The following is a 224,410-nucleotide window of genomic DNA, read 5'->3' as shown; positions in this document are numbered from 1 at the left end:
TTGCAGTCAGCAGAATGTTCTCCACGACATCTCCAGACTCTGTCACGTCTGTCAAATGTGCTCAGTGTAAACCTGCTTTCATCTGTGAAGAGCACAGGGCACCAGTGGCAAATTTGCTCTGGTAAATGCCAAACGTCCTGCACGGTGTTGGGCTGTAAGCACAACCCCCACCTGTGGACATTGGGCCCTCATACCACCCTCATGGAGTCTTGCACAAAGGCAGAGGTAGCAGTCCTGCTGCTGAGTTGTTGCCCTCCTACGCCCTCTTTCACATCTCCTGATGTACTGGCCTGTCTCCTGGTAGTGCTCCATGCTCTGGACACTATGCTGACAGACACAGCAAACCTTCTTGCCACAGCTCACATTGATGTGCCATCCTGGATGAGCTTCACTACCTGACCCACTTGTGTGGGTTGTAGACTCTGTCTCCTTCTACCACTAGAGTGAAAGCACCACCAGCATTCAAAAGTGACCAAAACATCAGCCAGGAAGCATAGGAACTGAGAAGTGGTCCCCACCTGCAGAACCACTCCTTTATTGGGGGTGTCTTGCTAATTGCCTATAATTTCCACCTGTTGTCTGTTCCATTTGCACAACAGCATGTGAAATTGATTGTCAATCAGTGTTGCTTCCTGAGTGGACAGTGTGATTTCACAGAAGTGTGATTGACTTGGAGTTACATTGTTTTGTTTAAGTGTTCGCTTAATTTTTTTGAGCAGTGTATTATTTGTGGCAGGAAATTGAAAAGAAAGAGAACCTCAATTTTGCAACATTTGGAGGGTCTTGTTTTTACGCAGTGCACTTCCATGTTAAAACTGACATGTTATTTTTATTCTGTGGATCAATAAGATTTAAACAATACTCATGTTTCCATGCTTACATGCTTTTCTATTATTGTACTGCTTAGAAAGAAAAAAAAACTGCTGTTTGAGGGCTCATTTTTTTGTACCATGATCTGCAGGTTTTATCAGTACAACTTTTATGTATATATTTGACTTTTTGATCACTTTTTCTTGCATTTTTTCTGGCATGGGATGTGACCAAAAGTAAGCAATTTTGGACTTGATATTTTTTTGCCCATTGACGTGCTGTCTTTAGCACCTGTGGTGACCTGTGCTGGCCTAAAGACCTGGAGTGACCCCGGAAGGGGATTTAAGGCCCCACTACTAAACCTGCCTTTTCTCACATAATAATCCAGGTCTCATAACAGGACTTCCAAAATTCCCTAGAAAGCTAAATCCCACCAGGAATTTAACTTTTTCTGGATTTCCCATATTTCAACCAGCTTTTACTGGATGAGATATGCCGAAACCTGTTGTTCACATATGACAGGTACACATACGATAACCATTCCTGTCACTATCTCACTATATACATTTTGTAATAAACCATTTCAGAAAGGTCCCTCTCCTTCACAATGTGGGGTGCAAATATAAAAGTAAACATTACTTCACAGTTTAACATCAATTGATCTTCACTCAGGCAACAAACTTAGTGCAACACGTTTATGAATTATTCTTTTTTTACGCTTTTTGGGATAAAATTGGAAAATTTCAATTGTTTTTGTAAACGTTTCTTTTACAATTTTTTAACACTTTTATAGTCCCATAGAAGACTATCTATAGAAATCATTAGATTGCATATACTAAACAGTGCTATGCATAGGCAGAGCACTCGTCAGTAATATCAGCAATCTTCTCTGGTCTGCTCAAGGTCAGACCAGAGGAGAAGACCCCGGCCTCACGGCCGGAACAGATAAGGTGACCTCTGGCCGCCATGTTGGATGATCAGATCCCCGCGGCAGTGCCACAGGCGGATCCATTTAAATGCCTATATTGCCGCAGATGCCGTGATCCGTATTGATCATGGCATCTGAAGGGTTAATGGCAGACATCAGCATGACTGCGAACAGTCCAGTGCTCGCATCATGTACAGGACCTAAATCTACGTCATGGTGCATTAAGTACCAACGCATCACAACGTACATTTATGTCCATTGTCCTTGAGAGGTTAAATAACCTTTGCAGTTTTTGAGCCAAAGCCAGAAGTGGATCCATGAGGAAGAAGAAGTATGAGTCCTTCCTTTATATTTCCCATTCCTTTAAAATACATTATGGCTATGGCTCAAAAACTGAAACAGCAGTTTTCCAAAAGAAAAAACTGCCAAATGGAAATTCAGCCTAAGGAGGGCATGTTAGTTTCTTCTGTTTTAGTGAATACTTTTTTTCTATCTTTAAAAAATGTCTAGATTTTTAGTAGTTAAGTAGTTACTAATATTTTCTTTTTAAAGGCTATGTTTCCACACACGTTTTTCTCTGGTGTTTTTGGAATACTACTACTGCAGTTTTTTAGCCAAAGCCAGAAATGTATTAGAAAGAAATGGTAAATATAAAAGAAGGACTTCTACTTCTCCTTCCTTTTGAATTCACTTCTGACTTTGGCTCAAAGACTGCAGTGGCAGTTTTCCAAAAAATGGCAGAAAATAATACTAGCCTTAACCTCTTGGGGATGCAGGGCGTATGCATATACCCTGTATCCCTGATCCTTAAGGACTCAGGACGTACCTGTACGCCCTGGTCCCATTTACCGGGTTTAAGCCATTCTCACCAGTAGAGAACAAGTTAAACCCAATGGGTCCCGGTTGCTACAGGCAGCCAGGATCCACGGCTAATGCCGGGCATGGCCTATCGGGCTGGTGCCCGCATTAACCCTTTGGACGCTGCGATCAAAGTTGATTGCGGCGTCTAAAACGAAAGTAAAAGAATCTCGGCAGCTCAGCGGAGACAAAATTGCGATGTCCCGATCAGCTTACCGGATAATGGGAGGGTCCTCAACTGCCTCCCCGTTATTCGATCGGCGATCTACTGCTCCATTGCTGCGCAGCAGGCAGGAGCAGCAGAGCACCGGTTACACTGATCAGTGCTTTGCAATGGCAGAGCACTGATCAGTATATGCAATCAGAAGATTGCATGTTTTAGCCCCCTATGAAGGCTAGAAAAAAAAGTGTAAACATTTTTTTTTTATAGAAGTTCATTAACCCCTTCCCTATTAAAAGTTTTAATTACCCCCCTTTTCTTATTTTTCAAATAAAAGAATGTAGTAAAGAATAAAAATAATCATATGTGGTACCACCGCGTGCGTAAATGTCAGAACTATTAAAATATTAGGTTAACTAAACAACACAGTTGATGGCATACAAGTAAAAAAAATACCAAAGTCCAAAATTGTGCATTTTTGGTCACTTCATATACCAGTCCCATCAAAAACAAAAATGGGACCTATAAAAACTACAGATGATAGCGCAAAAAATGACCCTCATACCACCCAGTACACAGAAAAATAAAAAAGATATACGGGTCATAAGATGCCAATTTTAAACATACTCATTTTGGTGCATGTAGTTTATAATTTTTTTAAATATTAAAATAAAATAAAACCTACATAAATTGGGTATCTTTGTAACCATATGGACCTACAGAAAAAAGATAAGGTGTCATTTTTACCAAATATTGCACTGCGTAGAAATGAGAGCCCCCAAAACTACAAAATAACATTTTTTTTTTATTTTATTTCACCCTACAAATAATTTTTTGGGGGGTTTTGCCACAGGTTATATTCTAAAATATGGGATGTCATTGGTGAAACAAGCCCTTATATGGGTCTGTAGGTGCAAAATTGAAAGCTTTATGATTTTTAGAAAGGAAGGAGGAAAAAGAAAAAATGCAAAAACAAAAATTTGCTGAGTCCTTAAGGGGTTAAAGGGTCATGTCCCTACTCACTTTCAGGCTATGTTCACACGTCAGAATTTCCGCATAAAAATGCAGAATTCCAGCCAAATGATGTGGAAGCGGAATTCCGCATCTTTCTGCATGTATTCGGAATCATGCGGAAATGCTACATGAATTATCCCTGTACAGAAAATGGGGCTTTTCTTTCATTGCTTTGGTTACATTTCCTGCAGAATCTGCATAAATTCCGAACGAAATCCACATCAGTTCCGCATTTCACTGCAAAGGGATTCCACATTAGAATTCCACATGAATTTAGGGTAGGACCTTTCGTTATGCGAAGGAAAGACAGTGGAATACCATTGAAGTGTATTGGCCCTAAATTAATGCAGAAATTAAATGCCGAATTAGAGGCGGAAATCCACCCCGAATTTCCATCGTGTGAATATAGCTTCACACTATCCAGTCTAGGCCAGACTATATCCTATTGACAAGAGTGTAGTAATGGAGTGGTTAGGTTGAGTTTTCAATTCATATATAGATTTCCAGCAGGAATAACAGAGGATCTGCACAATGTAAAGTGCTAAATAAAGATGTGTGAGCCTTGTTATTTTATGGAGAGTGCAAGTATTTTCTAAAACAGACAGTAGTTTCCTCAGAAGTTGAATAACTGACAAATAACTGATATCTAAAAACATTAAAGGAAAAAAAAAAAAAAAAAAAAAAGGTAAAAGCCACATACAGACAGGTCCATAAATATTGGGACATCGACACAATTCTAAAATTTTTCGCTCTATACACCACCACAATGGATTTGAAATGAAACGAACAAGATGTGCTTTAACTCCAGACTGTCAGCTTTAATTTGAGGGTATTTACATCCAAATCAAGTGAACGGTGTAGGAATGACAGCACTTTGCATATGTGCCTCCCACTTGTTAAGGGACCAAAAGTTATGGGACAGAATAATAATCATAAATCAAACTTTCAATTTGTAATACTTGGTTGCAAATCCTTTGCAGTCAATTACAGCCTGAAGTCTGGAACGCAAAGACATCTGTTACGCCGAGCGCTCCGGGTCCCCGCTCCTCCCCGGAGCGCTCGCTTCATTCTCCCCGCTGCAGCGCTCCGGTCAGATCCTCTGACCCGGGGCGCTGCGATTCCGCTGTCAGCCGGGATGCGATTCGCGATGCGGGTAGCGCCCGCTCGCGATGCGCACCCCGGCTCCCGTACCTGACTCGCTCTCCCTCGGTCCTGTCCCGGCGCGCGCGGCCCCGCTCCCTAGGGCGCGCGCGCGCCGGGTCTTTGCGATTTAAAGGGCCACTGCGCCGCTGATTGGCGCAGTGGTTCCAATTAGTGTTATCACCTGTGCACTTCCCTATATCACCTCACTTCCCCTTCACTCCCTCGCCGGATCTTGTTGCCATTGTGCCAGTGAAAGCGTTCCTTGTGTGTTCCTAGCCTGTGTTCCAGACCTTCTGCCGTTGCCCCTGACTACGATCCTTGCTGCCTGCCCCGACCTTCTGCTACGTCCGACCTTGCTTCTGCCTACTCCCTTGTACCGCGCCTATCTTCAGCAGCCAGAGAGGTGAGCCGTTGCTAGTGGATACGACCTGGTCACTACCGCCGCAGCAAGACCATCCCGCTTTGCGGCGGGCTCTGGTGAAAACCAGTAGTGGCTTAGAACCGGTCCACTAGCACGGTCCACGCCAATCCCTCTCTGGCACAGAGGATCCACTACCTGCCAGCCGGCATCGTGACAGTAGATCCGGCCATGGATCCCGCTGAAGTTCCTCTGCCAGTTGTCGCTGACCTCACCACGGTGGTCGCCCAGCAGTCACAACAGATAGCGCAACAAGGTCAACAGCTGTCTCAACTGACCGTGATGCTACAGCAGCTACTACCACAGCTTCAGCAATCATCTCCTCCGCCAGCTCCTGCACCTCCTCCGCAGCGAGTGGCCGCTCCTGGTCTACGCCTATCCCTGCCGGATAAATTTGATGGGGACTCTAAGTTTTGCCGTGGCTTTCTTTCCCAATGCTCCCTGCATCTGGAGATGATGTCGGACCTGTTTCCCACTGAAAGGTCTAAGGTGGCTTTCGTAGTCAGCCTTCTGTCTGGAAAAGCCCTGTCTTGGGCCACACCGCTCTGGGACCGCAATGACCCCGTCATTGCCTCTGTACACTCCTTCTTCTCGGAAATCCGAAGTGTCTTTGAGGAACCTGCCCGAGCCTCTTCTGCTGAGACTGCCCTGTTGAACCTGGTCCAGGGTAATTCTTCCGTTGGCGAGTATGCCGTACAATTCCGTACTCTTGCTTCAGAATTATCCTGGAATAATGAGGCCCTCTGCGCGACCTTCAAAAAAGGCCTATCCAGCAACATTAAAGATGTTCTGGCCGCACGAGAAATTCCTGCTAATCTACATGAACTTATTCACCTAGCCACTCGCATTGACATGCGTTTTTCCGAAAGGCGTCAGGAACTCCGCCAAGATATGGACTCTGTTCGCACGAGGCGTTTCTTCTCCTCGGCTCCTCTCTCCTCTGGTCCCCTGCAATCTGTTCCTGTGCCTCCCGCCGTGGAGGCTATGCAGGTCGACCGGTCTCGCCTGACACCTCAAGAGAGGACACGACGCCGTATGGAGAACCTCTGCCTGTACTGTGCTAGTACCGAACACTTCCTGAGGGATTGTCCTATCCGTCCTCCCCGCCTGGAAAGACGTACGCTGACTCCGCACAAAGGTGAGACAGTCCTTGATGTCTACTCTGCTTCTCCACGTCTTACTGTGCCTGTGCGGATGTCTGCCTCTGCCTTCTCCTTCTCTACTGTGGCCTTCTTGGACTCTGGATCTGCAGGAAATTTTATTTTGGCCTCTCTCGTCAACAGGTTCAACATCCCGGTGACCAGTCTCGCCAGACCCCTCTACATCAATTGTGTAAATAATGAAAGATTGGACTGTACCATACGTTTCCGCACGGAGCCCCTTCTTATGAGCATCGGATCTCATCACGAGAGGATTGAACTTTTGGTCCTCCCCAATTGCACCTCGGAAATTCTCCTTGGACTTCCCTGGCTTCAACTTCATTCCCCAACCCTGGATTGGTCCACTGGGGAGATCAAGAGTTGGGGGTCCTCTTGTTCCAAGAACTGTCTAAAACCGGTTCCCAGTAACCCTTGCCGTAACTCTGTGGTTCCTCCAGTAACCGGTCTCCCTAAGGCCTATATGGACTTCGCGGATGTTTTCTGCAAAAAACAAGCTGAGACTCTACCTCCTCACAGGCCTTATGATTGTCCTATCGACCTCCTCCCGGGCACTACTCCACCCCGGGGCAGAATTTATCCTCTCTCTGCCCCAGAGACTCTTGCCATGTCTGAATACGTCCAGGAGAATCTAAAAAAGGGCTTTATCCGTAAATCCTCCTCTCCTGCCGGAGCCGGATTTTTCTTTGTGTCCAAAAAAGATGGCTCCCTACGTCCTTGCATTGACTACCGCGGTCTTAATAAAATCACGGTTAAGAACCGCTACCCCTTACCCCTCATCTCTGAACTCTTTGATCGCCTCCAAGGTGCCCACATCTTTACTAAATTGGACTTAAGAGGCGCCTATAACCTCATCCGCATCAGAGAGGGGGATGAGTGGAAAACGGCATTTAACACCAGAGATGGACACTTTGAGTATCTGGTCATGCCCTTTGGCCTGTGCAACGCCCCTGCCGTCTTCCAAGACTTTGTTAATGAAATTTTTCGTGATCTGTTATACTCCTGTGTTGTTGTATATCTGGACGATATCCTAATTTTTTCTGCCAATCTAGAAGAACACCGCCAGCATGTCCGTATGGTTCTTCAGAGACTTCGTGACAATCAACTCTATGCCAAAATTGAGAAATGTTTGTTTGAATGCCAATCTCTTCCTTTTCTAGGATATTTGGTCTCTGGCCAGGGACTACAGATGGATCCAGACAAACTCTCTGCCGTCTTAGATTGGCCACGCCCCTCCGGACTCCGTGCTATCCAACGCTTTTTGGGGTTCGCCAATTATTACAGGCAATTTATTCCACATTTTTCTACCGTTGTGGCTCCTATCGTGGCTTTAACCAAAAAAAATGCTGATCCCAAGTCCTGGCCTCCTCAAGCAGAAGACGCCTTTAAACGACTCAAGTCTGCCTTTTCTTCGGCTCCCGTGCTCTCCAGACCTGACCCTTCCAAACCCTTCCTATTGGAGGTTGATGCCTCCTCAGTGGGAGCTGGAGCTGTTCTTCTACAAAAAAATTCTTCCGGGCATGCTGTCACTTGTGGTTTTTTCTCTAGGACCTTCTCTCCAGCGGAGAGGAACTACTCCATCGGGGATCGAGAGCTTCTAGCCATTAAATTAGCACTTGAGGAATGGAGGCATCTGCTGGAGGGATCAAGTTTTCCTGTTATTATCTACACCGACCACAAGAACCTCTCCTACCTCCAGTCTGCCCAACGGCTGAATCCTCGCCAGGCCCGGTGGTCTCTGTTCTTTGCCCGATTTAATTTTGAGATTCACTTTCGTCCTGCCGATAAGAACATTAGGGCCGATGCTCTCTCTCGTTCCTCGGATGCCTCAGAAGTTGAACTCTCTCCGCAACACATCATTCCACCTGACTGCCTGATCTCCACTTCTCCTGCCTCCATCAGGCAGACTCCTCCAGGAAAGACCTTTGTTTCTCCACGCCAACGCCTCGGAATCCTCAAATGGGGTCACTCCTCTCATCTCGCAGGTCATGCGGGCATCAAGAAATCTGTGCAACTCATCTCCCGCTTCTATTGGTGGCCGACTCTGGAGACGGATGTTGTGGACTTTGTGCGAGCCTGCACTATCTGTGCCCGGGATAAGACTCCTCGCCAGAAGCCCGCTGGTTTTCTTCATCCTCTGCCTGTCCCCGAACAGCCTTGGTCTCTGATTGGTATGGATTTTATTACTGATTTACCCCCTTCCCGTGGCAACACTGTTATTTGGGTGGTCGTTGATCGATTCTCCAAAATGGCACATTTCATCCCTCTTCCTGGTCTTCCTTCAGCGCCTCAGTTGGCTAAACAATTTTTTGTACACATTTTTCGTCTTCACGGATTGCCTACGCAGATTGTCTCGGATAGAGGCGTCCAATTCGTGTCTAAATTCTGGAGGGCTCTCTGTAAACAACTCAAGATTAAATTAAATTTTTCTTCTGCATATCATCCCCAGTCCAATGGACAAGTAGAAAGAATTAACCAGATCTTGGGTGATTATTTGCGACATTTTGTTTCCTCCCGCCAGGATGACTGGGCAGATCTCCTTCCATGGGCCGAATTCTCGTATAACTTCAGGGTCTCTGAATCTTCCTCCAAATCCCCATTTTTCGTGGTGTACGGCCGTCACCCTCTTCCCCCCCTCCCTACTCCCTTGCCCTCTGGTCTGCCCGCTGTGGATGAAATTTCTCGTGACCTTTCCATCATATGGAGAGAGACCCAAAATTCTCTCTTACAGGCTTCATCACGCATGAAGAGGTTCGCGGATAAGAAAAGAAGAGCTCCTCCCGTTTTTTCCCCTGGAGACAAGGTATGGCTCTCCGCTAAATATGTCCGCTTCCGTGTCCCTAGCTACAAGTTGGGACCACGCTATCTTGGTCCTTTCAAAATTTTGTGTCAAATTAATCCTGTCTCTTATAAACTTCTTCTTCCTCCTTCTCTTCGTATCCCTAATGCCTTTCACGTCTCTCTTCTCAAACCACTCATCCTCAACCGTTTTTCTCCCAAATCTGTTCCTCCCACTCCTGTTTCCGGCTCCTCGGACATCTTCTCTGTCAAGGAGATCTTGGCTTCCAAAAAGGTCAGAGGGAAAACTTTTTTTTTAGTGGACTGGGAGGGTTGTGGTCCTGAAGAGAGATCCTGGGAACCTGAGGACAACATCCTAGACAAAAGTCTGCTCCTCAGGTTCTCAGGCTCTAAGAAGAGGGGGAGACCCAAGGGGGGGGGTACTGTTACGCCGAGCGCTCCGGGTCCCCGCTCCTCCCCGGAGCGCTCGCTTCATTCTCCCCGCTGCAGCGCTCCGGTCAGATCCTCTGACCCGGGGCGCTGCGATTCCGCTGTCAGCCGGGATGCGATTCGCGATGCGGGTAGCGCCCGCTCGCGATGCGCACCCCGGCTCCCGTACCTGACTCGCTCTCCCTCGGTCCTGTCCCGGCGCGCGCGGCCCCGCTCCCTAGGGCGCGCGCGCGCCGGGTCTTTGCGATTTAAAGGGCCACTGCGCCGCTGATTGGCGCAGTGGTTCCAATTAGTGTTATCACCTGTGCACTTCCCTATATCACCTCACTTCCCCTTCACTCCCTCGCCGGATCTTGTTGCCATTGTGCCAGTGAAAGCGTTCCTTGTGTGTTCCTAGCCTGTGTTCCAGACCTTCTGCCGTTGCCCCTGACTACGATCCTTGCTGCCTGCCCCGACCTTCTGCTACGTCCGACCTTGCTTCTGCCTACTCCCTTGTACCGCGCCTATCTTCAGCAGCCAGAGAGGTGAGCCGTTGCTAGTGGATACGACCTGGTCACTACCGCCGCAGCAAGACCATCCCGCTTTGCGGCGGGCTCTGGTGAAAACCAGTAGTGGCTTAGAACCGGTCCACTAGCACGGTCCACGCCAATCCCTCTCTGGCACAGAGGATCCACTACCTGCCAGCCGGCATCGTGACAACATCACCAGACGTTGGGTTTTATCCCTGGAGATGCTCTGCCGCCTCTACTGCAACTGTCTTCAGTTCTTGCTTGTTCTTGGGGCATTTTCCCTTCAGTTTTGTCTTTAGAAAGTGAAATGCATGCTTAATCGGATTCAGGTCAGGTGACTGACTTGGCCATTGCATAACATTTCACTTCTTTCCCTTAATAAACTCTTTGGTTGCTTTTGCAGTATGTTTTCTGAAACATTTTGCTGAATATGAGTAGATAATATTGCCCAAAACACTTCAGAATTCATCCTGCTGCTTTTGTCAGCATTCACATCATCAATAAATACAAGAGAAGCAGTTCCATTGGCAGCCATACATGCCCACGCCATGACACTACCGCCACCATGCTTCACTGATTAGGTGGTATGCTTAGGATCATGTTCCTTTCCTTCTCCATACTCTTCTCTTCCCATCACTCTGGTACAAGTTGATCTTGGTCTCATCTGTCCATAGGATGTTGTTCCAGAACTGTGAAGGCTTTTTTAGATCTTCTCCAGTATAGACGAACAAAGCCCAGGGCACACAGGTTCCGGTCAAGCAGTTTATTGCAGGTGGAAACGCTCAGCAACAATTGTTTCACTACTCGCAGGTAGCTTTTTCACAGCCTGTGAAAAAACTACCTGTGAGTAGCGAAACAATTGTTGCTGAGCGTTTCCTCCTGCAATAAACTGCTTGACCGGAACCTGTGTGCCCTGGGCTTTGTTCGTCTATACTGGAGAATTGACAAGCTATCCTTTGTCTACTGTGAGCACCGGAGGTCAGAGCCGTGTACGTCCGGAGGTTTGGTTGTGAGTCCTTGGTGGATGAAACTTTAAGCGGTGCCCGCTGTTTTTCTTGTACTGGAGCTTTTTTTAGATGTCGTTTGGTAAACTCTAATCTGGCCTTCCTGTTTTTGAGGCTCACCAATGGTTTCCATCTTGTGGTGAACCCTCTGTATTCACTCTGGTGAAGTCTTCTCTTGATTGTTGACTTACACACACATACACCTACCTCCTGGAGAGTGTTCTTCATCGGGCCAACTGTTGTGAAGGGTGTTTTCTTCACCAGGGAAAGAATTCTTTGCTCATCCACCACAGTTGTTTTCCTTGGTCTTCCGGGTCTTTTGGTGTTGCTGGGCTCACCGGTGCGTTCCTTCTTTTTAAGAATGTGCCAAACAGTTGTTTGGGCCACGCCTAAAGATTTGGCTATCTCTCTGATGGGTTTGTTTTGTTATTTCAGCCTAATGATGGCTTGCTTCACTGATAGTGACAGCTCTTTGGATCTCATCTTGAGAGTTGACAGCAACATATTCCAAATGCAAATAGCACACTTGAACTCTGGACCTTTTATCTGCTCATTATAATTGGGATGATGAGGGAATAACACACAGCTGGCCATGGAACAGCTGAGAAGCCAATTGTCTCATTACTTTTAGTCCCTTAACAAGTGGGAGGCACATATGCAAACTGTTGTAATTCCTACACCGTTCACCTGATTTGGATGTAAATACCCTCAAATTAAAGTGGACAATCTGGAGTTAAAGCACATCTTGTTCATTTCATTTCAAATCCATTATGGTAGTGTATAGAACCAAAAATGTTAGAATTGTGTTGATGTCCTAATATTTATGGACCTGACTGTATCTACTGTATTAACATACTCTTACTACTATGGCACTGTAGGCACTGTAACATATCCTAGTCATTGTAAATAATGTGCTATCGGAATTTGCATTTCATAATTGTACTAGTCTATGGCACATGAACTATTAATGGCTTTATTGGACCAAAGGTCACTCCTTCTCTGAGGCACATGGTTTTCAATGCCACTAAACATTTGGAACTTTTTCAGATATATATCTGAAGCAAAAATTTCAAAAAATGTAACTTAAATATTTCCTTAATACAATACTAAAATATTTTTGAATAATTATTCTCGCAGACAATAAAAAATGATAAGGTAATAATATGGCGAAGATGAAGCATGTGTGCTTGGATGTGAAGGTCAAAAATGAAAAGTCCCTTTGTTGGCTTGTAAGACAAGAGTCTCTTCTATCCATTCGTTGGGGGTACTGAGCAGCTGCTCCCATAAAAGATGCCCTGATGGGTGGCAGTCACTGGCAGCGTCGTCCTCACCTGAAAGAGAACGTGTTACTTAGAAATTGATGTAACCCTGAATTCACTTTTTGTATCTTTTGGAGACCAATAAGATGTATTTGTTTTCTTTTGTATTGGGAGATTCAGTGCTTCCATCCAATGTGGCTAATGTTAACATGGAGGAAATTATTACTGTAGGTCAGTGTTTTCCAACCAAATTGCCTCCAGCTGTTACAAAACTACAACCCTCAGCATGCCCGAACAGCCTTTGCCTGTCCAGACATGCTGGGAGTTGTAGTTTTGCAATAGCTGGAGGCACCTTGGTTGAAAAACACCTGTAGGTGAATGAGTTTGCAGTCTACAAATGCATAAGGAAAACAAAAATTTCTATTGCCCTCCTGAACCCCTTACCTCATAAAACTTAAAGGGGTACTCCAGCAGAAACCATTTTTTTTAATCAACTGGTGCCAGAACGTCAAACAGATTTGTAAATTACTTCTATTTAAAAATCTTAATCCTTCCAGTACTTATCAGCTGCTGTATGCTCCACAGGAAGTTGTATTTCTTTCTGGAGTTTTTTTCAGTCTTTTCAATCTTCCCCCAAATCATTGTTATGTATACATCATGAATGATTGTACTGTACCTGAGCTTAATGTGGCTCCACCAAGAAATCGCTCATTCAGACCTTGATCCCATACAGTGAGATCCAGTCGAGACATCCTGAAATCATTCGGATTGGCTATATTATAAATAATTGTGTGATTCCATTCCGGACAGGGCTGTCGTCGCAGTACTTGAGTCCTTTGTTTTACATCTTGGTTGTTGGGCAGAACAAGACAACTAGGCAGATGAATAACAGATAAAAGTATATAAACATTTCTGCATAGCTGGGTCTTGTATAATAGTTGGAAATCAAGAGATGTCAATTTACCTCCTCACAAAAGGGCTAAGAAAACCATCTGGTCTCAAGGACAAATTATTGGCACTTTTTATGACAAGATGGAGCTGGATCACTTCTACATTTCTTACGCCTGAGCCTGTAGCATGGAGATCAGTTAGCAAAAGAAATATATACTATTATTAAAGTGAATCCCCACAACTTTCTTACCATCTGGGGTATGTTCATACAGGAAGGTTTTAGAAACTTGGGGTATCTCAAGCCTGATTCTCACACACAGCTCTCCATAATACTGCAGAGTCAGTTCTTCAGACTTTTTTGGCTGCAGTATAAAAAAAAGCAGAAACAGTTGGGAGAAATATCAACATTAGTGAAGGGGTAAAATTGTGAGATGTCCATAGCAACCTATCATATGTCCTTTTCTATAGTTTCATAAAAAATACATAGATACAGTATATACCGTATTTTTCATCCTATAGGACGCACCGGCGTATAAGACGCACCCAATTTATAGGTGCAAAATCTAAAAAAATTAAGATTTTGAACCCAATAGTGGTCTTCAACCTGCGGACCTCCAGATGTTGCAAAACTACAACTCCCAGCATGCCCGGACAGCCGTTGGCTGTCCGGGCATGCTGGGAGTTGTAGTTTTGCAACATCTGGAGGTCCGCAGATTGAAGACCACTGTATAGGAGGTAATACTCACGTGTCCCCGCCGCTCCGGACCCATCACTGCTGCCCTGGATGTCGCTCCATTGCTGTCGCCGTGTCCCCGTCGCTCCGGAACGTCTCTGCTGCCGGCCGGGTATCCTCGCTCTCCGTCGCCGCCATCACGTCGTTACCCACGCCGACGCACGTACGCGACGACGTGATGACGAGGAAGGAGAGCGCCGGCCATACAGGGGATCCCTGAATGGAGAAGACACCGAGGAGGCAGGTAAGGTCCCTCCCGGTGTCCTGTAAGCACTAACCCGGCTATTCAGACGGGCTGTTCGGGACCGCCGCGGTGAAATCGTGGCGGTCCCGAACAGCCCGACTGAACAGCCGGGTTAGTGTCACTTTCCCTTCAGACGCGGCGGTCAGCTTTGATCGCCGCGTCTGAAGGGTTAATACAGGGCATCACCGTGATCGGTGATGTCCTGTATTAGCCGCGAATCCCGGCCGTTGATGGCCGCAGGGACCGCCGCGATAGGGGTGTATTCGCCGTATAAGACGCACCGACTTTTTCCCCCCAGTTTTGGGGAAGAAAAAGTGTGTCTTATACGGCGAAAAATACGGTATATCCCAATAAATACAATGACAAATATGTCTTCAGTAGGCTCCTGAGCTTCCCTGGTGACAGCAGCTAAATGCAGAGTACATGATAGAAAATTCTCTCTCATACAAATGCAGCTCTAATCTCTAAGATTATGAAATGTATCAAAAAATATTGAATCTTTTAGTATTCCTGTATTATTTAAAGGGGTACTCCACTGGAAATCATGGAACTAGGAGGTGTATGAAATCTAGAAGGGATCTGGTCGATGATGATGTCATCCTGTAGTCCACAGGGAGTCCAAAACCAGGTCTGACATCCTGTCACTCACATTAAGCACAGTAACTTGACCAAGCTAGAGTTATGAAATGCATAGATGCAGCTGTGCTGGAATAAAAAAAAATGGTGCTATACGGCTAGTAAGGGCTTCTTTTTAATTGATGTTATTATCATTATTATTATTATTATTACTTTTATTTCTTTCTGGATGCCAGGATTGTATAAAATCTCCAATCTCAAGAAATTGCTGTTACGCCGAGCGCTCCGGGTCCCCGCTCCTCCCCGGAGCGCTCACAGCGTTCTCCTGTTCGCAGCGCCCCGGTCAGACCCGCTGACCGGGTGTGCTGCGATAATGTCCCTAGCCGGGATGCGATTCGCGATGCGGGACGCGCCCGCTCGCGGTGCGCATCCCGACCCGCTTACCAGACTCGCTCCCCGTCTGTGCTGTCCCGGAGTGCGCGGCCCCGCTCCTTACCGCGCCTATCTCAGCAGTCAGAGAGGTTGAGCCGTTGCCGGTGGATACGACCTGGTTGCTACCGCCGCTGCAAGACCATCCCGCTTTGCGGCGGGCTCTGGTGAAAACCAGTAGCAACTTAGAACCGGTCCACCGACACGGTCCACGCCAATCCCTCTCTGACACAGAGGATCCACCTCCAGCCTGCCGAATCCTGACAGTAGATCCGGCCATGGATCCCGCTGAGGTCCCGCTGCCAGTTGTCGCTGACCTTACCACGGTGGTCGCCCAGCAGTCGCAACAGTTAGCGGAACAAGGCCACCAGCTGTCTCAACTGACTGTGATGCTACAGCAGCTTCTACCACAGCTTCAGCAACCATCTCCTCCGCCAGCTCCTGCACCTCCTCCGCAGCGAGTGGCCGCATCCAGCCTCCGTTTATCATTGCCGGACAAGTTTGATGGGGACTCTAAACTTTGCTGTGGTTTTCTCTCGCAATGTTCCCTGCATTTGGAGATGATGTCGGACCAATTTCCAACTCAAAGGTCAAAGGTGGCTTTCGTGGTCAGTCTTCTGTCTGGGAAAGCTCTGTCATGGGCCACACCGCTCTGGGACCGCAATGATCCTTTCACTGCCTCTGTACACTATTTCTTCGCGGAGATTCGAAGTGTCTTCGAGGAACCAGCCCGAGCCTCTTCTGCCGAGACTGCCCTGCTGAACCTGGTCCAGGGTAATTCTTCAGTAGGCGAGTACGCCATCCAATTCCGTACTCTCGCCTCCGAATTGTCCTGGAATAACGAGGCCCTCTGCGCGACCTTCAAAAAAGGCCTATCCAGTAACATCAAAGATGTGCTGGCCGCATGAGAAATTCCTGCTAACCTGCATGAACTTATTCATATGGCCACCTGCATTGACATGCGTTTTTCCGAAAGACGTGAGGAGCTCCGCCAGGATATGGACTTTGTTCGCACGAGGCGGTTTCTCTCCCCGGCTCCTCTCTTCTCTGGTCCGCTGCAATCTGTTCCTGTGCCTTCCGCCGTGGAGGCTATGCAAGTAGACCGGTCTCGCCTGACACCTCAAGAGAGGACACGCCGCCGCAATGAGAACCTATGCCTGTACTGTGCCAGTACCGAACACTTCTTGAAGGATTGTCCTATCCGACCTCCACGTCAGGAAAGACGCACTCCGATTCCGCACAAAGGTGAAACAGCTCTAGGTGTGAACTCTGCTTCTCCACGTCTTACTGTGCCCGTGCGGATTTCTTCTAACTTCTCCTTCTCAGCTGTGGCCTTCTTGGATTCCGGATCTGCAGGGAATTTTATTTTGGCCTCTTTCGTTAACAGGTTCAACATCCCAGTGACCAGTCTCGCCAGACCCCTCTACATCGCCTCTGTTAATGGTGAAAGATTGGACTGTACTGTGCGTTACCGCACAGAACCCCTCTTAATGTGCATTGGACCCTATCACGAAAAGATTGAATTTCTGGTCCTCTCTAACTGCACTTCTGAAATTCTTCTTGGACTACACTGGCTTCAACGCCATTCCCCTACCCTTGACTGGACCACCGGGGAAATCAAGAACTGGGGTACTTCTTGCCACAAAAAATGCCTTATGTCTGCTCCCAGTCCTGCCAGTCAAAACCCTATGGCTCCTCCGATACCAGGTCTCCCCAAGGCCTATCTGGACTATGCTGATGTTTTTTGCAAAAAACAAGCAGAGACTTTGCCTCCTCACAGGCCTTATGACTGTCCTATTGATCTCCTCCCTGGTACTACTCCACCCCGGGGCAGAATCTATCCTCTGTCTGCTCCGGAAACACAAGCCATGACGGAGTACATCCAAGAAAATTTAAAAAGGGGGTTTATCCGCAAGTCTTCCTCCCCTGCCGGAGCAGGGTTCTTCTTTGTCTCCAAAAAAGACGGTTCCCTACGACCATGCATTGATTACCGCGGTCTTAATAAAATCACTATAAAAAAAACGCTATCCCCTGCCTCTTATCTCGGAACTCTTTGACCGCCGACGTGGTGCCAACATCTTTACCAAATTGGATTTAAGAGGTGCATATAATCTCATCCGCATCAGGGAAGGGGGCGAGTGGAAGACCGCGTTTAACACCAGAGATGGACACTTTCAATATCTGGTTATGCCCTTTGGGCTTTGCAACGCCCCTGCCGTCTTCCAGGACTTTGTAAATGACATTTTTCGTGATTTATTATATACCTGTGTTGTGGTCTACCTGGACGATATTTTGATTTTTTCTTCTAACCTAGAAGAACACCTCTGGCATGTCCGCATGGTTCTTCAGAGACTCCGGGACAATCGGTTATATGCCAAGATGGAGAAATGTCTCTTTGAATGCCAATCTCTTCCCTTCCTAGGATATTTAGTCTCTGGCCAGGGACTCCAAATGGACCCGGACAAACTATCAGCCGTGTTGGATTGGCCACGCCCCTCTGGACTCCGAGCTATCCAATGTTTCTTGGGGTTTGCCAATTACTACAGACAATTTATTCCACATTTTTCCCCCATTGTGGCCCCAATTGTGGCCCTAACCAAGAAAAAACGCCAACCCTAAGTCCTGGCCTCCTCAAGTGGAAGAGGCGTTCAACCGTCTCAAAACTGCCTTTTCTTCTGCTCCCATACTCTCCAGACCTGATCCATCTAAACCCTTCTCATTGGAGGTAGACACCTCCTCAGTGGGAGCTGGAGCTGTACTCCTACAGAAAAATTCTTCCGGACATGGTGTTACTTGTGGTTTCTTTTCTAGGACCTTCTCTCCGGCGGAGAAAAACTACTCCATTGGTGATCGAGAACTACTGGCCATAAAACTGGCCCTCGAGGAATGGAGGCACCTGCTGGAGGGGTCCAAATACCCAGTTATTATATACACTGATCACAAGAATCTCTCTTATCTTCAGTCTGCCCAACGGCTGAACCCTCGCCAGGCTAGGTGGTCGTTGTTCTTTGCCCGTTTTAACTTTGAGATTCATTTTCGCCCCGCTGACAAGAACATTAGGGCTGACGCTCTCTCTCGTTCCTCGGATGCCTCTGAAATGGAAGCCTCCCTGCAGCACATTATTCCTCCTGACTGTCTGATCTCTGCTTCCCCAGCTTCCATCAGACAAACTCCTCCTGGAAAGACCTTCGTCCCTCCACGCCAGCGCCTCAGGATTCTCAGGTGGGGACACTCCTCACACCTCGCCGGCCATGCTGGCGTCAAAAAATCCGTCCAGCTCATCTATCGTTTTTATTGGTGGCCTACCCTGGAAGCAGATGTTGCTGATTTTGTTCGGGCTTGTACAGTCTGTGCCCGGGACAAGACTCCTAGCCAGAAGCCTGCTGGTCTCCTCCATCCTCTGCCTGTTCCTGAGCTACCATGGTCTCAGATTGCTATGGACTTTATTACAGACTTACCTTTATCCCATGGCAACACAGTTATTTTGGTGGTCGTTGATCGTTTCTCCAAGATGGCACATTTTATTCCTCTTCCAGGTCTTCCTTCTGTGCCACAGTTGGCGAAACAATTTTTTTTGCACATTTTTCGCCTTCACGGGCTTCCTACACATATCGTCTCGGATAGAGGCGTTTAATTTGTGTCTAAATTCTGGAGGGCCCTCTGTAATCAGCTTAAAATCAAATTAAACTTCTCGTCTTCCTATCATCCCCAATCCAATGGGCAAGTGGAGAGAGTTAATCAGGTTCTTGGTGACTATTTGCGACATTTTGTTTCCTCCCGCCAGGATGACTGGGCCGATCTCCTACCATGGGACGAATTCTCGTACAATTTCAAAGTCTCTGAGTCCTCCGCTAAATCCCCACTCTTTGTGGTGTACGGCCGTCACCCTTTTCCCCCCCTCCCCACTCACACGCCTTCTGGTTTGCCCGCTGTTGATGAGGTGACTCGGGACTTCTCCACCATCTGGAAAGAGACTAAAAAATCTCTCATACAGGCCTCAACCCGGATGAAGAAACATGCCGACAAAAGAAGAAGAACTCCTCCTGTCTTTTCTCCTGGAGACAAAGTGTGGCTCTCTGCCAAGTATATCCGCTTCCGTGTCCCCAGTTATAAACTGGGACCACATTATCTTGGACCTTTTAAAATCAAATGCCAAATCAACCCTGTCTCCTACAAACTCCTTCTTCCTCCTTCTCTCCGTATTCCTAATGCTTTTCATGTCTCTCTCCTTAAACCACTTATCCTTAACCGCTTCTCTCCTAAGTTTGTTGCTCCTACTCCTGTCTCCGGGTCCTCTGACATCTTCTCGGTTAAAGAAATTCTGGCATCCAAGACGGTCAGAGGTAAAAAAAAAATTCTTGTAGATTGGGAGAATTGCGGCCCGGAGGAGAGGTCATGGGAACCCGAGGACAACATCCTTGACAAGGACCTTATCTACAAATTTTCAGGTTCTAAAAAGAGGGGGAGACCCAAGGGGGGGTACTGTTACGCCGAGCGCTCCGGGTCCCCGCTCCTCCCCAGAGCGCTCACAGCGTTCTCCTGTTCGCAGCGCCCCGGTCAGACCCGCTGACCGGGTGCGCTGCGATAATGTCCCTAGCCGGGATGCGATTCGCGATGCGGGACGCGCCTGCTCGCGGTGCGCATCCCGACCCGTCTGTGCTGTCCCGGAGTGCGCGGCCCCGCTCCTTACCGCGCCTATCTCAGCAGTCAGAGAGGTTGAGCCGTTGCCGGTGGATACGACCTGGTTGCTACCGCCGCTGCAAGACCATCCCGCTTTGCGGCGGGCTCTGGTGAAAACCAGTAGCAACTTAGAACCGGTCCACCGACACGGTCCACGCCAATCCCTCTCTGACACAGAGGATCCACCTCCAGCCTGCCGAATCCTGACAGTAGATCCGGCCATGGATCCCGCTGAGGTCCCGCTGCCAGTTGTCGCTGACCTTACCACGGTGGTCGCCCAGCAGTCGCAACAGTTAGCGGAACAAGGCCACCAGCTGTCTCAACTGACTGTGATGCTACAGCAGCTTCTACCACAGCTTCAGCAACCATCTCCTCCGCCAGCTCCTGCACCTCCTCCGCAGCGAGTGGCCGCATCCAGCCTCCGTTTATCATTGCCGGACAAGTTTGATGGGGACTCTAAACTTTGCTGTGGTTTTCTCTCGCAATGTTCCCTGCATTTGGAGATGATGTCGGACCAATTTCCAACTCAAAGGTCAAAGGTGGCTTTCGTGGTCAGTCTTCTGTCTGGGAAAGCTCTGTCATGGGCCACACCGCTCTGGGACCGCAATGATCCTTTCACTGCCTCTGTACACTCTTTCTTCGCGGAGATTCGAAGTGTCTTCGAGGAACCAGCCCGAGCCTCTTCTGCCGAGACTGCCCTGCTGAACCTGGTCCAGGGTAATTCTTCAGTAGGCGAGTACGCCATCCAATTCCGTACTCTCGCCTCCGAATTGTCCTGGAATAACGAGGCCCTCTGCGCGACCTTCAAAAAAGGCCTATCCAGTAACATCAAAGATGTGCTGGCCGCATGAGAAATTCCTGCTAACCTGCATGAACTTATTCATATGGCCACCTGCATTGACATGCGTTTTTCCGAAAGACGTGAGGAGCTCCGCCAGGATATGGACTTTGTTCGCACGAGGCGGTTTCTCTCCCCGGCTCCTCTCTTCTCTGGTCCGCTGCAATCTGTTCCTGTGCCTTCCGCCGTGGAGGCTATGCAAGTAGACCGGTCTCGCCTGACACCTCAAGAGAGGACACGCCGCCGCAATGAGAACCTATGCCTGTACTGTGCCAGTACCGAACACTTCTTGAAGGATTGTCCTATCCGACCTCCACGTCAGGAAAGACGCACTCCGATTCCGCACAAAGGTGAAACAGCTCTAGGTGTGAACTCTGCTTCTCCACGTCTTACTGTGCCCGTGCGGATTTCTTCTAACTTCTCCTTCTCAGCTGTGGCCTTCTTGGATTCCGGATCTGCAGGGAATTTTATTTTGGCCTCTTTCGTTAACAGGTTCAACATCCCAGTGACCAGTCTCGCCAGACCCCTCTACATCGCCTCTGTTAATGGTGAAAGATTGGACTGTACTGTGCGTTACCGCACAGAACCCCTCTTAATGTGCATTGGACCCTATCACGAAAAGATTGAATTTCTGGTCCTCTCTAACTGCACTTCTGAAATTCTTCTTGGACTACACTGGCTTCAACGCCATTCCCCTACCCTTGACTGGACCACCGGGGAAATCAAGAACTGGGGTACTTCTTGCCACAAAAAATGCCTTATGTCTGCTCCCAGTCCTGCCAGTCAAAACCCTATGGCTCCTCCGATACTAGGTCTCCCCAAGGCCTATCTGGACTATGCTGATGTTTTTTGCAAAAAACAAGCAGAGACTTTGCCTCCTCACAGGCCTTATGACTGTCCTATTGATCTCCTCCCTGGTACTACTCCACCCCGGGGCAGAATCTATCCTCTGTCTGCTCCGGAAACACAAGCCATGACGGAGTACATCCAAGAAAATTTAAAAAGGGGGTTTATCCGCAAGTCTTCCTCCCCTGCCAGAGCAGGGTTCTTCTTTGTCTCCAAAAAAGACGGTTCCTTACGACCATGCATTGATTACCGCGGTCTTAATAAAATCACTATAAAAAAACCGCTATCCCCTGCCTCTTATCTCGGAACTCTTTGACCGCCGACGTGGTGCCAACATCTTTACCAAATTGGATTTAAGAGGTGCATATAATCTCATCCGCATCAGGGAAGGGGGCGAGTGGAAGACCGCGTTTAACACCAGAGATGGACACTTTGAATATCTGGTTATGCCCTTTGGGCTTTGCAACGCCCCTGCCGTCTTCCAGGACTTTGTAAATGACATTTTTCGTGATTTATTATATACCTGTGTTGTGGTCTACCTGGACGATATTTTGATTTTTTCTTCTAACCTAGAAGAACACCTCTGGCATGTCCGCATGGTTCTTCAGAGACTCCGGGACAATCGGTTATATGCCAAGATGGAGAAATGTCTCTTTGAATGCCAATCTCTTCCCTTCCTAGGATATTTAGTCTCTGGCCAGGGACTCCAAATGGACCCGGACAAACTATCAGCCGTGTTGGATTGGCCACGCCCCTCTGGACTCCGAGCTATCCAATGTTTCTTGGGGTTTGCCAATTACTACAGACAATTTATTCCACATTTTTCCCCCATTGTGGCCCCAATTGTGGCCCTAACCAAGAAAAAACGCCAACCCTAAGTCCTGGCCTCCTCAAGCGGAAGAGGCGTTCAACCGTCTCAAAACTGCCTTTTCTTCTGCTCCCATACTCTCCAGACCTGATCCATCTAAACCCTTCTCATTGGAGGTAGACACCTCCTCAGTGGGAGCTGGAGCTGTACTCCTACAGAAAAATTCTTCCGGACATGGTGTTACTTGTGGTTTCTTTTCTAGGACCTTCTCTCCGGCGGAGAAAAACTACTCCATTGGTGATCGAGAACTACTGGCCATAAAACTGGCCCTCGAGGAATGGAGGCACCTGCTGGAGGGGTCCAAATACCCAGTTATTATATACACTGATCACAAGAATCTCTCTTATCTTCAGTCTGCCCAACGGCTGAACCCTCGCCAGGCTAGGTGGTCGTTGTTCTTTGCCCGTTTTAACTTTGAGATTCATTTTCGCCCCGCTGACAAGAACATTAGGGCTGACGCTCTCTCTCGTTCCTCGGATGCCTCTGAAATGGAAGCCTCCCTGCAGCACATTATTCCTCCTGACTGTCTGATCTCTGCTTCCCCAGCTTCCATCAGACAAACTCCTCCTGGAAAGACCTTCGTCCCTCCACGCCAGCGCCTCAGGATTCTCAGGTGGGGACACTCCTCACACCTCGCCGGCCATGCTGGCGTCAAAAAATCCGTCCAGCTCATCTATCGTTTTTATTGGTGGCCTACCCTGGAAGCAGATGTTGCTGATTTTGTTCGGGCTTGTACAGTCTGTGCCCGGGACAAGACTCCTAGCCAGAAGCCTGCTGGTCTCCTCCATCCTCTGCCTGTTCCTGAGCTACCATGGTCTCAGATTGCTATGGACTTTATTACAGACTTACCTTTATCCCATGGCAACACAGTTATTTTGGTGGTCGTTGATCGTTTCTCCAAGATGGCACATTTTATTCCTTTTCCAGGTCTTCCTTCTGTGCCACAGTTGGCGAAACAATTTTTTTTGCACATTTTTCGCCTTCACGGGCTTCCTACACATATCGTCTCGGATAGAGGCGTTTAATTTGTGTCTAAATTCTGGAGGGCCCTCTGTAATCAGCTTAAAATCAAATTAAACTTCTCGTCTTCCTATCATCCCCAATCCAATGGGCAAGTGGAGAGAGTTAATCAGGTTCTTGGTGACTATTTGCGACATTTTGTTTCCTCCCGCCAGGATGACTGGGCCGATCTCCTACCATGGGACGAATTCTCGTACAATTTCAAAGTCTCTGAGTCCTCCGCTAAATCCCCACTCTTTGTGGTGTACGGCCGTCACCCTTTTCCCCCCCTCCCCACTCACACGCCTTCTGGTTTGCCCGCTGTTGATGAGGTGACTCGGGACTTCTCCACCATCTGGAAAGAGACTAAAAAATCTCTCATACAGGCCTCAACCCGGATGAAGAAACATGCCGACAAAAGAAGAAGAACTCCTCCTGTCTTTTCTCCTGGAGACAAAGTGTGGCTCTCTGCCAAGTATATCCGCTTCCGTGTCCCCAGTTATAAACTGGGACCACATTATCTTGGACCTTTTAAAATCAAATGCCAAATCAACCCTGTCTCCTACAAACTCCTTCTTCCTCCTTCTCTCCGTATTCCTAATGCTTTTCATGTCTCTCTCCTTAAACCACTTATCCTTAACCGCTTCTCTCCTAAGTTTGTTGCTCCTACTCCTGTCTCCGGGTCCTCTGACATCTTCTCGGTTAAAGAAATTCTGGCATCCAAGACGGTCAGAGGTAAAAAAAAAATTCTTGTAGATTGGGAGAATTGCGGCCCGGAGGAGAGGTCATGGGAACCCGAGGACAACATCCTTGACAAGGACCTTATCTACAAATTTTCAGGTTCTAAAAAGAGGGGGAGACCCAAGGGGGGGTACTGTTACGCCGAGCGCTCCGGGTCCCCGCTCCTCCCCAGAGCGCTCACAGCGTTCTCCTGTTCGCAGCGCCCCGGTCAGACCCGCTGACCGGGTGCGCTGCGATAATGTCCCTAGCCGGGATGCGATTCGCGATGCGGGACGCGCCTGCTCGCGGTGCGCATCCCGACCCGCTTACCCGTCTGTGCTGTTCCGGCGTGCGCGGCCCCGCTCCCTAGGGCGCGCGCGCGCCGGTTCTTTGCGATTTAAAGGGCCGGTGCGCCACTGATTGGCGCATGGTTTTTAATTAGTGTGTTCACCTGTGCACTTCCCTATATTACCTCACTTCCCCTGCACTTCCTTGCCGGATCTTGTTGCCATTGTGCCAGTGAAAGCGTTCCCTGTGTATCCCTAGCCAGTGTTCCAGACCTCTTGCCGTTGCCCCTGACTACGATCCTTGCTGCCTGCCTTGACCTTCTACTACGTCCGACCCTGCTCTTGTCTAACCCCTTGTACCGCGCCTATCTCAGCAGTCAGAGAGGTTGAGCCGTTGCCGGTGGATACGACCTGGTTGCTACCGCCACTGCAAGACCATTCCGCTTTGCGGCGGGCTCTGGTGAAAACCAGTAGCAACTTAGAACCGGTCCACCGACACGGTCCACGCCAATCCCTCTCTGACACAGAGGATCCACCTCCAGCCTGCCGAATCCTAACAATTGCCTTAAAGAGGCACTCCACTGATGCCAGAAAGTTAAACAGATTTGTGAAAAATGAATGCTCCACTAAGATGGTGTGGAAGCTCTCATGGTGGCTGCCGGACCCGATGGACGCAGCCCATCGGGTCCGGCAGCCATCGGCGTCCATCGGGTCCGGCAGCCACCATGAGAGCAGCCATCGGCGTCCATTGGGTCCGGCAGCCACCATGAGAGCAGCCATCGGCGTCCATTGGGTCCGGCAGCCACCATGAGAGCTTCCACACCATCTTAGTGGAGCATTCATTTTTGTCTGGGGTGTTCCCTTATCCTTTGGGACGTTCCTTGGCCCTGTTCTATCTGATCACAGTGCTTTTTTCCATTTGGGCATCAATTAGCTACAAGTTTGAAGGTAGCTTGAAAGGATTACTATCTTGAGTCCACTACCTACCCATGAACTGGGGTACCTATCTTCTGAGTCTTTTATCAGGGAAACTATAGTCTTTTGGTCCTCGCACACAGATTGATCTTTCAAAGTCTTATTATGTGTGGATAATCCTATTTCATCAAGCAACTAATTTACACTTGGTATGCGGTGATCATCTTGCCACACTTACAAGTTTACATTTTTCAAGCCATTATCCATAATTATACAATCTCTGTGTGCCTACCTCTTTACAGTATTATTGTGTACTCTGGACTAAATACTTTTCTCTAAGTGACTGACCGATATCTTTTGATCCACTAATGCTGTACGACATTATCGTTTGTATCTAATAATATATATGTTTTGTATCTAATATTTATATCTGTTGTGCCTACTAATCATGTTATCTAACATTTATGTAACTATTTATCTAATGTTGTGACTATTATACCTTTTGTCATCTAATATTGTGACTATTAGACCTCATTGGCCTCCTCTCATTCCCTGATGAGCCCTACGAACTATCGGGTAAAACGCATTGGTTAGAGAGGTTTGCATATCAAGTGTTATCATAATTTTTGTGATTTGATTTTCCTTTCCCCATCCACACATAGCTTAGGAGTTACCAACCTAGATAGGCAGGAACTCTAGTGTAGATATTCACCTGTACCCTATCCCCTTATCCCATCACAATTTTTGTGTATATTGTTTCATTTCTATCTTGTGGGCACTTTATTATTTTGAGTAAAAATACTAAAATTATCTTTTGCCTAATTGGTGTTTCCTTGCAAACATATAACCATTCCAGTACTTATCAGCTGCTGTATGCTCTAGGGGAAGGTCTTTTGTTTTTAAATTTCTCTTCTGTCTGACCACAGTGCTCTCTGCTGACACCTCTGTCCGCATCAGGAACTATCCAGAGCAGGATATGTTTGCTATGGGGATTTGCTCCTGCTCGGGACAGGTCTTAACATGGACAGAGGTGTCAGCAGAGAGCCCTGTGGTCAGACAGAAAATACATTAAAAAAGAAAAGAACTTCCCCTAGAGCATACAGCAGCTGATAAGTACTGGAAGGATTATGATTTTTAAAGAGAAGTAATTTACTTTCTGGCACCAGTTGATTTAAAAAAAATAAATGTTTTCTAGTGGAGTACCCCTTTAACCCATTAAGGACCCAGCCCATTTTCACCTTAAGGACGGGAGCATTTTTTGCACATCTGACCCCTGTCACTTTAAGCATTAATAACTCTGGGATGCTTTTACTTATGAATTTGATTCCGAGATTGTTTTTTTCATGACATACTCTACTTTAACATAGTGGTAAATTTTCGTCGATACTTGCATCATTTCTTGGTGAAAAAATTCCAAAATGTCATGATAAATTTGAAAATGTTGCATTTTTCTTACTTCAAAGCTCTCTGCTTGTAAGGAAAATAGACATATAAAATACATTATATATTGATTCACAAATACAATATGTCTACTTTATGTTTGCATCATAAAGTTGACATGTTTTTACTTTGGGAAGACATCAGAGGGCTTCAAACTTCAGCAGCAATTTTCAAATTTTTCATAAAAATTTTAAAATCTGAATTTTTCAGGGACCAGTTCAGATTTGAAGTTGATTTAAAGGGCTTTCTTATTAGAAATACCCCACAAATGACCCCATTATAAAAACTGAACCCCTCAAAGTATTCAAAATGACATTCAGAAAGCTTGTTAACCCTTTAGGTGTTTCACAGGAATAGCAGCAAAATGAAGGAGAAAATTCAAAATCTTAATTTTTTACACTCGCATGTTCTTTTAGATCCAATTTTTTAATTTTTACAAGGGGTAAAAGGAGAAAAAGCCCCCAAAATTTGTTACCCAATTTCTCTTGAGTAAGGAAATACCTCATATGTGAACGTTAACTGTTCTGTGGGTGCACTAGAGGGCTCAGAACGGAAGGAGCGACAATGGGATTTTGGAGAGTGAATCTTTTGGTGGGAATGTCAAATTTAGGAAGCCATAACAGCAACAAAAAAAAACACATGGCATACTATTTTGGAAACTACACCCCTCAAGGCACGTGACAAGGGGTCCAGTGAGCCTTAACATCCCACAGGTGTTTGATTACTTTTTGGTAAATTCTGATGTGTAAATGGAAAAAAATGCAGTGATAGGAGAAAATGCCCCCTTAAATTTGTAACCCCATGGTATGGAGTATGGGGACATCATGTTCTCTGCTGGCGCACTGCAATACTCAGGAGAGAAGGAGTGTCATTGAGCTTTTGGAGAGAGAATTTGTTTGGAATGGAAGAGCCATGCGTTTACAAAGCCCCCCCTGGTGCCAGAACAGTGGACCCCCTCACATGTGACTCCATTTTGGAAACTACACCCCTCACAGAATTTTATAAGGGGTGTAGTGAGCATTTTCACCCCACTGACGTTTGACAGATCTTTGGGTGCCAGAACAGTGGACCCCCTCACATGTGACTCCATTTTGGAAACTACACCCCTCACAGAATTTAATAAGGGGTGCAGTGAGCATTTTCACCCCACTGGCATTTGACAAATCTTTGGAACAGTGGGCTGTGCAAATTTTAAAAATTAAATTTTTCATTTTCACGTACCACTGTTCCAAAAATCTGTCAGACACCTGTGGGGTGTAAATGCTCAATGCACCCCTTATTACATTCCGTGAGGGGTATAATTTCCAAAATGGTGTCACATGTGGGGGGGGGGGGTGCATTGTTCTATGGGTGCTTTGTAAACACACGCTGCCTTCAGTTCCGGAAACATTTTCTCTGCAAAAGCCCAATGGCGCGCCTTCTCTTCTGAGCATTGAAGTGCACCCGCAGAGCACTTTACATCCACATATGGGGTATCTTCTTACTCAGAAGAAATGGGGTTACAAATTTTGGGGGGATTTTTTCTATTTTCCCTTGTGAAAATGAAAAATTTTGGTTAACACCAGCATTTTAGTAAAAAAAATTTTTTTTTAATTTCATTTTCACATTCAACTTTAACGAAAATTTGTCAAACACCTATGGGGTTTTAAGGCTTACTATACCCCTTGTTACGTTCCGTGAGGGGTGTACTTTCCAAAATGGGGTCACATGTGGGGGGGGGTGCATTGTTCTGGCAGTATGGGTTCCTTACAAACACGTGTGGCCTTCAATTCTGGAAACATTTTCTCTACAAAAGCCCAATGGCGCTCCTTCTCTTCTGAGCATTGTAGTGCACCCGCAGAGCACTTTACATCCACATATGGGGTATGTTCTTACTCTTTTTAAATTTTATTTTTCCCCATTTTCCCATCCAACTTTAACGAAAATTCGTCAAACACCTCTGGGGTTTTAAGGCTCACTATCCCCCTTGTTACATTCTGTGAGGGGTGTAGTTTCCAAAATTGGGTCACACGTGGGAATTTATTTTTTTGCCTTTATGTCAGAACCACTGTAACCCCTGCAAATCACAATCTCAAATGTACATAGTGCACTCTCACTCTTGAGCCTTGTTGTGAGTCCGCAGAGCATTTTACACCCACATTTCCATACTCAGGAGAAATTGCTTTACATATTTTGGGGGTCTTTTTTTCCTTCTACCTCTTGTGAAAATAAAAAGTATGGGGCAACACCAGCATGTTAGTGTAAAATGTAAAAAAAATTTACACTAACAGGCTGGTGTAGACCCCAACTTTTCCTTTCCATAGGGGTAAAAGGAGAAAAAGCCCCCCAAACTTTGTAGTGCAATTTCTCCCGAGTACGGAAATACCCCATATGTGGCCCTAAACTGTTTCCTTGATACTGTTTCCGAAGTGAGAGAGCGCCATTGCACATTTGAGGACTAAATTAGGGATTTGCATAGGGGTGGACATAGGGGTATTCTATGCTGGTGAATCCCAAACAGGGTACCTCCAGCTGTTGCTCAACTTCAAGAATGCCTGGACAGTCAGTGGCTGTCTGGAAATGCTTGGAGTTGTTGTTTTGCAACAGCTCGAGGCTCTGTTTTGGAAACACTGCTGTACGATACATTTTTCATTTTTATTGGAAGGGACAGTGTAAGGGGATGTATATGTAGTGTTTTACCCTTTATTTTGTGTAGTGTAGTGTTTTTAGGGTACATTCACATAGGCGGGGGTTTACAGTGAGTTTCCAGCTAGGAGTTTGCACTGCAGCTGAAAATTTGCTTCAAACTTGAAGCAGGAAACCCACTGTAAACCCATCCGTGTGAATGTACCCTGTACATTCACATGGGGTGGGGCAAACCTCCAGCTGTTGCAAAACTACAACTCCCAGAATGTACTGATAGACCGTGCATGCTGGGAGTTGTACTTTTGCAACAGCTGGAGGTACACTGGTTGGAAAACCTTCAGTTAGGTTCTGTTACCTAACTCAGTATTTTCCAACCAGTGTGCCTCCAGCTCTTGCAAAACTACAACTCCCAGCATGTACTGATCGTCAAAGGGCATGCTGGGAGATGTAGTTATGCAACAGCTGGAGGTACTCAACTACAACTCCCAGCATGCCGAGACAGCTGTTTGTAGTTTTGCAAGATTTTGAGGGCCACAGTTTAGAAACCACCGCACAGTGATCTCCAAACTGTGGCCCTCCAGATGTAGCAAAACTACAAATCCCAGCATGCCCAGACAGCAAACTGCTGTGTGGGCATGCTGGGAGTTGTAGTTTTGCAAGATCTAGAGGGCCACAGTTTAGAGACCACTGCACAATGATGTCCAAACTGTACCCCTCTAAATCTTGCAAAACTACAAACCCTGGCATGCCCAAACAGCTGTCTGGACATGCTTGGAGTTGTAGTTTTGCAACATCTGGACGGCAACAGTTTAGAGTCTCCAAACTGTAGCCCGCCAGATGTTGCTAGGATCGCCGCAGCAGGGAGCCGCACCTCATCGCTGCCTGTCGCTGGTAAGTGACCTCCAGTGCCCGTCACAGCCAGTTGCCCCGCTCTGCCCGGACTACAGTGGGTGTGCAGAGCGGGGAACCGAACTTTAACCCCCCCCCCCCTGCCCTCGATCTGCTATTGGTCGGTCGCTTCAGACGACCAATAGTAGGGATAGGAGGGGTGGCACTTAAGAGGGATCGGGGGTGTCTTGGACACCCCCGATCCCCCCTATTTTCAGGGTCTCCAGAGACCCGCATGACCCAGAATCGACGCAGATTCAAATCAGATTAATTCAGACTGGTGATTTGTGGCCTGCATGGGGGGGTCTCACATTGGGTTAACTACCTGTGTCCACAATCCTGGGCATAAATATAAGTGCCCATCCCTGGGCAAGGTGCATGGTAATATCACTGCAATATTTCTAACTTGTACCACTTACTAGCATATAATGGCAATATCAATCATATTATAACACAATATACATGAACATATACCCATTCACTCATGGCATTGGACATATCACATAGGAGTAATGCAGATGTCTCAATATACCTGTATTTTAGGGTGGCATACAGTAAGTTGCAATTGCCACAACACTCAATGCATGTCAACAGGATGCTATTCTATGATTTCTTTATACCTCCGCAGCAATCTGACCAACTGATAAAGGTCATTTTGACCGAAACCTGCAGAATTTTCTGTATTTAATGGATTGCTGAAAAAGTCTATTTCATATTGGATTGCCAGGTAAAAAGGGCATAGATATAGCTTGCCTATGTTTTTTTTTTTACAAGAAATAAACTGTGGTTGCAAGGTTGTCGCACCAGAACTTTAAGAATATTTCTTGGTGGTGCCCATACTTTTGTTGGTGTATAAACATTTATGGTGCATAAAAATGGCATAGGGTGCATAAAATTGGTGTCACAATGCTAATACTAATCACGGCCCTGCCTCCTAAACAAGCCCAGAAGCACAATATTGCGCCTGCACAATTAATGGAAGAGGTGGCACATGTGCGGTGAGTTGGTCATTAAGGGCACTGGTTTCGGGCACTCATCGGCACAGGTGCAAGAGTTTGGTAATGTGCAGGAGGCCAGGCCATGATTGGAATTCAAGGACAAAGAGGTTGAGGAAAGAAGCAGAGAGGCATCCTAAACCATGACACTGATGCGATTGGCCAACGCCTCCTATCCCTACCTCTTATCTCGACCTCCTATCCCGGTCCTCCTATCCCGACCTCCTATCCCGACCTCATATCCTGTCCTCCTATCTCGACCTCATATCCTGTCCTCATATCCCAACCCGTAATGTGTACCAGGTACTGAAATATCTCCAGCCATACGGAAGTTATGTGGGAACATACATTTCCCATTGATTTGCATGGGACTGTAAATGAAAACCCCAACCCCCACAAATGGGGGTAGTTAAGGGTTAAATTAACTATCCTATAATTTAAGTGGACATATAAGTAACATGTGACCAAGTATTATCAAAATATCTCCAGTCATTTGGAAGTTATGCAGTAACATATATTTCCCATAGACTTGTATGGGACTTTAAACAAAAACCCCGACCCAGGCAAGTGGGGGTGAGTAAGGGTTAAATCACCTATCCTATGTTTGTTGTGGACATATAAGTAACATGTGTGCCAAGTTTCATGTTGATATCTTTAGCCGTTTGGACGTGATGCTGGAACATACACACATACAAACACACACACGTTGAGTTTTATATATATATATACTAGCTGAGTACCCGGCGTTTCCCGGTTTTTCCTTCCTAATCCTTGTTGGGGAGGAAAATAAACAAAGGAGGAAGCTTTTGACTTCATATCCCATTCTCATATATTGTTGTCATATCCCGACCTCCTATCGTGTCATCATATCCCGACCTCCTATCCCGACCTTCTATCCCAACCTCCTATCCCGTCCTCCTATCCCGTCCTCCTTTCCCGTCCTCATATCTCGACCTCCTTTCCCGTCCTTCTTTCCCGTCCTCCTATCCCATCCTCCTATCCTGTCCTCCTATCCCGTCCATCTATCCCGTCCTCCTTTCCCGTCCTCCTATCCCGTCCTCCTTTCCCATCCTCCTATCCCGTCTTCCTTTCCCGTCCTCCTATCCCGTCCTCCTTTCCCGTCCTCCTTTCCCGTCCTCCTTTCCCGTCCTCATATCTTGACCTCCTTTCCCGCCCTTCTTTCCCGTCCTCCTTTCCCGTCCTCCTATCCCGTCCTCCTATCCAGTCCTCCTATCCCATCCTCCTATCCCGACCTCCTATCCCGACCTCCTATCCCGTCCTCCTATCCCGACCTCCTATCACGACCTCCTATCCCGTCCTCTTATCTCGACCTTCTATCTCGTCCTCCTATCACGACCTCCTATACCGTCCTCCTATCTGGACCTCCTATCCCGACCTCCTATCCCGACCTCCTATCCCGACCTCCTATCCCGACCTCCTATCCCGACCTCCTATCCGGACCTCCTATCCCGACCTCCTATCCAGACCTCCTATCCCGACCTCCTATACCGTCCTCTTATCCCGTCCTCCTATCCCGACCTCCTATCCCGTCCTCATATCTCGACCTCCTATCTCGTCCTCCTATCTCGACCTCCTATCCCGACCTCCTATCCCGACCTCCTATCCCGACCTCCTATCCCGACCTCCTATCCAGACCTCCTATCCCAACCTCCTATACCGTCCTCTTATGGCGTCCTCCTATCCTGTCCTCCTTTCCCGACTTCCTATCCAGTTCCTCCTATCCCGGTCCTCCTATCGCGTCCTCCTATCCCGTCCTCCTATCCCGACCTCCTATCCCGACCTCCTATGTCGACCTCCTATGTCGACCTCCTATCCCGACCCGTAATATGTGTACCAGTTATTGGGACTTTAAACAAAAACCCCAACCCTCACAAATGGGGGTAGTTAAGGGTTAAATTAACTATCCTATATTTTAAGTGGACATTAAGTAACATGTGACCAAGTATTATCGAAATATCTCCAGCCGTTTGGAAGTTATGCAGTAACATATATTTCCCATTGACTTGCATGGGACTTTAAACATAAGCCCCGCCCCTGGCAAATGGGGGGTGAGTAAGGGTTAAATCACCTATCCTATGTTTGTTGTTGACATATAAGTAACATGTGTGCAAGTTTCATGTTAATATCTTTAGCCGTTTGAAAGTTTTTGTGGAACATACACACATACATATACACATACATACATAAACACACGCATTGAGTTTTATATATATATATAGATTAACCTACTGCACTTTACCTTTGCTTTCAGCTGGTACCAAGTTAATGATTTAGAGGAGTTATCCTCGAAGTCCCATAATTCTAGTGGAATAAGTACTTCTCCTAGGAAGACCTTTTTCCTCAGTCTCTCTGCATGCCACACTGATATCTGAAGAGTTCGTGTCTCCAGTTGGGAGCGTTCAATAGTATACTGCAGAGGAGAAGAACATTCAGCAGTAAGTAATCTAATAGTGATGCTGATCAGTGCATAATAACCACATGTGTATGTTTATAAAGGGTTTAATCCCAGAATATGCAAAACACAACACTTTTTAATGTGTACGATAATTATATTTAAAGAAGGCTGCTGTCTAGATATTGCCATTACATAATTTCTATGCCTCTAGTGTTCTTTTTATCTTCAGCTGCTTAGTCTCAATGCTCGGATTCTCTTGTACACAGGGGGTTAAGTACAGAGTGAGTCCTGATATTGAGAAGACCAGCTAATAATACTCAGATTAATAAAAGTATCTTCACCAGCACTGTCTAGATCTATGTTCAAGAATGGAATCAAAGAAAATCAGTTGGTGCTATTGTAAGAATGTATCAGCCATTAGTGTTGCTTGCGAATATTCGCAATGCGAATTTTATTCGCGAATATCGCATATTCGCGAATATTCGCGAATATAGCACAATATATTCGTAATTACGAATATTTTTTTTTCACAGTACACATCACAGTGATCATCCCTCTCTGCTTCCAGCTTGTGTGGTGTAAAGAAGGCTCTAATACTACTGAGTGAGACTGGCTTGCGAATTCTCACTTATGCTAATTTGTGTATATGCAAATTTTCACACATGGTAATTTTTGCATACGCGAATATTCGCATATGCGAAAATAAAACGAGAATATTACGAATATGCGAATTTAGCGAATATATGACGAATATTCATCCATATATTCGCGAATATTTGCAAATTCGAATATGGCCTATGCCGCTCAACACTATCAGCCATATTAGACACATGAGCTTTTCTTTTCAAAGAGAACCTGTCCAGACATTTTACCATTTTACAGCCTCAAATTGCCACCAGTACCTTATACAGGAAGAGCAGAACACATACAGTAAAATATAACTTTAGAACATGTGTGGACTTCCTTAACGGCGCAGGACGTACTCTTACGAAAGAAGTCAGCTCCTCCCAGCAGGATATACCCGCCTTCAGGCTCTGAGCTAGTCAGTTTAAGCTTAGTGTCTCAAGGAGGTGGACATGGGCTGTTTTGCTCCAGACCAGGTTTTCTGTTTTTAATTTTCCTAGTATAGGGACGTGTTAGCTTTTTTAAATTCCTTTTTCTTTTCTGTTTTAAGGTGGGGACTCAGGGATTCCGGTTCCGTTTCCCCATTGCGAGTAAGGGGGCACAGACATTGCATATATGCGCAGTTAACCCCCTCTCGCCAACGGTCAGCGCCTGGGTGGTACCTCATGGGTCCGGGTCCCCCTATGTCTCTGCTCGCCTCGCTCGCACATAGCAGCTAGGCGTGCGTGATGCAGGGACCATGAGCTGACTGAAGACTTCACTGAAGACTCCATTAGGTAAGTTCTTCTGACTGAGGTAAGTACTTTTCTCCACAGGTACGGACTTGCAACATCTGGAGACCCCCTGTTTTTGGCCCACCCTTCTTATGGAGCTGGCTTCTACAAGGGCTTAATTTTTATTCTGGGGGAGCAGTGGCACTAAGGGGGCAGTAAATTGGGGCTCTTCGCTTTATATCTGTGTGTGGGGCTTTTAACATATATGTGTGTGTTAGGGCACTATGTCCTCAGCGCCTTATATGCGGCTGTCAGCCGCGGCGCTGCTACAGGTCGGGCACTCTCAGCGCCGGCTTTACTTTCACTTTGTTCACAGCGCCTTATACGTTGCTGACGGCCGCGGCGCTGGTACGAGCTGGGCGCTTTAGTGCCGGCTTAGTTTCTCTTTTTCCGGCAGTCTCTGCTGGCGTTAGGCCGCCCGCTCTTCCCCCCGAGCGCATATGCGACCGACAGGTGCGCTCGGGATGAGAAGCGGGCGCCATGACAGTTCTTCTAGGCCGGTCTATAGCTCCGCCCACAGGGCTGGGAGCTCTCAGAGGCGCCAAAGCCGTCTCCAATCAGCGCCGTGGGCGCGAATTTCAGTATGAAGGGGTCAGTTAGTTAGTGCCTGGCTTCGGGCACGCCCCTCTCTTCCTAATGGCTGGCCTGTTCCTCCACTATAGCTGCACGGAGCGAGCTCTCCTCTCTGCAGCTGACAGGGGACACAACCTTTTTTTCTCTTTATGTCAGTACCCAGGGCTGTTCCTCCCTCTAAACAGAAACCTGGAAGCTCAGTGACTTACTATGTCTGTAAGCACTGTAATACCAAAATGTATGGCTCCACTGAGCCCACTTGCCTGCTTGCTCCACTGCTCCCCCAGACCTCCTGGTGCCCCCTGATGCCCCTTCGGTCCGGTGGGTTCAGCCGCTCCTCCAGCCTGGGTTTCTTCCCTGACCCAGTATATGGCTGACTTGACCCAAGTCTCCTGTTCGGTGGCTGAGGCCTCCCGTGAAATGGTGTCCACCTTGAAGGAGTCTTCCCTGCTCAGGACCTCTGACAAGCTCTCACAAGCGTGCTAGGGGTGCCTCGTCTGACTCTTCCATTGAGTCTTCAGATAGACGTGAGCGTTCCCCTCGCGGGTCCCGCCCCCCTATCATCTGGGCACAAACGTCTCTCCTCCAGAGGACGTTCTCGGAGTCGCCGCTCTGCCACGCCAGAGCCGCGTACCCGGTCTGGGTCGCCCCCCTCCAGGTCTGCCTCTACTCATTCACATTCCCCTGCTGAACTAGTGGATGAGGCTTCCGAACTGGCATCTGATCCAGAGGACTGCTCGGACTCAATTGCAACGGTGAACACTTGGAGGACCCAGGATCTTTGGATGTCAATCCAGAAGTATCCTTTCATCGTACTAAGCCAGCACCTAAAAGGTTCAGCTCTCACGCTGACTTTGATGACATTCTGGAATCCGCATGGAAACATCCAGACAAGAGTTTCCCGGGAATCAAGACAATTCAAGAACGTTATCTATTTGACAAGGACTTTGTCGCTAAGGTGGCTTCCCCTCCCTCTGTGGATCCACCAATCTCCCGGATCTCTAAGCGACTACACTGTCTCTGGCCGATGCCGCTGCCTTCAAGGATCCCGCGGACAAGAAGGTAGAATCTTTAGCGAAATTTGCTTCTGAAGCAGCTGGCTCTTCTCTTATTCCCATCTTCGCCTCGACATGGGTGTCCAAGGCCCTGTCGGAGTGGTGCCAAAAGCTCCATCAGGATATCTTAGCGGGATCCCCCCAGAGGATCTATCTGCTCTGGCTCTCCAATGCGCTAAAGCTGGGGACTTTCTGTGTGCAGCTTCCATGCAGTCAGCCCGTTGTTCTGCCTTTGCTGTGGGTCACCTAGCGGCCCTCCGCCGCTCTATGTGGCTTAAAGCTTGGAATGCGGATGCCGCTTCCAAAAGGTCTCTCACTGAGTTTCCCCTTACGGGTGGCCGTCTTTTTGACAAATGCCTTGATGAGATTATCTCTGAGGCAACGGGAGGTAAGAGTTCCTTGTTACATCAAAATAAAGCTCGCCCTACTTCCCAAAGTTCTTTTCCTTTCGGTCCTTTCGGACCTCTGGCCCCAGTAAGGGTCCAGACAGGCACCCTCGCGGGACAAGAAGGCTCCCTCGATCCGGGCACGCCCATCTTGGAAGTCGGACTCCAACCGCCCAAATCGGGCAACCGCAAACCCACTTCTGCATGAAGTTAGGCCCCCACCTGCAGTTTCTTTTCGGGTGGGAGGTCGTCTCTTGTTTTTTCCCAGACATCTGGACCTCACACATTCAGGACCCAACGGTTACCGGATCAAATTCGCCTCCCTTCGGAGGGATCACTTTTTTCGATCCCGGGCCCCCCGGTCTCCTCCTCTGGCGAAGCAATGGCTCTCCAGTCTCTGCTTTTCCAGGGGGTTATTGTTCCCGTCCCTCCGGGGGAACGTTTTCGGGGTTTCTATTCAAATCTTTTTGTGGTCCCCAAGAAGGACGGTACTGTGCGACCAATCCTAGACCTCAAGCGTCTCAACCGTCTCCTTCTCATCCGCCACTTCCGAATGGAATCTCTCCACTCGGTGGTGGCATCCCTGGAACAAGGGGATCTCTCCATCGGTGGACATCAGGGATGCATACCTCCATGTGCCAATATTTCCGGGCCATCATCGGTACCTCTGCTTTGCAGTTCCGGAGGGGCATTTTCAATTCGTAGCCCTCCTCTTTGGTCTAGCCACGGCTCCTCGGGTCTTTACAAAGATCCTTGCGCCAGTGATGGGCTTGTTACGGTCGAGGGGTATCTCGGTGATACCCTATCTGGACGACCTTCGCCTCAAGGCTCCAACCAGAGCCCAGACTGGCGTACATAAATCCACAGGGTGGCACTCGCAGCTCGGCAGCCATGGCCGAGGTGACCAAGATTCTCACCTTGGCGGAGAACAAGGTTCCGGCCATTTCGGCAATTCACATTCCGGGAGTGCTCAACTGAGTAGCGGACTTCCTCAGTCGGTCCTCGCCCGCCCCGACGAGTGGTCTCTTCATCCGGAGGTCTTCATGCAGCTCTACGGCCTCTGGGGCATTCCAGACGTGGATCTCTTCACATTTCGGCACAATCGGAAAATTCTTCCGTTTGTGTCCAAGTCCGGGACCCTCAGGCTTTGGCCGTGGACGCCCTAGTGATTCCTTGGGCGGGGTTCGCCCTACCTTATCTGTTCCCTCCTCTTCCGCTCCTTCCCAGGGTGCTGAGGAAGCTCAAGGCAGAGGACGTCAGAGGGGCTCCAGATGGGCCCCCAAAGGTCGTGGTACGCCGACGTAGTCAAGCTCCTGGACGACGCTCCTCTGCGCCTTCCGCCCTGCCCGGATCTACTCTCTCAGGGTCCTCTTTGCCCCCCAATTTACAGTCGCTGTATTTGACGGCGTGGCGGTTGAGACCGCGGTTTTGAGGGCACGTGGGTTCTTTTCCCAAGTCTTTCACACCATGCTCAAGGCTCGTAAGCCCTCCTCCGCAAGAATTTACCACCATACTTGGCGGTCTTATTTTCGTTGGTGTGAAGCTCAGGACTTCTCCCCGGTGACCTTCTCAGTTCCCCGTCTTCTCTCCTTTTTGCAGTCTGGGTTGGAACTGGGGTTGTCTCTCAGTTCTCTTAAAGGTCAGGTTTCGGCCCTTTCTGTTCTTTTCCAGCGGCCCCTGGCTTTTAATCCTCATGTCCGGTCCTTCCTGCAAGGAGTGGCGCACGCTTTTTCTCCTTATCGGTCACCTTCTCTCCCTTGGGACTTGAATTTGGTTCTGAGTGCCCTCCAGGGTGCACCCTTTGAGCCCCTTAGAGAGGTGTCTCTCCGCCTCCTTCCTTGAAAAGTGGCGTGTCTTGAAAGGGTGTCTGAATTGGCAGCTTTTTCCTGCCTTTCTCCATTTCTGGTGATCCACCAGGACAAGTTCGTTTTCCGGACAGATCCTTCCTTTTTACCTAAGGTGGTCTCTGCCTTTCATCTCAATGAGGACATTGTCCTCCCCTCCTTTTGTCCGGTTCCTTCTCATTCTAAGGAGCGCTTACTACACAAGCTGGACGTAGTTCGGGCTGTTCGGTCTTATCTCTTCATCACTTCTTCGTTTCGTCAGTGTGATTCCTTTTTTGTCCTTACGGAAGGTCGTCGCAAGGGACAACCTGCTTCCGAGGCCACCGTTTCTCGGTGGATTCGGTCCGCCATTTCGGAAGCCTTCGCTGTAAGGGGAAGATTCCTCCTTTCAGGGTTGTGGCTCATTCCACACGTTCTGTTGGGGCATCCTGGGCTCTCCAGAATAGAGCCTCAGCCTCACAGATTTGCAAGGCGGCTACCTGGTCGTCTTTGCATACTTTCTCAAGGTTTTTACCGAGTTCATACTCTCGCATCGGCTGATGCTAGTCTAGGCCGTAAAGTGTTGCAGGCGGCAGTGGACCGGCCGTCTGCCTGATTACTTATCTGCCCACCCAAGGGACGGCTTTGGTACGTCCCATGGTCTGTGTCCCCCAATGGAGCCGATAGAGAAAAGGAGATTTTTTAACACTTACCATAAAATCTCTTTCTCGAAGGATCCATTGGGGGACACAGCTCCCGCCCTTTTTGTGGTTTTTTCCTTTGGTTCTCTGTCCGAGGATGTGTTCAGTTATGTTTTTTCTTCTGGTTCTCGGACAGTTTTTGGGTCTTTCTTTGACCTATTGGTCTCCTCCTATTGCTCTGGAACTAAAACTGACTAGCTCAGAGCCTGAAGGCGGGTATATCCTGCTGGGAGGAGCTGACTTTTTTTTATTACCATAGTGTCACACCTCCTAGAGACAGCAAGATACACCCACGGTCTGTGTCCCCCAATGGATCCTTCGAGAAAGAGATTTTACGGTAAGTGTTAAAAAATCTCCTTTTTTAGTCACTTTTTATACCATAAAAAAATTTATAAAAAGCTATCAAAAAGTCAGATCAAAGCAAAAATGGTACCAATAAAAACTTCAGATCACAGGGCAAAAATGAGCCCTCATCCATCACCATATGTGGAAAAATGAAAAAGTTATAAGGGTCAGAAGAGGACATTTTTTAACGCATACATTTTTGTGCATGTAGTTATGATTTTTTCCAGAAGTACGACAAAATCCAACCTATATAAGTAGGGTATCATTTTAATCGTATTGACCTACAGAATAAAGATAATTTTAACTGAAAAATGAACTGCGTAGAAATGGAAGCCCCCAAAAGCTACAAAATGGCGTTTTTTCTGTCGCACAATAATATTTTTTTTTCCTGTTTTGCCATCGATTTTTGGGTAAAATGACTGTCACTCCAAAGTAGAATTGGTGGCACAAACAATAAGCCATAATATGGATTTTTAGGTGGAAAATTGAAAGGGTTATGATTTTTAAAAGGTAAGGAGGAAGAAACGAAAATGTAAAAACTGAAAAAAGCTGAGTCCTATTAGTAAGAATTACACAATAGTTTTTTGTTAGCGTTTATGTCCCACTGCAAGAGGATTTAAATCTTCTTCTAAGTAAAGTTTAAATATTTTTTTAGTTAAATACTAATGTTACTTATGTTCAGCCTGGTGAAATGGCATTTTACACTTATTTGTAGGTGCTGTACATCTTCAGCCTAAAGTCTTCAGGAAGCCTCTAGCCTCTAACAGAAACCTTAGCATTGAATAGGTTTTAAGTGCTAAGATATTTTGCTGATGTCTGGAAACATAAAACATAACTCAACTAAAACGTAATATCCTTTATAAAAAGAATATTAATTTTCATACTGTATAAACTGTAGGCCGAAAGAAGAGACTATGGCTGTACTGAAACCTTGAATCTTTTATCTACTGAATCAGAAAGTTATCACACGACTATCTATCCTTTTCCATCAGAAGACTTTTATGGTGTTTACCCAATATGACCATAAATAATGGATACCAAAAATATTAAGGAAAGGTAATGTATGTTGAAAAGGCTCTTATTCATGTAGCCTACATAAGCATTTTACCTTTAAGCATTCATTAAAGGATGGATCAACTGTATTCCTCTTAATACTAGTTTTCATTTTACTAATAGGAGATTTATCTGGAAGTAAATAAGTCTTCACATACCTAAAACACAAAGAAATACCATGAATAATAACAAATGCTATTTGTACCTTATATTACATAAACCTAAGCATACAGTAAATATTCTTCTGGTGAGATCAATCTTTAGGGTTATCAACAGGTAAAGTGCAGGCAACAAAGCCATCTTGGGTGAGGTGCATGGGTACGGTGTCCATTTTAGGACATTGTCAGTCGTCAGCCGTAACTCCGTCCTCCGTCAGGTGAAACGGAGTCCCACCTCCTCCCTCGGGCCAATCTCCATCAGGCATCAGCCGTAACTCCCTCCTCCCTCCTTTGTCATCCTAAAGTCTCTCATCCAAAACTCTGTCATCCCTCAGATGAAAAACTTTCCTGCCGTGTCGGCTCTCTGCTATACGGATTCTGCTGTACATTCTATTCAATGTCAGCTCTGCTATACCGACTCTGTAGCATATGTAGTGTCTGTATTACATGTGCAAGTTTCATAGTTTCGACACTCTTATACATGCTGTGCAGCATTGGCTCTGCTATGCGGCAGGAAGTTGCGTCTGAGAGAGAATAGTCTGAGGCATGATGGCGTTTTGGATGAGGGAGGACGGAGTTGTGGCTGAAGGATGACAGCGATTGGTGTGAGGGAGGAGGCGGAAAGCTGTTTCAACTGACGGAGGACGGAGTTGCGGCTGATGACTGACAGCAATTGGTGTGAGGGAGGAAATGGGACGCCGTTTCCCCTGACGGAGGATGTAGTTACAGCTGTCCGAAAATGGACACCGTACATGGGATACATTTTAAGGATATGACAGCAAATGCAGGGGGGTTTTGAGATTAATTATGTCAAAGGGCTGCAAAAATATTATATATGCACACATACTGTGTAGGTTCACCTTCTTCCCATCCTCATACTCATGTAAAGTATAACATTGTTCTCTACATTAAGAGGCCTAGATCTGAATGTTGCACATTTGCATTTCTGTTCAAATATAATAACCCTCCCCTCAGGGAATTCAGTACAAATAAAGTTCATAAATAGAAATGTTAAAAGATGGAACATTCTATGGTATTTACAATGTAATGCTACTGCTTACGGATTACATTTCTTCTTCTTTTCTTCTTCTCCATAAGATAAGTTTTTGCATGCTTTGACTGAAATCTCTAGCGTGCAGGTCTTCATGTTGTAGGAAATTGCTAGTTCAATTTCTCCAGTCACACTGGCATTGTCAATACTGCCCACATCAGTGCCCGCGCTGTTGATGCTGGTCATGCTAGACTGAAAAAATGTAAAAAAAAAAGTGACACTGTGGAGGTGACACTGATGACAACGGTACTTACCTTGTCCTGGTCCGTGGCTGGGATCTCCTGTAATCTCCTCCGTTAGCTCCAGCTCCGGGCACCAGCTTGGGGCACGGGAGGAGCTTAATGACTTCACAACTGCTGTTCCCAGGACCCGGGACCCAGCAGAATGCAGCAGCGGCTTGGGGCATGGGCGAAACTTAGTGACATCACCGCTGCTGCTCTCTACTGGGTCCCGGGTCCCAGCTGGAGCTAACGGAGAAGGTTACAGGAGATCCCCACCACGGAATGGGACAAGGTAAGTAACGTTGTTATCAGTGTCACCTGCACTACCTGTGCAAGTAACATTGGTGACAGATTTCCTTTAAGTACATTGTTCAACCTATTCAATATTAGTTAAACATCTTTCACACTATGTCTAAACTTAGATGGTAGAAATCTCTAAGCTACTTTTACACCAAAGGCTCTACATTTGAAAAAGGTCATCCAAAGCACAGATTTTGGACCAGCTGATTGCCTAATATTTAAGGGGGCCTCCATACTCTCTCCTGACAAATGATGTCAGAGAAGAGAAGGAATAGCCATTGTGGACAAACTGTTATCTAGAATAACAGTAATATAATGTGCAAAGATAATTCTGCCTGATGTATCACAGATGCAAGAGCTGGACTCCTTATGGACCATTTTCAGGATCTCGGCAGTGGGAAATTTGGTTTCATGGTCAGCCAGCAACCGCCGCCTTTGTTTGCAGTGCTGTTGTGAAGGAGAAACCTGGTCTGCTACATACTGGAATCATATCGTCTTTTGCAACAAATTTATGTTCTATTTGATATCAGACAGGTTTAAGTAGACCTTGTGGTGAGCGCTTCAATCCTGCCTTTGCTGTGGAGCAAGACACTGCCCCAACTGCTTATGGGATGATCATGGGAACCATCACATATGACAGTCAGTGACTCATAGTAGTGATACGAGGGACACTAACAATTGAGCAATATGTGCAGGACATTGTGTGGCCACATCTGTTGCCTCTCATGGCAGGGCTTCTACTGGCGATTTTCACAGGACAATGCTTTCTCACACACAGCAAGGGTTTCCCTGTCAGCTTGCATCACTTCTTTGGCCTGTCCAGTACCTAGATTTATCGCTTTCTATGACCAACTGGGATGCCAGCTTCAGCAACCTATAAGTGTGCAGGATCTACAGCTCCAGCTGCAGCATCTGTGGGCAAATGTGCCTCAGGATGCTATATGGAACCTGTATGCCTCCATGCCCCACTGTATCTCATCTTGTATCCAAGCTAAAGGAGGCCCAATAGAATACTAGAGCATCCTTTTAATTGTAGTGTTCCCTGATAAACTTATCTTTTTAGTCTAATATTGTAATCACATATACTGTATTATTATTACATTTACACACAAAAAATGGTAATTCTATTCCAAAAACTCCTTCTTGGAGAGTAATTTTTTTTTTTTTAGTCAATGAATGTATATACAGTAATCCCTCAATTTAAAATGGCCTCAACATACAATAGTTTCAACATACAATGGTCTTTTCTACTTTGTATTCTGTACTACTCTTGTACTACTACCTGTACCACAGTTAACTGCTCCTTTGGACACCAAGTAAGGGTGGCTACATTTTACTTTTTTAGGACACTGTGTGTACTGTACAGGACCCTGAAGAAGCTCCTGTCCTCTACATAGACAGTGATTTACAGCTCCCAGCAGCTCTTTCTAACTTTTATATGAATTTGCTTGATCTATATTAGTTATCTACTTATTTTTGTTTATTTTTATTTTTGTTTACATTTTCCTATTTTTGAATGACATTTTGGTGGCTTCAGAACCAATTATCAGGTTTCTATAGAGTTATGGTCTTAACATACAATGGTCGTCTTGGAACTGATTAATATCGTAACTTGAGGGACCACTGTATTACAAAATAGATAACACATTAGCACCTTAACATGGAGGAATTAATGAGCATCAAATCAGTAATTGTTAAGTCTTACTGGATGAATTACGCAATAACACGGCATGTATTGGCTTTTTTCATAATTCTTATAAATACCCTTTTCAAACTGCCAAAGAACATTGGCTTGTTTGGATCTTCAATCTCCTTTGCCTCTTGACTTCCATAATTCCTGACTTCCTGGACTTCTGCTTTGGGTTTGTGAATAAGCTGCTGTAGACTTCTGGATTTTTCTAGCTGTGATAAAATATATAATATATTATAAAATGAATTTATAGTCATATGTAATGAATTTAAAGCGAACTGTTCAAGTTGTACATGCTGTCCTATCAGCTATGAGCACCATATTACTGAACAGGGGCAGATTCAGTGGGCAGCCAGTGACTGATAGCAACTTAGGTAAAACATTCACACATGAGTGTCAATCACTGAGTGACCCCGCCCACTGGACTACTGATGCTTGAGTCAGCAGGGATTTACAGCAACAAGCATAATGCTGTTACATTAGTGTTGTTGCTTCTGTTTATAATGGAAGCCGCAATGTTGTGCTGATTTGTCAAATTACAGATAATAGAAAGGTCTAATGACCTTATAACAGGGCTGTTGGATCCTGTTGAGATGTCCATTATTATTACAGTAAAAATAGCCCCGCAAGCAGCACTATTATTTCAAATAAAATATATGGGACACAGAGCCTCACCGAGATGTGAACAGAGCCGCAATGTCTCCCGCTTTATATCCTGCTTGCTGGGACAGAAGCATGTTTAATAACATGACAAGTTGCTTTTAATGGGCCAGAAATATACATGTTGCCTTTATGGTTTATTTCTCAATATGTCCTTTATCTTATACCTCACTAGCTATATGGATGGCAGTATCTGAATGACTTCTCCTTTCCTTTCTTATTCCATCTGCATTCTTCCCATAATCTGTGCTTAGGTGAAATTTATCAGTCATATCATTCTGCGACTTGGAAACTTCTAATGAAAAAAGAGAGAGATTAAATTGAATAAATGATTCACTTTAGCCAACAATGAAAATGAATACACAATAATGTACTAACCATTTTAAAGTTTACCGAATGTTAAAGGATTTTTCTTAGTTTCACACGAAAGTGCCCAGGGACAGGGAAAAAGCTAATCTTACCCCTCTGCTCACTCCCAGTCCAGAGCTACCACTGCTCTGAGGTTCTGTGTCATTTGCTCCGATGACAAGCCCAAATGCTCATTGTGTCACGATGCAGCCAATTGCTGGCCCTGTGGTGACATGCAAGAATGCACGTGACCACTGACATAAGTTACTGAGCGGGGGGGGGGGGGGTTTGAGTCTTGCCATTCACTGTCACTGGAAAATGTTGTGCACACTGCATGAAAAACCCTTTATATACTTTTGTCAATGAAAGAAAAAATATTGTAGGAGGGGTACCTTTATTGGCTTACCAAAAATATTATATCTGTAATCTTTAGGAGCACAAAGGCTCCTTTATCAGGCAAGTTTACAAATGAATGACTGAACAAAGAGCACACAATATTATTAGGGTATTCTGCCATTTTTTTTTTATTCATATCTTGCTGTGGCTGGGTTAAAGTAAAAAAAAAAAAAACTAGAAATATCTACCCCCAATTCCCCCGCTGGTCCCCTACAGCACCTGTTCAGCTCTGTCTGGTCCCTTTATCTCCTATTTCCTGCTTCTAAGATGGGAGCTCGGTCCGGACCTGGCGGCTCAGCCAATCACTGTCTGCAGTGGTGTCCTGTCTTGGACAGTGATTGGCTGAGTGGGCAGGTGCTGCTCTGAGCTCTTTTCTCAGAAGCAGGAGATTGGGTGTCCGGATGGAGCTGAACAAGGGGTAGGTATATATAGATTTTATTTCTATTTTAACCGGGTCCCAGCAAAATATGATTTGATAAATACTGAAATACCCCTCTAAGAAACATTGGCTCACATTTATCAGTCTGTCTGAGAACATAAATTGAGTGATTTTCCCACAGCAACCAATCACAGCTTAGGTTTCATATCTCTTGGGTTTCATATCTCCTATAAAATGAAAGCTGAACTGTGGTTGGTTGTTATCGGTAAATCACACCAGATACATCATTATGATAAGCCAATGCAATGCTGAGGTTTTGTTACAAATGGGAGGGCTATAGAGTTTATGACTTAGCAGAGATCTGGGCACAGTTTTATGTGGGGCATGAAATGTGTCCATGCAATGGCCATAAATTAATTCTGGTGGTAATCCATATGAGTGGCCATGAATAAGATGGAAAACCATGTATAGGACCAGGAACAAGATGGAGAGCTATGCTGGCAATCAGGATCAAGATGGGGCCAATCTGTGGACCATAGAGGAGAAAGTTGCCATACTGGGATCACAATAATATTGAAAGGCATGCTGGGGATTTGGAATGAAATGGACAGCCAGGATGTGTTGCCATGCTTGGGACAAGGAATAAGATAGGGTTTCATCCAGGGGACTAGAATCGAGATAGAAAGCCATATCGGGGATGAGAAATAAGATGGAAAGCCATGCAATGGGCTACGAATGAGATCGAGAGCCATGCTGGAGATCAGAAATAAAACTTGGATCAATGCTGGGGACCGGACTGAGATAGGGAGCAAAGCTGAGAACAAGGACTGAGATGGGAAGCCAGGCTGGGGACTAGGAATTAAATAGGAAGTCATGCTGGGGTATAGGAATAAGATGGGGAGCTATACTGGGGAACAGCAGTTGGATGAAAAGCCTTGCTTGGGATGGGAATGGCATGGGTAGTTGTGCTTTAGATCAAAAATAACATGAATAGCCATGAGAAGCCATGCTGGGGACAAGGAATGAGATCGGGAGTCATGCTGTGGACTAGCGAAAAATTGGGGAATTTTGCTGTGAACTAGGAATGAGATGGGAAACCAAGCTGGGGCCAGAAATAAAATGGGAAGCCATGTTGTGGATTAGGAGAAGGTGAGTCAGGAATGAAATTGGCAGTCTTGCTGGGGACGATGAAGAGGTGGGAGAGATGCTGGGGAAAAAGGAATGAAAGTGGAGTCATGCTGGGAACCAGTACAGGGTGGGCCATTTATATGGATACAACTTAATAAAATGGGAATGGTTGGTGATGTTAACTTCCTGTTTGTGGCACATTAGTATATGTGAGGGGAAAACTTTTCATGATGGGTGGTGACCATGGCGGCCATTTTGAAGTTGGCTATTTTGCATCCAACTTTTGTTTTTTAAATAGGAAGAGGGTCATGTGACACATCCAACTTATTGGGAATTTCACAAGAAAAACAATTATGTGCTTGGTTTTAACATAATTCTTTCATGAGTTATTTACAAGTTTCTGACCACTTATAAAATGTGTTCAATGTGCTGCCCATTGTGTTGGATTGTCAATGCAGCCCTCTTCTCCCACTCTTCACACACTGATAGCAACACTGCAGGAGAAATGCTAGCACAGGCTTCCAGTATCCGTAGTTTCAGGTGCTGCAGAATGGGCAAAACAAAAATTGGAACAGGACCCTCAGTTTACGCAGAAGATTTTGTTCAGTGATGAGGCAAACTTTTATGTAAATGGTGAAGTTAACAAACAAAACCACCGCTATTGGTCTGACACTAACCCACATTGGATAGATCCCTCCAAGACTGTTGGAACACAAAAATTGATGGTATGGTGTGGTATGTGGGCTACAGACATAGTGGGGCCATTCTTTATCAATGGAAACCTCAAGGCCACTGGATATGCGAAATTGCTACATGATAATGTGTTTCCCTCTTTATGCACTGAAGCTGGCATGTTCCCTGAGTTTTTCCAGCAAGATGGTGCACCACCACATTATGGGTGTCAGGTCCGAGCATTCCTAGATGAACAGTTTCCTGGAAAGTGGATTGGTCGTCGTGGGCCAGTTGAATGGCCCCTAAGGTATCCCGATCTTACCCCCTTAGACTTTTATCTTTGGGGTCATCTGAAGGCAATTGTCTATGCTGTGAAGATACGAGATGTGCAGCACCTGAAACTACGGATACTGGAAGCCTGTGCTAGCCTTTCTCCTGTGGTCTTGCTATCAGTGTGTGAAGAGTGGGAGAAGAGGGTTGTATTGACAATCCAACAAAATGGGCAGCACATTGAACACATTTTCGAAGTGAAGAGAAAAATAGGTATTGTGTAGCTCACAGATAAATTAGTCGAGGCTAGATGGGAAGTACTTACACCTAACAAAGTACAAATTGTGAATAGCTATAAGAAGAAAAAAGATACCATAAGCCTCTAGACTAATACCATAAGATGGTACATGATGAATGAATATATTAAATAGAACGGTACTTCACTTTAAAGATGAGAAAAAATGTATTATAAAATAATTTTGCAAGATAAGTATCATTAATAACAACCTCCTTACACAGGGCCCTTGTGGGGAGGTGATATAAAATATACAGAATAATAAAAGCAATAAAATCTTAATAAACCACTATATAATGTGATCTTCCGCTAGTCCGACATTTAATGCACCGGCATGGTTCGCTTCTCATACTATATATAAATTGCAGTCCGTGTCCATATGTGATGTACAGTTCAGATTATGGTAAAGGACACCATTTATAGTTACCAGCTCCTGCAGATAAGGATGGTTTGTGGTGTAAAGCCGTATAGCTGGACGTCCAGGAGGCAGATGGTATATACCGTAGAGGCTGCGTTACAGTGCTGGCATGCGCTACAGCGACTGGCCCGGTTGCCACAGGCCTATGGGAAGTTGCTTGTCTCGGAGGTAGATGGACCTGCTCTGAAGATGGAGGCAGCCTCGTGGAGAGACCCTCGGCGTCTGACGTCAGCCAGGTTAGTAAAGTTCGGCAAGGTGGAATGCTGGATTTGCAGGGTTTGCAGAGCTTAAAGGGATAGCACCCAAATATAGCTGGCCTTTAAAATGATGAAGCTGCGGTTATTGGATTGCGGCAATCATGCGGTAGTTTTTCTCTCCTCTAGACGCATTTCAGGGTACTTTAATAATGACCCTTTCCTCAGTAGAGATAGGATCATATCTCTACTGAGGAAAGGCTCGTCATTAAAGTACCTTGAAACGTCAGACGCCGAGGGGCGCTCCACGAGGCTGCGTCCATCTCCGGAGCAGGTCCATCTACCTCCGAGACAAGCAACTTCCCTTAGGCCTGTGGCAACCAGGCCAGTCGCAGCAATGCAGCCTCTACAATATATACCCTCTGCCTCCTGGATGTCCAGCTATACGGCTTTACACCACGAACCATCCTCATCTGCAGGAGCTGGTAACTATAAATGGTGTCCTTCACCATAATCTGAACTGTACATCACATATGGACATGGACTGCAATTTATATAGTATGAGAAGCGAACCATGCCAGTGCATTAAATGTCGGACTAGCGGAAGATCACATTATATAGTGGTTTATTAAGATTTTATTGCTTTTATTATTCGGTATATTTTATATCACCTCCCCACAAGGGCCCTGTGTAAGGAGGTTGTTATTAATGATACTTATCTTGCAAAATTATTTTATAATAAATGTTTTCTCATGTTTAAAGTGAAGAACAGTTCTATTTAATATATTCATTCATCATGTACCATCTTATGGTATTAGTCTAGAGGCTTATGGTATCTTTTTTCTTCTTATAACATTTTATAAGTGATCAGAAACTTGTAAATAACTCATGAAATAAATTAGTTACGTTAAAACCGGTGACATCATTGTTTTTCTTGTGAAATTCCCAATAAGTTTGATGTGTCACATGACCCACTTCCTATTGAAAAAACTAAACTTGGATTCAAAATGGCCAACTTCAAAATGGATGCCATGGTCACCACCCATCTTGAAAGGTTTCCCCCCCCCCCCCCCCTCACATATACTAATGGGCCACAAACAGGAAGTTATTATCACCAACCATTCCCCTTTTATTAAGGTGTATCCATATAAATGGCCCACCCTGTATTTTTAACACATGAAAAAATATACAGTCATGGCCGTTAATGTTGGCATTTCTCACAGAAAAGGATTGCAGTAACACATGTTTTGCTATACACATGTTTATTCCCTTTGTGTGTATTGGAACTTCCGTATTTTCCAGCGTATAAGACGACTGGGCATATAAGATGACCCCCAACTATTACAGTTAAAATATAGAGTTTGGAATATACTCACCGTATAAGACTACCCCTCTACCGCGATGTACGGTACCTTACCATTGTTCCCCCCACATTAGGTTGTCAGCATAGTTCACACACACTAGGTAGGCAGCATAGTTCTCCCTACATTAGGTTGTCAGCATAGTTCCCCCACATTTGGTTGGCAGTATTGTTCCCCCTACATTAGGATGTCAGCATAGTTCCCCCACATTAGGTTGTCAGCATAGTTCCCCCACATTTGGTTGGCAGTATTGTTCCCCCACATTAGGTTGTCAGCATAGTTCTCCCACATTAGGTTATCAGCATAGTTCCCCCACATTAGGTTGTCAGCACAGTTCCCCCACATTAGGTTATCAGTATAGTTCCCCCACATTAGGTTGTCAGCATTGTTCCCTCACATTAGGTTGGCAGTATAGTTCCCCCACATTAGGTTGGCAGCATAGTTCCCCCACATTAGGTTGGCAGTATAGTTCCCCCACATTAGGTGCAGTATAGTTCCCCCACATTAGGTTGGCAGCATAGTTCCCCCACATTAGGTAGGCAGTATAGTTCCCCCACATTAGGTTGGCTGTATAGTCCCCCCCCCCACATTAGGTTGCCAGTAAAGCTTCCCAAGATTAGGTTGGCAGTATAGTTCCCCCACATTAGGCTGGCAGTATACCCCCCACATTAGGTTGTAGTTCCCCCACATTAGGTAGGCAGTGGACCCCCACATTAGGTTGTAGTTCCCACACATTAGGTTGGCAGTATACCCCCACATTAGGTTGTAGTTCCCCCACATTAGGTAGGCAGTGGACCCCCACATTAGGTTGTAGTTCCCACACATTAGGTTGGCAGTATACCCCCACATTAGGTTGTAGTTCCCCCACAATAGGTTGGCAGTATACCAACACATTAGGTTGGCAATATAGTTCCCCCCACATTTGGTAGGCAGTGGACCCCACAGACATACAGCCTTCAGCCATACACAGTGTATGGCTGGAGGCTGTATGTCTGTGTACTGCAGTCGGTCCCGGGACGGGAGGAGCGGTGGTCAGAGCACCGAAGATGATGTGCCGCTGGTAACTTACCATGTGAGCGAATGCTTGCTGCTCGGTTCCGCTCTGCTGTTTCTATGGGCGCACGCACGGATGTCAGTTTTTAAAGTTAACGAAGGGCCGCAGAAAGGTAACCGGGACATCCTTGTGTCCTGAAAAGATCTTTTGGGACACAGGGATGTCCCTAATGTGACAGGAGAAATAAATCTCAGCCAGAACGCCTGGGGTATGCATAATCCATTCCCCGGGCGTCCCGGCCGACTGCAGCACCTGGCGTATAAGACGATCCCCGACGGTAAACCAAAAAAGGGAGGAAAAAAAGCAAATTGGACATTATGTCACACCAAACTCCAAAAATGGTCTGGACCATTTTTTATTGGCACCCTTTCAAAATTTAGGAAAAATAAGATTATTTCAAGCATGTGATGCTCCTTTAAACTCACCTGGGGCAAGTAACAGGTGTGGGCCATATAAAAATTCCACCTGAAAGCAGATATAAAGGAGAGAACTTCATTTAGTTTTTGTATTGTGCGTCTGTGTTTGCCACACTAAGCATGGACAACAGAAAGAGGAGAAGAGAACTGTCTGAGGACTTGAGAACCAAAATTGTGGAAAAATATCAACAATCTCAATGTTACAAGTCCATCTCTAGAGATCTAGATTTGCCTTGGACAGTTTGCAACATTATCAAGAAGTTTGAAACCCATGGGACTGTAGTTAATCTCCCTGAGTGTGGAGGGAGAAAAATATTGATGAAAGGTGTCAACGCAGGATAGTCCAGATGGTGGATAAGCAGCCCCAAACAAGTTCCAAAGATATTCAAGCTGTCCTGCAGGCTCAGGGAGCATCAATGTCAGCACGAACTATCCGTCAACATTTGAAGGAAATGAAACGCTATGGCAGGAGACCCAGGAGGACCCCACTGCTGACACAAATAAAAAAGCAAGACATTTCGCCAAAATGAACTTGAGTAAGCCAAAATCCCTCTGGGAAAACGACAGAGGGGACCAAAATAAAGCACCTCATTCTACTGTTTGCCGAAAACTGAATGAGGCCTACAAAGAAAAGAACACAGTACCTACAGTGAAATATGGTGGAGGTTCAATTATGTTTTGGGGTTGTTTTGCTGCCTCTGGCACTGGGTGCCTTGAATGTGTGCAAGGCATCCATGGCATCTGAGAATTATCAACCGATTTTGGGTCGCACTGTACAGTCCAGTGTCAGAAAACTGGGTTTGGGTCCGAGATCTTGGGTCTTCCAGCAGGACAATGAACCCAAACTTACATCAAAAAGCATGCAGAAATGGATGGCAACAAAGCGCTGGAGAGTTCTGAAGTGACCAGCAATGAGTCCAGATCTAAATCCCATTGAACACCTGTGGAGAGAATTTTAAATTGCTGTTGGGAAAAGGCGCCCTTCCTATAAGAGAAATCTGGAGCAGTTTGCAAAGGAAGAGTGGTCACACATTCTGGCTGAGAGGTGTAAGAAGCTTATTGATGGTTAAAGGGTACCTCTCATCAAATACATTTTTGATATATTTTAGATTAATGAATGTTGAATAACTTTCCAATAGCATGTTAATGAAAAATATGCTTCTTTCTATTGTATTTTTCCCGATCAGTCCTGTCAGCAAGCATTTCTGACTGGAGTCCTAAACACTCAGAGCTGCCAGCCTGCTTTGTTCACAGCCAAACAGGCTGTGAACAAAGCAGGCTGGCAGCTGAGTGTTCTCCTTTGTGAACAAAGCAGACTGGCAGCTCATAGTGTTTAGGACTCCAGCATGAGTCTGAAATGTTTGCTGCCAGGACTGGTAGGGAGACCCCTAGGGGTCATTTCTTCAAAGTGGAAAATTAAATAGAAAGAAGTATATTTTTTTAATAACATGCAATTGTAAAGTTATTCTGCATACATTAATCTATAATATATCAAAAGTTTTTTTGATGAGAGGTACCCTTTAAAGGAAAGCGACTGATTTCAGTTATTTTTTCTAAAGGATGTGCAACCAAATATTAAGTTAAGGGTGCCAATAATTTTGCCCAGCTCATTTTTGGAGTTTGGTGTGACTTATGTCCAATTTTCTTTTTTTCCTCCCTTTTTTGGTTTAGTTCCAATACACACAAAGGGAATAAACATGTGTATAGCAAAACATGTGTTACTGGAATCCTTTTCTGTGAGAAATACTTCACTTTCTAGAAAAATTTCAGGGGTGCCAACATTTACAGCCATGACTGTATAATTTTTGCCTATTTTATTATTATTTATAATTATGTTTGTGCTGTACATATTTTCTAACTCTATTAGACACCTTAAAAAGGAATGTGTCAACTGTAGGTTATGCTCAAAACTGAAGCGTCAAAGAGCCTGTGCTGCATCTTCTCTGTTCCACACCCCTTCCTGTACTGACTGGTTGATGTGCATGGCTCAGTGCCGGAAGAGGGCCCTGTATGTCTACCAATTCAGGTAAGGAGAGGTGGGAAACAGAGGAGGCTAAGCACAGCCTCTTTGACACTTCAGCTCTGGGTGTAATTTACAGCTGACATATTCCCTTTAACCACCATTCTGTTTACTTGTGTCATTGAGAGGACCAACCACCAAAAAGAACACGTTTTTGTGTAAATATGGGTCATCGGCATAAAAAAGTTTCATTGTGTATGAATCATTGATCCCTGAACCATAATATTCTATTTGGGTACAGACTGCATAAAGGACACCTCGTATTTTGAATAGTGTATACCTGGACTTACTTTTTACTTGGGTTGTGAGGGACAGGAAGATATTTTCCACAGATTTATTAAAGCCTTTTGATTTAGTGAGCTCCTAAAAACAGAACTGAGTTTAGACACTTGTCCTTTTTCAATTTACATGACACTATCGAAGCTACAAAGAGATAGAAAAATAGGAGTTATGACTTGGAACACGGAGACAAGTCATGGTACATTATGACTTATTCACAATATGTACATATAGCTTGCCATTAATGTCAAGATTATATCGCCTAACATACCACATTCAGTAAATAGTTTGTTGTGGTCAAAGATGAGAACAAGTAAAAGGAAAGTGCAATGTGATTGACAGCTATGGGCAATTGGTTATGATAACTCATGACCTAAAATGTTGTACTTTACCATGAAGTTTAGCACAGGATTCACTTCAGAGAAAGGAGGTGGAGTAGGTGGAACAATGGAGATCTTACTAAAACATGAAATGAAGTAGAAAATACAATGTAAAAAATTAGCATTGACATTTTTATTTATTTTGATCATTACAGTATCTACCCTACTAAGACATTTACAAAGAAAATGAGCTTCATATTGAAAATCTTTAGTTTACTACCTAAACACTGTCCACCTCATTTACAGCAGTTATCTGCAATGAGAGGAATGAACTGTTATTTTTAATTGTAATGATCTTGATAGATTTTTGTATATACAGTGATCCCTCAACTTACAATGGCCTCAACCTACAATAGTTTCAACATACAATGGTCTTTTCTGGATCATTGTAACTTGAAACCAGACTCAACATACAATGCTACGGACAGTCCAGATCTGTGAATCATGTCAATGGCAGGAAGATTTGACCAATCAGAATGGAAATTTACACCTGTACTACTGAAGTGCATGCACTGACTGGTGTCTGGTAGCGCCCCCTACAGTACAGGGAGGTATTACATGTTCTGTATTACTCTTTACCTGTCCCAGGGTTACCTGCTCCTTTGGACACCAGGTAAGGGCGGCTACATTTTGAGTGTACTGTACAGGACCCTGAAGAAGATCCTGTCTCTATATAGACCAGTCTTTCCCAACCAGCGTGCCGCCAGCTGTTGCAAAGGCTGTCCAGGCATGCTGGGAGTTGTAGTTTTGCAACAGCTGGAGGCGCCCTTGATGGGAAACACTGACAGACAGTGATTTACAGGTTCCAGCAGATCTTTCTTACTTTTATATGTAAGGATTTGCTTTATCTGTATTAGTTATCTACTTATTTCTATTTAATCCTCACTTTTTCCTATTTTTGGATGACATTTTGGGCTTCAGAACCAATTACCAGGTTTCCATAGAGTTATGGTCTCAACATACAATGGTTTCAACATACAATGGTCATCCTGGAACCAATTAATATTGTAACTTGAGGGACTACTGTATAGAACTCTCTTTGCTTGAAAGCTTGGTAAAGAATTACTTATACTAAAGGTGGCATTACATACATAGATCAAGAGTACAATTTGTCAATTATGGAAAACAAGCATGGCGTGACTTTTAGCTAGAGACGCCCTGAGCAAGTTTCTTCTGGAAAAACTTTGAAATGCATTTGGGTAACATCCACATTAATGCTATGAACCACCTACCTGAACAGTGTTGCAGATCAAGTCCATCTCTTTATGGCAATGCTATTCGCTAATGGCAATAGAAAATTTGTCCAGTTACCCATAACAACCTATCAGCTTGCTTCATTCATTTTTAAAGAGACCTCTGAAAAATGAAAGAAGCGATCTGATTGGTTGCTATGGGCAACTGGGCAATTTTTTCTCTGCTCAGGTATTGATAAATCTCCCCCAATGTCCATGAATGGTTTACTGCTACCATCTGGTGCCAGATACTACATGACACCCAAAGTGGTCTTGTAAAGTGAATGCCCAGATTTATCATCTAATTTTATTTTGTCACAAAATGCTCCACAAGTTGGTATATCTTGGGAGCAATGTGTCGCATCTTCATCTAAAAACATTTATTATGTATTTAGCCACAAGTGGACATTCCTTTGTCGAGGGGAGGGGATTAGTAAAGAGGCATGGCCTAAAATGTGACATCCTGCACCAAGATGCACCAACCCTTAGGCACAGATTTTTTAAGCCAACCTCAAGTTGGCATTAAAGGGGTTATCCAGGAAAACATTTTTTTATATATATCAACTGGCTCCAGAAAGTTAAACAGATTTCTAAATTACTTCTATTAAAAAATATTAATCCTTTCAGTACTTATGAGCTTCTAAAGTTAAGGTTGTTCTTTTCTGTATAAGTGCTCTCTGATGACACGTGTCTCGGGAACCGCACAGTTTAGAAGAGGTTTGCCATGGGGATTTGCTTCTAAACTGGGTGGTTCCCGAGACACGTGTCATCAGAGAGCACTTAAAGGGGTTGTGCGCTGCCCTGCAGTTCGGGGCTCCGCTCACAGCGTCCGGAAGTTCATTACTCCGAACGCTGTGTGCGGGCTTCCGTGCTCGCAGCCGCCCGGCCCCTTCGTGATGTCTCGCCCGCCCCTTCGTGACGTCACGCCAGCCCCATCTACTAAAGTCTATGGGAAGGGGGCGTGACAGTGGTCGCGCCCCCTTCACCTTGAATTTCGTTGAGGGGGCGGGTGAGACGTCACGAGGGGGCGGGCGAGACATCACGAAGGGGCCGGGCGTGATGTCACGCCCGGCGGCTGCGAAAACGGAAGCCCGCACACAGCGTTCGGAGTAATGAGCTCCGAACTGTCACGATTCGGCAGGCTGGAGGTGGATCCTCTGTGCCAGAGAGGGATTGGCGTGGACCGTGTCGGTGGACCGGTTCTAAGTTGCCACTGGTATTCACCAGAGCCCGCCGCAAAGCGGGATGGTCTTGCAGCAGCGGTAGCAACCAGGTCGTATCCACTGGCAACGGCTCAACCTCTCTGACTGCTGAGATAAGCGCGGTACAAGGGAGTAGACAAGAGCAAGGTCAGACGTAGCAGAAGGTCGGGGCAGGCTGCAAGGTTCGTAGTCAATGGTGATAGCAGAAGGTCAGGAACACAGTAGTGGTAACACAGAGTAGCTTTCTCTAGGCACAAGGCAACAAGATCCGACCAGGGAGTGCAGGGGAAGTGAGGTATAAGTAGGGAGTGCACAGGTGGAAACTAATCAGGGTGATTGGGCCAGGCACCAATCATTGGTGCACTGGCCCTTTAAAACTCAGAGAGCTGGCGCACGCGCGCCCTAGAGAGCGGAGCCGCGCGCGCCAGAGCATGACAGCCAGGGACCGGGACAGGTGAGTGACTTGGGATGCGATTCGCGAGCGGGCGCGTCCCGCTATGCGAATCGCATCCCCGCCGGCAATGTCAGTGCAGCGCTCCCGGTCAGCGGGTCTGACCGGGGCGCTGCAGGGAGAGAAACGCCGCAAGTGCTTTGGGGAGGAGCAGGGACCCAGAGCGCTCGGCGTAACACGAACAGCAGGGCAGCGCACAATCCTTTTAACTTCAGAAGCTCATAAGTACTGAAAGGATTAAGCTTTTTTAATAGAAGTAATCTACAAATCTGTTTAACTTTCTGGAGCCAGTTGATATATATAAAAAAAGTTTTTCCCTGGATGACCCCTTTAAGGTTAGACAGATCTACAAGAGAAACTAGACAGTCTAAGCAGCGGCAGTAAATTTAATAAACAGCCTGAGCCACTTTGATACATTTCCCCTTCCTTAGACTGTCTTGTTCTAGACTATGCTGTCTAGCTCTTAAACATTTCTGATAATCTGGGCCAATGTTTCGACATGTTAAAGCTGTTTTAATGACATAAGGAATCTACACAATATTAGGCAGGTAATTTTAAGAGGACCTGTGGCCTCTAACAAAAAAAACAACTGGGCGTTTTTATTTCTTCTAGGGCTCTCCCCTTTCCTAATGCTGTTGGCCTTAGCCTTAATATGCTATTGAGAACTGTAACAGCCAAAGAGGTGGCGTTCACCTAATGCAGTACATTTAGGTTAAACTAAACTGCAATTATATTAGAACCACCTGGCACAAGAACGAGGTGTCCTGTAGAATTTGGCACCGAGATATTAGCCACAGGCTAGACTTTGTGAGGCCTTAGGCGAAACTTGATCATGAGGCCCCTACCCCTGTGAATTAAAGAGAAATGCGGTGCATACAGTGTATGCATTGGCGCTCTTACAAGAAGCATGATGAAATCTTTTTAAGGGTTAGGGTAATAATAGTAGCATCCTTCAGGTAGTAGTAATAGTAGCCCTCTTTAGGTGGTGAAAACATCAACAGCCCTGTTTTAGGTAGTGAAAACAGCAGTAGACCCCTTTTAGATAGTGAAAACAGCAGGAGCCCCCTCTAGGTAGTGAAAACAGCAGCAGCTACCTCTAAGTGGTTAAGATACTCAGCTGGCTCCCGTGGTCTGCAGCATGGCCTCCTCTTCCCTCTTTAGCCACAGGTCTGTGCTCCGGCACATGATGAACTAGAGCGCAAAGGAAGGATGCCTGGGCCTCTTGCGGCTGTCTGCATATCGCAGGCAGCCACAAGAGAGAATGACAGGGTGGGGAGTCAACAGCTCTTCGCTCTGTCAATCAGCAGAGTGCTGCATTTAACTGAAGGCGCATCTGTAAGACGTGCTAATAGTTAAATGAGTCCAGGACTAAAAGGCGGCAATGTATGCATCGCCACTCCCTCAGGGGGGAGAGTTAAGCTCCTGCAAAGCCCCCTCAAGTGCGAGGCCTTAGGCGACCGCCTAACTCGCCTAAGGAGAACCGCCTCTTATGTTACCAGTAGATACTTTAAATCATACCTGTCATTTCAGGATTTCTGCTCTGCAGGCTTCAGCTATAATTTTCAGTTCTACAGGAGCTGATGGGCCTAATGTCTATGCTTTCTGCTATACACTGAACACACACAGAAGAGGATAACTTGCACTTCTATGTCTCTGTGCACAACCTAAACAGCTGCTGCAGCCTGGAAAGCATGATAAAGACCAGGGGGTGATATGTCCTACTGATATGTCCTACTTACAGACATGTCTCTGTATGCTGTCTCTCTGCAGCCTATTTATGTTCTCAGGCACATCCCCCTCCCATCTTCATCCTCTATAGATTTGTATTGCTTGTAATGTAATCACTGACTGAGCTACAAGACAAACTCTGAGAAGATGCAGGACAAAACTTAGCTGATTTTCAGGTTTAAAGACAGTCTATTTTTGTGTAATAAGATATATTACAAAGATTCTTATATTTGCTAGTACCTCAATGGATCAGACTTTTTCTTCCAACACATCTTAAAAGAGCTCCTGCCAGCTTGCCTTTTTATTGAACTACAAGGCTTTTTTGTGCTATTACTATTTTATAGATTCTTTGTCCAGCCACCACAATAACATCACTGTCAATGGTTTAATGTTCTGACCGAACAGTGTACATTGTTTCTACTAAAATTTTTGTTGTCAGATTTATTTTTGAAGAGTACCTGTCATTAAGATGATATGTTTTTTTTTCTCCCTAATGATTAACCCCTAATACTAACCACCCTTGCTTTTATTTATTTTTTATATACATTTTTTTTCACCTTTATTGTGGCCCCTTTCTTCTGCTTAGGCAATCCTGAGGGGCGTTCCCCGGCAGGCACAACCTCATCTGAAGCCTGCTGGCAGAATATCCGCCCTCACTATTCTATGCTGCGCTCATACTAGGGAGTGCAGCATAGAAGAATCAAGCCACCGTGGCAGGCTGCTTCTCCATCCCCTCCTCTCTGTATGTGTAACACAGAGAGGAGGGAGAGAGGAGCCGGGACAGCAGTGGCAGGAGCTCACACAGTATATTTGCCAGGGGCAGGTTAGGTGGTGTCGACTGCTGGGGATGGCCTCCAGGGACCCAGCGGCTTTATTGTGTGGCAGCCCAGCTCATGTACACAGCGCTCACTCTCTGCCTGTTTGATTGACAGGGCAGAGGATAAGTGCTGTGCTGAGAACATGTCCCACCCGAACTTCCTGAGTTTGGACTCTGCCAGGCCAGCAGGAGTCCAAACTGCTGTGGCTGGGAGACCAGGAATGCAACGGGACCTGAGAGGGAACCCCTTGGTGGCCAAAACTTTAAACACATTTTAAATAAAAAAATATTACTTACTTATAAGTAGTAAATTGAAAAGTTAATTAATTAAATAAAAGCTACAACATATTAAAAAAAATCTTCATGACAGTGCCCTTTTAAAGGTCTTTATATACTCATTGCAGAAAACATATATAGTTAGCTACGTCTGACACTCTGTTATCTACACTCTGTGCAATTATCATAACAGGTGCGAACATTCCTTTGTCTGCGCAGGGTTAGGTATAGTGGTGGGGGTGCTCAATCCTATATCGCACATAACACTGCATCCAATGATATATACATAAAGGAAGTATAGCACTCACCACACTGCTTCTTCCATGCTATTTTTTTTTTTTTTACAAACGTAGACATCTTAACAGGATAAAAATGCAGGAAAGTGCTTCCCGCAAGCATGAATGCAGACGACAGGACTCTCCGGCTGGAGGGTATGACGGCTGTTTGTAGGTCAGTGCCTACTTTGTGGTCTGACAAAGTAGGCACTGACCTGCGAAACAGCAGTCACTCCCTCCAGCTGTGAGAGTCCCGGCATCTGCATGCATGCTTGTATGAAGACGTTTCCTGCATTTTTATCTTTACATAAAGTACTCACCTCATCTTCTGATAGGATCTCAAGAGCTTTGAGCCAACTGTTTCATGTTTTCCTGTAAGACAAACTTTAAACTTTTTTTTACTTGAAACAATAATGTAATATACTGGATACAATAATACTTTATATAATAATATACGGGAAAAGAATAAAAATGAAATAATTTCACTCAATTTTACTTACCAAAATGTCACAATTGTAAATCTAAAAATGTATATAGCAAGGGGTTTTGTTAGTTTGGGTAATGCTAGTCTTTGGGGGAATGTTAGGCATGAATTACACATGCATTTTTGGAAATGAAAGTAGAGCTGTAATCGGTTGCTCTCTGACACATTTTTTGTCTCTGACAGGTTGATAAGTGTTAAGCCTAATTGGCTTTATTTGTGGGAGTGGCGTGGGGTATATAATCACCCCTCTCCCACATCTGGGGGCGTGTGTTACGTTGGCGGTAGTTCTCTAGTAGTCTACCGTGTTAGTGCATACGTCCCCCCCCCCCCCGGAGTGTCGTTGGTAGTGTGTAACGGTTCTATCCCCCGTCCTCGCAGACGTTGGTTAGATAAGTGCCAGTGTGGCTCTATGTTGTTCAGCCCGGGTTCGTAGTGCCGGAGCAGGCTCACCCCCAGCTGGGTCGCTTGCCTCCTCGCGCTCCCCCAGGTTTTTGGTACCTTGTTTTCTTGCATGTTTCCCCTTCCCGTGTTCCCCCGCCGCTCACCTGGCCCGCCCGGTTCCCGGTCCCGAGGGAGTGGAACTGCGCCTGCTGCCGGGCTCGGGGATCCCGTCCCACGCTCCAGATTGCGGCGCGGGGCTGCGGGGGGCGGGGTCCCCATTCGCCCCGGCGGTCGGCGTCGCTTCCGGTTACTCCTTCCCACAATCCAGAGGGCAAGAGTACGCGTGCTCGCCGGGCCCGGGGCCCGCTCCCCACTCCGGCCGGCGCCGCGAGACGGCCGGGGGGGCGGGGCTTCGCGGCCCGGCGGCCCGCGTCATCACCCGGCGCCGCGTCGCCACGGGGGAGGGGGGGCCCTGCTCTCTGGGCCGGGGGGGGGCTCCGTTCCTGCACCCAGCTCTGCGGCGACACGGGCTGCGGGGGCGGGGCCCCGCCGTTGAGGAGGGCAGCCCACTCCCCGGAGTCACACCAATCCCTGTCATGGGGGCCGGCCGGGACGTTCGCAGGGTGCCATCCCACAGCCGGGTCCGGGCGCTCTCCCCCCTTTTTTTGCTGGCTCCCGGCGTGCTTAGGCATGGTCGGGTGCCGCGAGGGGGGGAGGCGTCCGGGGTCCGGGCTGTCGGGCCGTAAGCATCAGCATCACCCAGGTTCGGCCACCATGCCACACCTGCCCCCCCCCACCCCCCTCCCCCCCCCTCCCTTCTCAAAAGAAATAAATAAATAAATAAACAGAGGGGGCACCAAGAAGAAGAAGGGGGGAACCAGCCCTATGGCCAGGCACATGCTGTCCCTCAACATTAATGACTCTAGTATTTGTCTTACCCTTCAGGTTCCACTGTCGTTCCTAAGCCCCACAAGTGGCTTCGCCTTTCAGCTTTCAGCTCGAGGTATATAAAAAAAAAAATATATATATATACTGATTTCACTTCTTCTCACATAGCCATCAGTTCTCACTTCTGCACGACATTCAATCATTTTGGCCAACACATTTCACGCACTGGACCCGCCGCTGACGCGGCCCAGGGCCTCGGGCGGCCGACACCCCTGTTCAGCCTGGGCCGTTCGCGTCAGTGGGGGCCTTGGTGTAGCCCGTTGTTCCTGACTTGCTTTAGCACAACGCAACTCGACACACACGAACACTGGGTCATCCGTTAACTGACACACCCCAAAAAAAAAAAAATGGGGAAACTCATTTTAGCCCACCACGTCACGCACTCATCACGTCAGGCACTCAGCTGCCACCCATTTTCACTTATTTGTTGTCTGTCTCTGTGTATCCCCTCAGCCGTGAGCCGGGTCGTGCCTATTCAGGCTCCCTCTATTCCCACAACTCAGGATACAGCAGGTCAGTGTTATAAGATAGCAGCCAGAGCTGTTCAGGTACCATCCCTGTTCTCACTAGCATCCAACTTTGTCTACCGGCACCCGTTACTGGCCCGGACAGGTTCCGACGCAGCATGTCGCAACCCTCTGACATTGAGGACACCCTCTCCGTCCCCGAGACCCCAGCAAGAGCTTCGGACCGGGGTAGCGTGTCCTCCTACCGTACCTGGACAATCCCCAAACTGATGCAGGAACTCAGGAGGAGGGGCACCCCCTTTCCGGCCTCAGCCAAGAAAGGGGAGCTGTTCAACCTGCTGGGCACAGACCGGGCCCCCCCGGCGAGGCAGGCAGCAGCATCGGACCAAGCGTCCAGTGCTTCACTTTCACAGCTCCACACCATGATGAGCCAGGTGCTCACATCAGTGTCCGGGCTACAGGATAGACTAGAGGACATGGAACGCGCCAGGGTCACGGACACAGCCCCAGGCCCCGCTGTTCCTGTTGCTTCTACCTCTCAGGCTCCGCCTTCAGGTATGCTTCAGCCTCCCCCGAATGTTACACCCGCACACTTTATCCCGGCAGCAATTAAAAAAGACATTCTGGAGGGCAAGAATGTCAACTTGGCTCTTCTGCTGATAGCCACCACGGACATCAATGACACCAAAACCGTTGCCTGTGGCGATCTCGCTGTCACCTTCAAAAGCAAAGATGCCAGGCTTAACAGGAAACTAACAATTAACGAGTTTGTCATAGCCTTTGGGCTATATAGAGACGTCATTTGCTCAGTTAGTCCCAGTCGCAGGGAGGAACTTGATTTGTACCTCCACAAGATCGCACAAATGGCGTACAAACACGGAGGGTCCACTTTCTACGAGTACCACAAATCTTTTGCTGCTAAGGCAGCTGCTTCTTTCGAGCAATTCAATTACACGACCAACTGGGGAGCCGTTGACACTGAACTTTACTGCGAGCATTTCGCAGGTCTAAAAGCCCCCTCCTGCAACTGATGCGGGGTCACTGCACACACCACTAATTGGTGCCCCCTGAGCAAAGATCAGGCGGATACAAGCACCAACAGGAGCCAAAATATCTCCATAGGCCCCAGTCAGAGGAACTCTCCTGCTCTAGACAGGCTAGGTAGGCCGGTCAGGTTTTTGGGCAAGACTCAGATATGTAACAATTTCAACCTCTCTGCATGCACCTACAGCAACTGCAAGCTTCTCCATGTGTGTTTTCTCTGTTTCCGGGCCCACCCCAGCTCCATCTGTTCTCAAAAAGGCAACCAGGCGTGACTTGGCGTGGTGCGGGTTGACGCCCTGGCCCGCATTCTAGCCAGCCACCCTGATCCCTGCTGGGTCAGATGGTTAGTTGGGGGGTTTCGCGAAGGCTTTCACACAGGGTTGGTCGCGTTGCCTCAAAGCACGCATGAATGCCTTAACCTACAGTCAGCACTCGCTGAACCCACGGTAGTGTCAGAACTAATACAAACCGAACTTCTGAAAGGCTTTATGATCGGCCCCTTTGATGTACCCCCTTTTTCTTTCTGGAGGGTTAGTCCGTTGGGGCTAGCCACTGGGAAGTTTTCTAATAAAAGAAGGTTAATCTATGACCTCTCCGCGCCTTACTCTTCTAACATCCCTAGCATCAATGCACTGATCCCTTCCGATCAGTTCAGTATGAAATATTCCACTATTGATCAAGCCATACAGGCCATACTACAGCTGGGCAGGGGCACGTGGCTCTCCAAAGCTGACATTACCGACGCCTTCAAACTTCTCCCCATCAAGCAAGACCTGTGGCAGTGGCATGGCGTAAAATGGGCAGGCAAGTATTACTTTGCCACTAAACTCACCTTTGGAGCCAAAAGTAGCCCCTGGCTTTTTGATCAACTAGCCACGGCCTTACACTGGGCCTTACAACATGTCTCCAACTGTCACTACACTATCCACTATCTGGACGACTTCCTGTTGCTGGAACACCCTGGTCACAGTCCCTCCAATCTCAGGTCACTGCTGAGGCTGTTCAAGGAAGTTGGGGTCCCAATCGCACCCCATAAGACCGAAGGCCCGTCCACTCAGCTCACCTTCCTAGGCATCATCTTAGACACAGAGGAAATGCAAGCCAGGCTTCCCCAGGAGAAACTGGCTAGGATCCGTGAGGTTATCCAAAAAATTACAAAGTGCCACACAGTATCCAGGGTGGAGCTCCAAAGCCTCCTAGGCATGATGGCCTTTGCGATGAGGATCATTCCGCAAGGTAGGTCATTCATATCCAGACTCCTGGACTTACTTCCTTCAGTTTCCGGGCAGAGGCATGTCATTCGAATTGACAGCGAGGCAATGTCAGACCTGGCCATGTGGGGTCACTTCCTGAATAACTGGAACGGAATCTCGCTCTTTGTCCCCGCAGCCACGGAAAGATCCCCCTCCGTGGTTTCTGACGCCTCAGCCGTCGGTTTTGCCGCTCTCCATGGCGCACACTGGCTGGCCAGTCCTTGGCCACAGGACATACTGCTTATCCCGAATTTTCACGAAACTTCGGCCTTATTCGAGATCTATCCAATAGTAGCAGCCGCTGCCGTATGGGGTGATTCGTGGGTCAACTCCACTGTCCGCTTCAGATGCGATAACATGGCCACAGTAGACATCTTAAGGAAAGGGCGTTCTAAGTCCCCGCATATCATGCGTTTTGTCAGGAAATTTGTCTTGATCGCTCTTCAGCACAATTTTCACTTTTGTGTTGAGCACATTGAGGGTACTAAAAACACAGCAGCTGATGCTCTGTCACGAGGTAACATGAAGCTGTTCTTTCAGGTACACCCAGAAGCAGACATCGTCGGGGTCCCAGTTCCCTCAACACAGTCTCTCCAGATGGACTAACAGACTTCATCACGGTGGCAAATTCTTTAATCAGACAGTCCCTTGCACCCAGCACCAAACGGGCGTATGACGCAGCTCTAGCCTCTTTTCCACGTTCATGCACAAACAAGGTCTCCCTGCCACAATTTCGGTTTGTTCCTCTCTTGCTTATGTCGGTTTCTGCCATTCTTCTCTTCACCTCTCCCACAACACCATCAAGCTTCACTTAGCAGGGTTACAACACCATAGATCCTTCTCACATCCCAACGCACTTTCTGTACTGTCCACTAACCCTATTAAGGCGGCACTCAAAGGCATCCTTGTCCTGTCACGTCCCAAACCACCCTCCCGTGCACCAGTCACTGGCGACCTTTTCCGATCCATGTCCTCACTCCTGGACACTCACCCGTTTGGTCCCAGACTCAGCACTGTCATCAAAGCAGCGATCTACTTGGTTGAGGCCGGGGGAGTTCACACGCTGCGGTCGAAGGTCACGGGGTCCTCTCCTGAGCCAACTATCACCGCACGGGGCAGGGTTTGCACTCACTCTGTCTTCCACCAAAACCTGTAGATGGGGAGCCACCATACGCTATTTTCCCACTTTTCACCAATGGTGTCCGGTCCTGGCCCTCACACAACTCCTTTCCACGTTCCCTGGACAGCCAGCGGAAAGCCCTCTTCTGCCGGTCAATGGGTCAGCACTCTCCTCTTCACAGTTCACCAAACACGTGCGGTCCCTTGTCAGAGTCCTGGGACACGAGCCTAGTGGCATTTCAGGTCACTGGTTTAGGATCGGAGCAGCCTCTGCAGCGTCTAAACACAATGCCCCTGCACACGTTATCAAGAAGTTGGGGCGCTGGAATTCTGGCTGCTTCGAGCGCTACGTCCCTGACCCGTCCATCGAGATGGCGGGGGTGTTTAAAGTGTTGGCTCTGTAAATTCAAATAAAACTCAGTTGTACCCTACCTTCGACTCTTTGCCCTCTATCAGGCATACCCACGGTCGCGGTAATTGGGCACACCTCATCCACTAGTTTTCCCTCTTAGGTCCTCTAGATGGTCTCCTGTTTCCAGGTCGGTAAGTACGGTCAGTATTATACAATTTGTACAGGTCCAACTCTAGGCTCTTGGAGCCATGACCACAAGTGTTAAGCCTAATTGGCTTTATTTGTGGGAGTGGCGTGGGGTATATAATCACCCCTCTCCCACATCTGGGGGCGTGTGTTACGTTGGCGTCACCCACCCAGCCCTCCCTCATTTCTCATAATTCCCATTAGGGTATGCCCTCTATCAGGCATACCCACAGTCGCGGTAATTGGGCACACCTCATCCGCTAGTTTTCCCTCTTAGGTCCTCTAGATGGTCTCCTGTTTCCAGGTCGGTAAGTACGGTCAGTATTATACAATTTGTACAGGTGCCACTCTAGGCTCTTGGAGCCATGACCACAACTCACTGTCTGGCTGCTGATGGCACCATCAGCAGCCACACAGTGAGTTAACCACACGTGTTTTATATATTATTTTGATGTACTGACTGGCCATTGGTTATGATGTATTATATAAGGTCCGATGACTGAGCATGTCGTCACTCCCGGACGAAGGTCAGCGTGCCGAAACGCGCGTTGAAGTGGCGGCATCCCGGTCCCTGCAGTGTCTCTGTGATTGTTTTAATCCTGTTGTGGGTATTTTGTAACATTCATTTTTGTAATATTATGCACTTTACTGCTGGTGTTTAGGTATCTGTACCTACCAGCATACAGCACCTTACTTAAATTGCACTTTGCATTTTTTATACCGTATATTTAGTAAGCTGCTTTTATATTGGTTGGTGTCTGTATTTATGCATATTGGTTGATCAGTAGTTTATGTGCAATACCCCTACACTACCACTCTTGCCGCAGGGTATCCGGTTTTGCCGCTTTTTGTGATGTATTGTTTTCCTCTTTATGTGTGTATCTAGTTTTAGTGCATACCAATAAAATTTCTTTATTTTATCTTTGTATAAGTGACTCTTTGGGCTTCTTTTGCTCTTTTTGTTTTGGAGTCACATTAATGGGTTAAATACTATTAGGAAGGGTGTTAAAGTAGGTTATTTGTTATTCTTTACCACACGCTTACTATCTTCCTGTATTTGTCTGTCTTTTGTTATAATTTTAGAATTCTATCAAATATAATATTATAAAGTCACTACTGGCATTTAGAAGTTTCCCAATAAACAGTATCTCAAGACCTGTATTAATGCTATGCAAGATATAATTTAGAAGGAATATTACCTGCAGATGGAAATTTTTTATCTCTTTCTTCATAGAACCATTCGCCAGTCTTTATTTTAACTTCCCTGTTACATATAGGGAAAACATGATGAATATTATTGTTATTAGAATACTTAATTGCTAAGTCACCATACTAATCATAGACATTACACTGCCCCCATCTCGAACGAGGGTTACATTTTACTAATGTGGATGCTCTTATGCATGCCTTGTGCATACCTGTTTTACCTAATATGCCTAAAATTTAAGTCTAGTTTTAGTCAGTTGCATAAACTGTTATAGTTTTAGTTATCATAACTTACTTTTTATTTAGTTTTAGCCACTGATAAAGTGCTGTTGACTAAATCTATGACGAAAATGATTTGTCGACGAAATTAACACCAATCCACAATAACAAATTCTGCAATGTTTGTACAGAGACACAGGTATACAATTAAAATCAATAGGATGCGGTTTGTTTGCAGATTTTCTGTGGATTTCAGTCTGTATTCAGTGACAAAATATGTCTGAAATATGAGATGTGAGAACATATTGGTATATTCCTTATGATGCTCTAAAAGGAAAGGTCTGAAAATGTGATGATGTTAATGGTACTGTAGCTTAACGTAATTGTGAGACATTCTGTACTTTGTTACAGTATGTGAAATATCTGGTACGGACAGAGCAGACCACACCGTTTGCAGAAGTCTTCTTGAACAATTTTGATTGTAAACAATGATTTGTAAGTTATTTAAAAAAATCTTTAGCCTTCCAGTACTTATCAGTTGCGGTATACTACAGAGGAAGTTGTGTAGTTCTTTCCAGTCTGACCACAGTGCTCTCTGTTGCCACCTCAGTCCGTGTCATAAACTGTGCATAGTAGAAGCATAATTCCCATAGAAAATCTCTCCTACTCTGGACAGTTCCTGACATGGACAGAGGTGTCAACAGAGAGCACGGTGGTCAGACTGGAAAGAACTAAACAACTTCCTCTGTAATATACGTCAGCTGATAAGTACTGGAACTGTGGTGTCCCGGTACAGGACTTTGTCCTGTTCCTGTCCTGGGTCCCCTCAGTTAGAGTTCCTCCATTTCACAGGGCTCTCCTGCAGGGCTTACCCTTTGCTCACCTCCTATAAAATGATTGTAAGTGTGTTGTGTATATTGTTAGTTGTGTATAAAGTTGTACAAATTTATAGGACCTTCCTGGGTCATGTGATATTGTCATGTGATGTATCCAGAGTTCTCTGGGTTCAGGACCTACAGCCTTTTACAACAATGGGCTGTAGTCCAACCTCCTTAGTATATAAGGGGCTGTAGTCTCTAAATTCACTCTTTTGCTCTTCTCTTCTCTCTTGGAACATGGACACTAAAGCAAGCACAATCAGCATATCTCAATTTATCTTACCTAGGCCAAAGCCTAAGGAACCTGCAGCCGCTACAAAACCGTGAGTTATCAAGCTCTAGCTACAATTCCTAGTGACTACTTGTAGTGAATATAGGCTGAGGATCATTTTTAGGAAAAATATGGTGGATAATCTCTGTCTCCTTACTGTCTGGGATCCTGTTTGAAATGTATATATCCTCTTGAACTTTGATTATTTTCCTTTGGCTGTATACACCCTGTTCTGTTTTATCTTATCCCCCTCCATATGTTGTCACTTCTGTATTATTTTATCTCCCTGTTGGTGTTGTTGGTTACTTTACATATCCCTTGGCCCCTAGCTGTGAGGAGCCTTAAGACAGCTAGTTTGCTGATTGGGTTAATCGTGCACATCCTGTCAGTTCGGTGCCAATTGGAACAAAAAGTTTACATTTTACATATAGTGAAATATGTCCCAGTGTAGAAATATGTTTTTCAGGGCTCCCCTTAGTAGCCATAGTTATATATCCCCCAGAATCATGATCCCCGAATAATAGGCGGTATGTAGAACCCAAACATGGCCCCATTGTACCCATATATTAAACTGTATGTATCCCTAAGCTGTATGTATCCTATAGCTATGCATCCTATCAAAATGTGCGTTATAATGTCACCATATCAATAAGTGTACTGCCATCTATGTCACATCTGTTGTGTACGATGGGAGTTATGATTTATGGACTATCAATCTGTGTTTGAGAGGAGGTTGGGACATTTGGGAGGTGGGATGATGTGGGCTGATCTAAGAAGACACTGGAGACCTCCCTTCTAACCCAACCCTCTGCTGCACCCATAAAAGTGGTGGTCCAACACAAGCTAGTTGTTACAAGTTTGGGGCCCATTCTAAATGGACTTGTGTCGCTATTTTCTTCCTTGGCCCCAGGACGGATTAGGACTTTACTCAACGACGTCAAGTATGGAACTCTTCTGATTTTTATTCCCCTTTTATTTTGTATAACTGTTTTGCACATTTTGTATGTCTGTTTCTTTAACTCTTTTTGTAATTAAGTACTGTACCCCTTTATGTACATTAAAGCCATAACTTTAATGCGTAGCCTTGTATGCTCTAATGAACCTATAGCCCCATAGCTTATTAGTGTATAAGTGTGGCTCGTGCCGTTACTATAGTTTTGGTGTCAAAGTGCAGAGTGTAAGAATCTGTGTATGAACGCTGATAGATGGTGGCAGCGTATTTGTGTGTGGGCATGTGGACTGGTTTTGGGGTGTGTGTAGCTCATTTTTACGGCCTATTGTGGTAAGTGTGTGTGAAAGTGAGCAGAGTACCCCTATACTTTCCCAGCCGAGGTCACGTGTGCAGGAAAGACACGGGGACCTACAAACAGTGTGTATTTAAGTTGTTTCACTGGCTCAAGGGAGCCGAGAATGAATGTGCCATGGTGGCAGCTTAGAGTTAGAATATTAGAGTAAATATTCTGCGGGTTTTGTGGTTCTTTTGTCCGCTCACTCTACTCTGAGAGGCATGGACGTGTCCGTACGCCAGGTCATAAGGGCTGTACGTGACAAATTGGTGGCATAGCGGTGGGATAGTCTTTTTTTCTTTGAATAGAGCATTAGTGTCTGGATTAAGAAATTAACCTAGATACTAAAGGACTGGTAGGATCCTTGCGAGGCACATACCAGTCTTACAAGGCAACGCAGTACTTATTTTTTAAAGACATACGTGCAAACAGTTTTCCCTCCCCCATTTTTCTTTCCTATCTTTTATTTGGTGGGAGGTTCTGGCTGAGATGGCAGAACAGTACATGCAGCAAAACTTGGCGGCTCTGCGTGATCTCTGTGAGGAGAGAGGAATCGACGCCAAAGGCAAAAACAAGAATCAGCTTGCTGGGGGTCTGAGAGAGCATGATGAGAGTATAGCTCCAAGGAGCAGTGAAATGGACCCTATACAAGAGCCAGTTGCTACTGTAGATGTCTGCAGTGATCGCCCTCAGGATGGCCAGGACTATCTTCAATGGGCCCTACAATGGTTGAGTGATGCTGACCCGAGTCTACCGGCTCAGTTCATCCTAAAGGAATGACAAGCAGAGAGAGAGAGAGGCTCTAGAACGACAAGCAGCGAAAAAAGCCCCAAGAACAACAAGCAGAGAGAGAGGCTCACGAACGAAAAGCAGAGAGAGAATACCAGCTGCAGGTGATGCGACTTAACAGCAGCAACAACTCACCGCAACCCCAACTTCAGGATGTCAACGCCAGGAGGCCCCGTCTAGAAAACTTTCCCATTATGGAGAAGGATGGGGACTTGGACATTTTTCTGCAGGGATTTGAAAAAACCTGCAGACAATACCATCTGCCTTGCGAACTGTGGGCACAGTATCTAACACCAGGGTTAAAGAAATATTGTGTACCAATTGGTGATAATGCCTGGTACCGGCCCACTAGGTGGTACTCCCCGCAATATAAACAAAGATATAACACTATGTGAGAAAAAAGAGTGGTAAGGGAGGTGCTAAATAAAACTTAACATTTATTAATGTCCTGATAAAATATAAAATCACATGATAGTGATGAGTAGTTTGATCAGCTGGGTACAGTGCCACCCATGCGACACTGTTTAATAGAAAGTCACTGTTAATAACACAAGTTATCTCCTAGGTTTATAGAGGAGAATAGAACCCCTATTGAAACCACTCTATTCCCAACGCGTTTCTGGCGCCCCTATTGGTGTAGCGCCTTCCTCAGGGTAATTTTAAAGGTGGTATCGCATGCCCATACACCATCTGCTTTGCAGCCAAACAGAATATTTAATTGTATCTAGTTTGCTACATATGTGTTGGGTTCCAAATATTTTACAAGATCCAGCCAGCGCCTTCAGAATTTCTGCTGTGTACCTGAAATAGAAACACACCAAGAAACCCATGTCACTCTCATATTGTTAATATACAACCTGATACATGGGGTGTGCTAAGAATGTAGCTCTCCGTACTCACTCAGCCCTGAAGTGCTGTACCTGTAAAGACATGTATATACATTTGCTGAGAGTGAGTATATAGGAGAGACGGTACCTGCAAAGAAAAAGTCCCAGTAACACTTACGATTAAGCTGATCTTCTCCTGGTTACATTCCGGGAGCGAAGCATCCTGCAGTAGCAGAAATGCCGGCTTGTTTCAGCTTGGCGCGCGCTCTGCCGGAATGAGGCGGCGTCTGACCTCATATCTGATCTCTGCCAAGCGTCACCGTGATGCGCTTCACAAAACCCCGCCCAGGATCGGAGCGTAACATCTCGTTACGGTCAGAAGACCGCGCGCGATCATGGGACTTAGTGCACTGGCTCAAAAGACCTATGGATATGGAGTGAACAGTTGCTAAATCTCACTAAGCGGTATTTTAGAACTCGTTTTCGGGTAAGTATACAATGTGGTGTAGTATTCTGAAAGGGTACCATACTGAAAAACATAATAATAAATAAAAAAGAAAAAATTGTAAATTATTAGAAAAAAGAAAAATCGAGAAAAATCGAACGTCATTTGATGTTAAATCATAAAAGTGAAGGCGAGATGAGGCATATCCAGACAGAGGGCATATCCAGAACCACAATTGAGGACCAAAGTGGTAAAAGCATCCGTCCTGAGATATAAAAAAGGGGGGCTTACCCAATGATCTCAGACAAATCCTCTAGACAGTACTAAGTAAAAATACCAATCAAAATTGGACCAACCCCAGTTAGGTTGGATGTACTGGCTAGGGTAATACTATAACAAGGAGCCTATTATGGTGGAGAGGATGCCCTAGGGGGGGGGGGGAGTGAAGAATGTATAGGTATATCTCAGGACGGATGCTTTTACCACTTTGGTCCTCAATTGTGGTTCTGGATATGCCCTCTGTCTGGATATGCCTCATCTCGCCTTCACTTTTATGATTTAACATCAAATGACGTTCGATTTTTCTCGATTTTTCGTTTTTCTAATAATTTACTATTTTTTATTTTTTTATTTATTATTATGTTTTTCAGTATGGTACCCTTTCAGAATACTACACCACATTGTATACTTACCCGAAAACGAGTTCTAAAATACCGCTTAGTGAGATTTAGCAACTGTTCACTCCATATCCATAGGTCTTTTGAGCCAGTGCACTAAGTCCCGTGATCTCGCGCGGTCTTCTGACCGTAACGAGATGTTGCGCACCGATCCTGGGCGGGGTTTTTTGAAGCGCATCACGGTGACGCTTGGCAGAGATCGGATATGAGGTCAGACGCCGCCTCGGTCCGGCAGAGCGCGCGCCGAGCTGAAACAAGCCGGCATTTCTTCTACTGCAGGACGCTTCGCTCCCGGAATGTAACCAGGAGAAGATCAGCTTAATCGTAAGGGTTACTGGGACTTTTTCTTTGCAGGTACCATCTCTCCTATATACTCACTCTCAGCAAATGTATATACATGTCTTTACAGGTACAGCACTTCAGGGCTGAGTGAGTGCGGAGAGCTACATTCTTAGCACACCCCATGTATCAGGTTGTATATTAACAATATGAGAGTGACATGGGTTTCTTGGTGTGTTTCTATTTCAGGTACACAGAAGAAATTCTGAAGGCGCTGGCTGGATCTTGTAAAATATTTGGAGCCCAACACATATGTAGCAAACTAGATACAATTAAATATTCTGTTTGGCTGCAAAGCAGATGGTGTATGGGCATGCGATACCCCCTTTAAAATTACCCTGAGGAAGGCGCTACACCAATAGGGGCGCCAGAAACGCGTTGAGAATAGAGTGGTTTCAATAGGGGTTCTATTCTCCTCTATAAACCTAGGAGATAACTTGTATTATTAACAGTGACTTTCTATTAAACAGTGTCGCATGGGTGGCACTGTACCCAGCTGATCAAACTACTCATCACTATCATGTGATTTTATATTTTATCAGGACATTAATAAATGTTAACACCAGGGTTAAAAAGCTATAAAACAGGCTCTGATCCAAAAGTATAACCTCACACCAGAGGTCTACCGGAAAAAATTTCGGACTGTACAGGAGGGGCCCACTGAAAGTTATGCAGATGTGGGGGGAACCCTACGGACAGCCTTCCGACAGTGGATTAGGGGGCTGTCCATTAACAAGTTTGAGGAATTGGAGGATCTTATGATCAAAGATCAGTTTTTACAAATTTGTCCTACAGAGGTGCGGCAGTTCATCAAGGACAGGAACCCCACCTCTGCCAACCAGGCAGAATTGCGGATTCATACATGGCCAACCGGAGTACAGGGGTACCAAAACCTACTTTTTCTGCATGGAAAGGAGTTAAACCCAGAGGAGCACCCCCTCCACTTGCTGGTCAGCCTCCTGGGATTTTGAGGCCCTTGACCCACCCTGGGACCCGTGCACCTTCAGCTACGGAAGATCTAAGATGATGCTTCATTTGCCACAGAATGGGCAACATCAGTAATAAATGCCCCGACAACCGGAACTTGCATCGTCCCATACCCCCCATGCAACCCTCCCCCACTGTCCTTTTTGTGGCTGGGGCAGGAGGGACCCATGCTGATAACCTACAGACAGTCACAGTTGGCAATCGAATCGCAGTGGGGCTCAGACATACCGGAGCAGAAGTCACCCTGGTGCGTCCGGATTTAGTGAATCCAGAGGATATACTCCCCGGGAAAACCCTGGTTGTGAAGGGGGTTGGGGGGTGAACCCTGTAGTGCCCATGGCTAGAGTATTTTTGGATTGGGGAGCTGGGCAAGGATTAAAAGATGTTGGTGTAACAGATACCATCCCAACTAGCGTTCTGTTGGGCACCGATTTGGGTAGGATGGTATCCCAATATGTTATGGCTCCCAACCCCAAGGACACCCTTACCCCTGAGAAAGACTGTGGCAAGGATAAGGTACTGTGTAATGATGATGGGGAAGGCATGGATGAGAAAACATGCAGGATTTTGCAACTATATGATGACTCTGTTAAGGACAATAATTGGGAGGTGGCAGGAGCTGCAAATTTCAGTGATACATATGTTGCCAGCTGTGGGTCCGAGGCCCAGGAACCATCTGGGTATGGCCTGAAGGGCAAAGACAGAGAAGTCAGACCTGACTTGAGCATGGGCCCAGAGATGGACAGTTATAATGATGAAACCCAAAGTGTGGTGATCCAGGAATGCAACCTCCCTCCAAAGGTACAAACCCAAGAATCCAGGATTGCTCAAGGTTTAATTATAGATGTGGAGGTGACGTGTGGGAACCCAGAATTAGGGAACCTGGAGAACCTTACAAAAAGACCTTTGTCTACAATAGACTTTGGGGAAGTCAGCCTGGACCTTCCCAGAGCTTCAGACATGAACAATGATGATGTAACTGGAAGTGCCATGATCCAGAAATATTACCTCACTCCAGAGGTGCCTATTCCAGAGACCAGGACTGAGCAATGTGGACCCACTCATGCTGCTGGGATGGGTACACAAGTGACAGCCTTACATGACAGGATTAGGGAGCTGTCACCAACAAATGATGAGGAGCCAGAGGAGGCTGCTTCTCTGATAGCAGCACCAATGCGGCAAAATGACCCAGTGGATAGACAACAGTTCCTCAAGGATCCTGATGTCAGTGCAACCAAGCATGTGGCAGAAGTAGCAGAGTACACAAGGGGCAACCAGAGGCCTAAGAAACAGGAACCTATTTCTCCAAGCTGGATGGAAGCCAAGCCTGGAGGAGATCCAATTTCCCACCCAGAAGTACCAAATAGAGGGGATGATGGAAAGCAAACTCCTCCCTCTGATCACAGAGTGGTGTCACCTATCCCTCCACAGCCTGCTTCCCTAAATTCTGCTGTCCAGTTTATGGCAGTTTAAGGACCATGGGGCTGCAGCCATCTTGGTATATTCGAATTTGTGGGGTTCAGAAGTTACATCCCCTGGGAAAAGCCTGACTGTTGGTGAGGTTGAGGGGAGGAACACTGCAGTTTCTATTGCCCCAGTACGTTGGGAATTGGGAAGCTGGCCAAGGTTTTAAACCGGTGGAGCTAGTGGAAACCATCCCAACAAGTGTGTTGCTGGGAACTGATTTGGGGAGGAGGATATCCCAGTACATTGCTACTCCCCTAATACCGGTGATACACCTACTCCAAGGAAAGAGTGATGTGCTGCTTAAGGATGCGATGGACTGTACTGATTTGGGACAATTCATAAATGTTAAATCGTATTGTGACTCTGGGAAATGTGATAGTCGAGGGGCAGAAGGGGTAGATGATCCCAATGGTCTGCATGCTGTAGCTGTTACCAAAAGACCGACTGTTCTGGAGCACAGGAAAGCCATTGATCATGGCCGAGGGGATGGGCTGTCTCTTACAAAGAAAGGCTGGCATAGAGATGTGGCTTGGAAAATGACCTGTGGGTCAATTCCCATGCCACATCATAAAGAGGGGAGGTGTAGTGAATATAGGCTGAGGATCATTTTTAGGAAAAATATGGTGGATAATCTCTGTCTCCTTACTGTCTGGGACCCTGTTTGAAATGTATATATCCTCTTAAACTTTGATTATTTTCCTTTGGCTGTATGCACCCAGTTCTGTTTTATCTTATCCCCCTCCATATGTTGTCACTTCTGTATTCTTTTATCTCCCTGTTTGTGTTGTTGGTTACTTTACATATCCCTTGGCCCCTAGCTGTAAGGAGCCTCAAGACAGCTAGTTTGCTGATTGGGTTAATCGTGCACATCCTGCCAGTTTGGTGCCAACTGGAACAAAAGGTTTACATTTTACATATAGTGAAATATGTCCAAGTGTAGAAATATGTTTTTCAGGGTTCCCCTTAGTAGCCATAGATATATATCCCCCAGAATCATGATCCCCGAATAATAGGCGGTATGTAGAACCCAAACATGACCCCATTGTATCCACAGATTAAACTGTATGTATCCCTAAGCTGTATGTATCCTATATCTATGTATAACACCTTCATGTAGCCTATCAAAATGTGCTTATAATGTCACCATATCAATAAGTGTACTGCCATCTATGTCACATCTGTTGTGTACGATGGGAGTTATGATTTATGGACTATCAATCTGTGTTTGAGAGGAGGTTGTGAAATTTGGGAGGTGGGATGATGTGGGCTGATCTAAGAAGACACTGGAGACCTACCTTTTATGTACATTAAAGCCATAACTTTAATGCGTAGCCTTGTATGCTCTAACGAACCTATAGCCCCATAGCTTATTAGTGTATAAGTGTGGCTCGTGCCGTTACCATAGTTTTGGTGTCAAAGTGCAGAGTGTAAGAATCTGTGTATGAACGGAGGCGTTCTATCGGCCTACTGATAGATGGTGGCAGCGTATTGGTGTGTGGGCATGTGGACTGGTTTAGGGGTGTGTGTAGCTCATTTTTAGGGCCTATTGTGGTAGGTGTGAGTGAAAGTGAGCGTAAAAGAAGAGTACCCCTATACCTTCCCAGCCGAGGTCACGTGTGCAGGAAAGACCAACAAAAAGTGTGTATTTAAGTTGTGTCACTGGCTCAAGGGAGCCGACAGAGAACGTGCCACGGTGGCAGCTTAGAGTTAGAATATTAGAGTAAATATTCTGCTGGTTTTGTGGTTCTTTTGTCAGCTCACTCTTCTCTGAGAGGCGTGCACGTGTCCGTGCGCCAGGTCGTGAGGGCTGTGCGTGACACTACTATTCCACTCAAAGCATATAATTAGTAGCACAGTGGCCTGCATAAACCTCAAGACTACTAGTCCCAGCAAAGCCTGTGAGGTATCCTGCATCCCGGTTACCTCAAGAGAAACTGAATAACTGTAAAGACTGTTTCCTGAGAAGTTTAAGTAAAAGTTCCAGTTATCTCATAATCCTGCTGTGGACATTCCATTATTTATTTCCTGCTGTTTTTGGGCCGGTTGTCGGCAGGGCCTTATACAGAAAACAACCTCACCCTGGCATCATGAAAAATCAAGGGTTAATACCACCAGACCCTGTAACACCCTTGCCTCACCCAGTCACCACAGAACGATTAAGATTTTTTAAATAGTAGTTATTTACAAACTTTCTGGTTCCAGATGATTTGAAAACATTTGTACCCCTTTAATTCACTGCACTTCTGGTGTCCATCCCTAGAAGTGGTACAGTGACAAAGTGTACTTTGTAAACATGACTCTGCAGCCCATCACTGGCTTCAGCACGCCATTTCTACATATTTGACACATGACTAATGAGGCCAGTGATTGGCTGCAACATCATGGTTACAATGTATACTGTGTCATTGCAGTAAGCCTTAGGGCATATATGTTCACATGGCAGAATGTCCATGCAGAATTCCGCTGGAATATTTCACACGGACATTCCACTGCAGCAGAGTCTCATTGATTTTAATGGGATTTCTGCTGCACTGTGCACACTGTGGAAACTTTGCTCGAAAATGCATAGACATCTATGAGACGGTGCATTTTCGAGAAGTCCTAAGCACCCGTAGGAACTTTCAAAAGTGTGGAATGTCTGCCCGTGTTTTCTCACATTCCACACATTTACGGTAACTACTGTGTAAACATACCCTTATGGGGGATGCTGAAGCAGGGGCTGTGCTGAAGCAATTTCAAATTTAGAAGATTATTATGTTTTGTTTGTTTTTTTCACCCAGCATATCTACAGGAAAGCCCTTTGTTATCCTTTGTTATCCTCCATTTACTCACAATACATTTTATAAGACTATTGTCAACAAGAAGGGAATAATTCATTACCCATGAGCATTGCACACTGTACACTTCCATACAATACTGCAGCGGTAAACCTGGCACTCCTGGCACACTCTGTGACTGCAGCCAATGCAGACCGCACCTCTGTCCAGCAACCTTCCTAGAGCTTTCTGGCATCGGGCACATGATCGCTCTTGGTATTCTTTACTTGCACTTTTTGCCCCTTTCCAGCGTAGTTGTTGTAAATGCGTTTTCAGCTTTCTGCATCAGATAACAAAGAACAGAGATGTAGCTAAACACAAGGAATGTGCCATCATATTAGTGCCACACTGTTCTATACAATTAAAGGGAAAGAGAACTCAAGTCCTTTAGGTGTGAATCAGGTTAATACAGAGAAAAAAAATCATAATTTTTCATTAAAGTGCAGCGGCTGGTGGCCATAGCCCACATTGTGAAGTAGTCATCATTGATGAAAAACTGAATGGGTAACCCTACAGCAGTAAATATAGAACTTCAATAATTTTCCACCGGCATTTATCGGCTAAGAAAATATAACTGTTTTGTGCATCTTTTGTTTAACCTGATTTTTATTATTTTTTCTGTAGGATAGTGAATGATCACTGTTGTTTCAAACAACCTCCTCCATGTCATAGCCTATATAATTTCTAAAATATCTGTTAATCACTTAATTTACCAAAAAATACTACTTACCTCAGAAAAAAGCTAAAAAAAAGTCTTGGCCACTAGGTGTCTTGTTGACAGTTAGGCGAATTCTGTCTCTAGCAGCTGAGAGACCAAGATGGAACACAGGAAGTGGGGGCATGGCTTAGTGATATGCATGGGATGAACTTGGACTGAGTGCACACATCTGGAGCCCATCTGCTTCCTCCAGAGAATCCACAAGGTAAATCAAGACTTTCCTTTCATCTCTGTCCACCCATAACATTCTAGGTAGCTGGCCTTTGTGTAAATACCTTACTTGTGTTATTACTTTGTACACAGTGCTGCCTCCTGAATGTAGTTCCCATCCCTCCCTTGGTAATCATCAATACCAGCAGTTGACTTCTTAAACCAGGGCTGCTTATATGATTTAATCGCTTCCTTGCCACAATCCTCACTGCTGCTTTTTCAGTCATCATCATTATCAGCAGTACACTTCTTAAACCAGGGCTACTTTTGTGATGTAACCCCTTTCTTGCTGTGAGTTTACTACTGTTTGTTTCCTTTTAATCACATATTGCCTTGCAAACCCAGGACATTAATAACTCCCTTCCCCCCACATGCCATTTATAGTAATGTTGTAAGTCATCTCCAAGCACAGTGCCAGCCTGTTCAGTCCAGTGCACTTTCTCAGCAATACATCATGGCATAGCAAAGAAGGGTAGGCGATATCATTGGCTAGATAAGTAAGGGAAAGGAAGTCCAGGTGTAAAAGCTACTAGCAAACAACCCAGCTCTGTTCGATCCCCCCCCCCCCCCCCCATAAGGAGAAGGAGAAATAGCTGTGTACCATGGATATCATGGAAGGGACTGTAAATAACAGCAGTGAGAGCCCAAAAATCAACTTGTCACGCTGAAGTGTAATAAAAACATGTAGGATTTTAGAATTCTTTTTAGAATACAAGTACACTTTAAAGGAAACCTTTCAGGCTTGTTATACTGTGTCCACTGAGGGCAGTATAATATAGCAGCAGACAAGCTGTTTCCAGCGGTCTGTTGCTTGTTCCATCACATACAGTAGTTTATAAGAATTTACACTGTGAAGTCCACAGCATACGCCGGTAGCTGACAGAGGTGAGTCAAGTGTATTCATTAGAGATCATTCCCTCTGCCTTCTTATGATTGAGAGTTTTTTTCTATGCACAGTAACAGTGAAAAACCTGTCAATCACGCTGCAGACTTTACAGTGTAAGTTCTTATAAACTACTGTACATATTGGGACAAATGACAGACCACTGAAAACTATGTTTCTGTCCCTATATTATACTGCCCCAACAGCAAAACAGACATGAAAGGTGTAAAAGATGCCCTTTAACTCTTTAAAAGGGTACTCCGGTGGAAAAAATAATTTTTTAAATCAACTGGTGCCAGAAAGATAAACAGATTTGTAAATGACTTCTATAAAAAAAATATTTACCCTTCCAGTACTTCATAGCAGCTGGATATTCTTTTCTTTTTTAATTTCTTTTTTGCCTTTTCCACAGTGCTCTCTGCTGACACCTGATGCCCGTATCAGGACCTGTCCAGAGCAGGAGAAAATACCCATTGCAAACCTATGCTGCTCTGGACAGTTCCTGACACGTATAGAGGTGTCAGCAGAGAGCACTGTGGACAAGACAAAAAAGAAATTTTATGGTGAAAATTACAGTACATGATATCTCTATTCTGTGGGTCAATACACTTATGACAATACCCATGTTTGCATGCTTTTCTATTATTTTACTACATTTTAAAAACAGTCAGAATTTACGTAAGTATGTTTAAAATTGCTGTATTTTTACCCTTATAACTTTTTTTTAAAAATATTTCCATATACGGGGCTGTATGAATGCTCATTTTTTGCGCTGTGATCTGTAGTTTTTATGTTTTTTTATGCACTTACCGTATATACTCGAGTATAAGCCGAGTTTTTCAGCACGATTTTTCGTGCTGAAAACACCCCCTCGGCTTATACTCGAGTGAACTCCCCCACCCGCAGTGGTCTTCAACCTGCGGACTTCCAGAGGTTTCAAAACTACAACTCCCAGCAAGCCAGGGCAGCCATCGGCTGTCCGGGCTTGCTGGGAGTTGTAGTTTTGAAACCTCCGGAGGTCCGCAGGTTGAAGACCACTGCGGCCTTCAACATCATCCAGCCCCCTCTCACCCCCTTTAGTTCTGAGTACTCACCTCCGCTCGGCGCTGGTCCGTTCCTGCAGGGCTGTCCGGTAAGGAGGTGGTCCGGTGAGGAGGTGGTCCGGGCTGCTATCTTCACCGGGGAGGCCTCTTCTAAGCGCTTCGGGCCCGGCCTCAGAATAGTCACGTTGCCTTGACAACGACGCAGATGCGTCGTTGTCAAGGCAACGGCTCTATTCCGGGCCGGAAGCGCGGAGAAGAGGCGCCCCCGGTGAAGATAGCAGCCCGGACCACCTCCTTACCGGACAGCCCTGCAGGACCGGACCAGCGCCGAGCGGAGGTGAGTACTCAGAACTAAAGGGGGTGAGAGGGGGCTGGATGATGTTGAAGGCCGCAGTGGTCTTCAACCTGCGGACCTCCGGAGGTTTCAAAACTACAACTCCCAGCAAGCCCGGACAGCCGATGGCTGCCCGGGCTTGCTGGGAGTTGTAGTTTTGAAACCTCTGGAGGTCCGCATGTTGAAGGCCGCAGTGGTCTTCAACCTGCGGACCTCCGGAGGTTTCAAAACTACAACTCCCAGCAAGCCCGGACAGCCGATGGCTGCCCGGGCTTGCTGGGAGTTGTAGTTTTGAAACCTCTGGAGGTCCGCAGGTTGAAGACCACTAAGGGCGAATGATGAGAAGAGGATGATGAAGGGGGGGGGGGGGGGTGTGGGGATGATGAAGGGGGGTGGGGATGATGAAGGGGGGGGGGGTGTGGGATGATTACAAGGGGATGATGAAGGGGGGATGTGTGGGATGATAAGGGGATGTGTGGGATGATGACAAGGGGATGATGAAGGGGGGATGTGTGGGATGATAAGGGGATGTGTGGGATGATGACAAGGGGATGATGAAGGGGGATGTGTGGGATGATGACAAGGGGATGATGAAGGGGGGATGTGTGGGATAAGGGGATGTGTGGGATGATGACAAGGGGATGATGAAGGGGGGATGTGTGGGATGATGACAAGGGGATGATGAAGGGGGGATGTGTGGGATGATGACAAGGGGATGATGAAGGGGGGATGTGTGGGATGATGACAAGGGGATGATGAAGGGGGGATGTGTGGGATGATGACAAGGGGATGATGAGGATGTTAATGACGGGTCTGGATGATGACAGGGGGGGATGAGGTATTTCCCACCCTAGGCTTATACTCGAGTCAATAACTTTTCCTGGGATTTTGGGTTGAAATTAGGGGTTATCGGCTCGGCTTATACTCGGGTCGGCTTATACTCGAGTATATACGGTAGTTTTTATGCACATATATGACTTTTTGATTACTCTTAATCCATTTTTATGGGATATGATTAAAAAAAAATAGCAATTTTGGACTTTGTTTTTTTTATTTATTTATTTTTTACATCATTTAGTGTACGGGATCACAAGCAATATGTTTTTATATCTTGGACATTTCTTCAAGTGGCGATACCAAATATGTGTGTTTTTTTTACTTTCTGGCACCAGTTGATAAAAAAATTGGATAGGGGATTAGATGTCATAACGCCGGAGTACCCCTTTAAGTTTATGGCACCAGTTGATTTAAAAAAATGTTTTCCAGTGGAGTACCCCTTTAATTTGAAAAATGGAAAAAGTGGAACTTATGTGCATTTTAAATGCATTTTTATTATTATTTTATGTATACTTTTAAAGTCCAATTACATTGCTAAAACGAAAACATGGAATGCTATTCCACAGCCGATAGTGTTATTGGAGACCTGCTGATAAAGCCAGGCTCTGTAGGCTTTATCAGCAGATCAGAGCCAGGACCCATAAAGAGCAGATGAGGGAACCTTCGGTGGGTACACCAACAAATCGGACCCCTGCATACATGTTGTGGGGGTTCTGATCGGTAAAGGACATTGTCATTGCGGCACTTAAATGCTGTGGTCTATGACTGAAACGGTGAGATGGCTGGTCTCCTTCATTGCCTTTAAGTGCATGGATGCTGATAGAAGTCTATGAAGTGAGCTCAGTCCTGCGTTTTTTCATAGTCGGACCGCTAGTCAGGACATAAATGTACCTCCTGGTGTGCTTACAGCATGTTTTAGATTAAATGCATTTTTTTGCAGCTGTTAAGTACTACTATCATTTAAATATCTTAAAACTGTCGTACAGTCATGTTTACACATAATGGTTGTCCAAACAAGCAACGTTAGTTACAATCAAAATCATAGTGATAATGGGCCGTTAAAGATAACATTAAAATAATACCACAATGGTAAATTGTGATATGATACAATACATGGCCACAGGTACCAGGTACGGAGTTGCGGATCCTGGCAGATAGGAGCTAGGGGAATAAAATTAACTATATCTTTAGATTTTCTGCACACTGTTTGTAAAGTTATAAAAGTACCTTCTTTGTTAGTAGCTGAATCTATTAAACTTGCAAAATAATGTACTTTGCAACTGTGTCTATGTTATGCATGAAGTTCCAGGAAAATTACAAATGTGATGTCCCATTAATGTGTACAGGGCTTAAAGCTAATACATAACATAGATATTAGACATCAGAATAGCAGAATTCACATTACCTTACTCTTTCTTCCTCTGTTTTCTGAAGAATCTGGTCTCGATGCAGGACCTCCAGAACTCTTTCCCTCTCAAGCTCTTTGAGAAAACTCAGATTGCAATCTATAGCCATCTTTTCAGAAGTCCTAAGATATCTTCACCAGCTCCTGTCCACCAGTACCCCAGCACTTTTCCTTTGACTGACTTTTCACGTAGAGTCCTACTGTCAAAGGACAGAAGAGCGTATTCGCTGAGCGGCCCAATATATGAAGCACGACTTCTACAGCATCAATACAGACGAGACAAATGAATCTAACAACTCTGTCACATGGGATGACACTGGAGTCATCTCTACCAGCATTATGTTCAGGCCTTCACATAATATAAGCTGCAGAAGGTGTTTTCAGCCAAAACATCTAAAATCCAAAAGACAATATGATGAGCTTTTCAGAGCGAAGAAGAAAGCCGAGTAGTTTCGTGTTGTTAACTTGAATTTATTCCTGCTCTTAAATTGAGCTACATAATGCAGCTGTGGGAAACATAACCACTTATTTTTGATAATGTGCCAAGAATATAATGATATAATGTGCAGCAGCTAAGTGGAGCCATTCACTAGATGCAGTTTGCAGAACCAATTGAAAAAGGATTTTCTTTCAACAGTCTGCAAATGGGGAAGTCAATCCCCTATTCAGCACTGACTGCTGATCCAAGACTGTTCAGCCGCTACAATTTTGTTGCTCATTCGCTGCAAGACAAACAAATATTTAATGCTTTCCGTTGAATTGTATATAAAACAATCTGTAAAATAATATTTGTACATATGTACTGTAATAAGGCTGACAATAGTTCATCCATTTAAGATCGCTTCAGACTGCTGTTTACTGAAAACCCTGCATGTTAATTACTTCTAAAGAACAAAACTGTCTCTCTGGCGCCACCTATTGGAAGTACCTACTCTGGAAGTTAAAGGGGATGTACGGATAAATAGTTTCATACTTAATAGTGATCATGAGGATGGGAAAAATATAAAGACTGGTACTCACCTGCTGCCAATCCCCTGCTAGTGCCATTTTAACTGTGCTGGTCCCTGCTGCTGATCACTCTTTGCCTGCATCTCAACACATAGGACATGTTGGTGTTCAGTTAGTCACTGGGTATTCACTGTGCCCAGAGACCTACTGAGTGGTCCTTTCCTATTCCTAGCTAAGGTAAGTAATAACTGTAGCCAGTGAAAAGCTGAGTGGGGTATAATAAATAATTGCGCCTCAGAAACTGCCTGCTAGATAATAGTGAAAAGCAACGACAGAGTATAGCTCCTATGGCCCAAATAATAGGGTACACTCTGGGGCATCCAGACTACTCAATATAAGCATGCAATTATCTGTGTGGCACAGCATAGCCAAGACCTCTGGAGACCATGTGACTTATGACATATAGGGGGAGATTTATCAAAACCTGTGCAAATGAAAAGTTGCCCAGTTGCCCATAGCAACCAATCAGATCGCTTCTTTCATTTTGCAGAGGCCTTGTTAAAAATGAAAGAAGCGAGCTGATTGGTTGGTATGGGCAACTGGGCAACTTTTCCTCTGGACAGGTTTTGATAAATCTCCCCCATAGTCTCTGGCCGCATGGAATGTTGGGAAAGGTCAGAGAAAATAGAAAAGTGAAGAGACTTGTACTATAGCACTTCCGGGTGTGGGTCTCCTGCAGGAAAACCAGACAAAGCGGCACATGGAGGTAATAGCAGCATAATACAGAGTTTTATAACTTGGCATTATAGGCCACGCCAATTAGCCTTGCTTTGTGCATTGGGGCAAAGTCATGCTGGAACAAAAAGGGGCTGAACTCGAACTCTTCCTATAAAGCCGGAAGCATATCATTGTAAATAATGTCTTGGTATGCTGTAGCATTAAAGGGGTTATCCAGGAATAGAAAAACAGAGCTAATTTCTTTTAAAACCTGCTCCCTGTCTGTCTCCAGGTTGGGTATGGTTCTGCAGCTCCATTCCATTGAAGTGAATGGAGCCAGGTTGTAATAGCACACACAACCTGGAGACAGACAGGGAGCAAATTTGAAAGAAATTAACTTTACTGGATCTAAGGAGCCCAGGCCAACCTTTGAGAAACAAGCTGAAACAATGCAGTCAGGTAGGTAACATTCTTCTGGCATTTACCAAATCCAGAGTCATCCATCAGACTGCCAACAAGACAAGCATGACATGTCATGTGTTTTTTTTATGACTTTAAAGCTTGGAATTTGGGGATGAAGCTGATTGCTACAGCGTTACCATAATTAACATCCGTCTAGAGGAAGTGCGCAGAGCACACAAAACAACTCGTCCCGGCTACCCCTCCTCCACCTTACTCCCCCGCCTGCATCCCGTTTGATGTCACTGCCGAATAAATAAATAAATAAAGAAGTTTTCCTGAATGGTGAGTGTCGCCTTTTTGTTCTACTTCTCGCTGAATTACCATTGTCTATGGGCAGAGCACCACCGCTACAGGACTGTATGGTCTGGCTTCGGCATTGCTGCATCTCTTTGTTCCTCTCTACGGCTTAGTGCTGTTAGTGCCGGCTGTTGTTTTCTCTCCATTAGCTAGTTACCATAATGTACCATTACCATACTGTACCATATATCATTACCTCGGTCTGGATTACTGACTGATGCCCTCCTGTATTGTTTGTGACTGTATACGTAGCTCACTTCACAACAATCATGGCATAGTACAGTCAGATGCTTGTTTAAACACTTTTGGTATAAATTTGCCTATTAAAATTTGTGGGCATGTCAATGTATACTATGTGAAATTGTCCTAGATTATATGTCAACAGTACAGTCCAAACATGCTGTAATGTGGTTATCATTAGAGATGAGCGAATCGAAGCTGACGAACCCAAATTCCTTACAAATTTCAGGAAATATTCGATTTGCAATGAATGCGAATATCGCCACGAATCTATCGCACAAATCGCTTCATTAAACTCCATTTACTGCGGTGCAGGCTCCAGGGAATCTAAAGTGGAGGATCCACATGTCAGTACATGGGGCAGGGGATGCTGGGAAGGTAGAAAGGCAAGACGGGTAGAGAAGTAGGCTGGATGACCCTGAATCACATGAAGGATACAGCCTATGAGCAGCCAGTCACCCCTGTGATGTCACAGCGCTATATAATCACCAGCCATTTTGCAGCTCGTCATATCATTCATTACACTGCATACAGATAGGACGGACATCGCTTGTGTGTGTGGGTGTGTTACACAGAAAAGCTCATTCCAGCAGCGTTTCACCTCCTAGTCACATCAGCGTTCTGGTGGACAGAGAGCAGTGTTTTTTTTCACTGAAAAGGATTTTTACTGCAGCCATTAACCTCCTAGTCACTTTCTTCGGCATAATATTACAGAGAGGGGCAGATAGCTGTGTGTTGCCTTATACATTTCAACAAGCTGCCTCAACTTCATAAACCATAGCAGAGGAGGCAGAATAGTCTTTGACAGAGTGCAATTTTATGTTTAGTACACAGCTTTTTTTGGCTGCAGCACTGTTTTGTACTGCTGGTGTTTTACAAAAATATGTTTTTTTCAGGGTACTGTTGCATATTTTTCTGCCCTCATCAGTGCATACCGCATAAGTACATCTAAGTAGTGTACTATTTTGTACCTGTTAATCTGTCAAGGTCGTACATACTGTGAAAGGACAGACAAAAGTAATCCCCGGCTGGTGTTTTACAAAAATACAGAGTTTTTAGGCATACTGTAGCACATTTTTCTGTCCTCATCAGTGCATAGTGCATAAGTACATACTAGTAGTGTACTATTTTGTACCTGTTAATCTGTCAAGGGCCTACATACTGCGAAAGGACAGACAAAAGTAATCACCGGCTGTTTTTTTACAAAAATACAGAGTTTTTAGGCGAACTATAGCGCATTTCTCTGCCCTCATCAGTGCATACCACATATCTACATCTAAGTAGTGTATTATTTTGTACCTGTTAATCTGTCAAGGGCCTAGATACTGTGAAAGGCCAGCCAAGAGTGCACACCTGCTGCTGTTCTAGACAAATACTGTTTTAAGCGTAGTGAAGCGTATTGTACTCCCCTCATATACGCACTAAGTATGTCAGGCAGAGAAGTGCCAGGACATGCATAGAGGAGTGGCAGAGGCCTAAATCCTTCAGGCAGAGGTGGCCACAGACAGGGGTGAGTGGCAGCAGGAGTCGCAGCAAGTGGCCTGAGCTCCCGTTATCAGCTAGCGGTTGTGTCTCGACCAGCAACCTATCTGCCATCGTCGATTGGTTAACATGGTCATCCACTTCATCACAAGTGACGTCTGACACCCCCAGTCAACAGTCGGTGGGTTCCTCAGACACAACCCTCAGTTGGCATGGCCCAAGAGCAGTCCCTGTCCTCCCATTGTCTCTGTCCTATGCTTTTCCCTCCCCTACAGAAGTATCTTATGCTGTGGGTTCAGCTCCACTATTCACCGAGGATGATATAATAAAGCACAGTCAGCAGCTACTGCCCAGCCAAGAAGTGGAGGAGACATCCGCCGCTTCCTCCACTAGGCGGCAAGTAGTGATGAGGAGAGTGACGTGGGAGGCGGTGTTGCCAGGGTTCAGGGTCCTGAAGCAGACACTGTTGAGGAACCTGAGGAGGACATCAGTGATGTGCAGACACTTGTTGATGATGATGAAGCCGCATGTAGAGAAAGTGGAGGACAGCATCTGGTCCTGGCTGCTCTGCAGGTGATCGTCTGGATAACCAGTCCAGAATATCGACATCCAAGCAAAATTGGTCACAGCACAAAAAGCAGCAGACTCCAATGTGTAAAGCTGTGGTCTTTTATTGGTTACCAGCAGTGCAACATTTCGGCTATAGGTTTGTCTTTGTCAAGCATCAATAGGCTAACCTATAGCCGAAACGTTGCACTGCTGGTAACCAATAAAAGACCACAGCTTTCTTGACACATTGGAGTCTGCTGCTTTTTGTGCTGTGACCAATTTTGCTTGGATGATGATGAAGCAGATCGCAATTGGGAACCGAGTGCAGAAGGGGCTTCATCATCAACAGGAGAAGAGAGTTGCAGGTTGCCCGAGAGGCAGCAGCTGAGCCAGCAAGGCGGTAGCATGGTTGGCAGTCAGCATGGGGGCAGAAGTGGAAATTCTGGAGCCAAACGTGCCCGGGTAGACCACCTGCTTTGTGGCAGCCTACCTTCCCGGGAGGTAGTGGAACAGGGGTTCCTGGGGACAGCGGCAGTAGCAGTCAGTTAGTGCGGACTGTTGGTGGGAAAATCAGCTACTCGGCGGTGTGGCAGTTTTTTTTATCAAGCATCCAAAGGAGGTTCACATAGCCACATGCAAGATATGTCAGCAGAAGGTGAAGCGTGGCCAGGGTCCCAATGTTGGCACCACAGCCCTGCATCAACATATGCTTCACCACCATAAAGCGGCCTGGGAGAACCGTGGCTCCGATGTAGTGGTCCAGCCTGCTACATCACCCAGTGGCATGCCGCTCCCTCTTTCAGCCAACCAAGGCTCCACCACCTCAGCCAAAGGGAGCTGTGTGTCATACCCTCCTTCTGTCGCTCGAGATGCTCCTGCTCCTCCTACTTTTAGTCAGCCATTCCGCCAACAATCCATCGGCGAAGCCATGTCCAAGAGATAACAGTATGCACCCACTCATCCAACGGCGCAGAAGCTGAATATGTTCCTGTCTAAGTTGCTGGTGCTGCAGTCCCTCCCTTTTCAAGTGGTGGACTCTGCACCTTTCAGAGAACTGATGGCTTGTGCTGAGCTAAGGTGGAGAGTGCCAAGCCGTCATTTCTTTGCGAAGAAGGCAGTACCAGCCCTGCACAATTTTGTGGAAGAGAAGGTGGTCCAGTCCTTGAGCCTGTCGGTGTGTACCAAAGTGCACGGCAGCGCCGACGTCTGGAGCTGTAGGTACAGTCAGGACAAAACATGTCCTTTATGGCTCACTGGGTGAATGTGGTTCCTGCACAGCCACAACCCCAACTTGGACAGGTCACGCCGGTTCCTCCTCCACGCTCTCAGCCAGTTGGTACTGTGACAGTGTGTGACTCTGCCTCCTCATCCTCCACCGGATCCTCAGCCTCCACTGCCCAGACAAGTCTCAGTGGCCCTTCAGCATACCATGTGTGCAGGGCATGGCGGTGTCACGCTGTTTTTCACATGGTTTGCCTTGGCGAAAAGTCACACAGGGGAGGAACTGCTAAAAATCATTCGTAAAGAAATCGGAGCATGGCTTACTCCACGAAAACTGGAAATGGGAACCATGGTGACTGACAACGGGAAGAACATCTTGCATGCACCGCAACTGGGAAGGCTGAGCCATGCGCCCTGCATGGCACATGTGTTCAATCTGGCTGTGAAGCAGTTCCTGAAGTGTTCCCCCCATTTGCAAGACATCCTAACAATGGGAAGGAAACTTTGCATGCACTTCAGCCACTCATACACTGCAAAGCACACCCTCCTTGAGCTGCAGCATCAGAACGGTATCCCACAACATAGTCTGATTTGTGACGTTGCCACACATTGGAATTCCATCCTCCATATGTTGGACCTATTGTACGAACAGAGAAAAGCTATCACCGATTTCTTGATGGTCCAAGTGGATAGGGGGACTCCCCTGTGTAACAACAATCTGAACCAGTGGCAGCTCATACGTGACACCAGCCTTTGCTTGGGCCCTTTGAGGAAGCCACATTATTAGTAAGTCACCAGGATTACGGGATGAACGATGTCATTCCATTGCTTAATTTCTTACAATATGTGTTGGAAACGATGGCTGGTCAGGGCCCTGAAGACGTGGTGCCTACATTTCACGGCCACATGAGCCCCTCCTGGAGGTGGAGGGCGAGGGGGCACAGTAGTGCACAGTTTAGGTTTCGCCAAATGGGCGTTTTTTCTAGTAATCTGACAGGATAGGAGGAGCAGGAGCAGCCAGAGAAGCTAGAGGGTTATGAGGAAGGCGAGACAGAGGACCCAGACACACCGTGGCAGTATGCAGTGGAGATGTAGGCAGGGAGTCCCTCCGAGTCACTTGCACAAATGGCATGATGCATGCTCACCTGCTTGCATAGTGACAGTCGAATTGTCACTATTCGGCAGCGGGATGACTTCTTGATCTCCACCTTATTGGACCCTCGCTACCGCCACAAAATAGGGGCCTTTTTTACACCCACTGAGAGGGAGGACAACCTGACCTACTACAGAGGCATCCTATGTAGTCAGTTGGCCAATGCCTATCGGCGCAATCGTCCCTCCTCTCGCAGGTCTGAATCGGGGGGTGGGCCCCCTGCGCTCACCTTCCACTGCCATGGCTGCTGTGGAGGGGTGGGGTGGCAGGAGCAGTACCAGCTCCATCAGCAGCAGCCTGAGTCTACAGTCGCTGATGAGAAGCTTTCTTCCCCCACATAGTGAAGCAACTCATCAGCAGCAGGTAGAACTGGAGCCGGACATGAACCAGCAGGTGGTGGCATACCTTTGGCACCTAGCCAGGTAAAATGCCAACAACGGAAATATAGTCTCCCTTTGGAACCCTTTGAGAGACCTTTGGAAAAAGGAGCTATAAGTGCAATAAATCACGTTGTCTATGCTGTTTACAAATTAACCAAAACAAAACTAAATTTACTGCAACTACTACAGGAGAAACTTTTGAGATTAAGAATCGACTGACATGCTCCGCCGACCATGTTATCTATATGATTGATTGCGTGCACTGTTCTCTACAATATATAGGCCCTACCACAAGACCCCTTCATCTGAGACTTAACCAGCATAGACTCAATATAAAAAGGAAATTTTTATGACATTGACTTTCAAAACATATTATATTAATTCATCCTGATAAAGAGACATCCATTAAAATTACACCGATTGACTTTGTTCCAGCTAATATTGGAAACAGATTTGAGAAACTAAAAAGACTGGAGATGTTCTGGATGTACAAATTACAAACTTTATCACCTCATGGTTTTAAAGGGGTAGTCCAGTGGTGAAAAACTTATCCCCTATCCTAAGGATAGAGGATAAGTTTGAGATCGCGGGGGGTCCGACCGCTGGGGCCCCCCGCGATCTCTCTGTATGGGGCCCGGCTCTCCGGCCAGATAGCGGGTGTCGACCCTCGCATGAAGTGGCGGCTGACACGCCCCCTCAATACATCTCTATGGCAGAGCCGGAGATTGCCGAAGGCAGCGCTTCGGCTCTGCCATAGAGTTGTATTGAGGGGGCGTGTTGGCCGCCGCTTCGTGCGGAGGTCGACACGCCCCCTTCCCGCGGGCTGTCGGGGCTCCGTACAGGAGATCGCAGGGGGCCCCAGCGGTCGGACCCCCCGCGATCTGCAACTTATCCCTAGGATAAGGGGATAAGTTGTTATATAGGGGATAAGTTGTTCACCACTGAGTCACCACTGGACTACTCCTTTAATGAAATAAGAGAAGTTATTACATAACACTCACCCCAATTGTATTCCTCTGTTCTTTAAATCCGTCATTCTCAACAGCTGCAACCTCCCGTTTTTGTGCCCACCATCCAGTCATTTACATCTGCGTGTTTTCATCCTCTTTCCTGTACCTTATTCACGCATGCGCAAGTTCAACATCAGTCACATCCAATCAATACGCCTGCGCACAGTACACATCTGCCGCATTTTATCCCACTTGTTATCCCTTCCAATTCGTGACGTAACTACTCAGGTTATGTGACTGCCATGCCACTATGGCTTTTATTGTTGTATATTATTTTTGTGACGTTTTAATTGTTTGTTTTTAATTTAACTATTGTTATGTAATTTTAACTTTTTCCGGTGGTACCGGCACGTACATCGGTCTCGGAAGATACTTTCTATTAAATACCCTATTGTGAACTCACTCTGTATTGCCTGACAAAGAGCACGGTTCGGGCTGGAAATGCTCCTAACTTATAGCGTTGCATCCTTCCTTATGGAAATAAAGAATTTTAAATAACAAGAAAGAGAAAACGGAGTCACTTATAAATCATACATGATTTTATTAATTCCGTAGAATGTAAGTACATAAAAAATATTAATTAAAAGTGCTATTTTTCAAAGAGGAATGAGGCTAAAAGGTGGTGTCACCGGGTCTGCGATAAAAGCTGGGGTATATATAGTGTATATATTACTGGGTCCACCACAATGAAATAGAAATGGTACAATAATCTTGCACACAAATTTACACAGGCAAAGTGTTTAGCAGCATGTAAAGAATATATATATAAATCTCACAGTGAGAACAAAAATATTGCATGCCAAATAAAGTGCAGTGTGCATGTAAACAGACATAACATTGCAGGGATACAGATCAGAATAAAGATATACCAGAGTACAGCAGCAATTAGCAGAAACTGGGACAGCACCACTCCAACGTACGTTTCGGTACGCAACCTTCGCAACCTTTGACTCCCAGACGAAGGTTGCGTACCGAAACGTACGTTGGAGTGGTGCTGTCCCGGTCTCTGCTAATTGCTGCTGTACTCTGGTATATCTTTATTCTGATCTGTATCCCTGCAATGTTATGTCTGTTTACATGCACACTGCACTTTATTTGGCATGCAATATTTTTGTTCTCACTGTGAGATTTATATATATATTCTTTACATGCTGCTAAACACTTTGTCTGTGCAAATTTGTGTGCAAGATTATTGTACCATTTATATTTCATTGTGGTGGACCCAGTAATTAGTGTTGCTCGCGAATATTCGCAAAGCGAATTTTATTCGCGAATATCGCATATTCGCGAATTCGCGAATATAGCACTATATATTCGTAATTACGAATATTCGTTTTTTTTTTTCACAGTACACATCACAGTGATCATCCCTCTCTGCTTCCAGCTTGTGTGGTGTAAAGAAGGCTCTAATACTACTGTGTGAGACTGGCATGCGAATTTTCGCATATGCGAAAATTAACATATGCAACTTTTCGCATATGCAAATTTTTACCCATGATAATTTTCGTATACGTGAATTTTTCGCATATGCGAAAATAAAACGGGGGTATTACGAATATGCGAATATTCGCGAATATATGAAGAATATTCGTCCATATATTCGCGAATATTCGCGAATTCGAATATGGCCTATGCTGCTCAACACTACCAGTAATATATACACTATATATACCCTAGCTTTTATCGCAGAGCTGGTGACACCACCTTTTAGCCTCATTCCTCTTTGAAAAATAGCACTTTTAATTAATATTTTTTATGTACTTACATTCTACGGAATTAATAAAATCATGTATGTTTTATAAGTGACTCCGTTTTCTCTTTCTTGTTATTTGCTATTTATGTTTGGAGTTCACACACTTGTAGCCAATACTAGTACCTGGGTAAACCGATAGTGCTTGGTCACTTATGTACTGAATAGATACAATTTTTCTTTCCCAGGTCACAGTTGTCCGTTTGTGTACAAATAAAGAATTTTACCTATCCTGAAGTCTGTGCCCCGAATTGATGTCCTAATTTTCGTAAGGTTGATGACCTTTCCTTTGCTCTATCTTTTAATCTTAGGGATTGTGAAGCCCTAGTGTCTTCTCATGCTGCTGCCAGCTCCAGGTTGTGTCTTCAGCCACTATATGGTCTCCTCATGCTGCCAACACCTCCACACTGTGTCATTCAGCCACTAGGTGTCCTCATGCTGCCAAAACCTCCACGCTGTGTCATTCAGCCACTATATAGTGTCCACATGCTGCCAACACCTCCACACTGTGTCATTCAGCCACTAGGTGTCCTCATGCTGCCAAAACCTCCACGCTGTGTCATTCAGCCACTATATAGTGTCCACATGCTGCCAACACATCCACGCTGTGTCATCAGCCACTATATGGCCTCCTCATGCTGCCAACACCTCCACACTGTGTCATTCAGTCACTATATGGTCTCCTCATGCTGCCAACACCTCCATGCTTGTCATTCAGCCACTATATGGTCTCCTTATGCTGCCAACACCTCCACGCTGTCATTCAGCACTATATGGTCTCCTTATGCTGCCACCACCTCCAGGCTCCGTCATTCACCACTATATGGTCTCCTCATGCTGCCAACACCTCCACGCTGTGTCATTCAGCCACTATATGGTGTCCTCATGCTGCCAACACCTCCATGCTGTGTCATTCAGCCACTATATGGTGTTCTCATGCTGCCAACACCTCCACGCTGTGCCATTCAGCCACTATATGGTCTCCTCATGCTGCCAACACCTCCATGCTGTGTCATTCAGCCACTATATGGTCTCCTCATGCTTCAGCCTCATCCAAGCTGTGTCATTCAGCCACTAAATGGTCTCCTCATGCTGCCAACACCCCCACACTGTGTCATTTAGCCACTATATGGTGTCCTCATGCTGCCAACACCTCCATGCTGTGTCATTCAGCCACTATATGGTCTCCACATGCTGCCAACACCTCCACGCTGTATCATTCAGCCACTATATGGTCTCCTCATGCTGCCAACACCTCCATGCTGTGTCATTCAGCCACTATATGGTCTCCACATGCTGCCAACACCTCCACGCTGTGTCATTCAGCCACTATATGGTCTCCTCATGCTGCCAACACCTCCACGCTGTCATTCAGCCCTATATGGTCTCCTCATGCTGCCAACACCTCCACGCTGTATCATTCAGCCACTATATGGTCTCCTCATACTGATGCCATCTCCAGGCTCTGTCATTGTGCTGCTCTGCGGCAGTGATTCTAAAAGCGATGCTGGTAATCTGCATGTTATTCTGAATAACAGTATTATTTCACTACCCCAGCACACTCCATATGCGTGTTAGAACACAGAAAAGTGTTCTACACCCCTATTGAGGCTCTCTGTAGGCCAGATATAGCCGTTTTTAATATCGCCGCAAATAAATTCCGATTGAAACAATTTTTTTTTTTAAATTCAGCGAAACGGCTGAATCGATTTTTTCAAAACTTCACTCATCTCTAGTTATCATACAGTTGCCAGCCACCAAACCGGCAGCATGCACTACTAAAAATGGCTGTTCGGGATGCCAGCACAGGATATATGTGCCATAGTAAATCTATTATTAGGACACCCAGAGTCCAAGGTACCTGTGCCAATAGGTTACAGCTTGGACTGAAAATGGCTGTTCTGGATGAATTGGGTTTTATATGTAACCAGGACTGGCACGTAAATGGGAACTATACATTAAAATGTTATATAAATAAGGATAGTTTTTTTCCCGAGAGACAGAACCATTTCAGTCCTTTTGTTCAGAGTGGTCTGTACGACAACACCATACAATGTAAATAAATAAACCAGAGGAATGCTCTTTCTGGAAGAAAATTGCATTTTTTTTTCTAAACGTATTCAACACCTTTAAATTCTATCACCAGAAATAGCCCATTTTAATCAGAACATTAGACTGGTTAATTTAGGGTAAATCCGAGTACTGTATGTGGTTTTACTAGCATATTACTGAGGGTAATCCATGCAGCCAAATCCCTGATGCTATTCTATGTAAAGTGCTTGTTCTAACAGCCAGATTTTGGCATTTAACAACAGCATTGTTCTTATAGATAATGTAAGTGACCTGATAATACAGATTTAGCAGGCATAACACTTTTATGACAGCACGTATAGCCTGTGCTCGCAACCAGAACATCCATGTACACTGCCTGATGCTGGCGACAATCTAATAAATATGGGGTACACCACATGCACCTTAATTAAGGACCTCGTGTCAGAAATTTTTACTTAGAACACAATGATAAATCTTTCTTAGCAGGAAAGTTCCATAAATTATTCAGACAAGTAATAGTTAATGGGCTTTCTGCCTCCACAATCTAGTAGAATTTGCTTTCTGCGTGGCAGAGATAAGAGGCTGTAAATAATGCTTTGCAGTTGGATATCCTGTAGATAAAATCACATACATAAATAATGATTTATCTGTTAGAAAATCACAGGATGTTCTACATACACAAGATCACAGATCACTTCAGCAGATTCCAGCTTACCTTTTTCCAGTGCAAGTTAAACAAGTGATCTGCTCATGTGCAGTTGTTTTTAAAACTGGGATTAGATCCATATTAGGGGTGTCGCTAGGGTATGCCCCAGGCTTGCTCACTAATGGGGATCGGTTCCCAGGCGAGTAAGCGCCGCTTTCACCTATATGCGCACACGCACATACAGGTGAAAGCTGCCTGTCAGTGTAAGGCTTACAGCTTAAGCTAACAGGAGACCGTGACCTCGGCCCACAGTGCAGGCGCGATGACATCAGTTATCAGGACCTGCACTGTGGAGGAAGATAGAAGCATTCGGGCTGTTGTGCTGAGAGCTGCATTGGATAGGTTGAGTATCTGGTTTTGTTTTTTACTTTCTTTTTTCAACCTGGCACAAAGAATAAGAGTACGGTACTACCTACATACCTGGATACTTAACTACCTACCTACATACCTGTCTGCCTACCTACATACCTGGCTACTTAAAAACATGTCTGGCTACCCAACTAACTACCTACATACCGGGCTACCTGACTACATACCTGGCTACCTTGCTACATACCTGGTTACCTAACTACCTACCTAGCTACCTACATACTGGGATACCTAACTACCCAGCTAACTTCCTACCTACATACCTGGCTACCTAACTACATACCTGGTTACTTAACACCCTAGCTAGTGGTCAGGGATCATGTAGTGGCGGTATTTGTCCCATACTGGTAACACAAAAAAGCAGCAATGTGGACCTGTGCACAAATTTCATTTTGTTTGAAGGTGGTGACCATTTTAGTTTTTTTGTACTGGTATCACTGGCAATATTGTCCTCAGTTTATCGTCAGATTTGGCAAGTAACAGTATGATGGTAATATGTATGGTGATAATATTCCTCTTTGTATGTGGCTAATGCATGGTTTAACCACTACATATAGGAGGACCCTAAATGAGTTTGGAGGCACCGGGACATTTACTAACCTGTATGCGACCATCGTAAATGCCCCGACACTGTTTTAATCTGGGAGAATGCTTTTGGACAGTGTCCAAAGAGACCTGGAATGTAGCACTTGGGAGTGAGGAAAATTAAGTTTTTAGACTTCAGGAAAACCCCTTTAATATTGCATGTTTTATATTTTGGTCATTCAACAGGCACAACAGAAAAACACTGATTTGTTTCTTTTAGGGTATCTATTAGATGTGAGTAGAAACTAATACTGAATAGCTGTGCTGTTCTCTACTCTGGATAACAGATGAAGCTCCTGAGAAGGGACCCACCTTTATTACAGCCCTGTGTATTTTGTCCGTGCATGCGCCGCCAACGAAGACTGTCATTAGAGGCAGGGAGCAAGCTCTCTGGGGGTTATGTGTCAATGCCAATGTGTCAATGACAAAGTGGAGGCTTTGGGATACAGAACACATGTAATTTTCTAGAAAATAAAGACACAAGATTGTACAAGAAATGTAAGTTTGGCATGGGAACACTAACCCCTGCTGGGCTATGGTGGCGGTTGTATGTGGTAAATGTATGTGACAGATGCTCTTCAATAGTAAGCACAGCTTGTCCTGCAAAAAAAAACCTTAAAGGGGTACTCCGGTGGAAAACTTTTTTATTTTTTTAAATCAACATTAGCTACTGAATACTACAGAGGAAATTCTTTGCTCTCTGCTGACATCTCTGTCCATTTTAGGAACTGTCCAGAGCAGCAACTGTTTGCTATGGGGATTTTCTCCTACAGTTCTTAAAATGGACAGAGATGCCAGCAGAGAGCACTGTGCTCGTAATGTCAGCAGAGAGCTCTGTGTTCCAAAAAGAAATGAATTTCCTCTGTAGTATTCAGCAGCTAATAAGTACTGGAAGGATTAAAACATTTTACTAGAAGTAATTTACAAATCTGTTTAACTTTCTGGCACCAGTTGATTTAAATAAAAACAAGTTTTCCACCGGAGTACTCCTTCAACCCCTTAACCCCTTAAGGACTCAGCCCATTTTGGCCTTAAGGACTCAGACAATTAAATTTTTACGTTTTCATTTTTTCCTCCTCGCCTTCTAAAAATCATAACTCTTTTATATTTTCATCCACAGACTAGTATGAGGACTTGTTTTTTGCGCGACCAGTTGTCCTTTGTAATGACATCACTCATTATATCATAAAATGTATGGCGCAACCAAAAAACACTATTTTTGTGGGGAAATTAAAACGAAAAACGCAATTTTGCTAATTTTGGAAGGTTTCGTATGGTAAAAACGACATGTGTTCTTTATTCTGAGGGTAAATACGATTAAAATGATACCCATTATTACATACTTTTATATTATTGTTGTGCTTTTAAAAAATCGCAAACTTTTTAACCAAATTAGTACGTTTATAATCCCTTTATTTTGATGACCTCTAACTTTTTTATTTTTCCGTAAAAGCGGCGGTATGGGGGCTCATTTTTTGCGCCATGATCTGTACTTTTTTTTGATTCCACATTTGCATATAAAAAACTTTTAATACATTTTTTATAATTTTTTTTTTTATAAAATGTAATAAAAAAGTAGGAATTTTGGACTTATTTTTTTTTTTCGTTCACGCCGTTCACCGTACGGGATTATTAACATTTTATTTTAATAGTTCGGACATTTACACACGCGGCGATACCAAATATGTCTATAAAAAAAAAAATTACGCTTTTTGGGGGTAAAATAGGAAAAAACGGACGTTTTACTTTTTCATTTGGGGAGGGGATTTTTCACTTTTTTTTTTACTTTTAAATTTTTTTACATTTTTCTTTACACTTGAATAGTCCCCATAGGGTACTATTCATAGCAATACCATGATTGCTAATACTGATCTGTTCTATGTATAGGACATAGAACAGATCAGTGTTATCGGTCATCTCCTGCTCTGGTCTGCTTGATCACAGACCAGAGCAGGAGAAGCCGGGAGCCGGACGGAGGAAGGAGAGGGGACCTCCGTGCGGCGTCATGAATGATCGGATCCCCGCAGCAGCGCTGCGGGCTATCCGATCATTCATTCAAATCGCGCACTGCCGCAGATGCCGGGATCTGTATTGATCCCGGCACCTGAGGGGTTAATGGCGGACGCCCGCGAAATCGCGGGCATCGGCCATTGCCGGCGGGTCCCTGGCTGCGATTAGCAGCCGGGATCAGCCGTGCATGCCACGGGCATCGCTCCGATGCCCGCGGTTATGCACAGGACATAAATGTACGTCCTGGTGCGTTAAGTACCACCTCACCAGGACGTACATTTACGTCCTGCGTCCTTAAGGGGTTAAGGACCCAGGACGAACTAGAACGTCCTGGCACCCTGGGCTTTAAGGACCCAGGACGTACTAGTACGTCCTGGTGTTTCTCAGGTCTCTGCCGCGCCCTGGGCAGAGTTCGGAACTGCTGGCCGGCTGAAATCTTTCAGCAGGCTTGCCGTGCATATGCAGAGGGGGGTCCCTGCCGTTGCTGGGGAGCGGTGACAATACTGTCACCGCCCCAGCAACGCTACTATTGGCCGGCGATCGTCTGGCCAATAGTAGCACGGCAGAGGCGGGGTTAACGGTCCTTCCCGTCGCTGTACCCGCTCGCCGCGTTCAGTCAGCGGGTACAGCAGCGCAGAGAGGACCTTGGATCCCCCCTCAGAGCTTCGGAGCCACCTCAGGAGCCATTAGAATAGGGACAGACTCTTGCAGGGACAGGTAGGTGAATAAGTGTCAATAAAGTTAATAAAAGTTTTAAAAAAAGTAACCCCCTCCCCCCCTAATAGGTCCCCAAGGGTCCCATTAGGGTCTGATCCCTGACCCCGGGCCCTATTAGGGGATCAGAGAGCTGTGTGCGCCATCCGTTTTTTTTGGGGGGGGGCGCAACTTTTATTTATTTATTTTTTTAAATCCCCCCTGACCCCCTAATAGGTCCCCCAGGGTCCTATTAGGGTCTGATCCCATACCCCAGGTCCTATTAGGGGTTCAGGGAGCTGCGTTTGCCACCCCTTTTTTGGGGGGGGTCACAGCTTTTTTTTTGTTTCTAATAACGGTGTGTGGTTGTAAATCACACACCGTTATTGTATAAAGTTTACACCAAGCACCACATACACACTTAACTCGCCCCCCCCCCCCTGCACACACACCCTCCCCCCCCCCCCACCACTGTAGAAAAAAGGCGATGGCCCGCCGGGCATTTTCGTCAGCGGAGGCTTACGCTTTTTTAGCCTCTGACTCCGAATCTGCCAGTGAGGACGAGGAAGATCCTACTTTTTTGTGTTCTTCCTCGCCCTCCTCATCATCTAGTGGTGATGATGAGTCCCCTGTACAGCGGCGAAGCCACGCACCCCCCATGAGAGTGACCCAGTGGCCAACACTAGTACGAGTGGCAATGCCGCTCGTAATAGGAGTCCGGCCCCCCCCAGACAAGTGCACCAGAGCCCCCTTCCGATGACCCTGTCTGGAGGCCCCAGAGGGTTATCAGCCACGGATTCCTGAGTTTGTTGGCGACTCAGGAATCCGGATTGACACGGCTGGCTTCACTGATCTGGACTTTTTAAAGTTTTTTTTCAGTGACAGCCTTGTCAATCTAATGGTGGAGCAAACGAACTTGTATGCCCAGCAGTTCATTGCCCACCACCCCGATTCCTTTTTGGCCAGGTCAAATGAATGGCGCGCCATTGATGCAGCGGAAATGAGGACATTTTGGGGCCTCTCGCTGCATATGGGCCTGGTCAAAAAACCAAGTGCTTGTCATTACTGGAGCGGGGACGTCCTCTATCAGACCCCGCTTTACAGTATGGGGATGACACGGAAGCGGTACGAGGCGATTCGGAAATGCCTGCATTATGCAGATAATGCGGCATGTCCGCCCCAAGGTGATCCCTCCCATGACTGGCTTTACAAAGTGAGGCTGGTCATCGATCACTTTGGGGCCAAATTTTTGGAGGCCTATGTACCGCTCAGGGACCTCTCGGTAGATGAGTCTCTCATCAGTTTTAAGGGGAGACTCATCTTCCGCCAGTATATTCCCTCGAAGCGGGCGCGGAATGGCGTGAAACTCCGGGTACACTTGCAAGTTTAGAGTATATGAGGGATGAGATTCCCGTATTGAACCCCCAGAATGTTAGCGGGAAACTCGTTTGGGACCTTGTGCACCCATTGCTGGATAAGGGTTTCCACTTATACGTGGATAATTTTTATACCAGCATCCCTCTATTCAGATCCCTTTCCGCCAGATCCACGTCCGCTTGTCGGACCGTGCGGAAGAACCAGAGAGGCCTCCCTCTAAATTTGGTCCAGATGCCTACCCCCAAGGGTGAGTCCCGTGTCCTGACCCATGATAACCTGTTGTTGGTGAAGTATAAGAGGGATGTCCTTATACTCACCACTATTCATGGGAACGGCAGCACCCCTGTCCCTGTGCGAGGTACTGTGGGACCGATCCTCAAGCCCGATTGTATTCTGGACTACAATTGGTATATGGGGGGAGTTGATCTCTCAGATCAAGTCCTCAAGCCATATAACGCCATGCGGAAAACACAGGCATGGTACAAAAAAGTTGCGGTCTACTTGGTACAGGTTGCCGTGTACAACGCTTTTGTACTATCCCAGTACGCTGGCAACACAGGGACATTCTTCCAGTACCAAGAAGAAGTCCTAAGGTTCCTGATCTTTGCTGACCGGGAAAGATCAGGCTGGACTTCCCAAGGGTCTGGAGTTATGGGCGCCAGGATCGTCCCAGGTCAAAACTTTCCAGGTGTGATCCCCAACACTGGAAGGACGGGACGATCCCAGAAAAAAATGCAGAGTGTGTCACAGGAAGGGGAGACAGAAGGACACCACGTATCAATGTGACACTTGCCCAGATAATCCGGGCCTCTGCATAGGCTGCTTCAGGGAGTATCACACTTCCATGGAGCACTAAATTTTCCCTTTTCATTAGAATTTTCCATAATTTGACCAATGTACCAAGTCCAGAGTACATTCAAAAATTTAACCCCAATTAATCCCTAAATTGCCCAAAAAAACCTGAGAAAAAAAAAACCTGATAAGACCTCTGGGGGTGTTTTTTCAGAAATGGGTCATAGGTCACTGAGTCACTATCATCAGGGACTTTTTATGTTGCCTGAAATGGGCAGCGCTCTCTCTCCACCTGAGCGGGTGCGCATTTGAGGCAACAGGTTAGGGACAGCCACACACATCACATTCCCAAAATGATGACTCAGAGCATAGGGTTTGGGGCTGGCATATTTTTTTTAGTTTCGGCTATGCTCTGGGTCATCATTCTGGGAATATATCCTTTTTTTAATTATGATTTATAATTTTCTGGCCCACTGTACACCATATTACAGGCCTCTGTACCCCACCTGTCTACCCCAGTTACGGCCCATTGTCCCCCATAGTGTTCCCCTATTTTAGGGCTCAGTGCTCCCCCCATTAATGCTCTTTGAGGGGGGGGGGGTCCCACATCCTGGCTCCATATCAAGCTCAAGGTCCCTAACTGCGCTCCACTCAAGCAAGACCTGCTGTGCACCCGCCATGCCAAATTCATCAAAAAATAAGGTATGTCCTTACTCCAAATAAATGTATTTACAAATTGTGGGGGGTCTTTTCTGCTATTAACTCTTGTAAAAATTTAAAATTTTGGGGAAAACCCACATTTTAGTGAAATTATTATTTTTTTTGACATATGCAAAAGTCGTGAAACCCCTGTGGGGTATTAAGGCTCACTTTACCCCTTGTTACGTTCCTCAAGGGGTCTAGTTTCATAAAGGTATGCCATGTGGTTTTTTTTTTTTTTGCTGTCCTGGCACCATAGGGGCTTCCTAAATGCGACATGTCCCCCCCCCCCCCCCTTGACGTCCACTTATGGGGTACTTCCATACTCAGAAGAGATGGGGTTACAAATTTTGGGGGGTATTTTCTGCTATTAACCCTTGCAAATATGTGAAATTTGGGGGGAAACACACATTTTAGTGAGACCCTGTGGGGTATTAAGGCTCACTTAATTCCTTGTTACGTTCCTCAAGGGGTCTAGTTTCCAAAATGGTATGCCATGTGGTTTTTTTTTTGCTGTCCTGACACCATAGGGGCTTCCTAAATGCGACATGCCCCCCTAGAAAAATTTGCTCTCAAAAAGCCAAATATTGCTCCTTCTCTTCTGAGCATTGTAGTTCGCCAGTAGTGCACTTCAGGTCCACTTATGGGGTACCGCCATACTCAGAAGAGATGGGGTTACAAATTTCGGGGGCTATTTTCTGCTATTAACCCTTGAAAATATGTGAAATTTGGGGGGAAACATACATTTTAGTGAAAAAAAATATATATATATTTTTTACATATGCAAAAGTTGTGAAACCCCTGTGGGGTATTAAGGCTCACTTAATTCCTTGTTATGTTCCTCAAGGGGTCTAGTTTCCAAAATGGCATGCCATGTGGTTTTTTTTTTGCTGTCCTCGCACCATAGGGGCTTCCTAAATGCGACATGCCCCCCTAGCAAAATTTGCTCTCAAAAAGCCAAATATTACTCCTTCTCTTCTGAGTATTGTAGTTCGCCCGTAGTACACTTCAGGTCCACTTATGGGGTACTGCCATACTCAGAAGAGATAGGGTTACAAATTTTGGGTCGGTATTTTCTGCTATTAACCCTTGCAAAAATGTGAAATTTGGGGGGAAACACACATTTTAGTGAAAAAAAAAATTTTTTTTTACATATGCATTTTACATATGCAAAAGTCGAGAAAAAACATGTGGGGTATTAAGGCTCAATTAATTCCATATTACGTTCCCCGAGGGGTCTAGTTTCCAAAATATACAAACAAGGAGAGCGCTCCTAGTGTGATAACGTAATGTGAAGAGGAGATGAACAAACAAGTAGAATTGCTCACCAAGTATAGTTGTACTACGACCAAGTACAACTATGGTAAAAGCGTGGAATAACCCTTCAATGGGCAAAGAACGGCAGCCACACAGGTGAAGCACTCAGACGGATACCTCCAAGGTACAGCCCAGGATAAAGGCAGCGCACAAGACTTCAAAGGTAAAATGGTTTATTTACCCGGCATGCAACGCGTTTCGCTGGATAACCAGCTTCATCAGGCATTTTCTGCTATTACCCTTTTTAAAAATGTAAAATTTGGGGGAAAACAAGCATTTTAGGTGAAATTTTTTTTTTTTACATTTGCAAAAGTCATGAAACACTTGTGGGGTATTAAGGCTCACTTTATCCCATGTTACATTCCCCGAGGGGTATAGTTTCCAAAATGGTATGGCATGTGTTTTTTTTTTTGCTGTTCTGGCACCATAGGGGCTTCCTAAATGCAACATGCCCCCCAAAAAACCATTTCAGAAAAACGTACTCTCCAAAATTCCCTTGTCGCTCCTTCGTTTCTGAGCCCTCTATTGCGCCCGCCGAACAATTTACGTAGACATTTGAGGTATGTGCTTACTCGAGAGCAATTGGGCTACAAATATAAGTATATACAAATATAAGTATATTTTCTCCTTTTACCCCTTGTAAAAATAAAAAAAAATGGATCTACAAGAACAAGCCAGTGTAAAAAATGAAGATTGTGAATTTTCTCCTTCACTTTGCTGCTATTCCTGTGAAACACCTAAAGGGTTAAAACACTGACTGAATGTCATTTTGAATACTTTGGGGGGGGGGGGGTGCAGTTTTTATAATGGGGTCATTTGTGGGGTATTTCTAAGATGAAGACCCTTCAACTCCACTTTAAACCTGAACTGGTCCCTGAAAAATAGTGAGTTTGAAAATTTTGTGAAAAATTGGAAAATTGCTGCTGAACTTTGAAGCCCTCTGGTGTCTTCCAAAAGTAAAAACACGTCAATTTTATGATGCAAACATAAAGTAGACATATTGTATATGTGAATTAAAAAAAATTATTTGGAATATCCATTTCCCTTACAAGCAGAGAGCTTCAAAGTTAGAAAAACGCAAAATTTTCTAATTTTTCATCAAATTTTGGGATTTTTCACCAAGAAAGGATGCAAGTTACCACAAAATTTTACCACTATGTTAAAGTAGAATATGTCACGAAAAAACAATCAGAATGATAAGTAAAAGCATTCCAGAGTTATTAATGTTTAAAGTGACAGTGGTCAAATGTTCAAAAAATGGCCGGGTCCTAAGGTGTAAAATTGCTGGGTCCTTAAGGGGTTAAGGCTCTGTCAGTTGAAAAATATAAGCAGATGATAAGTACTGGAAAGGTTAAGATTTTTTAATAGAAGTCATTTACAAATCTGTTTAACTTTCTGGAGCCAGTTGATATGAAATTTTTTTTTTCCACTGGAGTACCCCTTTAACCCCTTAAGGACCCATGACGTACCAGTACGTTATGAGTCCGCTCCTGTTCTATAATGCAGAGTCAATGGTGCGCAAAAAAATTCCAAAGTCCCAAATAGTGTATTTTTGGTCACTTTTTGTATCATGAAAAAAATGAATAAGTCCTATCAATGCAAAAAAATGCTAAAAACTTCAGATAATGACACAAAAAATTAGCCCTCATACCGCCCCATAGGAGAAAAATAAAAAACTGATAGGAGTCAGAAGATGACAATTTTAAACGTCTACATTTTCCTGCATTTAGTTAGGATTTTTTCCAGAAGTACGACAAAATCAAACCTATATAGGTAGGGTATCATTTTAATCGTATGGACCTACAGAATTAAGATAAGGTGTCATTTTTACCGAAAAATGTACTGCGTAGAAACAGAAGCCCCCAAAAGTGGTGTTTTTTATTTTTTTCAATTCTGTCTCACAATGATTTTTTTTTCCGTTTTGCTGTAGATTTTTGGGTAAAATGGCTGACGTCATTACAAAGTAGAATTGGTGGTGCAAAAAATAAGCAATCATATGGATTTTTAGGTGCAAAATTTAAAGACTTATGATTTTTTAAAGGTAAGGAGGAAGAAACGAAAATACAAAAACGGAAAAACCCCGGGTCCTTAAAGGGTTAAAGCAGAGCCATACATTAGCTTTCTTTCACCAAGGGCAATGGTGCCATTTGTTGCCCTAGCCCCTGAATCTAAATACTATGGTCAAGACAAAGTGACTTGTTGGTGTCCCCCCTGGCATTAAAAGGAATCTACAGTAGAAAAAAAATGTTTTCAAATCAACTGATGCCAGAAAGTTATACAAATTTGTAAATTACTTCTACTTAAAAATCTTAACCCTTCCAGTACTTATCAGCTGCTGTATACTACAGATAAACTAGTGAGAAATTTGTGTAATTCTTTCCAGTCTGACCACAGTGCTCTCCGCTGACACCTGTGTCTGTGTCAGGAACTGTCCAGAGCAGGAAAGGTTTTTTTATGGGGATTTGCTTCTACTCTGGATTGTTCCTGAAATGGACAGAGATGTCAGTAGAGAGCACTGTGGTCAGACTGGAAAGAACGACACAATTTTCTCAGTAGTATACAGCAGCTGATAAGTGTTACGCCGAGCGCTCCGGGTCCCTACTCTTCCCCGGAGCGCTCGCGGCGTTCTCCCCTCTGCAGCGCCCCGGTCAGACCCGCTGACCGGGAGCGCTGCACTGATATTCACGATGGGGATGCGATTCGCATAGCGGGACGTGCCCGCTCGCGAATCGCATCCCAAGCCACTTACCCGTCCCGGTCCCTGGCTGTCACGTTCTGGCACGCGCGGCTCCGCTCTCTAGGGCGCGCGCGCGCCAGCTCTCTGAGATTTAAAGGGCCAGTGCACCAATGATTGGTGCCTGGCCCAATCAGTCTAATTAGCCTCCACCTGCTCCCTGTCTATATAACCTCACTTCCCCTTCACTTCCTTGCCGGATCTTGTTGCCTTGTGCCAGAGAAAGCGTTTAGTGTATGTCCATAGCCTGTGTTCCAGACCTTCTGCTGTTGCCCCTGACTACGACCCTTGCTGCCTGCCCTGACCTTCTGCTACGTCCGACCTTGCTCTTGCCTTGTCCTTTTGTACCGCGCCTATCTCAGCAGTCAGAAAGGATGAGCCGTTGCCGGTGGATACGACCTGGTTGCTACCGCCGCTGCAAGACCATCCTGCTTTGCGGCGGGCTCTGGTGAATACCAGTAGCAACTTAGAACCGGTCCACCGACACGGTCCACGCCAATCCCTCTCTGACACAGAGGATCCACCTCCAGCTTGCCAAATCATAACAATAAGTACTGGAAGGCTTCTGATTTTTAAATAGAAGTAATTTACAAATATATTTAACTTTCTGGCACCAGTTGATTTGAAAACATTTGTTTCCCACTTGTTTTCCACCAGAGTTCCCCTTTAAGCATTGGGGTACATGCCCTGGTTGCTCTCATTCCCCATATTTCTGCAAACTTTCACTGTGGATTTCATTCATTAAATTTTTAGACCTTTATTCATTGCTGAAATGCAACAAAATTTAGATTTTTAATCATAAATAGATAGAAAATCAACTGTTCCTTTGCATATTCTTTTTTACCTGAATCACTCTGAAGCAGAAAAATCGATAACACAACCAGACAGCAGCTGAGAATTCAAACGCCTGGTTGTTGCCCTTTCAGTCTGTCAGCAGACTACAGACTGCCATCTTCTATCTTTGTATATATGGACTAAAATGATTAGGTTCAGCCATCACTGAGGCAAATGGAATTCATGTGTATGTTCACATTACAGAATATCCATGTGCGGAATTGTGCTTGGAAATTCCAATGTATAAACTTTAACATTTTGCCACTTTAGCCCCATTCTCCATTCACACTGCGGAATTTAAGTGGCAGAAAATTCTGCCGCTGAAATTCATCTGCCGAAAGAATAAAGATGTTTATTCTTCCGCCAGAATTACTGCAAACTGCATGGCTGACAATTGTGACTGCATAGTCCTAGCGGCGAAGAATTTTGGCAGCGAAAGCTCAGATGGAATCTCCAAGCAGAATTCCTGATCGTAATTCTGCGTGGAGATTCCTTAGTGGTAACATATCCTTAGGGTACGGTCCCACGTACCGCTTATGCAGCGTATTTCATGGTGCGCAAAATCATCTGCAACTGCGGGAAATACGCTGCGTATTCTCAGATGATCATACAAACAGGGCTAGCCTGTAGCCCTACGTTTTCAGTGAAGATTAGAAGTGGGGCTGCATGTCACAGTTACGCCGGTGTGCGGCGCCGCCTCCAATCTTCACTGAAAAGCCAGGGCTGCCGCCGGCTAGCCTTATGTGTATGATCATCTGAAAATAAGCACCATATTCTCCGCTGCTGCAGATGATTTTGCGCAGTGTGAAATTGGACGCGTAAGCGGTATGTGGGACCCTACCCGTAAAGTGTAAAACAATATATTGATAAAAAGTACTCAGAGAGTTTGTTACTGCCCACAGCAGTGAAGAGAGATCTGAAGAAAACCTGCTCAGGTTATGTGATGTTTGGCATAGGCAGTATTTCCCAAATAGTGTGCCTCCAGCTACTGCAAAACCCCAGCTGGGAGTTGTAGTTTTGCAACAGCTGTAGGCACTCTGTTTGGAAAACACAGGGATAAAGGGTCATAGTTCTGTTCAGCATTTTAATAATGTAGGTTGTCTGGATAGTTTCTATACCTGAGAATATAAACACAACAATACTATAATACTATAAAAAATGTCCCCAGTTTCCTGCATTAAAATCAATAGGACAAAACAATATTAGAAGGCAAAATCAGATTATGCTGCGGTTTTAGTATACGTGTGATCATGAATTTCCAATTCACAATGGGCACATATAATTCTGGTCATTTCCATATTGGTTACCTTATTTTTAACATTAATAGCTAGAAAAAAGCTACAAAACCACAAAGAGTGAGTGAGTTTTTGGAAGGGCATAAAATATATCACATGCAATTTACCAAAATACTCTCAGCAGGTATTAGACCGGTTCCCCTACTAGTCAGAAAAGCCATTACTGACTTTGCAAAACAAAAAAGGTATTTATAGCAATGTATCATATAACAAAGTCAAATATTTATGGACAAAAAGATAAGGAATAAAAAACATTATCCCTTGGTAAAATTGGTGTTATTCAAAGTCTAAGAAAAGCCCGGTGATAAATGGGCATTCCAATATTTACAATTAGAAGACATTATAAACATGCGGAAAGGTGTATGGCCGATCTATAAGAGATCTATATTGATACATATTTATTTGCACTAAATCTCTTCCTTAGGTGGCCGTTCTATGTGTTAAGACATATGTGCCACTGACAGGTAAATATTAAAAAGAATATTACACCATTAATAACAACTTACTGTGAATTTCCTTATACATCAATCAGCATCTCAATCTATGTAGCTTGAGAGATTTTTGGAACCATGGAGCACATTAAGAATGCACAATACAGCAAAGCACGCCATCCCTTTTCAGCCAAGCCTTACATTAAAGTGATGCTTTATCTATACATATCCGATTTCCGTCCTGTGGTATATGTTAGGAGCCTAGGATAATTCTTACCTTCTCGGCAGTAGTGTTAAGAGAAAGCAGAGATATTTAGAACAAGACAACTTTTTTTTTCTTACTGTGGAAACAAATACGTCATTGCCTTTCCTTCCTGCTCAGTCAGTACGACCATGGGAGACCTCATTAGCTGCTCTAGTAATAAAGTCACAGCAAGGAGTCTTATCAAATAGGCAAGTCTTCCTGTCAGTGCATGCAACAAAGAGGGCGAGAGCCATCCCTGGTCAATGTCAATCTTTCCTCTACAGCAGATTTTTCCATGTAGCCCCTCTTTTTGTTCTGAAACTATCAAATGTGAAAACCAAACCACAGCTATTCTGAGCAGTATCTGTATTACGGTTATATTATTGTGGTAACTGCCTTGGGGTATAGTGTAGTTGGGGTGTTGCTTCGGTATATGAGGGGTTAATTTGACCCCTGTCACTCGTGACGCCAGGGTGAGGGTTAGTAGGCTGAGGTAAATCTTCGGCCTATTGCCACCCTTCCCAGAAACGATAGGTGCGTGCTTAAATGAATGAAGGTCCACAATGGAGATGAACTTGAACTTGTATAAACTTTACTGAGGTACTTGCGGTACATCCAATTAACAGCAACAGTCTTAGCAATACAGTCTCTATACAGCACGGCAGTGATTGACAGATGCTGCGGACCATTGACTTATCCGAAGGATTATTAGAATTAGGATTGATGCAGAGATCCATCTGGATTTAGGGGTCTATTTAGGTCCGGTGATCTTGCGGAGTTAATAGGGATTGAGATAACTCACAGTTTTGTAAGGATGGCTGTTGCCGCAAGGCTTGGGCCTAGTCACTGCTGATGACAGCTGCGCAGATCCTCCTCCATCAGCAGCCCACGAGGAAAGACAAAGATTAATGGCCGCCGCTCCCTTATATGGGCAGGGGCAGGGGCGTTTTGGATTGGTCCGTGTCAGCTGTCACTCACCGTTACAATGCATGGTGGGCGATCACCTGACTTCCTCCAAAGTTCCTTGAACCAAAAACCATAGAGTTTTGGAACGCATCACGTGACCCGCAGGTCCTGCGACACTACAACAAGGTAAGTACACTTTATTTACATATTTACAAATTGAATTTGAATAATTTTAAGCATTAAAGTTGTGACAAGGGGCTAACTATTGATGAGGACCCCACCGGTACCTAGGGACTCTGACTTTGGGGACCTCAACACAAGGTAACGAATGCAATCCCGTACCGGGACACCACATTATGGTTACGTTGCATCAGGTCTAGACTGTGCCTTTACACTTGCAGCAGCTACAGATCATGGGAATGATCAGTACATGTACGAACGGCTTACCAGTGGAATACACGGAAAAGCCCAATACAACAATCAGTGGTCATTTATGGTACCATCCAGGCCTAATGTTCCATTCTGTCTTTATGTCCTTTCCATAGGCCTTTTCTCAATTCCCTAGCCTCTTATATGATAACAATATAATTTCTCGTTAGATGGGAATCCTGCACAGGTAGTATGGGACCAACTGGAATTAGGTTTCCCCTCTCCAAGGGCCCTATAACAGTTGCATGGTTTTCCTCTATAGTACCTTATGTACGCCTATCCATGCACACTCTCTAACTGGCCACTAACCGTATTTTTCAACTGGCATATGCAGTATCAAATTATGATGATGTTTTGTTTGTTATTGTTGTTATAATCCATTTACATTGCATTACACATGATACTGCTCCTTACCAGCTTCAAAGGGGTACTCACATGGAAAACTTTTTTTTTTTACATCAACTGGTGCCAGAAAGTTAAACAGATTTGTAAATTACTTCTATTAAAAAATCTCAATCCTTCCAGTACTTTTTAGGGTCTGTATACTTCAGAGGAAATGTTTTACTTTTTTGATTTCTCTGATGTCATGACCACAGTGCTCTCTGCTGACCTCTGCTGTCCATTTTAGGAACTGTCCAGAGCAGCATATGTTTGCTATGGGGATTTTCTCCTGCTCTGGACAGTTCCTAAAATGGACAGCAGAGGTCAGCAGAGAGCACTGTGGTCATGACATCAGAGAAATCTAAAAAGTAAAGCATTTCCTCTGTAGTATATAGCCCCTAAAAAGTACTGGAAGGATTAAGATTTTTTAATAGAAGTAATTTACAAATCTGTTTAACTTTCTGGCACCAGTTGATTTAATAAAAAAAAGTTTTCCATGGGAGTACCCCTTTAAGTGATAGCTAATGCAAATAAACCTCAGGCAGAAGCATTCTGGTGCCTCTTATAGTGAAGATGGAGTGCAACTTGCACACTACCTTATCCTCTTCCTTCAGATGAATCACTGCATCCTTCTTGCACCAAGAGCACACAATTCATCCACAGCCCACAGCAGTAAAAGAAAACTGGCCATTGCATTACACCATCTATTATTCCCATCAGGGAGGAAGTACAGTGGTCCCTCAACATACGATGGTAATCCGTTCCAAACAGACCATCGTTTGTTGAAACCATCGCATGTTGAGGGATCCGTGCAATGTAAAGTATAGGACAGTTGTCTACAACCTGCGGACCTCCAGATGTTACAAAACTACAACACCCAGCATGGGTGTTGTAGTTTTGCAACATCTGGAGGTCCGCAGGTTGTAGACTAGGTTGTAGACTACCGCAGGTTGTAGACTACTGTTAGAGGAAGTTGTCCCCGCCCCACCTGTCCCCGCCGCTCCGGACTGTCACCGCTGCCCTGGATGTCGCCGTTCATCGCTGTCGCAGCATCCCCGACGCTCCGGCAAGGCCTCTGCTTCCCCGGCATCCGCGCTCTCCGTCGCCGCCATCACGTCACTACGCACGCCGCTCCTATTGGATGACGGGTCGGCGTGCGCAGCGACGTGATGATGTCGATGGAGAGCGCCGACGATGCAGAGGATCCTGAAGAGGATGCGCCGGAGCCCCAAGGACAGGTGAGTGACCATCACCGGAGCTCATGGGGCACCGTAAACGGCTATCCGGCGGCAGCTGAAGCAGTCTGCGCTGCCGGATAGCCATTTATGCGATGGCCCCGACATACAAAAGCATCGTATGTTGATGCTGCCTTCAACATGCGATGGCCTCTGAGAGGCCATTGCATGTTGAAATTATCGTATGTCGGGCCATCGTTGGTCGAGGGGTCACTGTAAAGGGCTGCAGTAACTCAAGCCTTTTCCTACTGTACTACAAAGTGTAAAGAGTGTGCAGCCTGCACATGAATGACGTTATTTAATAACACAGAGCAGTCATTTCACAATACTAAATTAGAAACCTATAAGGTTTTTATGTAGAACAATGTAGGTAAGCTTACATTGAGCAGAGTGCAAAGTAGGTCATGGTTTGTAGCATGGTTTGTTCACTTCCTGCCCTTTGCTGGTTTCAATAATTCAGTTTAATAATTCAGCCTGCACCTGTAAGCAAGAATATCCACATGGCTGAAGAAAAGAATTCAATAAACTACATATAGGCCATTGCATTATGTATGACAGGTGCTTTCCAGAGGTATCTTTCAGACATATATGTAAGGGAACCCCCGCCCCCATTTTAAACCTTCAATGAACACTTTAAAATGAAATGTGAATAGAGCACAGTTGCACAGACATGTCAAAAGTTTAGATCCATCGGGATCTCAGTGCTGAGAACCAATCATTAGCTGTGGCGGGGTGAAGCACGGGGCATTGGGGGTTATTTATCAGTGGGTTCTATGACTTTTTTTGGTCTAAATTTATTTTTATTTTTGCGTTTTTATTTATTTTTACAAGTTCTAATATCCGTCATTTTGACCTTTTTGTGTTGCCAGACCATTTGCGATGCAGTGGTCACAAATTTATTATGTGCGTGTTTTAATATTTGTGCACATTTTTCCACAAATGATGAAAAATCCGCAAATCTAGACCACCTCCCGACCAGGTCTAAAAAAAAATTACTACTCCTGTCTGTTTGCCAAAAATTAAAAAAACATCAGCCAAAGTGAAAGAGAGGGAGATAGAGAGAGACAGAGAGAGAAAATAAGGTAGAGAATAAGAATGTTTAAATAACTAGAAAGTTTAAAAATAAAAAAAAATGTGCAAAGGAAAAGTAAAGCATTGTCCATATGAAACAATCAGATATATTTTTTAAGGTACAAAAAAGGAAGGCTAGAATTCCACTTGTTTTTTTTTTGGGGGGGGGGGGGGGGGGGAAACGCCAAGAAAAATGGCATGTGGGTTTTAACTTTGGCTTATTTGCAGGCGGTTTTTATTCTTTTTTAGACTTTAGTGATCCAAAAAAGTGATAGAGATAAATTTTTTTATAAAATTTCATAGGGTAAGATTAAAAAATAATAATAAAAAAGATACAGTAGTGATAGAAAAAATTGTATTTAACGAAATTTTTCTTTTTTTTAAGGAAATTTTTATTTTTAAACAGGGATCAATTTATGTGTGTGGGCAGGGCACTAAAAACGTAGCAGACAATAATAAATGTCAGGATTGAGGTACTGTGAGGATACTGGTGGTGGATCCTTTGTGTCAGTGGGGTGATGACGTGGGCCGTACCAGGGGAACGGAGTCTAAGGGGTTACTGGTATTCACCAGAGCCCGCCGCAAAGCGGGATGGACTTGCTGCGGCAGGTAACCCCCAGGTCGTTCCACCCGATAGCGACTCAACCCCGACTGACTGCTGAGATAGGCGTGGTACAAGGGATTAGGCAAGAGCAAGGTCGGACGTAGCAGAAGGTCAGGGCAGGCAGCAACGGTTCGTAGTCAGGGGCAACGGCAGGAGGTCTGGAACACTGGCTTGGGACATACAAGGAACATTTCACTGGCACAATGGCAACAAGATCCGGCAATACAGGGAAGGGGAAGTGAGGTAATATAGACCAGTGCACAGGTGAAATCACTAATTTGGGCCAGGCGCCAATCAGCGGCGCACTGGCCCTTTAAATCGCAGAGACTGGACAGACGGAGGACGGGTCTGGTAAGCAGGCTGGGATGCGCATCGCGGATCGCATCCCTGCTAGAGACACTATCGCATCTTAAACGCAGTTAAACGCTGCGAGCGCTCCGGGGAGGAGCGGGGACCCGGAGCGCTCGGCGTAACAATAAAAATGTAGTGTGTGTGTTTTTCACTTTTTTTTCTTTATTTTTAATTTTTTTTAGGTAGTACCACTCAATCCCAGCATGGAACACACTGTTCCATGATGGGAGTAGTAGTACCTGTACTAATCTATACATTATACTGGAGGATCACAGCGGGTGTCAGGAGTGACATCCACTGCGATCTTTCCTAAACTGCAGGTACTGCAGCTCCCAGCATGGAGCACACTCTGCTCCATGCTGGGAGCTGTAGTACCTGCATTAATAGACAGATCACAACAGGTGTCAGAGGTTACACTCGCTGTGATCTGTCTCTTAATGCAGGTACTACAGCTCCCAGCATGGAGCAGAGTGTGTACCTGCAGTACAGGACAGATCGTCCTATCTATTGCAGAGATGCGGAGCGGCTCTCTACAGCGCTCCGCATCTCTGCACTATACTCCAGCCAGTGATATGAATAGAACATCACTCATTCATATTTCCCTCTGAGAGCTGTGATTGGCTGCAACCATCCAGCCAATCCCCACTCTGGGCAGAAAATATGAATGAGTGATGTGAATTTCTATTCACATCACTGGCCGGAGAACAGAGCAGAGATGTGAGCGCTGTATAGTGCCGCTCCGTATCTCTGCAATTGATAGGACGATCGCATCGGGTGTCAGAAGTGACACCCGGTGCGATTTGTATATTAGTACAGGTACTACTACTCTCATCATGGAACAGTCTGTAGTAGTACTGCCTAAAAAATGTAAAAAATAGAGAGGGAAAAAAGTGACACACACACACTTTATTAACAATTAATAAAAATTTTGTTATAAAAAATAAAAATGTTGTTAAATACATTTTTTCCAATCCCTACTGCATCCTTTTTTTATTTTATTTTTTGGTACCCAACAAATTTTGAAAAATACGCCAAAGGGGCCAAAAATGCAATTTACACTCAAATGCAAAAACACCAGAAAAAAATTTCTGTGAAAACCTCTGTTTCTCAAAAAATAAAGTTTTTTTTTTTCCTGGCCGGCGGCAGGATAACCCACTATTCAAATGTGAGGGGGACTCTTTGCAGACCTTCTTTTAGACATTAATTTGCCTTAAAATTAAAACTAAAACAAATAAAGTCAAACAGACAAACAAACTCCTCGGAAGCAGGGTAGACATGATCATAAAGCGGGGTAGAAAATAATCTGGGTGCAGATCTGAACGAAATTTATCATGGTCACTGCGACAATATGATAAATGAAGCCCATCTACGGCAACCAGACCGACTGCTGAGTGCTGAGCCAAGGAGTGACATGGCATGCAGCTGCCAGATGCTTTACCCAACTAGATCTAACGACTAAAGTTGGGTCTAAACACTGAAACCCCAACTGATCTAAACTTTTCACATGTCTCTGTGACATGTATGTCAAGAGTTAATTGACAGTAATGAGCACATTACCTATGACATTATCTAGTCTTCATTTTAATGGATTGCTGTGTCTTTTGATTTCTCTTTTAACTTTTTCCTTGGTGAACATTCAGCAGTTTGCAATTTTTGCAGATCTCATGTACTACCACAACCGCCATTTTGTCTGGACATCTCTTTTTATGTCTGGAATAGAATGTGCATTGAGGGTGGGGAGAGGAATTTCAGTTGCATTACTAAAAAAAAATAAAAAAATAAAAAAAGTCTCAGGTACTGCTATTATTACAAAACCTACATTTCTGGAGTCGGAGGGTAAGGTGGGAGAACACTAGGTCACTGCCTGACTATCTGTTTCACTCTGGCTCTGTATTTCTTTGCTACCTATACCTTATATTGCTGCTTGGTTTTTAGCTCACTGTCATAGCACATTGTCCTTTATACTGACAGACATCCATTGTACTGGCATATTAGGGCGTTGTGCAATCATTCTTGTGTGCAATATTGGTCCTTGTGCAAGTCTTATTATAATATTTATATCATTGATTTGCACCTTTATATTACTTGTTACCTGTTTCTCCGGCTGGAGTCTCACTTGTTGTGTAGGCACATTGCACCTTATATTTGTATGTGCCTATATTATGTTCTTTTATATTGACACCGGGTCATGTGCAATTAATATTACAGTAAGTGCAACATCATAATTATTCCTTAACCCCTTAAGGACACAGCCCATTTTCACCTTAAGGACTCCAAACAATTTACGTTTTTGCGCTTTCCTTTATTTCCTCCTCCGCTTCTAAAAATCATAATGCGTTAAATTTTGCAACTACAGACGCATATAAGGGCTTGTTTTTTGCGTCACCAATTATACTTTGTAATTAAATAAAAAAAAAATATTTGTGGGGTGAAATAAAACCCAAAAAAATGCCATTTTGCTAATTTCTATGCAGCGCACTTTTCGGTAAAAATGACACCTTATCTTTAAGGTAGGTCCGGTTGCCATCATACCCAATTCATGTAGGTTTTATTTTATTTTACTACTTTAAAAAAATGATAACTACCTGCACCAAAATTTGTATGTTTAACCCCTTAACCACGCCGGACGAAAATGTACGTCCTGGTGAGCTGGTATTTAACGCACCAGGACGTACATTTATGTCCTATACATAACCGTGAGCATCGGAGCGATGCTCGGGTCATGCGTGGCAGGTCCCGGCTGGTTATAGCAGCCAGGGACCCGCCGGTAAAGGCGGACATCCGCAATCGCACGGATGTCCGCCATTAACCTCTCAGATACCGTGATCAATACAGATCACGGCATCTGCTGCATCACGATCACTAAAATGGATGATCGGATCGCCCGCAGCGCTGCCGCGGCGATCCGATCATCCAGAACAGCAGACGGATGTCCCCTCATCTGCCTCCGCTGCCTTCCACGGGTCTTCTGCTCTGGTCTGCAATCGAGCAGACCAGAGCAGAAGATGACCGATAATATTGATCAGTGCTATGTCCTATGCATAGCACTGAACAGCATTAGCATTCGAATGATTGCTATACATAGTCCCCTATGGACTATTAAAATAAAATGTTAATGATACCATACAGTGAACGGCGTGAATGTAAAAAAAAAAGTAAAAGTCCATAATAGCTGCTTTTTTTATAACATTTTATTCCCAAAAAAATTTATAAAAAATGTATTAAAAGTTTTATATAAGCATATATGGTATCAATAAAAAGTACAGATCATGGCGCAAACAATGAGCCACTTCAAAATAGGGGGATTTTAAACGTACTAATTTGGTTAAAAAGTTTGCAATTTTTTTTAAGGGCAACAGTAATAGAAAAGTATGTCATCATGGGTATGATTTTAATCGTATTGACCCAAAGAATAAAGAACATATGTCATTTTTACCGAAAATTGTACGGCGTGAAAATGAAACCTTCCAAAATTAGCAAAATTGCGATTTCCCCACACAAATAGTATTATTTTGGTTGCGCCATACATTTTATGGTAAAGTGAGTGATGGCATTACAACGGACAACTGGTCGCGTAAAAAATAAGCCCTCATACTAGTCTGTGTATTAAAATATAAAAGAGTAATGATTTTTTGAAGGCGAGAAGGAAAAAACGAAAACAGTGTAGGACCCGGCCATTTTTTGCACATCTGACCACTGTCACTTTAAGCATTAATAACTCTGGAATGCTTTTACCTTTCATTCTGATTCCGAGACTGTTTTTTCGTGACATATTCTACTTTATGTTAGCGGTAAATTTTCGTCGATACTTGCATCATTTCTTGGTGAAAAATGCAAAAATTTTATTGAAAATTTAGCATTTTTTCACTTTGAAGCTCTCTGCTTATAAGGAAAATAGAAACTCCAAATAAATTATATATTGATTCACATATACAATATGTCTACTTTATGATTACATCATAAAGTTGACATGTTTTTACTTTTGAGTTACGATACACATCTGTGGGTAGAAAAGGTGCTCCAGTCGGCGCTTCTCCCGTGATTTCCAAGGAAGTCGGTTTAAAATGAAAGTACTCGGATCATCGAGTAATGGAAAAACAATAAAATGTATTCACATAAAAAGCACTAGGACTACGCGTTTCAAGGGGAGGGACCCCCTCTTCGTCAGGGCCCTCCCCTCAAAACGCGTAGTCCGAAACGCGTAGTCCCGTCAGGTCCCTCCCTTCGAAACGCGCAGTCCTAGCGCTTTTTATGTGAATACATTTTATTGTTTTTCCATTACTCGTTGATCCGCGTACTTTCATTTTAAACCGACTTCCTTGGAAATCATGGGAGAAGCGCCGACTGGAGCACCTTTTCTACCCACAGATGTGGATCGTAACTCATTTTGCCTGACCGACCTGAGACTTACTCCAGACGGGAGAGTTCCTGGCTGCACCCCGGCTTACTACCCTGAAAACGGGCGATAGGCTCTTAAAGGTGTTGCACTCTTAGTGCAACACCTCCAGGTGAGCAGACTGTGATTACCTCACATTGCACTTTCACCCCACCAGAGTAACAGCATATTGCTGCGCAACTTTTTCTGTCTTTTTCTTCTATTTAGCATGTTTTTACTTTTGGAAGACATCAGATGGTTTCAAAGTTCAGCAGCAATTTTCCAATTTTTCACAAAATTGTCAAAATCTGAATTTTTCAGTGACCAGTTCAGTTTTGAAATGGATTTGAAGGGCCTTCATATTAGAAATACCCCACAAAAGACCCCATTATAAAAACTGCACCCCTCAAAGTATTCAAAATGACATTCAGTAAGTGTGTTAACCCCTTAGGTGTCTCACCGGAATAGCAGCAAAGTGAAGGAGAAAATTCAAAATTTTTTACACTCGCATGTTCTTGTAGACCCAGTTTTTGCATTTTTGCAAGGGGAAATAGGAGAAAAAGTCCCCCAAAATTTGTAACCCAATTTCTCTCGAGTAAGGAAGTACCTCATATGTCAAGTGTTCGGCTGGCACAGTAGAGGGCTCAGAAGGGAAGGAGCAACAATGGGATTTTGGAGAGTGAATTTTGATGAAATGGTTTTTGGGGGGCATGTCACATTTAGGAAGCCCCTATGGTGCCAGAACAGCAGAAAATCCCCCACATGCACTAAAGTGCAGTTTTTCTTTCCAAAATTTACCATTTTTACAAAAGGTAATGGGAGAAAATGCCCCTCAAAATTTGTATCCAGATTTCTTCTGAGTATGGAAATACTCCATGTGTGGATGTCAAGTGCTCTGCTGGCGAACTACAATGCTCAGAAGAGCTTTTGGAGAGTGAATTTGTTTGGAATGGAAGTCAGGGGCCATGTGCGTTTACAAAGGCCCCGTGGTGCAAGAACAGTGGACCACCCCCACATGTGACGCCATTTTGGAAACTACACCCTCACAGAATTTAATAAGGGGTGCAGTGAGTATTTACACCCCCCTGGCATTTGACAGATCTTTGGAACAGTGGGTTGTGCAAATGAAAAATTACATTTTTTATTTTTACGGACCACTGTTCCAAAAATCTGTCAGACACCTGTGGGGTGTAAATGCTCACTGTACCCCTTATTACATTACATGAGGGGTGTAATTTCCAAAATGGGGTCACATGTGGGGGGAGTCCCTTGTTCTGGCACTATGGGGGCTTTGTAAACACACGCGGTCTTCAATTCCGGACAAATTTTCTCTTCAAAAGCCCAATGTCGTTCCTTCTCTTCTGAGCATTGTAGTGCACCCGCAGAGCACTTTACATTCACATATGGAGTATGTTCTTATGGGGTTGCAAATTTTGGGGGGCTTTTTTCCTATTTTCCCTATTGAAAACAAAAAATTTAGGGTAACACCAGCATTTTAGTGAAAAACGTTTTTTTTTTTTTCATTTTCCCATCCAATTTTAACGAAAATTCGTCAAACACCTGTGAGGTGTTAAGGCTCACTATACCCCTTGTTAAGTTCTGTGAGGGGTGTAGTTTCCAAAATGGGGTCACATGTGGGTATTTTTTTGCGTTTATGTCAGACCCGCTGTAAAATCAGCCACCCCTGTGCAAATCACAAATTTAGGCCTCAAATGTACTTGGTGCGCTCTTACTCCTGAGCCTTGTTGTGCGCCCGCAGAGCATTTTACGCCCACATATGGGGTATTTCCGTACTCAGGATAAATTGCTTTACAAATTTTGGGGGTCTTTGGGGCAATAGCAGCATGTTAGTGCAATTTTTTTTATTTTTTTTACACTAACAGGCTGATGTAGCCCCCAACTTTTCCTTTTCATAAGGGGTAAAAGGAGAAAAAGCCCCCCAATATTTGTACTGCAATTTCTCCCGAGTACGGAAATACCTCATATGTGGCCCTCAACTGTTTCCTTGAAACACGACAGGGCTTCGAAGTGAGAGAGCGCCATGCGCATTTGAGGACTAAATTAGGGATTGCATAGGGGTGGACATAGGGGTATTCTATGCCAGTGATTCCCAAACAGGATGCCTCCAGCTGTTGCTAAACTTCTAGCATGCCTGGACAGTCAGTTGCTGTCCGGAAATGCTGGGAGTTGTTGTTCTGCAACAGCTGGAGGCTCCATTTTGGAAACACTACCGTACAATACATTTTTTATTTTTATTGGGGGGAACAGTGTAAGGGGGTTATATGTAGTGTTTTACCCTTTATTATGTGTTAGTGTAGTATAGTGTAGTGTTTTTTGGGTACATTCGCACTGGCGCAGGTTTGCGGTGAGTTACGAAAAATTTGCTGCAGCTCAAACTTCAAGAAGGAGACTTGTCCGTCTGAATGTACCCTGTACATTCACATGGGGGGGGGGGGCAAACCTCCAGCTGTTTCAAAACTACAACTCCCAGCATGTACTGACAGACGTTGCATGCTGGGAGTTGTACTTTTGCAACAACTGGAGGCACACTGGTTGGAAAACCTTCAGTTAAGTTCTGTTACCTAACTCAGTATTTTCCAACCAGTGTGCCTCCAGCTGTTTCAAAATTACAACTCCCTGCATGTACTGATCGCCAAAGGGCATGCTGGGATTTGCAGTTTTGCAACATCTGGAGAGCTACAGTTTAGAGACCACTGCACAGTGATCTTCAAACTGTGGTCCTCCAGATGTTGCAAAACTACAAATCCCAGCATGCCCAGACAGCAAACAGCTATGTGGGCATGCTAGGAGTTGTAGTTTTGCAAGATCTGGAGGGATATAGTTTAGAGACCACTGTACAGTGGTCTCAAGCTGTAGCCCTCCAGCTGTTGCAAAACTACATATTCCAGCATGCCCAAACAGCTGTCTGGGCATACTGGGAGTTGTAATTTTGCAAGATCTGGAGGGCTACAGTTTAGAAACCACTGTATAGTGGTCTCAAACTGTAGCCCTTCAGATGTTGCTAGGCTTCCATAGGATCCTGGGAGCCAGCCGCACGTCATCGCCGCCCGCCGATCTCCACCGCCGTGATTTAGCGGTACGTCATGGGTCCTTAAGGGGTTTAGGCCCAAATGGGCTGAGTCCTTAAGGGTTTAAAATTGTCATATTCTGACCCCTATAACTTTTCTATTTTTACGCATACGGTGCTATATGAGGGCTCATTATTTGCGCCCTGGTCTGTAGTTTTTATCGGTACCATTTTTGTTTTGATGGATCTTTTTATTAGCTTTTTATTATAATTTATATGGTATATGAAGTGACCGAAAATGCACAATTTCCGACTTTGGTATATTTTAATAGTTATCACATATATTTTAATAGTTAGCACATTTACGGCAGTACCACATCCGATTATTTTTATTCTTTATTACATTATTTTATTTAAAAAATGGTAAAAGGGGGGTGATTTAAACTTTTAATAGGGAAGGGGTAAATGAACATTTATTTTTACACTTTAAAAAAATGTTTTAGCCCCCACATATACTGATCAATGCTATGCCATAGCTTAGCATTGATAAGTGTTACCGGCGCTCTGCTATTCCTGCCTGCTCAGCAGGCATGGAGCAGTAGGTCACCAATCAGACGATGGGGAGGCAGGTGAGGACCCTCTTGTTGTCTGGAAAGCTGATCGTCACATCGCGATTTTGTCGCCATAGTCCCGATTAGCTCTGTTCAGCTACCGTGATTCTTTCACTTTCGTTTTAGATGTTGTGATCAACTTTGACTGCGGCATCTAAAGGGTTAATGCATCGACCCAATCGGCGGTGCCCGGCATTAGCCGTGGGTTCTGGCTGCCCGTAGCAACCGGAACCCACCGGGTTTAACCCGTTCTCCACTGGTGAGAATGGTTTAAACCCGGTAAACGCGAACAGGGCGTACAGGTACGCCCTGAGTCATTAAAGGGGTACTCTGCCCATCTTATCCCCTATACAAAGGATAGGGGATAAGATGTGTGATCGCGGGGGTTCTGCTACTGGGGACCCCCGGGATCTTGGCTGCGGCACCCCACTATCATTACTGCACAGAGCAAACTCGCTCTGTGGGTAATGACGGCGATACAGGGGCCGGAGCATCGTGACATCATGGCTCTGCCCCTCGTGACATCATGATCCGCCCCCTTAATGCAAGACTTGTATTGAGGGGGCGGACCATGACGTCACAAGGGGCGGAGCCGTTTTGTCACGATGCTCCGGCCCCTGTATTGCCTGTCATTATGCAGAGTGAGTTTGCTCTGTGCAGTAATGACAGTGGGGTGCCGCAGCCGAGATCCCGGGGGTCCCCAGCTGCGGGACCCCCGCAATCTGACACCTTATCCCCTATCCTTTGGATAGGGGATAAGATGTATAGGGGCGGAGTACCCCTTTAAGTAACAGGACGTCAGGGCGTACCTGTACGCCCTGCGTCCTTAAAGGGTTAATATACGTGCACATTTGCATATATTTAATTTGGGAAGTGTGCGCATTGTGCTTACTACCAGCATGCACATATATATATATACCGTATTTATCGGGGTATACCACGCACCGGCCTATAACACGCACCCTCATTTTACCAAGGATATTTGGGTAAAAAAAGTTTTTTACCCAAATATCCATGGTAAAATGAGGGTGCGTGTGTGCGCGTGTATACCCCGATACATCCCCAGGAAAGGCAGGGGGAGAGAGGCCGTCACTGCCCGCTTCTCTCCCCCTGCCTTTCCTGGGGTCTAGAGCCCTGCTGCCGGCCCTTCTCTCCCCCTGGCTATCGGCGCCGCTGCCCGTTCTGTCCCCCTGACTATCGGTACCGGCGCCCCATTGCCGGCTCCGGTAGCCAGGGGGAGAGAAGCGGCGCCGACAGCCAGGGGGAGAGAAGGGGCAGCGGCACCCATTGCCGGCGCCGCTGCCCCGTTGCCTCCCCCCATCCCCGGTGGCATAATTACCTGGGTCGGGTCCGCGCTGCTGCAGGCCTCCGGCGTGCGTCCCCTGCGTCGTTGCTATGCACGGTGTGGCGCACTGACGCCATGTGCCGCGCCGTGCAGCGCATAGCAACGACGAAGGGGACGCACGCCAGAGGCCTGCAGCAGCGCGGACCCGACCCAGGTAATTATGCCACCGGGGATGGGGGGGGGGGCAGCGGCGCCGGCAATGGGTGCCGCTGCCCCTTCTCTCCCCTGGCTATCGGCGCCGCTACCGATAGTCAGGGGGACAGAACGGGCAGCGGCGCCGATAGCCAGGGGGTGAGAAGGGCCGGCAGCAGGGCTCTAGACCCCAGGGAAGGCAGGGGGAGAGAAGTGGGCAGCGACGGCCTCTCTCCCCCTGCCTTTCCTGGGGCGGTATCGGCGTATAACACGCACATAGACTTTAGGCTAAAAAATTTTGCCTAAAAAGTGCGTGTTATACGTCGATAAATACAGTATATATATTTCAGTGTTCCCTCACGGACATATTTGATCAATGTCCTATGTGTATATATTTTTTTCATGGGGGTTTCTGTGGGGGTTTTTTTCAGATTTTTGTGCTACATTTACAATAATTAAATTATGTATCGATATGTACTATACAAAGTTTTTACCATGTAAAACTATGGTGCCCCTAAAAACAACAGCTCCACACATTGTGCACTACCGAATATAATAATTCTACTACAAACTGAGCCTCCAGAATATAACACTGCCATACACTATGGGGAAGATTTATTAAAACCTATGAAGAAGAAAAGTTGCCCAAGGCAACCGATCAGATTGGTTGGACCAGTTTTGATAAATCTCCCCCTACGTGCCACAGAATATAACACTGCCACACACCGTGCAACCAGATTACAACAATGTCACACACTATGCCCCCAGAATATAACACTGCCATACACTGTGCCCCCTATTAACACAGCTACACACAGTGTGCCCCTGAATTTTGTATTTCTACATACTGCATTCCCAGAATATAACACTGCTCTGAGCTGTGAGGCTTACCAGAGCTCAAACCCACCACATTTTCTGTGCTTAGTAAATATGTTGGGATTTTTTGAAAATGTCATGGGCAGACACCCCCTTTCCCGGCAGTCATGGCTCTTTTTCAGGTTTTCAGAGTGAAATGGAGAGTGGGCGGAGTTTTGAAATTTTTGGCCGCAAATTCTGGTACAGACACAATTTGTAGCGCAATGCGCCAAATTCTTGCGCACAACCCGACAAAACAGGTTAGGTTTACAATAGTAAATCAGGGCCACCATATAATACTGCTTTACATTGCACATTCAGAATATTAAACTGCCACACACTGTACCCCATGAATATAAAATTGCCACAAACTGTGACCCTTGAATATGGTACTACCACACACTGTGGCCCCAGAAAATAACATTGGCACACACTGTTCTCCCTAAAAAAAAAACAATGACCCAGATTTATCAATCTGCCTGAAAGAAAAACCTGTCTGGTTTGGCCCTAGGATGTGTGGGTGGTCCTACAGAGTTCAGGCCAATGGTATAGAAGAGTAGTGTAGAAGAGTAGTGCAGTTGCCTATAGCAACCAATCAGATCGCCTTTTTAAAAATGATATGAAACATTCTGATTGGTTGCCATGGGCAACTGCACCACTCTTCCTCTGCACAGGGTTTGATAAATCTCCTCCAATAAGTCACATACATACACAAACTGCCAATCACTCATATGATAGCCTGGGGGACGTAGGGTATGGGGAGTGTAGCTGTGCAGTAATTTAATGGTGCTTGTTAACCCTTGCTATTCGTGACACCAGGGTGAGGGCTCCTCAGTAACACTTGTCCTACCGCCACCCTTCCCAAGAGTGATAGGGAGGTATAGAAGAATAGACTGTCCACAACCGGAGAGTTTTCTGAAACAGTATTAACTTTTACTGAAGGTTTTCTGCAAGCTTCAATAACATAACAGTCTTTAACCCCTTAAAGGGTTACTCCGGTGAAAACCTTTTTTTCTTTTAAATCAACTGGTGCCAGAAAGTTAAACAGATTTGTAAATTAATTCTATTAAAAAATCTTAATCCTTCCTGTACTTATTAGCTGCTAAATACTACAGAGGAAATTCTTTTCTTTTTGGAATTCTCTCTGATGACATCACGAGCACAGTGCTCTTTGCTGACGTCATTATAATAACTCTTTATTTATTGTTGTCCTTAGTGGGATTTTAACCCAAGGCCCCAGCACTGCAAGGCACTGAGCCACCATGCTGCCCTTAGCATACATCTGCTATGCACGGTTGCTAAAATGGACAGAGATGTCAGCAGAGAGCACTGTGCTTGTGATGTCATCAATGTTCCAAAAAGAAATGAATTTCCTCTGTAGCATTCAGCAGCTAATAAGTACTGGAAGGATTAAGATTTTTTAATAGAAGTAATTTACAAATATCTTTAACATTCTGGCACCAGTTGATTTAAAAGAAAAAAGGTTTTCACCGGAGTACCTCTTTAAGGACACATGACATACTGGAACGTCATGTGTCCGCTCCCGATCTATAACGCGGGGCCACGGCGTGGCCCCATGTCATAGTGGGTCGGGCCCGGCCTCTAACATCGGTCTGTACCCGTGGCTAATAGCCCGCGGCATTGATCACGGTGCCGTGCGCTATTAACCCTTTAGACGTGGCGTTCAAAGTTGAACGCCACGTCTAAAGCGAAAGTGAAACCATGCCGGTTAGCTCAGTGTGCTGTTTGGGATAGCCGCGGCGAAATCGCGGCATCCCGAACAGCTTACAGGACAGCAGGAGGGTCCCTACCTGCCTCCTCGCTGTCCGATCGCCGAATGACTGCTCAGTGCCTGAGATCCAGGCATGTTCAGTCAAGCGGCAGAATCATCGATCACTGGTTTCCTACGAGAAACCAGTGATCAATGTAAAAGATCAGTGTGTGCAGTGTTATAGGTCCTATGGAAAATAAACATATATGGTATCGCCGCGTGTGGAAATGTCCGAATTATAAAAATATTTCGTTAATTAAACCGCACGGTCAATGGCGTATGCGCAAAAAAATTCCAAAGTCCAAAATAGTGCATTTTTGGTCACTTTTTATATCATGAAAAAATGAATAAAAAGCGATCAATAAGTGTTATCAATGCAAATATGGTACCGTTAAAAACTTCAGATCACGGCGCAAAAAATGAGCCCTCATACCGCCCCATACGCGGAAAAATAAAAAAGTTATAGGGGTCAGAAGATGACAATTTTAAACGTATTAATTTTCCTGCATGAAGTTATGATTTTTTCCAGAAGTATGACAAATTCAAACCTATATAAGTAGGGTATCATTTTAATCTTATGAATCTACAGAATAAAGATAAGGTGTCATTTTTACCGAAAATGTACTACCTAGAAATGGAAGCCCCCAAAAGTTACAAAACTTCGTTGTTTATTTTCAATTTTGTCTCACAATGATTATTTTTTCCGTTTCACCGTAGATTTTAGGGCAAAATGACTGACGTCATTACAAAGTAGAATTGGTGGCGCAAAAAATAAGCAATCATATGGTCTTTTAGGTGCAAAATTGAAAGAGTTATGATTTTTTAAAGGCAAGGAGCAAAACACGAAAATGCAAAAACGGAAAAAACCCCGATCCTTAAGGGGTTAAAAAGTAGCTCCCACCATCCTTTTTTTGTTTTTTTGTTTTTTTCTATCCCTGCCTATTACCCATCTATCCCTAACCCCCTCCCTGCTTTTATTGTTTTTATTTTTTACCATGTTGAAAATTACTTTTTGTCTGCCTGGTAGTGTGCTCACTACCAGGCAGACTTCCCCAGCAGGGATGCCTGCTGGGGAGGGCGACTTCCGCCCTTAGTTCATCTATGTAGGGTGCCTCAGGCTGTTTCACCACTACAACTCCCAGCTTGCCCTGACATCTATTGGCTGTCAGGGCAAGCTGGGAGTTGTAGTGTTGAAACAACTGGAGGCACCCTGTGCCAAAAACAATTAGTTAGGGCCAAGGGCGCGGTGCGGCGCTACCCCGTTCCCTCTGTCTGTTCCCCGATTCCCCACCTCCCGTGTTAAAATGCAGAACCCCGCTCTCCCCTAAAACAGATTCATACCTACAGCCAGAAAGTCCGGTGTGAGGTGAGATTTCCGAACCCATGCACAGGGCAGCAGCAGCGGCAGCGTCATGTGCAGGAGGAGTGGCCGGCAGTCCAGGGAGCCAATGCGCTCGCTCCCTGCCTGTCTGATTGACAGGCAGGGAGCGAGCGCAGGCTGAATGAATTAGGACCGATGCCCGGCTTACATCAGTCCGAATTCAGGCGTGACGTCATGCCAGCCTGCAGCCGGCCACTAGGAGGGAGACCCCTAATGGCCGGTTTTCAAACGTTAATTAAAGCCTTTTAATAAAAAAAAATAATGAAAATGTATTAGAGATATGTTGTAGTACATATGTACTACAACATAGCTAAAAAAGTTCATGACAGTGCCCATTTAAGCATAACAGCTTTCCTTGGAGATTGACAAAGGTTGGGACTTTAGCATTTAGAGTCTTTAAGTACTGTGCGTTGTTCCACTGGATTTAGTTGCGGTCCAGTAGTCACACTAGCATTAGCGGGGATTTAGATTTGAACTCACGGTTTTTGTTCTGCTGAGGCCGGCAGGTTTTTGAGGCCTAGCGTTTCTTTGAAAGTTGCGCAGATCCGTCCTGCTAGTCCGGCATCCACGAGAGCAGCAACCCAAGAGAGCGATAATTGGACGCAGCTCCCTTATATGGGCAGGGGCTGGACTAGTGCTAACTGGTCCATACTGATGTCAATCACCATTATAGAGATTTGTGGGTAACACCTGACCCAAGGACCTCCTAAGTAGGGATCGACAGATTATCGGTATGGCCTATATTATCGGCCGATAATCACGATTTTGGGCATTATCGGTATCGGCAATTACCTTGCCGATAATGCCCCGCCTCCGCACCGCCACCGCCCCCGACCCGCCGCACCGCACCCGCCCCCCCGACCCACCGCACCGCGTCGCTCCCCCACCGTAGTGCTGGGCGGTATACCGGTATAGATTTTTGCCCATACCGCTATACTGGTAGGGCCCCTCCCCCGCCCTCCGAGTCAATAAAAAAAAATTAAACTTACCCGTAATGGGGGTGATCCGGGCCATCCATCCTTCCTGTAGTGTCCGGCGGCATTCCGGGTGGAGGGTGAACCGGTCCGGGCTGTCCTTCTCCGGGGGTCATCTTCTCCACTCCGGGCAGGCTATACATTCCTATATAATATATATATATATATATATATATATATATATATATATATAATTATTAAATATACACATATATTATCATTAGAGAAAGACTTGAGGGGAAGGCGATTAGGGGCTGTCCCACCTGAGGAACCCTACCTGAACGTAGTTACTCTAAATTTGGGGACCTCTACACTGGGTACGGTATGCAGCTAACCATTATTTTTAAAATTAATTTGTTGGTTGACGAAAAAAGTTTTTTTAATATTTTTACTACAGTAGGTTGTAGAGCAACACTTCTAAGTAACCTAATGTTATTATGGAGTTGTCACTCTACAGCACTGTTCCCTAACCAGAGGCTGTTGCAAAACTACAATTCCCAGCATGCCCTGAGAGTTGTAGTTTTGCATCAACTGGAGCTCCACACATTGGGGACACTGGTTTACAGAGAGTCCAGATACAGTAGTAACTAGGACCGTGTATGCAGCGGAAGAGCCCGACCAGTACTCACCAAAGTACTCAACAAAGGCTGCTGGAGGAGCCCGGGTCAGGAGCAGAGCCAACACCGCACACAGCCCCCACATCCCGCACACTGCCTGCACTACATCCCGGACACTACCTGCACTACATCCCAGATACTGCCTGCACTACATCCCGGACACTGCCTGCACTATATCCCGGACACTGCCTGCACTACATCCCGGACACTGCCTGCACTATATCCCGGACACTGCCTGCACGACATACCGGACACTGCCTGCACTACATCCCGGACACTGCCTGCACTACATCCCAGACACTGCCTGTACGACATCCCAGACACTGCCTGCACTACATCCCAGACACTGCCTGTACGACATCCCGGACACTGCCTGCACTACATCCCAGACACTGCCTGTATGACATCCCAGACACTGCATGCACGATATCCCGGACACTGCCTGCACTACATCCCAGACACTGCCTGTACGACATCCCGGACACTGCCTGCACTATATCCCAGACACTGCCTGCACTACATCCCAGACACTACATGCACTACATCCCAGGCACTGCCTGTACGACATCCCGGACACTGCCTGCACTACATCCCAGACACTGCCTGCACTACATCCCAGACACTGCCTGCACGACATCCCGGACACTGCCTGCACTACATCCCGGACACTGCCTGCACTACATCCCGGACACTGCCTGCACTACATCCCAGACACTGCCTGTACGAAATCCTGGACACTGCCTGCACTATATCCCGGACACTGCCTGCACTACATCCCAGACACTGCCTGTACGACATCCCGGACACTGCCTGCACTACATCCCGGACACTGCCTGCACTACATCCCGGACACTGCCTGTACTACATCCCGGACACTGCCTGCACTACATCCCGGACACTGCCTGCACTACATCCCGGACACTGCCTGCACTACATCCCGGACACTGCCTGCACTATATCCCAGACACTGCCGGCACTACTTCCCGGACACTCGGCCTGAACACGACTTCAGCGTGCATCACCCTCCATAAAGCTCCTGCAGGGCCCTGGGATATGGGGCCAAGCCGCCACTGCCACCAGGCTGTGAGATGCTGGGCCGAGCCGCTGCTGCTGCCTGATTCGGGTGTCGTCGTTGCAGGTAATTTCCGGTTTCTGGCCTGCTTCTGGCACGGCCTCCTTCCCTGCACTCTGCTTTTGAGGATCGTGAGCCGGTGTTATGATATTTCCGCCGAACAACAAATCGGTGTGCGATTATTCAATAACGTAGATTAATCATCGAAGCCCTGCTCACATGCATACACAAACTGATAAAAACAGATAGATATATGCTGAGGAAAAAGTTGCCCAGTTGCCCATAGCAACCAGATTACTGCTTTTATTTTTTCGAGGCCTTGAAAAATGAAAAAGAGATCTGATTGGTTGCTATGGGCAACTGGTCGACTTTTCCTCTGCACAAGTTTTCAGGAATCTCTTCCCCAGTTCTTACCTTGGTCACCCCAAATATTCAGACTCTTGAGAACTTTTGGATCACATGATCAAAGGTTCTGTTCTCACTGTGACAATAAGACTGACGCTAGGTTTCCACTTGGGTTTTTTTCTGGTAGTTTTTGGAATACTACACCTGGAGTTTTTGAGCCAAAGTCAGAAGTGGATCCATAAGGGAGGAGAAGTGTAAGTCCTTCCTTTATATGTCCTATTCCTTTTGAATACATTTCTGGCTTTGGCTCAAAAACTGCAGTGACAGATATCCAAAAACTGCCAGAAAAAAACCAAGTGGAAACTTAGCCTAAGGACAGAGGCTCAGATATATACATGGCCGGCACAGCAGTGACTAGTAATGTAACCACACTAAATGCTATGTGCAAAGAGAGTGAATGTTTCTAGAGCACAGAGGTCTGAAGCCTAGGCAACTATTTGTCAACAAGGGAAAAAATATGCAAAAAATATGAATTTTGACATGCGCTACAAAGTTAAATAGGATCTTTGAGATGGCAATACTCCTTTACACGGACAGGATCCTGCGCAGATTTGATGCGCTGGATTTGTAACTGCAGATTAGAAGTTGTGCTCAGTCATTTAGTTTACATAGAAATCTGCAGAAAATCCTGCGCATCACATCTGGGTAAATCATGCCATAGAATAGATCCTATACTGGATTGGGGTCTGGGCTTTTACTAGGTCATTAAATATACTCTGGGTCAGTATACTCAGGATTAACCTTAAAGGGGTACTCCACTGGAAAACATTTTTTTCTAAATCAACTGGTGCTAGAAAGTTAAACTTATTTGTAAATTACTTCTACAGTGACCCCCCAACCTACGATGGCCCCTACATACAATCATTTCAAGATACGATGGCCTCTCAGAGGCCATCGCATGTTGAAGGCAGCATCAATATACGATGCTTTTGTATGTCGGGGCCATCGCATAAATGGCTATCCGGCAGCGCAGACTGCTTCAGCTGCCACCGGATAGCTGTTTACGGTGCCCTGTGTGGTCCGGTGATGATCACTTACCTGTCCTCGGGGCTCCGGCGCGTCCTCTTCGGGATCCTCTGCATCGTCAGCGCTCTCCATCGTCGTCATCACGTCGCTGCGCACGCCGTCCCGTCATCCAATAGGAGCGGCGTGCGTAGCGACGTGATGGCGGCGACGTGAGAGCGAGGATGCCGGGGAAGCAGAGGTCTTGCCAGAGCGTCAGGGACACCACGGGGACGCAGTGACAGCGATGGAAGGCGACATCCCGGGCAGCGGTGATGAACGGTAACAGTCCGGAGCGGCGGGGGACAGGTGAGTACCAAGTACCAAGAGTGGTCTTCAACCTGCGGACCTCCAGATGTTGCAAAACTACAACTCCCAGCATGCTGGGTGTTGTACTTTTGCAACATCTGGAGGTCTGCAGATTGTAGACCACTGTCCTATACTTTACATTGCACGGATCCCTCAACATACGATGGTTTCAACAAATGATGGTCCATTTGGAACGGATTACCATCGTATGCTGATGGACCAATGTATTTCAAAATCGTTATCCTTCCAGTACTTATCAGCTGTTATATTCTCCACAGGAAGTTCTTTTCTTTTTTAATTTCCTTTCTGTCTGACCACAGTGCTCTCTGCTGACATCTCTGTCCATTTTAGGAACTGTCCAGAGTAGAAGCAAATCCCCATAGCAAACCTCTCCTGCTCTGGACAGTTACTGATATGGACAGAGGTGTCAGCAGAGAGCACTGTGGTCAGTCAGAAAAGAAATTCAAAAAGAAAAGAACTTCCTGTGGATCATACAGCAGCTGATAAGTACTGGAAGGATTAAGATTTTTTGATAGAAGTAATTTACAAATCTGTTTAACTTTCTGGCACCAGTTGATAAAAAAAAAAAAAAAATGTTATCCGGTGGAGTACCCCTTTAACCCCTTAACGACGCAGGACGTATATTTACGTCCTGCGCCGATTCCCACGATATGAAGCGGGATCGCGCCGCGATCCCGCATCATATCGCGTCGGTCCCGCCGCTCATCAACGGCCGGGACCCGCGGCTAATACCACACATCGCTGATCGCGGCGATGTGCGGTATTAACCCTTTAGAAGCGGCGGTCAAAGCTGACCGCCGCTTCTAAAGCGAAAGTGACCCGGCTGCTCAGTCGGGCTGTTCGGGACCGCCGCGATGAAATCGCGGCGTCCCGAACAGCTGCCAGGACACCGGGAGGGCCCTTACCTGCCTCCTCGGTGTCCGATCGGCGAATGACTGCTCCGTGCCTGAGATCCAGGCAGGAGCAGTCAAGCGCCGATAACACTGATCACAGGCGTGTTAATACACGCCTGTGATCAGAATGAGAGATCAGTGTGTGCAGTGTTATAGGTCCCTATGGGACCTATAACACTGAAAAAAAAGTAAAAAAAAAAGTGTTAATAAAGGTCATTTAACCCCTTCCCTAATAAAAGTTTGAATTTCCCATAAAAAAAATAACAGTGTAAAAAAATAAATAAATAAACAAATGTGGTATCGCCACGTGCGTAAATGTCCGAACTATAAAAATATATCATTAATTAAACCGCACGGTCAATGGCGTATGCGCAAAAAAATTCCAAAGTCCAAAAAAGCGTATTTTGGTCACCTTTTATACCATTAAAAAATGAATAAAAAGTGATCAAAAAGTCTGATCAAAACAAAAATCATACCGATTAAAACTTCAGATCACGGCGCAAAAAATGAGTCCTCATACCGACCTGTACGTGGAAAAATAAAAAAGTTATAGGGGTCAGAAGATTACATTTTTAAACGTATAAATTTTCCTGCATGTAGTTATGATTTTTTCCAGAAGTGCGACAAAATCAAACCTATATAAGTAGGGTATCATTTTAACCGTATGGACCTACAGAATAATGATAAGGTGTCATTTTTACCGAAATATGCACTGCGTAGAAACGGAAGCCCCCAAAAGTTACAAAATGGCGTTTTTTCTTCGATTTTGTCGCACAATGATTTTTTTTTCCGTTTCGCCGGGGATTTTTGGGTAAAATGACTAATGTCATTACAAAGTAGAATTGGCCACTCAAAAAATAAGCCATAATATGGATTTTTAGGTGGAAAATTGAAAGGGTTATGATTTTAAAAAGGTAAGGAGGAAAAAACGAAAGTGCAAAAACGGAAAAACCCTGAGTCCTTAACCTCTTAAGGACCCATGACGTATACATACGTCATGAGTCCCGGTCCTGCGATATAACGCAGGGTCACACGGTGACCCCGCATCATATAGCGGCGGGCCCGGCTTCATAGTGAAGCCGGGACCCGCCTCTAATAGCGCGCGGCACTGATCGCTGTGCCGCGCGCTATTAACCCTTTAGCCGCGCGCCTCAAAGCTGAGCCGCGCGGCTAAAAACGAAAGTGAAAGTTGCCGGTTAGCTCAGGGAGCTGTTCGGGATCGCCGCGGTATAATCGCGGCATCCCGAACAGCTGTAGCACAGGAGGAGGTCTTCTTACCTTCTCCTGTGCTGTCCGGTCGCCGAATGAATGCTTCAAGCCTGAGATCCAGGCTTGAGCATTCAATCGCCGAAAACACTGATTGATCCATTCCTATGGAGATGCATCAATTAGTGTAAAAGATCAGTTAATGCAATGTTATAGCCCCTTATGGGAGCTATAATATTGCATAAGAAAAGTGTAAAAAAAATCATTAACCCTTTCAATTATCCCTTCCCCTAATAAAAGTTTGAATCACCCGGCATTTCCAAAAATAAAAAAAACATCATGTAAATAATAATAAAAATAAACATATGTGGTATCGCCGTGTGCGGAAATGTCCGAATTATAAAAATATACTGCTTTTTAAACCGCTCGTTCAATGGCGTACGCGCAAAAAAAATTCAAAGTCCAAAGTAGCGCATTTTTGATCGCTTTTTATACCACAAAAAAGTGAATAAAAAGTGATCAAAAAGTCTGATCAGAACAAAAATGGTACCGACAAAAACTTCAGATGACGGCGCAAAAAATGAGTCCTCAAAGCGCCCTGAACACAGAAAAATAAAAAAGTTATAGGGGTCAAAAGATGACCATTTTAAACGTATAAATTTTCCTGCATGTATTCATGATTTTTTTCGGAAGTGATACAAATTCAAACCTATACGAGTAGGGTATCATTTTAACCGTCTGGACCTACAGAATAAAGATAAGGTGTCATTTTTGACAAAAAATGTACTGCGTAAAAACAGAAGCCCCCAAAACTTACAAAATAGTGTTTTTTCATCAATTTTGTCGCACATTGATTTTCTTTCCCGTTTCACCGTAGATTTTTGGGTAAAATGACTAATGTCATTACAAAGTAGAATTAGTGACGCAAAAATTAAGCTATTATATATAATTTTAGGTGAAAATTTTTAAGAGTTATGATTTTTTAAAGTTAAGGAGGAAAAATTGAAAATGAAAAAACGGAAAAAGCCCGGGTCCTTAAGGGGTTAATCTGGTATACTCAGGGTTATTGTCTTGCTGGAAGGTGAACCTGGTAAAATGAGGGTGCATTCACACCATAGTTTATGTATATGGTTTTAGATTGTTGTAAGAGATGAGCGAACTTACAGTAAATTCGATTTGTCACGAACTTCTCGGCTCGGCAGTTGATCACTTATCCTGCATAAATTAGTTCAGCTTTCAGGTGCTACGGTGGGCTGGAAAAGGTGGATACAGTTCTAGGAAAGAGTCTGAGTCTGCACCTGAAAGCTGAACTCATTTATGCAGGAAAAGTTATCAACTGCCGAGCCGAGAAGTTCGTGACGAATCGAATTTACTGTAAATTCGCTCATCTCTTATTGTCGCTGTATTCATAGGCCAGCTCACCCCGCCCATCTACATCACCCAGGTCACCGTTTCCACACACAAGTTAGTAACCCATCTCTCTGTGTACAGAACTAGGGGCGGGGCAGTTGATGCAGCACTCCTATTGGTCAGCGGTGGTCAGCATCCGTCGCGCTGCATTCTGGGAACACTCCCGCTTTATTTCCAGTTTTTCGTATAATATAACGGGGCGACACCGAGCAATTGTTACCGGTCTTATGAGGAGAAGGGAAGCTCACAAACACAGGTATAATGCGGTTTATCTGCCAGTCAGCCCCGGCCCCACCCACTACCTCCAGGATGCCGCAGCAGGGGCGGGGGTTGTCACGTGACGAGCCAGAGTCTCTCTCTCTTTGGGCGTGGCCATCCAGCGCGTCTGTGGCAACCGGCGGTAGGTGGGGTGTAAGTGGTCTCCAGCTGCCGGTGAGTGTAAGTGCGGGGAGGCCGGAGTGCGGGCGGCATGGACGAGTTTCAGACAGCGGAGGAGGTGAGTGTGGGCTGGGGCGGCTTCCCTGGAGGTCTCAGCGGGGCAGCAATGTGACTACCACTTCCCCTGGGATCATTATGTCATATTGCGGCCTTCCAGGACCCTGTGTACATGTGGCGGTAATGCGGTGTGTGCTGTACACTGACGTCTGGTGTGTGGGTAACATATGTGAAGCCCAGTGACGGCTCCGTGTCATTGAATTGAGTGCAGGGTCTTTGTGTGGTTCATTGTTGTGGATCTGCGTTACCGGAGCCTGTGTGTACGAGCCTGTACAGTGCGGCAACCGCAAGCTCCCTCCTAATCCTTCTGCCCTGCCCTATACAGTTCACAATGACATCTAGGGGCAGTAGAATAGGGGGTGGCATGGGGCATTGCTGCCAGCTTTGCTTGGCTACCCCCCCACCCCCCCAATCATCTCAGTGACCTCTGATTCTTCATAGTGTTATCATTTATTGGGGTCCAGGTAGGGAGACCCCACTGATCTCTAGAATGAAGGAGTAAGGACATGGCCTCCGCACCGATCTTTACTATGCCATGAATTGCCATAAAAATGCCCCAATGCCATATCTTTTCTACTTTAGTACATTGCTCTGAGAAGAGAATCTAGTGCAGTGTTTCCCAACCAGGGTGCCTCCAGCTGTTGCAAAACTACAACTCCCAGCATGCCCGGACAGCCTTTGGCTGTCCGGGCATGTTGGGAGTTGTAGTTTTGCAACAGCTGGAGGCACCCTGATTGGGAAACACTGGTGTAGTGTCTGTAGTACAGGAGCGGAGGACTGTGGGGCTCCACACATAGATGATGTAAATGTCACGTGGGGGGTTTATGTAGTGATAGCTGCCCTGTGCTGACAAAGCCGACTGATCCTGGGGGATTTGTTGTCAGGACCGATCACATGGTCAAGCAATCTGTCTTAGGCTGGGTTCACACCACATTTTTTCAATACATTTCCCGTATCAGGTATCTGGTTTCCTCAAAACCTGACTAAACTTTATCAAAACGTGTGTTGAAAACCATATGTGGTTTGAAAAATGATGTCCGGTTGTATTCGTTTCTTATGAAAAAAAAAGTGTGTGTTTTTAACTTTCCAAGAAAGAAACTGTGCAAAGTGAAAAACCGTATGGAACCGTACGCACATACCCGCGTCATATCGGGTTGGTCCCGGCGGCTGGGACCCACTGCTAGTACAGGACATCGCCGATTGCGGTGATGCCCTGTATTAACCTAACCCTTCAGATGCGGCGATCAAAGTTGACCAACGTGCCTGAAGTGAAACTGAAAGTATCCTGGCAGCTCAGTCGGGCTGTTCGGGACCGCCGCAATGAAATCGCGGTGTCCCGAACAGCTTACAGGACACCGGGAGGATCCCTACCTGCCTCCTCGGTGTCCGATCGGCAAATGACTGCTCTGTGCCTGAGATCCAGGCAGGAGCAGTCAAGCGCCAATAACACTGATCAATGGTGTGTTAATACATGCCAGTGATCAGTGTAAAAGATCAGTGTGTGCAGTGTTATAGGTCCCTATGGGGGCTATAACACAGCAAAAAAAAAAAAAAAAAGTTAAAATAAAGTGTTAATAAATGTGATATAACCTCTTCCCTAATAAAAGTTTGAATCACCCCCCTTTTCCCATAAAAAAAAGTGTAAATCAAAATAAACATAATAATGTACGTGTGTATGTGCGTAAATGTCCGAACTATAAAAATATATCATTTAAACCGCACGGTCAATGGCGTATACGTAAAAAAAAATCCAAAGTCCAAAATAGTGTATTTTTGGTCACTTTTTATACTGTTAAAAAATGAATAAAAAGCGATCAAAAAGTCCGATCAAAACAAAAATGGTACCGCTAAAAACTTCAGATCACGGCGAAAAAAATTAGCGCTCAAACCGCCCTGTACGAGGAAAAATAAAAAAGTTATAGGGGTTATGAATTTTTCCAGAAGTACGACAAAATCAAACCTATATAAGTATGGTATCATTTTAATCGTATGGACAGAATACAGAATAAAGATAAGGTGTCATTTTTACCGAAAAATGTACTGTGTAGAAAGCCCCCAAAATGTAAAAATTGTGTTTTTTCTTCAATTTTGTCACACGATGATTTTTTTTTCCGTTTTGCTGTAGATTTTTGGGTAAAATGACTGACGTCATTACAAAGTAGAATTGGTGGCGCAAAAAATAAGCCATCATATGGGTTTTTAGGTGCAAAATTGAAAGAGTTATGATTTTTAAAAGGTAAGGAGGAAAAAGCGAAAATCCAAAAACTGAAAAGGGGTTTAAAAAATAAATAAAAATATATACGTTTCAATACGGGTTTTCACCCGGACCAAAAAACTGTGGTAGGCTACGGTTTTTGGTGCAGGAAAAAACTGACAAAACCTTACAGGATGCAAAACTGACACAACCGGATGCATCTTTTGGCATACGGTTTTCAATGGAGATTCAATGCATACGGTTTTCAATACGGTTCTGTACGGTTTTCAAATTGAAAACTTATACGGGAACTGTATTGCAAAAAACATGGCGTGAACCCAGCCTTACGGCAGAGGAGAGCTAAAACCTTGCGCTCCCGTATGCCTTTCTTTGCGCTCCCGTATGTAACTCATTTCAATGAGCCGGCTGGATTGAAACATTCGGTTGGCTCATTTTTGCGCATACGGCGCAAAAATGAGCTGACCGAACGTTTCACTCCGGCCGGCTCATTGAAATGAATTACATACGGGAGTGCGAGGTTTTAGCTCTCCCCTGCCGTATGCGCTCCCGTATGGGAGAAAACTAGAAATGAGTGAACTTACAGTAAATTCAATTAGTCACAAACGTCTCGGCTCGGCAGTTGACTTTTCCTGCATAAATGAGTTCAGCTTTCAGGTGCTCCCGTGGGCTGGAAAAGGTGGATACAGTCCTAGGAGACTCTTTCCTAGGACTGTATCCACCTTTTCCAGTCCACCGGAGCACCTGAAGGCTGAACTAATTTACGCAGGATAAGTCATCAACTGCCGAGCCGAGAAGTTTGTGACGAATCTAATTTACTGTAAGTTCACTTCATCTGTAGAGAAACCGTGATGTGAACCCAGCCTTAGGATTGTGCTATGTATTAAGCATTACGGGTACAAGCTGTTCTTTATAGGGTATAGGGGTTGAGGAAAGGAATAAGCCCTGGTAGGTGTAAGGCTGTGTTCACACTGAGGAATTCACAGGGAATAATTTCAGTCAGGAAATTGTTGCCTTCTGTCATTTTATCCATCAAGCAGAATTTCCACGCGGGAAAGAAGAGGAATGAAGGAGGAGGCTATTTAATTCTACTTTTATGAATTTCATGTGAAAACGATGTCAGGCGGAATTTTTTTTTACCATTGACTTCATGAACATGTTCTTTCTTCAAGCGGAACTGAATTCAGCATCGGAATTCAGCGAGCAGATTTTACAGAAAATACATTGAAGGGAATGGGAAATCAATTGCTGAAACAGCTAGCGGAATTACTGGAGGAATTCCTCAGTGTGAACGTACCCCAAGCGGAGAACCCCTTTACTATCTCAGAAGTTAGTGTTCTCTACAAGCTGTGTACATGATGGAGAACACTGCTGTCCTGTCAGGGCAGGTGATGGAGCTTTATGGGGCACAATGAGAAGTCAAGCAGGAGGTTGTTAGGACTTGTCTACACCGCAGTAGTGCTACACAAGCTGTTATAATGAAAAGCATAACCGTTGCCTTGTTTATTTCTTGTAGCCTTTGAGACTTTTGCCTGGAGGGTCACGGTAGTGCTGGGCGATATGACCAAAAATGAGTATCACAGTATTTTTCTAAGGTATCACGGTATTTTTGTGATAAAGAGAAGAGCACCAGGCACTGTCTACTCGACTGTGAGTCAAATTATCCTGTCCGGACTATCCGGGGTGTGTGACCTGCTGCACTATGTGCTGTGGGGAGCGTCTACGTCTATAAAGGACAAAGTCTTTCATACAATAGCAAGTAGAAATGAAGGTAGACGGACGACTCACCCAGGTAGCAAAAATATCTTCTTTATTCAAGGCTTGCAGCTTAAAATAACAGCAGGTTCAGGGGGGTCTGTCAGCAGGAACGCAGGGCTGTGGAGTGCAACGACCGTATCGCTTCGGACTGAAGCTTCTTCCGGCCTCCAACAGGTGTTCTACGTCCTGCTGTGATTTTAAAACCAGGTATGTGCGGAAGGGGGGAGGGGCCTTCACCTAGACAAAAAATCACTTACGTTCTGACATAAATGTTAAAAACATTCTTGGCGAATTTACAAAAATGGGCTAAATTCTGCCCTATCATTAAGTCCCGCTGGTCCGAGGGCTCCAGTTCTGAGTATCCAGCGGGTTTCCATTTGTATAAGAGTATTTTCTCTATCTCCTCCTTCTTTCGGGGGAGGGATGCGCTGGATCCCAAAGAACTTTAGAGCCCTGGGATCATTATCATGCTCTTCCTTCATATGTTTCATTAGTTTTGGGACTCCTTTCCCTGATTTCAAAGAATAAATGTGCTCTCTGTATCTGGTAGACAATTGCCTTTTCGTTTTTCCGATATAAAATCGGGCACAAGGACACATTAACCCATACACTACATGTGTGCTTTTGCATGTTATAACTTCTCTGATAGTGATATCTCTTCCTCCTAGGTTTACAAAATTCACTTTCATATTCTGAGAGCAGTGTGAACATTGACCACAGGCGTAATTGCCTGGGGGAAGGGAACTGGTCAGCCAATCTTTGCTATCTTTCTGTGCGATTTCTTTGCGTTTTTTAATTTTTTTTAATATTATCTCTAATCGTGCTGTTTTTCCTAAATGTTATTAAAGGTTTATTTTTGGCTACTGTTTTCAGATCTTCATCTTGTTCTAATATTTTCCAATTATTATGTATAGCTTTAGTGATTATATTATTTATGGGAGTATTGGCAAATGAGAAGGTGAATCTTTTATTTTCTATTTCTTGGATATTAGATGTTTTTTGTTTGTTAACTAACAGATCTTCTCTTTTCTTTTCATTTGCTTTCTCGTATGCTTGCTGTATGAGTTTTTCAGGATATCCTCTTTTTCTCAGCCTTTCTTTTAATTCTTCTGCCTGTATTTCGTATTTATATTCATGTGTGTTAATACGTTTTAGCCGAATAAATTGGCTGTATGGCAGACCCTTTTTTACATGGTGAGGGTGGGAGCTTTTAAAATGGAGTAAAGTATTTCTTGCTATTTTCTTTCTAAAGCCTGTCACTGATATCATGTTGCCTTCAATATTTATTTCTGTATCAAGAAATTCTATACTTTTGTTACCATATACTGCTGTAAAAAACATGTTATAGGAATTGGCTTCATTTAAGTATTTCACAAATTCATGAAACTTTCCTTCTGTGTCACTCCACACTATTATAATGTCATCTACGTAACGCTTAAAGAAGCGCACGTATTGCAGGTAGGGATTATTATCAGAAAAAATATATTGGTCTTCAAATGCAGCTAAAAAAAGTGTTGCGAATGTACAGGAAACCGGGGTCCCCATCGCGGTACCAGTACATTGCTGGTGCCACTGGGAGTCATATTTAAACGTATTATTTGTTAGTACGAAGTTATGTATACTGAAGATTACAAAAAAGAAGCTCTTAAACAGTTAAATAACACCACTACATATACCAAATTAAAAGGGGACCCCACATCTAAAATTATTAGTGCACTTAAAACATTTCTTAGGATTCAAGTAGACAAAAACATTTTGAGTAAAAAAACTGCAGAAAAATTGCTTCCAACTGCCCCCAAACCAGCTAAGTGGTACATCATACCAAAAGTACACAAAACACTCTGCCAACCCACAGGTCGCCCCATCATAGCGGGCATAGGGTCCAGTACCGAATACTTGTCCCAATACATTGATTGGTTATTGCGTCCCATGCTGACCAGCACCAGGACATATTTAAAAGACACCACCCATCTGATAACCTCCATCCAGTCTTTTCACATTCTACCACAAGACACCTTAGGGAGCATCGATGTAGAAAGCCTGTATACCCGTATCCCGTTGGATACGGGTATACAGGCCATCCGATACTTCCTAACTAAAACAGGTAAAACTAACCATTTTGTTAATTTTGTATGTGAAGCTCTTCACTTCGTACTAACAAATAATACGTTTAAATATGACTCCCAGTGGCACCAGCAATGTACTGGTACCGCGATGGGGACCCCGGTTTCCTGTACATTCGCAACACTTTTTTTAGCTGCATTTGAAGACCAATATATTTTTTCTGATAATAATCCCTACCTGCAATACGTGCGCTTCTTTAAGCGTTACGTAGATGACATTATAATAGTGTGGAGTGACACAGAAGGAAAGTTTCATGAATTTGTGAAATACTTAAATGAAGCCAATTCCTATAACATGTTTTTTACAGCAGTATATGGTAACAAAAGTATAGAATTTCTTGATACAGAAATAAATATTGAAGGCAACATGATATCAGTGACAGGCTTTAGAAAGAAAATAGCAAGAAATACTTTACTCCATTTTAAAAGCTCCCACCCTCACCATGTAAAAAAGGGTCTGCCATACAGCCAATTTATTCGGCTAAAACGTATTAACACACATGAATATAAATACGAAATACAGGCAGAAGAATTAAAAGAAAGGCTGAGAAAAAGAGGATATCCTGAAAAACTCATACAGCAAGCATACGAGAAAGCAAATGAAAAGAAAAGAGAAGATCTGTTAGTTAACAAACAAAAAACATCTAATATCCAAGAAATAGAAAATAAAAGATTCACCTTCTCATTTGCCAATACTCCCATAAATAATATAATCACTAAAGCTATACATAATAATTGGAAAATATTAGAACAAGATGAAGATCTGAAAACAGTAGCCAAAAATAAACCTTTAATAACATTTAGGAAAAACAGCACGATTAGAGATAATATTAAAAAAATTAAAAAACGCAAAGAAATCGCACAGAAAGATAGCAAAGATTGGCTGACCAGTTCCCTTCCCCCAGGCAATTACGCCTGTGGTCAATGTTCACACTGCTCTCAGAATATGAAAGTGAATTTTGTAAACCTAGGAGGAAGAGATATCACTGTCAGAGAAGTTATAACATGCAAAAGCACACATGTAGTGTATGGGTTAATGTGTCCTTGTGCCCGATTTTATATCGGAAAAACGAAAAGGCAATTGTCTACCAGATACAGAGAACACATTTATTCTTTGAAATCAGGGAAAGGAGTCCCAAAACTAATGAAACATATGAAGGAAGAGCATGATAATGATCCCAGGGCTCTAAAGTTCTTTGGGATCCAGCGCATCCCTCCCCCCCGAAAGAAGGAGGAGATAGAGAAAATACTCTTATACAAATGGAAACCCGCTGGATACTCAGAACTGGAGCCCTCGGACCAGCGGGACTTAATGATAGGGCAGAATTTAGCCCATTTTTGTAAATTCGCCAAGAATGTTTTTAACATTTATGTCAGCACGTAGGTGATTTTTTGTCTAGGTGAAGGCCCCTCCCCCCTTCCGCACATACCTGGTTTTAAATCACAGCAGGACGTAGAACACCTGTTGGAGGCCGGAAGAAGCTTCAGTCCGAAGCGATACGGTCGTTGCACTCCACAGCCCTGCGTTCCTGCTGACAGACCCCCCTGAACCTGCTGTTATTTTAAGCTGCAAGCCTTGAATAAAGAAGATATTTTTGCTACCTGGGTGAGTCGTCCGTCTACCTTCATTTCTACTTGCTATTGTATCACGGTATTTTTATTTTTTTTACATTGAGACTTGCATTGAGGTGGCGTAGCGGAACTAAATGGGCTTTTGGAACTAAATGATCTGACCACTGGGGCAGTGGAGTACCCTTTTAAATAGATGTAACAAACAACCCTACAGCCTCCAGCTGTTGCAAAACTACAACTCCCAGCATGTTGGACTATATAGTAGTGTATAGTATAGGTCAGTGTTTCCCAACTAGGGGTGCCTCCAGCTGTTGCAAAACTACTACTCCCAGCATGTTGGACTATATAGTAGTATATAGTATAGGTCAGTGTTTCCCAACCAGGGTGCCTCCAGCTGTTGCAAAACTACAACTCCCAGCATGTTGGACTATATAGTAGTGTATAGTATAGGTCAGTGTTTCCCAACTAGGGGTGCCTCCAGCTGTTGCAAAACTACTACTCCCAGCATGTTGGACTATATAGTAGTATATAGTATAGGTCAGTGTTTCCCAACCAGGGTGCCTCCAGCTGTTGCAAAACTACAACTCCCAGCATGTTGGACTATATAGAAGTGTATAGTATAGGTCAGTGTTTCCCAACTAGGGGTGCCTCCAGCTGTTGCAAAACTACTACTCCCAGCATGTTGGACTGTATAGTAGTATATAGTATAGGTCAGTGTTTCCCAACCAGGGTGCCTCCAGCTGTTGCAAAACTACAACTCCCAGCATGTTGGACTATATAGAAGTGTATAGTGTAGGTCAGTGTTTCCCAACTAGGGGTGCCTCCAGCTGTTGCAAAACTACCACTCCCAGCATGCCCGGACAGCCGTTGGCTGTCCGGGCATGCTGGGAGTTGTAGTTTTGCAACAGCTGGAGGGCCTACTGTAGGTATAGTATATTATACAGACCCCTGTCCATCCCAGAACCCTGACTCACCTTCTCAGTTGCTGCAGGGACCGTCCGGGGAGGGTGGTCCGGGCCATCCATCCTTCCTGTAGTGTCCGGCGGCATTCCGGGTGGAGGGTGAACTGGTCCAGGCTGTCCTTCTCCGGGGGGTCCTCTTCTCCACTTCGGGCAGGCTCCAGCCTAGTAACGCTGCATAGACGTCGCTGCGCAGTCACGTCCGTGCACAGCGACGCACCTGACGTCACGGACGTAGCGGCGTCTATGCAGCTTACTAGGCCGGAGCCTGCCCAGAGTGGAGAAGAGGACCCCCCGGAGAAGGACAGCCCGGACCGGTTCACCCTCCACCCGGAATGCCGCCGGACACTACAGGAAGGATGGATGGCCCGGACCACCCCCATTACGGGTAAGTTTAATTTTTTTTATTGACTCGGAGGGTGGGGGAGGGGCCCGACCGATATAGCGGTACGGGCAAAAATCCATACCGTGGGAGAAAAAAATAAACTGTATCCGGTTCATACTGGTTTACCGCCCAGCACTAGGTCACGGCCCTGATAAGATTGAGTTTAAACCTTCTAACCACTACAGTATAAAGGGTGAGTCCATGGAACTGAACTTATCAGACACTTTTCACAGGATAGAGGATAAGTGTCTGATTGTGGGGTTTCCAACTACTGGGACCCCATGCGATCTCCTATTCGGCCAACTCATCCAATCACAGGCTGCAGCACTGTCCCGTCTATGCCGGTGATTGGCTGAACAGGTCGTCGCTTGCTCTCTGCCAAGGACTGGTAAGTAGCCGGGGTCCCAGCTATTGGACCCCCACGATCAGACACTTATCCCCCTATCCAACAGCTGGGACCCTGACTACTTACCAGTCCTTTAGCAGGAGGAGACTTCTGAAAATGGTGGGATTCAGCGGCGCTGACCAGGAGCAGGTCTGTTTCTTGTCAGCTCTGCTGAATCCCACCATTTCCAGAAGTCTCCTCCTGAATTGTCCTATTCGGATGGGAAGGCTGCAGACTGGATCTACCTCTCACTCCGACCACTGTTGTATGTGAGCTTACACAACCGCACTGGGTAAGGGCATTTTCCATTACATGTGTGGTAAACCTGCGGTATTACGCTATGGAGCGCTCTCTTTTCTTTTTACTTACCAGTCTTTGGCAGAGAGCAAGTGATGACCTGTTCAGCCAATCCCGGCTGAGACGGGACACTGCTGCAGCCTGTGATTGGATAAGTTGGCGGTCACTTGTGTCATTCAGGAAGGTGGGGGTTGGAGTGCAATGAGGAGGTGTAAGTGGATGAGGCCCCGGATAGGAGATCGCATTTGGAAACCCTGCGATCAGACACTTATCCCCTATCCAAGTGTTTGGTAAATTCAGTTCCCTGGATTACACCTTCAAGTGTCGTAATATCTGGCATGTACCATTTTTTCTAATATTTGGCTTTTTTTTTTTTGAGGGGCCTATCAGGTATCATGTTATGTTGGACTGTTTTATCTGTATTCTTTTTATAAAAAAATATTGTTATATTTTGAAATGGTCTAATTGTTTGGGATGTGCTGGTTTATGTGAACCGTCTTCTCTTGTTTGTAGTTCTTAGTGTAATGCGACCTGCTTTCCTCTGGGCGCTGCCCACCCTATCGTTTGTTGCTGATGGCAACCATGACGTCTTGCTAGTCCTGACTGGTTTGCATCCAGCCCAGTGTTTCTGTTCCTGGTTGTATGGGTTATACCATGGCTACATAGGCATGCGGTGTGCTTTGTTTACAGTTACCATGGAGATAATGGAGCTGCTTTACAGAGCTGTGAAGCCTGTTATACAGACAAATAATACAGCTAAAACAGGTTTATTAAATGCTATGCTATGGTTACAGTCATAATGGGAAAAAATATTTTAGTGCTTGGCATATCTCGCATAAGGGGACACTTTATTTCACAAGGGGTTAATAGCAGGGTGGGGCAAACATTTGTGTGGGGAATGGAAGTCAATTTCTTTATGTAGCTCTGAGCATCTCCTAGAGAGTTGTGTGGTTCTGGCGGTCTCAGTATACAGTGGTTAGTACCTAAAAGAGAAAGTCGGAGAAAGGAAACTGGTGACTTAGCTGTAGGGTCATGGGTATTGTGATTGGTAGGGGTCTGAATGAGGACATAATTGTCCCTGGAATAAATGGAACGTACCACGCCTGCTTGACCACCATTGTCATCCATTGTGTACAGGGCCACCGAACAGTACATCACTTCAGCAGCACCATGGAGAATGAATGGTGGAGTGGCCAGGCATGCACTGTATGCGCCGTTTATTCCACGGATAAATATATCCCCAGTGTTGGGATCAGTGGTCGGACTCCTACTGATCACCCTGTTATCCCCTATCCACACTATAGGGAATAACCTTAATGAGATGGGAATTCCCCTTTTAATGGAGTATCCTCCTTTAAACAGCTGAGCAGTGGGGTGCTGGATAGTTGGCCTCTACCAACATGGGAACATGTGACCATACTAGTTGACCAGAATTGTCTCAGCATTTGATTAGATGCTTTGAGACTCACTTGTAAATACCTTGGTTTGTCATTGTGCCACTGGTGTGACGGCTTAGGTGACATCATTTCTCTGTATACCTCCATCTCCTATTTTTGTTGTTTTTTTTTCCCCTCCCTCACATCAGGAGAGGGAACGTCGTCGTGGTGGAGGCCACCCTATTAAGGAGGTGGGTCCCTCAGAAGGCAGGGACAGCTGGAGGGAGGATTGGTAATAGAGGGCACTTTCCCCTTTCATTTTCCTGCTTCTTAGTTATTTGTCATCTTCTGAAGCGATTGAGGGGTACCACAAACCCCATCTAACCGCCACATCTATTCACTACCCCCTAGTAGTATCATATTGCTATTAACATGCTAGTCGTACTTAGGGCTGGGCGGTATACCGGTTCATACCGATTACCAAAACTTTTGTCCTGCACCATATGAATTTTAACCCATACCGCAATACCGGTTTGGCCCCTCCCCCTCGGGAATGAATGAACTATCAGCCCAGCGCTGCACTGTCCCCACATCTGGGAACTAATCATATGTGACCCGTGAGCGCTGTTCTGCCCCCCCCCCCCAAATTAATTATTAGCCCAGTGCTGCGCTGTCCCCATCGGAGTAAATACTCACATATCACCTGCAAGCGCTGCCCTCCTCGTCCTCCTGTTAGTTGCGGCCGCCGGCGCTGACACTCTCTACCAGTGGTCTTAAAACCTCCAGATGTTGCAAAACTACAACTCCCAGTATGTCCAGACAGCTGTTGGGCATGCTGGGAGTTGTAATTTTGCAACATCTGGAGGTCTGCAGGTTGAGAACCACTGCTCTATGCTGTATCCCTATGCCCGGGCTGCAAAAGGTAAACAAAATAAACTTTAACTCCCCTTCCCCGTGAGACATGACCAGCTTCCTAGGGAATGGAACGTCGGACAGCCGTCAGCCTATCACCGGCCGCAGCGATGTTCCGCCTCGGCCGGTGATAGGTTGAGCCCACTGTCATGTAAGAAGCCGTCTGCGGCCAGTGATAGGCTGACGGCTTTCCGACGCTCACGTCCCCAGGAAGAGCGTAAGGCCAATGTAGGAAAGTGCGTTAAAGTTTATTTTTGTTTACCTTTTGCAGCCTAGGTATAGGGATACAGCTATAGAGTGTCAGTGCCAGTGGCCGCAACAAACAGGAGGATGAGGAGAGCAGCGCTTGCGGGTGACGTGAGTAGATCCTCGATGGGGACAGCGCAGCCTTGGGCTAATAATTAATTTGGGGGGGGGGGAATACCGTTATATACCATGGAACCGCCATGAGTTACAAAAATACCGCGATACACATTTGGCCATACTGCCCAGCCCTAGTCATACTTTGTAATCTATCTCCATGTATGTCCCCACCCCGTCATCCATTGGCACATGTCTTTGGAGAGATTTTTTGTAGTGTGCACACATTTTTTGAGGTGATTAATTTTCTTTTTTTATACTATCAGTAAATAAAGGTTATGCTTTAGCCCATTGCTATTTACAATAGAGGTCTTTTTCTCTGCTCGGTGTTTGTTTGATTGCACAATACTGATCATGGATTCTATTCGGTGATACCCCTACCAATCTAATATCGACCCCTTGTAAAGGATATACTCCTAACATCTTGGTGTTAGAATCCACAGGACACCTTCAAAGTTCCATGCTTTAACGGGCCAGAACTGTTTTGGCACCATGGGTAGGATCTACACGATATTAAATGGGGTTTCCAGGTTGACATGATTGGTTGCTTATCCTCATACATCTTTATGAATAGCAGCAATTCTCTTTTTCAGATCCTAAGAGTTCTTTAGCATGAGGGGCCATATTGAACTTCCATTGACCAGTATTAGAGAGTGTGATAACCCCAAATTTGGAACACCTGTGACCTTGTAACACTAACTAGTCACATGACACAAGGGAGGGAAATGGCTAATTGGGCCCTCATTTTTGTTGCCAAGGTTTAGACATTAACGCCTTAAGGACTGAGGGTTTTTCGGTTTTTGCACTTTAGGTTTTTTCCTCCTCACCTTTTAAAAATCATAACCCTTTCAATTTTGCACCTAAAAATCCATATGATGGCTTATTTTTTGCGCCACCTAGTGACATCTTCGCAGTGACATCAGTCTTTTTACCCAAAAATCTGCAGCGAAACAGAAAAAAAATAATTGTGCGACGAAATTGAAGAAAAAAAACGCCATTTTGTAACTTTTGGGGGCTTCCGTTTCTACGTAGTACATTTTTCAGTAAAAATAACACCTTATCATTATTCTGTAGGTCCATTCAATTAAAATGATTCCCTACTTATATAGGTTTGATTATGTCGGACTTCTGGAAAAAATCATAACTACATGCACGGAAATTTATACGTTTAAAATGGTTATTTTCTGACCCCTATAACTTTATCTTTCTGTGTATGGGGCGGTGTGAGGGCTCATTTTTTGTGCCGTGATCTGATGTTTTTAGCGGTACCATTTTTGTATTGATCGCTTTTTATTCATTTTTTCATGTAAAAATTTTTATTTTGGACTTTGGAATTTTTTTGCGCATACGCCATTGACCGTGAGTTTTTTTTTTTTTTATGGGAAAAGGGGGGTGATTTGAACTTTTATTAAGGAAAGGGTTAAATCACATTTATGAACTTTTTTTTTTTTACACATAAAAAAATAAATAAATAAAAAAAAAACGCATACGGGTCAAAACTGAGCCGACTGCACTCACCGTTTGACTCCGGTCGGATCACTAAAGTAATTGGAGTCACGGGCTGATCCGGCCAGGGTACGGGAGCACCCGGTTTGCACCTCCCCCCCCCCCCCCCCCCCGCCAGATCCGGCACCCGTATGTACAAAACGTGGTGTGAATGCACTCTCAGTCAGTCGTATGAGTTCTTATGTAACGTTGTCGTTTTTTTTTTTTCCCCCAGTCTTCATTCGTTGTAGATGAAGTGAGCAACATCATTAAAGAGGTCAGTTGTCACCATTTTGTAAAACTGTATATTGACTTGTGTAACATTCTTCAAATGCATTGTGTGTAGATTCTATAATGATTTGTAATGCTTTGTATTCAGTCAATAGAAAGTGCCATCGGTGGAAATGCTTATCAACACAACAAAGTCAACCAGTGGACCACCAATGTTGTGGAACAAACTCTGAGCCAACTTACAAAACTGGGGAAGCCATTCAAGTACATTGGTAGGTGGATTGTTTTCACTTGACGGGTATTTATGTGGCACAAGCCACATTTACTTGGTAATAGTAGGTAAGGGCCACAAAGTACTAGCAAGTCAATTCATGTATTTTAAGACTGTAAGGGAGCCGTGAGTGAGGAGTATTCAGCAAGATATGGCTTTCATTGATTCTTTTTTTCTTGGAATTACCAGGGGATTGTCTGACCCCACAAAGTTCTTGTCCATGGGCTCAGGCTGGCATAAAGATTGGGAGGGGCTGGAGTTACACTGACCTGCTCTGATCTACTATGGAGTCTATCCCAATGATGCCCGATCCCAGCTGAGCAGCACTTTCTGCTTTTGTCTCAGCCACATCAAGTACCTGCTCAGCCAGTCTCTGACCAATGTGATTTATTTATTTTTTCCCACCACTTATGCCGTCCTTAGACCATGGAAAATCACTTTTAAAGTCTGTCTCTAGTCTTGCATGTCTGTCATTTTATGTCATAAATGTTTCTGTCTGGAGATTTCCCCTATAATGTGTGTGTGTGTGTGTGTTTTTTTTTTTTCCCCCCCCATCCAGTTACTTGCGTGATCATGCAAAAGAATGGTGCAGGTCTTCATACAGCGAGTTCATGTTTTTGGGATAATTCAACGGATGGTATGTTTATTTGTTTTTTTGTACAATCAGTTGTTCGCTTTTGTCAGTCCCTGAATGGGGATGAGAAAATAACCTATTAAGGTTCCCTTCGTTGACACTAGGCTATATGATGGCACGATGCTATGGATGGCTGCCATCCTTTAAATGTCAACTTTGTTTTTGGTTCTCAAACTATTTTGAGTTTATGTAACTTATAGCTGAAAAACACAGTGGTCAGTTTTGCAGTGCGCTCCACTTGTATTCCTGTAGCCTGTTTGTTCGGTAGTATGTACTGATAATTTGTTGACAATTTAAAAAAAAGGTCCTGTAGATGAATGCGTTAAGGGACAACTGCTGCCATAACAACTTATCCCCTATCCACAGGGTAGGGGATAAGTGTTTGATCACTGGGTTTGATCACGCTGCATCCCCGCCTCTCCCATTGAAATACATGGAGGAGGCGTGTCTGCCAGAGAGCTGGAGCCCTGTGCAGGAGATCGTGGGGGGTCCCAGCGTTTGGACCACCCACGATGAGATGCGGATCCCCTATCCTGTGGATAGGGGACACGTTGTTATGGCTGTACATTTCCTTTAAAGGGCAGCTCCCACCATCCTTTTTTTTTTTTTTTTTCTGTTCCAGCCTATTGCCAATCTATCCCTAACACCCTCCCTGCTTTTAATTTTTATTTTTACCATATTAAAAATGCTTTTTGTTTGCCTGACAGTGTGCTCACTACCAGGCAGACTTCCCCAGCAGGCACCAAGTCACTGATGCCTGCTGGGGGGGACTTCTGCCCTTAGTTCATCTACACAGGGTGCCTCCAGCTGTTTCACCACTACATCTCCCAGCTTGCCCTGACATCTATTGGCTGTCAGGGCATGCTGGGAGTTGTAGTATTGAAACAGCTGGAGGCACCCTGTGTAGATAAACCATTAGTTAGTTACAAGCGCCGCTATGGCGCTATCCCCCCCCCCCCCCCCCCGCTATGGCACTAGCCCCACCCCCCCCCCCCCGCATACCCTGTTCCCTCATTACACTTGCAGTTACTGCAGAGTCTGGCAGCGGGCGTGCAGGGACAGCAGCGTCAACGAGGCGGCGGCGATGTGCGGGAGGAGGGGCCTCCCAGCCTGTGGCCGGGGAGCCAATGCGCTTGCTCCCGCCTGTCTGATTGACAGGCAGGGAGCGAGTGCAGCCTAACTGAAAAAGGACTGATTGCCACTCCAAAATCAGTCCTTTTTCAGTGGCCGGTTTTTAAATGTAAATTAAACCTTTTTAATGAAATAAAATAAAAAAATAAAAGTATATTAGAGATATGTTGTAGTACATAAGTACTACAACATATCAAAAAATAAAGTTGGTGACAGTGCCCATTTAACAACATTCAATGGTCACTTTTATTAGGTACACCTGTTCAATTACTTATTAACACAAATAGCTAAACAGCCTATGGCAGCAACTCCATTCATTTAGGCATGTAGATGTGGCAAAGACATCTTACTCAAGTTCAAACCAAGCATCAGAATGGGGGGAAAAAGGAAGATTTAACTGACTTTGAATGTTGCATGGTTGTTGGTGCCAGACAGGTTTGTCAGAGTGTTTCAGAAACTGATGATTTTCCTGATTTTTACGCACAACATCTCTAGGGTTTAGAGACAATCGTTAGAGAAATAACCAGTTAGCAACAGTTGTGTGGATGAAAATGACTTGTTGATTTTAGGGGAGAATGGGCAAGACTGGTTTGTAATTTGTAATTTGTGTAACAACTCATTACAAGGTATGCAGAATACCATCTCTGAACGTACAACACATGGAACCTTGAAACAGATGGGCTACAGCAGCAGGAGACCACATGGTGACACTCCTGCCAGCTAAGAACAGGAAATGAACTGTACACTTACTATAGGTGGACAATGGCAAACCTGTAAGAACATAGTCTGGTGTGAGGAGTCTCTAATCCAGCTGTGACAAATGGCAGAGTAAGAATTTAGCATTCACCACATGAAATCCTTGATCCATCCTGCCTTGTATCACTGGTTCAGGCTTCTGATGTAATGGTGTGGGGGACATTTTCTTGGCACACTTTGGGCCCTTTAGTACCAATTGAGCATTGTTTAAATGTGAAAGCCTACGTGATTGTCTCTGACCATGTCCATCCCTTTATGACCACAGTGTACAGATCTCCTGATGGCTACTTCCAGCAGGATTATGCCTCATGTCACAAAGCTCACATTATCTCAATGTAAACATGACAATGAGTTCACTTCAACGGCCTCCACAGTCACCAGATCTCAGCCCTATAGAGCGGGATGTGGTGAAACGGGAGATTCCCATTGTGGATGTGCAGCCGACAACTGCGTGATCCCATTATGTCTATATGGACCAACATCTCTGAGCAATGTTTCCAGTACCTTGTAGAAAGTATGCCACAAAGAATGAAGGCTAAACAACATCCAACCTGGTACTAGCAAGGTGTTCCTAATAATAAAGTGGCCAGTGGGTGTATACTTTAAAGCAAAGAAGGCAGAGGCAATAGTAATGGGCTGTAAAGATTAGGAAAATACTCTAGCATTGAGCTATGGGGAGTAAAATGTTAGTTATATACTGTATTGACTCTGCTTTTATGTCTTTGCAGGAAGCTGTACTGTGAGATGGGAGAACAAGACTATGTACTGTATAGTCAGTGCCTTTGGACTTGCAATTTGACCACTTTCTTCTTGGTTCCAGTCATGCAATAGTTCTTTCATCCTTTATGTATTTTGCTTTGTACACACTCTGACATGTAATGCGTGTTTATTTTTTTTATTTTTTTTTGTTTGTTTTTTCTTTCACTCACAGTTTCTTTACTATGTTAGCACTTTTTTTTTCTTTCAATGTACTGAACCTCTATGTAATTTGAGGTGCTACAACCTAAAAGTGCCACTATAAAACGTAATTCAAGTCATACCTCTGATACACTAACTATTTCTTGTCATATTTTAGCTAATGCAAAATAAATTATTGGTTTAAACATTTTATATATTTATAAGTTGTATTTTGTAAATAGTGTAATGCACTATCCTGCAGGAGTGTGGTTTGGTTTGTCCTTTTGCTTTTGTATAAAAATGGAACATTTTAGAAAAAATGGAAAGTGTCCTACGTTTAGTTGCCAGAAATATTGGGATAATGAGTTATATTTGCTTTTTGACCACTATATCAGCAGAAGTGTCCATGTGAGAGGGTTTATCCTATGTAGGAGGTTTTGCACCAAAAAACAAGCAGAATAATGCTTAGGTGGAAAAGTTCGAGGAGTGAGTGTAATAGGTTCTTATCTCGGTGTAAGATGATGCAGTGTGACACATTGACCACCGGCAACCAGGAAGAAGACTGCATCGGAGGACTGGAGAGGTGGCATGTAAGTCTAGGTAGTTTTATTTGCCAGCAGCCTGAGAATGATGATTTAACCCCTTAACTACAATGGACGCAAATGTACGTCATGGTGCCGTAGTACTTAACGCACCATGGGGTACATTTACGCTCCATCACGAGCACCGGAGCGGTGCTCGCGTCCTGCGCGGCAAGTCCCGGCTGCTATCAGCAGCCAGGGACCCGCTGGTAATGGCGGACATCCGCGATTGCCCGGATGTCTGCCATTAACCCCTCAGATGCCGTGATCAATACAAATGACTGCATCTGCGGAAGTGTGGTACTTTGAATGGATGATCGGATCGCCCGCAGCACTGCCGCGACGATCCGATCATCCAGCATGGCGGCCGGAGGTCCCCTCACCTTGCTCCGGCCGCCTCCTGGGTTCTTCTACTCTGGTCTGAGATCGGGCAGACCAGAGCAGATCACCGATAATACTGATCAGTGCTATGTCCTATGCATTAGGGATCGACCAATTATCGGTTTGGCCGATATTCGCGATCGGCCGATATTCATGATCGGCTATTTTCGAGAAATAGCCAATAACTTATACCGGAATATTGGTATGAGCTATCGGCCTCAAAGTTCACAGATTATCTGTATCGGCCCTAAAAAATCTATCGGTCGATCCCTACTATGCATAGCACTGAACAGTATTAGCAATCAAAGGATTGCTATAGATAGTCCCCTATGGGGACTATTAAAGTGTAAACATTTAAGTAAAAAAAATTAAATAAAAAAAATTAGAAAAATCCTTTCACCCAATAAAAATGTAAAATGTCCTTTATTCCCATTTTACCCCCATAAAGTGTAAATAAAAAAAAAAAAATTATTATACAAATTTGGTATACCGCCACTTATACGGAAAAATGAAAAAGTTATAGGTAATCAAAATAGAAGGATTTTAACCCCTTCCCACAGAATGTCATATATAAACGCCGGGTTGTGCAGTGCGTTCGCGCATCCCGACGTTTATAAATGACATTCAGTAACCCGGCGATGCGCAGCATCGCACGGGTTAACTGGCAGAAGTCCCGCTGTTTCCAGCAGGGGACAACTTCTGCTTCACCCCCAGGACCATCCATTGATGGTCCTGGTCAGCGATCACTGTGATTGGTCCCTGTGGACCAATCACAGTGATCTGGGGTGAAAGTTCAGATCCCCCGCACTGCCCGCCCCTGGAAGTCGGGCAGAACGGGGGACGATGGCTGCGGGGGCTCGCGGGGACCTGCGGCATAGGGGGGGAGCATCAGGGGACCGGCGGCCTTACCTGGCGGGACCGAGGAGCAGCGGCAGGACCGGCCACATGGAGGAGCAGCGACGGGACCGGCAGGTGAGTATATGGTCCTCAGAAGCAGCAGTGAAGATCTTCACTGCTGCTTCTAGGAGTCTGAGAACTACAACTCCCAGCATGCCTAGGCAGCCTTTGGCTGTCCGGGCATGCTGGGAGTTGTAGTTTTGCAACATCTGGAGGGCCCCAGTTTGGAGACCATTGTATAATGGTCTCCAATCTGTGCTCTTCCAGCTGTTGCAAAACTACAACTCCCAGTATGCACTGACTGTCCAGGCATGCTGGGAGTTTTAGTTCAGCAACATCTGGCCCTTCAGATGTTGCCGAACTACAACTCCCAGCATGCCCTTCAGCTGTCTGGGCATGCTGGGAGTTATAGTTTTGCAACAACTGGAGACACACTGGTTGGGAAACATTGTCTGTTTCTAACTCAGTGTTTCCTAACCTGTGTGCCTCCAGCTGTTGCAAAACTATAACTCCCAGCATGCACTAACAGACCATGCATGCTGGGAGTTGTGGTTTTGCAACAGCTGGTGCACCCCCCCCCCCCCCCCCCCCTGTGAATGTACAGGGTACATTCACATGGGCGAGGCTTTTACAGTGGGTTTCTCGCATCTTGAGATGCAGCAAATTTCGGTAATCCCCCGCCCATGTGACTGTACCCTAAAAACACTATACTACACTAACACAAAATAAAATAAAAAGTTAAAAACACTACATATACACATACCCCTACACAGCCCCCCTCCCCCAATAAGAACGTCCGGTACGCCACTGTTTCCAAAGCAGAGCCTCCAGCTGTTGAAAAACAACAACTCCCAGTATTGCCGGACAGCCGTTGACTGTCCACGCATGCTGGGAGTTTTGCAACAGCTGGAGGCACCCTGTTTGGGAATCACTGGCGTAGAATACCCCTATGTCCACCCCTATGCAAATCCCTAATTTAGGCCTCAAATGCGCACGGCGCTCTCACTTTGGAGCCCTGTCGTATTTCAAGGCAACAGTTTAGGGCGACATATGGGGTATCGCCGTACTCGGGAGAAATTGCTTTACAAGGTTTGGGGGGCTTTTTCTTCTTTAAGCCTTCATGAAAAGGAAATGTTGGGGTCTACACCAGAATGTTAGTGTAAAAAAATTAAATTTTTTACACTAACATGCTGGTGTTGTCCTATACTTTACATTTTCACAAGAGATAAAAGGGAAAAAAGCCCCCCAAAATTTGTAACGCGATTTCTCCCGACTACAGAGATACCCCATATGTGAGCGCAAAGTGCTCTGGGGGCGCACAACAAGGCCCAGAAGGGAGAGTGCACCATGTACATTTGAGGTGATTTGCACAGGGGTGGCTGATTGTTACAGCGGTTTTGACAAGCGCAAAAAAAACAAAACCCCACATGTGACCCCATTTCGGAAACGACACCCCTCACGGAATGTAATGAGGGGTGCAGTGAGAATTTACACCCCACAGTTGTCTGACGGATCTTTGGAACAGTGGTCCGTGAAAATGAAAACTTGTACAGACCACTGTTCCAAAGATCTGTCAGACACCAGTGGGGGGCAAATGCTCACTGTACCCCTTGTTACGTTCCTCAAGGGGTCTAGTTTCCAAAATGGTATGCCATGTGTTTTTTTTTTTTGCTGTTCTGGCACCATAGGGGCTTCCTAAATGCGATATGCCCCCCGAGCAAAATTTGCTCTCAAAAAGCCAAATATGACTCCTTCTCTTCTGAGCATTGTAGTTCGCCCATAGTGCACTTCAGGTCAACTTATGGGGTACCTCCATACTCAGAAGAGAAGGGGTTACAAATATTGGGGGGTATTTCCTGCTATTAACCCTTGGAAAAATGTGAAATTTGGGGGGAAACACACATTTTAGTGAAAAAAAATAATTTTTTTTTTACATATGCAAAAGTCGTGAAACACCTGTGGGGTATTAAGGCTCACTTTATTCCTTGTTACGTTCCTCAAGGGGTCTAGTTTCCAAAATATAATGCCATGCGAGTTTTTTTTGCTGTTCTGGCACCATAGGGGCTTCCTAAATGCAACATGCCCCCCAAAAACCATTTCAGAAAAACGTACTCTCCAAAATCCCCTTGTCGTTCCTTCCCTTCTGAGCCCTCTACTGCGCCCGCCGAACACTTTACATAGACATATGAGGTATGTGCTTACTCGAGAGAAATCGGGCTACAAATATAAGTATACATTTTCCCTTTTACCCCTTGTAAAAATTCAAAAATTGGGTCTACAAGAACATGCAAGTGTAAAAAATGAAGATTGGAAATTTTCTCCTTCACTTTGCTTCTATTCCTGTGAAACACCTAAAGGGTTAAAATGATGACTGAATGTTATTTTGAATACTTTTGGGGGGTGCAGTTTTATATGAAGACCCTTCAAATCCACTTCAAACCTGAACTGGTCCCTGAAAAATAGTGAGTTTGAAAATTTTGTGAAAAATTGGAAAATTGCTGCTGAACTTTGAAGCCCTCTGGTGTCTTCCAAAAGTAAAAACTCGTCACTTTTATGATGCAGACATAAAGTAGACATATTGTATATGTGAATAAAAAATTTTTTTATTTGTAATATACATTTTTCTTACAAGCAGAGAGCTTCAAAGTTAGAAAAATGCAAAATTTTCAAATTTTTCATCAAATTTTAGGATTTTTCACAAGGAAAGGATGAAAGTTACCACAAAAATTTACCACCATGTTAAAGTAGAATATGTCACGAAAAAACAATCTCGGAATCAGAATGCTAAGTAAAAGCATTCCAGAGTTATTAATGTTTAAAGTGACAGTGGGCAGATGTGCAAAAAATGCTCTGGTCCTTAAGGCTAAAATGGGCTTGGTCCTGAAGGGGTTAAACATACCAATTTGGTGAAAAAGTTTGCGATTTTTTTTTTTTTAGCACAACAATAATAGAAAAGTATATTATCATGAGCATCATTTTAATCTTATTGACCCACAGAATAAAGAACACATGTCATTTTTACTGTAAATTGTAAAACATGAAAACGAAACCTTCTAAAATTGGCAAAATTGCGGTTTTCTTTTTAATTTCCCCACACAAATAGTATTTTTTTGGTTGCGCAATACATTTTATGGTAAAGTGAGTGATGTCATTACGCAGGACAACTGGTCATGCAAAAAACAAGCCCTCATACTAGTCTGTGGATGAAAATATAAAAGAGTTATGATTTTTAGAAGACGAGGAGAAAAAAAACTAGTTTTATTACCTTTTCCCTTTTGAATTCAGAATTGCACCATCTGCTATTACTTGCTGTCTGTATCCTATATAGTCCAGAATAATACTTTGTATCAGACTAGCAATGTCTTTACTTGAAAGAAACATGGTTGTCCATTAAAGGGGTAATCCAGTTCCTGTTTAGGCCAAATATTTATATAATGCCGGGGTTGTGGTTAAATGGGGGTGGGGAAGCTGTGGAAGCTGCAGCTAGGACACGCAGGTGGTAGTTAAGTATAGCTTTCTTTATTTGTTTTTTGTTTCAGCCCTAGCACTATAAAAAATAAAAAATTTCCCACACTGAAATACCCTTTTTGTGTTCACATGGAGAGATTTTTTTTTTTTTTTTTTTTTTATTCCGGCATAGAAAATCCCCAGCAGATCACAGTACAATAGATCAAGATGAGATTTTATCATGTGAAATTTGACTTGCAGTATTGATTTTTAAAGGGGTACTCCACTGAAAAACTTTTTATTTTTAAATCAACTGGTGCCAGAAAGTTAAACAGATTTGTAAATTACTAATATTTAAAAATCTTAATCCTTCCAGTACATATCAGCTGCTATATTCTCCACATTTTTTTTTTAAATTTCCTCTCTGCTGACACCTCTGTCCATTTTAGGAACTGTCCTAAAATGGACAGAGGAGGTGTCAGCAGAGAGAACTGTGGTCAGACAGAATGGAAATTTTAAAAGAAAATAACTAAGAATATAGCAGCTGAGAAGTACTGGAAGGTTTTTAAATAATAAAATTTTTTTTTACAAATCTGTTTAACTTTTTGCCACCAGTTGATAAAAAAAATAAATATTTCCAGTGGAGTACCCCTTTAACACCTTGTTGATTGCCCATATGTTTTTTTTTTGGGCAGTCACTAAAGGGTTATTAGGCCAGGCTGCTTCCTTTTTACGGCTGCTTGAGAGCCCTTGTGCTTCTGCCAAGACCAGAGAAACCTCTGCTCCTTGCAGTTTAACCCATTACATACCATGGTCAAATAATGACCATGGCATATAACTGATCTGTGGAACTCTGTTACTGCATCAGCAGCCTAGTGATCCAATCGGTGGGTGCTGCTGCAGTTTCATGGTAGCTTCCAGACCTGCTGTGTAAATGTTTGCATACAGCAGACAAAGTCAGACAAAGCTGTATACATTGCCTGCCAGCATTATGCATAATACACTGCACTACAATGTTAGTGCAGGGTATCATATCAGCGCATGTGAAAGTCCCTTTATGGAAATAATTAATAAGTAAAAAGTCACTAAATAAACTTTTCTAAACTAACTCAGGCTATGTTCCCTAACTACTCCTAACACCCCTCCCACCCTTAGAAAAAAAAATTCAGAGCTTTAAAAAGCTGTGTATGATACCTTTCTTGCTCACATAGTGAAATCTTCCAGCAGAAGAAAGCGGGCATTTCCCAGCAGGCATGACATCCATGAAGACTGCTGGGGGACCATTTCTGCTCTTACATCATTTCAGTGCTGTGATGAATAGAAGACATCAAGCTCTGTGCAGCAGCTTTCAGTCTATGTATCTTTCAGTGAGGCTCTTTGCAGCTTTCAATCAAACTCTGTGCAGAGAAACACTTCCTGAGGTTGGTCTCCTGCCATTACAAGCAGGAGACCAAATAGAATGTGTTCGGACCAAGAAGGGAGATCCCTGGTGACCAGAAGTATACAGCCAAAAAACTAACATAAAATGTTTTTTTAAATTTTTATTTTTTTATGGAAGACAATTACAAAAGTTATTTGGCATAAGGAATCAAATGTTAAAAATCATGTTTAATGACAGGCCCATTTAAGAAAATAAAAAATCCACCTATCAAAAATAAAGATTCATAAATTCCTCTTAAAAATCTCATAATTATTTAAAAAAAAAAAAACATTACTTACACGCATGCACCTGAAAATGATACCTATAATAACAATGTTTTTCATCAAAAAAAAGAGGCCCTCCCTTAGCTCTGTCAAGAAAAATAAGATATGGGTCTTGCTCCTATAGCATGTTGTTACACAATGGGTTAAATTGGAAGTATATGTTAGGAGTCCACCCAACATGTGGCTCAAAACCTGATGTTAAGAAACCCCTGGTGTGTGTGCCTTATGTCCCTTGCCAATAAGATTTGTCTCTATACAATCTGATACTGTTTAGAGTGTCAGGCTGTTTATGGGCATATGTATAGTAGCAATAACAACATTGGCCCTCATTTACTATTCTAAACCCGACCTCTTTTGTCGGGTTTTTTTGTCGCATCTTTGTCTGCGCCATGTCGCAGACATCCTGCGCCAGTCTGCGACACGATGCAACATTTTTTCCCGACGGACCCGATGTGGATTCTCCCAAACCCGAAAAAGGGGCGTTACCCGACATTTCTTAGCTTTCCCACGTATTTATTAAGGTTTCCAACCCGAATTAGTTGAATTGTTGTGGATTTTTTCCCGACAGCTCAGAGGAGTTGGAAACCAAAACCTACAAAACCCACGTGCGACAAACAGGATGCGACATAATAATAAATACCAGGGGAAAAAAGCAGTCGGGTAAGAAAGCAAGATAGACTTACAACCCGATTTTCTTAGTAAATGAGGGCCATAGTGTTATAGGGGTAAAGATTGGAAATGTCACTGTCACCCTCCGTTAAAAAGAAGCCTAATGCTCTTCAAAAGTTTTGTGAGACCATATCAGGATACTAGTAATATAATGGTGATCTTCTGCTGCCAGTCTCAAATGGTATTTCATGTGTATCAGATGTATAACAAATAAGTCAGAAATGTTCTATTCCTAGGTCTAGAGAAGTGGTTGTGCCTGCGCAGTGACCTACAGAAATGAGTAGGAATTGTGATGAAATTAGGGAATAATAATTTTTTTTCCCCATGAAACACAACTTGAGAATGCATCGTAGTCATTCTCAGCCATCTAAATATCTCTTCAAATAAAGTGTTTAGTCAAATGGCTTGGATATATATACATTTTATGTTTTAAACAGAAAAGCACAGGACACAAAAATAGAAACTTGGCAGCAAAAATAAACCATTGAAAACAATTCCTAGACATGCCGTTCCTAGACATCTTATCCCCTTTCCAAAGTATAGTTGATAAGATATCTGATCATGGGGATCCGGCCACTAGGACCCCCGTGGTCTTCGTGTGCACGCCCGGCTTTCTGAACATTATGTTCAGAACCCTGGCTTCGGGAGGCCGTGGTTATGTCACCACGCCCCCTCCAGTCATGGGAGAGGGCGTGGTGTGACGTCACAACCACTGTCTCCCGAACCCAGCGTTCTGAACAATAATGTTCATGAGGGCCCATTTTTTGCGCCGTGATATGTAGTTTTTAACTGTCCTATTTTTTTTAATGGACTTTTTGATCACTTTTTATGCATTTTTGTTTCTGCTATATAAAGTGACCAAAATGCGCAATTCTGGACTTTGGTATTTTTTTTTACGTTTATGCAATTTATTGTGCAGTTTACACTTCCGCACACGGCAATATCACATGTTTATTTTTTTTATTTTATTTATTAACCCCTTAAGGACCAAGCATTTTTCTGTTTTTACACTTTCGTTTTTTCCTCCTCACCTTTTAAAAATCATAACCCTTTGCACCTAAAAATCCATATGAGGGCTTATTTTTTGCGCCACCAATTCTACTTTGGAATGACATGAGTCATTTTACACAAACATTTATGGCGAAACGGAAAAAAAAATCATTGTGCGACAAAATTGAAGAAAAAACACCATTTTGTAAATTTTGGGGCTTCTGTTTCTAGGCAGTACATTTTTCGGTAAAAATTACACTTTATCTTTATTCTGTAGGTCCATACGATTAAAATGATACCCTACTTATATAGGTTTGATTTTGTCGCACTTCTGGAAAAAATCATAACTACATGCAGGAAAATTTATACATTTAAAATTGTCCTTTTCTGACCCCTATAACTTTTTTATTTTTCCACGTACAGGGCGGTTTGAGGGCTCATTTCTTGCGCCGTGATCTGAAGTTTTAATCGGTACCATTTTTATTTTGATTGGACTTCTTGATCGCTTTTTATTCCTTTTTTATGGTATGAAAAGTGACCAAAAATGCGCTATTTTGGACTTTGGAATTTTTTTGCGTGTACGCCATTGACCGTGCGGTTTAATTAATGATATATTTTTATAGTTCAGACATTTACACACGCGACGATACTACATATGTTTATTTTTATTATGGTTACATATTTTTAATATGGAATTTGGGAAAAGGGGGGTGATTTAAACTTTTAATAAAGAAGGGGTTAATGTGTGTGTTTTTAAACTTTTTTTAAACTTTTTTTTTTACACTTTTAGTCCCCTTAGGGGACTTTTAGTAGGAATCATTTGATTCCTCATACAGATGAATGGGATTGCATACAATCCCATTCATCTGTGTGCTCTGCGCTCGATTGATAAAGCCTGGTCCTGCCAGGCTTTATCATTCAGAGAGCTGGAGCCGACACAGGAGCAGAGGTAAGCCCTCAGGCTACCTCAGCAGTGGATCGCTCCCCCGCGATCGCGCTGCGGGGGAGCGATCCACCCCACTGGACCACCAGGGACTGTATACAGGCACCTTTAGACGCCGCTGTCAACTTTGACAGCGGCGATCTAAAGGGTTAATAGCCGGCCGCGGCGATCGCCGCATGTCAGCTATTAACGCCGGCCCCCAGCTACAGGAATCAGCTGGGGGCTGGCCGGTATGACGCGGGCTCGAGTCGGGAGCCCGCGTCATACCCCGGTAACGGCCATTGGACGAGTATAGACGTCCATGGTCGTTATCGGGTTAAATGGGAAAAAGTGTGGTTATTTAAAACTTTTATTTGTACATTTATTTAGGGGACTATACCTGCAATCCTTAGATTTATAACCCTGTTCAATGCTGTGCTATTGCACAACATTGATCAGTGTTACCTGCGCTCTGCTCCTCTAGCCTGGTAGGGACTCTCCAGCTGTCATGTAAGGTTATTGGATTCCCGTGATTACCCTGTGGTGGTCCCGGTCAGTCCCACCAACCAACTTATAGGAAATTACCGGCTTGCGGTCCTGCGTTCCACTTTAATTCTGGGATTGAAAGAGTTAATATCCAGCAGGGGTGATTGTGGTCCCTGACTGTCAATTTCAGCTAAAGGCTGGCCCGTGTGGAGCAAAATGATGTCATAATCCTGCCCTGGAGCCGCCCCTCCTTCCCTGGTTGTACTCATAGTGGGAAAGGGTTAATTACTCCTGTGTTCAGTTTGAAACAAAGGACAAGACCAGACTAACCTGTCCCCCATCTTGTCTGTGCGCCCATGTTTAGCATTAGCCTATATGTGGCTTTAATGCTTACAGGCTAGTTTTATTGGCAAGGCTGAGAGACCAGGAATACTATTCTAATCAAGCCCAAGCAGTCTAAAGGATATAAGACTATCTCTGTAAAGTTTCCAAGAAGTTTTCTATTTATGGAACAATCAATAACCTTCCAGGATGTGGGAAATAGGAAACAAATTGGTAAAGACACCAAAGAAAAGTTTGTTCAAAATGTGGCAAATAAATTACAACAAAGAACTTCAGCTGGAGTGATGGCTTCAACCCGTACCAGACGCAGCACCTTGAACAAAACAGGGCTCTATGGAAGAAAGCCAAGGAGGACACACTGCTTAAAGAAAGGCATAAAAAAGAGTGAGTGAACGGTGCCTAAAGTGACAATCCAAAATTCTTCTGGAAAATGTATACACAAATGAAACCAGAGCATGGATCTTTGGCAATCCATACCACCATGATGTTTATGTTTAATTAGGGCCTAGATGTAGATGCTACAAGACAGATCTGTTCCCACAGCAATGCTGTCCAGGAACAGGACTCCTGTCTATTGCTGGACTACCTGCTCCTGTAGGTACAGTACTGTAGTGAGCATTGCTAGGATCTGAGCCCTGAGGCATATCTTTTGAACCCTCCCATTAAGGCTAAGTTTCTACTTGGTTTTTTGTCCTGTGTTTTTGGGGTTGAAAAAAATGCCTGAAAAAACGCCAGTGCAATTTCCTGCCTCTGGTGTTTTTTCATTTGTGTGGAAATTGCACAAAAAAAAGGATGCAGTAGTGATGGAAAAAATGTTATTTAACAAAATGTATATATTTTATAACAACATTTTAATTAATAAAGTGTGTGTTTCACTATTTTCTCTATTTTTTAAATTTTTTAGGTAGTACTACTACTCCCAGTATGGACCAGACTGTTCCCTGATGGGAGTATTAGTACCTGTACTAATAGACATATCGCCCCTGACACCTGATGCGATCGTCCATAATATTGCAGAGATGCGGCTCTATACAGCGCTCGCATCTCTGCTCTGTACTCCGGCCAGTGATGTGAATAGAACATCACTCATTCATATTTTCCACCCAGAGTGGGGAATGGCCGGATGGTTTCAGCCAATCACAGCTCTGAGGGAAATATGAATGAGTGAGTGGCCGGCCGGAGTATAGTGCCGAGATGCGGAGCGCAAGGGGAAGGCCGCTCCATCTCTGCAGTAGATATGATGATCTCATCAGGTGTCAGAAGTGATAACCACTGTGATCTGTTCTTACCTGCAGGTACTACTACTTCCAACATGGAGCACACTCTGCTCCATGCTGGGAGCTGTAGTACTTGCATTAAATGGGCACTGTCATCAACCTTTATTTTTTGATATGTTGTAGTACATATGTACTACAACATATCTCTAATATATTTTCAATATTTTTTTTTTTATTAAAACCTATTAATTTACGTTTGAAAACCGGCCACTGGGGGTCGCCCTCCTAGTGGCCGGCTGCAGGCTGGCGTGACGTCACGCCTGAATTCAGACCGATTGCCCGGCCGGCATTCATTTAGCCTGCGCTTGCTCCCTGCCTGTCAATCAGACAGGCAGGAGCGAGCGAATTGGCTCCCTGGCCGGCCGGCCACTCCTCCCGCACATGTCGCCGCTGCTACTGCCCCAGCAGCACGCCGCTGCTGCTGCAGGACCCTGCGGCATGTAAGTATGTTTAGGAGGGGTACCGGGGTTTTAACACTGGGGTTGGGGGAGAGCGGAATTCAGGGTTTTAACACAGGGGGGGGGGGGGGGCAGGGTAGCGCGGTGCCGCACCCATGGCCCTGACTTATTGTTTTCAACACAGGGTGCCTCCAGCTATTTCACTACTACAACTCCCAGCATGCCCTGACAGCCAATAGATGTCAGGGCAAGCTGGGAGTTGTAGTGGTGAAACAGCTGGAGGCACCCTGTGTAGTTGAACTAAGGGCGGAAGTCGGCCCCCTCCAGCAGGCATCAGTGACGTCGTGCCTGCTGGGGAAGTCTGCCTGATAGTGAGCACACTGCCAGGCAGACAAAAAAGCATTTTTAATATAGTAAAAAAAAAATTAAAAGCAGGGAAGGGGTTAGGGATAGATGGGCAATAGGCAGGGACAGAAAAAAAAAAGGATGGTGGGAGCTACACTTTAACAGACAGATCGCAGCGAGTGTAACTTCTGACACCTGTTGCAATCTGTCTATTAATGCAGGTACTACAGCTCCCAGCATGGTGCAGAGTGTTCTCCATGTTGGGAGCAGTAGTACCTGCAGTTAAGGAAAGATAACAGCGGATGTCACTCCTGACACCCATGTGGGTGGCCGCTCTTCTATGGTCCCCTGCACTGACGTATATATACACATGTTCCTATTTCCCACAGAGAGCTGTGATTGGCTGGAACCATCTGGCCAATCACAGTTTCTGTGGGAAATATAAATAGGTGTATATATATACGGCAGTGCAGGGGACCATAGAAGAGCGGCCGGCCGCATCTATACATTATACAGGAGGATCACAACGGGATATCTGTCAATTAGTACAGGTACTACTACTCCCATCATGGAACAGTGTGTTCCATGCTGGGAGTAGTAGTATTACCTAAAATAAATCATAATAAAGGAAAAAAAGTGAAAAACATACACACGCTACATTTTTATTAGTGCTACATTTGTAGGTCCCCGCCCACCCACATAAATTGATCCGTTTTAAAAATTTATAAAAATTTTGTTATAAAAAAAGATACATTTCGTTAGATACAATTTTTTCCTTCACTACTGTATCTTTTCTTTTTTTAATGATACCCTACGAAATGTTATTAAAAAAGGTATCTCCATCACTTTTTTTTGGATCGCTTAAGTCCAAAAAAGAATAAAAACCGCCTGAAAAAACGCCAAAGTTAAAACCTACATATCGTTTTTCTTGGCGTTTTTTCACTCTAATAGACTTCTATGGGAGAAAAACACCACGATTTTGACAAAAAAATCACCAGTGGCTCAACATGCTGGGATTTAGGAAAACCGCCAAAAAAGAGTGAAAAGACGCCAAAAGGATAAAAAAAAAGCCAAAGTGAAAAACGCCATGTGAAATAAGAATTTAGCGATTTCTCATTGTTTTACAGCTAACATCTGGCCACAGCGTTTTTTGGCCAAAAAAACGCCATGTGGCAGAATTGGCGTTTTCCCCCCCCAAAAAACAAAGTAGAAACTTAGCCTAAAGGGGTACTCCGCTGCTCAGCGTTTGGAACAAATTGTTCCGAACGCTGGAGCTGGGAGCTCATGATGTCACATCCCGCCCCCTTAATGCAACTCTATGGGAGGGGGCATGACCGCTGACACGCCCCCTCCCATAGACTTGCATTGAAGGGGCGTGGCGTAACATCATGAGGAGTACTCCTTTAAAGACTGGGCTTTTATACACTGGTCCCCACCAGTGTAGCATCTGATGCTGCCCGTGTGACAGCCTCAGCAATCTGCCCTTTCAGGGCTGAAGAAGATTTCAGTTACAATGTGCACCTGCTAGCAGACGTAAATTGTAGTAAGGCTGCGTTCACACCTCGTTTTCAGACTACGGCTCCCATACCCGAGCCAGACCAGCACTAAAATCCATTTACTTTAATGAGCCGACCGGAGTCAAATAGTGACTCCCGTCGGTTAATTTTTGACCCGTATCCAGTTTTTTTACCGAACCTAAAACCTCTACGGTTTTAGGTCCGGCCAGGAAACCGGATATGGGTCAAAAATAAGGTGACCGAAGTCACTGTTTGACTCCGGTCAGCTCATTAAAGTAAATGGATTTCGGCGCTGGTCCGGCTGGGGTACGGGAGTGCCTGGTTTTCCCCTCCCCCAGCTGGATCCGGCAACCATAGCCTGAAAACAAGGTGTGAATGCAGCCTAACTTAGGTCGGAAGGGTGGACGTCACCTAGAGATCTGGAGCACCGGGCCAGTAAAAAGTGCAGCGCAACATGGGTAGGGTTTACCGAGAGTGGGTGTCATCTGCAATTATCAGACATTTATTCTGTCGTAACACAAATATATTGGAATACTATTTTGTGTAACTTACCAAAAACAGTTCCAATGTGTAGGCTGGAAAGTAGTCAAATTGGTCATCTGCCCACCTTGGTACCCCTGCTCACCTTCATCGCCTGTTGTTTATGGCTCACACCTCATGTGGCTTGAGGTGCAGATTCCTCTACATGTAGCTACAACAGTGGGGGTTATTAACTAATGTTATCCTGATCAGGATTTTTCTGGTCATGAATTCTGGTGTACAAAGCGCGTGACACGATTTGGGCACAAAATCAGAGAAAAAACAGTCAGTATCTATTGTAGCGCTGGTCTTGATTCTGTCATTGTAGTACTCTTAGTACCTCAATGACAGGATCAGGACCAGCGCTACAATAGATTCTGTTCCTACCTTTTTGCCTCTACACTGTGACAAGCTGGACGAACCGAGGCCCTTATCGGGGGGATCAAGGCTGCAGGACCTAGGGCTGTTTATGAGTAAAACGCTATATGGTGTTGTGCCCTCAGCGTAACACAACTTGGTAAGTGCCATTTTCATTTTGGCCTACCACTGAGACACACTACACTAGGGGGCGCTTGTCATTTTTTCTTTCTATTGTCTGTGAGAAAAAACAGTCAGGTTTACATTTGACTCGAAAAGTCAACCCGAAAAGGGGTATGTCCCCAACAGTTTAGGCCCCTTCCACACTACAAAATGACTCCGTTTTAAAGATCTGTACAAAGTTCCGTCTGAAAATCAGCTAAAAACGGCAGTTACAAAATCCTATACGGCCGTTAGAAAATCCCATCATAGTCTATGGGATTTTTCTAATAGCCGCTATAGCCCATACTCAATAATGGACGTTATTTTGTGATGGAAGATAGTAACGGGAGAAATAGTGCATGCCCTATTTCTCCCGTTACTATCTTCCATCACAAAATAACAGCCGATATTAATAACAGGCTATAATGGGTTAAAAAGGATAATGTAAAAATGTCATAGACTATAATGGGATTTTCTAATGGCCGTATAGGATTTTGTATCTGCCGTTTTAGCTGATTTTCAGACAGAACTTCGTACGGATCTTTAAAACTGAGTCATTTTGTAGTGTGAAAGGGGCCTTAGAAAGATCTCCAAATATTTACTAATGTTCCCACATAAAATGTGATGAATTTGAGCTGTGGAAAACCCAAGCTCAGAGCAGTTATAAAATAGAGACATGGGAAATACTGTATTAGTAAATACCAATGGAAAAAACAACAACAAAAAAACACAAAGAAAGCTCCACTTCACTCTTAGTAAATCAGGGCCAGTATGGTGGAAGTTGTAGTTTGCAGCAGCTGGAGGCTCATGGTTGGGAGACACCTCTATAGCAGATGGTGAATAATGTGCAGCACTGTGATGTAGCTTATGGCTGGAGAACATCTGGAGTAGATGGCTCTGAGTAATAAGATGCCTATGATGCCAAGGCCAGTGCCAGCTGCCCACTCTCCCCATGTAATCCTGTGCAGAGGACAGGTGTTCTCCAGGATGACGTGTGATGGAGGTGATGTCACCGGGATGGTGGGGGTTGTGCTGGCGCTGTCCCTCCTCCTTGGTGCTGATCGCTGGTGCCCTCCTCCATACACCTGGCCTGGAGAGACCCCCACACATCCTGCCATGCTCCGTGTTGCCCTGTATCTCCCTGGCAGGATGTTACTGACAGGCTCCCTATAGGCACCCGGAGGAGCCACCATCATGCTCTACCCCTTCCCCTCTCATCACCTCCCCGGATTGGGGGTGCGGCCGGCCATCTCCTGTCTTAGCCTGCTCACCCTGCTGCTCTGCTGGGATGTGGGGGGCTGCAGGAGAGTGTCCTCGGGGTCCCCTGCCCCACAGATCACCGATCTCCGCTCCCAGATCTCCGGGGTAGAGGAACTCTTGGAAGAATTCCGCAAGCAGCTGCAGCAGCAGAGGCCGGCGGAGGAGGAGGACTGGCAGCAGGACTGGCACCGGCACCGGCAGCAGCATGGACGGGACCAAGAGGAGGAGGCAGCAGCCATGCAACAAGAGCTGCAGGAAGTGGCCGTGCGACCCTTCGGGGACTCCGGGGAGGATGTGTGTAACTTCAACCAGCAGGAGGACTATATCATCCGCACCAAGGACTCGCTGGAGGCCGGAGCCACCTTCCTGAAGGCCCCGGCCGAGGTGTACACTTGGAGGCAGTGCCTGGAGGTGTGCTGCTCCCTGCCCCGCTGCTCGGCCGCCGTGCTGGAGAGGACGGGCAGAGGGCTCAGCTGCTTCCTCTTTGACTGCACCCATCATGGGCACAATGTGTGCCAGTTCTCTCCTCACAGGGACTACTCCAGCTTCACCCTCACAGGCCGCAATGTCTCCGGCAGCCAGGGTAAGCTCCAGTCCATTGCCCTGGCCATCTGTAACCCCTGGCATCCAGTCACATTCCATATGTCATCTCACCTGTGTGTAAGATGTGTGGTACTAAAAGAACCAGCTAGAACGTCACAGACACTGGATGGCATAGTAAGGCTTTATTGTCACTGCTAGTGGTACACAAGCTGAATAGTTACCGTCTGTAGAAGAGGGTACCATTGTTTCTGTTACCCTTACTGGTCACAATCTCTTAACCAGTGTTTCCCAACCAGGGTGCCTTCAGCTGTTGCAATACTACAACTCTCAGCATGCCCAGACAACCTTTGTCTTTCCAGGCATGCTGGGAGTTGTAGTTTGGCAACAACTGGAAGCACCCTGGTTAGGAAACAATTGGACAGAACCTATGCAGTTGCTTGTGAAATCTATTTAGGCCTTAGGGCAGGTTGCACCTCAAGATGCATGATGCCTAAACCATCCGTGCCATTATGGGTCCAAGGAAGGCTATCCTTTACCTCAGCTTGTCCTGCCTAGGCGGTGTCTATGGGGTGTTCACAACCTGTTTCCAGTAGTTCTTACATGGTTGGCACACCATTAGTGGCAGGAAGAAGCGGAAGAGACATAGGAATGACAGCAGCAAGGATTGGAGCAGGTAAGTATGCTTTGTTTTTTAGTTTTGCAGCACCCGAGGTCCTTTCTTAAAAACATTTTATCTCCAGACAACCCCTTTAAGAATGTTATGATCAATGCACAGCCACTGGCTCCTTGCAACTGCTTCTCTCAGACTCAATGTGGCTCTCTGGTATTCTCTGAATGACCCCTCTGAGGACTTGTCACATTATAGCGATAATAGGCACCGCTCCTCCTTAGTCACTCCTTTCACCCTTTATTTCGTTCTCAAAAATCACCAACATGCTCCTATCTAGTCCCAGATCTCCTCCACAGCAAGTCCTATTGTCAGTCATGTGCTTACACTCTTGCCAGAAAAACTAATTGCTGTATGGATGTACACCAACCCCCAATGGAAAACTAGCGCCGGCTCAGCCACCACCACATGAGATGCCAGGCACCATATATGTGGCTTTTATATGCCATTCACCTAACCAGGAGCACACTCCCATTTATTTATACATCCACCCAGGTGCTCAGTCACCCACATGAAGATCAAAACTATATATACAACGTGTATTCAAGTAGAGAAGACAGATATACTGTGTATATATATATATATATATATATATATATATATATATATATATATACAACCAAATGTTTAATGGGCACTGTCATTTGCAAAAACTTTTTATATAATGTAAATAACAACATTATCACAACCTGTCCACAGGAAAAGTTGCTGAGTTGCCCATAGCAACCAATCAGAAGACTTCTTTCACTTTTGAAAAGGCTTCTGCAAAATGAAAGAAGCGATCTGATTGGTTGCTGTGGCAACTTAGCAACTTTTCCTGTGGGCAGGTTTTGATAAATCTCCCCCTATATGTATATTTGTAATATACATTGAATTAAAAATTGTACATGTGCACGGAGCCCTGCTTGTCCTCGGTGCACGGAGCCCTGCTTGTCCTCGGTGCACGGAGCCCTGTTTGTCCTCGGTGCACGGAGCCCCGCTTGTCCTTAGTGTACAGAGCCCCGCTTGTCCTCAGTGTACAGAGTCCCGCTTGTCCTCAGTGTACAGAGCCCTGCTTGTCCTCAGTGTACAGAGCCCCGCTTGTCCTCAGTGTACAGAGCCCCGCTTGTCCTCAGTGTACAGAGCCCCGCTTGTCCTTAGTGTACAGAGCCCCGCTTGTCCTCAGTGTACAGAGCCCCGCTTGTCCTCAGTGCACAGAGCCCCGCTTGTCCTCACTGTACAGAACCCCGCTTGTCCTCAGTGTACAGAGGCCTGCTTGTCCTCAGTGTACAGAGCCCCGCTTGTCCTCAGTGCACAGAGCCCCGCTTCTCCTCACTGTACAGAACCCTGCTTGTCCTCAGTGTACAGAGCCCTGCTTGTCCTCAGTGCACAGAGCCCTGCTTGTCCTCAGTGCTCAGAGCCCTGCTTGTCCTCAGTGTACAGAGCCCCGCTTGTCCTCAGTGTACAGAGCCCCGCTTGTCCTCAGTGTACAGAGCCCCGCTTGTCCTCAGTGTACAGAGCCCCGCTTGTCCTCAGTGCACAGAGCCCCGCTTGTCATCAGTGTACAGAGCCCTGCTTGTCATCAGTGTACAGAGCCCTACTTGTCCTCAGTGTACAGAGCCCTGCTTGTCATCAGTGTACAGAGCCCTGCTTGTCATCAGAGTACAGAGCCCTGCTTTTCCTCAGTGTACAGAACCCTGCTTGTCCTCACTGCACAGAGTCCTGCTTGTCCTCACTGCACAGAGCCCCGCTTGTCCACCCACACTTGTATTTTGTTTCTATACGGAGATACACTGGCAATAGCTGTTGGGACAAGACATATATTGTTTTTTTTACCCAAAAATAAACACATTTTTTAACTAATATATATTACAAACCTACATATAATCTTATTATCTACATTGTATAAAACGTTTTTACAAATGAGGGATACACTTTAAGATAATCCAGAGGGGATCTATTCTTCCTTTTTTACTTTTTCAAACAAAATTAAACACTGTTAGATAAATAGTCTAAAGAAAGTAAAATGCAACATGCAGATAAAAAGGCCTCAATAACCCCTTCATGACCAATTCAGTTTTGTTGGTGCCCAAATTTTAAAACATGGACAAAAATATGTGAATAAAAGCAACTTTGTCTCAATTCGTAAAGGAAAGTGTTTCTAGATAAGTAAAAAGGGATGACCCGCCCCCTGGAACCGCCTGCAATTTTCAGAACATGGCCCCGACTCTTAAGGGGGTACTCCTTTGCCCCAGCGTTCTGAACATTTTGTTAAGAACACTTGGAGTGAGAGGCCGTGATGTCGTGATGTCACGGCCATGCCCATTGTGATGTCACGTCCCCTCCATTCATGTCTGTGGGAGGGGGCATGTCGGCCATCACACCTCCTCCCATAGACATGAGTGGAGGAGGGCATGGCCGTGATGTCATGATCACTGCCGCTGGAGCCCGACGTTTGTTTAAAGTGCCGGGTGCTGCGGGAGATCGTGGGGTGCCCCAGTGGTGGGAACCCCGGGATCAGACATCTTAGCCCCTCCCTAACCTTTGGATAGGATGTGCTGTAGACGACTTGCTCTCCACAGAGACACCCGAGTACCAGAGAAAGAATGGAGCTGCACTTACATAATGTGGCTTCAATGGATACTATTATTCTTCATAAAACAGAGAACAACTTCGGGATAATAATCGTTGACAGGGAGAGAGAAAAACGTAGCTTACTAGTGCAGGGGGTGTACAACTGAAAGACGACTAGTTTATCGTCATAACAGACGCTTCTTCCGGTCAGTAATACTTGGGTATCTTTGTCGCTCCCATATAGGTGAATAGAGTGTTTATTGTCTACAGCACCACATTTTTCCATAGGCCAAGTGTGGTATTGCAGCTTTACTTGATTTTAGACACTTTGAGGGTGCTCACATACTTTTGGAAACATAATTTTGGCCAGGAAAAACATAAAAGGGGCCTATAGTCACAATGTGTATGTTCTCATAATGAAATAATATTCAACAATGCACAACAGCTATTCCAACATCTGCCTAATGTCCTTACAATTAGTCAAACCTTCAATTTTCACATACTACTAGAAAGGATTTGACCTGCATTGCATGTAGTGATCTTATTTTGTAGGTGGTGATCTTGTTTGGTTGGAGGATAAGGTAAAAGTCTGTCCTGAAGATTGTAGGATCTCTATAGGGATGCATTTGTTTAATAACATATAGCTTGTCCATATAGGAATTTGTAGGCTCTTTAGTCTTTCTAGTGTAAGGGATGTATAAAACATTGAAAAATTACCATGTAAAAATTGCACGTTAGAAATGACGAACACCTTCATATTCTTTGTTATTTGAGCCATGTTTAAGGTATTGGAGTATTAGAATATATGAATTGGTTGAAACATCTGAAACCAAGTTCTTTTATAAAAAGGATTACGTACATTTAGGGGTTCCGTTGTAATAGTATTTTTCAAACCAAGAAGGTGTGGCAGGTTTATTGTTGTGGATTACCAGAGTAGACCATATTTACACGCATGGGAACGCTGCTCATACACCAAATTTAGGAATATTTGGCTCCCGTGAATTTGTTTTCGAGAATTTTAGACCTTCCCTTTTGTTACCCTGTTTATTTGGTTGCATGTTTATGTGTAATACTTTTACACATTTACAACTGTTTCCCTGGAAAATCTAAAGTGCAAACTATTTACATATGTCGGAAATGTATGTTAGGCTGCTTTCACACTAGGCTGCTTTCACACTATGAAGTTCACCCGTTAATAAACGTATGTTATTATGTATTATTAACAGACGTTTAATGACGGGTGAATTAAGGGATGCTACAGAACATTCGTCATGTACCGGACGTTTTTACACCTCTGCCTACAGACTCCCACAGCCAGGACTACTACTACTCCCATCATGGAACAGACTTGTTTCCATGATGGGAGTAGTAAATCCCTAGTAGCGGCAGTCTGCAGACAGCTGGGAGGCTAAATATACATTGTCGATTATATCGTTGTACCACTTTCCTAGGATTACAACTGCTCTGTATTACATGTTGTTTAAACTCATAAACAAGAAATTTTAAAACAAAACAGAGAAATGAGATTTATGCTGTATAATAGATGTGTATACCGTAATACCTGATGAAAATATTTTCATTTAACATATTGCAATCCTATAAACAGTGCAGTCAGTCAGGAATTCTCCGAAACGAACATTCACTTCCATAGATTCAGCAGATGGCATGGCAGATGGTGATGTACCCCATTCACAGTGCACCACTGTATGTTATGTGCAAGCTGATGTACGATACAAAATATGTTTACAATATGTTACTAGTGTTAACTGTACTTGATACTGAAGATTTACTTCAATGAAAGTAAGCCTTGCTTTTGTTTTTGTTTGAACTGAATCTGTCAGCGCTTGGACATACTCTGAATTGCTGACAGTGTTATGTAGCTGCTTTACAGTAAAGTGAATAATCTATTTGTTGCAGCTGTCCATGTTGTCAAAACAGAGAAAATTGCACTTTATATCTTCTATAAAGAGTCAAAGAGGCGTTTACCTGCCTGTCTGACATGCCTCACCGCTCCTCCCCCTTCCTCCTTGCTTGATTTATATGCCTGGCTTGGCCTCATGCACCAAACCGTGCAGTGAGTGTCCGAGACTGTCAAACACGCTGTGCAGAATAGAATATATAAAGTGCAGTTCTCTCTGTTTTGACAACATGGACAGCTACCACAAAGGTATTATTTACTTTATTGTACAAGGATCGTGTGAAAGTGCTGACATATTCCCTTTAAATGGAATCTCTCATCAGTGTCATCCGCACTAACCTGTTGGTGCAGGCTTGTAGTGTGGGTGACACTGATGATAATGATACTTACTTATCCCTGATCTGTTGCCCTGTTTGCCAGTTATCCTCCTGTTCCTGACATCACGGCTGCTGCTTCTTCAAGTGTGCTCAGAGTCAGGTAGAGTATAGAAGCAGCACCCATGACATCGGTGTGCTCCCAGGGTGCTACCTGTGCACCAAGCCTGCTGCCCGAATAAGGAAGATAATGGGCGAATGGGGCCATGAATCGGGGATGGATAAGTATCGTCATAATAAGTGTGACCCACACTACCAGCCTGTACCAACCGGTTAGTGTGGGTGACACTGATGGAAGATTCCCTTTAACATTTTTTACATAATATAAAAGTTGAAGCAATTAATAAGGAACAATCTAATCGTTATGAGTAGGGAAGTCAGTACAGAGTAACCCAATGAGCCTGTGCAGGGAGGCCCAAATAGGAAACGCAAAATAACCAGAAATATATGTGGTTTGGGATGAAGACAGGACCTTAACTTCATAGCAAATCATATATATGTATAGATACCTATTGAAATACCAAGAAAGAAGAAATAGAGGGGATGCAGCAACTGAATAAATGTGAACCAATGACAAACAGCTCCTATTTAGAGGTGTGAAGTGTTTATGGAGATAGAATCTGCTGACAGGTTCCCTTTCATTTGGAAAATAAGAAAGATTGTTGAATGATATTAAGAAAGTAGATATTAAAGAATGTGACTATTCCTCTTACAGATGCTGACAAACCACCCAACAGCAATGCTGGGCAAGATGTGGTACTTCAGCTGCCTGTCGACTGGGTTATACTGGATGGACGAGAAAGCAGTGATGACCATGCCATCGTTCGATATGAGTGGACTCTGCTTCAAGGAGACCCTTTAGTAGAAATGAAGGTATTATGGTTTAGATTATTTTTAATGTCTTAGTTTCTGTATATCGCTAGAAAACTTTTACATCAGACGTTCTGAATTATTCTGCCTGTAGAGAAATGTATAGAGATTAGCTTTCATACATGACCTGACCAGATATACCCCGGAACACATTTAAGTGTAAGAGTGGCATTGAATAAAGGATTACATAGAAAACAGGAGCCGGCACTGTGGTAACAGAAATGTTCCCGTGATGCTGAGGTTGAGACTAGTGGATGCGTGTGGACAGGTGATATGGCTGTGTTGGGGGTGCGTTCATGTGGAAAAAATGATGCAGCCAATGTGACAATAGGAGAGGGTACAAAAAACGCACTCACCTGGTTTCATGCCAAAGAAGGTGTATGTTTATTTCAAGCCGTAAATGGAAATCAAAGGATTGGGTCAGGAAGGAGAGAAAACATGAGCTCAGCCGAGCTCGTGGAACGACGGTCCCGTTTTGTGGGTTCTCCGCTTGGTCACGCCCTGGGCGTGACCAAGCAGAGAACCCGCGAAACGGGACCATCGTTCCACGAGCTCAGCTGAGCTCCTGTTTTCTCTTCTTCCCGACCCTTTGATTTCAATGTACTGCTTGGAATAAACCTACACCTTCTTTGGCATGAAACCGGGTGAGTGCGTTTTTTGTACCCTCTCCTATTGTCACATTGGCATTGAATAAAGGGAAGACCACATAATATGATCACAAATATGCTATTAGTATCAGTTTATTAAAGGACAACTGTAGTGGTCAAAAATCCCTGCCCAAATGTTCCCCAAACAAAAGTTATACAATTCAGTCAATTAGTCCTATTTACCTATATGCAGCCGTTTCTGAGATATTAGAGTTGCCAGCATAGCCCAGTAGTCCTGCGTCCGTCCCCTATTCATTACATTGCAGGCGCCATCTTGGGGACGGAGATCTCTTCCTCCCAGCAGTGTTTGTGCTCCCCCTAGCCTCTGTCAGGTCCTCCCTCTTATGCATATGCATGAGCGGGTGCTTTCTGAGGCAGCCATAGGCTCATCCTCAGAAACGCCCCTATCTGTAAGATTCAATCAGGGGGAGAATGAGGACGTCCACAGCTCCTCCCCCCTCCCCTGCTCTGTCTACACAGGACCTCACTTATCACGGGGAGGTTTCAAGTTTTCATGGGGGAAAACACAGAGCAAACCACTGAGCAGGGAGGGGAGGACGTGTGTGTGGAGGAGACATATTACACTGTACGGGCTGGTGGTGGATAGACTACAAGGAATAAATATCATACTGGAGATGATTCTATGTGTGAGGGGGGGGGGGGGAGGATGTGTGTGTGGAGGAGACATATTACACTGCAGGGGCTGGTGGTGTATAGACTACAGGGAATAAATATCATACTGGGGATGATTTCTATATGTGAGGAGACATATTACACTGCAGGGGCTGGTGGTGTATAGACTACAGGGAATAGATATCATACTGGAGATGATTCTGTGTGTGAGAGGGGGGGAGGGGGACTACTGAATGACACATGCTGGGAGTTGTAGTCCCTGTTATGTGTGTGTGTGTTTGCCAGTGTTTCCCAACCAGGGAATGCTGGGAGTAGTAGTTTTGCAACATCTGGAGGCACCCTGGTTGGGAAACACTGGTGTATGAACTACAACTCCCAGGAGACTACAGAGGTACTATAGAGGTGTTGGTGAACTACAACCCCCAGGAAACTACAGAGATACAATAGAGGTGTTGGTGAACTACAACTCCCAGGAGACTCCTGATACAATAGAGGTGTTGGTGAACTACAACACCCAGGAGACTACAGAGGTACAATAGAGGTGTTGGTGAACTACAACTCCCAGGAGACTACAGAGATACAATAGAGGTGTTGGTGAACTACAACTCCCAGGAGACTACAGAGATACAATAGAGGTGTTGGTGAACTACAACTCCCAGGAGACTACAGAGGTACAATAGAGGTGTTGGTGAACTACAACTCCCAGGAGACTACAGAGATACAATAGAGGTGTTGGTGAACTACAACTCCCAGGAGTCTCCTGATACAGTAGAGGTGTTGGTGAACTACAACTCCTTTATACACTCAAACAGCAGAAAGCTGACACGGCATGCTTGGATGTATAGTCTTACAACAGCTGGAGTCACCTCTGCAACTCCAAGCATGCACATACAGCAGAAAGCTGACAGGGCATGCTGGGATTTGTAGTCTTGCAACAGCTGGAGGCACCACTGGAATTCCCAGCATGCCCGAACAGCATATAAAATAACTGGGCATGCTTGGAGTTGTAGTTGTGAAAAAGATGGAGGGACCAATATCAGGACAGTTTTATAGACAAACAATTATGTTTTTTTACCATTTTTACTTTCACTATCCACTCTCCAGTGCCCACACTACAGTGAGCACGGAGGCAGAATGCTTCATCACTGGACAGGAGCAGCATGGGGAGGGGTAGATGAGCAGAAGGGGAGGGAGATGTGGGCGTTACAATATAATAATTTGCTCGGGGGATAGAACAGGGGGAGGGCAGCAGCTTACAGGAAGTAAGCACAAGGCATGATGGGAGATGTAGTTTTATTTTCACTTCTCCGTAATTCATGTGCTGATAACGGGAGAACGACTGGGCCAATTTTGATGGGGGAGACATCGTTGGAAAGGTCTTACAAAGACCTATTAAATGAGGTAAAAAAAAGTTTTTTGCCCAGCACTGCAGATGTCCTTTAAGTAGTCATACCAACCCTGTAGTCATGTTCCTGTATCTATTTCGTGAGGACTCTTCTGATGTGATACATTGCCCTGAATTCCAAGGGGTAATGTTTCTCCTTGAGGAGAGCTCCATAACAATGTGTGGAGACTTATAGGCCAGTAATGCTCCTTTGGGAATTCTTAGAAGAAGGGATACGTAGAGCAGCTTTCGTGCCACTTTTTCCAGGTAGCTTCACCTTAATTAATTAAAAAATAAATAAATGTTAAAAGCCCGTGTTTACTATACATGTACTAATTCAAGTAGCTTTATTCCTGTAAGTTGGCATCGGCAAACACTGCACCTGTGTCGAGAACTAACAAAAATATTCAGCCATCAAAATATCCAATTTCCTTTGCATTGCACAAGTGAACAAAGATGTTACAGATGAAAATACACCAGACCAATGAACCATAAAGATTAGGGAGGGTTTATGACAATGGGTCCTTGTGCTCTACCTGGGAACATTGCCTATTTGTTATGAGATATGATACTTTGCTCTGGAAAACATGCAGGCCAAATATAGTATTTCGTGCTATCTTTGCATCTCTTAATAGTAATAGTGCACACTGTATTCATCTATGGAGGAGATTTATCAAAACCCGAGGAAAAGTTGACCAGTTGCCCATAGCAACCAACCAGATTGATTATTTTGTGTTTCAGAGTCCTTTTTAAAAATGAAAGTAGAAATCTGTTTGGCCGCTATGGGCAACTGGTTCATTTTTGTTCTGCACAGGCTTTCATAAATCTCCCTTTATATCTTTGCTTAGTGCTGAGGTTTATGTGTGTACAGACACTGAAAATACTTTTAAGGGTATGGCCCCACATACCACTTACGCAGCGTATTTCATGCTGCGTAAAATCTGCTGCTGCAGCGGGTAATACGCTGGGTAATCCCCGATCACCATACACACAGGGCTTTCCGGCGGCAGCCCTGTGTGTGCAGTGAGTTTATGAGGCGGGGCTGCATGCCGGCGTGACTGTAACGTGTGGCCCCCGCCTCTAAAACTCACTGCACACATAGGGATGCCGCCAGAAAGCCCTGTGTGTATGGTGATCGAGGGTTACGCAGTGTATTTCCCGCTGAAGTAGCAGATTTTGTGCAGCGTGAAATATGCTGCGTAAGTGGTACGTGGGACCTTACCCTAAATCAAGTCTTCCTTCTATGGGGCTGCCTCTGTACTTTGTGATTTGACATCTACCTCTGGTATCTCCTATCTCTGGAGTTCACGGACCAGATTACCGGAGATTACCGCCATGGAACGGGACAAGGTAAGTACCGTTGTCATCAGTGTCATCTGCACTGTCGGTACCAACAGGTTAGTGCAGGTGACACTGGTGACAGATTTACTTTAAGAATTGAACACGTCACCAATTTTCTCACTAAATACCTTTCCATAGGTGCTATTAAAATGAATTTTTTACCAGATTTTAGTAACAACCCAAGTATTCCATACATACAGTGAAACCAAAGCAAAAAAAGCTAATAAATATAATTATATGTACTAATGTAAAATTAAACAGGGAAAAAGTATTGAACGCACTTACTTATATTTATTTAATACTTTGTACAAAAGCCTTTGTTGGTAATGACAACTTCAAGACGTCTCCTGTATGGAGAAACTAGTTGCATGCATTGTGTGATTGTTCAACACAAACAGTCTTCAAATCTTGAAGGTTCTGCGTGCCACTTCTATGAATCATGATCTTCAATTCTTTCCAGAGATTTTCAGTAGTATTCAAGTAATTGGCTGGGCCATTTTAGCAGCTTTATTTTCTTTCTTTGTAAATTTGCCTATTCATCCTTCCTTTAATTATGTTCAGTTTGCCAGTACCATTTGCTGAAAAGCAGCCCCACACCATAATGTTCCCACTTCCAAACTTCACTGTTGGTATAGTGTTTTTAGGGTGATGTACAGCACCATTTCTCCTCCAAACATGGTGTATATTATGATCATCCAGACATGCTCTCATCTGACCACACTATATTCTCCCAGTATTTTAATAGCTTTTCCAAATGTTGTGCAGAAAACTTTAAACATGCTTTTTATTCAGCAATGGAGTCTTGTGTGGTGAGCGTACATACAGGCCATGCCACTGGAGTGCATTACTTACTGTTTTCTGAGACAACATTACCTGCTTATTCCAGGTCATTTTGAAACTCTCCACAAGTGGTTCTTAGCTGTTGGACAACTCTTCTGATTATTCTTTTCAAGCAAGAGCACCTAGTCGAGGTGATCTTTCCACTTCCGTATTATGGCCTCAACAGTGCTCACTGGAACATTGAGAAGCTTAGAAATGCGGCTGTAACCAACACCATTGTTATGTTTTGCTACAATTAGGTTATGAAGGTCTTGAGACAGCTCTTTGCTTTTACCCATCATTAGATGTGTCTTGTGTGACACTTTGGCAATCAGACCTTTTTGTAGGCCATCAGTTGGGACTGAAACAGCTGATTTGCACTGACAAGGGTGTGATTGCTTTTTAATTACTGATAGATTTAAGCTGTTGTCTTGGCTTTCCATGCCTCTTGCACCTCCCTTTCTTTATGTGTTCAACACTTTTTCCCTGTGTCATTTCACATTATTACACATAACTTAAGTTTATTTGTTTTGGTTTCTTTGTATGTATGGATTACTTGGGTTTTTACCAACATCTGGTGATTGCAATTGTCAATAGCACCTTTGGAAATATATTAAAGGGGTACTCCGGTGGAAAAATATTTTTTATTAAATCAACTGGTGCCAGAAATTTAAACAGATTTGTAAATTATTTCTATTAAAAAATCTTAATCCTTAATCTTAATCAGTACTTATTAGCTGTTGAATACTACAGAGGAAATTCTTTTCTTTTTGGAACACAGAGCTCTCTGTTGACATCACGAGCACAGTGCCCTCTGCTGACATCTCTGTTCTTTTTAGGAACTGACCAGAGCAGCATATGTTTGCTATGGGGATTTTCTCCTATTCTGGACAGTTCTTAAAATGGACAGAGATGTCAGCAGAGAGCACTGTGGTCGTGATGTCAGCAGAGAGCTCTGTGTTCCAAAAAGAAAATAATTTCCTCTGTAGTATTCAGCATCTAATAAGTACTGGAAGGATTAAGATTTTTTAATAGAAGTAATTTACAAATCTATTTAACTTACTGGCACCAGTTGATTTAAAAAAAAAAGAAAAAAAAAAGGTTTTCCACCGGAGTACCCCTTTTAGTGTGAAAAATTGTGACGTGTTCAATACTCATTTCACCTGCTGTATTTGCACACATATAGTATGACACTTAAGTTAATATTTTGTTGGTTCACCTTCTTCCCATCCTCATCCTCATGTAAAGTACAGTGACCCCCCGACCTACGATGGCCCCAACATACGATCATTTCTCAGAGGCCATCGCATGTTGAAGGCAGCATCAACATACGATGCTTTTATATGTTGGGGCCATCGCATAAACGGCTATCTGGCAGCGCAGACTGCTTCAGCTGCCACTGGATAGCCGTTTATGGTGCCCCGTGTGGTCCGCTGACGATCACTTACCTGTCCTCGGGGCTCTTGCACATCCTCTTCGGGATCCCCTGCATCGTTGGCGCTCTCCATCATTGTCATGCCGTCCCGTCATCCAATAGGTGGTGATGGCAGCGACGGAGAGCGAGGATGCCGGGGAAGCAGAGGCCTTGCCGGAGCGTCGGAGACACCACGGTGACCCGGCGACAGCGATGGAGGGCGACATCCAGAGCAGCAGTGACGGGCGGTGACATTCCGGAGCGGAAGCTGTCCGAGCATGCTGGGAGTTGTAGTTTTGCAACAGCTGGAGGTCCGCAGGTTGGAGACCACTGGCGTACAGTATAGAGTTCCAGCGCCAGCGGCCCCCAACAAAGAGGAGGAGGGCAGTGCTTGTGGGTGACATATGTGAGTAGTACCCCGCTGGGCTAATCATTATTGGGGGGGACCAGAACAGCGCTGGCGGGTAGCATGATTTGGGGGGGGGAGGGAGCAGAACAGCGCTCGCGGGTCACATGATTTGGGGGTGGGGGTGAAAGAAATACCGTTATAAACCGTGGAACCGCCATAAGTTACAAAAATACCATGATACACATATTTGGTCATACCGCCCAGCTCTAACGCTGCTGTGACCAATGTATACAGTAGTAGGTGAGGCTATAGGTCATGTGATCACACTAACTGTCTCTGCTTTGGGCTTATTCTCTAGTGTGTTTTATGTGATGCTTCTGTGTGAAAGCAGTCTTGTCCCCTTTATAGTTTTATCGAGATTGATGATGTTGCATTGGAATACACTTCATGTTATAGGATATGTCTAGTAATCTATATATATAAAACTCAACGTGTGTGTGTGTATGTATGTGTGTATGTATGTGTGTATGTTCAACAAAAACTTTCAAATGGCTAAAGATATTGGCCCTCATTTACTTAGAAAATCGGGTTGTAAGTCTATGTTGCTTTCTTACCCGATTGCTTTTTTCCCCTGGTATTTATTATTATGTCGCATCCTGTTTGTCGCACGTGGGTTTTGTAGGTTTTGGTTTCCAACTCCTCTGAGTTGTCGGGAAAAAATCCACAACAATTCAACAAATTCGGGTTGGAAACCTTTATAAATACGTGGGAAAGCTCAGAAATGTCGGGTTACGCCCCTTTTTCGGGTTTGGGAGAATCCACGTCGGGTCCGTCGGGAAAAAATGTCGCATCGTGTCGCAGACTGGCGCACGATGTCTGCGACATGGCGCAGACAAAGATGCGCCAAAAAAACCAGACAAAAGAAGTCGGGTTTAGAATAGTAAATGAGGGCCATTAACATGAAACTTGGCACACATGTTACTTATATGTCAACAACAAACATAGGTAATTTAACCCTTACTCACCCCCATTTGCCAGGGGCGGAGCTTATGTTTAAAGTCCCATACAAGTCTATGGGAAATATATGTTACTGCATAACTTCCAAACGGCTGGAGATATTTCGATAATACTTGGTCACATGTTACTTATATGTCCACTTAAAATATATGATATTAATTTAACCCTTAACTACCCCATTTGTGAGGGTCTGTTTTTTTTTTTAAAGTCCCATGCAAATCGATGGGAAATGTATGTTCCCATATAATTTTCGTTAGGCTGGAGATATTTTATTACCTGGTACACATATTACGGGTTGGGATAGGAGGACGGGATGGGAGGTCGGGATAGGAGGACAACATTATGAGGATGGGATAGTAGGTCGGGTAGGAGGTTGGGATAGGATGTCGGGATAGGATGTCGGGATAGTAGGTCGTGATAGGAGGACAGGATAGGAGGACGGGATAGGAGGTCGACATAGGAGGATGGGATAGGAGGTCAAGATAGGAGGACGGGATAGGAGGTCAGGATAGGAGGTCAGGATAGGAGGTCAGGATAGGAGGATGGGATAGGAGGTCAAGATAGGAGGTCGAGATATGAGGACGGGAAAGGAGGTCGGGATAGGAGGACGGGATAGGAGGTTGAGATAGGAGGTCGAGTTAGGAGGACGGGATAGGAGGTCGGGATAGGAGGTCAGGATAGGAGCTTGAGATTGGAGGACGGGATAGGAGGTCGGGATAGGAGGATGGGATAGGAGGTTGGGACAGGAGGTCGAAATAGGAGGTCGGGATAGGAGGTCGGGATGTGATATGACAACAATATATGAGGACTGCATATGAAGTCAAAAGCTTCCTCCTTTGTTTATTTTCCTCCCCAAAAAGGATTAGGAAGGAAAAACCGGGCAACGCCGGGTACTCAGCTAGTTGTAATATAAACGACACACAATAGACAGAAAAATGTACGTACATTCATGCTAAAATGAATTATTCAGATCAGATTTGCAAGGCAAATGTTTAGTAAATACTGAATAGTATAAAGGGATACAGTATATTACCAGATGCACATTATGAAGAACAGATGGCTGATGATAGAATATAGCTGCTAGACGTCATACAAATAGTGGACTGCCCAGCAATAAAGGACCATCTGCTTTTGTGACCAGTGCTATTTTAATATTATTCATCCAGTCATACTACAGAAATGTTGGTTTTATGTTATTTTTGTTATCGATTTGACTTGATTGTTGGCTGAAGTTAGATAAAATTTGCAACAGGTAACTAACACAAGGTATTTTATAGGTTCCCCAACCAGGGACACTGAGGCTTTCCCATCTGCAAGAAGGGATGTATACCTTGCAGCTGACTGTAACGGATACATCTGGACAGAAGAGCTCAGACAATGTCTCTGTCAATGTCCTCCCTGAAGAGCATCATAAGTCTGGTACGTCCTTGCATATTATTGATGACAAGAACATTTTTTTATTCAAGAGTTTACTTATTTATACATTTTAATAAACCAAAAGAAGGGCTCAATACTAGAAAATGCTAGAAAATGTCACTTGTGGATGATAAACCATTAAAATCCCCATGAAGTCACACTGGTACAAAGTAATGTAAAATGTGTATAATCTTTATTGAAAAAGTAGATATTAGTAAAATGAATTAAAAAGGGAACAGTAAGGCTAAGTGTGTCTCCAGCTGTTGCAAAACTACAACGCCCAGCATGCTGGGAGTTGAAGTTTTGCAATAGCTGGGGGCATTTTGCTTGGAAAACACTGCTTTAAAATAATCTATATATATATGTCTTAGGAATCGACCGATTATCGGTTTGGCCGATAATCGCGATTTTGGACATTATTGGTATCGGCAATTACCTTGCCGATAATGCCCCCCCCCCCCCCCCCCCCTGGCCAGAGACGACTGCCACCGCTGCTGCCCCATTGCCTCCACCCATCCTCTGCCCACATACCGCCCGGTTGCCCCATTGCCTCCTCCCCATCCTCTGGCCACATACTGCCGCCCCATTGCCTCCCCCCCATCCTCTGGCCAAATGCCGCTTCCCCATTGCCTCCCCCCCTATCCTCTGCCCACATACCGCCACCGCCCCATCGCCTCCCCCCATCCCCGGTGTTATAATTACCTGTTCCCGGCGACCACGATCCTTCTGCCTCCGGTGCTGTGGCTGCGCTGCAGAATGACGAGTGACATCCCCAACGCAACGCCACCGTCAGTGCGCACAGTAACAGCGCAGGATGCCGACGGAGCCAGAAGGATCGCGGACCCCCGGGAACAGATAATTATAACACCGGGGATGGGGGGAGGCAATGGGGTGGCGGCAGTATGTGGGCAGATGATGGGGGGGGAGGTGATGGGGCAGCGGCGGTATGTGGCCAGAGGATGGGGGGGGGGGGGGGGAGGCGATGGGGCAACTCTGGTGGTTAGACTCAGGACCCCAGGACAGGCAGGTGGAGAGAAGCAGGCGGTGGCGGTGGTCTCTGGCACCGCAAAAGCCGCTGCAGTTCATTGATTTAAAGCGCCCGCTTTAAATCATTGATCTGCAGCGGCTTCTTCCCCGTCGGGGGGTTGAAATAACTTATACCGGAATATCGGTATAAGTTATTGGCTATCGGCCTGAAAGGTGACAGATTATCGGTATCGGCCCCAAAAAAATCGATATCGGTCGATCCCAAATATATATACATACATTATTAATAAAAAGTGAGGGCCTCACTCACTGACTCATCAATGCCCAGCCTAAATCCTTGGATCTAGAAAGCTGAATTTTTTCGAAATTCAACCCTTAAAGGGGTACTCCGGTCCCCAGCGTCCGCAAAATTCCACCTCACACCGGAACCTTGTTATCCTGGACGCTGTGTGCGGGCTTCCGTGTTCAGGCCCGCCCCCTCGTGACGTCATGGCCTGCCCCATCAATGAAAGTCTATGGGAAGGGGTCGCGACAGCCATCGCGCTCCCTCCCATAGACTTGCATTGAGGGGGCGGGACGTGACATCACATGACGTAATGAGGGGGTGGGCGTGAACACAGAAGCCCGCACACAGTGTTCAGGAACTCAATGGGGAGCGGAGTACCCCTTTAAGGGGGTGAAAAAGGGGTTGAAAGTTTGTATGGAAGTCCTTCATTTTTGAAGCTAGAAGCATGAAACTTTGTTTTTAGGCTAACAATTAGAGATAAAGAAACACATGTTTTAACGTTTTCTAAAATTCCACCCCTGAAGGGGTGAAACGGGGGATCAGAATTTGTATGAATTAACCTCTTGCCGCAAAATGCCGGGGAGCTGAGCTCGCATCATACCCGCACGGTCCCGGCTGCTACCAGCAGCTAGGACCCGTGGCTAATGCTGGACATCGCCGTTTCGGCAGATGTCCGGCATTAACTCTTTAGACGCAGTGATCAAATTTGAAAGAATTCGGGTTGTTTGGATGTCCGTAGACTTTACCCAGAGTGGCCTTATTACTATAGGATCGTAAAAAGTAGATCTATGTTACCCCAAATTTAACGCGAGCGAAGCCGCGGGCAAAAGCTAGTCATAAATAAGTCATATACAGTAAGTTCTATTACTAAACCTTAGGCTGAAGCATTCAGAAAATGACCAGTGCAGTGTATGATCGCTTCCGTCAAAACTGCATCTCCCAAATAAGGCACCTCACTAGTGAGACATGCAGTACCATCTGTTCTTTTTTTTTAATGAAGATATTGCCATCTAGTGGCTTGAGACGGAACTACACATGCAATGCACAACTTTACATGTAGCAGAAGTATGCTTTGTATGTCTTTGATTGGTCACTTATAATCGTTCAGAAAAAACTGTCAGCTCTTACTTTAAAATTGTCACTTGTTTTCTCCCGCACCATCCATAGGTACTGATGGATAGTGCGGGAGACGCTGATTAAAATGAGCCCTACCTTGTCCGGATCTGCGCCGCCGTTCTCCCGCAATTGTAGTTTTATTATCTGTTGAAATCTTCCTGTAACTGGCACGGGCGGGGCTTCGGTGCTTAACTGGTACTGACGTCAGCGCCGCTTATGAATATTCATCCCCCCTCCCCCCAGTTAGGAGCGGCAAAAAGAGGGAGAACTGGAGAGGGGGGGGGGAGAATATTCATAAGCGGCGCTGACGTCAGTACCGGTTAAGCGCCGAAGCCCCGCCCGTGCCAGTTACTGGAAGATTTCAACAGATAATAAAACTACATTTGTGGGAGAACGGCGGCGCAGATCCGGACATGGTAGGGCTAATTTTAATCAGCGTCTCCCCCACTATCCACCAGTACCTGTGGATAGTGCGGGAGAAAACAAGTGTCAGTTTTCCTTTAATGATGTCATAGTTAATGTTTACAATGTCTTAGTTTCTGATGTCTTTATTTTTGTTTATAATGTCATAGTTTCTGTTTATGATGTCATGATTTCCGTTAATGAGGTCATAGTTTCTGTTTAGTCAGTTTCTGATGTCTTTATTTTTTTTAAGTGTCATAGTTTCTGTTTATGATGTCATGATTTCTGTTTTATGAAGTCATGATTTCTGTTTATGATGTCATGATTTCTGTTTATGATGTCATGATTTCTGTTTTATGAGGTCATGATTTCTGTTTATGATGTCATGATTTCTGTTTTATGAGGTCATGATTTCTGTTTATGAGGTCATGATTTCTGTTTATGATGTCATGGCTTCTGTTTATGATGTCATGATTTCTGTTTATGATGTCATGGCTTCTGTTTATGATGTCATGGCTTCTGTTTATGATGTCATGATTTCTGTTTATGATGTCATGGCTTCTGTTTATAATGTCATGGCTTCTGTTTATAGTGTCATGGCTTCTGTTTATGATGTCATGATTTCTGTTCATGTCTTGGCTTCTGTTTATGATGTCATGATTTTTCTGTTCATGAGGTCATGATTTCTGTTAATTATGTCATACTTTCTGTTTATGATGTCATACTTTCTGATGCCATTAATTTTGTTTATAATGTCATAGTTTCTGTTTATGATATCATGATTTCTGTTTATGATGTCATGATTTTTGTTTATGATGTCATGGCTTCTGTTTATGATGTCATTATTTTTGTTTATAATGTCATGATTTCTGTTTATTATATGATTTCTGTTCATGATGTCATTATTTTTGTTTATAATGTCATGCTTTCTGTTTATGATATGATTTCTGTTTATGATGTCATGGTTTCTGTTTATGATTTCATGATTTCTGTTTATGATCTCATGAATTCTTTTTATAATGACATTTTTTTATGTTGTCATAGTTTCTCCTTATGATGTTGTGATTTCTGTTTATGATGTCATGATTCTCTACTAATTTAAATTGTTTTAAAATATGTACAAAATCTGTTTGAGTAAGACAAGATAATACTTTTTCATTTTCAGTGACAGACATCTGAATCAGTTGTATCCTCCCATTAGATACATAAAAGAATGCTTTATAGGGATCAGAGATGTCCACATAATGCCTTGTTTTAAAGACTTATATAAAATGTATTTAAATAAAATGGCAGATTTCTTAGCCACTTTGTATTCTCCAAGGTTTCCAGGATTATTAGTTTGTTCTTCTAACACATAAAGGTTCCCATACTGTATAATCTGTATTGTCTTCTCTTGTTTTCTAGCATCCACATCATGTAGTGGCACGTGCTCCCGCTACCAGTTCCTATGTGACGATGGCTGCTGTATCGATATCACCCTGGCCTGTGACAGAGTGGTGCAGTGTCCGGATGGCTCTGATGAAGCTTTCTGCCAGAACTGTGAGTCATTCTCCATTACACTGAGGAATATGAAGTCATGGTCTAAGGGATTACATCTACTTAGTAAATTGCAAAACACCAACTGAAAGCTGGCATTGTAATTCTTGTTTTGCAGCAAACATAGACTTTTTCTTACATGTTATTATATAAATTACATGTGTCCTAAATTGGAGAAATTTTTATTATGTGCCTCAGCTGTAGCCAGCTCCTTAGGTTTTAGTCTGTTGCAGTGTACTATACTTTGTATACAATATATCCACTCTACTGCAGCAACCAAAGCACATCCCCATCTATGATGCTGCTGTTCTGAGATCTGGCAATTCTCATGGACTGACTTTGTCTGTAAATAATATTTGTCTGATGTCAGAATCTGATTATTATGCAGAGATAAGGGCAAGGCCATTTTTAACACCTTGGAAGGCTTCTGCCCTCACACGTTGTAAATTGTCTAAGGCTATGTTCACACCTCGGAATTTCCATGCAGATTTCTGCATTAGAATTCTGCATGGGGATTCTGCGGCAGCTGAATCCCACTAAATTCAGCAGGATTCTGCAGCACTGTGCACACAGCAGAATTTCTGATTTCCGTGTCCGCAGAAAGAATGAACCTGTCCATTCTATTTAAGTAGCCATAGTTAAGGCACCCAGACTTCTACCAAGCAAAACTTCTGACATAGTGACATGTAAGAGGTTCTGCTTGGTCAGACATTTAAAGGGGTACTCCAGTGCTTAGACATCTTATCCCCTATCCAAAGGATAGGGGATAAGATGCCTGATCGCGGGAGTCCACTGGGGACCCCCGTGATCTTGCATGCGGCACCCCGTTTGTAATCAGTCCCCGGGTCTGATTACCGGCGACCACAGGGCTGACGGCGTGTGACATCACGCCTCCGCCCCCGTGTGACGTCACACTCCGCCCCTCAATGCAAGCCTATGGGAGGGGGAGTGACAGCAATCACGCCCCCTCCCATAGGCTTACATTGAGGGGCGGAGTGTGACGTCACACGGGGGCGGAGGCGTGATGTCACATGCCATCGGCCCTGTCGTCGCCGGTATTCAGACCTGGAGCGAACACGCTCCGGGACTGATTACAAACGGGGTGCCGCGTGGAAGATCACGGGGGTCCCCAGCGGCGGGACTCCCGCGATCAGGCATCTTATCCCCTATCCTTTGAATAGGTGATAAGATGTCTAAGCACTGGAGTACCCCTATAAATGTAATAGTTTCACCTTACTCAAAAGAACAATTCCATCTTTTTAGAGATTTTAAACTGACTGTGAATAAGCATGTGCATTTGTGAGAAAACTGCCATTTACCTGCAAAATAATATGGGCAGTGGGCAGTGATATTCTGGAGTAATACAGTTTTTCATTTCATCATCATGACAGCACCACCTTGAGATTGTCCCCTGTAGCTCTAATAGGATCAGGAAACACAGAGAGGTCAAATAGGCCCCTCCCCGTCCACCCCTCAGTGTTTTCTGTTCCTAGGAGCATACACGGAGAGGTAAGGTTCTAACCTCTGGTGGACTGGTTTCGGTCACGGTTGCATCTCCCTCCCTACTGTGCTACACCAGGTCGTGCCTCCTTAGGGTTGCTGCCTCCTAGTCCCTTTCTCCTCCTGCGGCACTCGTAAGGGTTTATGCGGCAGGAGTCGTGTACAGGCCGGTCTTGGATCTCCCTGAAGCTCCCTGGCTGTTCCGGGCTCCATGCTGCCGGGGAGCGCGCGTCTGATGTTGTGGCGGGCGTGTGCGATGTCACTCACACGCACTCACGGACCCGAGCATGCCAGACACTTAGCTGGTGACCAGAAGTCCCTCCACCCAAGATGGCAGCACCCACCAGAACGCTGGGGAAGCATGGAGGGGTGCCAAATTTGAACAGGAGGGGTATAAAATGCTCCTTTGTTCCATTGTGCATCCCTCTGAACCATGGATGCATCTGCTGCCCCCCGCTCTGCTCATCTGGAGCACTCGGCATCAGCATTAACTGTGAGTAGTTGGCCCTTAGGGGGTTCACTAACTTTCTGTACTGCTTTTCACTTATGTATCACATGGTGTTTATGTATAGCAGTGGTTTCTTTTGGGGTTGGCACCATATTGCTTTGCACTTTGCTGCTTTTTTCCTATATTCTACTTTCTGAAGTAGCATATAGCCTTTATTCTTATGGTTATTCCTTTTCCCACTTAGAGAGACAAGGAGGCCCCGAAGAAATCAAAAGAAAGAGAATCCTCTAAAGAAACTTCTAAGGAATCTAAATCTAAGTTCAAAAAATGTGGACTTTGTGCAGTTGTACTAACAGATACCCATCCTAAACCCCTTTGTAAAGCTTGCACTGACAAAATTGTTTACCAAGAATCTCCGTCCTGTATGGATGAGCTTTGTTTACTTATAAATCAACATGTACTTTCTGCCATAGCTACTGCACTGCCTAGTTCTTCAGCTCCTGTTACTTCTGATACACCTGTGGCTGAACCTCCTCCACTAAAAAAAGCACAAAAAAAAATGAAAAAAATGCTATTGTTTTGGACTCAGACTCTGATTCTAATGAAGATTTTAATTCCGGTATTACTTATTCTGAAGAAGAAGGTGAAATTCCAGACACTCCTCCTAAGATGGATGATAAAAAATATTTTTCTTCTGAAGATACAGATATCTTACTTACTGCTGTAAGAAGTGCTATGAATATAATAGATACACCAGAAACTACTTCCATCCAGGACAGAATGTTTGCCAGTCTGAAACCTCCAAAAACTAAAGTTTTTTTGGTTAACTCCGTAAGCATTAAATTGCTTATTACAGATGAGTGGCAGGTTCCGGAGTTTGCAAATACCTAAAGAATTTCACAACAATTTCCCCTTTGTAAATCTGTGGAGCGAGCCTTCAAAAATGGATGTGCAACTTTCTAAAGTTGTTAAAAGTACTGCGCTTCCATTTGAGGATGTGGCTCTGCTTAAAGACACCTTAGACACCTTAGCTAAAAAAAATCCTGGGATACCTCATCAGCTTTAATTAACCCCAATATGTCCAACCAATAGCATATGGCAGTTAAGTGTGAGAGGAGCTGTGATTGGATGAGGCTGGACACCCCCCCCCCCCCCCCCCTCAGCACTACTGGCTGCACTTTCTGTGTTTGGACCTCGGTCCTAAGTCTGTGTGTAAGATGGAGGAAAATGTGCTCTTGAGCTTTTTTTTAAGCACAAATAAAACATAGAAAACTACCATAAGGAGTACAATAGCAAAAATTTGTTTTAATGAGTGTACCCATTTAATTCTAGCAAGGAAGAAGAAATTGCTGGGCATGATCTTAAACTCGGAGAAACAAAAGACCTTTCTCCCAGAAGACAAGATTTTCTCCCTTCAGATGAAAACAAAAAAGATCTGATACGGAGAAATTCTTGTCCCATAAGAATAGCCATGTCAGTCCTAAGATCAATGACATCCTGTATACCAGCAGTACCTTGGGCTCAAAGCCATTCAAGACCTCTTCAATCCCTAATATTGAAAGTATGGGACAGATCCCAACTGTCTCTAGAGAAGAGATTACAGATTCTACATCAGGTAAAAACCTCATTAACATGGTGGCTGAAGAAAAATAAACTCTCTCTGGGAATTCATTGGATCCTTTCTCCTGCCTTTATGGTGACAACAGATGCGAGTCTCTGGGGTTGGGGTGCTCACGTCGAGCGCCTTCATCTTTAAGGTTCATGGTCCCAGGAAACTCGATGTCACTCTTCCAACTTTCGAGAATTGAAGGCCGTTTTAATGGCATTAAAAGCTTCAGAACATCTCTTAAAAAAACCCATCATGTGAAGGTATATTCGGACAATATAACCACAGTGGCCTTTCTCAACCATCAAGGGGGAGCGAGACATTCTCCTCTAAGAAATCTCTTCTTAAAAATGTTCATATGGGCAGAGAAAAATGTTCTTTCCCTTACAACTGTACACCTGAGGGGTTTAGAGAATCAAGAAGGCTTCGTAAGCCGGAACCAAGTGGATCCAGGGAAATGGGAACTAAATTCCCAAGTCTTTCAGTCACTGGTGAGAGTTTGGGGAAATCCGGAAATAAATCTCTTTGCCAGCAAGAAAAATTGCAAAGTCCAGAACTTCTTCTCTCTCAATCCGAGAGAGAAACCTCTTGCAGTAGATGCCCTTCAACAAGATTGAGACTTCTCTCTTGCTTATGCTTTTCCTCTTCTGCCTCTCAACCTGAAAGTGCTCCAAAAGATTTAATTGGAGAAAGTTTGGGTCATCTTCATAGCCCCTTGGTGGCCCAAGAGAGGTTGGTTCAGTCTCCTAATTCTTCTCTCTGTAACAGATCCGATCCGGCTTCCTCAGGTAAAGAATCTTCTGACACAGGGACCTCTATGTTATCAAGACCTGGAAACCCTACAGTTAACAGCATGGCTCTTGAAAAGCAGATCCTACTAAATAATGGACTTTCTAGTAAAGTGGTAAGTACACTGTTAAAGAGTAAAAAAAGCTTCTACCTCTACTATATATTTAAGATACTGGAAGAAATTCTGAACCCTGACATGCCTAGAATACTAGACTTTAACAGGTCTTTCTATCAGTACCTTAAAAGTTCTGACGGCAGCTTTGGGTTGCTACTTTGATTCTGCTCTAGCTGAACATAAATGGATCAAAAAAAAAAAAAATCTGCTATTTCTAGAATAAAACCTAAGATATCTAACTTGACTCCCCATGGGATCTAAATTTAGTTCTTTCTGCCTTAACTAAACAGGCTTTTGAACCATTATCTGAGACCTCTGTTAAATAATTGACCTGCAAAACTGTGTTGTTAGATGCCATCACTTCAGTAAGAAGTGTAGGAGAAATCCATGCTCTATTGAAGAACCATATTGCGTCATCCTGGACGATAGGATTATTTTTAAATTTAATCCAGCCTTTCTTCCAAAGGTTGCCACCAATTTTCACAGGTCTCAAGATATTATTTTGCCCTCATTCTGCAATAATCCAAAAAATCAAAAAGAAGTCTTACATAACCTGGATGTCAACCTGGAGACTACAAAATCTTGGAGAAAAGATTCCAACATTTTCATTCATTTTCAATGGCCCAACAAGGGTAAGAGAGCTTCAAAAAATTCAATTTCTAGGTGGATGAAGATAGCTATCCAGGAGGCCTATAAATCTTCCAGTAAGCAAGTCCCTGAAGGTCTTCGTGCTCATTAAACTAGGGCGCTAGCTGTCTCCTGGGCCGAAAAAGCCTCAGCCTCCATCAAACAGATTTGCAGAGCGGCAACATGGTCATCTCCGCATACCTTATTCAACCATTATAGGTTGAATGTAACATCTTTCCAATATCTTTCTTTTGTCTGGAAGGTGTTGCAAGCTGTGGTCCCTCCCTAAAGTCACCTATTTATCTGGTATGTCTCATGGTGGTGCTGTCATGATGTTGAAATGAAAAGTTGGAATTCTTACTTATCGATAATTCGTTTTTCATGAGTTCATCATGACAGCACCCTTTAATTCCCGTCCTATGTGGATAAGTATTTTAGATGTATTGTTTATGCTCTAGTTAATTTAAAACCACTGAGGGGTTGATTGGGAGGGGCCTATTTGACCTCTCTGTGTTTCCTGTTCCTATTAGAGCTACAGGGGACCATCTCATAGATGTGCTGTCATGATGAACTCATGAAAAATTAATTATTGGGAAGTAGTAATTCCAACATTCCATATTTTGCTGGGGAAATTCTCCACAGCTCCCATTTGACAGACTTCTGTTCTCTCTGCTGCTTGTCTCTTCTCCCTGCTTCCAAGACGAGGAGTCAGAGCAGGACCTGCCCATTCAGCCAACTACTGGCTGAAATGGGCCACAGGTGTGGCCAATGATTGGCTAAGCAGGCACATCCTTCCATGAAAGCAGGCAGAAGTGGTAAGCAGTAGAGCATCAAGAGCTGCAGGAGCCCTAGTTAGGTAAATCACTTGTTTATTTATTTATTTTTAATTTTACCTTCCCCAGCAAAATATAATTTATTATACCAGAATACCCCTGCAATAAATAGACTCTGGCCACATAATTTTGCTAGTAAACAACTTGCAGACTGTCAATAGAAATGTGGGCTGAATAGCGTGTCCACACAGTTTCCATTGCATCATGGTTGCATCTTGGCCACATTGCTTCCACTACATAAGACCTTACTGTAATAGGAAAGCATTGGACTTACAGATGGCATCTTCTTGGAGCCATTAACAGACAGATAAATAGGCAGTCACCCAAGCTGGAATAGTGACCCCTTTAGGCCCCACACAGATACTTGCTCTTTTCTCTGTACCCTCTACCGCCTAAATGGTAGAATGTTGGTGTACTGACAATTATATCATAGAACATAACATGGTCCTCCAGCAGAGAGTATGTAAGCAATGAAGTGTGCTCATCTTATTGAGATGGAAATTATGTATTTTCTCCTTTTGTTAGTAGCAGCGTTGTAACTAGTAATACTGTGAGGAGACAGGGCTGCATCCAATCAGTTTGGGCTTTACCTTGCCCACACTTAGTATGTTTAGGACTTTCCCCTAGTTTCCTTGTGTAAGTACATAGAGATGAAGCTTTCAGCCTGTCTCCTTTGCCCTTCTATTCATGAATTTGGTCTCAGTACCAGGTGTGGTGATCAGATAAAAAAAAAAAAAAATTATAATAATTCTGGCGCAGGCAGTATAATGCATTGATCATACCGCCTTTGCCGGGCCACTGATGTCTTATGCCTGCAGCAGTCTGTCACAGTGATGTCTTCACTGCATTGCCCTGCCTACCCTGGGACCCGACATCTGTGGCCTACCATAGAAAATTGCCAGGTAGCCAATGATCTCCATAGCTTTCAACTGGATTCATGTTCTAATGATGTGGACACAGTTAAAAGTGTCAGGGGACCCGACTTTTATGGGCCCATGGCAGGAACATAATTTGCCATATGATTAATGTGACCCTGAATGAGGACTATACATAGACATTATTTTTCTCTTCCAACAGAAGCAGCCTGTTCACCTTTCTTAAGAATAGATTCTGCAGATCTTGTATTCTACAGTCAAAAAAGACATACCGTATATACTCGAGTATAGGCCGAGTTTTTCAGCACGATTTTTCGTGCTGAAAACACCCCCCTCGGCTTATACTCGAGTGAACTCCCCCACCCGCAGTGGTCTTCAACCTGCGGACCTCCAGAGGTTTCAAAACTACAACTCCCAGCAAGCCCGGGCAGCCCAGGCTGTCCGGGCTTGCTGGGAGTTGTAGTTTTGAAACCTCCGGAGGTCCGCAGGTTGAAGACCACTGCGGCCTTCAACATCATCCAGCCCCCTCTCACCCCCCTTTAGTTCTGAGTACTCACCTCCGCTCGGCGCTGGTCCGGTCCTGCAGGGCTGTCCGGTGAGGAGGTGGTCCGGTGAGGAGGTGGTCCGGGCTGCTATCTTCACCAGGGAGGCCTCTTCTAAGCGCTTCGGGCCCGGCCTCAGAATAGTCACGTTGCCGTGACAACGACGCAGATACGTCGTTGTCAAGGCAACGGCTCTATTCCGGGCCGGAAGCGCGGAGAAGAGGCGCCCCCGGTGAAGATAGCAGCCCGGACCACCTCCTCACCGGACCACCTCCTTACCGGACAGCCCTGCAGGACCGGACCAGCGCCGAGCGGAGGTGAGTACTCAGAACTAAAGGGGGTGAGAGGGGGCTGGATGATGTTGAAGGCCGCAGTGGTCTTCAACCTGCGGACCTCCGGAGGTTTCAAAACTACAACTCCCAGCAAGCCCGGACAGCCGATGGCTGCCCGGGCTTGCTGGGAGTTGTAGTTTTGAAACCTCTGGAGGTCCGCAGGTTGAAGGCCGCAGTGGTCTTCAACCTGCGGACCTCCGGAGGTTTCAAAACTACAACTCCCAGCAAGCCCGGACAGCCGATGGCTGCCCGGGCTTGCTGGGAGTTGTAGTTTTGAAACCTCTGGAGGTCCGCAGGTTGAAGGCCGCAGTGGTCTTCAACCTGCGGACCTCCGGAGGTTTCAAAACTACAACTCCCAGCAAGCCCGGACAGCCGATGGCTGCCCGGGCTTGCTGGGAGTTGTAGTTTTGAAACCTCTGGAGGTCCGCAGGTTGAAGACCACTGAGGGCGAATGATGAGAAGAGGATGATGAAGGGGGGGGGGGGTGTGGGGATGATGAAGGGGGGTGGGGATGATGAAGGGGGGGGTGTGGGATGATTACAAGGGGATGATGAAGGGGGGATGTGTGGGATGATGACAAGGGGATGATGAAGGGGGGATGTGTGGGATGATGACAAGGGGATGATGAAGGGGGGATGTGTGGGATAAGGGGATGTGTGGGATGATGACAAGGGGATGATGAAGGGGGGATGTGTGGGATGATGACAAGGGGATGATGAAGGGGGGATGTGTGGGATGATAAGGGGATGTGTGGGATGATGACAAGGGGATGATGAAGGGGGGATGTGTGGGATGATGACAAGGGGGGATGTGTGGGATGATGACAAGGGGATGATGAGGATGTTAATGACGGGTCTGGATGATGACAGGGGGGGATGAGGTATTTCCCACCCTAGGCTTATACTCGAGTCAATAACTTTTCCTGGGATTTTGGGTTGAAATTAGGGGTCTCGGCTTATACTCGGGTCGGCTTATACTCGAGTATATACGGTACATATCTAGCTTAGATCCCCCTGTAGCTCCTATCCAGTCCCCGTCTTTTGTCTTTTCATTGCTTTTGAAGTGAGCACTGGATGTGCCTGCTGAGCCAATTACTGGTGGCAGCATGTCGTGTCTCAGCCTGCAGGTCCTGTACAGTTCTGGGGACTGGACAGAGCTGCAGGGGACCAGCACAGGACTGAGGCTGTGCTGGTACATGACACTGATACATGTAGACCCTGTATAAAAATGGTTGTATCACTAAATGTGCTTTCAAATGTTCATTGAAATCAACAAAAGTGACATTATGTGCACATCCAGAGATACAGCAATTTGTTTTTTCTGCTGGCCTTTTGGGTTTGGACACTCATGTGCATATTTCTGATATCTAACAAATCATTTATATTTAGTCAGTTCTGGTCGTAAGACGGTGATTCACATATCTGATAAAACAAGCCACCCGGCTGACTCAGGAAGGGAGACTGACAAAGAAAAGGAATCTGCTGTGGAAAAATCAAGAGTCCCAGGGCAGAAGATTTCTGTGTCCTCCAATGCAGAAACAAATCGGACACTTCCTGAGGAACGGAATGACCATAGTATGCTTAAGACAGGTAGGACATTTGTGCTAATTTTTAGGCATGTGTCATGGTTTATGGAGACTCAGACAGAATTGTTGGTACCCTTTTGTTAAAGACATATTCTGAAAATGAGATAATGAAAATGAGATATTGCTTGTGAATTGTGCTTCAATAGAATCATTTTGAAAAACAAAATAATAAGATTGACTTGGACAAAAATGATGGTACCCTAAACCTAATATTTTGTTGCACAACCTTTTGAAAGGGGTACTCCTGTGGAAAACTTTTCTTTTTAAATCAACTGATGCCAGAAAGTTGAATAGATTTGTAAATTACTTCTATTAAAAAATCTTAATCATTCCAGTACTTTTTAGGGGCTGTATACTACAGAAGAAGGTTTTTTTTTTTATTTCTCTGATGTCATGATTACAGTGCTCTCTGCTGACCTCTGCTGTCCATTTTTGGAACTGTCCAAAGCAGGAGAAAATCCCCATAGCAAACATATGCTGCTCTGGACAGTTCCTAAAATGGACAGCAGAGGTCCGCAGAGAGCACTGTGGGCATGACATCAGAGAAATCCAAAAAGAAAAGCCCATAAAATGTATTGGAAGGATTAAGATTTTTTTAATAGAAGTAATTTACAAATCTTCCATGGGAGTACTCCTTTAACTCCTTCGGGACGGAGGGCGTACCTATACACCTTCAGCCCACTCCCTTTCTATAACGCGGGGCCACGCCGGGACCCTTGGCTAATAGCGTGCGGCATTGATCGTGGTGCCGCGCGCTATTAACACTTTAGAAGCGAAAGTGAACTAATGTCGGTTAGCTCAGGGAGCTGTTCGGGATTGCCGTGGCGAAATCGCGGCATCACGAACAGCTTACAGGACAGCGGGAGGGTCCCTACCTGCCTCCATGCTGTCCAATCGCCGAATGACTGCTCAGTGCCTGAAATCCAGGCATGAGCAGTCAAGCGGCAGAATCATTGATCACTGGTTTCCTATGAGAAACCAGTGATTAGTGTAAAAGATCAGTGTGTGCAGTGTTATAGGTCCCTATAGAAGCTATAACACTGCAAAAAAGAAAGTGAAAAAAAAAGTGAATAAAGATCATTTAACATCTCCCCTAATAAAAGTTTGAATCACCCTCCTTTTCCCAATTTAAAAAAACCCAGTGTAAATAAAAATAAACATATGTGGTATCGCCGCGTGCGGAAATGTTCGAATTATAAAAATCTATAATTTATTAAACCGTACGGTCAATGGGGTACACGCAAAAAAATTCCAAAGTCCAAAATAGCGTATTTTTGCTCACTTTTTATATCATGAAAAAATGAATAAAAAGTGATCAAAAAGTCTGATCACTACATACATGGTACCGCTAAAAACTTCAGATCACGGCGCAAAAAATGAGCTCCCATACGTAGAAATATAAAAAAAGTTATAGGGGTCAGAACAATTTGACAATTTTAAACATATAAATTTTCCTGCATGTATTTTTTTTCAGAATTACGACAAAATCAAACCTATATAAGTAGGGTATCATTTTAATCGTATGGACCTACAGAATAAAGATAAGGTGTAATTTTTACTGAAAAATTTACTGCGTAGAAACGGAAGCCCCCAAAAGTTACAAAATGGCATTTTCTCTTCAATTTTGTCGCACAATGATTTTTTTTCCGTTTCGCCATAGATTTTTTGGTAAAATGACTGATGTCATTACAATGTAGAATTGTAGATTTTTAAAAGATAAGGAGGAAAAAAACAAAAATGCAAAAACTGGAAAACCCTCCGTCGCCACGGGGTTAAGGCAGTCGCTGCAATCCAGTGATTTCTCAATGAGACTTCTGCACTTGTCTACATGTATCCTGGCCCACTTCTTATAAGTAAACTGCTTTTGCTGTCTTGGGTTTTAAGGGTGCCTTTTCCAGACTGCGTGTTTAATTTCCCTCCGCAGATGTTCAATAGGATTCAGATTAGGGCTCATAAAAGCCACTTTAAAATAGTCCAATGTTTAGTTATTAGCCATTCTTGGATGTTTTAGCTGTTTTTAGTGTGTTTTGGGTCATTATTCTGTTGGAGAACCCATGACCTGCAACTGAGACCAAGCTTACTGACACTTGGCAGCACATTTCTCTCCAGAATGCCTTGATATTATTGATATTTCATTGTACCCTGTACCGATTTAAGACATACTGTGCCAGATGCAGCAAAGAATCCCCAAAACATAATTGAGCCTCCTCCATGCTTCACAGTAGGTACAGTGTTCTTTTCTTTGAATGCTTCATTTTTGCATTTGAGAATATAGAGCTGTTAGAGTTTTGTCTCATCAGTCCAAAGGACAAGACAAAATTGAGCATTGTGACAAATAAAATCAGCTCTGTGTTTGCCTACAAAAAAATGAATCATACAAAGAAATGGACACTGTGCCTGCTGTGAAACACGGAGGAAGCTCGGTTATGTTTTGGGGCTGTTTGCTGCATCTGGTACTGGGTGTTTTGAATCTGTACAGGATACAATAAAATCTCAAGACTATCAGGGTATTCTGGAGCCAAATGTGCTGCCCAGTGTCATGAAGCTTGGTCTCAGTCAAAGGTCATGGATCCTTCAACAAGATAATGACCCAAACACCGAAAACACACAAAAAATGGCAAAGAGCAAAACATTGGACGATTCTGAAGTGGCTTCTGTGAGCCCTGATCTGAATTCTATTTAACAAAAGGAGCTAAAACATGCAGTCTGCAGAAGGCACACTTCAAACTTATAGATATCGCTTTAGTAACTTCCTCAAAAGGTTGTGCAAAAAATATTAAAGGAGACCTGCAGCCATAGACACTATCCCATATCCAAAGGATAGGGGATAGGGGTCTGATCGCGAGGGGTCTGACCACTGGGACCCCCTGCGAACTCCAGTACGGGAACACAGCATTACCCCAACTCTGCGCTGCTAATACGCGTGTCGTCGACTCACGCTAGGTCTCCGCCTCTTCCATAGAGATACATGGAGGGAGCGTGTCGGCCACGGAGTCATGCTGCAGACGACACACCTCTTGCACGGGAGAGCTGCGTCAGTGTCGAGGCTCCGTACAGGAGATTGCGGGGAGTCCCAGCATTCAGACGCCCCCACGATCGGACACTTATCCTCTATCCTGCGGATAGGGGATAAGTGTCTATGGCTGCAGATCTCCTTTAAGTTCATTGTACCATCATGTTTGTCCAGGGCAGTTTCACTATTTAGTTTTTTTTGCTAATGATTCTGTTGAACTACAATTTAAAAGCAATGTCTGATTTCCATCAGTTAATATTTAAGACATTTTTATTCATTATTACTCCTGTCAGTTTTAAGTTATTTCAAGGACCATTGAACAGACGCGAACCAACAATTTTGTCCACGTCTGTATAATGCTTTCTTAGTCCACAATTCTGGCAGTCAGACACAAGGATATATGGTGACATGCATTTGTGTCTCATTTTATTGATTTATACCTACAGTAAAATATTCTTTATACACTTTACACATATTAAATGATATGCAAGGCAGGGAGAATAAATCTACAGGGTTATCATAAGTACTATGGCCTCGATAGTTTGTATACCTGTATTGTAAACTATTAAATACATATCTGTTTTTACATATTGTGATGATTTTTTTCTTTGTGTAGGAGCCATTGTACCACACACAACACTGGACCCAAGAGGAAATCTGGAAGCAGTACCAGGTATGTTGCTCTGAGTGTATGTACACTATACTGGAGAAAAATATCAGGCCCTACCTCTTCAATGGTTATTTGGACTTGTTTTTTTTAAATTAATGTAATATGCTCAGTCTGGGGGGGGGGGGGGAAACCTGAAAACAACTATATACTTAATAGAGGTAAAACAGAGAAGCCGGCACTGGAAGCGAAAATCTGCACTGCAAGTGGTTCACTGAATTACTAATACGGTGAAGGTGCGGGGGATCACAAAGTTTCGTCGTGGTGCTCTCCCCATAAATGTGGCACAAACAGTTCAATCGTAAAAGAAAGAAGAAGGGGGCACTCACGCTTTAGCTTTCCAAGTTTATTCCGTGCTCATTACAGCTGGGACGTCGAGCGATCAGCACAGGACGTCGGACCACGAACAGGTAGGAGCCATGATGGTGATAGCTATTTCGTGCCTATGCCGGCGCTTCTCCAGACCACCTGTAATGAGCACGGAATAAACTTGAAAAGCTAAAGCGTGAGTGCCCCCTTCTTCTTTCTTTTACGATTCAACTTTATATTTACATTCCTAGCTCACGTCACTGCCGCTGTTTTCCTGGAGCCCCTGTTCCATAGCTTTCTGTGTTTGCATTAGCTTGTGTGCTGCCTGCTCAGCACACAACTGGTACACCTGGACTGGCCCCGAGAGGAAAGCGTTAATGGTTTGAGGAAGGAAAGTAAGTATATGTTAATTTTATAAGGCTGATCACATTACCTTAATAAAAACAACAACTCTGAATACCACTTTAACCATTGAATTCAGATGTTTTATTCAGTCCCAAGTCCCTGACTCAACTATGCAGAGTTCCAAATCTCATTTGACATTAAAATCATCATAAAAACCGGGTGCCAGGAGTTTCAAGGCATGGGTTTTCATTGCCAAACAGCTCCATGCATGCTTTATACCGAGTGGAAATGGATTCTGTGGAGTGATGAATCACTCTTCTCTATCTGGCAGTCTGATTGAGTCTGTGTTTGGTGAATGCCAGGAGAACATTATCTGTATGACTGCACTGTGCCAACTGTAACATTTGGTGGAGGAGAGATAATGCTATTGAATTGTTCTTCAGGGGTGTGCATAAGCCCCTAAGTTCCAGTCAAGGTAAATCTTGATGATTCAGCATGCAAAGACATTTTGGACAATTGTATGCTTTCAATTTTGTGTCAAGTCCCTACTCTGTTTCGGCATGAGTGAGCTCCAGTGCACAAGCAAGACCTTTACTGGTCTGCACAAAAAACCTGACCTTGATCCATCAAAACAGCTTTGAGATGAATTATAGAGTCTGTGGCCCTCATTTACTATTTTTCCATCTTTCTTTTTGCTTACCATAGTGAATTTCTTTGGAGTTTGCCCTCCTATACATGAATGTGTTTTATACTTGTCGAAAAACATTGGTGGTTTTCATTAATATAACCCCTCTGTTAAAAATGGAATATCAGGGTATGAAAAGGCGACAAAAACAGGTGAACAAGTCCATGCCCACTTTTTGGAGAATTAGTTGAAAGTGATGACTTTAGTGGAAAGTAAGGAACATTTTGTCGCACAACGATAAAAAAGAAAAAAAAAAAGGGAAAAAAGTATGGTGTTAATGATATTCTAAAGGGCATATATATCATTGGCCATACAGGCAAAAATGTCCTCTTTCTATGGATTCCCAAAATGCTTGCAGTCTCCTGCTGACATATATCATTTCCTATGGGAATGTGCCAAGATTTAGGAAATGTGGTGGGACTCTAGCTTAGTATTTGACTTCCTTATTGGGTCTTTCTAGTCTGCTCTATCCAGAAAGGGCCATTTTAACATAATTGTTCAGCACCTTACTAGGTTCTCAGGTCAAGACAGACACTCTAGGCAGCTGCCACTACAACTGTGCGTCCAGTCCATGCCACTCATCAGGAGGATGGTTAATTTCCTTTTTCAGATGGATTGGACTGAAGCACTTTTAAATAAAGAAAAATACACTAAAAAATCATTAATAAATTCTTTTTACATGACTGATTGGTATATGTGAGAATGTCAAGGATGGCTGCTGGTTAGGCCTTAATATGTGCGTTACTGCTGCTGTATATTGCTGAGTGTCGACACAAGAAATATACACCAGACAAAAAAGTTGGTATAAAACTCTTTCTCAGCAAGAAGCTCAGGAACTGTTCCCAAGAGTTCTCAGAGAGTTCTGAGCGAGGTTCTTTTTATTACACGGAAGTAGTTTTTACATTTGACAAAAAGGGGAGGTTAGTTATCACGTCAAAATCATCATGTTATATTTTGATTGGTTAACTGAATATTGCGTATGTATATATATACCGTATTTATCGGCGTATAACACGCACTTTTTAGGCTAAAATTTTTAGCCTAAAGTCTGTGTGCGTGTTATACGCCGATACACCCCCAGGAAAGGCAGGGGGAGAGAGGCCGTCGCTGCCCGCTTCTCTCCCCCTGCCTTTCCTGGGGTCTAGAGCGCTGCTGTCGGCCCTTTTCACCCCCTGGTTATCGGCGCCGCTGCCCGTTCTGTCCCCCTGACTATCGGTGCCGGCGCCGATAGCCAGGGAGAGAGAAGCGGCGCCGACAGCCAGGGGGAGAGAAGGGGCAGCGGCACCCATTGCCCGCGCCGCTGCCCCGTTGCCTCCCCCCATCCCCGGTGGCATAATTACCTGAGTCAGGTCAGCGCTGCTCCAGGCCTCCGTCGTGCGTCCCCGGCGTCATTGCTATGCGCTGAACGGCGCGGCGCATGACGTCAGAGCGCCGCGCCGTGCATAGCAACGACGCTGGGGACAGAGGCCTGGAGCAGCGCGGACCGGACTCAGGTAATTATGCCACCGGGGATGGGGGGAGGCAACGGGGCAGCGGCGCCGGCAATGGGTGCCGCTGCCCCTTCTCTCCCCCTGGCTGTCGGCGCCGCTTCTCTCCCCCTGGCTATCGGCGCCGGCACCGATAGTCAGGGGGACAGAACGGGCAGCGGCACCGATAACCAGGGGGTGAAAAGGGCCGGCAGCAGCGCTCTAGACCCCAGGAAAGGCAGGGGGAGAGAAGCGGGCAGCGACGGCCTCTCTCCCCTGCCTTTCCTGGGGGTATATCGGGGTATACACGCGCACACACGCACCCTCATTTTATCATGGATATTTGGGTAAAAAACTTTTTTTACCCAAATATCCGTGGTAAAATGAGGGTGCGTGTTATAGGCCGGTGCGTGGTATACCCCGATAAATACAGTATATATTAGCATATTAAGCATTCATTTCTCTCTTGGCCATATTTGGTCTCTAAACTTCCAACTCCTCTTCTTATCTCACTTCTCTTGGCCTCATCCCAAGGTCTCCATCTTAGTCACAAGCAGATAGCAAGCTGGGTATATAGGTTAAGGGTAACAAATATCTTTTTGCAGCATTAGCAATGTTCATATAAGTATTAATATATTGATCGGCAGTCCGAATAATTGTAATCAATTTCAACAAGAACAGCTTGCCAGGTAGAGGTTCCAATGTCTCTTCCTTGGTTTAGTACCATATCTGGACCTGTTACACTTGGTATCTCTGGAGGGAAGATGGACATACATGAATGGGGGTGTGAGTAGGGGGCTGGTTGGGGGTTTGTTCTGATGTTTTATGTAAAAAAACAAGAAAAAAAAATGGACTTTGTTATTACTAATAATAATAATAAATATAAATAAATAAAGAGAGTGTAATGCATTTCTCCATACTTTTTTCACCTAAATTTTCACAAAACTCCAATAGTACATGGATGCCTGTCTGGCTTCACAAATGGTTTTTCTAGATGAATGGGCAAAAATTCCTGCAGACACTTAAAAATCTTGTAGGAAGTCTTCCTAAAAATAGGGGAAGCTTTTATAACTGTAAAAGGGAGTCTAACTACATATAAAAGCATCAGCAGCCTGTACAAGTAGGCTATGTTCTCACTTAGAAATGTATGCACGGAAAATAGACCGATATGCTTTCTGTAGGTTCAATCTTTCTGTGGACACGGAAATCGTAATATCCATGCCAGAAACATGAGTGGCAGTGAAATTCCATTGCATGCACAGCGCAGCAGAATCCTGCACGGAAATCCTGACTTGTGAACATAGCCGTAGAATGCCAATAACACTGATCGCACCTGTGCTATAGCAGTATTGGAATGGGTCTCTAGTTTTTTTTAGTGTTGTAAACATAAACACTGCTGTTATTTCTCTCTGTGAATTACAGTCAGTTCCATATAGCTGAATGGAAGCATTATACCCTTTTAACACTGGGTGGCGCCATACTATTTAAGACATAACTTTTAATATATGCTTACTAAAACACACCAATATGTGCAAAGTGATTATACCCACATAAGAATAAAATCATGTGACACAGGATCTGTTAGGATCACCACCCATCTGGTGGATTTATCATGAATCTAATGTGTAAATACACATATTTAGTCATGCATCTCTAATAAGAAATATAATTCTCAACGCGTTTCTACTCCAATCAAGAGTGTCCTCAGGAGAATATCAGAATTATAGAGATAGTAAAAGTATCACATTTAAATAAACATGGTATTACTGAGTGACCCACGATACGGGGTATCACTCAGAGGGTGTGATCTTTCCCAGCTGAAACAGGAGAATGCCGGCACGACCTAAAAAGAAAACCAACAGTACAGTCAGCCCAGTATACAGACTTGCACTAAATGTAGTTTTTGTAGGGCTGAAAGACTCACAGTCCTTGCCGTGGTTCCGAACACCTATAAATAAAATAATACATTCCTATCAATAAACAAGGTTCCGCTGTACCTGTAATGTAAATCTAGCATATCGCCGCTAGTGCGCTGTACTCACTGTCAGCTGGTCTAGGTGCCGATCACAGGATCCCGGGAGGTGCGCAACCCGCAGTGGCGGGGAGCCGGAATGATTCTAACCGGCTGCGATGCGCTCACCTTCCGGGTCCCTCGGCGTCTGGCGTCATATCCTGGCGCCTCCGTGTGACGTCGACAGTGCCCGCCCCGCTCTGACGCCCACAGGAGGCGGGCAAAATGCCGAATTCACTACTATAATTCAGGGCCGGATTAAGGTATGTATGGGAGTGACTTATTGCTAGTTATAGAGTATACTAACTCCTGATGACTGGTTATATATTATTGAATGAACCGATGGGAGTAGTAACAATAATTGGCATTGAAACACTAAAATTGCAATGAATTCCCAAAAGGGGTATATAAAAACCGATCGCGAGCATACCGCAGTGTAAACGTGCCATTTAGAAATGAAATAGGCACAAGGTCCCGAAAGATAAGGGTACACATGCCGAATGATCACGACCGGACATACCCCAGATATAAGAACACACTATACATCAATAAAGTGCCTAAATTGGTCATATCATGATCTTAATAAATTATACTAATCCCAAAGGTTAAACTAGGATAACCCCAAACAAGAGCAGCCCATCTACTCCTCTATTGTACTTCTTATTATATGTATTTAATGTATATGAAATCAGCAGACGGATGTTGGGGGCAAAGCCCCAGAAAGAAAAAGAAATATATATATATATATATAAAATTGTTGGTCCCCCTTCAGACACAAGGGTGGTCCCCCTGGGATTCTAACAAATAATAGGGGAACTCAAGTTCCTGGGACTGGAGCTCATTCGTCCGTCCCCGAGAGGGGGTAACTTTGATAGACTCCTCCTTCAAAGGGAGAGTAGATGGATTTTTGAGATGGGCACATTGAACCCTAGAGGTCTCAATGACCAATTAAGTTTTGCTCCCTTTTTGTGATGTCCCCTTCCAGTAAAGGATGTGGTACCCCTTATTGGTGACTAATAGGTAGTTAGTTGAGACCCTAGTGGGTCTTCAAGTTAGTGTCACCTTACTTACTTAGTAAGAGCTAGGCCAAGTAGGAGGAACGAGAGCGGGGCTGCCCTTGTTAGGGCGATAACACCGCCTAGGGCATAGGGCCTCAGTTAGTGCAGGGTAAGTCTAGGATCCCTAGGCCCCTATCTTTCCCCTTATTTCCCCCTATTATTTGTTAGAATCCCAGGGGGACCACCCTTGTGTCTGAAGGGGGACCAACAATTTTATATATATATATATATAAGGACTGTGAGTCTTTCAGCCCTACAAAAACTACATTTAGTGCAAGTCTGTATACTGGGCTGACTGTACTGTTGGTTTTCTTTTTAGGTCGTGCCGGCATTCTCCTGTTTCAGCTGGGAAAGATCACACCCTCTGAGTGATACCCCGTATCGTGGTCACTCAGTAATACCATGTTTATTTAAATGTGATACTTTTACTATCTCTATATTTCTGATATTCTCCTGAGGACACTCTTGATTGGAGTAGAAACGCGTTGAGAATTATATTTCTTATTAGAGATGCATGACTAAATATGTGTATTTACACATTAGATTCATGATAAATCCACCAGATGGGTGGTGATCCTAACAGATCCTGTGTCGCATGATTTTATTCTTATGTGGGTATAATCACTTTGCACATATTGGTGTGTTTTAGTAAGCATATATTAAAAGTTATGTCTTAAATAGCACTTCCCTCACACCCTTATATTTATTTAGAGGTTTTTTCATATTGTTTATGCTGGGAGGCAACTTGACCCCTTGTAGGTCTATACAACATTTTACATACTGCTTATATGGCGCCATACTATGTCAGTAAATCATCTGACATAGTGGATCTAACAACATATAAATTGCAAACAGTGTTGACTTTTTATGATCATTACAGTGAATATGATATTTTTTGACCACTATTAAGTGAAAACTGCAGTCCACAGGAGTGCACTAACTTGCATACAGTTAAGTTAAAGGGTAATTCCACATAATCTCTATATACAATAAAAACAATCTATGTAATTTACATCCTGTTAAACAATAAATGAAAATTGAAAAATGACATTAAAGGGGTACTCCGGTGCTTACACATCTTATCCCCTATTCAAAGGATAGGGGATAAGATGCCTGATCGCGGGAGTACCGCAGCTGGGGACGCCCGTTATCATGCACGCGGCACCCCGTTTGTAATCAGTCCTCGGAGCTATCACGCCCCCTCCCGTAGGCTTGCATTGAGGGGCGGAGTGTGACGTCACACGGGGGCGGAGGCGTGACGTCACACGCCGCCGGCCCTGCGGTCGACCGTAATCAGACCCGGAGCGAACACGCTCCGGGGACTGATTACAAACGGGGTGCCGCGTGCATGATCACGGGCGTCCCCAGCTGCGGGACTCCCGCATTCAGGCATCTTATCCCCTATCCTTTGGATAGGGGATAAGATGTGTAAGCACTGGAGTACCCCTTTAAGTTGTCTTGATGTAGCTGCAGCCCTGTCAATATGCTCTACACATTACCCCTGTCGCTTAAGGATTAAAAGGAGATTTTCAGAATAGTGAATCAATTTGAGATTCATTTTCAGGACTATACCATATAATCTCATGTAAAGAGTACATTATGTAAATGGTGTATATTTATTACATTTTTTTCTAGCCACTGTTTCATCGAATACCGAGAAAGAAGCCGAGAAGAATTTCTTAATCTCAAAAGACATTCTAAAGGGTAATGGACACCCTGCACCTGAAGCAGGTAACTATTATTATTATTATAAAGTATTATTCTGAATTATATAATAACAGCAAGAAAATGAATGAAGTATATGTTCTGTATATGTCTGGAGTTTCCATATGAGCATATGGGTAGATATGGGTCAGAGCATCTTTTGTGGGGTGTTACCAGTATGCAGGGGCTAGTACTTACCAAAAAGTGGTCCAAGAAAGGACAGCTGGTGAACAGGTGGCAGAGTCATGGGCACCCAAGGTTCATTGATGCACCTGGGAAATAAAGGATTGTTTTCTTCAATCTCACAACACAGTTATGGGATAACAGATGGCTGAAAGGTCTGTGCATAGCTACAGACCCTTTCAGAATGCTTGAGCTGACCCTTATAACAGAGGACGTCTCCTTCATCTGGGTGGAGATCGCAGGAAACGGGTGTAACGTGTACAGCCTCATGCTTCTCCCTGATTTTTATAACTATTAGTGGAGGTCTGAACACCCAGAATCCAACCAGTCAAAACCTTTGTAATATCTCTGTGATATGTTAAAAGATTTGTTGACTGGGACACTTTAATGGCAGTGGCCTCTTTCTGCAGGATAATTCTGTGCAATCTGCTTGGAAATGCAATGCGGCAATGGTCCTAGTGCTGGCTTGTTCTGCCAGCACCTGCCACAGATTGAATGTCAAATTCTGTCCAGAAATTTTGCCGTGCGAAAGGGGTCTTAATCTACAGATGGCTTAAGTGACATGACATCACCAAAGCCTGCTGGGGTACCATTTCTGCCCTCACATGGTTGTAGTGCTGTGATGAATAGAAAACCTCATGCTCTGTGCATGTTTCAGTCTGTGTTGATATCAGTGAGGCTCTCCTGCAGCTTTCAGTCTGTGCAGCTTTCTGTGAGAATCTGTGAGCTTTCACTTTCTGTGCAGCTGTCAATCAAGCTCAGTACAGAGAAGTACTTCCTGAGTATGGACTCCTGCCATGCTGGGAGGAGACCAAACTCACTCTGTTAATTGTGGCAGGATAGAGAATAGAACAGAATAGAGCCACCTATTGGCTGTTTTTATTACGTTTTAAACATATTTATGTTGAAAATTTTAAAAGCAAGTGGATGGGAAAGTGTCTGCTAATTACACAAGGGACACTATATTAAACGTTTTATTTGGTGACCAACTGATTATTCTGAGCTTCATAAAAGGTAATGGACTATACTGCTCTGCACATCTCAGGCTGCAGTTAAGGCCACATAGGGAAACAGATGCAATAAGGGGAAAAAAAAAAAAAACATTAGCATTGTGTAGCCATTGCACTTTTTAAAGTGAACTTATCACTTTAAAAAAACTTTTTCATGGCAATGCTACATGTCAGAGGTTTGATTGATGGGGGTCCTGGGGCTAAGACCACAACCGATTGCTAAAATGTACGGGCAGCAGCACTTAGCTGAGTACTATACCCATGTAATTCTGCTGTTCTGCTCTGTCTAAAGAGCTGAGAAAACAGTGTAAGGATTCATAGACCGTCCTTAGATTGATAAAATCCCCATAGCAATGGTACGAATTGTAGCCCCCCCCCCCCCCCCCATAGCAATGGTATGAATTGTAGCCCCCCTCAAATACAAACTAAAAGTTTGATTCGTCACGAACTTCTCGGCTCGGCAGTTGATGCCTAATCCTGCGTAAATTAGTTCAGCCTTCAGGTGGTCCGGTGGGCTGGAAAAGGTGGATACATTCCTAGGAAACAGTCTCCTAGGATACATTCCTAGGAAGTCATCAACTGCCGAGCCGAGAAGTTCGTGACAAATCGAATTTACTGTAAGTTCGCTCATCTCTATGAGTGATCCTGAGTAAGGGTCTATTCACAGGGCAAAATTTCCACTTGCGGAATTCTGCCTCAAATTAAAGCCCATAGACTTCTATGGGATTCTGCACTCCCATTCACACTTTTGAATTTCCGCTAGCGGAATTCCGCAAGTGGGAAGTCAGAACTGTGAATGGGAGTGCGGAATCCCATAGAAGTCTATGGGCTTTAATTTAAAGGCAGAATTTCTGCCGTTTGAATAGACCCTAAAATGATGTGTTCCTTATCCCAGAAGTTCCCAAAATATAGGACAATCTTTTAACTGCATCGGAGGCTACCTGCACCTCTGACGCTGTCCCCTGGGTCCTGTGTGCGTCGCCCCACATATGAAGGAGATTAATATTTATGAGCAGGGCGGCATGAACGGGACCCAGGGGGCGGCATCAGAGGGGTAGATAGTCTTTAAACCTGCCTCCATTGCAGTTAATTTGCATATCGCAAGAATGTGCTATATCTTAGGAATGGTTGAACGGGATCACCTTCACTAACCACCTGTATATTCAGGTTAGTGAGGTTGATCCATCTGTCCGTTTCCTTTTAAGTAATAAACATGGGCTAATATTTTATAGCATAAAGATGCAACTTGTCTGAGCAGAAAGGTGAGCTGGAGCCAGTGGCGTCTCCAGCATTCATATTTAGGAGGGCACATGGGGAGCCAGTGACAAAAGTGGGGGGGCAATTTTAAAAACGTGTATATATATATTTTTTTTTATATATATATATATATATATATCTCAAATAAATACACACACTGTGCAGAACATGTTTAATAAAAAAAAAAAATATATACTATTTTTTTATTTAAAATCTTCATACATTATTGTCACACAATGATTTTTTTTTTCCGTTTTTGCCATAGATTTTTGGGTAAAATGACTGATGTCATTACAAAGTAGAATTGGTGGTGCAAAAAATAAGCCATCTTATGGATTTTTAGGTGCAAAATTGAAAGGGTTATGATTTTTAAAAGGTGAGGAGGAAAAAACGAAAATCCAAAAACTTTTGGACAATACCATCAACTTTGATAGCGGCATCTACAGTGTTAATGTCAGACATCAGCCTGATTGGTGATGTCTGGCATTAGCCGAGGGTTCTAGCTAATGATTTATATAAAACAGTGGGAGCAGGCACTGTGCGTACACATACGCCTTGTGTCCTTAGGTCTCATTTACACGGATGGATCCTCAGCATATTTTACGTTGCGGATCCCCCGACAATGGACCCTACAGTGCGGCCTCCATCTGTGCCTGCTCATAACGGCAATCCTCCGCTAAGAGCAGACACGCTTTGATGTGTATACTCGAAGACATCACGGCTGCTCTCGGCCTAGCTTAGAGAGCAGGAGGAGCGGCCATGATGTGCGCGAGTATACACATCAAAGCGTGTCTGCTCATAGCGGAGGAGGATTGCCGTTATGAGCAGGCACAGATGGAGGCAGCACTGTAGGGTCCATTGTCGGTGGATCTGCAGCGTAAAATACAATGTGGATCCACCCCTGAATGAGCCCTTAGGGTACGTTCACACGTACAGGATCTGCTGTATATTTTCTGCAGCTGATTTTGCTACCTATTGAAGCTAATGGGTTGCAAAATCAGCTGCACAAAATATGCAGCAAAACTATGCAGATGATCCTGTACATGTGAATGTACCCTTAAAGGACATCTGCAGCGTTACAAACACATCCCCTATCCTCAAGATAGGGGATACGTGTTTGATCGCGGGGGGTCCGAACACTGGGGCCCCCGGCGATCTCCTGTACGGGGCCGCGGCTCTCCCGTGCAGGGGGCGTGCCAACCGCAGCATGACGTTGCGTCGGCACGCCTCCTCCATACATCTCTCTATGGAAGAGGCGGGGAGGCAGCATTCGTGCCTCCTCGCATCCCCCATAGAACTGTATGGGGACAGTGAGGAGACTGGGCGTCACAGTCGACCTCTAGGTCGACGCTACGCGCCTTAGCGCTCACCATGAGCGCTAATGGCGGCGCCCCATTAGGGAGATCAGGGGGGGGTCCCAGCGGTCGGACCCCCCGCAATCAAACACTTATCCCCTATCCTGTCATACCGCTGCAGTTGTCCTTTAAGGGGTTAATGATAAACTAGCAGTGTGTTCACATGTTGTCCTTCCAGAGGGGTCACTTTCCCTCCTCCAGTGTCCACAGGTCTCCAACAGGTCACATTATCAGAAAAATTTATGGAAAAATCGCGGCAAAAATTGCGCGGCTTCACCGCGATTTACGAAAACAAAAATTGTTCTGATAATGTGACCTGTGTGACCCCTCTGGACTGCTACTATACACATGACCCAGCCCCAGGATAGACTGCTGATCAGGGGGGAAGAGAGGGAGGACATCACTCACCTCACATGAAGCTGCTCTGTGTGCGGAGGCCTGTCAGCTCTCGGCCCCGTCCTCTCCAGTGCTGGGGGGCGGAGCCATCATCAGGTACCTTCATCCCTGCAGCTGCAGCGGGCTCTTTACCCAGCTGGTCAGTCGGGACATCCCTATTTATTTTAAATTGGGGGGGCACAAGGGGGGGCCCGGCCTGATCTAGGGGGGGCCATGGCCCCCTCTGGCCCCCCCCTAGCGACGCCACTGGCTGGAGCCGAATTTACTTGTGTCTTTTGTGCATTGTAATATTAGACACATTTGTGTCTAATAACGCACAAAACTGTTCAGCACCTCCAAAACAATTGATATGCATGGGCAGGCGCATGCTGTGGCTGCAATGCAGATGGCAGTATAAGAAATATACCAGCCTCTTCCTGCAAACACTAAGATGATTTGCTAATCAAAAACTGCAACCAACCCCAGCTCAGCTTTCATTTTACCAGAACTGGTTAAGATATGAAAGTTGAGATGTAATTGGTTGTTATGGACAAAACTAGACACATTTAATTTAATGTAGATTGATAAATATGGGCCATTGTGCTTACTATACCACCATGATAAGATGGGGAAGTGGCTGCCTCTATCTTGGTTGTGCACTCCACCCATCCCCACAGGTTGGGTAATAGTTAAGTATGGCTGGATCCTAAATGCTCTGAATTTGTAGGCTTAGTTCTAGCCCAGAAGAAACGTATACAGAGAAACTTTAAGAAAACATCAAAATCTGGTCTGGATAAGCCTTTACTGTACGTGTGTATTTATCTAGTAGGGTATGTTCACACTACGGAATTCCCTGCGGAATTCCGCAGTGTGAACTTAACATTAGTGTGAATGGGTCTCCGCAAGACCCGTTCACACTGCGGAATTTCAGCGGCAGACACTTCCGCCGCTGAAATTGTTCCGTGCAAAGAAAGAACTTGTTCATTCTTTGCGCGGAAGTCCGCGAGCACTGCATAGCCGTCAATGGTGACGGCGCAGTGGCGCGCGGTCCTTCCGCCGCCGCCGGCTGCCAGTCTGAATCTCCACTCGCTGAATTCAGCGAGCGGCGATTCCGTTCACTCTCTGTAGTGTGAAAATACCCTTAAGAGTAAAGTCCATCCTGATGAAGTCACCTTAATGTGACAGACAGTTTTGAAAAACTTCTTAAAAAAAAAAAAAAAAAAAAAAAAAAAATGACATGTCAAAACAAGGACAGCTTATGAAATGGCACATGCCATTATTTTAATTCAGAGTATTAAAGGAAAACGGTCATTCTGTTCCCCAATATACTGGGTTATAGTGTAGGTGAATAGGAGACCGATGAGGGGGTCACTGACAATACGTACCTTCGCTCCGGAGAGATGTCCCTCAGATCAACTTCTATCTTCTCTGAAATGCCAGCTCAATTTGAATATTCATTATCACTGGTCACATGAGCACTCAGTAGGAACAAGCACTCACATGACCAGTGACAATAGATCAATTGAGCCATCGCGCAATTCAGAGAAAATAGAAGCGGATCTTCGGAGAACTATATCTCTGGACCAAAGGTATATATCACCCACACTGTAACCCAGTGTATTGGGTTTAGCGTGGAGGAACAGTATGACTATTTTCCTTTAATGTACAATAAGCCAGACAAGAGGTGGCATAAAAAAAGTAAATTACATTTCTAGTTCTACAATGATGGTGCACGTGTATGACAGCATAGGGAGGTTTTGCAGTCTTTTCCTAGTTGCAAAAAAAAAAAATAATTTGAATGCTGAAGATTTACTGGCATTCAGACAAATTTGTGATATATTGAATCAACAACCCTGATAAATCACATATATCTATATATCTATATATATATATATATATATATATATATATATATATATATATATATCAGACAGTATGGACTTTCCTCGCCTTGATAGTCACGTCCTTATATTGTAATCCTTGGTGTTCTTTCATGTGTCAGTCTTGACAATGACATTTTGCTTGGTCAGCTGAGCTGTCGGTAATAGCAGCTGTCACTGTACAGCATTCAATCAATAACCATTAGCTGTGAAGTGTGGTGTTAAGTGGACTCTTACTTTCTCCCAATAATGTGACATTATCTGGAGAGTACATTATGATTATATAAGAAAATGATCAATGCACATTGTAGACTGACTTTATGCAAGCTGCTGTACCTGCACAGAAGCAGATCATTGTTTCTAAACTTAGACAACCCATGTAAGGAATGTGTAACATTTACCATTATGCATTAAGGGGGAGATTTATCAAAACCTGTGCAAAGGAAAAGTTGCCCAGTTGCCCATAGCAACCAATCAGATTGCTTCTTTCATTTTGCAGAGGCCTTGTTAAAAATGAAAGAAGCATGCTGATTGGTTGCTATGGGCAACTTTTCCTCCGGACAGGTTTTGATAAATCTCCCCCTAAGTGCATAGTGTAAAGTGCAAGCTCAGCTTTAAACATGATTGTTTTTAAAGCCACGTCATTTCATGTTGCATCCTTACAAGGGTAAGAACTAACCTAGGGCCCCATATCCTCTAAATAGGCATAACGTTTTATGATAAAATTGTGGCTGCCTTGAGTTACCACTAGGGGAGATCACTGCATATGGATTTATACAGCTCCTGTTGAATTCAAGAATACATCCATATGCAGTAGTCTTCCCTTATGATTGCTTTGCATAGCTCTTACAATTTATAACTTTTAGAAATTCCCTCATGGCTAAAGTAGCTCTGCATGTTAAAAATAGAACTCCAACCTCTAAATAACCCTTGGTGTAGACACTGTGCCACTTCTGATGGAACCCTTTCATGAGATTCTGGACTTCACAGCTGGGGGCTACCAGGTGGCGACCACTAGGAGTGGTCCTGGTGTAGGTTGGCCTCGAGGCCAATGAGACAGGGGTTTGAGGCGACAAGCAGTCAGGCACAGTGGGTCATAGCTATGGTCTGGACAAGAGGAGTACTTTTGTGGTCACGGACAGGCAAACAAGTCAGGGCAGGCAGGAAACGTCCATAGCTAGAGACAGACCTAGGTCAGACACAGGAGATACAGTGTGGTACAAGGTAGCAGGAAGGAAAGGAGACAAGTTAGGATCAGAAACAATAATAGAATTACGGTACATGCATGAAAAACACCTTTACAGGTACACTAGAGTCTAGGAACCTAAGGAGCCTAATATAGGGGTTGGAAAATGGTGTTTGGCTGGGTATAGGTTTGGGTGTGTGATGGCCCTTTAAGAGGCAACCTATGGGCAAAACCTGGAACGGCAGGCAGCAGATGAGCATGGAAATGACGAGGAGCACATACAGCAGCGTGTGAGCCAAAGGTAACTCAGTGGCCATGCCCACAGGGATAAGCAGTATGGCATGGTGATACTGATATTTAAAGGGGTTATCTGGGCTTTAAAAGGCGTATTCTGACATCAAATACAGCAAAATATAGCTTTTTTGCCTCAGTTTTGAAACCATGAAAAAAATCTGTGCATCTGTAGTGCTTTCCCCTACTATGTCAAACACTACCTACTGGTTGAGCAGTTGCTCAGTTCTACTTGCCTTAGCTCCTAGATACTGAAGAACACATCTTCTAACATCTAGAGAATTAAAAGCGCTTTCTTTGTCATTTTATGGCCTATCACAAAAAGAGGGTAGTATGATATTTTGTGATACATGAAAAGTAGAAACTACCTTTTGGTAGATACGCTGGATCTGGAAAAAATACAATACTATCCTCTAAAATCTTAATGTATGGTTCTAGGCTAGAAAGAGCGGACAAATCCCCTACCCTTCTAGCTGAAGTGACCTTCACTAATAGAGCTGTCTTAAGAACTAGATTTTTTAGAGGAATAGACTCAACTTGGTTTGAAAGGTTCAGATAAAAAAAAAGCCTTCAGGACCAAAGACAGATCCCAAGAAGGGGCTTTAGAAAAGTGTGTACAGAAAGCCTTTTGACTGCTTTAAAAAAAATCTGACTATCCAGGCATGGTCTGCAATCTTATTATTATACAGGGCACCTAAGGCTGAGACCTGAACTTTTAGGGTCGCCAACTTTAAACCTTTTTCTAGGCCTGATTCTACAAAATCTAATATATTTAAAATGTTAGGTGTAGACCTGCTAGAAAAAGGCTCCTTAAGACAAAAAAAAAACTTCCAGATCTTAAAATAGATTTTGTTAGTGCTTGATTTTCTACTGGTCTGCAAAGTAGTGATGACAAAGTCAGAGACACCCTTACTTTTCAGAATCGTCCTTTCAAAGGCCAAGCCGTCAGATGGAGGTTCTTACATACGGATGGAAGACAGGACCCTGCATCAGAAGATTCTGTGTTTCTGGAAGGACCCATGGATCCCAGACAGACAGCTCTCTCAGTGAGGAAAACCAAGCCCTGCGTGGCCAGAAACAGAATTACTCGAGCTTTGTTCATTCTGATTTTCCTGATTACACTCGGAATTAATTGAAGAGGAGGGAAGGCTTACGTCAGATCCCAATTCCAGGGTTGTGTCAGGGCGCCCACAGCCCACAGATTTTCTGTTTGATTCAAGAGGCAAAATCTTTTTACCTGTTGATTTTCTTTTGAGACATACCTTTCTGAAATCTGGGGGTCCAGTCTCCATTCCCCCTGATGCAGTTCATGGCTACTGAGGAAGTCCGCTCTTATAATTAAGGATCCTTTTAAATGTACTGCGTATAAGGAAAGATTAATATCTGCGAAAGAAAAGATTTGAGTGCAAATATGCATTAGAGATTCACTTTTTGTAGTTCTGCGTCTGTTTATGACTGACACTGTGGTGGAATTGTCCGAGAATATCTTTACATTCTTCTGACAGAGAAGGTTTTGAGCTTGGACCAGACTGCAATGTACAGCTAGAAGTTCTCTTCCATTTGATGAAAGGACCCTGAAAGTCTCCCATATGCGGCCCCCCCCCATGCCCAGGGGTGGCATCTGTAGTAAGGATTTTTGGGTCTTCTGTGATACAATCTAGACCTTTAGACAGATTTTCTTTTATTATCGACCCCAGAAGCGAATCTCATGTTTCCTGACAAAGACAGATTTTTCTGTCTAGATCTTTTGCTGAACCGTCTCAACAAGACAGCAAATTTGCTTGAAGAGTCCTTGAATGAAAATGGATCCAGGGTACTGCCTGGATTGCCATAAAAAGACCCAGCAGAGACATTCCTTTTCTTATAGAAATGGAGTGAAAACTAAGTACTTCCTTCACTAAAGTTAGAATTTTCAGTATTTTTTCTCTCTGTAAAAAAGATTTTTGAAGCTCTGAATCTAGAAGAACCCCTAGAAAAAGTATTTTCCTTGCTGAAATAATCCAAGACTACTCTGAGGCTGGAGAGAAGGGCTCTTCTTTTTATCCTCAGGTTTCCTGTCCCTAGAGGCAGAGTCCCTCTCTCAGGTGGTGCTGTCATGGCGATAGGGAAGTGATAATATAACTGGGGTTAGTATGGAAGGCTGGACACTACACTACAGAACGGCATGCGATGTCAAGCAGCTGCTTCTAAGGCCAGCAGGATATTGTCGTGTATCAAAAGAGCCATGGAATCGCAGGATAGGGACATAACACTACCCCTTTATAAAGCATTGGTACAGCCTCACCTGGAATATGCTGTTCAGTTTTGGGCACTGGTTCATAAAAGAGACTTTATACATCTGGAAAGAGTACAGAGACCAGTAACTAATCTAATAAGGGACATGGAACATCTAAGTTATGAAAGATTAAGGGAATTACATTTGTTTTGTTGTGAGAAGAGACATTTAACGGGGGAGATATGATCAACTTATTTAAGTATATAAATGGCCCATACAAAAAATATGGGGAAAATTGTTCCAGGTAAAACCCCCTTAAGAGACAACAGAGGCACTCCCTCCATTGGGAGAAAAAAAGGTTTAGTCTCCAGCGGCAATAAGCCTTCTTTGTGAATTTCTGAAACCGTGTACCTCAGGAACTGGTCACAACAAGAACAGTTGATCGCTTCAAAACAGGGTTACATTCCTAGAACAAAACAACATTAATGCATATGCCGAAATTTAGAAACACATCCCCTCCTCTTAATTCACCCATATCCCTTCCCTTCACTGCCATGGTTGAACTTGATGGACATATGTCTTTTTTCAACTGTACTAACTCTGTAACGACTGGGTATAAAGGAATGTTCCATGGACCCTAATAGTGCAGTAGCCACAAGGGCCCGTATCTTGTCATATTAAAATGTTTCCAATCTTTGTTGATTTCTCATACTGTATTTGTACTTGCTTTTTAGGAGCTGTTTTACCATTGGCACTTGGTTTAGCGATTACATCCCTACTGCTATTGATGGTAGTTTGTCGTCTCCAGCTAGTGAGAAAGAAGCTGAAGAAAGCTCGTCCATTAACTTCTGAAGAGTCAGATTATCTCATAAATGGCATGTATCTGTAGCAGTCTACCCCTTCTTTTGTTTTCCTGATCCTGCATAACTTAACTTATTGTCCATACCTGAACTCTATACATACTTATAATACATAAACGGATTGTGTCTGTTTTTTTCTTTCCTTAGAGGTGTAAAAAGAGGAAAGTAATCTGTAAAGTGTGACACTCCAACCGTGGTGTCATTATCAGGCATGGGTAATTAAGAGATCTACAGTACTTGTTTAAGAGACTAAAGGAATCTCGAAAATGTTTCCATTTGTCATGATGTTTAGTAAATAAATTCTGTAGGTGTGTATGTAATTTTGCTTTCAACTTCAGAATAAGTAACATTTTTAGACTTGTGTCAGAATTTGTTTAAGAAATGAAAAAATGCCACAATCTCTGGAATGGGACCCTAGCTCAGTGAGTGTGTGTGTGTGTGCTGTAGCATTAAAGGAGTACTGCAGCCTTGTACAAAAGTGTCTGATTGCAGGGGATCCAAATGCTGGGACCCCCACGATCGCCTGTACAGGGTCCCAGCTCTGCCATGGTTCTCCCCGTGCAGGTGGTGTGTCGGCCGCAGCATTACACTGTGGCCAACACACCCCACCATGTATCTCTGTGGGAGAGGTGGAGATGTGCTGAATGGAGGGGGCATGTCTGTCAACCGCTCAGTGAGGTCGACAACACAAACATTAGCTACGCAGAGCTGCGGCAGTTCTGGGGCCCCGTACGCAAGATCCCAGGGGTTCCCAGCGGTCGGAGCAACCCGCGATCAGACACTTATCCCCTATTCGGTTGTCTGTCATCAATGGAAGAAGAATGAAAGCTGGCCACTCACCAATTCACATCTTCAAAGTTTCTTTATTCTTTATACTCACAAAACATATACAGGAGAGGGACAAACACCAGGGGGGATACATAAGTTGTCTATGACTGCAGTACTCCTTTAATTTGTATGGGAGCCCCAGCGAGTCCAGCACTCCTGTATCTCCGGCATTCCCACACAAATAAATATGGCACATGCAGTCTACATCATG

At 44.6% G+C, this 224,410-nt stretch overlaps 3 protein-coding genes across 24 annotated transcripts; 2 read left to right on the top strand and 1 right to left on the bottom strand.

Moving 5' to 3' along the window:
- Window positions 1-12,188: 12,188 nt before the first annotated feature.
- On the bottom strand, window positions 12,189-137,900 carry SYTL3 (synaptotagmin like 3). Of its 22 annotated transcripts, none has more exons than XM_056566702.1 (19): window positions 137,787-137,900; window positions 130,565-130,694; window positions 117,635-117,837; window positions 114,432-114,531; window positions 84,754-84,953; window positions 79,388-79,603; window positions 68,316-68,380; window positions 61,203-61,266; window positions 54,914-54,980; window positions 54,533-54,605; window positions 45,459-45,586; window positions 44,706-44,843; window positions 42,431-42,612; window positions 41,267-41,369; window positions 33,723-33,893; window positions 13,630-13,741; window positions 13,453-13,558; window positions 13,165-13,361; window positions 12,189-12,560 (listed from the first exon to the last, which is right to left on the bottom strand). In XM_056566702.1, exons 5-19 carry the CDS (start codon window positions 84,861-84,863, stop codon window positions 12,430-12,432), a joined length of 1,863 nt encoding a protein of 620 aa, XP_056422677.1. In that variant the 5' UTR covers window positions 84,864-84,953; window positions 114,432-114,531; window positions 117,635-117,837; window positions 130,565-130,694; window positions 137,787-137,900; the 3' UTR covers window positions 12,189-12,429. The 22 variants fall into 22 exon arrangements, with proteins under 22 accessions (XP_056422677.1, XP_056422674.1, XP_056422673.1 ...); XM_056566699.1 differs by lacking the exon at window positions 137,787-137,900 and adding an exon at window positions 137,705-137,774; XM_056566698.1 differs by lacking the exon at window positions 137,787-137,900 and adding an exon at window positions 137,497-137,734.
- On the top strand, window positions 137,823-155,957 carry DYNLT1 (dynein light chain Tctex-type 1). Its single transcript, XM_056566722.1, has 5 exons — window positions 137,823-137,980; window positions 152,039-152,080; window positions 152,183-152,306; window positions 152,865-152,942; window positions 155,555-155,957. The coding sequence occupies exons 1-5, from the start codon at window positions 137,954-137,956 to the stop codon at window positions 155,623-155,625; spliced, it is 342 nt and encodes a 113-aa protein (XP_056422697.1). The 5' UTR covers window positions 137,823-137,953; the 3' UTR covers window positions 155,626-155,957.
- Window positions 155,958-171,740: 15,783 nt separating this feature from the next.
- On the top strand, window positions 171,741-223,686 carry LRP11 (LDL receptor related protein 11). Its single transcript, XM_056566694.1, has 8 exons — window positions 171,741-172,560; window positions 178,748-178,905; window positions 187,784-187,925; window positions 192,118-192,252; window positions 201,305-201,505; window positions 205,131-205,187; window positions 212,691-212,786; window positions 223,246-223,686. Exons 1-8 carry the CDS (start codon window positions 171,912-171,914, stop codon window positions 223,398-223,400), a joined length of 1,593 nt encoding a protein of 530 aa, XP_056422669.1. The 5' UTR covers window positions 171,741-171,911; the 3' UTR covers window positions 223,401-223,686.
- Window positions 223,687-224,410: the final 724 nt, after the last annotated feature.

The sequence above is a fragment of the Hyla sarda genome, chromosome 3 (genome assembly GCF_029499605.1).
Source record: "Hyla sarda isolate aHylSar1 chromosome 3, aHylSar1.hap1, whole genome shotgun sequence".
Taxonomy (NCBI): domain Eukaryota; kingdom Metazoa; phylum Chordata; class Amphibia; order Anura; family Hylidae; genus Hyla; species Hyla sarda.
The sequence above is the reverse complement of the archived record's forward strand: the minus strand, read 5'-3'. Positions and strand labels throughout refer to the sequence as shown.

Excerpts from the sequence above, each read along its gene's own strand:
- SYTL3 (XM_056566702.1), bottom strand. The coding sequence starts at position 84,863 with ATGGCTATAGATTGCAATCTGAGTTTTCTCAAAGAGCTTGAGAGGGAA. Across the intron at positions 45,587-54,532 it reads CCTCACAACCCAAGTAAAAA|AAGTTTCCAAGTCGCAGAAT; the intron begins GTAAGTCCAGGT and ends TTTTTTCATTAG. Across the intron at positions 13,742-33,722 it reads GGTACCAGCTGAAAGCAAAG|CCAAAAAAGTCTGAAGAACT; the intron begins GTAAAGTGCAGT and ends TTTATACTGCAG.
- DYNLT1 (XM_056566722.1), top strand. The coding sequence starts at position 137,954 with ATGGACGAGTTTCAGACAGCGGAGGAG. Across the intron at positions 152,081-152,182 it reads TGAGCAACATCATTAAAGAG|TCAATAGAAAGTGCCATCGG; the intron begins GTCAGTTGTCAC and ends CTTTGTATTCAG. Across the intron at positions 152,307-152,864 it reads GAAGCCATTCAAGTACATTG|TTACTTGCGTGATCATGCAA; the intron begins GTAGGTGGATTG and ends CCCCCCATCCAG.
- LRP11 (XM_056566694.1), top strand. The coding sequence starts at position 171,912 with ATGCTCTACCCCTTCCCCTCTCATCACCTCCCCGGATTGGGGGTGCGG. Across the intron at positions 201,506-205,130 it reads CCATAGTATGCTTAAGACAG|GAGCCATTGTACCACACACA; the intron begins GTAGGACATTTG and ends TTCTTTGTGTAG. Across the intron at positions 212,787-223,245 it reads ACACCCTGCACCTGAAGCAG|GAGCTGTTTTACCATTGGCA; the intron begins GTAACTATTATT and ends CTTGCTTTTTAG.